The 288358-nt window shown below is 37.4% G+C and overlaps 1 protein-coding gene and 3 pseudogenes across 8 annotated transcripts; 3 read left to right on the top strand and 1 right to left on the bottom strand.

Moving 5' to 3' along the window:
* Positions 1-58505: 58505 nt before the first annotated feature.
* Positions 58506-62850, top strand: LOC143671791 (aldehyde dehydrogenase 1A1 pseudogene; annotated as a pseudogene).
* A 29685-nt stretch (positions 62851-92535) lies between these two features.
* THOC2 (THO complex subunit 2) lies at positions 92536-239637 on the bottom strand. Of its 8 annotated transcripts, none has more exons than XM_077146477.1 (39): positions 239524-239637; positions 219530-219579; positions 214901-214992; positions 212301-212352; positions 208481-208551; positions 206849-206970; positions 206192-206325; positions 180658-180824; positions 166209-166301; positions 162534-162689; positions 161750-161922; positions 160355-160550; positions 145512-145553; positions 144932-145062; positions 144730-144831; positions 127676-127760; positions 126900-126993; positions 126401-126481; positions 124561-124657; positions 122507-122624; positions 121755-121934; positions 120831-120995; positions 116360-116635; positions 115157-115298; positions 114557-114714; positions 113553-113681; positions 111900-112031; positions 111627-111811; positions 110944-111122; positions 110609-110711; positions 109545-109978; positions 109386-109444; positions 107867-107998; positions 103031-103168; positions 102623-102692; positions 102383-102540; positions 100445-100521; positions 99938-99983; positions 92536-95326 (listed from the first exon to the last, which is right to left on the bottom strand). In XM_077146477.1, the coding sequence occupies exons 1-38, from the start codon at positions 239592-239594 to the stop codon at positions 99956-99958; spliced, it is 4872 nt and encodes a 1623-aa protein (XP_077002592.1). In that variant the 5' UTR covers positions 239595-239637; the 3' UTR covers positions 92536-95326; positions 99938-99955. The 8 variants fall into 8 exon arrangements, 6 of the variants coding, with proteins under 6 accessions (XP_077002592.1, XP_077002594.1, XP_077002595.1 ...); XM_077146479.1 differs by having other exon boundaries at positions 99938-99978; positions 100446-100521; XM_077146480.1 differs by having other exon boundaries at positions 107867-107983.
* Positions 94512-95499, top strand: LOC143671790 (tyrosine-protein kinase Fer-like; annotated as a pseudogene).
* Positions 188198-188967, top strand: LOC143670916 (V-type proton ATPase subunit E 1 pseudogene; annotated as a pseudogene).
* Positions 239638-288358: the final 48721 nt, after the last annotated feature.

Raw genomic sequence — 288358 nt, 5'->3', positions numbered from 1 at the left:
CCAAAACACAGAATAATTGAAGAAAGTACTGCTTTTACAGTAATAACATTAAATGTTAATGGACTAAACTCTGAATTAAAAGACATAAGTTGGCAGAATGGATAAGAAAACAAGATCCAACTATATGTTGTCTACAAGAGACTCACTTAAGAACCAAGAACAGAAACATGTTGAAAGTGAAAGGCTGGAAAAAGAAATTTCATGCAAAAAAAAATGGAAAAGAGGGGGGAGGGGTAGCTATACTAATATCAGACAAATTAGACATCAAATGTAAAGCAATTTAAAAAGGCAAAGAAGAACCTTAGGTATTAATAAAAGGGACAATTCATCAAGAAGACATAACCATCACAAATATTGGTGCTCTGAGCCTGAGTGCCCAAAATCCATAAGGAAAACACTGACAACACTGAAGGAAGAAGTAGACACTTTGACAATAATAGTGGGAAAATTCAATACACCATTCTCATCAGTTGATAGAAAAACCAGATAGAGGATCAATAAGGAAAAGAAGATCTTGAATAATACAATACATGATAAATGAATTAGACTTAGCATATATTTGCAGAACATTTCACCCAACAACAGCAGGATACACATTTTTTTTCAAGTGCTCATGGATCATTCTTCAAGGTAGACCATATGGTGGGGCACAAATCAGGTCTCAATAAATTTTAAATGATTGAAATGCAATTTGTTAGATCACAATGGAAAGATATGGAAATTAATAATAAGCAGAAAGCTGGAAAATTCACAAATACATAGAGACTAAACAATACACTCTTTTTTTTTTTACATGGGCAGGCACCAGGAATCGAACCCGGGTCCTCGGGCATGGCAGGACAATACACTCTTAAACAACCAGTGCATCAAGGAAGAACTTGGAAGAGAAATCAGTAAATATCTCAAGACAAGTGAAAATGAGAACACAACATGTCAAAACTTAAGGTTTGCAGCAAAGGCAGTGCTGAGAGGGAAATTTATTGCCCTAAACACTTACAATAAACACGAGAGAAGAGCAAAAATCAAGGAATTAACTGCTCACCTGGAGGAACTAGAGAAAGAACAACAAACTAACCCTAAAGCAAAAAGAAAGAAAAAAATAGCAAATATTAGGGCAGAAATTAATGAAACTGATTATATTAAAACAATAGAGAGAATAAATAAAACCAGAAGTTTTTTGAGAAAATCATAAAATCGATGGACTCTTAGCTAGGCTGACAAGGAAAAAGGAGAGAAGATGCAAACAAAAAAATCAGAAATGGGATGGGGAACATAACCACTGACTCCACAGAAATAAAGGAGATAATGAGAGGATACTATAAGCAACAATATGCTAACAAACGAGACAACTCAGGTTAAATGAACAACTTCCTAGAAAAGCATGAACAACGATCATTGACTGGAGAAGAAATAGAAGACCTCAACAAATCACTCACAAGAGATTGAATCAGTCATCAAAAAACTCCCCAGAAAGAAAAGTCCAGGACCAAATGACTGCACATGTGAATTTTACCAAACATTCAAGAAAGAATTAGTACCAGTCCTGTTCAAATTCTTCCCCAAAAATGAAGAAATGGGAAAGCTATCTAACTTATACTATGATGCCAACATCATCCTAATACTAAAGCCAGGCAAAGACACTACAAGAAAAGAAAATTGCATGCCAACAACTTTGATGAATATAGGTGCAAAAATGCTCAGAAAAAAATGCTTGCAAATCGAAACCAGGAACATATTAAAAAAAATTATACATGATGACCAAGTGGGATTTATCCCAAGTATGCAAGGGTGATTTAACATAAGAAAATCAATTAATGTAATGTACCACATCAATAAATTAAAGAGGAAAAACTACATTGCCATCTCAATTGATTCTGAGAAGACATTTGAAAAAAAAAGGATCAGATTACTTGGAGAAAACAAAAAACCCATAACCCAAAAGATAGGGGTTTCACATCTCAAGATATTTCCCAGGTATTAAGTCTACAGATTACAAATCATTTTCATAGAACATATTTTTGTACGAATTTTACATGTATTCAGGAGTTGGACATAAATCAATCCCTGTTTATGTTTTAATGTTGGGGGGAGCATAAGGGAATGAGAAAGAGCAGTTTGAGATGCAACTATTTGGAAGAAGTGTAGACATAAAGAGGGCAAACCCTACCTTTCATCACCTACAACAAATAGTTAAAAAAGCAAACCAAAAATCTTTCACCTTTAGGTATCTTTCTTTTAAAGCCCATTTCCTAACTATTAGTCAATACATCTCAATAACTGGAATAACTTTTATGTTTACTGGGTAAATGATTCATTTTCCTTACTACTGAAGTACATGTGAACCAACACCCTGTATGGCTGGACAGGGTCTAACCTAGGACTGATGTGGAAAAGGTTTGCACACAAGAGACCAAGATGTCACTTTTCTGCAGGTACCAATATTGCCCATGGTGGGATGAACATTATCTACCAAACTGACCCCTATAAATCGTTCACACAAAAGTATGGAAGTTAAGCCATGTTTTTGCAAGAGAAACCAGGACCTTGCTAAATAGTTCTCTCCATCATTTATCCTCTCAAGGGAAGCTTAAAGAAACACTACACATTAGCGCAGGCTGCATTAAATCTGAACTGTGGGATTTCAGTAGAGAGAGAGGAGGAAACCTGTAAAAATTAAAGTAAAGACAAACCAATCAATGTTGGACTAAATGCTCTCAATTTAACTGTCCCTACTTATCCACCCATATTCACCACTCCAGACCATTAATTTTGGAGTTTTCTGACCTGTAAAAGGGGTCAAAGAAATAGGCACAGGAATGGATGGATGGAAGGACAGTCAAGACTTCAAGGAGCCAATTTGCTTGAAAAAAGCAGTGATTCTTCAATTGACAGCTCCCAGTAGCTGAGATATAGAATATCTAAGAGATTAGGTGTGTGACTTAAATAGAAGCTGGTTTTGTGGGAGGTGATAGTAAGGAGCAGTATGAGGAACACAGAGCAATGACAATGAGACTGAATTTTTTAAGCTTAATCTCTTCAAAAGAATATAAGTATTAGGATACTGCTTTAAAAAGGCTAAATCAGGACACACTAAGTACCTGGGAATTCCCATGACCCTGAAGTGCTTTCTGGAACTAACCATGTAATGATTTATTGGAGGGTACCCCATTTCCCTATTACTGGGTGGAAAATAATTCATCACCTCTGAAATCTTCTTTTCAAACCATGTCTTTCCCATTTATTTTGGTCACAGAGCAGTCTTATTCTTTCACGGCCTGTGGAATCACTCCCAACTACCCTCCTTGGAGGTAAAAAAGAAATAATTTCCTCTAGGTTGGCCCCAAAAGAACAGAATTAAGTTAAGAAGAGGGACTGGCAACCTCCTGGAGACTAAAATGACCTCAGAGACTGATCTATCTTACCAAGGATGGAAAATTTATTTATTTCAGAATACATATATACCACAATAGGATAGTGTGCTAGTTAGAAAGGATGTATGTACCCTAGAAAAGCCATGTTTTAAGTCTAATCCCATTTTGTAAAGGCAGCCATTTCTTCTAATCCCTATTCAGTACTGTATGTTTGAAACTGTAATTAGATCATCTCCCTGGAGATGTGACTCAATCAAGAGTGGTTGTTAAGCAGAATTAGGTGGAGGTGTGGTTCCACCTATTTGGGAGAGTTTTGATTACTTTATTGGAATCCTATAAAAGAGAGATTGAGAGACAGCAGAGAAAGACAACAGAGAACACTACAGAACCATGAAGCGGAGAGTCCACTGGCCAGTGACTTTTGGAGATGAAGAAGGAAAACGCCCCCCAGGGAGCTGGAGAGGAAGCTAGTAGCTGACCCCATGTTCACCATGTGCCTCTCCAGCTGAGAGAGAAACCCTGACCATGTTTGCCATGTACCTTTCCACTTGAGAGAAAAACCCTGAACTTCATCGGTCTTCTTGAATCAAGGCATCTTTCCTTGGATGTCTTAGATTGGACATTCCTACTAACTGGCTTTAATTGGGACATTTTCTTGGTCTTAGAATTATAAATTAGCAACTTATTAAATTCCTCTTTTTTATTTATTAATTTAAAAAATTTACAACAAATGAACAAAAACATTCTTAACATATGATCATTCCATTCTACATATATAATCAGTAATCCACAATATCATCACATACATATTCATCATCATGATCATTTCTTAGAACATTTGCACCAAATCAGAAAAAGAAATAAAAAGACAACAGAAAAAGAAATAAAATGAAAACAGAAAAAAAGAGAAAAAAAGATTATACATACCATACCCCTTACCCTTCCCTTTCATTGACCACTAGCATTTCAAACTAAATTTATTTTAACATTTGTTCACCCTATTATTCATTTTTATTCCATATATTCGACTCATCTGTTGACAAAGTAGATGAAAGGAGCATCAGACACAAGATTTTCACAATCACACAGTTACATTGTGAAAGTTATATCATTATTCAGTCATTCTCAAGAAACATGGCTACTGGAATACAGCTCTACATTTTCAGGCAGTTCTCTCCAGCCTCTCCATTACATCTTGAATAACAAGGTGATATTTACTTAAGCATAAGAATCACCTCCAGGATAACCTCTCGACTGTTTGAAATCTCTCAGTTTGACACTTTGTCTCATTTCACTCTTCCCCCTTTTGATCGAGAAGGTCTTCTCAATCCCTTGATGCTGTGTCTCAGCTCATTCTAGGATTTCTGTCCCACATTGCCAGGAAGGTCCTCACCCCTGGGAATCATGTCCCACGTAGACAAGGGGAGGGTCGTGAGTTTGCTTGCTGTGTTGGCTGGAGAGAGAGGCCACATCTGAGCAAGAAAAGAGGCTCTCTTGGGGGTGACTCTTAGACCTAATTGTGAGTAGGCTTGACCTATCCGTTGTGGGGTTAAGTTTCATATGAACAAGCCCCAAGACTGGGGACTCAGCTTTGGTTGTCCACACTGCTTGTGAGAATATCAAGAATTCAACCTGGGGATGTTGAATTTCTCCCCGTTCTCACCATTCCTTGAAGGGGACTTTGCAAATACTTTTCCACTCACTGACCAAATCACTCTGGGATTCATCAGGGCATCACTCTGGACAAACCAACAAAATCTCATGTCCTACTCAAGGTTCCATGTACTTATGGTGTTCAATCAAGCTATCTACATAAGTTATATTAGGAAATGCACTAGTCAAATTATAAATTTTGTACAAAATAAACATTTTTTGCTTCAGTCTCACACATAAGTTGAAATTTTAAAATATTAATTACCATCTATTTTCAGCACCCTGCAGTAATGACATTCCTTTATTCATCCTCATGCAAAAACATTTTTAAAATTTGTACATTTATTCACTATTATTATACACTCTAGGCATTCCTAGATTATATCATCTCAGTCTTTATTGTCTATCTTTCTTTCTGATTTCATTTGTGCCCCCAGCCCTCCTCCCTCTATCATTCTCACATTCAGCTTCATTCAGTGTTTTAACATAATTGTATTACAGTTAGGTAGTATTGTGCTGTCCATTTCTCAGTTTTTATATTCAGTCCTGTTGCAAAATCTGTATCCCTTCAGCTCCAATTATCCAATATCTTTCTCTATTTCTATCTCCTGATGGTCTCTGTTACCAATGAAATATTCCAAGTTTATTCACTAATGTCAGTTCATATCAGTGAGACCATACAGCATTTTATGGTCCTTCTGTTTCTGGCTGATTTCACTCAGCATAATGTTTTCAAGGTCCATCCATGTTCTTACATACTTCATAACTTTATTCCCTCTTACAGCTGCATAATTTTCCATCGTATGTATATACCACAGTTTGTTTAGCCCCTCATTTGTTGATGGACATTTTGGTTGTTTCCATATTTTTGCAATTGTAAATAATGCTGCTATAAGCATTGGTGTGCAAATGTTCATTTGTGTCCTTGCCCTTATGTCCTTTGAGTAGATACCTAGCAATGGTATTGCCGGATCATGTGGCAATTTCATATTCAGCTTTTTGAGGCAATGCCAAGCTGCCTTCCACAGTGGTTGCACCATTTGACATTCCCACCAACAGTGGATAAGTGTGCCTCTTTCTCCACATCCTCTACAGCACTTGTCATTTTCTGTTTTATTGATAATCACCATTTTGGTGGGTGTGAGATGATAATCTCATTGTGGGTTTGATTTGCATTTCTCTATGGCCAGGGAAGTTGAGCATCTCTTCATATGTCTTTTGGCCATTTGTATTTCCTCTTCTGAGAAGTGTCTGTTCAAGTCTTTTTCCCATTTTTTAGTTGGATTGGCTGTGTTTTTGTTGTTGAGTTGAACCATCTCTTTTTTATAAATTCTGGATACTAGACCTTTAGTGTTATTACTGTAGGGGTAGTACTTTCTTCTACCATTTTGCCTTTTGGATTTTATATGTCATATCTAATTTTCCTTCCTTTTACCTTTACTCATAGTCTTCCTTTCTATCCTCTTCTCCACACCTCTCTCTCCTGTCTTTTCCTATCTGCTTCTAGTGCTCCCTTTAGTATTTCTTGCAGAGCTGGTCTCTTGGTCACAAATTCTCTCAGTGATTTTTTGTCTGAAAATGTTTTAATTTCTCCCTCATTTCTGAAGAACAATTTTGCTGGATATAGAATTCTTGGTTGGCAGTTTTTCTCTTTTAGTAATTTAAATATATCATCCCACTGTCTTCTCACCTCCATGGTTTCTGCTGATAAATCTGTGCATAGTCTTATTGGGCTTCCTTTGTATGTGATGGATTGCTTTTCTCTTGCTGCTTTCAAGGTTCTCTCTTTCTCTTTGACCTCTGACATTCTGATTAGTAAGTGTCTTGGAGTACATCTGTTTGGATCTATTCTCTTTGGGGTATGCTGTACTTCTTGAATCTGCAATTTTAAGTCTTTCATAAGAGTTGGGAAATTTTCAGTGATAATTTCCTCCATTAGTTTTCTCCTCCTTTTCCCTTCTCTTCTCCTTCTGGGACACCCACAACATGTATATTTGTGCACTTCATATTGTCATTCAATTCCCTGAGTCCCTGCTCATATTTTTCCATTTTTTCCCCTATGGTTTCTTTTTCTTGTCGGATTTCAGATGCTCCATCCTCCAGTTCACTAATCCTATCTTCTGCATCTCAAAATCTACCATTGTAGGTTTCCATTTTTTTTCATCTCTTCTACCGTGCCTTTCATTCCCATAAGTTCTGTGATTTGTTTTTTCAGACTTTTGATTTCTTCTTTTTGTTCATTCCTTGCCTTCTTTATATCCTCCCTCAACTCATTGATTTTGTTTTTGATGAGGTTTTCCAAGTCTGTTCGTATATTCTGAATTAATTGTTGCAGCTCCTGTATCTCATTTGAATTGTTGGTTTGTTCCTTTGACTGGGCCACAGCTTCAATTTTCCTAGTGTGATTTGTTATTTTTTGCTGGCGTCTAGGCATTTAATTACCTTAATTAGTTTATTCTGGAGATTGCTTTCACTTCTTTTACCTAGGGTTTTCTTGCTGGATGAATTTATTGTCTATCTGTTCTTTGACATTCAGTTCAGCTTTTACTGGACCTCTAGCTTAGGTTTTGTTTAAAAGAGGAGAATTTTTCAGTTCTTGTTTTCTTGTTTCTTGCCCTGCCTGTATGGTGTCCCCCACACCCTTAGGAGGGTCTACTTAGGTATTATAGACCCCAGTTGTATTTTCCCTGACCAAATTGGCCTCCTATCAGGAGGAAAGAGTCACCTGCATTGGTTTTCTCTGAGGGTGAGACCCAGCAGGTTGAAAGGCTTTCCTGTGAAGTCTCTGGACACTGTTTTTCTTGCCCTTCCCAGTATGTGGTGCTTGTTGGGCTGCAGGTCCCACCAGCATAAGATGATGCAGTACCTTTAACTTTGGCAGACTCTCCCTGCTGGGGGCATGGTGGAGACAGAGGAGAGGTTGTAGGCTGGTTTTAATGGCTTCAAATTACCAAGCCCTGATGTCTGAGTTCCTTCAGGGAGGGATTCCACCTGAGTTGGGCTTCACCCCTCCCCTGGGAAGGCACAGGCTCCAGACAAGCCCTCAAATGAGTTTGTTTCTGTCTATGTCTGGGGCAGTTGCAGCCTGAGAAGTCCTGCCACTGTATCCAAAGGCAGTCAAGCCTTTGTAGAAACACAGCCACAAAAACCTGTTTCTTTTTCTTTTTCCATCAGCCCTGCCCCCTTGGTGCCAAGCTAAAAATGAGAGACCTCTGCTTTGACCAGGTTCACCTGAGCTGGGGACTGATTTTTAGTATTCAGAATTTGTTAATTAATTCCACAATTGGTGTTTGGTTGGGCTCAGCCCCTGCTGCTGGTAAAGTCTCTTTCCTTTCCCCTCTGGGAAGCAGGCTGTGGGGAAGGGGTGCTGGCCACTGCAGCTTGGGCAACTCAAGGTTCTGGGGGGGGGCTCACAGTCAGTCCAGCTGGTCCAGACTGGGGTACGCTGTGTGTCCAGTCACTGACATTGCCCCAGGAGCTGTTCTGTACTATTTCTGATTATTTAGTAGTTGTTCTGAAGGACAGACTAAAACATGCACATTGCTAAGCCACCATCTTGGCCAGGAAGATCCAGCAAGAAAAAGAAAAGTTAAATTCCTCTTTTTAAAAGCCATTCCATTTCTGTCATATTGCATTCTGGCAGCTAGCAAACTAGAACAGATAACAAGGATTAAATGGTAGATGGAGGGTGGGCAACAATGGCTCAGTGGCAGTTCTTGCTTATCATGCCTGCCATGCCATGTAAAAAGAAAAAAAAGTAGATGGAGTAACAGAGTGTGGGGAAAGGAATAGACATTAGGACGCTGGTGTTTATGGCAGCAGTGTTTCCGATCCACAATGGATGGAGGTGGCCTAAGAGTACAATGACTGAGGAATATAAGGGCTAAATATTATGTATACATACAGTGCACCTCTAAGCAGCCACAAGAAGGAATGAAGTTGTAAGGCATGCAACTAGGTGCATGAACCTTGTGCCAGTTTGAAAGGACTATATGCCCTAGAAAAAACATGTTTTAATCTTAATCCATCTTCTGGAGACAACCATTTCTTTTAATCTCTATTCAGTACTATAGATTGGAAACTTGATTAGATTATCTCCACAGAGCTGTGACTCACCCAATTGTGGGTATTAACCTTGATTAGATGAAGATGTAACTTAACCCATTCCAGGTGGGTCTTAGTTTACTGGAATCTTTTAAAAGAGGAAGAATTTTGGAAAAAGCTTTAAAGCCAGGAGAGAGCCAAGAAAACCATGAGAGCCCACACAGCCAGAGACCATTGGAGTTGAAGAAGGAAAATGCCCCTGGGGGAGCTTCATGAAACAAGAAGCCTGGAGAGAAGGCTAGCAGATATTGCAATATTCACCAAATGCCTTTCCCATTGAGAGACAAACCTTGAACTTCATTAGCCTTTCTTAAGTAAAGGTAACCTCTTTTTGGTGCCTTAATTTATACATTTCTATAGTCTTCCTTTAATTTGGACAATTTCATGTCCTTAGAACTCTAAACTGACAACTTGTTAAATTTCCCTTTTTAAAAGCCATTCCATTTCTGGTATATCACATTCTGGCAGCTAGCAAACTAGAACAACCTTAGTTTGAAGGATGTTGAATGAAATGTCAGGAACAAAAAAAAAAAAAACCAAATGTTATCATGCCTTAATTGTATGGACTAATTGTAATATAAAAACTTGGTGAAATGAAGTCAAGAACAGAGATTATCAGATTGGGGCCTATGGTAAAGGGTCTTAGCTTGAAAGCTCTTACAGCAGTCACATGTATTCAGGAGGTGTAACTGTTATTTCTAAATTCTGAGATACTGAGGTGTTTGTTTGTAACCTGGTTATTCCAAGAAACTGGGTATTTATATAACACCTAAGACTCAGTGTTAGAGCTCTGAAGCTATGAAAATCAGCAATACCTTACACAGAAACTGCTTTAAAAGTTGAAAAAATGATCAAACATCAAGTAGAGATATGAATGAAGCTGATCTGGATAGGTCTAAGGTAAATCAGAATTCAGGATAAAGGATGATATCCATATTTTAAAACTTCAACTGTTCTGTGAGACCAAAGGGAGAGGTGTTTATCTGGTGCAAAATTTATATTTTCGGTAGTGCCTTTCCTAGTTTAACTTGTATGACCACTTTAGTTGAACACCATTAGTACAGGGAATCTTAAAGAGGGCACGAAGTTTTGTTGGTTGTCCAGGTTAATGTGATGCCCCGATATATTCCAGTGTAATTTGGATAGTGAATAAAGAAGTAGTTGCAAAGACTTTCTCCCAAAGTCCCTGTCATGGTTGGGGACATGTGTCAGCTTGGCCAAGTTGTGGTACCTGTTCATCTGATTGGGCAAGTGCTGGCCTGTCTGTTGCAATGAGGACATTTCATAAGATTAGATCATGCTCACGTCAGCTGCATCCACAGCTGATTCCATTTGTAATCAGCCAAAGGGGAGTGTCTTCTGCAATTAGTGATGCTTAATCTAATCACAGAAAGCCTATTAAGGAGGACTCAGAGGAGACATGTCCCATTCCTGCTTCAGCTGGTGAGCCTCTCCTGTGGAGTCCATCCAGACCATCCATCGGAGTCGTCAGCTTCACAGCCTGCCCTGTGGATTTCGGACTGAATTTCTGCGGTCACATGAGAAACTTTTATAAATTTTATATTTGCAAATGTTCCCTGTTTCTCTAGAGAACCCTAACTAATACAGTCCCCTTGGGAGAAAGGAGGAAATATTCAACTTCCCCTTTTAGAGAATTTCTGATATTCTCGCAAGCAGTGGAGACAACCAAATCAATAGACCAAGTCCTCTATATTGGGGTTCACCCCTATGAAACTTATTCCTGTGAAGGATAGGCTAAATCTACTTAAAATTAGGCATGAGTCACCCCCAGAGAAGCTTTTGTTGCTCAGACGTGGCCTCTCTCTCTCCAAGCCAACTTTTTTTTTGTTTTTTGTTTTAATTTTTTTATTAATCAAAAAAAGAAAAGAAATTAACACAACATTTAGAAATCATTCCATTCTACAAATGCACTCAGTAATTCTTAGTATCATCACATAGATGTATGATCATCATTTCTTAGTACATTTGCATCGATTTAGGAAAAGAACTAGCAACACAGCAGAAAAAGATATAGAATGTTAATATAGAGAAGAGAATTAAAATAATAATACTAATAATATATATATATATATATATATATATAAAGGAAAAAGAAAAAAAACAAAAACAAAAGATACAAACACACAAACAAACAAACAAAAAACCATATTTAAGGTGCAGCTTCATTCAGTGTTCCAACCTAGTTACATTACACTTAGGTATTATTGTGCTGTCCATTTTTGAGTTTTTGTATCTAGTCCTGTTGCACAGTCTGTATCCCTTCAGCTCCAATTACCCATTATCTTACCCTGTTTCTAACTCCTGCTGGTCTCTGTTACCAATGATATATTCCAAGCTGATTCTCGAATGTTGGTTCACATCAGTGGGACCTTACAGTATTTGTCCTTTAGTTTTTGGCTAGACTCACTCAGCATAATGTTCTCTAGGTCCATCCATGGTATTACATGCTTCATAAGTTTAGTCTGTCTTAAAGCTGCATAATATTCCATCGTAGGTATACGCCACAGTTTGTTTAGCCACTCGTCTGTTGATGAACATTTTGGCTGTTTCCATCTCTTTGCAATTGTAGATAATGCTGCTATAAACACTGGTGTGCAAATGTCCGTCTGTGTCTTTGCCCTTAAGTCCCTTGAGTAGATACCTAGCAGTGGTATTGCTGGGTCGTAATCCATTCTGCCATTCTATGTCTTTTGATTGGGAAATTCAGTCCATTAACTTTTCGTATTATTACTGTTTGGATAATATTTTCCTCTACCATTTTGCCTTTTGTATTATATATATCATATCTGATTTTCCTTCTTTCTACACTTTACTCCATACCTCTCTCTTCTGTCTTTTCGTATCTGACTCTAGTGCTCCCTTTAGTATTTCTTGCAGAGCTGGTCTCTTGGTCACAAATTCTCTCAGTGAATTTTTGTCTATAAATGTTTTAATTTCTCCTTCATTTTTGAAGGACAATTTTGCTGGATATAGGAGTCTTGGTTGGCAGTTTTTCTCTTTTAGTAATTTAAATATATCATCCCACTGTCTTCTAGCTTCCATGGTTTCTGCTGAGAAATCTACACATAGTCTTATTGGGTTTCCCTTGTATGTGACAGATTGTTTTTCTCTTGCTGCTTTCAAGATCCTCTCTTTCTCTTTGACCTCTGACGTTCTAACTAGTAAGTGTCTTGGAGAACACCTATTTGGGTCTATTCTCTTTGGGGTGCACTGCACTTCTTGGATCTGCAAATTTAGGTCTTTCATAAGAGTTGGGAAATTTTCAGTGATAATTTCTTCCATTAGTTTTTCTCCTCCTTTTCCCTTCTCTTCTCCTTCTGGGACACCCACAACACATATATTTCTGCGCTTCATATTGTCATTCAGTTCCCTGATCCCCTGCTCAAGTTTTTCCATTCTTTTCCCTATAGTTTCTGTTTCTTTTTGGAATTCAGATGTTCCATCCTCCAGTTCACTAATTGTAGCTTCTGTCTCTTTAGATCTACCATTGTAGGTATCCATTGTTTTTTCCATTTTTTCTTCTTTGTCCTTCACTCCCATAAGTTCTGTGATTTGTTTTTTCAGTTTTTCTATTTCTTCTTTTTGTTCAGCCCATGTCTTCTTCATGTCCTCCCTCAATTTATTGATTTGGTTTTTGAAGAGTTTTTCCATTTCTGTTCGTATATTCAGCATTAGTTGTCTCAGCTCCTGTATCTCATTTGAACTATTGGTTTGTTCCCTTGACTGGGCCATATCTTCAATTTTCCGAGCATCATCCATTATTTTCTGCTGGTGTCTGGGCATTTGATCAGATTTCCCTGGGTGTGGGACCCAGCTGGTTGAAAGCTTTTTCTGTGAAATCTCTGGGCTCTGTTTTTCTTTTCCTGCCCAGTGGGTGGCGCTCATGGCGCTCGTCTGTCTGCATGGCAGTCGGCCTGGGAAACCGCGTGTGGAGGCGGGGGTCGCTGGCCGCCGCGGCTTGGGAGAGTGCCGGTCCTAATTGCCCAGCTGGCCCGAAACGCCAAGCGTGATGGGAGGGCCCCGCTATCCAACGTTCCCAGTCAGACTGGGGAGCCACGTGCGTGGAGGGGACCCCAGTCGCCAGCCGCCCCGGCCGGAAAACGCGCGCCCCTCGGGTATCTCACCGCAGCAGATTCTCCCTGCCCGTTCAGCTGTTCCAGAATGGGGTCTGTCTTTTTGGTCTCTGTCGTGGCTCCAGGAGCTGTTTCGTATTGTTTCTGTTTCTTTAGTTGCTTTTCTGGAGGAGGAACTAAGACCCGCGCGTCTTACTAAGCCGCCATCTTCTCCGGAAGTCTGAATTTCATTTTGATTATCCAAGCCAACTTTTGAGGTGAACTCACTGTCCTCCCCCTTACATGGAACATGACTCTCAGGGTGGATATCTCCCTGGCAATGTGCAATAGAAGTCCCAGTATGTTCCAGGACCTGGCATCATGGAATTGAGAAAGCCTGCTTGACCAAAAATGAGAAGAGAGTAATGCAACAAAATAAAGTTTCAATGGTTGAGAGATTCCAAACAGGGTCGAGAGGTTATTGTGGAGGTTATTCTTATGCATTATGTAGATATTCCTTTTTAGTGTTTGGTGTACTGGAGTGGCTGGAGAGAAGTACCTGAAACTGATGAGCTGTGTTCCATTAGCCTTGATTCTTAAAGATGATTGTATAAAGATGGAGCATTTATGATGTGACTACACAGTGTGACTGTGAAAACCTTGTGTCTGATGCTCCTTTTATCCAGGGTATGGGCAGATGAGTAGAAAATATTGATAAAAATAAATAAATAATGGGGGAACAGAGGGTAAAATAATGGGGTAGGTGGAAATACTAGTGGTCAATGAAAGGGAGGGGTAAGGATATGGTATGTATAAGTTTTTTCTTTTTCCTTGTTATTTATTTTTCTGGAGTGAAGCAGATGTTCTGAAAAATGATCATGGTGAAGAATAAAAACTATGTGATGACATTGTGAGACACTGACTGTCCACCATGTATGGAATGTGTGTGTAGATTTATCAATAAAAATATTTTTTAAAATAATTAAACGGTAGAAATCTCACACTCTTCCCTATACCCACCCTGCTGCCCAACCAGAGTCCAGACACTGAATTTACTGTCATTACAAATTCTACTAAATGGAGGTCTCTAGGCACTAATTATATAGGCAACTGCATGGTATCAGAAACATGCACAACTTTTCCTTTAAAAACTGTACACCTTCTTCTTTCTGGCTACACTGGTGATTCTCCAGATAGGTCAATACTTTATAGGCTGCAGTAGCATGCAAAAGAATTTCATTTCTTTTTTTTTTTTTTAAGGGTAAGAAAGGTCCCCAGGAGATGGTCTGTTTTATTTTATCTTGCTTGGATAGAGGTTTGATTTGCTGTCAAATATTCCATGATAGAATGAGAGTAGGAGAAAGCTTAGGATGTAGAGGTTTATTCAGTTTAATCCTCTCCTTGTTTTCATCTGCATCATCAACTGAAGCAGTAGCATACTTGTTTGCAGAATGAACTTAGAGGCTGGGTTTTCTTCAGTTTTCTTTGGCTCCAGTGCAGACCTTGAGTCCTGATCTTTTTGCCATCTTTCCTATCAGACTCTTTCCAGTGGTCTTTGTTCTCTCCAAGTCCTGGACCATGAATGGACTTTCCACTTTGGCCTTTTGGGACACTCACTCCATCTACGTTGTTTTCATCTTTTCTTGCTGGTCCTTCCTCAGTTGGTTGAGCTGAAGGTATTTTTCTGCCACTACTTGTAGGAGGTCTCTGCTCTGTGTCTGAACTCTGAGCTTGAGCAGGAGGATTAGAACTTTGCTTCACCCAAGCATGCTCCTTTGGTGGAGGGGCTGGCATTACCTTCAGAAGCTGATTGGATTTGGGAGTCCTATAAGTTGGAATATGACAGTCTTCTTTCCTACTGAATGTTTCATCTTGCAGAGACTTTTCACTTTCTCTCCTTCATGCATCCTGATCTGACTTACTTCTGCCAGATATGATGGAGGTCCCAGTCTGCGTTAACTCACTTGCTGTCTTAGACCATCCCTATTTCTGAGTTTCTTCACTTTGCCAACTTGGATGTCTTTCCAGAGGCTATCGTTCTAGTTTGGGCTCATCCAGCTGATGCTGCAACTTCTCCTTCTCCTTCTCCTTTTGTAGTCGTTCTACTTCCTGCTCTCTAGCAGCTGTGGCAACAAGTTTTGCCCCTCCAAAGATGGAAGTTTCTCAACTGAACAGGGAGGTGCTAGCAGAGCAATCATCTTCCTTAGGAGTACTTCGAAGCTTTAATTCAGTTTGGGTCTTTCAGGGGGACCCCTATAATCATGTCCTTAATCATCTTGAGAGTACTCATCTCTGGAGCTCCACAGCTTATAATCCCATCTGTCATTATTGGTCTTCTTAGCAGTCCCTGCTTCCTCTGTAGTCAACAGACTGTACTACCCACTACCAAATGCTCTTCTGCTGCTGCCTATCCTGGAGACATAGCCTCTCATATCATAGTCTCTGCTGCCTCAGTCATCATAGTGATCCCAGCCCCCATTTTGATCTATAACTCCAGCATGGGCCATCATAATATCCATCACCATACTGGTCTGAATTATAGTGATCACAATACTTGTTCTGGAAGCTATCATCTCCTCTTTCAGGCAGGTAGTCATCAAAGTTGTCTGTGGCAGGATGGACTTATAGTCTGTGTATTAGCTAGGGTTATCTAGAGAAACAGAATCAGCAGGAGATATCTGTAAATATAAAATTTATAAAAGTTTTTGACATAATCATGGGAATGTAGAGTCCAAAGTCTGTAGGGCGGGCTATGAGCTGGCATCTCCAATGAAGTTCCTCAAAAACTCTCAGGAAATGCTGGCTGTGTAACTGTGGGGATGTAAGAATGCAAGATCTGTAGGGCAGGCCACGAGCTGGTAGTTCCAATGAAGGTCTTCTATAAACTCTCAGGACAGGTTGGCTGGGTGAAGCAGGGAGAGTGATTGCCTCTTCTGAATCTTCCTGAAAGACCTTCAGTGACTAGATTAAATGTCACTCATTGCAGAAGACACTCTCCTTAGCTTATTGAAAATGCAATTAGCTGTGGATACAGCCAATGTGGGCATGAATTAATTCGATGAAGTGTCCTCATAGCAGCAGACAGGCCAAGTAATTGCCTGACCAGACAACCAGGCACCACCACCTGGCCAAGTTGACACATGAACCTGAACATGACAGTCCAATCCTTGTGAACTTGGCAGTTGTATACATTACCTTAAACCATACTTAATCTCTAAATAGAAAACAATAACAGACACATTTTTTCATGGCCTAACAATACTCAACTGTCCCTCATACAACTGTAAATGCAGTAAATCTCTCCAGAATTGGATGCAAGTCCTTGGGTAATATTCACTCTTAAACTTGATATCTTATAACTTAAATACTATAAGATGAGCAAAACAACTTATATCATATGATAAAGGGGATAAAATAAAGAAGAAAACAAAGATATTCGATTTATGTATAAATACATTGATACTAATTACGGAACAAGGAAGAAATACTCATACCATTATAGTTCTCGTTTCTGTAACTGATCACATACTTATAATTCATATTTATCACTACCTTCTTCCACTACCCATTCCATGTTCCCTTTGCCCTCAGCAAGCACTTCAGCTGGCCATGGTTCTTTGCCTGGGGTGACCCAAACCTTCATTCCTGAAGTTTCAGAGCCATTGGTAATCCTGCCTGGATTGTGTTGTTGCAGTTTTCTATTGATTTTAACCACAAAGCATGGTAGTACTAAGAGACATCAAAGGGGATATCCTATATTCCAGGAAAACTCTTCCTTACCTCCACTGTGCAGTTTCAGTCCTATTTCCCACTGATAAGGGCAATCATGCCAACCAATACAGTAAACCCCTTCTTGACTTGTTGACCCAGGGGCATGAGTAGCCCAAAATGACCAGGTGGCAGTCTTAGCAGATCAATAGAATCATTGTTGTTTCTTCTGGTGGAAGCACTCCCCTTCTGGAACTAAAACCTGTAGACTAGCAGAGCTCAAGGTTGCAGTGACAGGTAGCAAAAATTTTCCTAGTGGATCACTAAGGATAATAGTGAGTGGTGCCACTTCCATTTCCACCCTTTGATTTCAGGACCTATGGATCCTGGCTATGGGAGAAGCACCATCACACAGTGGATGCTGATTCAGAACATACACAGCCTCCTGGAAAACATCACCCCAGCCCTGCAAGGTGTTGCCACCTAGCTGGCACTGTAACTGAGTTTTCAAAAGGCCATTCCAACATTCTGTCAACCCAGTTGCGTCTGGATAATGGGTAACATGGTAAGACCAGAGAATTCCATGAGCATGTGCCCATTCCTGCACTTCATTGCCTGTGAAGTCAGTTCCTTGAGTAGAAGTAATGTGTGAAATACCATGATGACTAAAGCATTCTGTATGTCCACAGATGGTAATTTTGGCAGAAGCATTGCATGTAGGAAAAGCAAACCCATATCAAGAATATGTGTCACAATACTACCTAATTGTAATGCAATTATGTTAAAACACTGAATGAAGCTGCATGTGAGGTATAGGTTTTTTTTCTCTCTATTATCGTTTTATTTCTTATTCTGTTGTCTTTTTATTTCTTTTTCTAAATCGATGCAAATGTACTAAGAAATGATGAATATGCAACTATGTGATGATATTAAGAATTACTGATTGTAGATGTAGAATGGAATGATTTCTAAATGTTTTGTTAATTTTTTTAATTAATAAAAAAATTTTAAAAATAAAAAAATAAAAGAATATGCGTCAATTCCAGTTAGAACAAATCACTGCCTCTTCTATGATGGAAGTGGTTCAATGTAATCAGCCTTCCACCACGGCTGATCACCTTGGGGAACAGTGCCATATCAGAGGCTGAGTGTTGGTCTCTGCTGCTGGCACTTTAGGCAGTGGCTGTAGCCAGGCCGGTCATGGTGAATGGAAGTCCATGTTGCTGAGCCCATGCATAATCTCCATTCCTACCACCATGCCCACTTTGTTCATGAGCCTATTGGGCAATGGCAGGAGTGGCTGAGGAAAGACGATGACTTGTATTCACAGGATGGGTCATCTTATCCACTTGATTATTAAAACCTTCCTTTGCTGAAGTCACCCTCTGGTGTGCATTCACAAGGGACACATATAAATGTTTTTAGTCCACTCAGGAAGACCTATCCACATTTTAGCCCACTTACAAATGTCTATCCACATACCTCTTTCCCAGACCTCTTTGTCACCAATTTTCCAATCATTCTCTTTCCAATTCCCCTACCATCCAGCAAAACCATTAGCAACAGCCCATGAGTCAGTATACAAACACATCTCTGGCCAGTTCTCCTTCAAAGCAAAATGGACAACCAGGTGCACTGCTCGAAGTTCTGCCCACTGGGAGGATTTCCCCTCATCACTGTCCTTCAGGGACATCCCAGAATGGGGTTGTAGGGCTATCGCTGTCCACTTTTGGTGGTACCTGCATATCATGAAAAAACATCTGTAAACCAGGCCCAACTTTTCTCTTCCTCACTCAATTCACTGTAGGGAACTCCCCAAGAGGCCACAGCTCTGCTCTGCGAAAGAGAAGGCAATGCAGCAGGAATGCAGACCATGGGCATTTGGGCCACCTCCTCATGTAACACACTTGTGCCTTCAGAACCTGCTCTGGCCCTATCTCGTGTATACCATTTCCAGTTTATGATGGACTGCTGCTGCACATGCCTAACTTTATGGCTTTGTGGCAACTCAGGTCTCATGGTAACTTGGTGGCCCATGGTTAGTCTCTACTAAGGCCCAGTAACAGGCCAAAAGCTGTTTCTGAAAAGGAGAGTAGATATCTGCAGCATATGGTAAGGCTTTGCTCCAAAATCCTAAGGGTCTGTATTGTGATTCTCTTATAGAGACCCACTAACGTCTACATACAGCATCTCTATTTGCCACTGACACTTTCAGCACCTTTGGATCTTCTGGATCATATGGTCCAAGTGGCAGAGCAGCTTGTACAGCAGCCTGGACCTGTCGCAGAGCCACCTTTTGTTCAGGTCCCCACTCAAAATTAGCTGATTTTCTAGTCACTCAATAAATGGGTGAGAGTAGCATGCACAAATGAGGAATATGTTGTCACCAAAATCCAAAGAGATCAACTAGGGATTGTGCCTTTTTTGGTCATGGGGGACCAGATGCAGCAATTTCTCCTTTATCTTAAAAAAGATATATTTGGTGGTTCTAAGTGTACTGTTTGTTTTCTTAAATTAAAAAAAGGTAAAGAAAAAAAAGATATCTTAACATGCTCCACACCACGGGACACCTAGAAATTTCACTGGGGAGGAAGGTTGTGTATTTTTGTTGAATGTATCTCCCATCCTCTGACACACAAATGCCTTACCAATAAGTCTAGAGTAGTTGCTACTTCTTGCTCACTAAGTTCAATCAACATGATATATCAATATAATAGAACAGTTTGATGTCTTGTGGGAGGAAAAATGAACAAGGTCCATGAGGACAAGATCATAACAGAGAGCTGGAGAGTTGATATACCCCTGAGGTAGGACAGTGAAAGTTTATTGCTGACCTTGCTGGTTGAAAGCAAACTCTTCCTGGTCTTCCTTACTAACAGCTATTGAGAAAAAAGTATTTTCCAGATCAGTAGCTGCATACCACATACCAGGAAATGCACTGATTTGCTCAAACAATGATGCCACATCCAGAACAGCAGCTGCAATTGGAGTCACAACCTGGCTGAGTTTATGATAATCCACTGTCATGCCTCAAAACCCATCTGTTTTCTGCACCAACCAAATAGGAGAGTTAAATGGAGATGTGGTGGGAATCACCACATCTGCATCCTTAAACCCTTAAGAATGGCACTAATCTCTGCAATCCCTCCAGGAATCCAGTATTGTCTCTGATTTACTTTTTTTCCAGGTAGGGGTAATTCTAGTGGCTTCCACTTGGCTTTTCTTACCATAATAGCCCCCATTCCATGAGTCAGATAGCCAATGTGCAGATTCTGTCAGTTGCTCAGTATGACTATTCCAATTATTGGAAATGTGGAAATAGCTACAGAATGGGTCCAGGGACCCACTGGACCCACTGGGAGATTGACCTGGGCTAAAATTCTATTGATCACCTTATCTCCATAAGCCCCCACTCTGAGTGGTGAACCACAGTGATGTTTTGGGTCACCTGGAATTAATGTCACTTCTGAACTAGTGTCTAATAATCTCAAAAATATCTTATCATTTCCTTTTCCTCAATGCACACTTACCCTGGCAAAAGGCCTTAGATGTCCTTTGGGAAAGCCTAGAGGAAGATTAACAGTATAAATTTGTGGCAATGTAACAGGGTCCTCCCCCAAAGGGACCTGGCCTCCCCATTGTTCAAGGGCGTCTGTGTCCATAAACTGTCTCAGGTCTGGAAATTGATTAAGGGGCCATGACTCTCTGTTTTGTAATTCAAGTTAGACTTCTGTTCACTTGACCTAGAACTCTTCTGCCTTACACAACTCAAACAAGAATTTAGTAGACTGCTCATCTATTGTACTTCTAAGTACCCCATGACCTACCAGCCAATGCCACAAGTCTCTGTGAGTCAGATTATTTAGATTCCTGTTTATGTCTGCTGTCCATTATGATAGCCATGCCTACATTGTCATTGGGGATTAAGAGCTACCACCTGGCTTCTGCCAACTCGGGATCTGATCCTCCCATTGTGTTTAAGGATTCCAGCTGTCATAGCAGTTCCCACAGTAACATCTTACCTACAGAGCAGAGTGATATAGAGCTCCTCAGAGGTGATGGAGCTAGTCTCACAAATTCACTTCTCACAGTTCTGGTAAAAGGTGCATCCTCTGGACATTCCTGGGGTGTATGAGCAGGCTTTCCATGATAAATCCACACTAACATTCCAATCTCTCTAAGCCTCTGGATCCCCTCATCTTCTTTATACCAGGGCAGTTTTGGCATTTAAACCTCAGGTAATTTCAGCCACCTTTTGATCCATGTTTCAGCCAACCATCCAAACAAACTGTTAATGCTTTTTTCTAACCCCTCAAGCTATAACAGTGAATGTAGAATTTTGTTTAGTGGACCCATATCAATAAATTCAGCCTGATCCAGCTTTATATTCTTCCCACACTTACCATAGGGGTAACTAAGCAATTATACCTTAGGGAACTAGAATTGTGCAGCCTCTCTGGAGAGCAATATGGTGGTTCCACAGGAGGCTCAATATAAAGTTGCTTAATGATCTTGTAATCCCATTATTAGACAAAGACTTGGAAGAACTGAAAGCAGGACACAAATAGGCATTTTGACACTGATGTTTATGGTGACATTATTCATGATTTGCAATAAATGTAAGTGGCCTAAGTGTACATTGAATGATGAACAGAAGGGTGAAACATGATGTATACATATGACAGAATAATGAGCAGCTGTAGGAAGGAATGATGTTGTGCAGCATGTAACTAGGAGAATGAACTTTGAGGTCATTATGTTGAGTGAAAGAATCCAGAAATAAATGGACAAATAATGTATAGTCTCACTAATATAAACTAACCACAATAATCAACTCTTAGAATTGAATATGAATTTATAGGTTATGTGGGCATATAAAGTGTGCAGAGATTGGGCAATTGATGATTAAAGAATACAAAATGTTCAAATAAGTCTCATTGTAAAGGTTTCTAGATTGTAAGCTCTTACAGCAGCCACATCTATTCCTGAGCCTTAACTGTTATTTCTAAATTCTGAGATGCTGTGCTCTCTGTGTATAATCTGGTAGTTCCCTGGAATTTTGAGTATCTGTGAAACACCTGTGATACAGAATTAGGGTTCTTCAGCTCTGAAATTCAGCACTACTCCATACAACTGTTAAAGAAGCCAAAAAAGAAATCAGACTCCAATTTGAGATATGAATGAAATGGACCTGATAGGAATAAGGTAAATCATTATACAGGGTAAATGATGATATTTCTGTATTTTCAATCTTCAACTTCTGTGGAAGACAAAAGGAAGAGATGTTTTCTTTTTCCAAAATTTAAACTTTCTGTAGCACACTGTCTAATTCAATCTGTCTGGTCTATTTATTTAAACAACCTAATTACATGGAACCTAGAATAGTGAATGGGATTATATTATTCTATTCAGGTAAATGTAATACTTGGATACATTCCAGAGTATTTTAGGCAGAAAATAAAAAATTATTTGCAGAGTTAACTTGAGGGACTGAGGGAAAAAATGTGGAACTATTACATTTATTCACCTGAGGAATTCCTGATATTCTTTCAGGCAAAGGACTCCCAATTTAATAAGCCAAGCCCTGGATCTTGAAGCTTGCCCTTATGATATTTATTTCTGCAATGGTGGAGCTAGGTGCATGTAATTATGCCTAAGAGTCATCCCCAGAAATTCTCTTTTGTTGCTAGATGTGACCTCTTCCTTTAAGCCAAACCTACAAATAAAGTCACTTCCTTCACCCCTACCTGCGACATGACTCTTAGGGGTATAAGTCTTCCTAGCAATGTGGGACATGACTTCCAAGGATGACCCTAGCCCTGGCATCACAGGATTGAGAATGACCAAAAGGGGGAAATGAATGGAACAAAATAAAGTTTCAGTGGTTAAGAGATTTCAAATAGAGTCCAGAGGTCATTCTGGAGGTTACTCGTATGCAGAATTTAGCCAGACACTTCAAACTACCAAAGTATGACATGACTCAAAGACAGTATTCCTGAAAGCCCTATGGACTTCCCTGGGCTATATTTAAGTCTCTATAAAATGGAAGGCATAGAGTGGAGCTTGTCTGACAATTAGCCAGTGAAAAAGAACCATTGGTTCCCCCTCCCACTTCTCTTTCCCCAAAGAGGCCCAGAGCCCTCAGGCATTCATGGACAGAGAGACACCACTTTTGGGTAGGCTGAGAGCAGGGGCATTTTAAATATCCAGTCCCACACCCCAAGGTCATTCCCAGTGGGAGCATGGAGACCACAAGACCCATTGGGCCCACAAGCAGATTCCTGACCAATGTGTACACTGTTCAGCCCCAAGTCTCGGTGTTGGTAGGTTTCAGTGTACACTAAGACGAGTTGCCTTGGCTGTAATTGCACCAGGTCTCCACCCTGCTCAGCTAGCTGCCATAGCTGGGGAGAGGTAGACCTAAAGGGAAGAGGTGGCCCAAGTGCACCACTTGGTGGGAAGATGAGGAAAGTGCAGTCTGGCAAACTGCCTTTCTGCCTAGCTTTCAATAGATCTTCTAGTAGAGTTGCATCTCCTTGCATGATATTCAGGCATTGGCTTGGTGGGGAATTACTGACAAACCAAAAGCAAAAGGACACTTTCAACTCAAACCCAAGTAAATACAAAACCTTAGATGAGTGAGGGAGATTAACTTTCAAAATAACCTTAAGATAATCAAATGTCTCAAAGCCATCAGAAAATAACAAAGCATATGAATATGCAGGCAGATATGGCCCAGCCAAATGACCAAATTAAAATGCCAGATGTGACACAGAATTTGGGACACCTAACAAAGATTTTCATACAAATCTCCAAAGTAAATTCATTGGGTTGGCTAATGACATAAAAGATATCAAGAAAACACTAAAAGAGCATAAAGGAGAATTTGAAAGGATTGAAAATAGAAAAATAGTGGATCTCACAGAGATGAAAGATACTTTAGACCACATTAAAATATACTAGAGACACACAATGGCAGATCTGAAGAGGCAGAAGAAAGAATAAGTGAACTAGAGGGCAAGGCAACTGAATTTTAACACACAGAAAAACAAATGGAAAAAAGATGAAAAAATTGTAATCATATTTCAGAGAAATGATGAACATGAACCATGCAAATATAAGAATCATTGGTGTCCGAGAAGGGGTAGAGAAGAGTAAATGGTTAGAAAGATTAGTTGAGAAGATAATGGGGGGGAAACTTCCTAACCCTTATAAAGGATATAAATATGCAAATCAAAGAAGCCCAATGAACCCCAAATGTAATAAATCCAAATACACCCACTCCAAGACACATACTAATCAGACTCCCAAATACTGAAGGGAAGCAGAATGTCCTGAAACCAGAAGGAGAAAAGCCATTCCCCATATATAAGGGAAGCCACATAAGATAAAGTTTGGATGACACAACAAGCACGGTGGAGATGAGAAGGCAGTGGTATGATACATTTAAGGTACTGAAAGAGGAAAATTTTCAGTCAAGGATTCTCTATCAAGAAAAATTGTCATTCAAACATGTCATGGTCAGGTTCATGTGTCAACTTGGCCAGGTGGTGGTATCTGTTTGTCTGTTTGGGCAAGTGCTGGCCTGTCTTTTGCTATGAGGACATATCATAGAATGAAATCATGATCACGTCGGCTACATCCACAGCTGATTCCATTTGTAACCAGTCAAGAGGATGTCTTCTTTAATAAGTGATGCTTAATCTAATCCCTGGAAGCCTTTTAAGCAGGACTCAGAAGACACAGGTTGTCTTCCCACTTCCGACAGTAAGCCTTTTCTATGGAGTTCGTCCAGACCCTCCATCAGAATCATCAGCTTCACAGCCTGCTCTACAGATTTTGGACTCTATATTCCCATGGTTACATGAGGCACTTTTATAAGTTTTATATTTAAGAATATATCCTGTTGATTCTGTTTCTCTAGAGAGCCTTAACTAATACAACCTGGTACCAGAAGTGGTTCTTAAGAAACAGAATCTTAAAAATGGGCTTTCATGAATGGTTTTCTGCTCTGACTGGAATCAAAGGCACTAAGGACTCTGATTCCCATAATCAGAATGACACTGCCAATCCATGGAGTGAATTGGCAAAAGAGATAGTCAAAATATCACCATTCGATCTTCTAATGCTTCAAAGCCAGATTCTGGGGGATAATGTTTTTTACACCTTTACAGAGTTTTGTGGAAAAAGGAAGTATAGAGATGTTGGCTGGTTGTTGTTAGATACACTGCATACATTAATGAGTGAAAGGGATGGGCTTAAGGCTTCAAATGCAAAGCTTACTTGCTGGCTGACAGATGTAGACTTTTCTGTGAGTGCTCTGAAGGAAAATCTTATTTCCTGTAGCTGTAGACTTGAGATCTCTGAAAATCAGACTCAGAATCTTATTGTTGGAGTAGCAACTTCACAACATAAACTGAAATCTCAATCTTTCCTGGTGTCTGCCATTAAAGTGAGGGCATTGATTGGAAAGGACTGGGACCCTGAGAAAAGGGATGGTGACATGTGGATTGATAATGATGTCGGTGGAGAGGTTGAAACCCTGGGTCATGCTGAGTCTTCTCTAGATAACCCTGTAATAGTCTGCCCTGAGGACATAGCCGCCCCACCCTCATTCTGCCTTGAGGCCACCCAGCCTCCACATGAAGGGATTAGCCCTAAAGTGATTAATCCTGTTTCACCAGATGAAACTGCAAATGAAGGCCTTGAAGCAAATGGCTTGGAAGAGAATTCTAATTCACTTCATGACCCACCCCCACCACACTTCATTACTTCCAGACCTATAACTAGACTAAAGTCCCAACAGGCCCCTAATGGTGAGGTACAAAGTATCACACATGAGGAGCTACATTATATTCCAAAAGAACTGTGTGAGTTTTGGAATTTATATAGACAGAAATCACGGGAATATATACGGCAATGGATTTTAAGGGTGTGAGATAATGGTGGGAGGAATATGAGCTTGGGTCAGGCTGAATTTATTGACATGGGCCCACTAAGTACAGATTCTGCATTCAATGTTATAGTTCAAGGGTTAGAAAAGGCAGTAACAGTTTGTTTAGATGGTTGGCTGAAACATGGCTCAAAAGGTGGCCAACATTACCTCAGGTTCAAATGCCAGAACTGCCCTGTATAATGTAGATGAGGGGATCCAGAGGCTTAGAGAGACTGGAATGTTAGAGTGGATTTATCATGAAAATCTTGCTCTTACACCCCAGGAATGTCCAGAGGATGCACCTTTTACCAGAACAGTGAGAAATAAATTTGTGAGACTAGCACCATCATCCCTGAAGAGCTCTGTAGTTGCACTTCTCTGTAAGTCAGATATTACTGTAGGAACTGCTGTCACTGAGCTGGAATCCTTAAACACAATGGGGATGATGGGATCCCAAGTTGGCAGAATCCAGGTGGCAGCATTTAATTGCCAAAGACAGGGTGGACATGCCTATTCTAATAGACAGCAAACTCAAAGCAGGAGACAAAATAATCTGACTCGCAGAGATTTGTGGCATTGGCTAGTAAATCATGGGGTACCCAAAAATACAATAGATGGACAGTCTACTAAATTCTTGTTTGAGCTGCCTAAACAAAAGAGTTCTAGGTCAAGTGAACAGAAGCCTAACTTGAATTACAAAAACATAGAGTCACAGCACCTTAATCAGTTTCCTGACTTGAGACAGTTTACAGAACCAGACCCCCTTGAATGAAGGGGAGGTCAGGTCCAACTCGGGTAGACCCTATTACACTGTCACACATCTATACTGTTAATCTTCCTCCAAGCCTTCCCCAAGGAGACCAATGGCCTTTTACCAGGGTAACTGTGCAGTGGGTAAAAGGAAATGATCAGGTATTTGGGGAATTATTAGACACTGGTTCAGAAGTGACATTAATTCTATGGAACCCAAAACATCAGTCTGGTCTACCAGTCAGAGTGGGGGCTTATGGAGGCCAGGTGATTGGTCGAGTTTTAGTTCAGGTCCATCTCACAGTGAGTCCAAAGAGGCCCTGGACCCATTCTGTAGTTATTTCCCCAGTTCTAGAATGTATAATTGAAATAGATATACTGAGCAACTGACAGAATCCCCACATTGGTTCATGCAGTAAGGACTATTATGGTGGTGTGTTAGTTAGATTCAGTTGTCAACTTGGCCAGGTGAGTATATCTAGTTCTGTTGCTGTGGACACAAGCCAATGGTACATAAACCTCATCTGTTGCTAATTACATCTGCAGTCGGCTAGGAGGTGTGTCTGCTGCAATGAGTGACATTTGACTTAATTGGCTGGTGCTTAAATGAGAGAGTGCAATGTAGCACAGCCTAAGAAGCTTGGCATTCCTCGTTTCAGCACTCGCAGCTCAGCCCGGGCCTTTGGAGATGCAGAAAGAAGTCACCGCGGGGAAAGTTGTTGGAACCCAGGGGCCTGGAGAGAAGACCAGCAGTGACCATTCTGTGCCTTCCACGTAAGAAAGAACCTCAGTGGAAAGTTAGCTGCCTTTCCTCTGAAGAACTAACAAAATAAATCCCCTTTTATTAAAAGCCAATCCGTCTCTGGTGTGTTGCATTCTGGCAGCTAGCAAACTAGAACAGGTGGGAAAAGCCAAGTGGAAGCCACTAGAACTTCCCCTACCTAGCAAAATAGTAAATCAGAAGGAATACCAGATTCCTGGAGGGATTGTGGAGATTACTGCCACTCTTAAGGATGTGAAGAATGCAGGGGTGGTGATTCCCACCACATCCCCATTCAACTCTCCTATTGGCCTGTGCAGAAAACAGATGGGTCTTGGAGAATGACAGTGGATTATTGTAAGCTCAACCAGGTGATAACTCCAATTGCAGTTGCTGTTCTTGATGTGGTATCATTGCTTGAGCAAATCAATACATCCCCTGATACCTGATATGCAGCTATTGATCTGGCAAATGCTTTTTGCTCAATAGCTGTTAGTAAGGACCACATAAAGCAGTGTGCTTTCAGTTGGCAAGGTCAGGAATATACTTTCACTGTCCTACCTCAGGGAAATAGCAACTCTCCAGCCCTATATCATAATCTTGTCCACAGGGAACTTGATCATTTCTCCTTCCCACAAGACATCCCACTGGTCCATTATATTGATGACACCATGTTGATTGGACCTAGTGAGCAAGAAGTAGCAAGTGCTTTAGACTTACTGGTAAGGTATTTGCATGTCAGAGGATGGGAGATAAATCCAACAAAACTACAGGGGACTTCCACCTCAGTGAAATTTCTAGGTGTGGGGCATGTCAAGACATCCCTTCTATGGTGAAGGATAAGTTGCTGCATCTGGCCTCCCCTACAATCAAAAAGGAGGCACAACACCTAGTTTGTCTCTCTGGATTTTGGCAACAACATATTCCTCATTTGAGTGCCCTACTTTAACCCATTCATGGAATGACAAAAAACAGCTGCTAATTTTGAGTGGTGTGATAGTAAGGTTCAGGTCTCAACTTGGCCAGGTGAAGGTGCCTAGTTTTGTTGCTGTGGCCATGAGCCAATTACATGTGAATCTCATCTGTTACTTATTACATCTGCAGTTGGCAAGGAGACATGCCTGCTGCAATGAATGATGTTTGATTTAATTGCCTGAATGCTTAAATGGGAGAGGTCAACATATCACAGCCAAAGCAGTTCAGTATACCTCATCTCAGCACTCGCAGCTCTAGCCAGGCGTTTGGAGATGCAGAAAGGAATCACCCCAGGGAAAGTTGTTGGAATCCAGAGACCTGGAGAGAAGGCCAGCAGAGATCACCCTGTGCCTTCCCACATAAGAAAGAACTTAACTTGAAAGTTACCTGCCTTTCTTCTGAAGAACTACACATTCTCAACGATATAAATCCCCTTTTACTAAAAGCTAATCCATGCCTGGTATGTTGCATTCTGGCAGCTGGCAAACTAGAACAAGTGGGGACCTGAACAAGAGGAGGCTCTGCGACAGGTCCAGGTTGCTGTACAAGCTGCTCCACCACTTGAACTATATGATCCAGCAGATCCAATGGTGCTGGAAGTGTCAGTGGCAAATAGAGATGCTGTTTGGAGCCTTTGGCAGGCCCCCAAAGGAGAATCACAATGCAGACCCTTAGAATTTGGGAGCAAAGTCTTACCGTCTGCTGCAGATGATTATTCTCCTTTTGAGAAACAGCTTTTGGCCTGCTACTTGGTCTTAGTAGAGAGAGAACACTTAACCTTGGGCACCAAGTTACCATGAGACCTGAGTTGCCTATCATGAGATGGATGTTGTCTGATTCACCAAGCCTTAAAGTTGGGCATGTGCAGCAACACTCCATCCTAAAATTGAAATGGTATATATGAGATAGGGCCAGAGCAGGTCCTGAAGGCACAAGTATGTTACATGAGGAAGTGGCCCAAATGCCCATGGTCTCCACTCCTGCCACATTATGTTCTCATTCCCAGACCAGAACTATGTCCTCTTGGGGAGTTCCTTACAAGGAATTGACAGAAGAAAAGTAAACTTGAGTCTGGTTTACATATGGTTCAGCATGATATGAAGGTACCACCTAAAAGTGGACAGCTGCAGCACTACAACCCCTTTCTGGGTTGTCCTTGAAGGACGGTGGTGATGGGAAATCCTCCCAGTGGGCAGAACTTCGAGCAGTGCACCTGGTTGTTTATTTTGCTTGGAAGGAGAACTGGCCAGAGGTGCATTTGTATACTGACTCATGGGCTGTTGCTAATGGTTTGGCTGGATGGTCAGGGACTTGGAAAGACCATAATTGGAAAATTGGTGACAGAGAGGCCTGGGGAAGAAGTATGCAGGTAGACCTTTCTGAGTGGACTAAAAGCATGAACATATTTGCATCCCATGTGAATGCACCCCAGAGGGTCACTTCAGCAGAGGAAGGTTTTAATAATCAAGAGGATAAGAGGACCCATTTTGTGGATAGCAGTTAGCCTCTTTCCCCAGCAACTGCTGTCACTGCCCAGTGGACTCATGAACAAAGTGGTCATGATGGTAAGGATGGAGATTATGCATGGGCTCAGCAACATGGACTTCCATTCACCAAGGCTGACCTGGCTACAGCCACTGATTAGTGCACAATCTTCCAGCAGCCGAGACTCACACTCAGCCCCCGATATGACATCATTCCCCAAGGTGAGCAGCCCCGTACATGGTGGCAGGTTGATTACATTGGACCACTCCCTTCATGGAAGGGGCAGTAATTTGTTCTAACCAAAACAGACACATACTATGGATATGAGTGTGCTTTCTCTGCATGCAATGCTTCTACCAAAACTACAATGCATGGGCTTAATTAATGCTTTATCCATCATCATGGTATTCCACATAGCATTGCTTCTGATCAAAGAACACACTTCACAGCAAATGAAGTGCGGGAATGGGCACATGCTCATGGAATTCTCTGGTCTTACCATATTCCTCATCAACCAGAAGCAGCTGGATGATAGAATGGTGGGATGGCCCTTTGCAAAATCAATTACAGTGTCAAGTAGGTGGCAATACCTTGAAACGCTGGGGTAATGTTCTCCAGGAACCTGTGTATGCTCTGAATCAGCATCCACTGTATGGTGCTGTTTTTTCCATAGCCAAGATCCACGGGTCCAGGGACCAGTGGGGTGGAAATGGGAGTGGCACCACTCATTATTACCCCTAGTGATTCACTAGGAAAATTTTTGTTTCCTGTCCCTGTGACCCTGAGTCTGCTGGTCTACATATTTTAGTGCCAAAGGAGAGGGGGAGTGCTTCCACTAGGAGGAACAACAATGATTCCATTGAACTGGAATCTAAGACTGCCACCTGCTCACTTTGGGCTACTCATGCCCCTAGATCAACAAGCCAAGATGGGGATTACATTCCTGGCTGGGATGATTGACCCTGACTATGAGGGGAAACTAGGACTGTAACTACACAATGGAGGTAAAGAAGAGTTTTCCTGGAATATAGGAGATCCCCTTTGGCGTCACAATACTACCATTCCCTGTGATTAAAATCAATGGAAAACTGCAACAACCCAATCCAAACAGGGCTAACAATGGCTCTGAAACTTCAGGAATGAAGGTTTGGGTCACCCGACCAGGCAAAGAACCAGAGCCAGTTGGAGTGCTTTCTGAGGATAAAAGGAACATGGAATGGGTAGTGTAAGAAGGTAGTGATAAATATGAACTATGACCACATGATCAGTTATAGAAATGAGGACTGTAATGCTGTTTGCTTCATGTTATAGTATTTAAGTTGTAAGACATTAAGTTTGAGAATGAATATTACCCAAGACCTTGCACCTTATTCTGGAGAGATTTAATGTTTCTGGTTATATGCAGGACAGTTGAGTATTGTTAGGTGAGAAATCAATGTGTCTTTTATTGTTTTCTATTTAGAAATTAGGTATGGTTTAAGATGGTGAGTATAGCTGCCAAGTTGACAAGGGGTGGACTGTTATGGTCAGGTTCATGTGTCAACTTGGCCAGGTGGTGGTACCTGTTTTTCTGATTGGGCAAGTGCTGGCCTATCTTTTGCTATGAGGACATTTCATAGAACTAAGTCATGATCACACTGGCTACATCCACAGCTGATTCTATTTGTAATAAGCCAAGGGGAGTGTCTTCTTTAATGAGTGGGCTTAATCTAATTACTGGAAGCCTTTTAAAGAGGATTCAAAAGAGACAGGTTCTCTTCCTGCTTCAGCCAGCGAGCCTCTCCTGTGGAGTTTGTCCAGACCCTCCATTGGAATCATCAGCTTCACAGCCTGCCCTAAAGATTTTGGACTCTATGTTCCCACAGCTGCATGAGGCACTTTTATAAATTTTATATTTATGAATATTTCCTGTTGATTCTTTTTCTCTAGAGAAACCTAACTAATACGAAACATGAGTGAGAGATTTAAATTTTCAGAGACAAAAAAATTACTAATAGAATTTATTAACAAGAGATCTGCACTGCAAGAAATATTAAATGGAGTCTTGTTGGTTGTAAAAAAAGACAAGAGGAGGAGGTTTAGACAAGGGCACAAAATTAAAGAATATCAGCATGGGTAACTTAAAGGATAAAAAAAGAGAGAGAGAGAAGTACATATAGATCTGTCAAATAAAAACCAAAAGATAAAATGATATATTCAAGAACTGCCTTTACAGTTATAACTTTGAATGTTATCAGGCTAAATCCACCAATTAAAAATGCAGATGGGCAGAATGGATTTAAAAATATGACCCATCTGTATCCTGCTTATGAGACTCATCTTAGAATCAAGGACACAAAAAGAAAGATGCAAAGTGAAAGAATGGAAAAAAGATGTTCCATGCAATCTGTAACCACAAGAAAGTAGGAGTACCTATAGTAATATTAGAAAAAACAGACTTTAAATGTAAAGATGTCATAAGAGACAAAGAAGGACACAGTATATTAGTTAAAAGAACAATTCACCAAGAAGGAAAAAAATCATAAATCTGTATGCTCCCAATCAAGGAGCTCCAAAGAGCAGGAGGCAAACAGTGGCAAAACCAAAGGGAGCAAAAGATGTTTCAACAACAGTGGGAGACTTCAATGCACCACTTTCCTCTATAGATAGAACAGCCAGACAGAGGATCAATAAGGAAATAGAGAATGTAAACAATGTGAAAAATGAATTAGACCATATATCTGTTAGGTCTAATATAAATAATTAGATCATTAAACCCCAAAACACAAGGAAATGCATTCTCATCCAGTGCTCATGGAATGCTCTCTGGGCTAAATCATATGCTGGGGCACAAAACAGGTTTTAATAAATTTAAAGATATTGAAATTATTCTCAACACATTCACTGACCACAACAGAATAAAGCTGTAAATCAATAGTCACCAAAGAACCAGAACTTTCACAAAGATATGGAGATTAAATAACATATGCTTAAACAATCAGTAGGTAAAGGAAGAAATTGCAAGAAAAACCAGTAAATATCTGCAGGCAAATTTTGAGAATACAAAATATCAGAACTTATCGGATATGGCAAAGACAGTATTGAGAGGGAAATTTATTACCTTAAATGCCTATAGGAGAATGAGCAAAAATTGAGGGCATAACTGCTCACCTGGAGGACTATAGAAAGAATAGCAAACTAACCCCAAAACAAAAAAAAAGAAGAGAAATTAAAAAAATTAAAGCAGAAATAAGTGAATTGAAGAAAAAAAAACAATAGAAAGAATCAATAAAACCAAAAGTTGGTAGTTTGAAAAAATCAATAAAATTGATGGTCCCCTAGCAACATTGCCAAACAGAAAAAGAGAGAGGATGCAAATAAAATCAGAAATGAGATGGGAGTTATTACCATGGACCCTGAAGGAATTTAACAAAAAACTAATAACAGGATACTATGAACAGCTGTACCCTAACAAGTGAGAGAACTTAGATGAAATGGACAAATTCCTAGAAACACACAAACAACCTACACTGACTCAAGAGGAAATAGAAGATCTCATCAAACCAATCACACATAGAGACATTAAATCAGTCATCAAAAATTTTCCTACAAAGAAAAGCCCAGGGCCACATGGCTTCACAGGGAAATTTTACCAAACATTTCAAAAGGAACTAACACCAATCCTGCTTAAACTCTTCCAAAAAAATTGAGGGAAAGGAACATTACCTAACTCATTTTATGAAGGTAACCTCCCTCTAATGCTAAGAGGAGAAGAGACAGCTGGGATGGGAGGGCAGACCTCCCAGAATGTTGTGAGAGCAGCCGAACAGGCTTGAGAGCCCAGGTCCAGCCTTCCTGCAGTCTTTTCTGCTTGCCGGCTCCAGCACCTTGAATGCTTTCAGTGTCTGGGTGCTGGGAAATCATTGAAGACAATTAAAAATTTTGACAAGAAGGACAAGTTGTCTGGTAGTGGCTCCAATCAGTTTCAGCATCTGGAGAAGAGTGCTGTCATACAGGAGGCTCATATATTCAATGAAACACCCCATCAACCTCAGAAGATGTTTGCATATTCTTATTAAGATTCTTAACTTACTCAACTAGGCTGAAATGACATCTTTTATTTGCTTTCCTCAGGGAATTTAGAGTGTTCCAAATTAAGGAGAGTTGCCTAAAATGCAAAAAGTGACTTATAAATGCTCATTAAAGGACACGTGAAAGTGAAAACATATAGAATAAAGCTGTTCACCCATAGGTTTGCCGTCCAAGCATAAAAAACTGTAACTATCCAGATTCTGGCATGAGATTGCAAAGGCGGGCTGGCATAGAAGTCAGTGGACATAGATATTACATCTGTAAACCAAGTTTGCTGTTGGATAGCAGAGCTGGAGATCAAGTAGGGCTTACCAGGGATGCAAGGATCATTGAACACAAGAAAATTAATCAATATGATACAATGCATTAACAAATTGAAAGGGAAAACTCACATGATCAGTTTGATTGAAGCTGAAAAAGCATTCAACAAAATTCAGCATCCTTTTCTGATAAAGACACTTCAACATGTAGGAATCAAAGGAAACTTCCTCAATATGATAAACGGCATATATGAAAAACCTACAGACAGTATCATATTTAGTGGTGAGAGACTGAAAGCATTCTTCCTAAGATTGGGAATGCCCACTGTCACCATTATTATTCAATATTGGCTAGAAGTTCTAGCTAGAGCACTCAGGCAAGAAAAAGGAATAAAAGACATCCAAATAAGAAAGGAAGTAGTAAAACTCTCATTATTTGCAGATGACCATGATCCTATACCTGAAAAATCCTGATAAATCTACAACAAAGCTACTTGAGATAATAAGTTCAGCAAAGTGGTGGAATAAAACATTAATGTACAAAACTCAGTAATGTTTCTATACACTATTTTCTTTTAATTTTTTAATTGAGAAAAATCTTCATGCACATATTTTTTATACACGGTGCGCAATCAATGGCTCACAATATCATCATATAATTGTATATTCATCACCATGATCATATTTTGGAACATTTAGAACAAATGCTCTAAAAAAGAAATTAAGAAAAAAAAGAAAAACTCATGCATACCATACACTTTACCCCTCTCTCTCATTGACCACTAGTGTTTCCATCTACCCAATTTATTTTACCTCCCCCCATTATTTATTTATTTATTTATTTATTTTTAATCCTTATTTTTTACTCATCTGTACATACTCTGGATATAAGGAACATCAGAAACAAGGTTCTCACAATCACACAGTCACATTGCAAATGTTACATCTTTATACAATTATCTTCAAAAATCCAGGTTACTGGAACACAGCTCAACAGTTTCAGGTACTTCCCTTTAGCCACTCCAAAACACCATAAACTAAAAGGGGATGTCCATATAATAATGCATAAAAATAACTTCCAGGATAACCTCTCAACTCTGAAATCTCTCAGCCACTGAAACTTTGTTTTTTCTCATTTCTGTCTTCCCACTTTTGATTGGGAAACTTTCTCAATCTCTTGCTGCCAGGTCCTAGCTTATTCCAGACTTTCTGTCCCACAATCCCAGGGAGATTTACACCCACGGGAGTCATATCCCACATAAGAGGGAAAGCAGTGAGTTCACATGCTGAGTAGGCTTAGAGAGAGAGGCCACATCTGAGCAACAAAAGAAATTCTCTGGGGGTAACTCTTAGGCATAATTTTAAGTAGGCTTAACCTATCCTTTATAAGAAAAAGTTTCATAGGGCCAAACCCCAAGATTGAGGGCTCCGCCTATTGATTTGGTTGTACCCACTGATTGCAAGAATATCAGAAACTCCCCAAATGGGCAAGTTGAACACCTCCACCCTTTTTCCCATTCTCCCTAAGAGACCCTGCAAATACTTCTTTATCCATTGCCCAAATTGCTCTGGGATTTATTAGGGCATCACACCAACTGGGACAAACCAATAAAATCTCACTCCCTATTCAGGATTCTATGTACTTATGGTGCTCAACTAAACTGACCATAAAAGTTAATTAAGAAAAGAACTACCTAAAATATAAATTTTGCACCAAATAAACATCTCATACCCTAGACTTACACAAAAGCTGATGTTTTAAAATAGGAACAATATCATTCTTTACCCGGTCCTCTAGTATACCTTAGTCCTATTCATATCTGTTTCATTCATATCTGTAGTTGAAGTCTGATCCCTTGCTCAACTTTTTAAACAGTTCTAGTATGGGATACTGCTCATGTTTATAGCTTCAGAGCTATAACTCTGAGTCTCAGGTTCACATAAGTATCCAAAGTTTCAGGGAAAGACCATGTTTTATACAAACAGCTCAGTATCTCAGAATTTAGAATTAACAGTTACACCTCCTGAATATATGTGGCTGCTGTTAGAGCTTACAATCTAGGATGCTTTACAATAAACCCCAACCTGATAATACATTCTCTCAAATTTAGTTCACCAAATTTTTATATTATAGTTAGCCCATATGATTGAGGCATGATAATATTTGCCTTTTTTTCCCTGACATTTCATTCAATATACAGCTGTTAAGGTTCATTCACCTAGTTGCATGCCTCACTACTTCATTTCTTCTTGTGGTCACTCAGTAGTCCATTGTATATGTACACCATAGTTCCCCTTTCCATTCCTCAATTGTTGTACCCCTAGGCCACCTCCACTTCATTGTGGATCAGGAAAACTGCCACCAGAAACATCAGTGTGCAAATGTCCATTCCTGTCTTGACACTCAGCTCCTCCAGGTATATACTGAGCAATGGGGCGTCAGGATCATATTGCAACCCCACCCTTAGCTTCTTATGGATCCAGCACACTGTCCTCCAAGGGTCTAGACCTCTCATTTCCCTATCAGCAATTAATAGGTACATCTCTCTTTCCACTTGTTTCTTCTCTAGCACTTGTTTCTCTCTGCTCATTTTTAAACAGTTTTATTCATATATCATATAATCAAACCTAATTGTAAAGACACGCCTTCACCACCACACTCTATCTGAAGGTGTTTCTTTTATTCCACACAGAATCCATACCCTTTCCCAATCCCTCTGCCTGTTGACACTTAGTTTTGGCATAGTGCTTTTGTTACATTCAGTGGAAGTATATTATAATGTTACTGTTAACTGGAGACCCTAGCTTACAGAGATTGTACTTTTTCCCATATATCATCTCTTTTCAACACCCTGAAATACTGAAATGCATTTGTTCTCCCTCATGCAAAGACATTTTTAAATTTGTGCATTTAATCACCACCATTGTACACTCTAGGCATTCCTAAATTATACCATGTCAGTCTTTATCCTCTATATCTTCTTTGGTTTCATACATGCCCCCAGCCCTTCTCCCTCTATCATACTCACATTCAGCTTCATTCTATGTACTTAAATTATTGTGCTACAATCAAGTAGTACTGTGCTATCCATTTCAAAATTTTTACAATCAGTTCATTGCACAATCTGTATTCCTTTAGCACCAATTGCCCAATCTCTATCCTATTTCAATCTCCAGATAATCTATGTTCTTAACTTCAATTCTCCAAATTTGCTCATTAATGTTCATATTGTTGCAGGCAACCTCTGTTTGTTAAAACCACTTCCTGTTACAGCAGGCAGGCCCCTGTTTACTTGAGCCATTCCCTATTTGAAAAATGTCCCAGGCCCCAAGGATGGTCAAGAGACAGGATAAGAGAAGTCCCTGTTTAACCCCCTCCCCCCTAACTGCTTCTCTGCTTTAGTAAACCCAGCTTTGTTCCCTTCCTGATTTAAGCCAGCCAATCATTTACCTTGCCTTTAACATGTCATCCTGTTTATAAAAACTGATGTTAACCTTTTGTGTTGGGCACAGAGGAGACAGAGGTCACATGCTCACTTCAGAGATATAGCAAAGTTGTCTCTGTGGGGTTAGGCACCTGATGCCCTGAAAAGACTAAAGTGTTGCAAAGCTACTTGAGTCTGGGACAGAAGGAGGCCTTGAGAAACGTGTAACTTTTGACTCCTCCTTGCGTGTTCTTAAGTTACACTTTTGTTACTTTCTTTACCTGGCAGCCCTATAAAATAAACAGTGCTTAACCTCTTGGGGTCCTTGAGTCTCCATCAGAGCTCAGAGTCCCACCTGGTCCCAGCTTTAACTATATCTTTGTCTCTTGCCTTTCTTTCTTAATTCCCCTTTGCTTCCCTTCAGCCCCAATGCTGAGTCATACTGGTCACGGCACTTTTGTTTCAGAGGTTACTCAGCCGAGCCCTATGGCCATAGACAATAAAACCTACTTCCTGAAATTTCAAAGCCTCAGCCCCAGTTTGTTCTGTTTCCATGTAACATTCTTGGAGGCTTGCAGCCTTGTCCCTGGTTTCATGCAACATTTCTGGGGGCTCATCTGGGACCAAGAGGCTGGTGATATCTTCACTTCCCTCACCCATGGTGGCGGTATCACCCAGACCAGAGACCCCATGGAATCCAGTGCTGGCAACAGGGTTTTTCCCCATATTTCAGATTCCTGACCTCCCCAGGCGGGGTTTCTATCACCACTGGAGTGGTGACCTATCCAGGATAGTTTCTGGAACCAGGTTTCTGGGATCACTGCCCATCTGACTGGTAAGCATCTGGGTGTGTCAGTTTCAGCCCACTCGTAAAAGGCTAGGGGAGCCTGAATGGAAGGGGACCCTGATCCCCTCCCAGAGACTCTCCAAGTACTGGTCTCCAATTGGAGGACCAGGGGAAACAGAAGTCTTCAGGTTTGGTTCTGGGAAGGATGGTGCAGGAGGGGTGTTAGAGTGTGTGCATGTGATTGTGTGAATGAAGGGAAGTCCTGGGCCACATAAATTGTGCACCAGGCCGCAAGTCAGTTCAGATTCTATGAGTTTGTGGCAATCCTCGTACAGCTCAGGGTGGGTAACCCTGAAAGGGGGGCCAGCTGGGGGTTTATACCAGGCCACCAAAGCCAAGAAGCATCCAACATCCCTACTATGGGAGTGGCCAGACTGAACAAAGTGATAGCTTGTTCAAAACCCTTTGTTGTTTGTCTGTAAGCCCTCTCCCTAATTGTTGGTGCCACCAATATAGGAGGAGAAGTCAGTAAGACACCACTGTGGTGCATTATATCTAATTTTAAGAAAACTTTTACTGATGACTGGGGAGTCAAGCTGATATCTGGCCAACTTAGGAAACTGTGAATTGAAGTGGACCACTTTTAGGGAGGATAGAAAGAAATTGTCTTGTACTACAGCTTATCATTACTCCATCTTCTAAATTAAAAATTTCACATTTCAGAGTAAGAGGAGAGTATCTGTGTAGGGGTTTTTAAATTTCTCATTAAGAGAGTCTGTACTGTACAACTGATGTTGCCATCATGTGACCTTTGTAAGAAACAGTTGAAATGTGCACTCTAGCTGGAAAGATTGGCCACCTTCCTGAAGGAGGTGTCCTTTAATAAAATTATCTAGGTCCCAAGAAGCTCTTCTTGGTCCCTAGCCAGTTCCCAGAGGACTAAGCTGGGTCTGGTCACATAAGCTAATCTGAATTTGGCCACTATTATGTGAAGATATTACAAAAAGAGGGAAGAAAAAAATGGATGCAAGCAGTTAGAGAAAGAAAAAAGAGAAACTTAGGAAGAGAAGAAGGGAGAGAAAAATCCTTTGAAAGAGGGAAAGCACCCCATCAGAATCTTATGCTCTGCTATGGATCTTAACTAAGGAGACTGAATGCTATCTCCAAGATTGCTATGGATTTTTACTAATGAGAGTTAACATGCTATTTCTGAAACTCTCCAGCACTTCTCTTCAGGTGTTGGTGCCATCTTATCTGGTGATGTAACTACACTTTATTTTTGAAGACTCTTTTAATTATTTTCTTTAATGACTTTCCTAATAAAATCTGTTTTATATCACTGAAGTCTGTGTTGTCTGCAAATCCAAACCTATAAATTAAATGGCCACAAATATCACATTGCCTTTCATGCAACAAAATTGTTGTTGTGAGCAGGATTTGCATTTCAGCATGGCTTCATAATGGTAAAGGTCAGTAAGACAAGCTTTAGAAAATTTGTGCAGAAAATATGGACTATGTTCTTCTAAATATTGTAATGCTTTATTAGGACCATTCTTGATAAATTTGAAGTTGCCAGTTTCTTGTCCTTTTGTATGCAGAATTTTTTGGATTTGAACATTTTGTCTCCCTGGTTTGTACTTTTAAACACTATAAGACATTTGGGGATTTTTAAGTTAGTAACCCCTCTTCAAAATTTATTTGAAATAGATTAATAGTGAGCCATACGGTTTGGACATAGATTAAGAGATAATGACATTTTTTTAAAAAAAGTCCTCTAAGCTCAAAAAACAAACAAACCAAGAAATCCCAAGATGGGATGGTTTACCTTACTCCTCACTCACAAAGGAATGAGCAAAATGCACAGGACCCTGTGAAGATTGGGAGAATAGCATTAAACATGGAAAGCCTATTCAGGTTGTCTGTCTCCAGAAAACATTCCATTGGAAAAAGGGAACGAAATGATAGAAGTCCGTAGAAGAGGATGGGCTTTGTTAATGTAATATAGAAAAAATGTGTGAATAGATCAAGCAATCTCTGAAAAACATAAATTATGAAGAAGAATTGGCAGAATTACAGGAAAAACTGTCAATGCTGCAGAATCAAAATTTTGTTTTGGAAAATAAGATTTATAATTCTCAGTCAGTAGCTGAGAGGGCCACAGTCCATGTGGCCCAGTATAAATATTAAAAGAGGTGAGGTAAAGTGAACAAAAGGAAAGTACATATGGTACTAGTCACTGCCACTGCTGAGTGGGACCCTGATAAGTGGATGGTGATGTGTGGAATGAAGCAGATGATGAAAAAGATGGGAATATTTTAGATGAGAAAGTTCGTCAGAAATAAAAGGGTAAATATCCTCCAAAAGTAGGAGCTGGTCTAATACAAAGGCAAAAAGAAGAGAAACAGGCAATCTGGTTATTTTCAAAACCACTATAAAAGAACAAAAATAACTGACATTCTTAGGTGTTTTACTCAGAAAACTGGTGAGCCATTAATTACCTGGATGGTTAGAGTTGCTGATGCAGGGGCTGGAGGAGTGGTGTTGGACTGTGCTGATTGCATAAAACTTGTAGGAATTAGCACCAATCCCCTTATACAAACTGCTTTTCAGGAGTTTAGTCTGCAGGCTGGAAAAAGTTCTAATTTGTTGGCATTGGCTGCACAAAGGTGTAATAAGCAATGCCCTGCTGATGCTATGTGGCCACAAAATAATTGACCCTGGTACACTTTGTGAGATGCTATGCAAAAATTTAAAAAGGAAGTTATGAAGTAATTGCATTGGGAGAGGCCGACACATACACCTCCTCCCTGTCAATGCTTCGCAGAGAAATGCTATCATTAAGGCAGCACCTCCAACATATAAACACTTGATAATGACTTTATTATTAGGAGAAACAGGTAATCCACTTAACAATATCTTAAATAAAGTGGGAGAGTGGAACACAGGGCAAGGAAAGGCCAAAAGATATAATGGGAAATGGTTCCCTAATACCAGTAACAGGATTCCTGCAGACACATGTTCCAAGCCCTGCTGGAAACTGGGGTCAACTGAAAAAGTATTAAAGTTTTGAAAAATAATGAAATAAGCAGAATGTATGAAGAAAAATGTAAACTAAATTATGATCATAATGTGAATAGTGCTCCTACTCCTGGCAAGGCAGAAGACCTCTATGTCCAGCTCCCTTGGCACCTCTGTACCCTCATTTAATCCCTCACTTCCAGACAAAGGGATTAAGCCAAACCCCATTATCTTTGACTCCAAATTTGTGGCTCCTGTTTGGTTTTATGTTTCATGTTTTTTTTTATTTGGGGAGGCTGTTTAATGTTGAGAGACTCCTTGCTTGCAAGTTTTATCCTTAAAGTCTTTTTTTTTTTTTAAGTCTTGATATGGGCCATTAATTTTTGTTAAAAATTTGTGTATTGATGTTTCAAATATGCATTGACTAAAACCTTTTAAGTATTTAACAGTATTCTGACAAGTTTGATTTTGATGGTGTTTGTGTGTGGTGAAATGTTTGTTTGAAGTGGTGGCTTGGGTATGAAGTATATAAAGGATGTGTTTTTACTAGGAGGAAAAAGAAAGTAGTTTTGTCCTAGGATAGAGTAAATGGCTGCTACAGAATAAGAAAAATGTAGGACAAAGCCTGAACGGATATAGTGAGTTGCTGAAAGTTTGTGAAAAAGGAAATTATAGTCTAAGTTAGGAAACGTTTTAGGTGAAGTAAAAGGGAAGGTGTTGAAAGCAGCACCTGAACTCTTTAGCATCTACCCTCCCTTACATGAGATTCAGTCATGGGATGTGGTGTGGGTAAAAGACTGGAGGAAAAAGGCTCCCTCCAGTCTCAATGGAGAGGCCCTTATTACGTTGTTTTAGTAACCCCAACAGCTGTCAGAGTCGTGGAGATCATCCCATGAATTCACCACTCTTGGGTCAAGAGGGCCACTGCAGACAACCCCTGGGAGTGCACCCTGATCCTGGACACCTGATGAACATCATTCTCCAGAAGCCACTGTGCCCTTCTCCATCACAGCCAAGATCAGCTGACCAGTCTGCTACTGAGGCCTAAATGACCATCGTTGCCTTGCTCTAGTTCACCGGAACTAATTAGTCACTGCATGGCTGAAGCCTGAGACCTCTGAGCCCTGCCTCAGTCACCCCAGAAGCTGACTGATTTACACATGGCCAAAGATTAAGGAATCAATGCATGGGCATCCCAGCCTGCTGGGTCTGTGGGCTAATTGTCTTTTCTTGCTCTTTGCATTTGTCTTTCATTTAGCAGTTTTAGCCCTCCTGGAAATAGGTCACCTGGAGTTCTTCCCGAAAATCAACTTTACGCTACTTTGGTGGGATCCCTCTTACCCAGATAAATTCCCCCTTCCTAGCCACTGCCCAGAGTGTGTGTCTCCATTCCTTCCTGGAGGTTAATTGTACGTTCATGTGGTGGCACTCCCCATAGCTAGCACCATGCACCTCACTCCTCTGTTTCTGCTCGGCATGGCCATAAGCCCTTCCAAGGGGAATGACGCATGCCAGCATACCTCAAGACCACCTATGTTGGGAAAAAGATGATAGTTATAGCCAGTATTTGTGCCAGGGAAGTTCTCAGACTTATATTATTCTGTATGCACCCTAAAAGAAGGTCCCCCAGTATGTTATAATCTCACCTTGCCAGGTTCAGTAGTGCTGTTTTTGCTACTCTAGGGTGGCAAGGTTATCGCCATATCCCCAAGAAAGGGAATAGTTCCCTAGTCCACATGACCTTCAACATATGTACAGTTTTACCCCCCACCAAATCTGACACCTTTCCTGGTGTGGTCCTCCTGGTAATGCAATGCATATGAGATCAGCGGGTAGCTGTTGGCTGTGCTGAGGTGGAGGCATCCTGGGAACTGGTGCCATGCAATTTGTCTCTTGCACAAAGCTATGAGCTGGGCCTTCACTGGAGAAAAAAACCTGGGTTACTCAAAATATGTGAACAGAGCCGGGGCCCCACCGGCAGGTGATGGAATCCCAAAGCAGGTGCTGGGCATGATGCCAGGGGGTATAGAGAGAGGCAGGTTGGGCCCTTTCAGGAAAACGTTGTCCCTCCCTCACTTGCATGCCTCACTTCACCTTACTTGGCCCCAGAGAGTGGCTGATTAGCTGAAGACAGGTAAGATTCCTCAGGGGAGGAACAACCTAAGACAGGCACAGTTGCAAAAGGGCCCAACAGGAGAAAACTGAAGGCCAACAGAGGTGGGGCACAGACTCTCACCCACCCCCAAATTTGCAGGGGCCTAAACCCTGCATGGCTACCTTATTTCCCAGACCCAGCTCAGATTGGGACATACCAACACCTGCAACAAGAAGACAATGAGACCTGGGCAAAGCATCAAGGGGGGGGAATGTTGCAGGTAGCCCCTGTTTGTTAAACCCACGTCCTCTTGCAGTAGACAGGCCCTTGTTTACTCAGGTCATTCCCTGTTTGAAACATCTCCCAGGCCCTGAGGATGGTGAATAGATAGGTTAAGAGAAGTCCCTGTGAAACCCCCTCCTCCCAACCTCACATCTGCTTCTGTAAACCCAGCTTCACACCCTTTCTGATTTAAATCAACCAATCATTTACCTTGTCTTTAACATGTCATCCTGACTATAAAAACTGATGTTAACCTTTTGTTAAGGGCTCAGATTTTCAGAGGTTACTCCACTGAGCCCTATGGCCATAGGCAATAAAACTTACTTCCTGAAACTTCAGAGTCTTGGCCCTGGTTTACTCTGTTTCCGCATAACGTTCCTGGACACTTGCAGCTTTGTCCCTGGTTTTGCACAACAATATTAGTGAGACCATACAGTATTTGCCCTTTTATTTCCAGCTAATCTTACTCAGCATATTGTCCTCAGGGACCATCCACATTGTTACATGCTTCATGACTTTATTCTGTCTAACAGCTGCATAATATTCCATTGCATGTAAATACCACATACTTTGTTTAGCCACTCATCCATTGATGGATATTTGGGCTATTTCCATTTCTTAACAATCATAAATAATACCGCTATAAACATTAGCTTGAAAATGTCCATTTGTGTCCTTGCCCTCAGTTTCTCTAGATAGATACCTAGCAAAGGGATTGCTGGATCATATGGCAATTCTATACTTAGCTTCCTAAGGAACCACCTTCCACAGTGATTGCAACAATTTACATTCCAACCAACAGCGCATAAATGTGCCTCTTTCTCCACAACCTCTCCAGCACTTGTCATTTTCTGTTTTTTTAATAATGTCCATTCTAGTGGGTGTTGGGTGATATTTCATTGTGGTTTTGATTTGCCTTTCCCTAATAGCCAGTGAAGGTGAATACCTTCTAATGTGCTTTTTAGCCATTTGTATTTCCACTTCTGAGAAATTTTTGTTCATGTCTTCTCCTATTTTTTATTTGGGTTTTTTGTCTTTTTGTTGTTGAGTTGAAGAATCTCTTTATATATTCTGGATACTAAGCACTTATCTGGTATGTGGTTTCCAAATATTGTCTTACATTCTGTAGATTGCCTTTTTACCTTCTTGACAAAGTTCTTTGACGCACAGAAGTGTTTAATTTGGAGAAGTTCCCATTTATCCATTTAATTCTTCTGTGCTCATGCTTTGGGTGTAAGAACTAGGAAAAACCACCTCTTATTACAAGTTTTATAAGATATTTTCCTACATTTTCTTCTACAAGTTTTATGGTCATAGCTCTAATATTTAGACCTTTGATCCATATTGAGTTAAATTTTATATAAGGTGTGAGATATGAATTCACCTTCATTCTTTTGCATATGGTTATCCAGTTCTCTAAGCACCATTTATTGAAGAGACTGTTCTGCACCAGATGACTTGGCTTGACTGACTTATCAAAGATCAATTGTCCATAGATGAGAGGGTCTATTTCTGAACACTCTATTCAATTCCATTGGTCAGTATATCTATCTTTACCCCAGTACCATGCTGCTTTGACCACTGCAGTTTTGTAATATGCTTTAAAGTCAGGTAGTGTTAGACCTCTGTGGTAGTTATGTTCAGGTGTCAACTTGGCCCAGTGAAAGTGCTTAGTTCTGTTCCTGTGGACATGAGCCAGTGGTACATGAATCTCATCTGTTGCTCATTACATCTACAGTTGGCTAAGAGGCATGCCTGCTGTAATGAATGATGTTTGATTTAATTGGCTGGTGCTTAAATGAGAGAGCTCAACATAGCACAGCCCAAGCAGCTCAGTATACCTCATCTCAGTGCTCGCAGCTCGGCCCAGGCCTTTGGAGATGCAGAAAGAAATCACGCCAGGGAAAGTTGCTGGAACCCAGAGGCCTAGATAGAAGGCCAGCAGAGATCACCCTGTGCCTTCCCACATAAAAAAGAACCTCAGTTGAAAGTTAGCTGCCTTTCCTCTGAAGAACTAATAAAATACATCTCCTTTTATTAAAAGCTAATCTGCCTCTGGTGTGTTGCATTCTGGCAGCAAGCAAACTAGAACAGATTTGGTACCAGAGAGTGGGGTGCTGCTGCAGTTTGCAAATACCAGATGTGTTGGAATGGTTTTTTGGATAGCTAAGGAGAAGATTTTGGAGGAACTGTGAAGAGAATGATGGAGAAGTCCTGGAGTCCTTGAAGAGACTGTTCGTGTAACTGGAACTACTGCCAATCTGGACAAAGGGGGACATAAAAGGGACAAATTGGAGTTTGCAGAGTGAGAGCCATGGAAGCTAGATTCTAAAGCCAGGAAACCTTGGCTAGGAGAGTGGACCCACCCTTATACATGGAGAGTGTGAATTTGCCCTGAGGGCAGAGGATGAGTCTCCCATCTCATTGCAGTGGAAGGGTTGTGTTGCCTCAGGCTTTTGAGAAGGTACAGCATGCTGCTTGGGGTCTGGGGAGAGCCTTGCTGCCACCACATGGAGGAGTTGAGCATGTACCCTGGAAATGGCAGAGAGCCCAGGTATGGCCCTGATGCCTGGAGAGAGTGGAGCCGAGAAAAATATGGTCTCCTCAGTGTCCCCCAAAGTTGATTTGGAAAGAGGTGGGCCACTGTACAGGCCCTTGGAAAGGGTGGGACTGCCACTTTCTAAAGCTGAAGGAAAAATGACTTTCACACTTTGAAATACAATGGTGTTTGCCATGCAGGTTTTCCTTCCAATTTCGACCTATGGATCCTGTGACTGACTGTCCCTCCTTTGCATATTGGCAACAGATAATTTGTTTTTGAGATTCATAGGTCCACAGCCAGAAGAGAATTTGTGCCACTTTAATATCATTTAAGGTGATGCATATAGTTGCCAAGTAGGCAAGGGGTGGGCATGTGGTAGTTGGGTTCAGGTGTCAATGTGGCCAGGTGTACATGCTTAGTTCTGTTCCTGTAGACATGAGCCAATGGTACCTGAGCCTCATCTGTTCCTCATTACATCTGCAGTTGGCTAAGAGGCGTGCCTGCTGTAATGAATGATGTTTGATTTAATTGACTGGGGCTTAAATGAGAGAGCTGAACGTAGCACAACCCAAGCACCCCAGCATACCTCATCTCAGCACTCGCAGCTCAGCCCAGGCCTTGGGTGATGCAGAAAGAAATTACCCCAGGGAAAGTTGTCGGAACCTAGAGGCCTGGAGAGAAGGCCAGTAGAGATCACCCTGTGCCTTCTCATGTAAGAAAGAACATAAATTGAAAGTTAGCTGCTTTTCCTCTGAAGAACTAACAAAATAAATCCCCTTTTATTAAAAGGCAATCTGTATAGTCAGAGTGGCAGAAAATTCACAATTATGTGGGGGCTCAACAACACACTCTTAAATAACCAGTGGGTCAAGGAAGAAATTACAAGAGAAATCAAGAAATATCTCGAGGCAAATGAAAATGAAAACACAAAATATCAAAACTTATTGGATGCTGCAAAGGCAGTGCTAAGAGGGACATTTATTGCCCAAAATGCCTATATCAAAAAGGAAGAAAGGGCAAAAATCGAGGAATTAATGGTCCACTTGGAAGAAGTAGAGAAAGAACCACAAACTAACCCAAAAGCAAGCAAGAGGAAAGATATAATGAAGATTACAGCAGAAATAAATGAAACTGAGAACATGGAAACAACTGAGAAATCAATAAAACCAGAAGCTGTTTTTTTGAGAAAATCAATAAGATTGATGGACCCTTAGCAAGACTGACAAAAACAAGAAGAGGAAGGATGCAAATAAATAAGATCAGAAATGGAAGCGGAGACATAACCACTGACCCCACAGAAATAAAGGAACTAATGACAGGACACTATGAACAACTTTATGCTAATAAATACAACAATGTAGATGCAACGGACAACTTCCTAGAAAGGCAGGAACAACCAACTTTGACTCGAGAAGAAATAGACGACCTCAACAAACCAATCACAAGTAAAGAAATTGAACCAGCCATTAAGAAACTCCCCAGAAAGAAAAGTCCAGGACCAGATGGCTTCACATGTGAATTCTACCAAACATTCCAGAAAGAATTAGTACCAATCCTGCTCAAACTCTTCAAAAAAATTAGGAGGGAAAGCTACCTAACTCATTCTACAAAGCCAATGCCACCCTCATACCAAAGCCAGACTAAGATATTACAGAAAAAGAAAACTACAGGCCAATCTCTCTAATGAATATAGACACAAAAATCCTCAACAAAATTCTAGCAAATCAAATCCAGCAGCACATTAAAAGAATTATACACCATGACCAAGTCAGATTCATCCCAGCTATGCAAGGATGGTTCAACATAAGATAATCAATTAATGTTATAAACCATATCAACAAATCAAAGCAGAAAAACCACACGATCATCTCAATTGATGCAGAAAAGGCATTTGACAAAATTCAGCATCGTTTTCTGTTGAAAACATTTCAAAGGATAGGAATCGAAGGGAACTTCCTTAAAATGATAAACGGAATATATGAAATACCCACAGTTAATATCATCCTCAATGGGGAAAAACTGAAAACTTTCCCCCTAAGATCAGCAACAAGACAAGGATGTCCACTATCACCGCTGTTATTCAACATTGTGTTGGAGGTTCTAGCCAGAGCAATTAGACAAGAAAAAGAAATACAAGGCATCAAAATTGGAAAGAAAGAAGTAAAACTCTCACTGTTTGCAGATGATATGATACTACATGTCGAAAACCCCGAAAAATCCACAGCAAAACTACCAGAGCTAATAAGTGAGCACAGCAAAGTGGCAGGTTACAAGATCAACACTCAAAAATCTGTAGTGTTTCTATACACTAGTAGTGAACAATCTGAGGAGGGAATCAAGAAATGAATTCCATTTACAGTTGCAACCAAAAGAATAAAATATTTAGGAAAAAATTTAACCAAACAGACAAAAGACCTATACAAAGGAAACTACTAGAAATTGTTAAAAGAAATCACAGAAGACCTAAATAAATGGAAGGGCATACCGTGTTCATACATTGGAAGATGAAATATAGTTAAAATGTCAATTCTACCTAAATTGATTTACAGATTCAATGCAATACCAATTAAAATCCCAACAACTTAATTTTCAGAAATAGAAAAACCAATAACCAAATTCATCTGGAAGGACAGGGTGCCCCAAATAGCTAAAAGTATCCTGAGGAAAAAAATGAAGTCAGAGGTCTCATGCTACCTGACTTTAAGGCATATTATGAAGCTACACTGGTCAAAACAGCATGGTACTGGCATAAAGATAGATATATTGACCAATGGAATCGAATAGACTGTTCAGATATAGTCTCTCTCATCTATGGACGACTGATATTTGATAAGGCAGTCAAGCCAACTCACCTGGGACAGAACAGTCTCTTCAGTAAATGGTGCCTAGAGAACTGGATATCCATATGCAAAAGAATGAAAGAGGACCCATATCTCACAGCCTATACAAAAGTTAATTCAAAAAGGATCAAAGACCTAAACATTAGATCTAAGGCCATAAAACTCTTAGAAGAAATAAATAAATGGGAACTCCTCAAAATTAAACACTTTTTTCCATCAAAGAACTTCATCAAGAAAGTAAAAACAGAGCCTACACAATGGGAGACAATATTTGGAAATGACATATCAGATAACGGTCTATTATCCAGAATTTATAAAGAGATTGTTCAACTCAATAACATAAAGACAGCCAATCCAATTACAAAATGGGCAAAAGACTTGAACAGACATTTCTCAAAAGAGGAAATACTAATGGCCAAAAGGCACATGAAGAGATGCCCAACTTCCCTGGCCATTAGAGAAATGCAAATCAAAACCACAATGAGATATCATCTCACACCCACCAGAATGGCCATTATCAACAAAACAGAAAATGACAAGTACTGGAGAGGATGTGGAGAAAGAGGCACATTATCCACTGGTGGTGGGAATGTCAAACGGTACAACCGCTGTGGAAGGCAGCTTGGCGGTTCTTCAAAAAGCTGAATATAGAATTACCATATGACCCGGCAATACCATTGCTAGGTATCTACTCAAAGGACATGAGAGCAAGGATAAAAACGGACATTTGTACACCAATGTTTATAGCAGCATTATTTACAGTTGCAAAGAGATGGAAACAGCCAAAATGTCCATCAACAGACGAGTGGCTAAACAAACTGTGGCATATACATATGATGGAATATTATGCAGCTGTAAGAGAGAATAAAGTTACGAAGTATGTAACAACATGGGTGGACCTTAAGGACATTATGCTGAGTGAGATTAGCCAGAAACAAAAGGACAAATACTGTATGGTCTCATTGATATGAACTGACATTAGTGAATAAACTTGGAATATTTCCTTGGTAACAGAGACCATCAGGAGACAGAAATAGGGTAAGATATTGGGTAACTGGAGCTGAAGGGATACAGATTGTGCAACAGGACTGACTATACAAACTCAGAAATGGACAGCACAATACTACCTAACTGTAATGCAATTATGTTAAAACACTGAATGAAGCTGAGTGTGAGAATGATAGAGGGAGGAGGGCTGGGGACAGAAATGAAATCAGGAAGATAGACGATAAAGATTGAGATGGTATAATCTAGGAATGCCTAGAGTATGTAATGATAGTGACTTAATGTACAAATTTTAAAAAGGTTTTTGCATCAGGACGAATAAAGGAATGTCATTACAGCAGGGTGCTGAAAATATATGGTAATTAATATTTTAAAATATCAACTTATACATGAGGCTAAAGCAAAAAATGGTTATTTGGTACAAAATTTATATTTTGACTAGTGCGTTTCCTAATATAACTTATGTAGATAGTTTGATTGAACACCATAAGTACTTGGAATCTCAGGTAGGACATGAGATTTTGTTGGTTTGTCCACAATGATGCCCTGATAAATCCCAGAGTGATTTGATCAGTGAATAAAAAAGTATTTGCAATGTCCCCTTTGGGGAATGGTGAGAATAGGGGAAAATTCAACCTCCCCAAGTGGAATTCTTGATATTCTCACAAGCAGTGTGGACAACCAAAGCTATAGGCTGAGCCCCCAGTCTTGGGGTTTGTTCATACGAAACTTAACCCCGCAAAGGATAGGTCAAGCCTACTTAAAATTACGCCTAAGAGTCACCCCCAAGAGAGCCCCTTTTGTTGCTCAGATGTGGCCCCTCTCTCCAGCCAGCAGAACAAGCAAACTCACCACCCTCCCCCTGTCTATGTGGGACATGACTCCCAGGGATGCAGACCTTCCTGGCAACGTGGGACAGAAATCTTAGAATGAGCTGAGACTCAGCATCAAGGGATTGAGAAAAACCCTAGAATGAGCTGAGCCACAGCATCAAGGGATTGAGAAGACCTTCTCGACCAAAAGGGGTAAGAGTGAAATGAGACAAAGTGTCAAAGGCTGAGAGATTCCAAACAGAGTGGAGAGGTTATCTTGGAGTTGATTCTTACGCATTAAGTAGATATCACCTCATTATTCAAAGTGTAATGGAGAGGCTGGAGGGAACTGCCTGAAAATGTAGAGCTGTGTTCCAGTAGCCATGTTTCTGGATGATGATGGAATAATGATATAGCTTTCACAATGTGAGTGTGTGATTGTGAAAACCTTGTGTCTGATGCTGCTTTCATCTACCTTGTCAATAGATAAAATAAATAATACTGTATGAGACCAAAGGAAGAGGGATTTATTTCATGCAAAACCTAAATTTTCTGTAACACACAATCTAACTCAATGTATCTGGTCAGCTCATTTAAACAACCTAAACACATGGAGCCTAGAATGGGAACAAGGGCTTGTAATTCTGTATACCTTAATGTAATACCTGGATACATCTCAGGGTCTGTTGGGCAGATTAAAAGTATAGGAGAAGGAAAAATCTGAGATGATGGTATAGTAACCCATGGTGGGGGTGGGGTGAGGTGGGGAAGTATTGTCAAAGTCCTTTGAGGGACTGGAAAAAATTGAAACTATTAAACTTTTTCACCTTGGAAACACCTGATACTCTCTCAAACACTAGGGACTCCAAAATTAATAGGCCAAGTCCTTGATCTTGTTCTTGCTTGTATGAAATTTATTTCTGTAGCAGGGAAGCTAAGCTTACCTATAATTATGTCTAAGAATTACTTCCAGAGAACCTCTTCTGTTGCTCAGATGTGGCCTCTTTCTAAGCCTAACTCTGCCAGTGAAATCATTATCCTCCCCCCTCTACATTGGACTTAACATCCAGGGGTGTGAGTCTCCCTGGCAATGTGGGTTAAGACTCCCATGGATGAACCTGGCCCTGGCACCATGGGATCAGCTTTACCTCCATGATGAAAAGGGGGGAAAGAATTGTAACATATAAGGTATCAGTGGCTAATAGAGTTCAAATAGAGTTGAGAGACTATTCTGGAGACTACTCTTATGCAAGCTTCAGCTAGATATTTCTAATTGCCGTGGTTTTCCAAAGCCCAAACAACATCATTCCTGTTAACCCTAAAGAATATCCAGGGCTCTATCTTAGATCCTACAAGAGTTGTACACACTAAGTTTACCTTTCAGAAACATGAAACCTTCAGATGGTTCCTATCCCAGATAAGTCCTGAAACCTGGAGGTGCCAGTCTCTCCAAGAACATCAACCAGTTCTGTCCCCCAACCCATATTGCTGACACCCCTTTTCAACATTAAAGAAGTAAGAATGTGCATAGCCCAAATATCCCTAAAGATTGGAAGAAGGATCAAAGGAAGAGTTGTTATGCCAGAGAAGTAGGATTTAATAAATAAGTATGACCACTGAATCCTTATACTGATATTTCTGTTAAGTCTACAGTGACTTGGAGCAGTAGAAGGAAAAACCTGAATATGTGTAACTGTTGTGGTTACAAACTATATTATAGAATAGGAATCTATTCTGTAACTACTTGTTAAAATGTCCCTTGAAATGTATTGCTTTTTTGTGTACATGTTATATTTCACAATTAAAAAAATGTTTTAAAAAATGCAATGAGATATTATTTCATACCTACTAGAATGACAACTATTAAAAAAGAGTAAGCTACAAGTGTTGGAAAGGATGTGAAGAAATAGAATATTTGTTCATGACTGGTGGAAAAGTAGAATGGTGCAGCCACTTTGGAAGACAGTTTGGCAGTTCCTCAAGAAGCTAAGTATAGAATTGCCATATGATCCAGCAATCCTCCTACTAGGTATATACTCAGAAGAACTGAAGGCAAGGTCATGAACAGACATTTGCACACTGATGTTCAAAGGCAGCATTATTTACAATTGCCAAAAGATGGAAGCAACCCAAGTGTCCTTCAAATGATGCATAGATAAAATGTGGTGCATATGTATGGTGGAGTATTATTCAGGCATAAGAAGAAATGAACCTCCTGATGCATGCAATAACATGAATGAACCTTGAGGACATTATGTTGAGTGAAATAAGTCAGGTGCAAAAGGACAAATAGTGTATGGTCTCAATAATTTTAACTACTTATAATAAGCAAACTCATGGAGTTAAAATCTGAAGTATAGGTTACTTTATACTTCAGGGTAAAGTACTGGAAGCTTACTTAATTTATGCAGAATTTTTTGTTTGATTTTAAATGTTTGGAAATAGAGATGATGGTAGCACATTATTGTAAGTGTACTTAACAGTGCTGAATTATGGGTGCGATTGTGGTTGAAAGGGGATGTTTAAGATTGTATAAATCAATAGAAGGAAAGTAGAGGATAAAACATGTTGCTGTATAATATAGTGAAGTCTGTAGTGGATGGTGACTGTGTCTAACAGTACAAATATAAGAATATTCTTCCATGAACTAGAACAAATGTAGATCACTATTACAGGGTATTAATAATAGGGTGGTATATGGGGAAAATACACCTAATGCAATCTGGACCATAGTTAACAGTAGTATCACAATGTTGTTCCATCACTTGTAATAAAGGTACCAAACCAATGCTAGGTGTCAATAATTGGGGGTGGGGTAGGGTGGTAGTATTGGATTTTTCTTTTTGGAGCAATGATAATGTTCTCAAATTGATTGTTGTGATGAATGCCCACATTGTATACTTGGGATTGATTGTATAGCATGTGAATAAAACTATTTTAAAACAAAAATACAGACCCCTCTATGTTAGTACTATTCTAGTTTGCTAGCTTCTGGAATGCAATATACCAGAAACAAAATGGCTTTTAAAAAGGGGAATTTAATGAGCTGCTAGTTCACAGTTCTAAGGCCAAGATAATGTCCCAATTACAACAAGTCTATAGAAATGTCCAATCAAAGGTATCCAGGGAAAGACATCTTGGTTCAAGAAGGACAATGAAGTTCAGCATCTCTTTGACATTAGAGAAGGCACAAGGTGAACACAGTCATGGTTTCTCTCTTGGGTAGAAGGGCACATGGCGAGCAAGGCATCATCTGTTAGCTTTCTCTCCTGCCTTCCTGTTTCATGAAGCACCCTAGGAGGCATTTTCCTTCATCATCTCCAAAGGTCGCTGGCTTGTGGACTCTCTGCTTCTCGTGGCTATGTCGTTCTTCTCTGCTCTCTCTGAGTCTCTTATTCTCCTAAATGTTTCCTCTTTTATAGGACTCCAGAAACTTATCAAGACCCACCCCAATGGGTGGAGACATGTCATCACCTAATCCAGTTTAATAACCACTCTTGACTAAATCACATCTCCAGGGAGATGATCTGATTACAGTTTCAAACATACAGTATTGAATAAGGATTATTCTGCCTTTATGAAATGGGATTTTGATTAAAACATGGCTTTTCTAGGGTCCATACATCCTTTCAAACCAGCACAAGTACTATAGTTGCTTAAACTTGAGAGGGGAAAGGTGTAGCATCAGCTAATCAAATTGGTTCCAAAATCCTTCAACATTTCTCCCTTTTAAAGAGGAAATGGACATCATCTAAAGCAATCATATTGGAGTGTATGGTTCTGCGTTGGCACACATTTATTTTGAGGAATGCCTTGGAATTTCCAGGTTTCTTTGGCTCCAAGAAACTGTAACTGATATTTATTGATCACTGAGCTGTCCCCATGAGGGCCCTCTCATGAGGTGGAATGATTTACCCTTTATCAATAGCCAGGAGCACCTCTGAAAGCATATGTTTTTCTCTCTATTCCAAGAAAATCCCAATTTACTGTGTTTGATTTATTTTTTTTCTGACCTGAGAAGTGAGATCAGCTAATCTTCCAAGGATCCCTAACTGCTGTAGGCAGAGAACAGAAACATGGTATAAATCAATATCATTTCCCATGAGTACATGGAGAAGAGTGGGTTAATGCCAGAGAAAAAGCTTTTAAAAAAACTGGAGGCTTCAGAGGGCTTACACAATTTCATGTATGTTTAAAAATTGCTTGATCCCTTTTCAGCTTTTGGTGTATTGGAGTAGCTAAAGGGAAATGCCTGAAACTGTTGAACTATAATCCAATAGGTTTGATTCTTGAAGATGATTGTATAACTATATCTTTCATGGAGTAACCATGTGATTGTAAAAACCTTGTGACCAATACTCCCTTTATCCAGGGTATGGACAGATGAGTAAGAAAATAAGGATGAAAAAATAAATAAATAATAGGGGGAGGATAGGGGACATGAGAAGTTAGGGGAGTTCTTTTATACTTTTATTTTTATTGTTTTTGGACTAACAAAAATGTTCAAAAATCTATTGTGATGATGAATGTACAACTATAAGATGATATTGTGAACCACTGATTGTATACCTTGGATGATTATATGGTATGTGAATATATCTCAATAAAACTGCATTAAATAAAAAAATAAAAATTGCTTGAGCTGTTGCCATATGATTTGTGCATTTTTTCTGCAAGTAAATTATACAGCAACTTTAAAACAATATCACATTAGTGACTGAGTAGAATTAAAATTTTGTTAAATAATTGTATGTTCAGGTTGGTATTTACATTTTAACTGAATTCCTTTACCTCACTCTAGGATTTTATTAATTTTTCTTTTGTTTCAATCTTAAAAGTCCATGATTGAGGTAACTTCTTAAACTTTTCACCCAAAGCACAGGCAACTAAAGAAAAAAAAGATAAATGGGAACTCCTCAAAATCAAATGCTTTTGTGCCTTCAAAGACTTTGCCAAAAAGGTGAAGAGGCAGTCAACTCAATGGGAGAAAATATTTGGAAATCACACATCGGATAAAGTTTTGATATCCTGTATACATAAAGAAATCATACAACTCAACCACAAAAGGACAAACAACCCAATTATAAATGGGCTAAAGATATGAATAGACATTTTTCTAAAGAGAAAATACAGATGGCTAAAAAGTACATAAAGTTTTTCTCATTTTCTTTAGCTAGAGGGGAAATGCTGATCAAGACTACAATAAGATAACACCTCACGCCTATAAGAATGGCTGCTATTAAATGAACAGGAAACGAAAAATGTTGGGGAGGATGTGGAGAAATCAGGACTCTTCAGCACTGCTGGAATTTATAATGGTACAGTCACTATGGAAGACAGCCTCGTAGTTCCTCAGAAAACTAAATGTCCAGTTGCCTTATGACCCAGCAATACCACTACTAGGCATATACCCAGAAGAGCTGAAAGCAGTGACACAAATAGAGATTTGCACACTGATTCTCATAGCAGCATTATTCACAATCACCAAAAGATGGAAAAAATCCAAGTGCCCATCAACAGATGAGTGGATTAACAAAATGTGGTATATACATACAATGGAATATTATGCAGCAGTAAGACGAAATGACACACTGAAGCATATGACAACATGGATGAGCCTTGAGGATATAAGGCTGACTGAAATAAGCCAAACACAAAAGGATAAATACTGTATCATTCCACTTTTATGATCATGGTAAAGGTAAAATCAGAGGCTTATAATAGAGAATATATGGGACTTAGAGATAAACGGAGGCTAGAGGTTGAACTTAAATGAAAGAAAATATATAGAAGTAAAGGCAGTCCACTAGTGGGTCTATAAATAATATTACCATATTGAAGGTGAACATGATTAAAAGGGGTTGAATATACCCACATATATTACCTGAACTACTGCAAAGGTATGAATCTTGCACAAAGTTGCATAATTTGGGGGTAGAGGGGAAACTGCTATTGCATGCCTGGGCTATGTTTAACAGGAAAACATCAACAGTACCACAGCAATACCAGGGGTAAATAATGGGGAGAGGGACAAGAGTTAAGAGAAGGTTTGGATTTTCTATTTAGTGAGTGTGTGTTATGTTTCTATTAGGAACAATGAAATTATCTAAATTTGAGAATGTTGATGGACTGTGACTTTGGACATTATACATGATGCCCAATGAACAGAGGTGGCTGAAGGATGCACTGAATGAGAAGTAGATTGGTGAATGATGGTGTACACATATGATTGAATATTGTGCTGCTACAAGAAGGAATGAAGTTGTGAGGCAGGCAACATGGTGAATGAACCTATGGGACATTTGGTGAAGTGAAATAAGCCAGAAACAAAAGTGCAATTATTGTATGGTCTCATTTATAAAATACTCATAAGAGAACAGGGGCCTAGATTGTAAGCTCTTATAACAGTCACATTTAGTCTGGAGCTGCAATTGTATTTCTGGATTTTGAGAGGCTGTTTTATATATGTAGAAACTGGTATTTAGAGATAAGAATGAAGCCATTCTGGTCAGGAAAAAGGTAATTCAGAATACAGGGGTAAGGAAGACATTGTATTTTAGAATTTTATCTACTCTTTCAAACCAATGGAAGAAATATTTATCTTGTCCAGAACCTAAATTTTCTGTAGCACCTAATCCAATTCAACCTGTCTGGATAGATTATTTAAATAATCCAAACCCAGGGAGCTCAGAACAAAAATGAGGGCCTTTAATCCTGTATAGCGTAATGTAATGCCTGGATACATCCCAGAGAATATTAAGCAGATAATCAAATGTATTGCAAAACTCCCTTGAGGAATGGGAGAAAAAATATGGAACTACTAAACTATGCCACCATGGAAACCCCTGATATTGTGTCAAACATTAGGGACACCCAAGTCAATAGGCCAAGCCCTTGGTTTTGAGGCTTGCTCTTGTGAAGGTTTTGTTTGTAGCAGAGAAACTTATCCTATCTATAGATATGCCTAAGAGTTACTTCTGGAGGACCTCTTTTGTTTCTCAGATGTGGCCTCTCTCAAAGCCCAACCCTGTAAGTGAAATCACTGCCCTTCCCAATACTTGGGATATGACATCTAGAGGTAGATGTCCCCTTGTCAATGTGGGAGATGACTCCAAGGGATGAACATCAACAATGCTACCCTGACCAAAAGGGGGAGAAGAAGAGTAACAAATAAGATATCAGTGGTTGAGAGAATTCTAATACAGTCAAGAGGCTACTCTGGAATCACCCTTATCCAAGCTTCTGTTAGACATTACTACCTAACATAGCTTTCAATCCCCAACCAAAACCATTTCTGTTAATCCTAAAGAATACCTAGGGCATTATATAAGAGTCTACAAATGTTCCATGCACTAGGGTAACTTTCCAGAAACCTACCACTTCCAGATGTGTCCTTGGACAAGAAAAATCCTGAAATGCAGAGGGGCCAGCCACTCCAGAACATCAGCTAGTTCCATCCCCCTATCCCATAGTACTGACAGCCTCTTCCAACAAGAAAAATTAGAATAGGGATAGCCCAAACACCCCTAAAGAGTGGGAAGATCAAAAGTGATCATGGAGTTATACAGAGGTCAGGTTTAACAAATGAATATGAGTGCTGAATCATTATACTGATATTTCTTTTAGCCTCCAGCACCTTACAGCAGCTCCAAAATTGTGGAATTGTAACCCATACCAAACTCTGAAATCTGTTCTACAATTAATTGTTACAGTGTACTTTGAAATGTATTTGCTTTTATGTATAAATGTTATTTAAAGAGGAGGGGTATAACAGAGAAGATAGGATTTAACAAATGAGTATGACTGTTGAATCATTATATTGATGTTTCTGTTGGTTTCCAGTGTCTTGGAGCAGCTAGAAGGAAAAATGAAAAATCATGGAACTGTAACCCATATCACACTTTAAAATCTGTTGTATAACTGCTTGTTAAAATGTGCTTGGAAATTTATTGCCTTTTGTATATATGTTATATTTCACAATTTTAAAAAAGTTAAAAGGAAAAAATTAATTAAAAAAAAGAGTGGGAGAGAGATCAAAGGTGATGGTGGAGTTATACAGGAAGGTAGGGTTTGCCAAACGAGTATGATTACTGAATCATTAAATTGATATTAGTCTCCAGTATCTTAGAGCAGCTAGAAGTAAAAGCCTAAAATGGTGGAATTGTAACCCATACCAAACTCTGAAATCTGTTCTTCAACTGATTGTTGCTGTGTGCTTTGAAATGTATTGCTTTTTTGTGTGTATGTTATTTTTCACGAAAAAAAGAAGTGGATTGTGATGCACAGCTATATAATGATACTGTGGACCACTGATTGTACACTTTGGATGATTACATAGTATGTGAACATATATCAATAAAAATTAATTAATTAAAAAATCCATGATCAGTGATCCACTTTGCCCAACCCTGGCTTGGGGAAGAGGATTTTTATGTCTCTTCCTGTCCCCAGTGAGCTATCCAGGGACTGGACCCCAAGATGCCTGCCACAAGAGTGAGGGATAGATGCCAGCAGCAGCCATCCAGAGAGAGCAATTCACTGTTCTTTACTCTTGTTTCTTAGCCTCTTTCTCTTAGCCTCTTCCTCCCACTCTTTTCTGCCTGCTACATAATGTTCTTCTGGCCTCCAGCCCCAGAACTGTTGTTTCAGACGGTTCCTGCCTGTTTAATCTAACAGCTGTTTTGGTGGAAGAATTGGAGCTCTTCATTCTTCCATCTTCCCTGGAAATTCTTGTCCTCAACCAGTATTTTTTATAAGTCAAATGTTATTAATATGAATATCTCAGCTACTGCATTCCTCAGAATAGATCTTAATTGATATATAATTTACATACCATGCAATCACCCATGTAATGTTTACAGTTCAGTGTTCTTTAGTATAATTCACTGAGTTGTCCAGCCATTATCACAATCAATTTTAGAATATTTCCATCACCCTGTACCATTTTGCTGTGAGTTCCCAATACTACCATCTTCCCACACATAGGCAACCACTAATCTACATTCCACCTGTACAGATTTGCCTAATCTGTACATTTCATATAAATTAAATCATATAGTGTGTGTCTTTTGAGACTGACTTTCATTTAGCATAATGTTTTTATGGTTCATCCATATTGTAGCGTGTATCAGTACTTCATTCTATTTATGATGAAATAATATTCCATTCTACAGATATACCACACTTTAAAAATCCATTTTCAACAGATAAACATATGGGTTGTTTCCACTTTCTGATATTATGAATAATGTTCTATGAAAATCTGTGGACAGGTTTTTGTGTAGACATGTTTCATTTCTCTTGGGTATATACCTAGGATTGGAGTTGCTGGGTCAAATGGTAACTCTATGTTTAACTATTTGAGGAACTACTTACCAGAATGCTTTCCAAAGTGGTGGCATCATTTTACATTCCTGCCTGCAGTGTATGAAGATTCTGATTTCTTAAAATCCTAGTCAATATTTACTATTATCTGTCATTTCTATTACGGCCTCCTTAAGGGTGTGATATGGCATCTCACTATGGTTTTTATTTACATTTCCCAGATGAGAAATGATGTTGAGAATCAATTCATGTATTTATATATTTTCTTTGTAGAAATGTCTATTCAGATCTTTTGCCCATTTTTTAATTGAATTATACATCTTTTTATTATTGAGCTGTGAGAATTCTTTATATATTCTAGATACAAGTCCCTTAATTGATATATGATTTCCAACTTTTTCTCTTATTCTGTGGGTTGTATTTTCACTTTTTTGTTAATATCCGTTGAAGCAAAAGGGGTTTACTTTTAACTAAGTCCAATTTATCTACATTTTCTTTTGTTGCTTGTGCTTTTGGTGTCACATTTAAGAAACAATTGCCAAATCCAAAGTGTTTTAGTTTGTAAAAGTTGCTAAAATGCAATATACCAAAAATGGAATGGCTTTTTAAAAAAGGAAATTTATTAAATTGCAAGTTTACAGTTCTGAGGCTGTGAAAATGTCTAAACTAAGGCATCCAGGTAAAAATATCTTGATTCAAGAAAGTTGGATTGGTCCAGAACACTTCTACTTCTATAAACTGGAAAGGCTCATGGCAATATCTGCTAGCTTTCTGTCTGCTAGTTTTCTCTCCCAGCTTCTTCAATGGTGTCCCTGAAGGTGTTTTCTTTCATCTCCAAAGGTCTCTGGCTGTGCAGGCTCTGTCAGCTCTAAAGCTTTTCCCAATGATTTCCTCTTAAAAGGCTCTGGTAAGCAACCCCATCTTGGATGGGTGAAGACACATCTCCATAGAAGCCATCTAATCAAAAGTTACCACCCACAGATCAAAGCCAAATCATTGAGCCTATCACCTGTGTCCCAGGAGCTGAACCAGAAATCTCCTCCTCAGGCAAGCATGACTTACCTGTCCCACTCACCAACTTCAAGATTCAATATACTGAGATCTTCATAAACAATGAATGACATAATTCTGTGAGTGGCAAGACATTTCCTGTCATTAATCCTGCAACTGAGGAGAAATTCTGTGAGATAGAAGCAGGAGACAAGGAAGATGTCGACAAAGCAGTGAAGGCAGCAAGATAGGCTTTTCAGATCGGCTCTCCATGGTGTACTATGAATGCTTTGGAGAAGGGACAACTAATATACAAATTATTTAATCAAAATAATTTTAAAAAATCAAAGATGATTTAATCAAAAGGGACCACCTTCTTCTGGCAACACTGGAGTCAATGAATGGTGGAAAATGATTTCCCAATGCATATCTGATGGATTTAGGAGCTGCATAAAAACATTATGCTACTATGCAGGCTGGGCTGACAAGATTCAGGGCAGGACCATACCAATTGATGGAAACTTTTTTACTTGCACAAGACATGAACCTATTGGTGTTTGTGGCCAAATTACTCCTTGGAATTTTCCATTCATCATGCTCATTTAGAAGATAGGGCCTGTCCTTAACTGTGGAAACACTGTGATCATCAAACCAGCAGAGCAAACTCCTCTCACTTCTCTTCACTTGGCATCTTTAATAAAAGAGCCATGATTTCCCCCTGGAGTACTGAATATTGCCCCTGGTTATGGCTGCAGGAGCAGCCATTTCTTCCTACAAGGACATAGACAGAGTGGCATTAACTGAGTCAATGGAGGTTGGCAAAATGATTTAAAAAGCTGTGGGGAAAGCAATCTGAACAGGGTAACCCTGGAACTCAGTGGGAAGAGGCCTTGCATTGTGTTTGCTGATGCCAACTTGAACAATGCCATTGAATTTGCACACCATGGATTGTTCTATCACCAGGGTCAATGTTGTATAGCTGCATCGAGGCTTTTTGTGGAAGACTTGATTTACGATGAGTTTCTTCAAAGGAGTGTTGAGCAAGCAAAGAAGTATGTTTTTGAAAATCCTCTAAACAAATCCCTCAGATTGACAAGGAACAATATGATAAAGCATTTGATCTCATTGAGAGTTGGAAGAAAGAAGGGGCCATGTTGTAATGTGGAGGTGGTTCATGGGGAAATAAAGTCTACTTTATCAAGCCCACAGTTTTCTCTAAGGTTGCAGATGAGATGTGCAATGTCAAAGAAGAGATATTTGGACCAGTACAACAAATCATGAAGCTTAAATTTTTAGATGATATGATTATGAGACCAAGCAACACTCTCTATGGCCTATCTGTAGGAATCTACACCAAAGACCTAGATAAAGCCATACTGTCTCCTCTGCTCTGCGATCTGGGACAGTGTGAGTGAATTGCTGCAGTGTGGTATCAGCCCAGTGCCCCTTTGGTGGACTCAGGATGCCTGGAAATGGGTGAGAACTGGGAGAATATGGCTTCCATGAATACAAAGACGTCAAGACTGTCACAATGAAAATTTCTCATAAAGAAAACTGCAAATGTGGAGGGAAGAATCTTCAATGACTAAGCATCTCCTATAGGCGCTAATACATCATAGTGGGTTTTACATCCAATTTTTTCTCTTCTTGATTTTAAAAAAATAAGCTCATCAAAATTTGCATTCCAATAAAAAATTACCAGCATGAACAGAATTAGGAAAATATGACCCATAGTAGAAAAAAAAAGCAGTTATTCACATCCAATTTAGAACTGTTTTAGATGATATATGAGCAGGAAATGACATTAAAACATATATATCTGTATTATTTTTATACTTTATAGCACAAATAAATCTATTTCATCCCCTTTAAAGGTCTTAAAGGATTCTATGTTTTGATATATTATAATTTATTTAATCTGAAGTGCATTGGTGAATAATTGGCGACAGGATTTTACGGCTATAAACAGTAATCCAAGGTATATTCTTGCATCACCATCTTTGCCATTGGGCAAGTGCAATGCAACTATATCAATAGGAAAAACTGATTACAATTTTTTTTTACTTAAATGTAATTCACATATCACAAAACTAACCCTTTCAGAGCAAAGGCTTTAGTGGTTTTACTAGATTTACAAGGTTGTGTAACCATCAGCACTAATTCCTGAATATGTTCACCATTCCTAATAGAAATCCCAAGTCCATTATCAGTAATTTCCCCTTTTCCCTTTCACCAGCCACTTTTCTTTTTTTCTTTTTTTTTTAAACATGAACAGGCACCGGGAATCGAGTCCGGGTCTCCAGCATGGTCGCTGAGAATTCTGCCACTGAATCCCCATTGCACTGCCCAGCCACCATCGTACCACCCTCATCAGCCACCTTTAATCAATAATTTACTTCTGGCTGTATGGTTTGGCCTATACTGGATATACATGGAATGAAAAATATGTGGCCTTGAGCGGGCCATGGTGGCTCACTGGTGGAGCTCTCGCCTGCCATGCCTGGGACCGCAGTTCGGTTCCCAGTGCCTGCCCATGTAAAAAAAAAAAAAAAAGTTTGTGGCCTTTGTTAATTAGTTTTATTGATTTAGCAGACTGTTTTCCAGTTTCATCTATTTTGTAGCACATATCAGTACTTCCTTCCTGATTTTGTTTATCTGTTCATCAATTGGTGGACATCTATTGTTGTTTCCTATTTTTTGGCATTTATGAATAAAATTACTGTGAAAATTTATGCATAAGAAATTTAAAAATTAAAATAAAAATAAGCTGATCACATTAGCATTAATATATGTAGAAAACTCAACATGTAGCTTATTCTGAGTCATTTACCTTGTGATAGGTGACATCAATTTCTATCCTGAGTAAAATGGATGAGTTTGGATGCAAGATCTCTCTAACTCAGCAATAGTCATGCTTTTTCCTTTGTAGTTATTTGTTAAGGATGATAATTTTCTAGAAGAGGATCAGTTGCCATTTAGCTTCTTTCCCTTAAGGATTTCTTGAAGAACTTATACATGTTAACTGCTAAGTAGGTGTGCTGTGTTCCCAGTAATTGTGAAATTATTGGTGTCTCTTGACATATCTCCTAGAATGCCATATCTGTTTGTTAAATGAAGTAATGCCTGAAACACTTAGTTGTGATCTTAATACAAACCTCAAGAAAAACAACCTTTCATGATAAAAAAAGTTACTATCACATTCTGTGGGTCACATCCTTCAAAGAAACAATAAAAAAGATCCCACTCAACAATATTGAATGAAAATAAAGAACTTGGCTTTTCTGGGGTACACAACAGATTCAAACAAGCACACAAGGTCACAAAGATTTTTCCCTATGTTCTCTTGCAAGAGTTTTACAGTTTTAGCTCTTATATTAGGGTTTTTTATCTATTTCAAGGTAACTTTTGACTATGATGTGAGGTAGGGTTTCAACTCCATTCTCTTGCATGTGGATATCCAATTGTCCAAGTAACATTTGTTGAAAAGATTAGTCTTTCTTATTGAATTGTTTTGGCACCCTTGTCAAAAAGAAATTGACTATAAATATGAGGTTTTATTTCTGTATTCTTGTTCTAGTTTGCTAGCTGCTGGAATGCAATATACCAGAAACAGAATGGCTTTTAAAAGGGAGAATTTAATGAGTTGCAAGTTTACAATTCTAAGGCCAAGAAAATGTCCAAATTACAAGTCTATAGAAATGTCCAGTCAAAGACATCCAGGGAAAGATACCTTAGTTCAAGAAGGCCGACGAAGTTCAGGGTTTCTCTCTCAAGTGAGAAGGCACTTGGCAAACACAGTCAGGGCTTCTCTCTTGGCTGGAAGGGCACATGGCGAATATGGTGTCATCTGCTAGCTTTTTCTCCTGGCTTCCGGTTTCATGAAGCTCCCCGGGAGGCGTTTTCCTTCTTCATCTCCAAAGGTTGCTGGCTGGTGGACTCTCTGCTTTGTAGTGTTGCTCTCTCTGAATCTCTCATTCTCCAAAATGCTTCTTCTTTTATAGGACTCTGATAAACCAATCAAGAGTCACCCAAATGGATGGAGATATGTCATCACCTAATCCAGTTTAACAATCACTCTTGACTAAATCACATCATCCAGGGAGACGATCCAATCATAGTTTCAAACATACAGTATTGAACAGGGATTATTCTACCTTTATGAAATGAGATTTATATTAAAACATGGCTTTTCTTAGGGAGCATACTTCCTTTCAAACCAGCACAATTCTCAATTCTATTCCATTGATCTATAGGTCTATTCTTATACCAGTACCACACTATCTTGATTAAGGTTGCTTTGTAGTCAGTTTTGAAATTGGGAGTTGTGAGTTCTCTAACTTTGTTCTTCTTTTTCAACATTATTTTGGCTATTCTGGGTCCCTTGAACTTCGATATGAACTTTAAGATCAGTTTATCAACTTCTACAAAGAAGCCAGGAGGAGTTCTGATAAAGATTGAGTTGGATCTTTAGATCAATATGAAGAATATTACCATTTTAATGATACTAAACCTTCTAATTCCTGATTAAAGGATGCTTGTTACTGTTTCATATTAACATGTTAACACTTAACACTTGTTATAGTGTTAAGAATATAAATTTTGAGACTTCCAGAGAAGATGGTGGCTGAGTAAGATGCACGGATCTTAGTTCCTCCTCCAGAAAAGGTACTAGGGGAGTAGAAATGATACAGAACAGCTCCCGGAGCCACGACAGAGATCAAAAAGACAGCGTACCCCATCCTGGAATGGCTGACTGGCTGAGAGAACCCACTCCGGTGAGATCGCCGAGGGGCGCAGGCTTCCCCGGGCCTGGACGGCAAGCAGCCGGAGTCCCTCTCTTCCTCCTTCCCGGGCTAGCTGGGACAATTGGACAGGCAGTCCCCTCAAACCGTGGTGGCTGGCACCCCCCACACACGTGGCCCCCCCGGACGAACTGGGAGAATTGGATCGGAGATCCCCAGGCCGCGGAGAACGGTGACCGGGGTTCCTTCCAAACACGTGACTTCCCAGTCCGGCTGGGAACGGTGCACTCTCCCGGGCCACAGTGGCTGGTGCTCTCCCGCCACGCTTGGTGCCCCGGGCCGACTAGGAGATTCGGATGGGTGCTCTCCCGGGCTGCGGCGGCCGGCGACCCTCCCTGAGTTCGGATCCCCGGGCCAGCTGGCACTCTTCCAAGCCACTTCGGCTGGCGAACCTCCCCCAGGGCGAGAGTTTTCCAAACTTAAAGGACCCACAGCACGTTTTACTGGTGGGACCCGCAGACAAACGTGTGCCACGAGCGCCACCTACTGGGCAGGATAAGAAAAACAGAACCCAGAGATTTCACAGAAAAATCTTTCAACCTGTTGGGTCCAACACCCAGGGAAATCTGACTAAATGCCCAGACGCCAGTAGAAGATAATGGATCATGCTCAGAAAATTGAAAATATGGCCCAGTCAAAAGAACAAACCAATAGTTCAAATGAGATACAGGAGCTGAGACAACTAATGCTGAATATACAAACAGAAATGGAAAACCTCTTCAAAAACGAAATCGATAAATTGAGGGAGGACATGAAGAAGACATGGGCTGAACAAAAAGAAGAAATAGAAAAACTTAAAAAACAAATCACAGAACTTATGGAAGTGAAGGATAAAGTAGAAAAGATGGAAAAAACAATGGACACATACAATGATAGATTTAAAGAGACGGAAGATAGAATTAGTGATTTGGAGGATGGAACATCTGAATTCCAAAAAGAAACAGAAACTATAGGGAAAAGAATGGAAAAATTTGAACAGGGGATCAGGGAACTGAAGGACAATTTGAACCACACAAATATACGTGTTGTGGGTGTCCCAGAAGGAGAAGAGAAGGGAAAAGGAGGAGAAAAACTAATGGAAGAAATTATCACTGAAAATTTCCCAACTCTTATGAAAGACCTAAAATTACAGATCCAAGAAGTGCAGTGCACCCCAAAGAGAATAGACCCAAATAGGCGTTCTCCAAGACACTTACTAGTTAGAATGTCAGAGGTCAAAGAGAAAGAGAGGATCTTGAAAGCAGCAAGAGAAAAACAATCCATCACATACAAGGGAAACCCAATAAGACTATGTGTAGATTTCTCAGCAGAAACCATGGAAGCTAGAAGACAGTGGGATGATATATTTAAATTACTAAAAGAGAAAAACTGCCAACCAAGACTCCTATATCCAGCAAAATTGTCCTTCAAAAATGAGGGAGAAATTAAAACATTCTCAGACAAAAAGTCACTGAGAGAATTTGTGATCAAGAGACCAGCTCTGCAAGAAATACTAAAGGGAGCATTAGAGTCAGATACGAAAAGACAGAAGAGAGAGGTATGGAGAAGAGTGTAGAAAGAAGGAAAGTCAGATATGATATATATAATACAAAAGGCAAAATGGTAGAGGAAAATATTATCCAAACAGTAATAACACTAAATGTTAATGGACTGAATTCCCCAAGCAAAAGACATAGACTGGCAGAATGGATTAAAAAACAGGATCCTTCTATATGCTGTCTACAGGAAACACATCTTAGACCCAAAGATAAACATAGGTTGAAAGTGAAAGGTTGGGAAAAGATATTTCATGCAAACAACAACCAGAAAAGAGCAGAAGTAGCTATACTAATATCCAACAAATTAGACTTCAAATGTAAAACAGTTAAAAGAGACAAAGAAGGACACTATCTACTAATAAAGGGAACAATTAAACAAGAAGACATAACAATCATAAATATTTATGCACCGAACAAGAATGCCCCAAAATACATGAGGAATACCCTGCAAACACTGAAAAGCGAAACAGACACATATACCATAATAGTTGGAGACTTCAATTCACCCCTCTCATCAATGGACAGAACATCTAGACAGAGGATCAATAAAGAAATAGAGAATCTGAATATTACTATAAATGAGCTAGACTTAACAGACATTTATAGGACATTACATCCCACAACAGCAGGATACACTTTTTTCTCAAGTGCTCATGGATCATTCTCAAAGATAGACCATATGCTGGGTCACAAAGCAAGTCTTAACAAATTTAAAAAGATTGAAATCATACACAACACTTTCTCACATCATAAAGGAATGAAGTTGGAAATCAATAATAGGCAGAGTGCCAGAAAATTCACAAATACGTGGAGGCTCAACAACACACTCTTAAACAACAAGTGGGTCAAAGAAGAAATTGCAAGAAAAATTAGTAAATACCTCGAGGCGAATGAAAACGAAAACACAACATATCAAAACTTATGGGACGCAGCAAAGGCAGTGCTAAGAGGGAAATTTATTGCCCTAAATGCCTATATCAGAAAAGAAGAAAAGGCAAAAATTCAGGAATTAACTGTCCACTTGGAAGAACTGGAGAAAGAACAGCAAACAAATCCCAAAGCAAGCAAAAAGAAAGAAATAACAAAGATTAGAGCAGAAATAAATGAAATTGAAAACATGAAAACAATAGAGAAAATCAATAAGATCAGAAGTTGGTTCTATGAGAAAATCAGTAAGATTGATGGGCCCTTAGCAAGATTGACAAAAAGAAGAAGAGAGAGGATGCAAATAAATAAGATCAGAAATGGAAGAGGAGACATAACTACTGACCTCACAGAAATAAAGGAGGTAATAACAGGATACTATGACCAACTTTACGCTAATAAATACAACAATTTAGATGAAATGGACGGGTTCCTGGAAAGACATGAACAACCAACTTTGACTCAAGAAGAAATAGATGACCTCAACAAACCAATCACAACTAAAGAAATTGAATCAGTCATTCAAAAGCTTCCTAAAAAGAAAAGTCCAGGACCAGACGGCTTCACATGTGAATTCTATCAAACATTCCAGAAAGAATTAGTACCAACTCTCCTCAAACTCTTCAAAAAAATCGAAGTGGAGGGAAAACTACCTAATTCATTCTATGAAGCCAACATCACCCTCATACCAAAACCAGGCAAAGATATTACAAAAAATAAAACTACAGACCAATCTCTCTAATGAACATAGATGCAAAAATCCTCAATAAAATTCTAGCAAATCGTATCCAACAACACATTAAAAGAATTATACATCATGACCAAGTAGGATTCATCCCATTTATGCAAGGATGGTTCAACATAAGAAAATCAATTAATGTAATACACCATATCAACAAATCAAAGCAGAAAAATCACATGATGATCTCAATTGATGCAGAGAAGGCATTTGACAAGATTCAACATCCTTTCCTGTTGAAAACACTTCAAAAGATAGGAATACAAGGGAACTTCCTTAAAATGATAGAGGGAATATATGAAAAACCCACAGCTAATATCATCCTCAATGGGGAAAAATTGAAAACATTCCCCCTAAGATCAGGAACAAGACAAGGATGTCCACTATCACCACTGTTATTCAACATTGTGTTGGAGGTTCTAGCCAGAACAATTAGACAAGAAAAAGAAATACAAGGCATCAAAATTGGAAAGGAAGAAGTAAAACTATCACTGTTTGCAGACGATATGATACTATACGTCGAAAACCCAGAAAAATCCACAACAAAACTACTAGAGCTAATAAATGAGTACAGCAAAGTAGCAGGTTACAAGATCAACATTCAAAAATCTGTAGCATTTCTATACACTAGTAATGAACAAGCGGAGGGGGAAATCAAGAAACGAATCCCATTTACAATTGCAACTAAAAGAATAAAATACCTAAGAATAAATTTAACTAAAGAGACAAAAAACCTATATAAAGAAAACTACAAAAAACTGCTAAAAGAAATCACAGAAGACCTAAGTAGATGGAAGGGCATACCGTGTTCATGGATTGGAAGACTAAATATAGTTAAGATGTCAATCCTACCTAAATTGATCTACAGATTCAATGCAATACCAATCAAAATCCCAACAACTTTTTTTTCAAAAATAGAAAAACGAATAAGCAAATTTATCTGGAAGGGCAGGGTGCCCCGAATTGCTAAAAACATCTTGAGGGAAAAAAACGAAACTGGAGGTCTCACGCTGCCTGAATTTTAGGCATATTATGAAGCTACACTGGTCAAAACAGCATGGTATTGGCATAAAGATAGATATATCGACCAATGGAATCGAATAGAGTGCTCAGATATAGACCCTCTCATCTATGGACATTTGATCTTTGATAAGGCAGTCAAGCCAACTCACCTGGGACAGAACAGTCTCTTCAATAAATGGTGCCTAGAGAACTGGATATCCATATGCAAAAGAATGAAAGAGGACCCGTATCTCACACCCTATACAAAAGTTAACTCAAAATGGATCAAAGATCTAAACATTAGGTCTAAGACCATAAAACAGTTAGAGGAAATTGTAGGGAGATATCTTATGAAACTTACAATTGGAGGCAGTTTTATGGACCTTAAACCTAAAGCAAGAGCACTGAAGAAGGAAATAAATAAATGGGAGCTCCTCAAAATTAAACGCTTCTGTGCATCAAAGAACTTCATCAAGAAAGTAGAAAGACAGCCTACACAATGGGAGACAATATTTGGAAATGACATATCAGATAAAGGTCTAGTATCCAGAATTTATAAAGAGATTGTCCAACTCAACAACAAAAAGACAGCCAACCCAATTACAAAATGGGAAAAAGACTTGAACAGACACCTCTCAGAAGAGGAAATACAAATGGGCAAAAGGCACATGAAGAGATGCTCAATGTCCCTGGCCATTAGAGAAATGCAAATCAAAACCACAATGAGATATCATCTCACACCCACCAGAATGGCCATTATCAACAAAACAGAAAATGACAAGTGCTGGAGAGGATGCAGAGAAAGAGACACACTTATCCACTGTTGGTGGGAATGTCAAATGGTGCAACCACTGTGGAAGACAGTTTGGCTGTTCCTCAAAAAGCTGAATATAGAATTGCCATACGACCCAGCAATACCATTGCTGGCTATCTACTCAAAGGACTTAAGGGCAAAGACACAAACGGGCATTTGCACACCAATGTTTATAGCAGCGTTATTTACAATTGGGAAGAGATGGAAATAGCCAAAATGTCCATAAACAGATGAGTGGCTAAACAAACTGTGGTATATACATACGATGGAATATTATGCAGCTTTAAGACAGAATAAACTTATGAAGCATGTAATAACATGGATGGACCTAGAGAACATTATGCTGAGTAAAGCACAAATACTGTATGGTCCCACTGATGTGAACCGACATTCGAGAATAAACTTGGAATATGTCATTGGAAAAAAAAAAGAATATAAATTTTTCACTGCTTTTGTGAAATTTGTTACTAATAATTTTATTCTTCTTGATACTATTGCAAGTGAAATTGCTTCTTAATTTCATTTTCACTGTATAGAAATATAACTGATTTTTGTATATTGATCCTTTATCCTGCAATATTTCAGAACGTGTTTATTAGCTCTAATAGTTTTTAGTGGATTTCTCAGGGTTTTTTATATTCAAGGTCATGACATCTGAAATAGAGATAGTTTTACTTGTTCCTTTCAAATATGGAATGCATTTATTTCATTTTCTTGCCTAATTGCCATGACTAGATCTCCAGGGCAATGTTGAATAGAAGTGGGAAGAGTGGACATCCTTAAAAAGTTTTCTAGCTCTTCAAAAAGTTAAACATACAATTACCACATGACCTGGTAATTTCACTCCTAGGCATGTACCCCAAAACTATTGAAAACAGGGGCTCAAACAGATACTTACAAACTAGTGTTCATAGTAGCCATATTCATAGCAGAAAAAAGTGGAAACAACTCACATGTTCATTAACGGACGACTGGATAGATAAAATGTGGTATATACACACGATGGTATATTTTCCCAACTACTTCTACTTGAAGGAAATTGTAAAACATGATGCTAAGTAAAATAAGCTTGACACAAAAGGACAAATATTGCATGATTTCACTTACATGAAATACTTAGAATAAGCAAATTCATAGAGACAGAAAGTAGATTAGAATTTACCAAGGGCTGTGGGGTTGGAGGAATGAGGAATGATTGCTTACTAGGTAATAAGATCTTGTTTGGGTGACGAAAAAATTTTAGTAATGGAAGGTAGTGATAGCACAACATTGTGAAAGAAATTACTGCCACTGAATCATACACTTAAAAACGTTTAAAATGGCAAATATTATTATATATAGGTTACCCCCCCCAAAAACAAACAAACCAGAACAGTCACCTTTGTTTTACTCCTGATCTTTGTGGGAAAACCCAGTGACATTCGACTTTATTTTTCTTATAATACACATGTGCCAGTTTGAATCTGTGGTGGACCCCAGAAAAGCCATGTTTTTAATCCTCATTCAACATTGCTGGCTGGGAGCTTTTCATTGTTCCCATGGAGATGTGACCCACTTGATTGTGGGTATTAACTGTTTATTAGAGGGAGATGTGACTCCAGCCATTTCAGGTGAGTCTTGATTAGTTTACTGGAATCCTTTAAAAGAAGAAATGTTTTGGAGACAGCAACAGAGTCCACCAGCCAGCGACCTTTGGAAGTGAAGGAGAATGCCCATGGGGTAGTTTCCTGAAGCAAGAGGCTTGGAGAGGAAGCTGGTAGACAAGTCGCCATGTTCACCATGAGCATTTCCAGTTGAGAGAGAAACCCTAAACTTCATTGACCTTTCTTGAGTGAAGGTAACCTCTTGTTGGTGCCTTAATTTGGACATTTAATAGACTTGCTTTAGTTTGGACAGTCTCATGACCTTAGAACTGTAAACCTGCAACTTAATAAATTCACCTTTTTAAAAGCCATTCTGCTTCTGTTATAGTGCATTCTGGCAGCTGGCAAACTAGAACAGATTTTGGTACCAGGAGTGGGGTGCTGCCGTTTGCAAATACCAAACATGTTGGAATGGCTTTTTAAATGGATAAGGGGAAGATTTTGGAGGCATTGTGAGGTGCTTGATAGAGAAGGCCCAGAATGCTTTGAAGAGACTGTTGGTAGAAATTTGGACTCTAAAGACATCTCTGACAAGGCTGTAGACTGAAATGAGGTGTGTGTTAAACTTGCAAATTGGAAGGAAGACAACAGTTGTTTTAAAGTGGCAGATAATCTGACAAAATTGACTAGTGGCTTTGGCTGGAAGGCATATTTTAAAAGCCATGAACTTGGATATTTAGCAGAAGAGATTTACAAATTAAATGTGAAAAGTGCAGTCTGGTTTCTCCTCACAGCTTATAGTGAAATGCAACAGGGAAGACATAAGCTGAGACTGAACACTTGGGTACAAAGAAATCAGAAGTTGATGTGCTGGAACATTCTGGGCTTTCAGGAAGGGAGACCACAGAGAATGGTGCCCCAAATGAGGATTTGACCAAATGTGGAGCCAGTCAGCCATTTCAGAAAAATCCAGGATTGAAGATGGAGTTATCCAGGAAGGATTTATGGAAACTCCTGCTGTCTGATGGGCATGATCTTTGCTTACTGCATAGAAAGCCAACAAGAATGCTGTGGGACCTGTATAAGTGGAACTACTGCCAGTCTCAACTGGGGGAGGTGGTGCTCAGGAAAGGGAAAATGTGAAGGCAAATTGTCTTGAGGGGCAGAACCAAGGAGGCTGGGGTCTGAAGTCAAGAAGCCTTGGGCCAGGAGAGCAGACCCACCCAAGTATGTGGAAAGAGTGAGTTTGCCCCGAAGGCAGAAGATAGGCCTTCCACCTCATTGCAGTGGAAGAGTTGCAGTGCCTCAGGCCTTGGAGAAGGTGTAACACATTCCTTGGGGATTGGGGAGAGCCTGGCTGCCACCACATGGAGGGGTTGAGCGTGTGCCCCAGAGACGGCAGAGAGCCCAGGTGCATTCCTGATGCTTGGAGAGGGTGTAGCCAAGAAAAAGGTGGTCTCTCCAATGTCTCCCGAGTTTGCACTCAGAGAGAAGTGGGCCACTGCCTAGGCCCTTGGAAAGGGTGGGACTGCTGCTTTCTAAAGCCCTGAAGGTAAATGACTCTCAGACTTTGAAATCTAATATACTTGGCCCTGCAGTTCTTTGAAACTGCTTGGGTCTGGTGACCTCTGTGTTCCTTCTAATTTCTCCCTGTGTAAATGGGTATATATATCCTATATTCCATCCTATGGAATGAGTATATATATGTGTGTGTGTGTATGTGTGTGTGTGTGTGTGTGTGTGTGTGTGTGTATACATACTATGTATATGTATATATATATATATACTATGTTCCTCCCTTGAACATTGGCAGAAAATAACTTGTTCTGAGTTTTACCAGTCCAGAGCCAGAAGAGTGTTTTGCCTTAGGACAGACCATGCCTGTAACTAACTTTGATGAGATTTTCTGTTTCTGACTTTGTATTGCATTTATATTGTTACTGAAACGCTTTAAGGCTTTCAGAATATTGTTAAGGAATGAGTTTATTTTTCATTTGGAAAGAATATGTCTTTTGGGGGATCAAAGGGTAGAATGTGCTTGTTTGGATCTGTACTGGACCCCAGAAAAGTCATGTCCTTTAATTCTCATTCAATATTGCTGACTGGGAGCTTTTGATTGTTCCCATGGAGATGTGACTCACCTGATTGTGGCTATTAACTTTTGATTAGAGGGAGATTTGACTCCACCCATTCCAGGTGGATCTTGATTAGTTTACTGGAATCCTTTAAAAGAAGAAATGTTTTGGAGAGAGCAACAGAGCCCACCAGCCAGCGACCTTTGGAGATGAAGGAGAATGCCTACAGGGGAACTTCATGAAGCAAGAGGCTTGGAGAGGAAGCTTGTAGACATCGTTTGCCATGTGCCTTTCCAATTGAGAGAGAAACCCTGAACTTTATTGGCCTTTCTTGAGTGAAGGTAACCACTTGTATGCCTTAATTTGGATATTTTAATAGACTTGCTTTAATTTGGACATTCTCATGGCCTCAGAACTGTAAACTTGCAACTTAATAAATTCCCCTTTTTAAAAGCCATTCTGTTTCTGTTCCATTGCATTCTGGGAGCTAACTAGAGCAATACATAAGCTATGAGTTGACTATAGGTCAGCTGCGACTTGGCTCAGTTCTTCTTAGCTTTACTTCATGTGTCCTCTCTTTCGAGGACCCAGCCTGAGGAAGCATCCCTTACTGGGCTGTACTAGTCTCTTGGTAGAAGGAAAAAAACAGGAGGCCAAGTGAAATCACACAACCACACTGAATATCTTGTTGGATGTGGCCTCTGTCATATCTCCTCACACTCTATAGGCCAAAGCATGCCAGGTAAGTCCAAAATCAGTGAGGTAGAGGCCTGCAATCCACTCACAGGAGGCATGGCAAGTCACCTGGCAATGAGCAAGGATATCTACTTTGGAAAAGTGGGGAGTAAATAAATGAACAAAAAAATCATCTACCCTATTAACTCTATATCTAATTTCCATTACCTCTAAGAACTATAGAAAATGGTTGACTGAGCAATAAGTTCAACTAATGAAGTTGACTCAGAAGCAAAATAAGACCAGCTAGTTTTCTGAGTGACCAAGACCACTCTTCAGAAATTATCCGGGGTCACAGAGAAGACTGTGTAGGAAGATTTATTGAAAAATTGGGAATAAGGCAAAATGATTGCATGACTTGCTAAATATCATGGTAGCACATTTTGTAATAAGCCTGATAAACAATCACCTAACTCTCTTAAGGTTTATAATTTTGCCTACTATTAGGGTCCACAAATTTTTAGTTTTATCACAATAGAGGTTAACTGGCAGAAAACTACTAAGATGTGATTTTCTTTGGTGGGGGGTTTGGGGGGTAGATGGGCTTGGTTCAGTAGAAAACCCTAGAAATTTGTTTATTGCCCCATAAAGCATTAACCAGTTTTGAATCTAACTTAGCAATATTATTCTGGCATACTTCTTACAACTGACTAAATTAATCTCTTTTTCAAATGCTCTTAGAACCAACATCGTTTTTCTGCTGGTCCTTTCATTTGTTGGTTGAATAAATTTGACACATGCTTTAACTTTGTCTGAGATTTGTGCCTTTACAGACTTCACTTGTTTCAAGCAGTTTTCTCTGAACTCCTATCCCCCCATCTCCCACCTGTCTTCTGTGCTCCCACATTACCCTGTTCCTTCCCCCTATCAAAGCACTATCCACACTGAGTAGGAATTGCCTATTAATTTATCTCCCGTCTTTATCAGACTGTGAGTTCCTTGCAGGGATCTTGCCTTACTTGATTGTGAATCCCCAGGACCTAGTGCAGGGTCTCCCACATCATACATGAACAGTCAATGTATATAGAATGAATGATTATTCTATAGTTGCAAAACAGTGACAACTAATGTATGAAGCAAGAAAACTTGAACTCTACAAGGCAGAAGAATTACCACAATTGAAATGATAGCCAAGGGAAGAAATTAAAGAGAAAAAATGTATGGTGTGGTTGGACCTCACTTTTAGGAAAGCCAATACGTGAAATTCAAATTTAGAACACAAAGGTGCATTTTATCAGAGTTCTGTTCCATGGAAGAATTCACTAGAGTTCTCTGGAACAATAAGATTTCCCTCTGTGTTTAAGTACCTCTAATTAACTATCTGATAGAGTTAGTTTTAGATCTCCAAGAACATATTTATTGCATAAAGTGAACGAGGAGTAGCCAGGGAAGTGAAGAAGTTCTGTTCATTGGCCAATAGCTCTCTGGCTTCTAAAATCATTTGAATGAAAAAAAAAAGAGGGAGGGGGAAAAAATGTTCTTTATGTTTTATTTTAGCACCTAGAAGAATGCTTGCCATCTTACTTCACTGTCTACTTACTCTCCTTTCCCCTCTAAAACAAAGTGTTCTCCATCCTTCTTCAAAAGAGGACATATTGTTTAATAATGCTAACACTGAACTAATCTAGATAAATCAGAATTTTAATAGAAAGTCATCTGCCACCTTAATTTTAACATGTGTCTCACTTAAGCCATTAAGTATGTTCTTCAAGTATAGTGGATAAAATGGTATTTTTTTTTAACTGAACTATAGCTTTAAAATGTCCTAAGGAAGCTTTCTAACTAAGCAGAAAAGCAAATAACTTATTTCCTACTTCAGCGACTTTATGGCTTCAATATGGCAGGGAAAATATGTTGGACATATATTTGTTTCTTTGAGAAAGAGTTTAGACTCTCTTGCATTAGTAGGGAAAGTTAGACTTTCCCTAGACATATTCCCTAGAGAACTGTAGGATGTGGTACCTGAAATATGCTTAATGACCTCATCTTTCAACACATTAGCTTTAAAAAGATTGGAAGCATGGCTATGAAAGTTTCCCCTCTTTGATATTTTCCATTACCCATGATATTCTTTCTTCATAGGTTAGCATATTCCTGATTTAAATTTTTAAAAATTTAAAAATATTTATTATATTTTAAAATGATATTTTATTTTAAAACATAAAATATTTTATGTTTACCAACAGAATTCAACACATAAAGAAACCCTGGAAGAATTTGCCATGTAAATTGCATCCAAGGGTGCAATTTTAATGATAAAGAAAAAATGTATTACAAAAAAATTAAATCTCAATATATATTTTTTAATTTTTATTAATAAAACCAATCAACATGTAAATATAAACATTCTTTTTTATCACATCGTTGTATATTCATCATCATGATCATTTCCCAAAACAGAAAATAATTCAAACATACCATACCCCTTACCCCTCCCCCACCCCGATAACCAGAATTTAAATCTATTAAATTTATTTTGACATTTATTCCCCCATCATCTACATGTTTTTTCTTTCTTTTTCTTTATTTGTTTATTAAAAAATTAACAACAAACGAACAAAAACATTCTTAACATATGATCATTCCCTTCCAAATATATAATCAGTAATTCACAATATCATCACATAGTTGCATATTCATCATCATGATCATTTCTTAGAACATTTGCATCAATTCAGAAAAAGAAATAAAAAGACAACAGAAAAACAAATAAAATGAAAACAGAAAAAAAGATTATACATACCAAACCCCTTACCCCTCCCTTTAATTGATCACTAGCATTTCAAATTAAATTTATTTTAACTATTGTTCCCCCAATATTTATTTTTATTCCATTTGTTCTACTCATCTGTTGACAAGGTAGATAAAAGGAGCATCAGACACAAACACAATCACACAGTCACATTGTGAAAGCTATATCACTATTCCATCATCATCCAGAAACATGGCTACTGGAACACAGCTCTACACTTTCAGGCAGTTCCCTCCAGCCTCTCCATTACACCTTGAATAATGAGGTGATATCTACTTAATGCGTAAGAATCAACTCCAAGATAACCTCTCAACTCTGTTTGGAATCTCTCAGCCTTTGACACTTTGTCTCATTTCACTCTTACCCCTTTTGGTCGAGAAGGTCTTCTCAATCCCTTGATGCTGTGGCTCAGCTCATTCTAGGGTTTTTCTCAATCCCTTGATGCTGAGTCTCAGCTCATTCTAAGATTTCTGTCCCACGTTGCCAGGAAGGTCTGCATCCCTGGGAGTCATGTCCCACATAGACAGGGGGAGGGTGGTGAGTTTGCTTGTTCTGCTGGCTGGAGAGAGGGGCCACATCTGAGCAACAAAAGGGGCTCTCTTGGGGGTGACTCTTAGGTGTAATTTTAAGTAGGCTTGACCTATCCTTTGCGGGGTTAAGTTTCGTATGAACAAACCCCAAGACTGGGGGCTCAGCCTATAGCTTTGGTTGTCCACACTGCTTGTGAGAATATCAAGAATTCCACTTGGGGAGGTTGAATTTTCCCCTATTCTCACCATTCCCCAAAGGGGACATTGCAAATACTTTTTTATTCACTGATCAAATCACTCTGGGATTTATCAGGGCATCATTGTGGACAAACCAACAAAATCTCATGTCCTACCTGAGATTCCAAGTACTTATGGTGTTCAATCAAACTATCTACATAAGTTATATTAGGAAACGCACTAGTCAAAATATAAATTTTGTACCAAATAATCATTTTTTGCTTTAGTCTCATGTATAAGTTGATATTTTAAAATATTAATTGCCATATATTTTCAGTACCCTGCTGTAATGACATTCCTTTATTCGTCCTGATGCAAAAACCTTTTTAAAATTTGTACATTAAGTCACTATCATTACATACTCTAGGCATTCCTAGATTATACCATCTCAATCTTTATCGTCTATCTTCCTGATTTCATTTCTGTCCCCAGCCCTCCTCCCTCTATCATTCTCACACTCAGCTTCATTCAGTGTTTTAACATAATTGCATTACAGTTAGGTAGCATTGTGCTGTCCATTTCTGAGTTTGTATAGTCAGTCCTGTTGCACAATCTGTATCCCTTCAGCTCCAGTTACCCAATATCTTACCCTATTTCTGTCTCCTGATGGTCTCTGTTACCAAGGAAATATTCCAAGTTTATTCACTAATGTCAGTTCATATCAGTGAGACCATACAGTATTTGTCCTTTTGTTTCTGGCTAATCTCACTCAGCATAATGTCCTTAAGGTCCACCCATGTTGTTACATACTTCATAACTTTATTCTCTCTTACAGCTGCATAATATTTCATCATATGTATATGCCACAGTTTGTTTAGCCACTCATCTGTTGATGGACATTTTGGCTATTTCCATCTCTTCCCAATTGTAAATAATGCTGCTATAAACATTGGTGTGCAAATGCCCGTTTGTGTCTTTGCCCTTAAGTCCTTTGAGTAGATAGCCAGCAATGGTATTGCTGGGTCGTATGGCAATTCTATATTCAGCTTTTTGAGGAACCGCCAAACTGCCTTCCACAGTGGTTGCACCATTTGACATTCCCACCAACAGTGGATAAGTGTGTCTCTTTCTCTGCATCCTCTCCAGCACTTGTCATTTTCTGTTTTGTTGATAATGGCCATTCTGGTGGGTGTGAGATGATATCTCATTGTGGTTTTGATTTGCATTTCTCTAATGGCCAGGGACATTGAGCATCTCTTCATGTGCCTTTTGCCCATTTGTATTTCCTCTTCTGAGAGGTGTCTGTTCAAGTCTTTTTCCCATTTTGTAATTGGGTTGGCTGTCTTTTTGTTGTTGAGTTGGACAATCTCTTTATAAATTCTGGATACTAGACCTTTATCTGATATGTCATTTCCAAATATTGTCTCCCATTGTGTAGGCTGTCTTTCTACTTTCTTGATGAAGTTCTTTGATGCACAGAAGCGTTTAATTTTGAGGAGCTCCCATTTATTTATTTCCTTCTTCAGTGCTCTTGCTTTAGGTTTAAGGTCCATAAAACTGCCTCCAATTGTAAGTTTCATAAGATATCTCCCTACAATTTCCTCTAACTGTTTTATGGTCTTAGACCTAATGTTTAGATCTTTGATCCATTTTGAGTTAACTTTTGTATAGGGTGTGAGATACGGGTCCTCTTTCATTCTTTTGCATATGGATATCCAGTTCTCTAGGCACCATTTATTGAAGAGACTGTTCTGTCCCAGGTGAGTTGGCTTGACTGCCTTATCAAAGATCAAATGTCCATAGATGAGAGGGTCTATATCTGAGCACTCTATTCGATTCCATTGGTCGATATATCTATCTTTATGCCAATACCATGCTGTTTTGACCAGTGTAGCTTCATAATATGCCTTAAAGTCAGGTAGCATGAGACCTCTGACTTCATTTTTTTCCTCAGGATACTTTTAGCTATTTGGGGCACCCTGTCCTTCCAGATGAATTTGGTTATTGGTTTTTCTATTTCTGAAAATTAAGTTGTTGGGATTTTAATTGGTATTGCATTGAATCTGTAAATCAATTTAGGTAGAATTGACATTTTAACTATATTTCGTCTTTCAATCCATGAACACGGCATGCCCTTCTATCTATTTAGGTCTTCTGTGATTTCTTTTAACAATTTCTTGTAGTTTCCTTTGTATAGGTCTTTTGTCTCTTTAAGTTTATTCCTAAATATTTTATTTTTTTTGGTTGCAATTGTAAATGAAATTCATTTCCTGATTCCCCCGTCAGATTGTTCATTACTAGTGTATAGAAACACTACAGATTTTTGAGTGTTGATCTTGTAACCTGCCACTTTGCTGTGCTCACTTATTAGCTCTGGTAGTTTTGCTGTGGATTTTTTGGGGGTTTTCGACATATAGTAGCATATCATCTGCAAACAGTGAGAGTTTTACTTCTTCCTTTCCAATTTTGATGCCTTGTATTTCTTTTTCTTGTCTAATTGCTCTGGCTAGAACTTCCAACACAATGTTGAATAACAGTGGTGATAGTGGACATCCTTGTCTTGTTCCTGATCTTAGGAGGAAAGTTTTCAGTTTTTCCCCATTGAGGATGATATTAGCTGTGGGTATTCCATATATTCCCTTTATCGTTTTAAGGAAGTTCCCTTCGATTCCTATCCTTTGAAATGTTTTCAACAGAAAACGATGCTGAATTTTGTCAAATGCCTTTTCTGCATCAATTGAGATGATCGTGTGGTTTTTCTGCTTTGATTTGTTGATATGGTTTATAACATTAATTGATTATCTTATGTTGAACCATCCTTGTATACCTGGGATGAATCTGACTTGGTCATGGTGTATAATTCTTTTAATGTGCTACTGGATTCGATTTGCTAGAATTTTGTTGAGGATTTTTGCATCTATATTCATTAGAGAGATTGGCCTGTAGTTTTCTTTTTTTTGTAATATCTTGGTCTGGCTTTGGTTTGAGGGTAACATTGGCTTTGTAGAATGAGTTAGGTAGCTTTCCCTCTTAATTTTTTTGAAAAGTTTGAGCAGGATTGGTACTAATTCTTTCTGGAATGTTTGGTAGAATTCACATGTGAAGCCATCTGGTCCCAGACTTTTCTTTCTGGGGAGCTTCTTAATGACTGGTTCAATTTCTTTACTTGTGATTGGTTTGTTGACGTCATCTATTTCTCCTCGAGTCAAAGTTGGTTGTTCCTGCCTTTCTAGGAATTTGTCCATTTCATCTACATTGTTGTATTTATTAGCATAAAGTTGTTCATAGTGTCCTGTCATTACTTCCTTTATTTCTGTGGGGTCAGTGTTTATGTCTCCGCTTCCATTTCTGATCTTATTTATTTGCGTCCTTTCTCCTCTTGTTTTTGTCAGTCTTGCTAAGGGTCCATCAATCTTATTGATTTTCTCAAAAAAAAAAAACAGCTTCTGGTTTTATTGATTTTTCAATTGTTTCTATGTTCTCAATTTCATTTATTTCTGCTGTAATCTTCATTATATCTTTCCTTTTGCTTGCTTTTGGGTTAGTTTGCAGTTCTTTCTCTATTTCTTCTAAGTGGACAGTTAATTCCTCAATTTTTGCCCTTTCTTCTTTTTTGATATAGGCATTTAGGGCAATAAATTTCCCTCTTAGCACTGCCTTTGCTGCATCCAATAAGTTTTGATATGTTGGGTTTTCATTTTCACTTGCCTCGAGATGTTTACTGATTTCTCTTGTAATTTCTTCTTTGACCCACTGGTTGTTTAAGAGTGTGTTGTTGAGCCTCCATGTAGTTGAGAATTTTCTGGCACTCTGCCTATTATTGATTTCCAACTTCATTCTTTTATGATCTGAGAAAGTGTTTTGTATGATTTCAATCTTTTACAATTTATTGACACTTGCTTTGTGACCCAGCATGTGATCTATCCTTGAGAATGATCCATGAGCAGTTAAGAAAAAGGTGTATCCTGCTGTTATGGGGTGTAATATTCTATAAATGTCTGTTAAGTCTAGCTCATTTATTTTATTATTCAAATTCTCTGTTTCTTTATTGATCCTCTCTCTAGATGTTCTGTCCATTGATGAGAGTGGGGAATTGAAGTCTTCAACTATTATGATAGATGTGTCTATTTCTCTTTTCAGTGTTTGCTGCATGTATTTTGGAGCATTCTAGTTCACTTCATAAATATTTATGATTGTCATGTATTCATGCTGAGTTGTTCCTTTTATTAATACATAGTATCCTTCTTTGTCTCATTTAACTCTTTTACAGTTGAAGTCTAATTTGTTGTATATTAATTAGTATAGCTACTCCTGCTCTTTTCTGATTTTTATTTGCATGATATATCTTTTCCCAACCTTTCACTTTCAACCTATATTTACCCTTGGGCCTAAGATGTGTTTCCTGTAGACAGCATATAGATGGGTCCTGTTTTTTAATCCATTCTGCTGGTTTATGTCTTTTGATTGGGGAGTTTATTCCATTAACATTTAGTGCTATTACTGCATGGGTAGTACTTTCTTCTACCATTTTGCCTTTTGGATTTTATATGTCATATCTAATTTTCCTTCTTTTTTACCTTTACTCATAGTCTTCCTTTCTACACTCTTCTCCACACCTCTCTCTCCTGTCTTTTCATATCTGTCTCTAGTCCTCCCTTTAGTATTTCTTGCAGAGCTGGTCTCTTGGTCACAAATTCTCTCAGTGATTTTGTTGTCTGAAAATGTTTTAATTTCTCCCTCATTTTTGAAGGACAATTTTGCTGGATATATAATGCTTGGTTGACAGTTTTTCTCTTTTAGTAATTTAAATATATCATCCCACTGTCTTCTTGCCTCCATGGTTTCTATGAGAAATCTATGCATAGTCATATTGGGCTTCCTTTGGATGTGATGGATTGCTTTTCTTTTGCTACTTTCAAGATTATCTCTTTCTCTTTGACCTCTGACATTCTGATTAGTAAGTGTCTTGGAGTACGTCTGTTTGGATCTATTCTCTTTGGGGTATGCTGTACTTCTTGGATCTGTAATTTTAAGTCTTTCATAAGAGTTGGGAAATTTTCAGTGATAATTTCGTCCATTAGGTTTTCTCCTCCTTTTCCCTTCTGTTCTCCTTCTGGGACATCACAACACGTATACTTATGTGCTTCATATTGTCATTCAATTCCCTAAATCTCTGCTCATATTTATCCATTTTTTCCCTATATTTTCTTTTGCTTGTCGGATTTCAGATGTTCCATCCTCCAGTGCACTAATCCTATCTTCTGCCTCTCGAAATCTACCATTGTAGGTTTCCATTTGTTTTCATCTATTCTACCATGCCTTTCATTCCCATAAGTTCTGTGATTTGTTTTTTCAAACTTTCAATTTCTTCTTTTTGTTCATTCCTTGCCCTCTTTATATCCTCCCTCAACTCATTGATTTGGTTTTTGATGAGGTTTTCCAAGTCTGTCCGTATATTCTGAATTAATTATTGCAGCTCCTGTATCTCATTTGAATTGTTGGTTTGTCCCTTTGACTGGGCCATATCTTCAATTTTCCTAGTGTGATTTATTTTTTGCTGGTGTCTAGGCATTCAATTACCTTAATTAGTTTATTCTGGAGATTGCTTTCACTTCTTTAACCTAGTGTTTTGCTGGATGAATTTGTTGTCTATCTGTTCTTTGACATTCAGTTCAGTTTTTTCTGGACCTCTAGCTTAGGTTTTGTTTAAAAGAGGAGAAGTTTTCAGTTCTTGTTTTCTTGTTTCTTACCCTGCCTGTATGGTGCCTTCCCCACACCCCCACCCTTAGGAGGGTCTACTTAGGTATTATAGACCCCAGCCGGATTTTCCCAGACCAAACTGGCCTCCTATCAGGAGGAAAGAGTCACCTGTGTCGGTTTTCCCTGAGGGTGAGACCCAGCAGTTTGAAAGGCTTTCCTGTGAAGTCTCTGGACTCTATTTTTCTTGTCCTGCCCAGTATGTAGTGCTTGTCTGACTGCAGGTCCCACCAGCATAAGATGATGTGGTACCTTTAACTTTGGCTGACTCTCCCTGCTGGGGGAGTGGTGGAGACAGAGGAGAGGTTATAGGCTGGTTTTAATGGCTTCAAATTACCAAGCCCTGGTTGTCTGAGCTCCTTCAGGAAGGGATTCCACCTGAGTTGGGCTTCATCCCTCCCCTGGGGAAGGCACAGGCTCCAGACAAGCCCTCAAATGAGCTTGTTTCTGCCTATGCCTGGGGCAGTTGCAGCCTGAGAAGTCCTGCCACTTTATCCAAAGGCAGTCAAGCCTTTGTAGAAACACAGTCACAAAAACCTGTTTCCTTTTTTTTTCTTTTTCCATCAGCCCTGCCCCCTTGGTGCTGGGGCAAAAATGAGCAACCTCCGCTTTGACCAGGTTCACCTGAGCTCGGGGCCTATTTTTAGTAGTCAGAATTTGTTAATTAATTCCACAATTGGCATTTGGTTGGGCTCAGCCCCTGCTGCTGGTTAAGTCCCTTTCCTTTCCTCTCTGGGAAGCAGCGTGTGGAGGAGGGGCACTGACCACCACGGCTTGGGGAACTCACGGTTCTGGGGGGGGGGCTCGCAGCCAGTCCAGCTCGTCCAGACTGGGGTACGCTGTATGTCCAGTCACTGACATGGCCCCAGGAGCTGTTCTGTACTGTTTCTGGTAATTTAGTAGCTTTCTGGAGGACAAACTAAATCGCACACATTGCTAAGTTGCCATCTTGGCCCAGAACCGACCCCAATATTTTTAAAGGTTCCTCTGAACTAACATCTTTCCCAAATCAATGACCACTAACACCAAAATAAGAATATCCAGAAATATAATTTTCTTTTCTTTAGCTAACTCATCTTCTGTCAAAAAAAGAAAAACCTTCTCTGCAATTTGTCCAGAGTTATAGAAAAGGAAGCACCCATTATGATATGATGAATTTTGGTTTGCTAATGCTGCCAAAATGCAATATATCCGAAATGGATTGGTTTTTACAATGAGGATTTAAGTTACAGGTTAACAACCCTACAGCAGCACCAACAGGAGGATACCTGCATGGAGGAAAGGCAGCATCCAGGATCCTCTGTCAGATGGGAAGACACATGGCAATGTCTGTTAGCCCTCCTGGGTTGGTTTCAAACTGGCTCTCTCAGCTCCTGTGGGCCCTTCTTGGGGGCAGGGGGGTGGAGCGTTCCTTCTGCATCTCTGAACGTGTATGTCTAGGTGTCTGCTCTCAATCGACTCTGAGCTTTTTCTCTGTGAGCCTTTCAAGGATTCCAACTAACTAATTAAGACCTACCTTGAATGTGTGGGGGTCACATCTCCATTTAATCTAAAGGTTCCATCCACAATTGGGTGGATTGCATCTCCATGGAAACAACTTAATCAAAGGTTCCACCCAAACAATAGGTCTGCCTTCACAAAATAGGATTAAGATTTACATCACATGGCTTTTTTGGGGTACATACTAGTTTCAAACCAGCACAGTGACCAATCTGGAAAGTTTAGCCTCATTTATTCAGGCTCCCTGTAGAGAAATCTTGTCTGAATTAGCCTACCAGCCATCTCCAATTTATCAATGGGCTGTGTTCCAAAATTTACTTGTAAGTCAACTGTTTGAAACTCAGAACATATTTTTCCTTAAAAACAAAGTTGGGTTTGGGTCTTGGATCAGCTCACAAAAGACTGGATTGTGTATCAACTGCAACCATGGGACTACTGGTACTCATCTACAATCTGGACCCTGAGAGTAATAGGCTGCAGGAAAAGAGAAAATAGGAATAGAATCTCCTTCTCAATTCCTATTGCAAAGCAATTCAGAGAAAAATTTCCCAAAAGGCCAAGCTTAGGTGCATCACCCTCAGTTCTCCTAATGCTCTTCTCCCAGTCTTTAACGTCTTTCAAACCCCTCAAGGCTAACACAAATCTTAGTTCTGAGCGTGTTAGGGGAGGGGACAGCAGGCTGAGCAGCAGGTATCAGGGATCCAGCTATATATTTGTATATAAGACATAGACACCAACCCTTAACAAGGACTTATTCATGGAATTTGGGTGCAGAGGTGGGATTAACTTATAAAGGGCATGAGAAAAGGACTATTACAAAACCTGTGCCCAGGGTGAGTAAAATGTAAAGTATGACCAAAGTGACTGCATTGCAAGAGTCAAGCAGTTAAATTTCAATGGTTACATATTTCTCCTACAGTGGAACTGGATGAAACCAGCAAATACAAAACCCAAAAGCCTAACTTCACAAATCAGCCCAAGGCAAAACCATCAAGTGGGTCAGGTCTTTTAATAACTTTCTCACCTCTCCTTTCACCTTCCAGAAGCTATCTGAGCTGCCTACTGTGGCTCTCTTCCAAGATAAGGCTGTGCGGTTTTCTGATTTTTACCTAGGCACACTTACCTATCCACACCTTAGTGACTGGGTATTTCCTAAGGAGGATGGGAGCATGATGGGTCATCATCAGACATCATTTGTGCTATAGTATTAGTGAGAGAATTGCTCCCTCTTATAATGCCTTAGTTTAAAGGATATGCACATTTCCAGAAGTTCCTTTAAGTGCTTAACTGTAAGAATTTCACACACCACAGGCTAGACAGCAGAGCAGATATTTTGGAACCAGGGTCTTTTAATGCCTACTGAAACCACACCTGTAGATAGCTATCTACTTTACTTATATGTGTACATATCAGGTCAAGAGCCAAAACATTTGTAGAGTTGTTATCTCAAGGAGTTTTCTATCCTCTGATGACAAAAATATATACATATTTACCAAACTCCAAATAAATATATGCCAGGTACCATTCTAAGCACCTTGCATAAATTACCTCATTTAATTGTTAACAACCTTAGGACATGGTTGTTATTAGCCTCATTTGGGGGAAACTGAGGCACAATCCATTCAAAAGAGGATGGGAAGAGAGTGGGAAAAGAAAGCACAGATTGGACAAACAAAAATCAAATAGCAAGATGTCAGATTTAACCCCAACCATATAAATAATTACATTAAATATATGGTCCGAACGCTCCAATTAAAAGGCAGAGACTGTCAGAGTGGACTAAAAAGCAAAAAACCATGCAACAGTTTGGGTGGTTCTTCAAAAAGTTACAAATAGAATCATCAAATGACTTGGCAATTCCACTTCTAGGAATTGAAAACAAAAGAACTGAAGACAGGGGTACAAACAGATACTTGTACACAATGTTCATAGCATATTATTCACAATAGCCAAAAGGTGGAAAAAAAACTAAATGTCCATCAACAGATGAACAGATAAACAAAATGTGGTATATACACACACAATGGAATATTATTCATCCATAAAAAGAAATGAAGTATTAATACATGTTTCAACATTAATCTGGAAAATTATTAATTTCCAGAATTAATCTGGAAAAACATGCTAAGTAAAAGAAACTTGACACAAAATGACAAATATTACATGATTTCATTTACAGGAGATATCTAGAACAAGCAAATTCAGAGACATAAAGTAGATTAGAGGTTACCAGAGGTCAGAGGAGGGGGCATTGGGGAAGTATTGCTTAATGGGTAATAAGATTTTGTTTGGGGTGAAGAAAGTTTTGGTAATGGAAGGTGATGATGGTAGCACAACAGTGTAAAAGTAACTAACACCACTGATCGTGCACTTAAAACTGGTTAAAATGGGAAATTTTTGTTTTATATGTTAGGCTTAATCACGAAAACAGATAAAAAAAGGGAAAAGCCTTGGGGTCAGCATAGAACAGTATCCAAAGAGATAGGGCACATGTGCTGCTCAAAACTGATCCAATCCTAGCCTAGTATGACCTCAAATAGGTTGGCTCCAAGGATTCTGCACTGCACCAGAATGGGTCTGAATTCCAAGCATTCTCTCCTCCATTTCCAACTTAGGGTTAGACCAGACCCAAAACAGATCTACACCTTCTAGGTCTGCGTATAGATTGACTTTCTGAATGTCCAAATCCTTACGAAGCCTTTCCAGATCAACCTGTTGAGAACAAGACTTCCCAAATCACATATAGTCTAAGCCAATTCTTAGCCCAAGTATTCACCATCATCTTAAATGTAATGAGATCCCGGATACACCCCTTACTCATTTTGCATTTCATTTCCTGCTTATGTCTTGTAAGCATGACCTTTTGTCGGTATTACTGATGTTAAGTCTCCCAGAAAGCACAGGTGTCTGTATAATACAATACTCAGCAGTAGCATATCCAGTTACAAATTCATAAATATCCAATTACAATTCCCAAATTACATCATACATGTTCTTTGGTGATAATATATATGTAACAGGAGAAAAGCACCATTACACACTGCATTCAATTAGGATCATGAAAACCTTGAAAATAGTGCATCATTTTGGTTAAAACAGAAGAAAAGTTTGTGGCGACAAAGGTAATAATAGTATCTCTTTGACAGTATGACACTGAAGTTCAAGGTCACCTAGCAGTCATCTGACAAAAACCAAGGGCTACACTAAGCTAGAGGTTAGGTACCAAATCATTTTCTCCTTCCTATCCTTGAAGTGAATGAAGCCTATTTCTGATTTGCAATGATGTATTTATCAAGATTTTGTGCCCTATGCCGCATCAGAATCTTTTCCTTGTTACATTAATCACCTTCATTTAGCAATATATCAAAGAAACTAAGCTTTCTCAGCCTGACCCATGTGGAACGGCCATTGCAGCTTAAAACAATATCTAAGAATTAGGAAAGAAAAACAGTAATTCTTACATTAAAGTATATCGTCTTAGGTTCCCACCCTTCCTTCAGTCACTACTTCCAGTATCTGTTCTCGACATTAATTATTGTCTATTTGTGTCTATAAATATAACAAACTCTGTATCAATTAACAGAAATTAGCATCTTTTAGGTAGCTTCTCTTTTATTCTCAACTCTAGACCCAATATAATCTCTTGGGTCTTGGCATATAGCATCTCTAGAAAGGTTACTTCAATTAAAAAACATGCTTCTGATAAGAGATGAGATGGATAATGGCTGTAATATAAGCATCATTCTATCTAAGAGGCAGTCTCAGAGATCAGTTTCTATAACAAAAGAAAGAAAAAAATCAAAGCAGTGCACATAGCGAGATCTTCATATTACTTGTATCCTGGAAACCAAACAAGGTCACACTAGTTTTCTCATCTTTACATGTCTTTACAAAAATGTGTTCCTTGTGTCTGTGTGCTCATAAAAAGTAAGGCTATCATAAGATGCAGCTTAAGGACCCTGTTCTAAATACTCTAACCTTCTCCTGGATGGAACCAAATTATCTGAGACCCAGGTGTCTGGACTACATGTTTTAGTGTCATTATAGAAACAATCTTAACTAGAATGAACCCAAAGGTTGACCATCAATTAACATACAGGGCCATTACAAGATACATGTATGGTTTAATTTACTGAAAAGACATGGTTTCTTCTTGATGAAAATCCAAAGAAGTTTCCTTTAGACCTCAGTGCCAGGAAATGCTTTCCTTCTCCACTATGACTGGCTTTGTATCTGGACACTGATTTCTGTAACTTGACTGTTTCCTTCTCTGGGTGGCCTTCAGGTTATCTCAGAGCCAAATTATGGACCACGTGTACATCACTTTTTTAAGGTATTAACCTCAATCAGGGTACCAATTTCACCAAGTTCTCTCATTTAGTTATTTTTAACTTCATACTGTATGTTTTTTGTAAGTCCTTTTTGGAACATGGTGGAGTAGGAATTAAATTTACATAATCATTGGGAAAAAATAGGGCTACTAGGATTTCCACCCATATTTGGCTAAACTGCTTCCTTGAAACAGAAAAAGACCCAATACCATGGACCAGTGACTTTGCCAGAATAAACTGCAATGACTTGTAGATTGTTTTGTCCCCTTCTGTATAATCCAAAGTAGACAGATACCTCCTGATATCTCACCAGCTCCAGATAGAGAGGTTTGGAAACAGCTACATAGGTAGACTACTTTGGAGTAAGACCCAGAAAAACAAAATTTGTCATCTTAAATCTATTGAGCTATTGTGCTCCAGCTTTTTGAGAATTGGGTATAATCTGTAGACCCAGATCACAAGCTTTCAATTTATGGGGGTCTACAGACAAGCCCAAGTTCATTTATGAGCCTAAAGAACTCCTTTCTATGAAATGGCAAGCTTAAAGATCAGCCACAACACCTCAAAGTGTAGGTCCTGTGAAAAAAAAAACTGCATAACGTGTTTTTCATGTAAAAGGTTCAAAGATGGGTTGGGGATCAGGGATATCTCCCGCTCACATTACTCAGTAATAAAATACCCTGTTGCACTCATTTTTGCTCCCTGTTCACTTTAAGTAAGCCCTGCCTTACCCATCCTGCTTTACTTTTCCTCAGAAGACATCACACACCACTATTTGTCTCTGATGACTAGAATGAAGCTCTATGAGGGCAGAGACTTCTTGTTCATGGCTGTGTCCCTAGTGCATTAGAGATGACCTATTTTTAATGAATCTCCTACAGGAGAGGTACTGGTCCTTTTTCTATTTCAAGGAAGTACTTTTACAAGTGTGGGTGGAAATCCTAGAGATTTGCAAACTACAAACCAAATCCAGCCTGCTGCCTATTCTTGCAAATAAAGTTTTACTGGAATTCAGCCATACTCGTTCATTTACATATTGTCTATTGCTGCTTTCACGCTACAACAGCAGAACTGAGTAGCTTCAAGGGAGATCCTACGGCCCACAAAGCTTAAAATACTTACTACCTGACCCCCTACAGCATTCATTTGACCCTTATTTTCCAAACTAAATTGGAATCACTCTAGGGGCAGGAGCTAGGATTTAAGCAGGAGTAGCACTCTTTTGTACAGATGCTTAAAAACAGCTATCATTACACAAACACAAATCTATTTCCAACATCATTTTTGCACAGTTAAAGCCGAAGTATTTTCAATACTCAATCCACTTCTAAAAAGATCATAAGCAAACGCTACCTGTGTTCAATTTGGAGAACAGAAAGAAGAGGTACCGATGCTTAGTAGTGAACTTTCTGGTTCAAATTCACAATCATTTAACCTTTAAAATGGAAATGTGATTGTGATGTACTAACCATAAAGCTCTTCCCTCATAATTTCAAATAATTTTGAAGCAAACAAGTTATTTTCTCAATGCCAAAATTACTATAATGAAGTTTTTTTTTTTTTTGCCAGGTACATTATGGATGCTCAATAGTCATTGAAGGGATCACTTCCCTGTAAATAATTCTGCTCAACTGATTTTTTTTTAACAAATTACAATTACCTAAAAAGGGGGCATTGAGATTTATATTCCTTTGCCAATTCTAAAACATGCTTTCTATTTCTCAATCCTTTTAAAAAATTATATCCTTTTTGTGAATCTCTAAAAACTTTAATTTGCACAGGTATCACGGGTTCCAAAGAATTGAAAAATAAACGGATAATTTTAGACATAGTTTTGCCCCACTGTTTATCCCAGGTGTAGTGTTGAAACAGGATTTTTTCATATTATTGGATGTGCTGTTTGAAAATGGACTAAGAATTAAGAAGACCAGGGCTGTAGTACTGAATTATCTTTACTATTTTGAATAAGCAACAATATACACAATGATGTACAATCAATTAAGAAAACTATTGTTTATTTAGAAAAAAAGATTACACTGGTAGAATTAAGTAGATAAAAAAATTCTCTTTTAAAAATGTCACTGAAACTTTTCCAGATGAAAGTTCAGCAATACAAAGCTCCTATAGCTGTAGAATTAAAACACAATTAACTTCTGATCCCCCTCCCACCCTCAGATTTGTCCAACATAATTACAAGGAAAAAAGGCGGCAAGGGATAAGAGAGTGCTGGTACATTTTTCTTTTTAAAACAAGTTTTAATGTACACATACTATATAAAATTACTTCTAAGCATTTCATAAGACACTACTCCCACTTTATTTTCAGTGATTAATATTAAAAACAGGCCAAATAATAAATTAAAAGTGAATTTTAAAATGAGGTAAATTCAAAATGGTTCAATAATTGTTTATTTTCAGTTTCAAACAATAAAAAGAAAGCATTTCAGATTGAAAAAACAAAACAACTAAACCCAGGCAATTACTTAGTTTACCTAAAGTGAAATTCTGTACACATGTAACCTTATTTGCTTGTTGGGATCTGTATGCAGCACATTGTGCTAAAAATATAGAACAGTTAACACTTTCAGCCATTTACTGAAAATAAACATAGAAACTAAGCAACAAGTTAAAATACAGTAATGCACAACTCAACAATTTTAAGTTTTCGGCATGGAGCAATAAAGCACATGATTTGAATAATTTAAGGAGATGCAAATGGGCCCTCTTCATAATTGCTCGGCAATCTACTCAGGAAAATAAATTTCTCGTCACAGCAGAACCTCATTCCAATCTCACCTGAAAGAAACAAAGTGATTACATTGATAGATAGGGAAGGAGGGAAGGAGGGGAAGAGAAAGATAGAAGAAGGGAACAAGGGAGAGAAGGGGGAAGGAAAGAGGAGGGATGGAAGGAAGAAGGGAGGGAAGGTAAGATTGATTCAAGAAATAAAGAAAACTCAATGAGCACCATCGATAAAAAAATGCTTGCATTAAGCCTCCAGAATGGGACGAAATATGTTACTTCTTAATGTCCACTCTTAGAAACCATTAAAAGATCTGAAAAACCAGATTAAGATGACTTTAAAAACTGAACATATAATAATGTGTGTGTGTGAGAGAGAAGAAGTAGGGAGGGAGATAAAAATAAAATAACAACAAATAAAAGGGGCAAGCAGTAGTTTGTCAAAAATAAACAGAACATGTAACAAAGAAAATGAATCTATTTTACATAATCAACTAAAAAGAAAAAAATAACCACAGTTTTACAAGGACACATTTTAATAGTGACATATTAAGATGCAATGTCTGGTAAATTATAAAAATTGCTTTAAAAATATATTGACTCAATTATACTCACTTCATTTCCTTTATGCACTGACATTTTTTCAAATACTGTATATTGAAATAAATTCAAAACATGATTATTACAACATGTGGCAAATAACTTCATATCTGCCCACCATTGTTCTCATTCAAATTTTAAACTAATGTACAATGCATTAAACCTTATTGATGAAAATACTACATTCACATATTTGATAAAATCAGAGCTAGAAGGAGCCTTAGAAAATAATCACACTTGCATGAAATGCCAACAAATAATTTACATTTCATTTCTACACAGCATTCTGTTCACACCATGTATAATCTCAACATTATCAATTATAATTGTGGATATACTAATGTTGAACTTACAATTTTAACACTTTAAAGTCACTGCTCCTGCCCATCAACTGATGAATGGATAAACAAAATATGGTATACATTCATACAATGGAATATTATTCAGCGATAAAAAGGAATGAAGTACTGATACATGCTACAGCATGGATGAACCTTGAAAACATGATGCTAAGTGAAATAAGCCAGACACAAAAGGCCACATATTACATGATTCTATTTATACAAAATGTCCAAAATAGGCAAAATTCATAGAGGCAGAAAGTACATTAGTGGTTACCAGGGATGAGGGGAGAGGGAAATGCGGAATGGCTGCTAACAGCTTTTGGGGTGATGGAAATGCTCTGGAATCAGATAGCGGTGATGGCTGTGTAACAATGTGAATATACTAAAACCCACTGAATTGTATACTTTAAAATGGTGAGTTTTTTCTCAATTTTAAAAATTGCCAAAAAAAAAGACAAGTGTTCCAATAAAGAGCATCATGATATCATCAGTATGGTAATAACTAGGATGAAAAGAAATGGGTTTTCAATCATGATAATGTCACATTGGGAGAACTATTAGACGAAGGAAATTTTGGTGAAATAATTTAAGGGCACATTCATTAAAGGATAAAATTGCTGTTGCTGTTAAAATGTGGAAAGATCTTTCCCAGGAACCGAAATTAATTTTTTTTTACAAGAATCCAAAATCCTCAAGCAAAATGTTCATCCCCATTTTGTGAGTTCACACACGAAGATAGCCTATCTACATAATTATGGAACTGGTTCCAGGAGGCGAGTTCTCTTCTTTCTGAGAAAAAAGGATGAGCTAAAACTCAGTAAAATTTTCATTAGATGCTGCTTCTGGTATGGCGTATCTCGAATAAAAAAACTGTATACACAGGGACCTTGCTCCAAGAAACTGCCTGGAGGTGAAAATAATGTTCCGAAATTCAGTGACTTTGGAATGTCTCGTCAAGAGGATGGTGGTGTATATTCATCTTCTGGCTTAAAGCAGATTCCCATTAAATGGACAGCACCAGAAGCTCTTAATTATGGGAGATATCGTTCTGAGAGTGACGCATGGAGCTTTGGCATCCTCCTCTGGGAGACCTTCAGCTTAGAGGTCTGTCCATACCCTGGAATGACAAATCAGCAAGCACAAGAGCAGTGGAAAGATGATACTGGATGTCAATCCTGCAGCAGTGCCCAGAGAATATTTATAAACTAATGCTGACGTACTGGGCTTATAAACTTGAAAACCACCCCCAAGATCAATGAACTTCAGAAAGAGAGTGCTAGTTGCCATTAAGAAGAAAGTCATAAAGTGAAGAAACAGTGCTAAACTCAGTCTTTAGGACTCTATCTTCCAGCAGAATAGTATTTTTCTTCTCATTGAGTTTATACCACATTACCTGAAACCATCTTCTAAGATTAATTAAAAATTTTTTTTTAATATGTGCCACTTTGGCCATTGTATATAAGTACAGGCCCTAAAATGTAAGTGATGACACAGATCTATCTTTTCACATATAGGACTTCAGATGTTTCTCAAAGGTTTTCTACCCAGCCTCAGCTGTCACAGCCTCTGTCATAGATACGTAACTTTACTTGTGCTATAAACTGCACTAGTAATACCATGTTTACAGGACACGTTCCAACAAAAGGTGGCCTTCCACTCTGCTGAGATAAAACTGTTTTTGTAAACATCATTTTAAATTGGGAATTATTTGTGCCTCCTGGCTTTCTCTCTTTTTGACTAGAAGTAGGCACTGCTTTGTCAGTAAGGTTGTTGTTTCCCTAAGTTCCAACACACCCCTGCAGTTTGTCAGGGTATCAGAAAACTATGCATAAAATGTCCTCAAAGAGCACACGTTCAGATTTGAGGCAGTTTTTTTTAAAGGATGTTATAGAGAGCTGTGACAGTAAAATGCCAGTCTGAAAGGAAGGGTGGGTCTAGAGAAAAGAACAACTAGAGTGGTAATCAAAGTAGAGAAAAAAAGGCAAAGGCAAATATAAAATCAGCTTTACCAGAAGTATGCCTTTATAAACATACAAACACACACGATACCAAGGAGCAAGGAAGACGTGGATGAAGTTGACAGTTACAAATGAAATGAACATTTATGAGGAAGAAACAAGTTAGGTGGAGAAAATCATGGGGACAGACATCCTATTTTCACTTTACTCCTTCGTTTACCCTTACTGCTACTTGGAAATTTTTACTATTAGTATGCAAACATATTTCCAAAGATGTTTCATGTAGATAAAATGTAATACAAAGTTAAAACTGGAAATCTGTTGAGCTGAATTTAACTGTATCTGAGGATGCCTCCGAAGATAAATATGTATATAAAGGAACAGTCATGCTCAGGGATAACTGTGGCATGAGAGCCTTTTATAAGTGATCATGCTTATGTCCAGAAGAAAAACAGCACCTTAGTGAATTGGGTTTAACTAATGTGAAAGAGTAAGGAAACAGAAAAACTCCCCCTGCCCTCTCCAACTGTTTTGTACCTATGAATTATCTGTATAAAGAAGGATGAGAGAAAAATGGCTGTAACTATCATTTCAATCTCAACAAAATTTTCACATATATTTAATGATTACTACACACAGACTAAAATGAAAGAATAAATTTGCAGCATACAGAATAATATGTTGCAGCATACAAAATAACTTCTTTTTAAAGCATGGAAAAAAATAATAAGCATGGTTTTTCCCTTTCATCAATTGTAAATTGAACCTTTTGATGACTTAAAAAAAAAAAAAGCCACTGTTCACTGTTTCTCCTAATCAATGTTCAAACTGATCACAGAGATAAATTTAATGCCTCTGACATAGCTCTCAGTATCTGAAACACAGCTGGTAATAAAGAAAAATACCTAGTTGCTTGGTTAAAACAAAGGATGGATGCAGCCTTCAGCAAGACCACAATCTAGGAAAGAACATATGTAGCGAGCAATAAAACCTTATACATACCCATCTATACATGGAAATCAATGACAAGGACTCTATTGGCAAGCCCACATGCCCACAGGTAAAAAATGGAAAGGCACTGAGAAAGAAATTTAATCAAATCCTCCCTACCTCAACACATATTACTGCCATCTAAGATTATACCTCAACATGGCAATATATTCCTAAATTAATCAATCTTAGCTTAGGAGGTGAGTTTCCAAGTATGGACTGAAGAAAGTAGGCTTACATCAAGAGTTGCAAAATCGATGGTCTACAAGGGCAAGGTAGGTGATGGAAACTAAAGAACTGGGCTGGGTGGAAACTGATTGTGTGGTGAACTGTTAAAAAAAAAAAAAAGTCCCAGGCCCTATCTAAGGGGGGCCAGCACCTAGGCAAATCTAGCTGATTGCTGTCATACAGGCATCAAGATACAACAATGCTGACTGCTCTAATACTTTAAGAGAAACTGAAATTTGGACTTTGTCAACTACAGATTTTTAAAGGTAACCAATTTTTTAAAAAAATGTTTAAATACTGTACAAGGCCGACAAGCTACACCAAACAAGCCACACTCCACCCTAGGGCTGAAAACCTTGGGTTTTGAGGATTACTTAGGTTACACATATGACGATGAAGGTGAACGATAAAATGTCAAATACATTTAGCCTGGGTGGAATGGAGTGTTAGAATAGGAATGTAGAATACTATAAATATGGATGGGTAGGTCAGAGCTTAACAGTTTATGTTCTTTGAAATCAAAGTCTTAGGTCTAAAATCAGAAAAAGCAAAGTGACAGAACTCAAAATATGAGAGCAAATCTCAGCTTTGCAGTTCTGGTTCATAGACGGACTCTCAAAATCTGTTGTACTCAGCTTTCATGAATTGAGGACCCACGCACGAAATAAAAATTGAGAAGGCACAGGATGGTTCTAAGAGGACAATTTTAATAGGCAGGAATTCTTAAAGAAGAGTAAAGCAGGGGAAAAGGTTAAAGGCAAAATAACTAGTAGTGTGCAAGAGACCAAATCAAAGAGGGATAAGACGAGTCTGGACAAAGACTTTACAGGTAACAGAAGATACAGACGACAAGGAGAAAGGGTTTTGCAACTAAAAATATAAGACAGGAAAAGAAGACAGAAGACTATGGAAGGAATTTAATCTGGGTCACATTTATATACTGTATTTTCTTAATTCTCATGTAATCATTTTAATGCTTCTGAAATAAAGGCAACTCTTACAAATCAATGTCATTTCTCTATTATCTCCCTCAAAAAATTGTTCTAGAAACCAATGAATATTATAATTAATGACATCTTTGAATCATGAAAATGTGACATATGTGGTAGCTCTCCTTTCAGCATAAAGAAAAATAAATAAGAGAAAAAAGGGGACAACAGATTTAGAAGTAGCTACAGGTAGATAGATGGTGCCAATCAGAAATGATGAGATCTCAAAAGGAAAAGGAAAAAGCAAAATGTTTGACCAACTCTAAAATGTATCCAGATAGAAGAAAACAGCCAGAAAATAGCCCGAAAAAGGAAAAAATCAAGCAGAGCCTAACAAATTTAATAATCTACCCAAGAAGGAAGTATAGAACATGGTCATCAGCAAAAAATTTAACTGGGAATACCAAAACTAAATGTTCCTTAAAAGGATATTTGAACCTAGAAACACTGCCACAAACTTTTAACAAGCAAAAGACAATAAAGCAGAAAAAGAACACTGGTAATCAGGAAGTAACCTATCTGGCAATCCCAAATGCCTACCTTGTAGCCAAAATAAATATGGCAAGGTCCATACTCTAAAGCTCATACTCTTATACAGACTTGGCTCTCAAACATTTCTCATTCTTAATTTAAACAACTGTAATAATCTTGGTATTGATCTAGTTTCATAAAAGATTGGGGGAGGTATAGACAGCAAGTATACTTGATATTAAGAAGCCATAACTGACACAGACCATGAGAGAAAAAATAGGCTATCAAAAAGCAGAGTCAATAACTTCAAATACGGCCATCTAAAATCATTAAATGTAGGGGGCAAGTGGGTCCTACATACCTGAGGCATCACCAGTGCTCAGAAGTATATTAGGTTTTGAACACTCTGCCTCCTAAATGGATATACATTTATTTAAGATGGCTAAAAAAACTTTTAAATAAAATACTATTTTGATATTTTTTAAGAGGCAGGGTTCTTTTATCTGAACACCTCACATAAGGCATAAGTGTATTATCTTAAAAATAAAGTCACATATTTATATTTTAGAACCAAAAGCAGAGACTGTAATTTTTGGTTCTGCAAAATATGGGCAGTGGGAGAAAAAGGGACAAAAATTTAAACAAAAATCTTTGGGTAATATATCTGCATGAGAAGGCGAAAAGAACAAAAGAACTGAAGGGTAAGAAGATCTAGGTTTGAGGTTATCTCTGTTGGGTAATAGCTCTGCAACTTGTTAACTTAGCCTCTCAGAGTCTGAGTTTCTTCATCTATAAGACACAGATATTACCACCACATATAGGATTACACAGGCACTTAAAAAAAGCAATTAATTATCCAGAGAAGATAGGAATGAGCAGTAAAGAGAAAGTTAGATGTCTATAAATACATCTTAGTGCTAAAAAAGAAATGTGTTAAAATCAGCAAGTTTAAAAGGAAAACATAATAACTGAAGTGAATCTTGTTTTGCATTGTAGTTGTATCTTATAAAAATGGATCTAGTTTCTTCAATATTATCAGATCTTACTATATGTTTCTATCTTTAAATGAAAAGCAGGTGAGAGAACACTCACCATGATTGAAAGTCTTCATTATCTGTGTTTGTCCGAGGACTTATGAGTAGATGACAAATTAAGGGAAAACAACTTTGGAAAAAAAACTATCTCAACTTTTAGTACAATACTTCAGCTTTCAGTCTAATTGGTTCTAACCAGACGAAGCTTCAAACTTTACCAGCTCTGCTTGTCTGCCACACTATTTTGTCCTTTTATCCCCCATGTCCCCAGCTCAAGGGACTCTCTGTTCCCTTTCTTCCACTGGGTGATAATACATTCAGATGGACTCAATATCTCTTGGTAGCATAAAAGAGCCTCAGTTACCACAGAAGTTTAAAAAAAAAAAAACCACTAGGTCTCTCATTTCCAGATTTTGTACACTTGAGAGGGTTAACTGGAGAGACCATTTATAAGCTAATAAGCACTTAAGCATTTAGACCCACACTAGAGTAAAATTCTAAAACATTATCTGTATCAAAGCTTTCCATACATTGATTGAAAACACCATAAAGATGAAAAGGATATTGTTTCTTTTCCTCCTTTCCTCCTGAACTGTCCCGTTTCTCTTTCTTTTCTATTTTTTCTTTATCATGTCTGGATTCCTATAAGGAATGGTGGAATTAGTAGGGAAAGGGAAAACCAAATACAAAAATCAGCTCAAAAAACAAAACAAAACATTTAAACACCCACCAGTTATAAAAATGAAACTTATTTACTATGGCACTAAAAGCATAAACTACACAAGAAAAAATAGACAAACTGGATTTCATCAAAAGTAAAAACTTTCATGCAGAGGACACTATCAAGAAAGAGAAAAGATGGTCTACAGAATCCACAAATCATATACCCAATAAACATCTAGTATCCAGAATATATAAAAAACTCTTACAACTCGACAACAAAAAGACACACAACCCAATTAATAAATAGGCAAAAGACTCGAAAAAATTTCTCTCTCAAGAAAATATATAAATGACCAACAAGCACATGAAGAGATATTTAACATCATTAGTCATTAAGAAAATGCAAATCAAAACCATAAGGAGATGTGGTTCACACCCACTAGAATGGCTATAATGATAAAAAAAAAATAAGTGTTGACAATGATGTGGAGAATCTGCCACCCTCTTACACTGCTGGTAGAAATGTAAAACGGTAGAGCCGCTGTGGAAACAGTTTGGCAGTTCTTCAAAAAGCTAAACACAAAATTACAATATGGCTCCAGCAATTGCACTCCTAGGTATATACCCCAAAGAACTGAAAACTGGGACTCAAACAGACATTTGTACACCAATATTCAGAACAGTATTAGTCTCAATTAGTCCAAAGATAGAAACAACTCTAATGTCCATTAACAGATGAATGGATGGAAAAGGTTTATAGTATGTCCATACAATGGAATATTATTCAGCCATAAAAAGGAATGATGTATTAATACATGCTACAAATGGTTGAACCTGGAAGATATACTAAGTGAAAGAATCAGATACAAAAGGCTATATATTGCATGAGTCCATTTAAATGAAATATCTTGAACAGGTAAATCTAGAGAGATAGAAGCAGATTAGTGGTTGCCAGAGGCTGGGGGAAGGGAAGAATAGGGAGTGACTGCTAATGAGTACAAGGCTTCCCTTTGGTGTGATGAAATGTTCTAGAACTACACAGAAGTGATGGTTGCACAACATTGTGAATGTACTAATTCCACCTTACACATTTAAAATGGTTAACTTTGTATGAATTTTACCTAAATTAAAAAATGTATTTAAAAGGATCAGCCTCATATAGAAATTTTAAAACTTTCACCTCATGATTTTCTAAAACTGCTTTTATAAATTATGAATACGTATTATAATGCTCGTAAATACTACACATTTACACTTCAGTAATAACTCGTTTACTTTATGGCAGATGTATGAGATTTATTTAGAATATTATCCAAGTAACATATCAAACACCATTAGTATCTAAGATAATGCATCCTATATTATTTTTAAAATCAAATACAAGTTGAAATGTTTATTAAGAGAAATGTTATAAAACATGTTTTAAATAACAATCAATGAAGATTTTATTACATTGTGATGGTCAAGAATACACGTGACCAAATTTTGAAGAGAAACCAAAGCAAAGAAAAACTGCTGGTAGAGGAAAATAAAAACTACAAAAGGCTGAAACTCAATAGATGGAAGTAGGTTGGAGTGGAATGGAGAAGGGATTTCAAAGGTAGACTAACTCTACCCCTCAGTAATTTGGGACTGAATTGCTTTAGATCCTCCAAAGATAACCTACCTTCTCTAATGCTTTCTCTTCACACCCCTGAATAATTAACAAGAGTATTTAAGAAAAAACTGAAGATCCACTAAATTTTCAAAGGGTTAATTTTTTTTTTAAAGTACATTTTAAAGAAAAAGTATACTCCAAAGGTGCAGTGTACCTTTTTTTGGTTTGTTTTACCTAATTTACCTTTTTGCCACCAGATGAGATTTTATCCATCTTTTCAGATTTAAATGAATCGCCGCTTTTTTCTTTGCCTGAAGATTTTGACTTATTTTTTTCCTTGTCTTTCTCATTTGCATAAGGAGACTCACATGGACTTTCACTTTTGTGTTTTGAAACCCCCACTAAAATTACAAAAGAGAATCATGAACGCCTTTTCCGATTCAATTTGATAATTGCTTCAAAGGTATTAATAAATTTACCTACTTGTTCCATTTTCCTCTTTACGCCTCTTGTTTAATTCTGGTGGCACTTCACGGTCATTGTTTGAATGATCCTAGAACCAAGAATTGTGAACTACATTGATCAAGGGTTTATGTTTTTGCTTTAAAGTATTACTTATATACAAGAAGGGCACAGCTAACTAGCACTGGAAAATATTTGCAGTAGTTTCACATACTTGGTAAAATGGCATGAATGATAGAGCTAGGAAAGTTTACTAAATTGAAGATTCTTATTATTGTAGAAGATGCAAACACATTTTAGGGCTAAAATACCAATTAAAACAGTAAATAATAGACTGCTATGGAATAAAACAATATTAAAAATTAAAAGCAACACACATGCTATTGTATATAATGAGCTTTCCAAACTAGTTTTTGAAAAATTACAAACCCTTTTCCGCTCTTTCCTGTCCTTTTCATCTTTTTTTTCTCTCTCTCTTGATCTTTCCCTCGACTTGTCCAAATCTTTCTTGTCCATTTCTTTCTCCTTACTCTTGGACAGTGGTGGAGGAGTATGATTAATGTAGAGCTGTTAAATTAAGGCAATATTACTAAAGATTATTAGTTTTCCAGTATTGGCATTATTTGTTTGTTTGTCTATTTAATGAAAGGCAACTGGCTCTTAGACACAAAGTCAAAACTGCTCAGCTGTTGGGTTACACGAAGTAGAAGAAAAGGCTGTGGCACAAATTATGAAAAGGCTTCAACTCTTGGTCTTTTAAAAATTGTCATTTACGCTCAATCAGTTCAAGACTGCTTCAACTGAGACTCAGTAAATTCACAGGCTAGAGTTCTCTTAATAGCTATTGTGAAAATCTATAACCTCCATTACAAGAGTACATATGTAAAAAATAGTGACAAAATTTCTCTATTGTAAAAAAAGGTATTAACTTCTATACAATCATGGAAAATTTAAACAGTTTTGCCATCTACCGATAGGCAACCACTGGTGACAGTGAGCAAAAGTATAACACAGGGCTTAGCCATGACTTTACTATAAAGTCTTATCTGCCTCAGTTTAAACCATGCATATATAGATTTCCCTAAATTATTTTTACAAATGTAAAGGTGGCATATTGCCTACTTCTGAAAGCACTCTAATTTCTATCAAATAGTCACGATTGGCTGAGATTTGTTTTATTGTTTCTAAATAGTTCAGAAAACCATCAAGTCAGCTGTGGAAGATGAAACAACTCAAAGACTGAAAACAATAAAATAATGTTCTCCTTTTACCTAGTCTCTTTTTGCCAAAAAGTTCATATGCAAAAAACAAAAACAAAAACAAAACCAGCCAGAAATGATGGAGCCTGGATATTCTAACTCTGAATAATTAAGAAATGACCCTATTTATGCAAGTTGCAAAACTGAAAATTCACTATAAAAGAAAGTAAGAAGTAACTGGATACCTAACCTTACAGGATTTACAACTGTACTACAAAGTTATGTTTAAGACATTTAAAGTATTAGGCATATACTGAATATAACTCATTACATAACTACACAATTCTAGATATACCTTAGGAATGAATAGAATAGTGAGTCAAAAGTCAAATATTTGTACACGAAGAAATCATGTAGTATTCAAAGGAATACATGAAAAAAAGAAGATCATCAGTTTGAGAATTAAGTAACACTTATTTTTTAATACCACCAAACATTTTCAATTCAGTTGGCTTAGAAATACTACCATAGCAATGCAGAAGTAGATCTTTAAAATGTCAATGTTTAAAAGTTGATCAACTGAAATAGACAAAATGTTTATTAATCACAAAGAGCAAGAGAATGAGAAACAGTCATAAAAGTACTTGCCCAAAAGGTACTCTTGCTGGGTATAATGCCTTAAACAACAGTTAAATATTTTCTAATTTGAGGTTTATTCATATCTTAAGATAATTTTACTTATGAAACTGATAAAACAAATATATTACTGTAATACTCAAAGAAGATTTGCCTATGGGAAGTATTGCTTAATTTCTCCCAATAAAAGAAAAAAGGGTTTATGGTTACAAATAAAAACACACACACATACAAGGCCTCTGTAATAATGAAGTTTTTAACTCTGCTTAACTTGAATTCCGTATTGCAAAAAAAATTGAAAATTTTTTTCTAGGACTTCTGGCATCAATGTCCAAGTATTTCATTCTTGACATAAAGAGTTAAATAACACAATTCATATACAATCAGAAATTCTTAGTTTAGAAATGTCCCCAATTCTATTCCTAGTTTCTCCCTGTGATCACAATACTCTCTTTCACAAAAACATGCAGTCTCTCGGTGCCTACCAAATAAAATGATGCTCCTTAGCAGCCTGAGCATTTTAAGCTTTCCATGATCTTTTCACAATTATATGCTACTACACAGGAACCCAATGCACTCTGTGCTGTGGCCATCACTGCTTCCTAGCACCTGCTCCTTTCCACAAGTCCTCTTCACCTGAAATGGTCACTTATATCTACATTATTCTCTTTAAATTCTACTTTGCCTGTTGATTGCTCAACAGCCATCAGCACTAGAACTCTCAACTCTCTTTCCTGTGAGCTTTTATTATTTAATATTTACCCTTTAAAAAAAAACTCTTCAGACAGGTATTCCTTATTAATTTCAGGTCTTTTTTTTTTTTTTATCCATAACATGGTTTCCAATATGGTAGTGAAACTACACTGTCTTTTCTACTTTCATACCTTTCTCAGTGTCTTGTATAAATAGTGGGTACTCAACACATGTTTGCCAAATAAATGATTCATTAAATTCATCTGTATGTAGCATTACTGGATTTTGTTCTTGACTTGCTTTTATTCCTGGCACTGGGATTAAGGTCCAAAGAAGAATCTGGCCAATTTCCAAATTTTATTTAAGAGAAACCGCCACATTGACTTTTTTTTGGCTATAATGTATAAAACAAGCCTCACTTTTAGGCTTAGGTTTAGTTGTAAATCCTTATTTTAAAATGGTGATTGGAATTAAAAGCTGAATTGTCATGAACTTTTTATTGCTGCCCTCCTAAATTACAGAGATGTGTGGTTAGAAGAGCATGCTTTTAATATTTTCTTCATCAAATATAGCTGCTAGGATTGCTAGGTCAAATCTTAACAAAAACTGGAAATATGCCAATTGTAAGTTGAAGGTGGAGAGTGAATTGACAAAAAAGATTTGGATACTAAGCTAGAACTTCCCTCCTTTAATTAATCTTACTTTGAAAGCTGATTTCAGGTGTTTTTTGCTTTTTTTTTTACCATGGATCAGTATGTGAAAGTACTAAATAATTTAATAAAAGTGAAAGCCTAGGGACAAACTATAAAGCAGGAGAAGAATTTTATATGTACAAGTGACAAAATAATATGAAAAATTTGATATAAATTTTCTAATCTTCTAGAAAGTAAAAGCTACCTCAGAAACACTGAGGTTATAGATAATCAATTTTAGAGATCACAGACCAGTAAAAGAATTTTCACGTCAAAAGGCATTCACATGCTATTAAAAACTTTCTCAGACATATAAAAATGCAATGTCAACTAGTATGCAAACCATTACTTTGGATGCTTTACCAAAGTCCAAATTTCAAATTAACAAATTACAAATATTTATTGAACACCTAGTGATATTGCCAGGCACTGCGTTAAGCACTAAGGAATTGAAAATTGGCATGAGTCACATACTTCTTAGAAGTACATTCATTCAAAATTTTCTGGTTAGATGCAAAATAAATCTATTAAGTATTCTTAGATTCCCAGAAAATTACTATTTTTCTTAAAAAGGGGGTCAGGAGATTGATTTAAATCATTATAATTTTAAAAATAAGACAAATAACACTAATGTTGAAATGTGTGCTAAACGAAACTTTTAGTCCCTCTTTAATACTAACTGTATGCCATTGGTAAAGTCTCAAGGACTCTTTTAGTCCATTATTTGTTGAAAGGATCAACTGCCCTATATATTCACAGTGTTGCTATGAGTACCAAGTGTGATATTACTTTTTTTTACCTGTACTTATTTTATTTTCAAGTCTTTCATAGCAGTGAGGTATCATGATCTTCAAAACTGATTGGAAAATCCAGTTAACTTTAACAGCAGGTTTCAAACTGCTTCAAAGTATGTCTCAGGAAATAAATACTCACAAGTTAACAATGTTAACCCATGAATTTCAACCAGTCCACACAAGCCACTGAAGGTTATGAATGACATACACCATCCCAAACTGGTTATAAAAACTTACTATATTGCAATGTAGATTTAATTTAGCCAATAAAAACTTTTACTTCAAAAGAAAGCGCTCAAAGGACAGCTGAAATTTTTGTTGATCAATATAGCATTTTTAAAACAATGCTACAACTTTGGGTTAAAAATGAGTGCTTATTTGCTGGATATCCACACACATTTCATTATAAAGCTATATAAATCTAAAAGCAGTTAGTAATGTCAACTGGCACTGTTTCAAATTTTTATTTTGTATTGGTCCACCAGATATAAGAGGAGGCAAAGTAGAAAAGTAGAAAATCAAAGTAAAGGAGGGTACAAATTTTATATAAAAAAATAAAATAACATGAACAATGGACAATTCAACTACAATACTGAAATGATCTCTGCAATAAAATTCACAAACAGCACATTACTTTTAGCAGCCAAATATTCAGGAAAGTAGAGTAATAGGTAAGAATTAATACTGACATGTAAACACAACCATCAAGTTGAGTATTTCTTTGCAGGGGAATAATTATTTTACATTAATTTTATTTCCTGATATAATGATACAACTGCTAAAAAATTTTATGGACTGAGATGGGCTCAGTTTTTAGAACAGGTATGTGAAATCATACAATTTACCATTCGATCTTTTGGGTTATTTAAAAACAATCAGAAAATAGCCTGGCAGATTTGTTTTAAATTAGCACGTTCCCAAAAACAAACCAATACCTCCTTTCCCAAACCTTAAACTTATGTCCATATTTTGAAGCATAAAAAGAGACTGCATAGCACAGCAAAGCACAGAGAAATTGTAAGAAATGTTGCCACATTACACACATTTTATAACAATCTCATTAAAAAGAACCATTGTTATTCGTTGTTTCAGTTTGTGATTGGTATTTTTTAAAGGTTATTCTAAGTAAGCAGAATACTTTTCCCCATACATCCTAGCTTATTAAATTCACTGGGATTAGGGTATCTACTAAATAATGATATAAAGGATTTTTTGGTTCACTTAGGCATGATGATTTTAAAAGACTCAAACCTTTGCTGAAGACTCCTTGAGTTCGATGAGACTGTCCTGTAGAAAATGAATGGAGATGACAGGTGAGCTGGCATAGTTCTCAGAACCCAGAGGAACTTTGGGAAGTATGGCTGTAACCTGGAAATAAACCAGCTACTTCTTGTGAGGATAAATCTCATGATGTCATTTCACATGAATATCAACAATAAAAACAAAAGCAAATCCACATAATGGAATTGTAATGCTAAAAAATTAAATTGTACATTCTCAATGTAACAAACGAAAATCTTACTCTCTGCTCAGAAATAAAAATATGTCAATGCCACATTTTTCATAGCTCTGTACTTAAGTTAGAGGCAATGTTAAAAGGCTTAAGAAAGCAAAACATTTTTTCTCCACAAAAAGTTTAAAATAGTGGAGGTCACTGTGGAAAAACAACATTGTTTTGTATTTTCAAAGTTTTTCTTTAATTGGGAGGTTTCAAATTTCAATTTACTTGTGACCCTAATGTAAATATATACATATTTTATCCTAGCTGGAAAACTTAGTGGCATTAAATTAACAAAAAACCAAAATATAAAAAAGTAATCACAATTTTTGCAAAGTGCCTGTGATGGTAAATCTCACACCTTCCATATTAAAAAAAGGCATTTAAATAAAAGAAATCAGTTACGGTATTCCACCACAGTGTTCTTGATGAAGAATTAGTAACTTACAGTTTTAAAAGTTCAACGTACTGTAAATTCATAGATTCCATGAAATTAGATGACTTTAGAATTAAAATTAAATATGGAGCAAGGAATGGCTACCCTGAGTCTTCAAGAAGGCTACACCCACGATTTTGTGCTGCAGTTGAATGCCTGGGGTTTCTCTTTGCTGGGTGGTAGGACTGGATGCCACATCTGCTCTTATCGTAACGCAAGGTTCAACTTGTTGGGAACCCAATGGGTATAAACAAACCTCCAAGGGAAGATACAACAGAAGCTGCATGCTCACTGAATATACACAACTACAGGAGAACTGATCACCAAGGAGACTTTAAAATGGAACTCCTTTCAAGACTCCTTCTTAGAAGGCACACATCGGTATGATGCTCATCAAGAAGCTTCATGAATTCAGAGGTATCTTGTTAATCTTGTATCATCCAAGAAGTCTTCAATGCTATATATTCTTCAATATATATGCAGAAAAATAGGCTTCATTCTGCTGAAAAGATTCATTTGCTTGTAGCTACCATTGCACTCCAAAAAAGCCTGCTTAAAGCAGTGAGGCACTTCTGGGTAAAATTTCTCTTGTATTTTGAAACACTATTTACACAAAATTAGTGCTAGGTCCTTGAAGTTTTATTATTTTTATAATAAAAATACTCAATAGGAAAAATATCAGTCCACCATTATAGAAAAAATTCATTTTCTAATGCAATATGAAACCTCCAGTGGCTCCAGTGAATACTTGGCACAAGACTTGAAGGAAGTCAGGACACTGGTATTCCAAACAGATGAGCCTAATATGGACGCTGCCTTCCTCAGGCTATACTAACCTTTACTGTTGAGGAATGTGATGGAGAAGGGTGAGTATCAATTTTGCGGCGTTTTTGTTCTGTTAGGACAAAATGAAATAGTCAGAATAAGGCATAATTGCACTTCCCACTGCTTCAAAACATTTAAAGGTAAACAAATATAAAGAAAGGTAAACTTGCCCCTTTCAGGTTCTGCAATGTCTGATCGGGGAACAGGTGACTTCAAGGACCCAGAAACTGTGGTTTTTTCTCCTCCTTTAACATTTTCCTTGGATTTCATATCCTTTGCTATATCTCTTTCTCTGGATGGCTCCTTCTCTCTTTCCTTTTCTTGAGTTGATTTTGATTCTACATTGGGAACAGCGGCGGTCTTGAATTTTTCATCTTTAGCTTTTTCTTCCTTCTTGAATTTTTCTTTCTCTTTGTCAGACTTGGGTGTTTTTTCCTTGGTCTCTCTTGCTTTTTCATCTTTATTTGGCCGCTCTTCTTTTGGTTTTTCTTTACCATCTTTACCAAGTACCCTGGCCTCTGGAGTAGTAGCTGGAGTCTTTTCTTTTTTCTCTTTTTCTTTCTCTTTCCCTTTTTCTTTTTCATTTTCTTTAACAGCTTTGCTACTTGAGAACAAAACATGAAATTTTAAGACAAATGATCATAAAGTATTTTTCATGTTTAAAATCATAAAGGATTTCTTACCAACTTAAAAAATCCTAGAACTAAGGGTAGCCCTTTGAAAACTAAAGGAAACTTTAAGAGAAGGAAAAATGAAGTTCTTCTTTATTCAGTAACTAATAAAACAAATTCATAAATAGCAAATTTCAAAGAATGATAAAGAGTCATAACCTTTAGGGATAACAAGGTAACAACCAAAAACATATCCCACAAAACAACCAAAGGTGTCACTTTCAGGAAATGGATTATTTGGCTGGATGGATCATGGTCTAATTTAGTGTGGGCTTATCTTTATTGAGATAGTCCAAAGCAATCACTCAACCCTAAAAATATATTTTTATCCTTTATCAGCTATCGTCCACTGTATATCCCAGCAGGGCAAATGAAATAAGTCTCAATATTATACAAATTTAATTAGGATGTTAAATGCATCATCAAAATAGGGGCACACACAAAATTTCAAAGTCAAGATAAATGACTTTTATATGACTTAACTACCACTCCTTTCCATTCGTGGCTAATGAAATTAATTGCATAAGAATTTAGGATTTTAGTATATAGCACAGTGTTCTTACCTGTTAGAGCCACTATTTCCATTGCTTGAATTCCCTTTTGGTGTGGCATTAGAAGCTTTATTAACTGCTTTCACACCACACTGAGGTCTCTCCCTTGATTTATCTGAAATAAAGGTAAGGTTTTATTCAACAGGCATTAAACATAAATAAATTACAATTTCATAGCAAATGATTAGAGATTAATTAGAAACAATAGGCTGATTACTTCAATAGTTCAATACTCTTTCCCACAGAATAAAAATACACTAAACCAGCATTTTACTTGTCATCATACAAAATATTTCAGTTTTTTGAAGCAAAGTGTATTAATTATAAGTTTCTACAAATAATCATACCATTCTCCTCAGTACTGCTTTCGTCCGACTTAGATGAACTTCCTAATGATGATGAAGAATGCCCACAACCAGGCCCATTTTGTACACTGGCAACTGCATTCCTCGGAGGGGGGTCTTTGTTATGAAACTCATTTTCGGGGATCATGTATGGCTTTCTACTTTTCAACTGCCCAGAGTAGCTGAAAGTCGCACAAAGTGTTTAAATATACAAACGCAAATCAAAAAGTACAAATATGGACTTCAAAAGAATAAAATTAGCAAGTTATTCACACCGCTACTTGGTTCTAGAGAAAAAAATTATTAATTTTTTCGGTAAATTCTTGTAAGTTTGCATAGAGAGCCCTAGATACTTTCTTGAATAAAAATTTCAATGTAAACTTATACCTAGGCTGACTTTTTCCTTTTTTGCTATTAAAGATCTGACAACTCAACTGAAGGTAAAATTAGGTTTCCTCCCTACCAAAACATATATATGAATTTTGAAACTATCATCCAGTATAGACCGGAATTTGATAATCAGAAGAGATAACTCTCACCAGCCTGTGGGAACATGATCGCATTATCTCCCATAATCTCCTAAAGTAAAACAGAAGATAAACTTCAACACTGTAAAACATTTTAAAGTCTTCAGAATCCTTTTGTTGACTAGTCTCATAAATCACATTAAAGTAAGATTGTGTTACCCCATAGCCAATGCATATAGATCAGGCCTCTTCTCTTTTTCTTCTTGGCAGATTTTATGCACTCTTCTTTCCAAAGCCTGACCCAAATTCAAAACTTTGGGGTACCAAGGAAGTATTTTTGTTAGCACAATCAAGATATTCCTGATGTGAGTATATTCGCCCGTTTCAAGGCAATGTACTGATGCCTAAAACAAAAATTTTAAGATCCATATTATAATGGTATAAGTAGGAAGGGAAAAAAACCTAACACTGACTTAATTCTTTTTATTTTACCTTTGTTAGTTTGTAATGCCATTTATGTACAACATGTCGAAAATTTTCGTAGTCTAACTGATCAGCTTTATTTCCACCATCAAATCCAGTTGCACGTAATATGGTAAGGAATCCTGGATAGTTTCCACATTCCTACAAAAGTGAATGTTTGTCACTTTAAAAGAAAAATTCTGCAACCCTGAAACAGCAGAAGCTGAAATTTAAGTAGACTAGATTAATGGTTCTGTATGGAACATGTATTTGGATGTTAGGTAGTTTTTACATAAAGGTTCAGCTTATTCAATGATATCAATCTGGAATATCAGTTTCAGGTAAGATTGAAAAAAAAGCACAGGAATTTTTAATAGTGAATGAATTGTGCACGTAAACACTATTTTATAACTTAAACTCAGCTTCCTTTTTAAAAACATTATAATGAAACATATATATAAAAAATTGATTCCCAGTGTCTGCCCATGCAAAAAAGAAAAAAATATATATATATACAAAAAAGCAATAAATTTCAAAGTACATTCCAACAAGTAGTTATAGAACAGATTTCAGAGTTTGGTATGGGTTACTGTTCCACATTTTAGGTTTTTACTTCTAGCTGCTCTAAGACTGGAGACTAAAAGAAATATTGACATAATGATTCAGTCATCATTCTCATTTGTTACATCATATCTTCTCTGTCATAACTCCTCCTCTCCTTTGATTCTTCTCCCAACTTTAGGGGCATTTGGGCTATGCCCTTTCTAACTTTTTTGGGTTGGAAAGGGGTGTTGACAATATGGAATAGGGGGATGTAACTAGATGATGTTCTAGTTACCCTCTGGGTTTCAGGACTTATATGGCCTAGGAACCCATCTGGAGGTTGTAAGTTTCTGGAAAGTAATCTTAGTATGTGAAACTTCCGTAGACTCTCAGATAGGGCCCTAGGTGTTCTTTAGGGATAACAGAAATGGTTTTGGTTGGGATTTGGCAAAACCATGGTAATTAGCAATATCTAGCTAAAGCTTGCATAAGAGTAGCCTCCAGAATAGCCTCTCAACTCTTTTTGAACTCTTTCGGCCACTGATAAGTTATTTTGTTACATTTCATTTTCCCCTTTTGTTCAGGAAGGTGGTGTTAATCCCCTGGTGCCAGGGCCAGGCTTGTCTCTGGGAATCATGTCCCATATTGCTAGGTAAACTGCACTCCTGGACATCATGTCTCACGTAGGGGGGAGGGTAATGATTTTACTTGTAGAGCTGGGCTTAGAGAGAGAGGCCACATCTGAGCAGCAAAAGAGGTTTCTTGGAAATAATTCTTAGGCATAACTATAGGTAGGCTTGGGTTCTCTCCTACAGAAATAAGCGTCACAAAACCAAGCCACAAGATCAAGGGCTTGGCCTATTGACTTGGGAGTTCCTATTATTTGAGACAGTATCAGGGGTTTCCCCCGTGGTAAAGCTTAATAGTTCCGTATTTTTTCTCCCGTCCCTCAAGGGACTTTGCCAGTACTTTCTAATTAACTGTACAACATATTCTGGGATATATCCAGGTATTACATTATCTGCTTCCCTTTCAAAACTGAACAACCTAGAGATTACTGGAAGTGGTTATTGATTTTATCAATAAATGGAAGTGGCTATTATATTATAAATAAAATGGAAGTATATCTGTTAGTCATACCTTTTCATATGTGGCTCTATCACTGTGCCACCTGGTCACAGTCTCTAACATGCAGCAAAGAAATCGCCCATACCGACTAGCTTCATTTTCAGTACAGCTTGCGACTGTGTAAATTATGTCAGAGAAAACCTACAGGAAAAAATGATTGAAAAATAAGACAAATCAAGGTTAAAATAACTCCAAAAATTAAAACAGTATGTAATAATAAATCATAATAAACTAAACAGGTAAATTTAGTCCAAATTAATTTTCCCCTTTTATAGTCACACTTGTAGAGATATTTGGATATTACAGCTTTTGTAAAGAACTAGCACATTCATAAAACAACCCCCCAAAACTATCATTACTATAACATAATGCCATAACTCCTTTAGCAAAAACTTAGCCATAGATACTACTGAGGTTAGGGGGACAGGAAGCAGATGTGAAGCTGATAGAAATTAGGAATAGGCAGCTGAAATGCTGGAACATGACATTACATTTTTTAAGCCACAAAATACAGTAACTTAAAAAGAAGGAAAAAAAAAGATTCAAAATCTGCTAATATGACCATACTGAATAGCTTCCCTGTTTCTATGTATGTGCAAATAAGCTTTTTGTGTTTTTTTTTGAGGGGGAAAGGGGTTAAGAATGGAGAAGAGAATTCTACCTATTATGACACAACATATAAACCCAAATGTTGAGTTAATATATTAACCTAGAGTGCTTATGTACGAGGCACTATTCAAAGTGCTTTAATGTGTAGTGACTCATTTAATTCTCATAACAATCTTATGAAGAAGGTACTATTATCCCATTTATGTATAAGAAGACTGAGGCACAGAGAGGTTAAATAACTTGTCAGAGATCATTCAGCTAGAAAGTGGTAGAGCAAGGATTCAAGTTTAAGCACTTGGCTCTTGAGTTCATGCTTTTAACCACATACATAGTAGTACCTCTAGAGTTTTGTTTAGCTATTTTTTAGTGAAATTTGTTTTTTAAAGGTTGCAATGAAAAGAACTTACTCGATCATAGCAAAGAAGTGTGGAAAAATTTGGAGTTTTCTGTTGATGTACCAATTCAACAAAACGAGCACAGTAAACAGCATCAATTGCTGAAAAAATACATCGAGGAAATATACACAGCTGTAGAAATTTTGTGATGGTCTCATTTTTGGTAGATTCTAAAAGTAAGGGAAGAATATAATAAGTGGTAAACTTCTTCCTCAAGTGCCTCAAGGCCACTAAACATGACAACATATTAACTTTAGTGAGGCGAATGCTATAAAATCACAAACTTGAGTTTGCACCCAGGTCATACCTGGAATAAGACTTTCATTTTTACTCTGTGATCATTTTTCTATGTATAATTTCTCCAGAAATAGGATTTTATACAGAAGACTTGACTGATAAGCTGCCAATATTATAGTTTTAAGTTAATTAAAATCACCAATCAGTTCCTTCAGTGAACATGTGAACTTGATTCCATATTAATGAATAACCAAAGAATGGGAGAGTGAACAGTGAGTTGAAATACAAACAGAACACACTTCAACCCTCCAAAGTTATAAAGGTTTGCTTTTGTAATTTGGTAGCAGCAGAAATGTAGTAATTCCAAAAACCTACTTGCTAAAAGCCAGTTGTCCTTCTCCAGTTTCAGTCTCTGTAGAACTCGCTGTACATGTTCCATCTGTTTTTTTTCTTCTTCAAGAAGCTTGTCCTGAAGGGCAGTACAGCGCTCCTTCTCTTTTTTCTTTTTATTTGGAGGCTATGAAGCATAAATTAGATACTTTTCTAACTATATGCACATTAAAAAATTAAAAATGTAAAGGGAGATAAATGTTGATACTTCATAACTTCTTCAACATGGATGTGTAAGTCCACTTAGATGTGCTGATTTTACTTCCATTGAACACATCCAAAAAAAAAAGTCATCCAGTCTTCATAACCCATCAAAAATAGGGTACCTTCCCAACACTGGTATGATTAATCATGGAGTCATCGCTGACTCTTCCTTTTCCCTCTTTCATATAACACAACTGTTTAAAAGCCTTATTGTGTATTTTCACTACCTCCACCATAGTCTGTGCTCTCACTAACTTAATTAAAAATTCCCCCCAAAAGCCACCTAGCTGGTCTTTAGCCTAACACTAGACCATCCTCCTATAAAATGCATCCTTAATATTGCTGTCATGAATAGACTTTAAAGTACCCTGTTATTATTATCACTTTCCTGTTCAGAAATCTAAAAAACAGCCCTTAATAATATCAACACTACTTTTCTACCTGGCTTTGAATGTCCTACATAATTTGGCCTCATCCTACCTATTCAGAATCATTACTAATTCCATTGAGTCCAGTAAAACTGGTCTCCTTAAAACTTAGACTACTTCACACCTTTGCTGGAACCTAAGAGTGGCTTTCTTATTTACCTCCATATTTACAAATGGCACATATTTCCAATGGCCTATCTTCAAGGCCTACACAACTCAAGACCTACCTCCTCAATAAATTCTTTTCCTAAAGAATTCTCTTTTTGGGAACTCCTACTGCTCTTACAATTGGAGTCACACAGATCACCTTAAGTTGCTAACAGTATTCAGTAGAAAAGCAAAGTCAAATACCTTTTGATTGATCATAACTTCCATTGATTCACCAAGCTCCTCTACCACATAATTAAGAGATTATCATTAAACACACCTAAGAAAATGTTATCTAACATCAAGATCATAACTTTAAGGAGGGTGAGCTAAAACAATTTCATAGTATGGATAACACTGAATTAATACCATAAAGTTATTATACTTGAGCTACTAGAACAAAACCTACCATTTCTTGATTGTCATCAATTGCTTTCATTTGGACTTTAAGCTTATTGACTTCTCTCTCATAGCTGGTATGTGGAACCGCAAGGTCATACATTGTCAATGACCAAAACGTAGCATAGAATTGAGGGCTGATGTCATCCCAGACTTTGGAAACATGCAAGGAGACCACTGCTTCATGGACAGGAGCCATTACCATCTCACATGATGTGATGTACTTATGAACTTTATGTTGCTGTTTACTTCCCTTTTCTGATTTTTTAAGTTCATCATACTTTGACTACAGACAAAAAATAAAGTACAAACACAACAATTTATAGCACTGACTTTTCATGGTAAAAAAACCATGAAAATAGTCATCAGATAACCAATCTCAAAATTGTTATAGGAATTCTGGTTTCTTACCAACAACATTTATTTTAAGATAAATCACCTCTGGCAGCTGTTCCAATCTTTAGTCCCATGTACTGACTAAGGATTTTTCAGAAGATTCTTATAAAATCTGACCAGTTGAATAACTGAACAGGATATGTGTGTCCCTCCATACCCTCCACCCTACTCCTTCTTGTGGCTGTGACAGGGATTAAACATGTAGGGCTTCTAATCTTGCTTTTGAGATAATTAAGGAAAAGTACAGAGGTTCTTAACAGTAGTAAAGAAGCAGAATGGAACTAGTTCAAGTCAACCCAGATAAAATGTAGTATCGGTACATACACTCCCTGCCAGCTGTTATAATTTTCAAACTAAGAAGCTTTAGCAACACAGAGAAAGATTATAAAAAAGTCATTACAAGACTGTTATGTAGGGTGACCAACCGTCTGGGTTTGGCTGGGACTGAGGGATTTCCTGGGATGCTAAAACTGAGAAAATTCTGAACAAACTGGGACCAAATGGTAACTCAACTATTAAGCCAAATAAAATTTTCTGTGAATGGCTATGGTTAAGTATAAAGGAGTCGAAAGTATGTGGGAAGTGAAGCCACAGCTTCTTTGGCCTGACTGGCTTAAGAATATCAGAGTAAGGCCACACACCTAACTGTATGAAAAAAGTATAATGGGAGGGACCACAAATTAGTTTATACCAAATGTAAAAAAAACAAAGAAAGAAAAGAAAAAGCACCATATACACACACACACACACACACACACACACACACACACACACAAAATAACACAAAGTAGAGTTGTTGCTATGGTCTCCTCCTTTGGTCTCTTTAGAATGAAAGACCTCTTGCCCATAAAAATCTGTTCAGGTTAGACATCACCCTTGAAGATTAACACAAGGAGACAAAAAATTAGCATCTCCTTTACATTAGAAAAGTACTTATTCAGTTTGTGTTAAAAATGGTAAAAAAAAAAAAAAAAAAAATCCAGAACCAGAAGGTCAGAGGATAAAGGTTCCACTTATACACCATGATAGGCACAAGATTCTCAATTCCTTAAGGTCCAGGTGCCTCCTCCCTCCGCACCCAACACCCACGCCTGGGTGCTGCTACACTCGCAGGCTCATTGAGATTAAGGCATACCAAGTAACTATTTGCTCTAGAAGGAATCTCAAGCAACATCTTAGAGTCTTTCAATTGTTCTGGAGGTAGGAAGTTTTACTTTCTGTGCTCTTTTTTTTTTTTTTTTTTTTTTAAACATTTTTCTTATTTTATTATATTTTGTTTGTTTGTTTGTTTTTTACATGGGCTGGGGCCGGGAATCGAACCGGGGTCCTCCGGCATGGCAAGCAAGCACTCTTGCCCGCTGAGCCACCGCGGCCCGCCCTGTGCTCTTTTTTTTATAGAGCACATCCTGATAACTACTGAGACCCACTTACAAAGCTACAAAGAACAGTAGTTATGAAAGAGAGGTCCCAATTACACCAGAGACTTGAAAGAATTAAAAATAGCTTTAAATTTTTGAAGGTAGATTTTACTGAATGTATCTAATATGAATCTAGGTAAAAAGAACGACATCTGCTGAGATTCTAACAAAACACAGGATAAAGAAGTGGCTGAAACTAACTGTATAAGACAGTCTAGCTAGCTAATTTGGGCAAGATTTACATTACGAGCTGGGAAAAGCTTTTCTTTCAGTCTCTTGTCTCAAAGCTAGCTCTGAACCATTAAAACTGAAAATTAGGATAAAGGCGCGAGAGGCTTATATGGTAATCCCAGTATCCCCAGTCCTTCTGGTTCTGAATCTGTGATTTCTACTGCTAAGCATCCCCTAGTCCTTATCTAATTAGTTTAATAGGCTTGATCAGAAAAGACAGCTAAACTTCATATTTACCCAGGATGAATATTCCCTTGTCTGAAGTCAGTTTAACTCCCACTTTAAGCTCACATCTTCAGTGAAACAGAGAGGGATAATAGCTCTATATCTCAAGTCACCTAGAGAACTAGATTTATGGAATAGAACTGATATCCACAGTTATTGCTGTATTTCTAATTATTGTTCAAAAAGTTCTTATTGGGCCAAGATTCTGAGCAATGTTTTGTGGACTGAATTATATACCAGCCTGCTGGTAGTCAGTTTTGGAGGGGACCTAGCAGTCCTTCAATACTCCTACATATTTACTCTCCCATCGAAGGCTCTTCAAGAGAGGTTTTCACCCAAAAAGCAAAAGGAAGAAAGATTCCCAGGGCAGCTTAGAAAGTGAATCCAGGTTCCTTAGGTTGCTAAGGAACTCCCTTTACAGAGGGTGGCATGTAGCCTAAGGATAAGCAGTTTATCCCTGACTTGGCTGTACAGTTGTCTGTTTTCCTCCTCAACCCTGGAAAGGAAATGTAAAAAAAAATGTTTGTTTAGATGTTCTATCTGTTAAATGACAAAGACAAATATTTCACCTGGGCTAAAAATAAGGTAGCTACTGGTATGAATGACCTGTTCCATCTTCTGACCTGGAAAAGTTCAGCCAACCTCAGGTAACCAGGTGTTTCTATTTGCTAGGGTTCAATATCGCTGATTAGCGTGTTCACTTCTCAGTATAGCACAGGGCAGGTCAGAATTCCTGAGATGAAGCAATTCTCCCACCTCAGTCCTTCAAGAAATCAGGTCCCCTGTTGTATAGCTGAGACTGATCTACTGTGGGGTGGGGCGACAACACAAGACATAACTATGTAAAGAGAACATTAACAAGTCTCTGGATTGAGAGATTGTAAAGAGTAAGAAAAGGCCTAACCCTTTCCCCCTTTTTCCCCTCTAGGGAGAGTAGCACAGAAACTGCTACATAATGCTAATAGAGATAAAGTGATAATTAAATTAATTAACACTTAGTTGATAGAGAGGTGAGAGACTGTGGCAGTTGATATGTAAACTCTAACAGCTATGGTCCATTAAATAATCAATTAAGACCCCAAATTTTTCAGCACTTTTTTTTTGCAGCCTCTGGTACACAGTTCTGTTGCCCTACTGGGAACAAAGAAGGGATTCTAGTTTAAGAGAAAAGACCAAGGCCTTACCCAAAATCTGTAATAAAGGCCCTGAACAGTACAGACTTAAAAAACAAACAACAGAAGTACCAGAATCCAAGTTACAAAAAGATGAAAAATATACTGGGGCTTCAATTATCATGGGGAAGTACCACAGTTTCCAAACTGAAGCCCTGGGAGGAAAGGAAAATTAAACTTCTCTTAGAGGCCACTGCTTTACAGGGAAAAAGTCCAGGTGACAGGCAAAGAATGGAGTGGGGGGAAGAGGAGCTGTCTCTTTTTCTCCAATACCCTTACTTAAATTTCAACAGTCACTATTGAGGATACCCTGCCTGAGAAGTCTCTGATTTCTTTTTGCATTTATTTTGGGACTGTTTCATTTAGGTAGAGAGACTAAAATAAGAATCATGAACACACCCTTTCCAAAAGTTATACAACAGAGACAGAATTTTTAGGGGGTTGGGAGGGTTGTTTAAGTCTTTCTACCTGCCTGTTGGTCTGCCTTTCTTTCAGGCAGTATGAGTAATAAATAGCATGTCAACTTACTGACAGGGATCCTGTCATTAAGGAAACAGGACTCTATACTCAAAAGGAGTGTTTCTCAGAATGAGGTACCCAGATATACCTGCATCAGAATAACCTAGTGCTTGCTAGAAAACAAGATGACAAACAAAAAGAAAGAAAGAAAAGAAATTCCTAGGTCCTATTCAAGTTACTGAATTAAAATTTTGGAACACGGGATTCAGAATTTTTAAGATGTTTCCCTGGTGATTCTCATCCAAACCAATATTTGAGAACTATCATTCTAGAGGGCCCACATGATATTAAACCTGAACTGGTAGAGTAGAAACAGAAAAATTACAGAAATATTAAGACTTATTTTTAAAAGGGACATTTTCATTGTACACTACTCAAAGCTGAGTACTAACAAAGAAAAGGGTAACTCTCAAAGAGACACAATTTATATCTATGTCAAATTAAAATACATTTAAAAACAAAACAGTTAAGAAACAGTTTGAAATCATTCTTGAGTGACAGCAAGGATACATGTACTTACTGAAATATGGTGCGCATACATTGGCCTAGATAGGAAAAATGCTGCATCATGGGGTGTATGAAATTCGTTACAGAGCACATCAATTGAAGGCACTCGCTTTATATAATCTTCCGTGCTTAGATTAGATGCTAAAAACCCACCAAACTGTACCAGGGTATCATGACACTAAATTTAAAAAAGAAGACAAAAAATACAGATGTGCTACCATTTTACAAAACCAACATAAGCATTTTCCAGAATGACTAAGATGTGTTATTTTAACAATATTTTTATTAACAATTAAAAATCTAAATTTTAGAACTTGAAAGAACTTCAGAGACCAATTACAAATATAATCATATTATGAAAAAAGTCATCAAGGCCCTGATATGTTGACTTATCCAAAGCCAACCAGGTCTCTTAATTTTAAGCTATTTTCATCACTTTTAGTAGCAGAGTATATTTACCTAAATCTCATAAAACAATATGCATAGGCAAATAGATGTCAACTCCTTTGCCCTTAAAAGATAAAACTTTATTTATAAGATATATTTACAAATACTAAGCACTAAAACGATGATAAGCCCACAAAATGCATTTAATTAACACCAACTGTATCACTATTGTAACTGAAATTCTAGATTTCCAGATAGCAGGAAAGATATGACAGCAAACAACTTGAAGATGCAGAAACTTACTAATGGAATTTTTATTTAATTTTAAAACTTGTACATATAATAAACAGCTCTCCTACAGTCATCTCTTAAATATCATAATTTACATTCATTTCTAAAGTCATAGAAATAGACCTTATTTCCAGACTATTTTACACGAGCGCTGTTTCACACAAGTATGGTGCGCATACATGACATTTTTCAAATTACATCGCACTCTTCATTTCCCTTTAGCAGAATAAAAACTCTACATGAACAGATTTTAACTTGCCTGATCATAGAGCTTTCCAACAAGTTTCAAATGTTTCTCTCCTCCTTCCTGAAAAATTACCCCATTCCTCTGCTGAGCCATGAGCAAACAGAGAGGAAGAGCAAGATCATGGTCTAACAGTGCATCCTTTAATCTCTGAGAGGATTTTTTAGTGTTTCTTATCTGGCCAAAATAGCCACCCTGCATAAGAGAGGACACAAATTTATCAGTGTACAGTATGTAATACATACCATCTGATTTGAAAAAGAGAAAAGGTTAGGTTACAATCCTTAAAATAAAAAAACTCATACATTCTACATTCCTTAGCCTTCCTTTTCTACAAAAGTTTATTCTAGTGAAACTAATACTGATTATAGTTACTGGCCTAAAGATAACTAATTGCCTATTACATTTAAACCTCTGCATATTTAACTTTTTCTACCTTGTAGTCAATTAGATTCAACAACAGAGTAATTACAGTAAAATTTATGCCATTGAGAATATCAAGCACCATAGAAGATTTGGTATTTATTCCCATTACAGATATATTACTTTCTGTCTTTCACATTTTGTTTCAGCTTTCTAAAAAGTTAGGTTACAATAGCAAGTAAACCTCAATTTTTTGAAAAGTGGGTAGAAGTAGCTGTGAATGGAGGGGTATGTCTTTGACATCTGGCTTTATTTATTTCTGCACTGTTTTGATTCTTCACTATGAACATGTATACCTTTTGAATTATAAAAAAACACAATGAAAAAAAAATATCAACTCTCACCTCAGCTTTTAGCTGCTCTCCACCAGTCATGGCCTCTAGTTGCTCCATTGTCATTTCCTCTGTAACTTCTATTCCTGCCATTTTTTGTACCACTTCTTTCAATATAAGCAGGTCAAAACTATTTGGAAAAAAATAGGAAACATGTCTATAGTTGAAATTTCAAATATCAAAGTGACAGTATATTATAATTAATAAATGAAAAATTCCCAAATTAATTGTATATAAAATGTGTGTGTGGGGGGAAAGGTTTTTAAGGACAAAAAAAGGAAAACAACATTCCTAGAACAGGACCCAAAGTTTTTTTGTACATATATTTTAAAATTTTTTAATTTAGAAATAATTTCAAACTCAGATTACAGAAATAAAAAGGGTACACCCATACAACCTTCACCCCCACCCTCATCTATTACTAGCATTTTTACCTACTTGCTTTATCATTTGCATCTTAGGCACTAACCCTCATCACCATACACACACAATGTTTTTTTGAACCATCTGAGGTTAAGTTATATACGTCATGGCCCTTTACTCCTAACATACTTCAATGTACATTTCCTGAGAAAAAGGATATTCTCTCACATAACCATAGCACAGTTAACTCCAATAAATCTAAAATAGACACAATACTTTTAATCTAATCTGTTCATATTTCAATTTTATCAGCTAACCAAATAATGTCCTTTACAGCAATTTTTTCTCCTCCAATACAAAAATGGTCAATATGTTTTTGATGGTAAAGAGCCATCTCTCTAAACAATCCAATTAGTAAAACAGAAAAGATGTGGAATGGTCATACACACCTGGAAAGAAGAACAGGAAGGAGGGAAGAAAAAAAGGAGGAAAGAAAGTAAAAGAAAGTTCTAAGTTCTGGTACTGAAGCCCAAGATGACAGCCTTAAGCACATTTTCACAGTATGCCAATAGCTACACATTTTAATTATCAAAGTGTAGAGTTGTCTACAGAAATAATATCATGTGACCTCTAAGACATGTTTTCCAAAAGTAGAGCTAGATGTACCCAAAACACAAGTTAATAGACAAAGGATGAGTTTTCCAAGATTCTTATCAAGGGTGCACTCTCTCAATGCCTTGCCTTTCATAAAGACAGTTTTAAAAACAAGAGGGCCTCATCATGCAAATTTAGTACAAATAAAAATTTTAAATATTTCTTTAAACTATCACTTACTATGAAAATCATGAAAACTGTATTCATGGTACATAAAATGGAGTTACAGATTAAAAATCAATATATGCTCTCCTGGTCAACAGAAAGAGAAGAGTAAGATGTCGAGGAATGGCCAACAGATGATAAGCAATGTGCTGACAAGAGTCTAAATATTATTTCTTAAAGGTTTCCCTTAGCTAAAATAAACATCTGTCAATAATTACTTAAGTAATGCTTGCTTGGGACACCAGACAGCTTTTGGTTTTTGGTTTGTTTGTTAAAAAAAGTTTCTAGTTCTTTGGTTTGAGTCAGTCTATTACTGATGAAGTTTAATATATAGAATAGTATATATACTATTTCAAACTAAGCAGTGGTATTGAGCCAAAGTAAAATAATAAAATCCAGTAATTATAAAGAGGACGTTATCTGGAAGGTATGCAAATCTCATGTATCTCTAAAGTTCCAATTTAAAAACTGTTTTAAAGATACCATATATACCTTTCTAAATTAATAAATACCTTTCCTACTAAATGATCAAAGTACAATTACTGTCCTAAGTAGTATAATCAATCACACAATACGCTCTGTCATAAGATGTACAACATACCATATTAACCATGATCACCTATTTACAAGTTTCTTTTTAGTGAGTTACATATATAGCCAAAATTAATTTCTGTAAAAGTGTTTCACTAATTATATTTCAGCAGAGTTCGTATTCAATTATTTCTTTTAATTAAGGTATTCCATATAAATAAATGAGCAACTATTCTACTTGAGCCTACAACTAACAAGTAGTCTTTACAGGACAATGGCAATCTCGATATCCCAACACTACCAGAACTATTCTAATTATTGCATTTCGTTTATATATAATTTACTATGAATACCTTTTGCCTGCCTTTAGCTGATTAGCCACATACTGAAGAAGACCAGCAAGATCAATTGGATATTTGCGAAAAACTGCACCACAGAAACTAGCCAGACCTGTGTGAGATAAAAAAGAATACGAAAAATTCAGAAAACAGAACATTGTAATTTCTTCACCTAACTCGATTTCTAAATCCAAAGGAGGTAAGAATAGTGTTACTGTTGTTGCTGTTGGGTGGAGCTTTATAACAATAGCTAATCTTTATTGAGTACACATATACTAATAAGTACTGTACTAAGAACTGTATGTTGACTATTTCCTTTACTCCTTGCAGCAATCACCTTAGGTTGGTATAAACCTACTGATGATGAATAAAGAACAAAACTCCCTCAAATGTTTGAATCAAGAAAAAAAGTCTTCTTGTATTCAGGGACATGTTACCATATGGAGAACTGTATGGAGATAGGTGAAGTACTGTCAGATCAAGAGATAAAGAAGAGACCAATTTTAACCAAGAATCTTTACCACATTGCAAACAAACGGAAGAAACTCCAGTTAAAACAAGAGGAAGGGATCCCAGTTAGGTCACATGATGTGTATCCTCCTCAGCCATTATTTGCTAAGCACATAAATGATACTGAACAAAATACAGGCCTTGCCCTCAAAAAGCTTACAGTCTAATGGCAGATACAGAAAAGTAAACTGAAATAACTATGATGATAAGTATAAGGTTCCATGGAGAATTAGGAGCACCTAATGCAGACTTGTGGGGGAAACATTAACAGGGAATGCTTTCTGAAGAAAATGACTTCTAAGCTGAAATCTAATCAAAGAGTAGAAGTTGGGATGGTGAGAGATGAGTGGGCAAGGAAGGGTATTCCAAATAGAGGGAATAACATGTGAAAAGGGCCAGGCAAAGTACAAAAAGTTCAGTATGACTGAAGCCAAGAATATCTGGAAGAGTGGGAAGATGATGCTAGAGCAGTATATAAGGACCTGGTTCCAAAAGAACTTACCATATAACTTTTAAAGATTTCAAACTTTATTTAAAAAGCAATGGGAGACACTAAAATATTCAGCTACCAGATTTGACAGGTTGAAAGACAGCAGGGGACTGGCTGCTAGCAACCTCTGGTTGCTAGAAATAAATAAATAAATAAAATAAAACAAGGCTAGGTTTTTGGTTAAACAACCACATTTTTTGTTGTTTTAAGATAACAGGAGCCTTAAGATGGAAGGATAAAAAGGGAAGCTAGTTCTCTTAAGATCACTCCTCTAAAATAATGGTTAAAAAGGAGGAGACTGACCCTTATTATTGGTGTGGTACAACTGTTATTGTTGATGAAAGAATATTAAGGTATTACTGTAAATCACAGCTAGTAGCTTACGATAATAGAGGAGGATGGGGGTAAGAGGTACTTTGGGTTTTCTTTTTTTTTTACATCTATCTGTTATTTTTCTTTTTGGAGCAATGAAAATGGTCTAGAGTTGCATGTGATGATGATTATACAACTAGGTGATGATGCTGTGAGACACTATACTTTGGATGGATTATATGGTATGTGAATATATCTCAATAAAACCTGCAGTTAAAAAAAAGTGGGGGGGGGGGGGGCGGGGATTTTCATCTTCCCAGTAATGCTTACCTGAATCCTATCACAGCCAATACTGGCCTTTTGAGGAAAATGAATGAGTAGTATATGAATCTCCTTATACAGCCAGGGAGCTGGACACTCTGTTGAACAAACTGAGTGACTAGAGATTCTGAAGAGCTGACAAATAGGCTTTTAAAAGTCTCTAAAAATAGGGACTGGAATACACAACATAAATTTCATCTTTGGAAAAATAAAAATACTTACTCTGAAGCCAGCTTGAGATGGTGGTGTCATCATGCTTCATTCTCTCCTTTTCTGGATTAGCTAAAGCTTCAATGATACAATCTTTCAAATATTAAGAAAAACTTTAAAGTCACTGTATCTCTAAAAAAGACCTTAAAACAAAATATACGTCACATGTTGGAAAAAATAAAATGTTTCCTTCAAGCTATTACAATGTGTTGAAAAATACACTCATTGCAGAACCAACTTTTCTTCTTGGCCTCTTTTCCATCTTTCAGCAAACAAGACATACTCCATCTATATCAAGATGTTTTGGAAGACCTAATATTTTTTCTCCCTATATACAACACAAAGACACACACACAATCTCCTGTGAGAAAAAAGATGACCGGTAAAATAAGATAAGGCACCTGAATCAATCTCGGGTGGTTACTAAAAGAACTTGGAATGAAAATAAAAACATACACCTCTTAGATATATGAAATGTGAAACCTATGCATTACTTCACTTGAAAGGATACAGGCCAAGACATCATAATTCAATGAAGTGAGGTATTTCAATGAATCTACCACAGGTGTTATTAGGTTATCATACTTCTGTATTTGTGACAAAATCTGGAAGACAACAGCAAAGAATAGGTGGCACTGACTTAATCAAAAGAGGCTTTCTACTATGGCAACTAAATAATGGCTATATTTTTTATTTTTCAAAAGACGAAATAATGCTTATAATAAAAGCGGTTTTCTTGCATTTTGTGTTTATATAAAACCTAACTCTTTCGATCAATATCTTGGAGAGTATTATCTTAAGCTACATTTTCCAACAAGGAGACAGGTAAAGTACTGTCAGATCAAGAGGTAGAGAAGAGAACAGAGTTAAAAGGTGGTTTTGGAATTATACAGGCTGGACTCATGTCAAATGTGTTTTAGAAATCTCTTTCTAAACATGAAACAATAATGTTACATGTGAATTATAATGAAATGCTATTCAAATGTTTTTGAAAAACAGAAACAAATAATGCATCTCTTTATCAATGCTTCCATAAATCAAAATGTGGCTAACAAGATAACATTAGACTTTAATAGCACTGTAACACATTACTAGAAAATAAGATCAGTATATTAATATATTGTATGGAATTCTTGTTTTTAGCCTAACCATAAAATATTTCATTTGCTAAAGTTTTTTTTCCCCTAAAACTACAAATATTTTTAAAACGATATCATTCCCTTCAGTCTTGTGCTGATTTAAGACAACAAAAAAATCCTTTAAAATAATATTAATCTAGAAACATACATAGTCAAACAAAATGGTTGGATTGCTGTGGCTCAACTTCCCAATTTGTCTTCCAGAAGGTTTCACATTTTCCTTGGTTAGGCGCCTACAAGGGGAGAAAAAGTTGGCAGGGATCATCTTAAGTACCTTCCCTTATAATGCAGTTAGCTGCATAGTAAATAACAAAATTCTTCTATATTTTACTGTAAGACTTGAGGCTCTTTTCATTAGGCATTCTCACAGAGGTCACTGAGATTTTATATATAATGTCTAAACATTCATAAAATACAATTTCTTAGCCACACTGCCCGGCTCTGAGAAAAGTGCTGACCTGTGTGGCCGGGTCACATCTGCCCTGAATGCAAGAAGGCATAATGCTGACCTGCTGCCACAGCTCTACCCTTGAGGACAAAGGGCCCCGAGCCTTGACCAGCGCACATCAGGGTTACGTACCCCAGACCAATGCACCCACACAGCTACATCCTCCCCAGCTGCTGGGCACCCATGTTCACAAGCATCAGTGTAACATTCCTAACCTGCGTCTACAGCTGCCCTGAAACAAATCACTGGACTGAGTACCTTCCCCGTGCCCTGCTCCCTGCTGTGCAACCATCCCGCAAAGACAAGGCCTTAGACTACTGAAAGAAATCAACTTCCAAAGTAAATTAATCAAGATATTTACATGCGACAAAGACAGCAGAAGACTACTAAGCATATCATAATGCAGGCAGATAAAGCCGTCTAATGACCAAATTAAAACACCAGAGGAGACGCAGATGCTGGAACAACTAATCAAAGATGTTCACACAACTCTACATAATAAAGTAAGTGGGATAGCAAATGACATAAAGGAGATATAGAAGACAGTAGACGAGCATAAAGAAGAAAGAATAAGTGGTACACAGAGCAGGATAATTGACTTTGAAGAACCAAAACAGCAAATGGCAAAAAAAAAAAAAAAGAAAAAGAAAAAATTAAATGGGAACTCAGGGATATGGCAGACAAAACAAAGCACACAAATGTAAGAATGAGTGGTGTCCCAGAAGGAGAAGAGAGGAATAAAGGGCTAGGAAGACTAGTTGAGGATACAATGGGGGAAAACTTCCCAACCCTCATAAAGGACATAAACACACAAGTCAAAGAAGACGAGAATAAATTCAAATAGGCCTTCCCCAAGGAACATACTAATCAGTCTGCCCAGTGTTAAAGAGAAGCAGAAAAACCTGAAAGCGTCAACAGAAAAACAATCTACTACATACAAGATAAATCAAATAAGACTGCGTATAGACTACTCAACTAGCACCCTGGAGGTGAGAAAGCAGTGGTATGATATATCAAGATCCTGAAAGAGAGAGACTTCCAGCCAAGAATTCTATACTCAGCCAAACTGTCCTTCAAAACTGAGGGAGAGATTAAAGTTTTTACAGGCAAAGAAGTCCTGAAAGAATCTGTCAACAAGAGACCAGCCCTACAAGAAATACTAAAAGGAATTCTGCCAGCTGAAAAGAAAAGACAGGAGAGGGAGGTTTGGAGGAGGGCACAGCATTGAAGAGTACCACTAAGGGTAATTTAAAGAATACAAAGAGAAAGAGGGAAAAGAATATATAGATACGACAAATAAAATTAGAAAGATGAGATGGTGGAATCAAAAAATGCATTTTCAGTAATAACTCTCAATGTTAAAAGGACTGAACTTACAAACAAAATACAGATAGGCAGAATGGATTAAGAAACATATATCAGCTATATGTTACTTACAACAGACTCATCTTAGAAACAAGGATACAAATAGATTCAAGTGGAAGGATGGAAAAACATTTTCCACCCAGTTTGTAACCAAAAGAAAGCTGGAGTAGCTATATTAATATCGGAAAAAATGGACTTTAAATGTAAAGACATCATAAGAGACAAAGAGGGATACTATATACTAATTAACGGGTCAATTTACCAAGAAGATATAACAACCATAAATGTTTATGGTCCCAATCAAGGAGCTCCAAAGTACATGAGACACACTGACAAAACTGAAGGGAGCGATAGATGCTTAAACAATAGTAGGAGACATCAATACACCACTCTCCTCTATAAACAGAGCAACAAGACAGAAGATCAACAAGGAAATAGAGAAGTTAAATAACTTGATAAATGAATTAGACCTAACAGACATATATAGGTCATTGCACCCCAAAGCACTTCTCTAGTGCTCGTGGAACATTTTCCAGGATAGATCATATGTTGGGCCCAAAACAGGTCATTATAAATATAACAGTATTAAAAATACTCAGAGCACTTTGTGTGATCACAATGGGATGAAGCTGGATCTCAATAACCACAAAAGAATGAGAACATTCACAAATAGATGGAGATAAAATAAGACACTCTTAAACAACCAGTGGGTCAAAGAAGAAATTGCTAGAGAAATCAGTAGCTACCTGGAGGTGAATGAAAATGAAAATACAACTTTTCAGAACTTAGGGGATGGGACAAAGGCTGTGCTGAGAGGGAAATTTATTGCCTTAAATGCCTATATTAAAACACAAGAAAGAGCAAAAATTGAGGATTTAATAGCAAACCTGCAGGAACTTGAGAAAATACAGCAAACTAACCCCAAAGCAAACAGGAGAAGAAAAATAACAAAGAATAAAGCAGAGATAAACGAATGGGAGAAAAAAAGAATAGAAAGAATCAACAAAACCATAAGTTGGTTCTTTGAGAAAATCAATAAAATTGATGAGCCACTAGCAAGACAGACAAAGAAAAAAAGAGAGGATGCCAATAAACAAATTGGAAATGAGAAGGGGTGTGTTATCACAGACCCTGAAGAAATAAAAGAAATCATAAGAGAATACTATGAACAACTGAACGCCAACAAACTAGACAACTCAGATGAAATGGACAAATTCTTGGAGACACACAAACAACACTGACTCAGGAAGAAACAGAATATCTCAACAAACCAATCACAAGTAGAGAGATTCAATCAGTCATCAAAAATCATCCTACAAAGAAAAGCTCAGGGCCAAATGGCTTTACAGGGGAATTTTATTAAACATTCCAGAAAGAACTAACACCAATCCTGCTCAAACTTTTAAAAAAAATTGAGGAAAAAGGAACTCTATTTAACTCATTTTATGACGCTAATATCATTTTAATACCAAAACTGGGTAAAGATGCGAAAAGAAAGGAAAAGTACAGGCCAATCTCCCTAATGAACATAGATGCAAATATTCTGAATAAAATATTACCAAATCAAACCCAACATCACACTAAAAGAATTATACACCATGAACAAGTGGGATTTATACCAAGAATGCAAGGATGGCTCAACACAAGAAAATCAATTAATGTACTACAGCACATTAACAAACTGAAAGGGGAAAAATCACATCATCGTCTCGATTGATGCTGAAAAAGCATTTGACAAAATTCAGCATCCTTTTCTGATAAAAACACTCCAAAAGACAGGAATCAAAGGTAGCTACTTCAATATGATAAAGGGAATATATGAAAAACTGACAGTCAGCATTATACTCAATGGGGAGAGACTGAAAGCTTTCCCCTTAAGATCAGGTACAAGACAAGGATGCCCACTGTCACCACTATTATTCAACACTGTGCTAGAAGTTCTAGCTAGAGCATTTAGGCAGGACAAAGAAATAAAAGGCATCCAAACTGCAAAGGAAGTAATAAAGCTCTCATTATTTGCAGATGATATGATACTATACTTGGAAAATCCTGAGAAATCTACAACAAAGTTACTTGAGCTAATAAATTCAGCAAGGTGGTAAGATATAAAATTAATGTGCAAAAATCAGCAACATTTCTATACACAAGCAATGACCTATTTGAGAAGTCAGTCAAGGAAAAAATTCCATTCAAAATAGCAACTAAAAGAATCAAATATTTAGGAATGAACTTAACTAGGGACGTAAAGGACTTCTACACAGAAAACTACGTAACATTGCTAAAAGAAATCAAAGGAGATCTAAATAGGTGGAAAGACATTCCCTGCTCATGAATAGGAAGGCTAAATATAGTTAAGATGTCAATTCTCCCCAAATTCATCTACAGTTTCAACACAGTACAAAGCAAAATTCCAACAACCCAGTTTGAAGATTTGGAAAAGCTAACTACCAAATTTATCTGGAAGGGAAAGAGACCCCGAATAGCTAAAAGCATCTAAATAGGAAGTACAAAATGGGAAGATTAAGACTCCCTGACTTTAAAACCTATTATAAAACCACAGTGGTCAAAACAGCATGGTACTGGCACAAAAATAGAACCACTGACCAAAGGAGTCAAATCAAGAGTGCAGAAATAGACCACCAAACCTATGGTCAACTGATTTTTGACAAGGCTCCCAAATCCTCTGAACTGGGACCAAATAGTTTCTTCAATAATTGGGCATAGAAGAGCTTGATATCAATAGTCAAGAGAAGGAAAGAGGACCCTTATCATATACCCTACACAAAAATTAACTCAAAGTGGATCAAGCACCTAAATATTCGAACTAGCACCATAAAGTTTCTAGAAGAAAACGTAGGGAAAAATCTTCAAGGCCTAGTATTAGGAGGTAGCTTCCTAAACTTTACACCCAAAGCACAAGCAACATAAGAAAAAATAGGTAAATGGGAAGTCCTCAAAATCAAATGCTTCTGCACCTCAAAAGACTGTCAAAAAGGTGAACAGGCAGCCAACTCAATGGAAGAAAATATTTGGAAATCACATATCAGACAAAGGTTTGATTTCCTGTATATTCAAAGAAATCATACAACTCAACAACAAAAGAACAAACAACCCAATTATAAAATGGGCTAAAGACATGAATAGGCATTTTTCTGAAGAGCAAACACAGATGGCTCAAAAGCACATGAAGAGATGCTCATTTTCATTGGCTATAAAGGAAATACAGATCAAGACTACAATGAGATACCATCTCACACCTATAAGAATGGCTGGTATTAAACAAACAGGAAACTATAAATGCTGGAGAGGATACAGAGAAACTGTGACACTTACGCACTGCTGGTGTGAATGTAAAATGGTGCAACCACTATGGAAGAGTGTTTGGTGGTTCCTTAGGAAACTAAATATCAAGTTGCCCTATGACTCAACAATAGCACTGCTTGATAAACATGCAGAAGAGCTGAAAGCAATGACACAAACAGAAATTTGCACACCAATTTTCATAGCAACGTTATTCACAATTGACAAAAGATGGAAACAAACCAAATGCCCATCAACAGGCGAGTGGATCAACAAAATGTGGTATACACATACAATGGAATATTATGCAGTAGTAAGACAAAATAACGTCCTGAAGCACATGACAAGATGGATGAGACTTGAGGACATCACGCTGAGCAAAATTAGCCAGACACAAAAGGATAGATACTGTATGATGTCACTTTTAGGACTAGCATAAAAGGTGGCTGAAGGATGCACTGACAGAGAAGTAGATTGGCAAATGATGGTGTATATGTATGAATGAAATTGTGCTGCTACAGAAAGGAACAAAATCATGAGGCATGCAACGATGTGAATGAACATGTGGGAAATTTGGTGAGATAAAATAAGCCAGAAAGAAAAGAACAACAATGGTATGGTCACCTTTAGAAAATGCTTATAAGAAAGCAAGGGCCTAGACTGTAAGCTTTTAGAGCAGAAACATTAAACCTTGAGTGGTGATTATTATTTCTGGATTTTGAGAAGCTGTTTTATATATATAACCTGATATTTACAGATAAGAATGAAGCCATCCAGGTTGGGGATAAAGTAATTCAGAACACAGGGGTAAGGAAGACAGTGTCTATATTTTAGAACCACACATACTTTTTGAGACCAATGGAAGAAAGATTTATTTGACCTGGAACTGAAATTTTCTGTAGTGCATAATCTAATTCAACCTATCTGTATAGCTCATTTGAACAACTGAAACACAGGGAGCCCAGAATAAGAAAGAGGTCCTTTAATCCTGTATAGATTATTATAATGACTGGATAAATCCTAGAGTATATTAAACAGAAAATCAAAAAGTATCGGCAAAGTCCCCTAAGGTATGTGAGAAAGAATATGGAACCATTAAACCTTGCCATCAGGAATCCCCTGATACTCTGTGAAACTTTAGGGATATGCAAATCAATAGGCCATGCTTATGTAGGTATTGGAGAAGCTAAGACTATCTACAGGCATGCCTAAGAGTTACTTCTGGAGGACCTCTGTTGTTGTTCAGATGTGGCCTCAGACTCTCTAAGCCCAACTCTGCCAGTAAAATCATTGCCCTCTCCACTATGTGGGATAAGATCCAAGGGTGAAAGTCTCCGTGGAATGTGGGAGATGACTCCCAGGGATGAATTCAGACCTGGCACTGCAGGATCAACAATTCCATCCTGACCAAAAAGCGGAAAGAAGTATAATTAATAAAGTATCAATGGCAGAGAGAGTTCAAATAGAGTCAAGAGGCTGAAGGTTGCTCTTACGCAAGCTTCAGATAGTCCTTGATACCTATCATAGCCTGCCAACCTCCAACCAGAACTATTCCAGCCATTCCTAAGGAACACCTAGCGCCAATATATAAGATTCCACAAGGGTTCCAGGCACTAGAATAACTTTCCAGAAACCTACAACCTCCGAAAGAGTCCCTAGTCCAGATAAGTCCTGACACCTAGCCCAGCCTCTCCAGAACATCAAATAGCTCCATCTCCCTACCCCATATTAGTGACAGACCCTTCCAATATGAAAAATCTAGAACTGCCATAGCCCAAACACTCCTAAAGAGAGGTATGGAAAGATCAAAGGTGATGGTAGAGTTATACATAGAAGATAGGATTTAACAAAGTTATATGAATGCTGAATCATTAAATTTATATCTCTTTGAGTCTCCAATATTTCAGAGCAGCTCTAAGTAAAAACCTAAAATTGTGAAATTGTAACCCACGTCAAAGTCTGAAATATGTTCTACAATTAATTATGGTGCTGTGCTTTGAAATTTACAGCTTTTTTGTACATATGTTATTGTTCACAAAAAAAAGAAGGAAAAAAGTCGATTGTGAGGATAAAAAATATTTAAGTCCTCTAGCCTCCTATATTCTGGAGCAGCTAGAAGGAAAAATATGAGAGGACTGTATGGAAGCCCATGACAAACTCTGGGATCTGTCCTATAATCACTTGTTGAATAGTGCTTTGAAAACTACTGCTTTTTTATTTCTTTGCTTTGTATATATGTTATATTTTTGTTAAAAAATACAATTTTCCATTTTACAGTAATAGTCTAATAAGCATTAAAGCTCTTATTTTATCTGACTCAGTGACCTTAACAGAGTAAGAGCTAATATAGTACTCCTCAATATGGAAAGTTTCTGATTTTCATATTTAAATAAAATAAATTTTAATAGATTCTATTGCTTTTCTTCCTTTTAACTATTCCTCTGTTCACTGTTCCTACCAACTTTCTGGAAATTTGTATCTACTGAAATCTCTATAATTCAAAACAATTAGTATACAGAATCTTAAATTCTTCTGATGACATTATTTCAAAATAAACCCGGAAACTTTAAACTTGAAAAAGTTTACAAGTGATGGCAAAGAACCTTTTTAGAATGAAAATGTAATGCATGTTATGAATTCAGTTCAAGGAATGTGACAATACTGGAAGTGGCAAATGATATAATAATCTTAAGAAGTTTCACGTGACAAAACTGACCCATCAATCAAAATTATTTCCTCACCAACTGCTTCCCTTTCTCATTTCTCCATGGCCCAGCTTCTTTTTTCAAAGAGAACAGAGCCCACCAGTTTCAAACTTTGGCTACATTCTGTTTCACTGACAACTTACCACTATCGGTCCTTATCTCCAACCCTACTTATTTAAGCTGGCCTTCCTACCTGCCAAGGCTAAATGTGACCCTCTATGCTTGTTTTCCCTTCTGCCCCTGGAGGGAAAAACAAACAGAAATAAAAGGGATACTCTCTTGATTACATCTTCACCTCAAGCTACCACACCTCAGTATAGTATCTGGCATCAATGACCATTTCTTAAATGAATTATTGAATTCCTTACAGAAAATTCATATGTTAAACAGTATTCAAGACTTGAGAAATGATTCAAGTAATAAATTAATACATTACATTCTCAATGTAAAAAGTTCAAACAATACCAAAATCATATTCCTCAAGCCTGGTGACACTATAGTTTACAATACACCAAACATCTGAGAGCACTAAATATTTTCCACATATTATTCTATGTAAATTATACTTTTATTCATTTGTTTATTCATTCATTCATATTAATGCCTACTATATGCCAAGTAAAGTGCTATGAACTAGACATACATGGATGAATAAGAACAGTGCCTATTCTCAAGGTCAATCCAGCTGGGGAGATATATTTAAAATACATTTTTAAAATATCTATATTCTTAAAACTATAAGAGCAAATTACAGAACAGTACCTATTATACGCTACCAACCATATAAAAATGCAGAATAATACATTTGTACTGGCTTATATGTGCATAAAAATAACCAAAAGAAAAGACAAGAAACTGAACAGTAGTTAACGACCCTCCCTCTGCTGTGGGGAAGACGAAATGGATGGGGGACAGCTAGGGTAATTCGTGGAACTTTTTATATTTACTGAAATTTAAACCATGTTAATGGACAAATTACTTAAAAATTAGGTAATTAGGCAGACTTCTGGGGAAGATTGCAGAGTAGGGAGATTCAGAACTCACTCCTTCTAGAAAAAAATCTAGTGGACAGGCAGGAACTGTCTGAAACAACTGTTCTGAGGCTCCAGAGGCCATGGGATCCCTATACAACATCCAGAGAAGAAGGGGACAAACAGGTTAAGAAACTGTGGTAAAGAACTTTGAGCAGCTCGCTGTGGTGCCCATCTCCCATTCTCGGCACAGGTGCCTCAGTCCCTGGCAAGCTGCTGAATAGGAGAGGGAAGTGGAAGTCCTCTTCCTCAAAAGAATGGGTGGGTTGGGGCACGAATTCAGATTGCTAGGTCTCGGCTCTGAGCTACTGTTTTAACCCACGGACATGGACTTCCACAGCCACTGCATGGTTGCTTCCACAGAGGTGAACCAGTGCAGTTTAAAGACACAGTACCTCCTTACAGCTGTGGAGAAGTTTATTGAAGAGCACCTTTTTCTGGAAAAGCACAGCTTCAGGAACCACTCAAAAAGACTTTTTGGTGTCTTTCCTGACTCTCTCCCCAGGGTTCTCTGGAATGGGTCTATGCTCCTTTCATGGGTCCTTGGCCAGGGTTTGGTTGGGAAATACTGGCATAGGAAGGTCCTACCTGGCATGACTTTCCTCCCAGAATCTGCCCACCAGGCAAAAGGAGCTAGAGGCAAGGAAAGGAGTGTAAAAAAACTATAGCGGTAAAACAAATAAAACAGAACAAAATTCATAAAGAAAGAGAGGAAAGGAAGCTATCTACTGGGGATAAAACAATGTTACTAATAGAACAATCTTAAAAATTATGCTGCATACTCAGGGCAAGAATCAGATGAAGAAGAGCTGAAAAATTATGATCAGTTAAGCAAGGGCAATTCTAAAGGTCTTGAATAATTTGGACCAAGTGTCAACCACCTTATCACAAATCCCATCAACAATAAAAGCCTAGACAAGAGAAACTGATCAAAATAAACTCATCAAGACAAACAATCACATGCCTGGACATTAGTAAAAAATTAGAAGCCATACTAAGAAACAGGAAGATATGGCCCAGTCAAAGGAACAAATCAAAACTTTGGAGGAGACAGAATTTGGAACAAATCAAAGAAGTCCAAACAGATCTCCTAAATCAATTCAAGAAGATAAAGGAAAATATGGCTAAACGAATAAAGGATACTGAGACAATGGATGAGAATACAGAAGAACTGAAAGCAGGAAAAGAAACATCACAGAGATTGTGAGAAAGAAAGGCACAATAGACAAGATTAAAAATAGAGTATAGGTATACACCAGCATGTCTGAACAGTCAGAAGAAAGAATCAGCAAAATAAAAGACAAGACAATAGAAATCTTCAAGACAAAAGAACAGATAGAGAAAAGAATGGGAAAAAAAATTGAGTGGGGTCTCAGGGGGTTCAATGACAGTATGAACTAACAATCATATGTGTCATGGGTGTCCCAGAAGTAGAAGAGAAGGGAAAAGGGGCAGAAAGAATATCTGAGGAAATAACTGGCAAGTTTCCCAATTTTTATGAAAGACATAAATATACATGTCTAAGAAGTGCAACGTACTCCAAACAAAATATATCCCAATAGACCAACCAACTCAGAGACATATACTAATCAGAAAGACAAATGCTAAAGACAAAGAGAGAATCCTGAAAGCAGCAAGAGAAAAGTGATTTGTCAAAAGCAAAATGCAATAAGGCTAAGTGCTAACTTTTCATCAGAAACCAAGGAAGCCAGAAGGCAGTGGTATATGTTTAAGGTACTAAAAGAGAAAAGCTGCCAGACAAGAATTCTTCATCCAACAAACTGCCCTTTGAAAATGAGGCAGAGTTTAAAATACTCACACATAAACAGAAACTGAGAAAGTTTGCCAACAAGAGATCCGCCCAACAAGAAACACTAAAGGGAGTTCTCTGCAGTTTGAATGGAAAAGCAGGAGCAAAAGAGAGAGGCTAAGGGTGTAGAAGTGAAGATTATCAGTAAGAGTAACTAAAACTGTAAAAAGAGAAAACAAAAATAAGATATGACACATAAACTAAAGGATAAAATAATTGTAGTAAGTACTATCTTTACAGTAATAACACTGAATATTAATGGATTAAATTCCCAAAAACACAGATTGGCAGAATGCATGAAAATGTATGATCCATCTGTATGCTGACTACAAAAGAATCACCTCAGAACCAAAGTCACAAATAGGTTGGAAGTGGAAAGTTGGAAAAAGATATTCCATACAAATAGTTAACAAAAATGAGCTGGGATACCTATACTAATAATGGACAAAATAGACTTTAAATGCAAGACTGTTAAAAGAGACAAAAAGGACACTATATATATTAATAAAAGGGGCAATGCACCAAGAAATATTTATGCACCTAACTATGGTGTCCCAAAATACATGAAGCAAACACTAGCAAAACTGAAGGAAGAAACAGACATCTCTACAATAAAAATCAGAGACTTTTATCAATAGATAGAACATCAAGACAGAGGACAGGAAGAGAACTGGAAAACTCTGGAAGTTAAACAACACACTATTAAACAATCAGTGTATGGAAAAAGTTGCAAGAGAAATCAGTAACTATCTAGAGACGAATGAAAAACAGAACAAAATGTATCAAAACTTATAGGCTCCAGCAAAGACAGTGTTGAGAGGGAAACTTACAGCTCTAAATACTTACATTTCTTTAAATACTTGAAATCAAAGACTTAGGTGTACACTTGCAAAAACTAGAAAAAGAACAGCAAACTATCCCCAAAGCAAGAAGGAACAAAATAAAGATTAGAGAAGAAATAAATAAAATTAAGAACAAAAATATAATAGAATTAACAAAACCCAAAGTTGGTTCTTGAGATGATCAATAAAACTGACAAACCCTTGGTTAGACTGACAAAGGTAAAAAGAAAGAAGCTGCAAATAGATAAAATCATAAATGAGGTGGGGACATTACTGCCGACCCCACAGAAATAAAAAGGATAAAAGTATACCATGAACAACTATATGTCAAGAACGTAAATGAAAGGACAAATTCCTAGTAATGCATGAGCAACCTTGGGAATAAAGTGAAGACCTCAACAGAATAATTACAAGAGAGTGAATCAATCAAAAACCTCCTAATAACAACAAAAAAAGGCCAAGACCAGATGGTTTCACAGGTGACTTCTAACAATCATTCCCAGAAGAATTTCTATCACTCTTGTTCAATCTCTTGCAAAATCTGAAGAAGAGGGAACACTACCTAACCCATTCTATGAGGCCAGCATCACCACAGCCCCAAAGCCAGATAAAGATACTATAAAAAAAGATAATTACAGACCATTTTATCTTAGGAATATAGATTTAAAAATGCACAACAAAATACTTGCAAATCAGGGTGGTGTAACAGTGGCTCAGTGGCAGAATTCTCACCTGCCATGCCAGAGACCCAGGTTTGATTCCCAGAGTTTGCCCATGCCAAAAAACAAAACAAAAAAAAAACCCAAAACTTGAAATCACATCCAACAGCACATTAAAAGAATCATACACCAAGATTAAATGGATTTTATCCAGTTATACAATGGTGGTTCAACATAAGAAAATCAATTAATGTAATATCCCACATTAAAAAAAACAAAGGGGAAAAACAACATGATCATCTCGATTGATACAGACAAAGACTTGACAAATTCCAGCATCCTTTCATGATAAAAATACTTCAACAAACAGGAACAGAATGAAACTTCCTCAATATGAAAAACTCACAGCTAACATCATACTCAATGATGAAAGAGTGAAACCCTTCCTTCAAAGATCTGGAACAAGACAAGGATGCCAACCATCACCATACTTACTAAACATTTTACTTGGGGTTCTGGTCAGAATATTTAGGCAAGAAAATGAAATAAAAGGCATCCAAATTAGAAAGGAAGAAGTAAAACTTTCAATATTTGCAGATGACATGATTCTATATATAGAAAGTCCAGAAAAATCTACAACAAAGATACTACAGCTAATAAACGAGTTCAGCAAAGTTGTAGGATATAAGATCAACATGCAAAAATCAGTTGTGTTGTTATACCCTAGTAATAAGCAATTTGAGGAGGAAATTAAGAAACAAATTCCATTTACAATATCAACTAAAAGAATCAAATCCCCAGGAATAAATTTAACCAGGGATGTAAACCACAAAACATTCCTGTAAAATATTAAAGAAGACCTATATAAATAGGACATTTCAACTTCATTGGAATGGAAGACTAAATATCATTAAGATGTCAACTTTACCAAAATTGATTCACAGACTCACAATTCCAACAGCCTACTTTGCAGAAATGGAAAAGGCAATTATCAAATTTCTTTGGAAGGGCAAGGGGCCCCAAATTGTCAAAAGCATCCTGAAAAAAGAAGAACGGAGTTTACACTTCTTGACTGTAAAGCATATCACAATGCTACTGTGGTCATCACAGCATGGTATTGGCATTAGGGGTAGATACACTGACCAATGGAATCAAACTGAAAGTTCAGAAATAGACTCATATCTATGGCTAATTTTTTTTCAATGTATACAGTTATATTTTATCTTTTTAATTTATTTTTTATGATACATAACCACATACCAACACAAACATTCTTATCATATGATCATTCTGTTCTTGTTATATAATCAATAACTCACACTATCATCACATAGTTGTATATTCATCATCATGATCATTTCTTAGAATATCAATTCAGAAAAAGCAATAAAAAGAAAACAGGAAAAAATTCATACATACCATACCCTCTACCCCTCCCCTTCATCGATCACCAGCATTTCAATGTACTAAATTTATTTTAACATTTGTTCCTCCTATTATTTATTTATTTTTAATCCATATGTTTTACTTGTCTGTTAATAAGGTAGACAAAAGGAACATCAGACACAAGGCTCTCACAACCACACAGTCACAATGTGACAGCCATATCATCATACAATTATCTTCAAGAAACATTGGCCCATTTATTTTTGACAGGGCTACCAAGTCCACTCAGCTTGGGAAGAACAGTCTCTTCAACAGATATATGCTAGGAGAACCGGATATCCATATGCAAAAGAATAAAAGAGGACCCTTGTCTCACACCACACAGAAAAAAATGGATTAAAGATGTAAATTTAAGAGCCAGGGCCACATAACTCATAGAAGAAAACGTAGGGAACTAACTTCAAGGTCTTGTTGTAGGCAATGGTCTCTTAGACTTTACACCCAAAGTACAAGCAAAGAAAGAAAAAATAAAGAAATGGGACACCATCTCAAACTTAAAAATGTTTATGCTTAAAAGGACTATGTCAAGAAAATGAAAAACAATCTACTCAACAGGAGAAAATATTTTGAAACCACATATCTGATAAGGGTTTAACATATAGAATCTACAAAGAAATTCTACAACTCAACAATGAAAAGATAAACAACCCAATTAAAAAATGGGCAAATGGCTTGAGAACACACTTTTCCAAAGAGGAAATTCATGAAAAGCTGCTCAACATCACAAGACCACAAAGAGATATCATTTCACACCTACCTAGAACGGCCATTATCAAAAAACCAGGAAACTACAAATGCTGGAGAGGATGTAGAAAAATGGAAACACTTATGCACTGCTGGTGGGGATGTAAAATGGTACAGCTGCTTTGGAAGACAGGTTGGTGGTTTCTTAGGAAGCTAAGTATAGGATTGACATATGATCCGGCAATCCTGCTACTAGATATATATTCAGAAGAACTGAAAGCAGGAACTTGAACAGACATTTGCACATCAATGTTCACAGTGGCATTATTTACAATTGCCAAAAGATGGAAGCAACCCAAGTGTCCCATCAACGGATGAATGGATAAACAAAATGTGGTATACACATACAAGAGTATTATTCAGGCGTAAGACGGAATGAAGTCCTGATCCAGGTGACAACATGGATGAACCTTGAAGACATTATGCTGAATGAAATAAGTCAGATACAAAAGGACAACTATTGTATGACCTCACCAATATGGACTAATTATAATAAGCAAACTGAGAATTAGAACCTAGAATAAAGGTTACCAGGGGATAGGGTGGGGTAGAGAATGGGGAGTTCATACTTAATTTGTGCAGAATTTCTATTTTGATTGATTTTAAGTGTTTGGAAATGGATAGTAGTAATGGTAATACATGCTGAAATACATTTGTGAATGTGGTTGGAAGAGGTAGTTTTGGGTCATTATGTTATAGAAGGAAAGTCAGAAGATAAAACGTAACTGCATAAGAGTGAACATTATTGCGCATGATAACTGTGGTTAACAGTACAAATACATGTATGTTCTTTCATGAGTTATAATAAATGTACTTTGCTATTACAAGGGGTTATTAAAAGGACAGTATATGGGAAAAATATACCTAATGTACACTAAGGACTATAATTAACAGTAGTACTTTAATATTCTTTCATCAACTGTAACAAAGGTAGCACACCAATGCAAAGTGTCAACAACAGGGATGTATATGAGAAGACTGCATTTTTTACATAGCTTATATAAGCCTACGTCTTCTCTAATTAAAAAGTAATAATTTTTTTAAAAAACATGCTACGTGAAAGAAACCGGACATAAAGTATTATATATTTTATTATTCCATTTGTATAAAATGTAAAAAAAATAAATCTATAAAGTCAGAATTAGGTTAGAAATTATGTAGGGCTACGGAAGGACAGAAGTACTGAGAGCTGACTGCTAATGCATAGGGAGGTTTTCTTTTGTATGGCATATAAGTATATACCAAAAAAAAGTCTTTAAAAATTAGATAATTATAAAAAGAAAAACAATGCACCTAAATGGTATGATGGCATTTTCTGTATAAGGGACAGTGGTGGCAGAAGTATGCATGGGAGTATGTGCTAGGGAATGCTTCCCAGGTGAGGTCACTGGAGCTTACTCTCTGACGGTAAGATCACCAGGTGGAGATGTGGGGGAAAACTTATACCAGCAGAGTAAACAAAAAATATGGAAGGAAAAGAAACTACGGAGACCATGGCACATTTACAGAAACATAAGTGACTCAATACAGCTAAAGGTAGAATTGGCCAAAAAAATGAGATTGAATATAGGAGAAACAGATCACCAGGGATCTCATATCACCATGTCATAAAATTTGACATATAACACGTAGACAGTGGTCAGTCACAAAATCCAAAGAATTTTGAAGGAAGAGAATAATATAAGTCACTATAATAACCCAGATAAAAGAACTATGGTATGGTGGCAAAAAGAATGGATAAGACAGCTTCAAAAGATTTAATACTTATTACTGTATTAAATAATACTCAATTATTAAATAATGTATGTAAAACACTTTGTACACTGCCTGGCACACATAGTAATGGCTCCATATATTAACTATTGTTGTTGTTATGCTAGAGGCTCAACTTGCAGAAACCTTAAGACTGGAACTCTTTCAGGAGGACCAATTCTATCATTTCTGCCTACGCCTTCCCCAACTCCCACAGCACTTCGTATATATATACATATACACACATATATATACATACATACACACACAATCACAATACAACAGGTGCTATTATAGGCGACTGTGAACATGCCTGTTTTCCTGATAGACTGTGACTTCCTGAGGGGTAGAGACAATATCATTCCATTAAATCTAGGTAACTAGAGAACTAACTACCTTTAAGTATAATAACCATCCATGGCATGAATATATATAAAAGGAATGATAATTGACAATAAATAGCTATAATGGAAACACTTGCAATACAGCAGTGTATTTAGTATCTAAAACAAATACTAACCTGAAGTGTACAATTTTCACAATTAAATAGTCTACCTCGAAGCAGAACTAGCTCCATTTTTATGTCTTCAATAATGTGAAAAAAAAAAACAAAACACATAAATGAGAAAAATAGAAATTCCTCAAAAGTTGACTTCCTATTATGGAGACAGTTCTGCACAATTACATGAGATTTTTGCTAAGAGATAAAAAATCTTTATTATAATAATTTTCAGTAGAAAAAGTCCTAGAACTTTGACTACTTTGCAAAAACCATTAAATACATTATGCAAATTGAGCAAAGGTCACATAGTTTGACTTAAAAAAAATCATCCTATAATATGCATGCATTAAAGAGTAATTTTATTAGACTTTACATCTATGCAAGTGCAGCTATTAAAACATTAATTTAGTAGTCAAAATGAGACAAAAAACACAAAAATTGACAGTCATTCTATCCATAGTATATGATGAGCTATGCCAACAGCAAACATTCATGGACTTCCTCAAAACCGAACCTCAGACTTAAGCTAGCTGGAATAAAGAAAATTAGATCCAGATATAATTTAGGTTAATATACAGAAAAATACATTAAAACTTACTTCATGATGTATTTGGCTCTGTCTATTGTTTGAGCTTTAACTTTTACTAAAAGTGGGTGACTGTTATAAGTTTCATTCTTCCACTGGCCATATAGACGATATCTTAAAAAGGATGAGATGAGAAATCAGGAAAAGTGTTAAACACTTAAAGCTTAATATACTAGAACTAGTAATAGTTAAAAGTATGAAAATACGTATTTACCTATGCTGATAAGGAAATGTTTTAAACATCCCCCATAGTTCCTCAGACATACAAGCATTGCAGTCCATCAGAGAAAGAGATGGAAGTAGTACCTGGTCAGTTATGCTAAGCAAACAGCTAAGGATAATTTCCTAAGAAGAAAGGAGGGAAAATTATTTCAGTAAGAGATAACTGCCTATGCACATTAACTTCTCCTAAATATAAATGACAGTCTTGGGAAAAATTGCCATTCCTTGATCTCAAAACACACCAAATCTAATGTTCTCTCATGTCACTTTCTTTTTCATCATGTTTATTTGTATTCCTCTATCTAAGGTAGCATATAAGGGTAAGGGAAGGAAAAGGTTAGCAAGAAAATGAGGAACTTTTATCCCTCTTCCTTTCTCCATGTTAACCCTCACAAAAGAGGTTGTTAATCTTAAAAAGATAACTTTGTATGATCTACCAAAAGTTATATTGAGTATATGAAGAGTATAAAGTAATTTCTCACATGTGATTAAAGCTTATTCACAGTAAAATCTGCAGTGTGCTGTAACTAGACAAACATTAGACACATTATTGGATTATTCCAGTTTCTTACCGTTTTCTCTTTATCTTCTTGTTTGCTTCCATCAGACTGAAACTAGAATTAAAAAAAAACAAAACAGCTATAAATAAAATGCAAAATGGTTAAGATGACGCTGTTACAATTGAGTTTTTCCTTTGAAAAATATATAACTTGCACATGGTTGTGAACTGTTTCTTTACTTTCTACACACATGCAGATTTTAAATATATCCTGTTACTAGTTAAAAATTTTAAATTTCATCTATATTTCTAACCACCAAATCATTCTCACTATCCATGAATTTAAATGCTCGATTTTATGAGGCAGTTCTTTTATTAATTATCATTTCTTGACTTAATTATCACAAACCAAAGCATCTTATAACTGATTTATTACAAAACTGAAGCTGGCACAGTAATTTAGCTATAATGCATTTGCATTTTCACATCCAAAGGCTTCAGTTTTCCTCCTACAGAATTAGTAAAATCAAACACTAAAACAACACACAAAAAAATACAAATTAAAGAAATTTAAAGATACGTTATTTTTTTTTCTAACAGTTTTATTCACACACCATAAATCCATCCAAAGTGTACAATCAATGGGTCTTGGTATAATCACATAGTAATGCATTCACCACAATTAATTTGAAAACATTCTCACTGCTCTAAAAAAAAAATTCCATACCTCATATTCCACTATTACTGACATTTAGTTTTGATATACAATACCTTTGTTACAACTGATGAAAGAATATTACATTGTTGGTGTTAACTATAGTCCTTAGTTTGCATTGCTTTTCCCATATACCACCCTACTATTAATACCTTATAATAGTGGTGTACATTTGCTCCAGTTCCTGTAAGAACTTTCTTATATTTGTACAATTAACTACAGTCAATGTCTACAATAGGTTTTGCTTTGTTATACAGTCCCATGCTTTAGCCTCTAGCTTTCCTTCTAGTGACATTTCTCCTTTCAACCATACTCACACTCAGCATTGTTAATTTCATTTAGAATTACTGTGCTACCATCACCTGTATTCATTTCTGAACATTTACAATCAACCTTATTAAACATCTTGTAAACCTCAAGTATCATCTGCCCATTGTCCACCCTCTTTCTATCTCCTGGTAACCTATCCTCTAGATTTTAACTTCCAGAGTTTGTTCATTATAATATGTTGTTATAAAGCAATAGCACAAAAAAAAAAAGAAATGTAAAACTATGGGGTTTTTGCACTATTTTGTCTTCATTATATTAATAGTAAAGCAAATTCAGATAATTCACATGCAAATGAGTATTAATATTTTAAACTCATTACTTTTCTCATGTTCTATTCCTATCTGTTTCTATGGTGGAAATGTTAATGCTAATAACTTAAGACACGGTCCTGGGGATACCTCAGAATCAAGCTCATACAAAAGGAACGGAAGGTTTAACATAAAATCATCAACTTAATAGTGAGCATTGTAACTACTACTGTGCCTTAATGAAAAGTTTATGTACTTGTATATGAGATTTCCTGTCAGTAGATATTATCGATGTCAAAAAACCATTTTGCAAAAGCTAAGAAAAGAAATCAATCCTAACTGTAAGAACAAATTCTCTCCTTTTTCATAAGCCCAACATCGTGAACATCTTCTCTTTTGGAGCCTAAACACCACAAACAAAACTACTGTAACTACTTAATGACCAAGGAATGAATTTGCAGAGAGTAGAATAAAAGTTACAGATTTAGAGAACAGAGAGAAAAAACTGTCCCATTAAAATGGTACTGACTTCTGGAAGATGGCAGAATAGGACAGGTCGAGTTCACCCCTGCTCCAAAGAACAGCTAGACAAGGGACAAAAAAAAGACCGGGAGAGCAATTCCAGGTTTTAAGTGACCTGGAAGGGTCCTATACACCACATAGGGAGACCCTGGTTGAAAAAGCAGAAAAACTAAGATACAGAGAACCGTAGACTGGCCAGTTAGTGCAAACAGCCTAGCGCATCCATTTCCAGACAGAGGCCTGGAGCCATCAGGAATACATGGACTGGGAGATGGGACAAGGAAGTAAACCAAGCTGCGTTCCTTGTATGTGCTACTCTCACACGCACTGACCACACCCCCCAACCCCCGACTCCCTACACAACCCAGGCACCTGAACACCTTCACCCACTCCCTCACCTTGTTTCAAGCACTCCCGCTCAGATCCCCATACCCACACATTCCCGCCCCACACCCCCTGACGCATGCATGCACACAGCCTGTCCCAGCCCAACCCACCTCTCCTACACAAGTGCACAGTCTTACACTGCCCCGCCCCAGGCCCACATACCCAAGGCCAGCCACTCAACACCCATCTCCCCCTCCCTGTCCCCTGAAGGCAGTCATCTGCACACCTGGGCTGTAGCCGAACACTTGCACCCGCCTGTCACCACCCCCCCAGCTTTGTGCACACACATATCAGCATCCAGCCCCCCAGACATACACATGGCACGCATCCACTCATGCCATGCCCCCTCAGCTCTGGGCAAGCACAGAACTGCGCATCCAGGCCACACCCACCTTCAGCCCACCCATGTACAATCTCTCTGCGTTACCACTGAACTCTGTGCATGTATATACCAGGGCCCCGCCCTCCAGACCCGTGCACATTAGAGTCCTGTCCTCCAGAGGCACCCACACTAGGGCCCTGCCCTACAGATCCACCCACAGGCACAGCCACATCTTCCCAACCAGGCACCCACATATTCATGCATGGACTTCTTGACCCCTGCACTCCACCCGCCTTGTCCCGCCCCACAGCACAATTGCCCTTCTCCCACACCTAGTAGGTGCTCTTGGGCACATCTATGCCACAGAGCCTCTACCCTGCCCTGCACAAGCAGGCACCTCTACCACACCACACCCCTGTACCTGCAGACCAGTGCCAGGGCCCCACCCACCCATCATCACCTACCCAACACATGTCCCACAACCTCCATGACCTGTGCCCCACCACTACACACTCACAGATCTGCAACCCAACCCCCTGGACCTCTGTCCCTGTGTAAAGACATACCCACAGCCCAACCTCCCTGGGCCCTGACTTCTGTGGCCTGTACTCCACACCCTGACACCTATGAACCACAAACTTCATGTGCGCACCTGCATCCTGCCCACATACCAACCCCAGCACAGCTGTTCAGGCCCTCCGTCTGCCTCATGCCACGCCATACCTCTGTGTCCCCAATGCCCCACCTTGCTCCTGTGCTCCAAGGCCTGCCTGAGCTGCACCTCGCCCCCAGAGCCCTCGCACTGCACATTTACAACCCTGTGACCCGCACCACACACTCACAGGTACCAGTGCAGAATCCCTACCCCATGCATATACTTGCACCGCAACCCGTCACTGGACTATTGAGCTCCTTCCCATGGCCTGCATCTTACTCCATACCCATCATGCAAATACAAAGCTTTAGACTACTGAAGGAAACCACAATCCAAAGTAACTCAAAATATCTACATGCTGTGAAGACAGCAGATCACTACCCATATAAAGATATAGACAGATACAGTCCAACCTAATGAACACATTAAAACACCGGAGGAGACTAAATAAAATCATTGGGATAGCTAATGACATAAAGGAGAGCAAGAAGACACTAAAAGAGCATATAAAGAGGAATGTGAAAGAATAAAGAGAAAAACAGCAGATATTACAGAGATTAAAGATGCTACAGACCAAATCAAAAGAATACTAGAGACACACAGCAGCAGATCTAAAGAGGGAGAAGAAAGAATAAGTGAATGAGAGGACAGGACAACTGATTTTGAACACATAAAAGCAAATGACAAAAAAGATGGAAAAATTGGAATTGGACCTCAGGGAAATGATGGACAAAACAAACCACACAAATATAAGAATTATCAGTGTCCCACAAGAAGTTAAGAGTAAAGGGCTAGGAAGATTAGTGGAGGGTATAAGGGGGAAAACTTCTCCACCTTTATAAAAGACACAGATATGCAAATCAACACAGTCCAAATAGATAAAGCCAACTAGGCCTACCCCAAACCACACACTAATGAGTCTGTCAAATGTTGAAGAGAAGCAGAAAATCCTGAAAGTGGCAAGAGAAAAACAATCTACTATATACAAGGAAGACCACATAAGACTGAATTCAGATTACTCAATTGGCATTATGGAGGTGAGAAGGCAGTGATGCGATATATTTAAGATCCTGAAAGGCAAAAACTTCCAGCCAATAATTCTCTAACCAACCAAACTGGCCTTCAGAACTGAAGGAGAGATTAAAATTTTCATAGACAAACAAAGGCTGAGAGAATATGTCAATAAGAGACCAGCTCTTGGCGGGCCGCGGTGGCTCAGCGGGCAAGGTGCTTGCCTGCTATGCCGGAGGACCTCGGTTCGATTCCCGGCCCCAGCCCATGTAACGAAAACGGAGAAACAAAATACAATAAAACAAGAAAATGTTTAAAAGATGTTTCCCTTTCTTCCTCTCTTCCTTCCTTCTATCCTTCCTTCCTTCTCTCTGTCTAAAAAAAAAAAAAAAAAAAGAGACCAGCTCTACAAGAAATACTAAAGGGAGTTCTGCTGGCTGAAAAAAAAGGCAGGAGAGGGAGGTCTGGAGGAGGCACAGAACTGAAGAGTACCAGTAAGGGTAACCTAAAGGATAAAAAGAGAAAGAGGAAAAAGAACATATAGATCTGACAAATAAAATCCAAAGGATAAGATGGTGGACTCAAGAAAGGCCTTTACAGTAATAACTTTGAATGTTAACAGACTAAATCTATCAATTGAAAAATACAGATTGGCCGAATGGATTGGATTAAGAAATATAATCCATCTATATGCAGCTTACAAGAGACTCACCTTAGACATAATGATATAAACAGGCAGAAAGTGAAAGGATGGAAAAAGATGTTCCTCGCAAGCTATAACCAGAAGGCAGCAGGAGTAGCTATAATAATTTCAGTCAAACTACACTGTAAATGTAAAGATATCGTAAAAGACAAATGAGGACACTATATACTAATAAAAGGGACAATTCACCAAGAGGAAATAACAATTATAAATGTTTATGCTCCCAATCAAGGAGCTCCAAAGTACCTGAGACAAACACTGACAAAACTGAAGGGAGTAATATATGTTTAAACAGTAATAGCAGGAGACTTCAATGCACCACTCTTCTCTACAAACAGAACCAGACAGAGGATTAACAAGGAAACAGAGAACTTAAACAATTTGATAAATGAATTAGACCTAACAGATATATATAGGCCTTTATGGCCCAATACCAGGATATACATCTCTTCTAGTGCTCATGGAACATTCTCCAGGATAGATTATTTGCTGGGGCAAAAACAGATCTTTATAAATTTTAAAACACTGAAATTACTCAAAGCACTTTCTCTGATCACAATGGAGTGAAGCTGGAATTCAATAACCACCAAAGAACAAGAATTTTCACAAATAAATGGAGATTAAATAAAACACTCAAACAATGAGTAGGTCAAACAAGAAATTGCTAGAGAAATCAATAACAATCTGGAGATGAATCGAAAATGAGAAAACAACATATCAGACTTATAGGATATGGCAATGGCTGTGCTGAGAGGGAAATTTATTCCCCTAAATGCCTATATTAGAAAAGGAGAAAGAACAAAAATTGGAGGACTGAACTGCTCACCTGAAGAACCAGAGAAAGAACAGCAAACTAACCCCAAAGCAAATAGAAGAAGAGAAATAAAGATTAAAAGAGTTAAATGGATGGGAGAACAAAAGAAAAATAGAATCAATAAAACTAAAAGTTGGTTCTTTGAGAAAATCAATAAAATCGATGGGCCACTAGCAAGGCTGACAAAAAAAGAGAGAGGGTGCAAATAAACAAAATCAGAAATGAGAGGGGGTCAATACCACAGACCCTGAAGAAAAAAAAATGAGAGGATACTAAGAACAACTATATGCCAAAAAAGTAGACAATTTAGATAGAATGGACAAATTCCTGGAAACACAAACAAGCTATACTGAATCAAAAAGAAATAGAAGATCTCGACAAACCAATCACAAGTAAAGAGATTCAGTCAGCAAAGATCTTCCAACAAAGAAAAGCCCAGGGCCAGAGGGCTTCACAGGGGAATGTTATTAAACATTCCAAAAAGAACTAACACCAATCCTGCTCAAACTCTTCCAAAAAAACTGAGGAAAAAGGAACACCACTTAACTCATTTTATGAAGCTAACATCACTTTAATATCAAAACTGGGTAAAGATGCTACAAGAAAGGAAAACTACTGACCAATCTCCCTAATGAACATAGATGCAAAAATTCTCAACAAAATAACAGCAAATCAAATCCAACAGCACGTTAAAAGAATTAACACCAAGACCAAGTGGGGTGAAAAGACCTTGAGGACATTATGCTATGAAATTTGCTAGAAACAAAAGGACAAATACTGTATGGTCTCAATAATATGAACTAACATTAACTTGGACAACTGAAGTTAAGAACACAGTGAACTTGGACAACTGAAGTTAAGAACACAGGTTATCAGGAGACAGAAATAAGAAAGAAATTGGGCAATTGTGCTGAGGGAATACAGATTGTGCAACAGGATTGATTTGTCAAAATTTAGAAATGGATAGCACAACACTACCTGATTATAGCACAATAACATAAGTACACTGAATGAAGCTGCATGTGAGTATGATAGAGGGAGAAGGGCAGGGGGCACATATAAAACCCAAAGGAAAGATAGAGGATAAAGACTGAAATGGCACTATGTAAGAAAGCCTAGAGTGTATTAATCGCCATCATTGTACAATGATGGTGATTAAATACACAAATTAAAAAATGGTTTTGGGATGGGCCACGGTGGCTCAGCAGGCAGTTCTCGCCTGCCATGCTGGAGACCTGGGTTCGATTCCTGGTGCCTGCCCATGAGAAAAAAAAATGGTTATGCATGAGGGAGAACAAATGACTGTCAGTATTGTAGGGTATTGAAAATAGTATATGTGAAAAAGTACAATCAAGGTAAGCTATGTCCAGTGTCATCAGTAACACTGTATATGAATCCACTGAATGTAAGGGAAATAAGGGGTCTAGCCCTTTGGAAGGCAGTGTGGCCGTTTCACAGGAGGTTAGGAGTGGGGTTGCCATATTATCCTGAAACCTGGTTGCTCAGTGCATACCTGGAGGAAATGAGTGTGGAGACATGAATGGACACTTGCACACTGGTGTTTCTGGTGGCACTATTCAAGATCCACAATGAATGGAGGTGGCCTAAGGGTACAACTGAGGAATGGAAGGGGGAACTATGGTGTATATATACAATGGATGACTGAGTGGCCACAAGAAGGAATGAAGTTATGAGGCATGAACTAGAGGAATGACCTTTAAGAACTGTATGTTGAATGAAACGTCAGGAACAGTAAGAAAAATATTATCATGCCTCAATCATGTGGACTAACTATAATATAAAAATCTGGTGAACTAAAGTCAAGATCATGGGTTATTGTAAAGGGTCCCAGATTGTAAGTTCTTACAGCAGTCAATATATTCAGGATATGTAACTGTTATTTCTAAATTCTGAGATACTGAGCTGTTTGTACATAACATGGTCTTTCCCAGAAACTTTGGGTATTTATGTGATACCTGAGACTCAGAGTTCAAGCTCTGAAGCTATGAAAGTCAGCACTAGCCCATACAAGAATGTTTAAAAAGTTGAAAAAGCGATCAGACTTCAAGTAGAGACACGAATGAAGTTGATCTGGATAGGACTAGGGAATACCAGAAGACTGAGTAATGGATGATATCATTCATGTTGTAAAATTTCAACTTCTGTGTGAGACTAAAATTAGACAAGTTTATTTGGCTCAAAATTTGTATTTTGCGTACTGCATTTCCCAATTTAACTTATATGGTCAGCTTACTTAATACCACAGGTACATGGAATCCTGAATAGGGAGTGAGATTTTGTTGGTTTGTCCAGGTTAGTGTGATGCCTCGTTGAATCCCAGAGAGACTTGGACAGTGAACAAAGAAGTACTTGCAAAGCCCCCTTGAGGTAATGTGGAGAAAGGGGGCAATATTCAACTTCCCTATTTGGAGGAAGTTCTGATATTCCAGCAAGCAGTGGGGACAACCAAATCAATAGGTCAAGCCTCCTTGATCTTGGGGGTCACCCCATTGAGACTTATTCCTGCAAAAGATAGGCTAAGCTTAGTTAAAATTAGGCCTAAGAGTCACCCCAGAGAAAACTGTTCTGTTGCATAGATGTGGCCTTTCTAAGCCGACACAGCAAGTGAATTTACTGCTCTTCCCCCTCTATGTGGGACATGACTCCCAGGGGTGTAAACCACCCTGGCAATGTGGGATAGAAATCTCGGGATGAGAACGGGACCCGGCATCAAGGGACTGAGAAAACCTCCTTGACCAAAAGGGGAAAAAGAGAAATGAGACAAAATAAGGTGTCAGTGGCTGAGAGATTTCAAACAGAGTTGTGAGGCTATCCTGGAGGTTATTCTTATGTATTATATAGATATCCTCTTCTTAGTTTATGGTGTATTGGAGTGGCTAGAGGGAAGTATCTGAACCGTAGAGCTGTGTTCCAATAGCCTTGTTTCTTGAAGATGATTGTATAATGATACAGCTTTTATAATATGACTATGTAATTATGAAAACCTTGTGTCTGATGTTCCTTTTAACTAGGGTATGGACAGATGAGTAAAAAATATGGATAAAAAGTAAACAAATAATAGGGGAATAAAGGTTAAAATAATTGGGTAGAGGGAAATACTAGTAGTCAATGAGGTGGGGTGATGGGTATGGTACATGTGAGTTTTCTTTTTATTTGTTTTTATGGAGTCATCAGCAAATGACAAAAAAATGATTAATGGTGATGAATACACAACTACGTGATGATATTGTGAGCCACTGATTGTATACCATGAATGGAATGTTTGTATGTTAAGAATATTTATATGTTGTTTTATTAATAAAAACATTTAAAAAAAGACCAAGTAGGGTTTTACCAAGAATGCAAGGATGGTTCAACATAAGACTATCAGCACATGAACAAATCAAAATGGAATAATCACATGATTATCTCGATTGATGCTTAAAAAGCATAAGACAAAATTCAACATTCTTTTCTGATAAAAACACTTCAAAAGGTATGAATCAAAGGTAACTTTCTCAACATGATAAAAGGCATATATGAAATACCTATAACTAATATCCTATTCAATGGTGAGAGGCTGAAAGCTTTCCCCCTAAGATTGGGAAACAAAACATGGATGCACTATGTCACCACTATTATTCAATGTTGTACTAGAAGTTCTAGCAAGGGCACTCAGGCAGGAAAAAGAAATAAAAGGTATCCAAATTGGAAAGGAAGAAGTAAAACCTTCATTATTTGCAGGTAACATGATACCATGCCTCAGAGTCACCTCTGGAGGACCTTTTTGGTCACTCAGATGTACCCTTTAACTCTCTAAGCCCAAGTCTGGAAGTGAAATCATTGCCATGCCCCTGGGGTGGGACGTGGGACGTGAAATCCAGGGATGAAAGTCTCCCTGGCAGCGTGGGAGATGACCCCCAGGAATAAGCCTGGCCCTGGCACCGTGGGATCAAAAATACCATCTTGACCAAAAAGGGTTAAAGAAATATAAGAAATAAAGTTATCAGTAGCTGAGAGAGTTCAAATAGAGTTGAGAGGCTACAGTGGCGGTCACTCTTACTCATGCTTCAGTTAGACATTGCTACCTACCATAACTTGCCAAATCCCAACCAAAACCATTCCTGCCAATCCTAAAGAATACCTAGGGCATTATATAAGATTCTACAAAAGTTTCATGCAGTAGAGTAACTTTCCAAAACCCACAACCTCCAGATGGGGCCCTGGAGTAGGTAAGTCTTGAAATGCAGAGGGGACTGCCCTTCTAGAACATCAACTAGTTCCATTCCCTCTCCCATATTATCAACAGCCCCTTCCAACATGAAAAATTAGAATAGGCGTAGCCCAAACATCCCCTAAGAGTGGGAGAAAGATCAAAGGTGATGGTGGAGTTATACAGAGAAGGTAGGGTTTAACAAATGAGTATGATTGTCATTATATAGATATTTCTTTTTAGCCTTCAGTAACTTAGAGCAGCTAGAAATAAAAACCCAAAAATATGGAATTATAACCCATACCAAACTGGGAATTCTGTTCTACAACTAATTATTGCCATGCACTTTGAAACTCATTGGTTTTATGTATATATGCTATCTAAAGAGGAGGAGTATAACAGAGAAGATAGGATTTAACAAATGAGTATGACTGCTGAATCATCATATTAATATTTCTGTTGGTCTCCAGTGTCATGAAGCAGCTAGAAGTAAAAATGAAAAACCACGGACCTGTAAACCATGCCAAATTTTAAACTCTGTTGTATAACTACTTATAAAATGTACTTGGAAATTTTTTAAAAATTTAATATATTTTTAATAAGTAAATATTTTCCTTATAAGATGCTATTTTGCCAGGAATATTTCAAGTATATATGTGGTTGCTGAAGAGATTACAAATTATGGAATGGTGCTTTCTAGGTAAGCCTGGCAGTAAGCAAGCAGGAGAAATCTCTTCACTTCAGGTTTTAAATTAAAAGCAGAATCAACTTTTCTATAGTTAGCTTTAGAGTTTTCATTTGTGCTTAATATTCAAAACAGTAAAACAATGCAAACTGAGAAGTGCAATATTTTGTTTCATAAATGCAAATTTTAGTTTATAAAATATATATTATTACTCAGCAACGCAAAGGAACAAACAACTGACACATGCAACAACTTGGATGACTCTCAAAAGCACTATGTTAAGTGCAAGAAGTTAGACACAAAAGAGTACCTAGTATACAGACCCATTCATCTGAAGTTCTAGATAAACCAAAATAACAGTAACAGGAAACATATCAGTGATTGCCAAAAACCAGAAATTGATGGAGGGAACTGCACAGGAACTTTTTGGGGGTGATGAAAATATTCCATATCATCATTGTAGTGGTGGATATACAACTGCATACATTTGTCAAAACTCATCAAATTGTACACTTAAAACTGGTGATGTTTACTGTATACAAATTATGGCTCAATGTTGACTTTTAAAACTGGACAGAAAATGAGCACAAGGGAAACTCTGGGGTGCTGGTACTATTTCTTGATGTGGATGGTGGGCACAAGAGTGTTTAGTTCATGAAAAGTTGTTAGCTATACAATGACGACTTTTGTACATTTCTGTATGTATATTTTATCTCAATCAAAAGTTTACTTAAAGGGGGATGCAAGCTGTTCTCGTTTGCTAGCTGCTGGAATGCAATATACCAGAAACAGAATGGATTTTAAAAAGGGGAATTTAATGAGTTGCTAGTTTACAGTTCTAAGGCCGAGAAAATGTCCCAGTTAAAACAAGTCTAAAGAAATGTCCAATCAAAGACATCTAGGGAAAGATACCTTGGTTCAAGAAGGTCGATGAAGTTCAGGGTTTCTCTCTCAAGTGAGAAGGCACATGGCGAACACTGTCAGGGCTTCTCTCTCAGCTAGAAGGGCACATGGTGAACACGGCATCATCTGCTAGCTTTCTCTCCTGGCTTCCTATTTCATGAAGCTCCCTGGGAGATGTCTTCCTTCTTCATCTCCAAAGGTCGCTGGCTGGTGGACTCTCTGCTTTGTAGTGTTGCTCTCTCTGAATCTCTCTGAATCTCTCATTCTCCAAAATGTTTCCTCTTTTATAGGACTTCAGAAACTAATCAAGGCCCACTCAAATGGGTGGAGACATGTCATCCCCTAATCCAGTTTAACAACCATTCTTAACTAAATCACATCAACCAGGGAGATGATCTCATTACAGTTTCAAATATACAATATTGAATAGGGATTATTCTACCTTTAAGAAATGGGATTTATATTAAAACCTGGCTTTTCTTAGGGGGCATACTTCCTTTCAAACCAGCACACTCCACCCTCTGGCCCCTAAAAAAGACATGTTTTTCCCATATACAAAATACATTAATTTCATAACAATATCAGAAATCCTTAAACCTATCAGTAGCAATATAATGAAGTACAAAATTAGAGACAGTATAAAATCTCATCAAGTCAGTTACAGGCATGGTCTGTCCTAAGGCAAAATTCTCTCCCTTTGCTCTGGACCTTTGAAAACTCATAACAAGCTATTTGCTGCCAACATACAAAGGAGGAGCATTCGTAGGATGCATATACACATTTCCATAGGGAGGAAGGAACACAGGGGTCACCAGACCCGTACAGTTTCGAAAACCAGCAGGGCAAAGTCCATTAGATTTCAAAGTCTGAGGATCATTTAGCCTCGGGGCTTTAGAAAGCAACAGTCCCACCCTTACCAAGGGCCTACGCAGAAGCCTGCTGGTCTCTGAATACAACCTTGGGGGACATTTGGGAGACCACCTTTTTCTCACTCCACCCTCTCCAAGCATTGGAGCTGCAACTGGGCTTTCTGCCATCTCTGGGGCACACACTCAACCCCTTCATGTGGTGGCAGCAAGGCTCTCCCCAAACCCCAAGGAATGTGCTTCACCTTCTCCAAGGTCTGAGGCAGTATGACTCTTCCACTGCAACGAGATGGAAGGCCCATCCTCTGCCTTTGGGACAAACTCACCCTCTCCACGAGCTTGGGTGGGTCTGCTCTCCTGGCCCGAGGCTTCTTGACTTCAAACCTCAGTCTCCATGGTTTTGCCTCTGAAGTTATTTTTCCTCCAATGTGTCCCTTCTCTGAACCCCTCAGTCCAGACTGTCAGTGGTTCTGTTTATACAGGTCCCACAGCACTCTCGTCGGCTTTCTATGCAGTAGTGTTGGATCATGCCCATCAGACGTAAGGATTTTCCCCAAATCCTTCCTGGATAACTCCATGTCTGATCCTGACTTTCTCTGAAATGACTGGCTGGTTCCACATTTGGTTAAATCCACACACAGGGCACTATACTCTGGAGTCTCCCTTTTTGTAGGCCCAGAATTTTCCAGGACCTCAATTTCTGGTTTCTTTTTACTCAAAAGTTCAGTTTTCAGCTTATCTCTCTCCTGTCGCATTTCACTATAAGCTGTGAGGAGAAACCAGGCTGCACTTTCGACATTTAATTTGGAGACCTCTTCTGCTAAATATCCAAGTTCATGGCTTTTAAAATCTGCCTTCCAGTCAAAGCCACTAGTCAATTTTGCCAGATTATCTGCCATTTTAAAACAAGGATTGCCTTCCTTCCAGTTTACAATAACACGTGCCTCATTTCTGTCTAGAGCCTGGTCAGAGGTATCTTTAGAGTCCATGTTTCTACCAACAGTCTCTTCAAAGCATTCTAGGCCTTCTCTATCAAGCTTCTCACAACTCCTCCAGATTCTTCCCTTTATCCATTTAAAAAGCCGTTCCAACATGTTTGGTATTTGCAAACTGCAGCAGCAGCACCCCACTCTCCGGTACCAAAATCTGTTCTCGTTTGCTAGCTGCTGGAATGCAATATACCAGAAACAGAATGGATTTTAAAAAGGGGAATTTAATGAGTTGCTAGTTTACAGTTCTAAGGCCGAGAAAATGTCCCAGTTAAAACAAGTCTAAAGAAATGTCCAATCAAAGGCATCTAGGGAAAGATACCTTGGTTCAAGAAGGCCAATGAAGTTCAGGGTTTTTCTCTCAAGTGAGAAGGCACATGGCGAACACAGTCAGGGCTTCTCTCTCAGCTAGAAGGGCACATGGTGAACACGGCATCATCTGCTAGCTTTCTCTCCTGGCTTCCTATTTCATGAAGCTCCCTGGGAGGTGTCTTCCTTCTTCATCTCCAAAGGTCGCTGGCTGGTGGACTCTCTGCTTTGTAGTGTTGCTCTCTCTGAATCTCTCTGAATCTCTCATTCTCCAAAATGTTTCCTCTTTTATAGGACTTCAGAAACTAATCAAGGCCCACTCAAATGGGTGGAGACATGTCATCCCCTAATCCAGTTTAACAACCATTCTTAACTAAATCACATCAACCAGGGAGATGATCTCATTACAGTTTCAAATATACAATACTGAATAGGGATTATTCTACTTTTAAGAAATGGGATTTATATTAAAACCTGGCTTTTCTTAGGGGGCATACTTCTTTTCAAACCAGCACACAAGCATAGTTCAGTGGGAGAATTCTCTCACCTGCAGGAGACCTGGGTTCAATTCCCAGCCCATGTACTTTCCCAAAAAACAAACGAGTCAAACAAAGAAAACAAACAAAAAAATTTCAACAAATGGTGCTGCAATAACAGGATACTCATATGGAAAAATAATGAAATGTGACCCCACCATACAGCTTATAAAAAAACAAATTAAAAAAAAGTTGGGCGGGCCACAGTGGCTCAGCAGGCAGAGTTCTCGCCTGCCATGCTGGAGACCCGGGTTCAATTCCCAGTGCCTGCCCATGCAGGGGGGACAAAAAAAGTTTACTTAAAAAAGTAAAAGAATGAATCCTCAACAGTCTGAGGTGGATGGGACTTCATATAAATAATGATAATTCAAAACTGCATCCAAGACAAAAATAACCAATTAAAAGAAAAGGGAAAAGAACACTAAGTTACCACTAACTATAAGTGGATTAAAAAAGAGGTTACTTGTACAAAGCATATTTTTCTATCTGGGGTGGGGGTGGGGGGCACTTAATTTGCTAGATTATGAACTAGATTTGGGTTATATATTTGGACACAATAGACTTTCCTAAAACCTTACTCGTTAATAACCTTTTAAGTTAGCTTCACTCTGTTTTTATTTCTAGAAATATACATTAACACAAATAAATATAATCAGACATTTTCATTCCAACATTTTGTTTTCTGCTTGGAAGAAAAACTGTACTAACCTCCTTCATAAATGACTTGCCTATGCGCACCACTTTTGCGAATAAAATGGGATCATGAGAAAGGTGAGGACCAAGGTAACAGAACATATTGAATACATCTCTCCGCAAATCTTCAAAGCTCTCTGCTTGTTTTGGTGCTCTCTTGTTTTGCAAAGCATTAACAGGTGAGCCTTTAGCACCTTTAGGAACACCAACTCTATAAAAAGAAGTAAAATTTAAAAATATTAAGAATACCTAGCATTTTATGTTAACAGTCATCATAAATAAGGAAAACTTTTCGCATTCATATTTGCTTTCTATATTTCAATTCTGCCTAAATTTTTATACCAAATAATTCTCAACCAGCAGAAAAATGCAAAACAATATTAGTTAGAAAAACCATGGCTCAGAGAATACTTCAAATTAACTGCTTAAGAAAAGGAAACCAGAGAAATGAAGATTTCAAGTAACATTTAAGATATATCACATGGATTTGTTTTTAGTTAAACTTGGCCAGTATCGGGAATTTAGATATGGGAATGGGGAACAAGGGATGGACCTCAGAGATACTGGAAGATGAAACAAAAAAATGTGGACATAACAACAACTGATTCAAGTCAAAACATCTCAATCTGAGTTTCACTACCTAGACTGAGTATGAGGGAGGTGGGGATAGGGAACGTTAACAGTGTAATGGAAAAGGGTATCACACTACCCAGAGTTCTCACCTGCTGAGCAGGTATCCCACTGTGGAGTCACAGGGGCCATTCTCTGAGAAGAAGCCCAGGTAGCACTGAAGGCTTCACCCAGCAGCTACGCCTGAGTCACAAGTCTGGGGATTTTGAGGCATGCTCTGATCTGTAGGGCTGAAGCTAGAGCTGCTGCCAGTACTGCTCCTAAGTATCCTCCAAGTAGACTGAGGGCTAGAGGACTAGTTTACACAGTAACTAGGGATGAGAGGCTGGACTAGCAACTTCCAGAACAGCAGCCTATATGCCAGGAGATATAAGGCAAACAGAGAGGCAATGTCTTCACTCAGAGCCTCTTAACTCAGATAGAAGAAAATTACACCAAGCAAAAACCTCAAGAATTATACCCCCCCCCCACACACACACCCCAGAAGAAGAACAGTCAAAAGTAGAACAGAGTTTTCACCCTCAATGGAAAAACCCAACCTAGAAGGAAGTCTAATCTGTAGTTTTAAAGACTACATTTCAGCATACAAGCTACAACACCTGATCTAGACAATAGGAGACAAGTCACTAATATAGATCAGACTGATATACTCTATGAATTTTTATCATTAGAAAAAATGTACTAAAATATATGCTTGGTTTGAGACAAGATAAATATTCAGATTTTTTGTAGTTCTAAATTATTGCTACATCAGTGATTAGAAAGTATATAGCAACATACCTGCGGTAGAGAGGCTCAATAGTTATGTGAATGAGTTTGCAAATAGCAAGGGCTATTAGCTTATGTGAAGCTGCATAGTATGGAGGCATCTGATCCATAATGTTCTGTGCATGCTGCCAATCACCAATCTTTAACAAAGCTTCTAACAAACCAAGTTTTTGGTTGTCAGGTGGCTAAAAACAATAATCACAGCAAAGACAGTTAAGATACAAACACCAAGAAATCTTAATACTTTGACAAAGAATTGAGCTAAACAACACAACGTACATCAATAATTAACAACTGCCGTTCATGGGAAACTCAAGAGTATTTTCCTGAAAGTACAATCAAGCTTTATATTTTTAAAAAAACAACAATATCTGCTTTTTATTTAGCAGACATAAAGTGACAGCTTAGAGACTTACAATTAAATTAAGTTCTACTTAACAGCATATTACACAGCAGTAAACTAAAGCTCATTCTTTGAGAATTCCTTTAGAACTTGAGGAACATTAATACACAAAGCACAAATATGTACAGTGAATACATTTGGTATTTAGTGATCTTATTAAAGTTTTAAAATTAAATTTTTATGTAAGAAAAAAATACACAGCCTCCTCTGGGAAGGTACTAATCAGATTAAAAACAAAACCATTTTTGCAAATTAGTATTCCAAAAACTAGGTTTCATCACAATCAAAACTGCTTTAGAAATTATACTTACATAAGTTCATTAACTACTAAAACTTAAATTTCTCAATTCTAAACCCAGAAGACAATGTTAATTTTACTAGAATGCATTATACCTTCTCTACTTTCTCCTCTTCTTTTTCCTTTTCTTTCTCTCGCTCATCAATTTTTTCAGAAGACAATACAACCATTGTAAGTTTTCTAACAATTTGCTTAGCTTCCACAATTTCTCTTTTGTGTTCATCCATAATAGAATTATCAGCTGGAAGAAGCTAAAAATGGTTCATTAAAATTTCATATAACAGCTAAAACCAACCATTTGCTCATATAAAAAGCAAACACAATCTATACACAATTAATAAAACTGTAAATAAGAACTGCAAATAAGAAGTCTAGCCCATTCACGGCCATGATTTCCCTTCTAAACACGCTTTTCTGTTGTATTCTTATTATATGACAGGGATGTGTACTTGGATTTTGGACACCTTTGAAAATCAGGTAGCAGTTTGAAATTTCATGTCTTGTCTTTAGGTGGTCCTAAATTAATGTAATACTAGAACAGTTATGCTTACCACTGAACTTACTGGTTTGCCTGAGAAAACATGCACGTGTTCCTAGAAAAATACTACAGATTTCCCTTTTAAACACTAAACTCCAAATTAAATAAATTATTGCACATGGATCTAATTTGGAAGAAGTAAGCTACTGAATTGCATAAAGCAGTAAATTTGATTCCTCTAAACAAAAAATCTCAGTAAGAAAAATTACTAGCACCTTGAAATTTAAGTAATGAACTATTTTCTAGTTTATTACAAAAGAGAAAGTAATGTCTGTAGTCAACCCTCCATTATGACAGAGGCTCAAGTGTCTCAAGCACAGCCATATTACATGAGTGGAAGATGGTTAACGCAGACATTTCATAAAATAACCCTGATATGAAGAATATAGCCGACAAACCATTATTTAGTAGTTTCTCCTAGGCAGTTTGGTCAGCAATAAAAGAAATGTCCCTGCTCCCTAGAAATGCATAACCTATTTCAGTAGGTAAGTCTAATGCAAAGCAAATCATAAGAAAACAATAAAAGGAAATATAGTGAAATATTAAACTGCATATTGCAGCCTTTGTCCCATCAGTTATAAAGGAGGAGGAGGGGAAAGAAAAATCACTAGGGAGTGGTGCAAGACTTTTTCTCATTCTTTATGGTCTACAATGGCAATCAAACTAATTTCTGTTGCTTTACAAATATGCCTGACTTATGTCTTCATCTTTTGCCTGACTATAGCAACTGCCTCTAAAATCTCCCATTATAGTGGGAGAACCATATGCTTCTCGTAGTTCTCTCAATTTCTAGTTTTGTTTATTTTGAAGCTATGTTATTAGAAGCATATAGATTTCAAACTGTTCTATCTTCCTAGTGAACAGAACTTTCTATTACGAAGTGACCCTACTTATCTCTTATTGCCATAAAGTCTATTTTGTTTAACAATGATAATATCCCTGGAGTATTTTTCCCACCCTTCTACTTTCAATCATTCTATACCCTTAGATTTTAGCCTTGTCTCATGTAAACTACAGACAGATATTAAAATTCCATCTCAGTCTTTGTCATCTTAACAGGAGCATGTAGTCCACTTAGATTTACTGTTAAATGCAAATATATCAGTAATAAATCCATCATCATTTTTATTCTTTCTTTTGTTCTGCGAGTCTATAATCTGCCTCTAAATTCACAACTGTGTCTTCAAACTCACTTTTTGACCAATTTTCCATATTCCCAGTTTAGACATCACTTCTCTACTTTAAATATTTAATGGTTCTCTCCTCACAACAAGAAAAAAAAATCCAAACTCCTTACCCTATGGCACCTAAGGGCCTTAACAATCTAGGCCCAACCTACTTCTCTATTCTTATCTACCCCACATACCCTAGGCTCCAATTACTCGGAGCTTCCCAATATACCCCCTACCCTGCAGTGGATAATGAAATCTTTTCAAACCTCCTGCCTTTACACTCAGCTCATTCTACCTAGAAAAACTCCCACCATTTAAGCCTGGTCAACTACTACTGATCCAGATGCCAGTTCAACATTACTAGTTTGGAAAAAACTTCCAAAATTATCCCAGGCAGAGATGGTCACTATCTACTCTAAAATTCCACAGCACTTTGTGCATACCTCCAATATAGTATTTACTATGTAATGCAAAATATATACCTCCCTTCCTTGTTTGCAAGGTAGAGACGAAGTTTTAAGGATAAGCAAGGAAGTTAGAAAGCAATTAGAAAAGCAGTGAATTTGATGTCAACTCTGGACAAGTTTAAGTTCAAAGACATCTTAATACAAAATATAAAAACACAACAATTTTGGGCGGGCAATGGTGGCGTAGCAGCAGAGATCTTGCTTGCCATGCCGGAGACTCAGGTTGGTTTCCCAGTGCCTGTCCATGCCAAAAAAAACAAAACAAAAACAATTTCCAAACTACAGACTAGTTTTTGTTCCAAACTAGAGGTTCTTTATCAAAATCATAGACACATTCTCCTAGATCCAGTGTCCAGCAATAAAAACACTATACCAATTATTTATTACAGAATAAAAACACAATAAAATGTTTCTTAATATATATTAAAATAAAAATACAATAACAGAGTGCCCCATTCACCCTGAATGCTTATATATATATATATATATATATATATAACATTTTTAGGAGAAGGAAAAGGTAAGCATCTAGGTTGTGGTTTGAAAGGATGTATGTCCCCTAGAAAAGCCATGTTTTAATCAAAATCCCATTTCGTAAAGGCAGAATAGATTTACTATTAGTTTTTACTTTATAAATGGAACGTTTACTTTATAAATTACATACAGTATTGAATACTGTATGTAATTAGATCATCTCCCTCGAGATGTAACCTAACCAAATCAAGAGTGGTTGTTAAACTGGATTAGGTGACGACATATCTCCACCCATTTGGGTGGGTCTTGATTAGTTTCTGAAGCCCAATAAAAGAGGAAACATTCTGGAGAATGAGATTCAGAAAGCAGAGCAGAACAACATAGCCATGAGAAGCAGAGTCCATCAGCCAGCAACCTTTGGAGATGAAGAAGGAAAATGTCTCCCGGGGAGCTTCATGAAACAGAAAGCCAGGAGAAGCTAGCACACGATACCGTGTTCACCATGTGCCCTTCCAGATCAGAGAGGAACCCTGACTGTGTTCATCATGTGCCTTCTCACTTGAGAGAGAAACCCTGAACGTCATCAGCCTTCTTGAATCAAGGTGTCTTTCCCTGGATGCCTTAGATTGGACATTTCTATAGACTTGTTTTAATTGGGAAATTTTCTCAGCCTGGAACTGTAAACTAGCATCTTATTAAATTCCCCTTTTTAAAAGACATTCCATTTCTGGTATATTGCATTCTGGCAGCTAGCAAACTAGAACATAGATAATCACGTATTTCCTGCAATTTTGTGTAATAAAGAAGCCTAAAATCAAATGGGTTAGATCTCGGTTTCTCTTTCCATGGGGTATGTCCTGATAGCATTTAAAAACAAGAACTTCAGGTCCAACTTCAAACTCTGTAAGGGTGGCCAGAGGTATTTCATTTTCATAATTCGCTGAACAAAGGACTTAAATTCATTCCATTTATAAAGTAAACACAAAACAATAATGTATCAGTGCTTCAAAAATTAAGACATGAGAACCAAAAACCAACCTTGGAGTGTGAATATATAGCTGCTACTCTTACCCACCCAAGATGGACAACCAAATATTCTTAGTAGCCCATTTGACTTACATGTACATAAAGATCATCTAAATCAATAAGATTAAATTGTAGAAGTACTGCTGCAACTCTGTATAAAGATGATGGAGTCTCTCCATTTGGCTCCTTAAAAAAAAAAAAATCTGTTTAGTGCATAAAATACAACAACAAAAACCATTCCCTCTAACTGCCAATAATTATCTAGCAATTGCATCAAAATTCTCTAGGCCACAAATACATTCATTGCTCTCCTGATCATACCTAACATTTGAATTCAGGACAAAGATTCCTTTCAACATTGGAACATCTCTTCAATGAACACAAGGAAAACAGTTTCAAAAATGGTCACGAGGTACATGCTAATGTTTGAATAAAATCTGACAACTAAGTAGAATGAGATTTTATACTGTACAATATTTAGTCTGGTTTTCTGTTTATATGTATGTGTTTTCTTAACTTGCTTTTTCAAGTAGTTCTCAGTGAAGATACAGATAGACAAGAATGACAAACGTGAAGTGTAAAACCATCTGTTTGCTTTATTCTTTTGTCCTTCTACTTTCATTTCTTAGGTTTTATGTTAGGTGTATCTGCTCGTCAGCTAATTCTCCCTTGAAAACAGGTATCTATACATATTACAGGTAGATAAATTAATGTTTTAAAATACAGAACAGGGCAGGAATGGCAAAGTAAATTTCCTGAGGATCCTACACAGAAACACAAGAATCTTTGAGTGCTATGAATTTTAAAAGACTTTTCATTGGTTTTTAAACTGCTAGAGTCAAATGAATAGATGGATGAGTGAGGATAACTAGAAAATAATACATGGCCAAGTGCAAATAAAAAGTAAACAGTGACAATACCTTATGTTTTAATTCTACACAAAACAGAAAATGAGACCTTTGGAGGTAAAGCATCTTCCACAATTGTGATGGGATACTATGCACATAAACTATAAAACTAACCAAATTAATATATATGATATAAAGAAAGCATCCCAATTCATTTTAATTTTTAAAACAGAATTAAAACATTTTTAATTTATCAAGTTTATTAATTTGGTTACTCAGTAACCAAATGTTTATAAGGGATTACTCAATATCAAAACGTTTTCCCTTAAAAACAAATGGCAGTCAATCTCAGATCAAACCCACAAGAAATTACTTAACAGCCTTTGGTCCATTACTTCACTTAAATATACCAAGACTGCTCTCATCATTCCCTTTACCTGATTTAATAGTCACAAGAAGCCCCAGTCTCCCAGAACACGTCATATCCCACACTCTTACCCCCATGTTTCTCTGCACAATCCCTGTTCTGTCCTATCCCACATTTCCCCATTCATGAACCCCTTACATGGCATCCTCTGGAATTCAAGGTACCTAATCAGTAAAAAACCCCTATTCCTGAACATCTTTCCCCCTCTTACTTGAACAGAAGTCTGGCTCTCTTCCTGAGATCACTCCCATTGTAACTCAATCAAAGGATGATTATTTTCCCACAGTCTCCTCACACTACTGAACCTGGAGGTGAGGTAGGAGTCTTTGCTTTTCATTGTTTTCATTGCTTTTCATTCAAGACCATTCTCCCATCAAGCTCCTTAAAGCTATGTTTTAGGCTGACAAAGCTGCCAGAATGCAATACGCCACCAGAGATGGATTGGCTTTTAATAAAAGGGGATTTATTTAGTTAAAAACATAGTTCTTCAAACAAAGGAATGTCATTATTGCAGGGTGCTGAAAATGATGGCAATTAATATTTTAAAATGTCACCTTATATGTGAGATTAAAGCAAAAACTGTTTATTTGTTACAAAACTTATATTTTGACTAGAGCATTTCCTAATATAACTTATGTAGATAGTTTGATTGAATGTCATAAGTACTTGGAATCTCAGGTAGGACATGAGATTTTGTTGGTTTGTCCAGAGTGATGCCCCGATGAATCCCAGAGTGATTTGATCAGTGAGTGGAAAAGTATTTGCAAGCCCCCTCCGGGGAATGGTGAGAGCGGGGAGAAATTCAACCTCCCCAAGTCGAATTCTTGATATTCTCACAAGCAGTGTGGACAACCAAAGCTACAGGCTGAGCCCCCAGTCTTGGGGTTTGTTCATACGAAACTTAACCCCACAAAGGATAGGTCAAGTCTACTTAAAATTTAGGCCTAAGAGCCACCCCCAAGAGAGCCTCTTTTGTTGCTCAGATGTGGCCTCTCCCTCCAGCCGATATGACGAGCAGTCTCACCACCCTCCCCCTCTCTGCATGGGACGTGACTCCCAGGGATGAGGACCTTCCTGGCAACGTGGGACAGAGATCCTGGAATGAGCTGAGACTCAGCATCAAGGGATTGAGAGAACCTTCTCGACCAAAAGGGGGAAGAGTGAAATGAGACAAAGCGGCAATGGCTGAGAGATTCCAAACAGAGTCGAGTTTATCCCAGAGGTTATTCTTACGCATTCAGTAGATATCACCTTGTTGTTCAAGATGTAGTGGAGAGGCTGGAGGGAACTGCCTGAAAATGTAGAGCTGTGTTCCAGTAGCCATGCTTCTTGATGATGATTGAACAATGATATAGCTTTCACAATGTGACTCTGTGAATGTGAAAACCTTGTGTCTGATGCTCCTTTTATCTACCATATCAACAAAAGAGTAGAACATATGGAATAAAAATAAATAGTAGGGGGAACAAACGTCAGGATAAATTTGGTTTGAAATGCTGGTGGTAAATGAGAGCAAGGGGTAAGGGGTATGGTATGTATAACTTTTTTTTCTCTATTATCGTTTTCTTTTTCTGTTCTTTTTATTTCTTTTTCTAAATCGACACAAATGTTCTAAGAAATGATGAATATGCAACTATGTGATGATATTAAGAATTACTGATTATATATGTAGAATGGAAAAATTAAAAAATTCTTTAAAAATTCTTAAAAATTAAAAAAAATTAAAAAAAAAAAGAAAACCCATAGTTCTTCAGAGGAAAGGCAGCTAACTTTCAACTGAGGTTGTTTCTTACAGGGGACGGCACAGGGCAATCTCTGCTGGCCTTCTCTCCAGGCCTCTGGGTTCCAACAACTTTCCCTGGGTGATTCCTTTCTGCATCTCCAAAGGCCTGGGCTCAGCTGCAAGAGCTGAGATGAGGTATGCCAAGCTACTTGGGCTGTGCTACGTTGAACTCTCTCATTTAAGCTTCCAGCCAATTAAATCAAAACATCATTCATTGCATCAGGCAGGCCTCCTAGCCTACTGCAGACGTAATCAGCAACAGATGAGCTTCACATGCCATTGACTCATGTCCACAGCAACAAAACCTGGTCAAGTTGACACCTGGACCTAACTAACACACTGTCTCAGCTTAAAATTTCAAATCACTCACTATCTCTTTATTGTTGCTGGGACTAGTTTCATTCCATTATGACCAAAAAAGATAGCTCCGTATGATGTCAATCCTTTTAAATTTATTGAGACTTGTTTCATGCCTTGGCATATGGTATATACTGGGGATTGTTCCTTGAAAACAATGTGTATTCTGCTGTTACTGCGTGGAGTGCTCTGTATATGTATTAGGTCTAACTGGTTTACAGTGTTGTTCAAATGCTCTATTTCCTTACTGATCTTCTGTCTAGTTGTATGATCTAGTGTTGAGAGTGGACATGGGAAGGTCCAACTATTACAGTAAAACTGCCTACTTCTCCCTTCAATTCTGTGATATATTTTAGGGCTTAGTTGTTCAGTACATACGGTTAAAATTGTTGTTTCTTCTGGATGGATTGACCCTTTTATCAACATATAATATCCTTCTTTGTCTCTTGTAACAATTCTTTTTTTTTTCTGGTATCAGTACAGCCATCCTAGCTCTCCTGTGGTTACTATTTGCATGGTATATCTTTTCCCAACCTTCACTTTCAATCTACTTGTGTCTTGGATGCAAAGTGAGTCTCTTGTAGACAGCACACAGTTGGAACACGTTTATTATCCATTCTGTCAATCTCTGCCTTTTAATTGGTGAGTTTAATCCACTTATATTTAAAGTTATTACTGATAAAGACTTCTGCAATTTTTTATATTTTCTGAATGTGAAATTTTTTCCTCATTTCCTCCATTACTAGCTTCTTTTGTGTTTAACTGATTTTTTGTATCACTCTATTTTAATTCCCTTTTCATTTCCTTTTATTTTTAACTTCTTAGTGGTTCCTTGGGGATTACAATTAGCATCTTAAATTTATAACAATCTAGCTTGAATTAATACCAGCTTATGTTCAATAGTATAGAAAACTCTGCTCCTATACTTCTGTCCTTCCTTCTTTATACTGTTGTCACAAATTAAATCTTTATACATTGTGCCCGTTAGCATATTTATAATTAGTTTTATGCATTCGTCATTTAAATCATATAAAAAGTACAATATTGGCTTTTAAATTTACCTACATGATCACCTTTACCCATGGTTCTTTATTTCTTCATAAGGTTTCAAGTTACTATCTACTGTCCTTTCATTTCAACCTGAAATACTACCCTTAGCATTTCTTGTAGGGCATATCTACTAGTGACAAACTACCTCAGCTTTTGTTTATCTGGGAATTTCTCAATTTCTCCTTCATTTTTAAAGGATAGTTTTGCTGGATATGGAATTCTTGGCTGAAATTCTTTTTCTTTCAGCATTTCTGAATGTGCTATCCCACTGCCTTCTGGCCTCCATGGCTTCGCAAGAGAAATCAGCTGTGAATCTTATCAAGGATATACATGATGAGTTGTTTCTCTAACAACGCATTATGATGAGTTGTGTCTCTCTCTCTCTCTCATTATTACTCATTATTCTCATTATTATTTCTTCAAATATTCTTTCTGCCCTATTCTCTCTCACCTCTCCTTCTGGACTCCCAGTATGCATAACTTGGTACAATTCATGGGTGTACAAGACATCTCTTAGGCTGTTCATTTTCCTTCAGTCTTTTCTATCTGCTCTGAAGATTGGATAATCTCAACTGGCCTGTCTTGAAGTTCACTGATTTGTTGTTCTGCCTGCCTCAAACTGCTCCTGAACTCCTCCAGAGAATTTTTCATTTCAGTTATTTTACTCTTCAAGTCCAGAATTTCTATTTAATTTCTTTACATAATTTCTATATCTTTATTGATAATGTCTCTTTGGTAAAACATCATCGCCTTTGTTTTCTCTAGTTTATGGTTTCCAACAGCTCTCTGAGCACATTTAAGACAGTTGATTTAAAGTCTCTGTCTAGTAAGTTCAGTGCCTGGGCTTTTTCAGGGACAATTTCTGTTAATTTCTTTTTTCCTGTGAATAGGCCATAATTAATTTCTGGGCATGCACATTTTTGTGGATATTTTGAATGTTATAATATGGCAATTCTGAAAATAAGGCTCTCTACCCACCCCAAGGTTTGTCATTGCTAGTTATTGTGGACTGTAGTTATTTGCTTGTTTAGTGACCTTTCTAAACTATACTTGTATAGTGTCTTGTATGACAACTGAAGTTTGTGTTCTGCAAGCTTAGTAGTTAGCTAATGTTTTTGATAGTTTCCTTAAATGCCTGGAGCCAAAAAAAAAAAAAAAAAAAAGGAAAAGTGAAAAAAGAGGCAAATAAAAAAGGAAAAGAGATATTCTACCAGTCTTTGCAGATTGGTTGTTTGGGGGCACTCATTCAATGCTTAGCCAGGACATTTCAACTGTGCCTTAGCCTTAAAATCCTTCTTCCAAAGAGCCTGAATGCCAGTTAGATATGAAAACTTAGGGTCCTCTCAGACCTTTTCTGAGCAAGCATTCAGCCATGGGAATATATGTGGCTTCAAAACAAGACTTTTAAAAGCCCATATTCCTCCTTGCATCTTCTTTCACAGCTTCTTTCTTCCCGGGCTTTTCAATCTTTCAATTGCTTGACCTATTGTCCTTGCCCAAGCTGCAGGCAATAACTTAACCTTGTTTCATCTGGCATTAGCAACTTATACTGGGATACCAGCCTTCTGTTCCTACAGCCACCACTGCTCTGGAGTGGGGAATGACAGGCTGGCAATTTCAAACACTACAGCACGCTTTTATCTGCGAATCATCAGTTTTGTCACCAAGCCTTCCTCTGGTTGTAATTTTTCACTCGATTACAGAGTTCTGCAAAAGTTGAACCTGACAGTTTTTTCAGCTCATTTGCTGCTTTTGTAAGGGATGGAGCCCTGGATTTCCCTACTCCATTATTTTTTATGATGTCCTGCTGTGACCATCTATACAACCCTAGATCACTGCCCTTCATTTTGCAAACGATTTTAGCTTCTGATTATCACTGTTTCCTACTCTATTCCATCCTTAATTTTTGGAGATTTTTATATACATTTAGGTGATCCTTCCATCATGCTGGCCTTTCAGTTCCTCATCTCTATCCTATCTCAGCTACTCACTCCATATCCTAAATTTTACTATTACCAATAGTACAAACCCTCAACATTTACTTCATGTATTCTACTCTCTCAACCATCACCTATGATTCTTCCAACTCATTCTTTATACTTTATGCTGCTCTGACTTCAACAATCCTTCTACCCACAGGATCTCCAATTCACTGGTCCTTCCACTATTCACTACCCCATACTTCCCTAGATATCTTCACTTCTATCCTTACCCAACCCAAATACCAAGGCTGATCTCATTTTACTCACTCTCTTGCATGTAACCACAAACTCTGTCCTCCTCTCCCTTTGTCATACTCACCTGGCAAAAAAACACCCTGTTTGATAATTTTAAACTATTGGCAAAGCCCCTTGAAAGATGGGAGAAAAAAATATGGAACTATTCAGTTTTACCACTGGGGAAACCCTTGATACTGTCTCAAACATTAGGGACCCCCAAGTCACAGGCCAAGCCCTTGATCTTGATGCTTGCTCTTGTGAAGCTTACTTCTGAAAGCAGAGAAGCTAAGCTTACCTACAATTATGCATAAGAGTTACTTCCAGGAAACTTCTTTTGCTGCTCAAATGTGGCCTCTCTCTCTCTAAGCCCAACTCTGCAAGTGAAATCATTACCCTCCACCTTATGTGAGACATCACATGCAGGGACAAAAGTCTCCCTGGCAATGTGGGACATGACTGAGATGAGCATTGCACCATGCAATCGACAATGCCTTCCTGACCAAAAGGGGGAGAAGAAATGTAACAAAATAAGATACCAGTGGCTAAAAGAGTTCAAATAGAGTCGAGAGGCTATTCTGGAGGCTACTCTTATGCAAGCTTCAGCTAGATATTGCTAATTACCAGGGTTTGCCAAAGCCCAACCAAAACCATTCCTGTTACCCCTAAAGAACACCTAGGGATCTATCTGAGATTCTACAAAAGTTTCACACACTGAGATTACTTTCCAGAAGCCTACAACCTCCAGATGGGGTCCTAGGCCAGATAAGTCCTGAAATCCAGAAAGGATAGCCTCTACAAGAACATCAACTAGTTTCATCCTCTTAGCCCATATTAAAGACAACCCCTTCCCAACATGAAATAATTAAAATGGGCATAGCCCAAATATCCCTAAAGACTGGGAAAAGGATCAAAGGAGAAGGAGGAGTTACAACAGAGAAGAGAGGATTTAACAAATGAGCATGACTGTTGAATCATTGTATTGATATTTCTTTTAGTCTCTAGTGTTTTGGAGCAGTTAAAGGAAAAACCTAAAATTGTGGGATTGTAGCCCATACCAAACTCTGAAATCTGTCTATAACTACTTTTTACAATGTAATTTGAAATTTATGCTTTTGTGTATACATGTTTTGAAAAAAAAAACACTCTGGTTAAATCGATCTCTTGGCCTATTCCACACCTGTATTCACAAAGTTGAACATGGAAAGATAAAAGGAAATAAATGTGCTAATTAGAATCACTCTATGTTACTATTAACCAACCTCATGTGGGCCTTTCATGCTTCTGGCCAATAATACTTATTTTTCTCATTCACTCACTCTCCTACACAACTATTTCCTACCTCCTCCCTAAACTCCAAAACCTCCTCTCCCATCCTCTCACCCAGCTAATGATCTTCTCTACTTCAGTGAGAAAGTTAAAATAATCAAAAGGACTCCTACAAACTCCCACCATCACATCTACCCTCCTACCAACAACTGTACACATATATAGCTATCTTCCCACCTATTATAGATGAACTCCTATTTAAAGCCAGTAATTCCACTTATGCAATAAATTCCATTCTCTCTATCCTACTCAAGAACACTGGTAAAATTATTCTCTTCTCGCTTTCCTACATAACCAGTTTTCCCCGCTTTCTCCTTAGTCATTCCCATCAGCATACAAACATGTTTTCTCTCCCATCTTAAAAGTCTTTCTTCGTCTACTAGCTTCCACTCATTTCTCTGCCACCCTTTGTAGCAACTCCTTATTAGAGTTGTCTATACTCTATCTTCAAGTCCACTTTTCCCCTTCTTTCAATTAATACTCCAACTCTACCAAAATGGCTAGTTTTGACCTCCTTGCTCCAATGGTCAATTTTCAGTCATCTTATATGACCTATCATATATATTTAAAACAGTTGATCATTTCTTCCTTCGTTTAGCTTCCAAGATGCCACATTCTCTTTTCCTTATACCTTGTATGTTGTTCCTCCTTGAACTTCTTTGCTGCTTCATCCTCTTTTCCAAGAGGTCTCAACACTGGAGTGCCTCAGGTCTCAATACTTGGTTTTCTTATCTCTCCATATCCATCCCCTGGTGATCTCATCCAGTATCACAACTCTGAATATCATTTATATAGTTGTTGTTTTTTATCATCTACAGACTTCTGACATCCATATTTTTTATTTCTAGTTCAATTCTTTCTCCTGAATACCAGATGCATATACCCAACTATTTACTCACCGTCTCTACTTGGATATCTAAAACTTTAACTCCTGATTCCAGCCCCAACAGCCCAAACTCATTCCACCTGAAATTTCCCTATCTCAGTTGATGACAATGTAATCTTTGTAGCTGCACAATTCAAACAACCTTAGAATAGTCCTTAACTCTACTTTCTCACAACCTGTATCCAATCCATCAGCAAATATTACTGGCTATACCTTCAACATATACCCAAAATCTGACAATTTCCACTGCAACCACAATTGATTCTTTGAAGAGTCAACGTATACACACAGATATGTGTGCACACTATCTCTTTCTCAGACATACATACCAGTCATGTCACCACTGGAGATAGCTATTAAACAAACTCCTTACTCTGACAATTGGCAATTAACGGGAATCTAAGATAACCAAACAGCCTGAATGGGCAAGCATCAAATCTTAACAGAAAAATAACAGGAAAAAAAATGTCATTATAAAATGAATACATCAACAATTTGGAACCCCTAGGGAAATAACTGACTCAGGTATGGATCATCCATGAATTCTAAACCATTTAATGTAAGGTTGATGGTTCATACGGCTATTCACATGGGGCCAAAGCATCAACCTACAGATAATTTGCTGTTGACAATGGGAAAAATGTCACTGCATAATGAAAGGATTACACTGTCACCAATTTAACGAAGCATTAAAAGTAGGAGAGACATGAAATGCTAAACAGTATAAAACATATAGCACAATCTATGAAGTATTTAAAATTATTTTACTTGAACATAATCAAACCTTTAGACCTTACTCCTAGTATATAAAAAAGACGGGATAGAGAACAAACTAAATGAACTACAAAAAAGCAACCAGATAAATTCAGAAGGTGGAGCCTTCTATGGGAATGGTCTCTAGCAAGCCAATGCCACTAAATGAGGGGGGACACTACTGTAGATTAAAAAAAGACTGAAAGTGCAAACCAAGTATAACATGTGATCTTTGATTGAACAATAGTTTGAACAAACAAGTTGTAAAAAGCATTTGAAGAATAATTGGGGAAATACAGCTTGGGTTTATTAATAAAGATGATAGTAATGAATTATTGTTAATCTAGTTAAGTATAAGATTGTTATCATGGTTATGTAGAAAATGGTCCTTACTTTTAAGAAGTACAAACTAAAGTATTTAGGAGGAAGCATTCATGATATCTGCAGCATAAATTATCTCTCCAAAAGTATGGCAACATATTAATAAACTCAATTCTAAGTGACAATTATGGGTATTCATTATACTATCTACTCTCTTCTATGTTTGAAAATGTTCATAACAAAATGAAAAAGAAAAAATTAATATCCTGTCACTCCCTTACTAAAAACCCTGCTAGCTTTGCTTAGCAACCAAGTCAGAAATTATACTAGCCTAAATATTCTTGGTGATCTGATCCTTCATCTTTGACCTCATCTCCTACTACTATCCCATTTACTCACTCTGATGTAGCCACACTGGCCTCATTGCTGTTGCTCAAACGCACTAGGCATGCTCACACCATAGGGCCTTTGTAATGGTTGTTCCCTTTGTTGGGGTTTCTTATACAAATACAGTTTAACTTCCTCACTTCCTTCAACTATTTGCTTAAATCTCACCTCAAAGAATTCTACCCTAACCACTCCATTTAAAACTGCAACCTATCACCACTTCAGTGCTCCCTTTCTTGCTTATCCTGCTCTGTATATATTTTTTCCCCATCATAATGATCACTTTCTAACATACCACATAGTTTATTTAGAATATAAGTGCCATAAAAGCAAGGACCTATGTCTGCTTAGAGATGTAGTCCCACCCAGCACCTAGACCAATACCTGGCACATGCTAGGTGTACAATCAAAAATTCCTTAAATGAATGAATTTGGGGGATAAGAGGGCCTAACCATGGTATCATTACACTACTACTGCGTTTTGAATAAAAAAATCAAGGGGCCGTGATATGGGTAAGAGCAATCATTTCCTTCCTCTTTCTTGCTGCAATACAACTCGTCAAGTTTGTCTTTTGCTACTGTGTCAGTTTGAATCTGTTGTGGACCCCAGAAAAGCCATGTCCTTTAATCCTCATTCAATATTGCTGGGTAGGAGCTTTTTGATTGTTCCCATACAGATGTAACTCACCCAATTGTGGTGGTAACTTTTGATTACATGGTTTCCATGGAGATGAGTCTCCACCCATTCAAGGTGGGGTTGCTTATTGTAGCTCTTTATGAGGGAATCATTTTAGAAAAAGCTTTAGAGCCCATACAGCCAGAGACCTTTTCAAATTAAGAACGTAAACGTCCCTGGGGCAACTTCATGAAACAAGAAGCTGGGAGAGAAACCTAGCAGACTTCACATGTACCCTTTCAGCTGAGAGAGAAACTTCATCAGCCTTTGTGAACCAAGGTATCTTTATCTGGATGCCTTAGATTTGGACATTTTCATAACCTTGCCTTAATTTGGACATTTTCACCACCTTAGAACTGTAAACTCACAACTTAATAAATAAATTCCTCTTTTTAAAAGCAGTTTTCTTTCTGGTATATTGCATTCTGGAAGCTTGCAAACTAGAACAGTTGAAAGCTAAACCCTCACTTTCTAGAATTCCTTTCTCCCTATCACTTGTGCTGTTCTTCATAGTGTCCCTAAACCCTCTATTATAGCAATCCCTGTTAGGGGACAGGGCAGATATGCCTGCCCTACTCTCTAAATGCTCACATGCTATGAAACCCTTCCAAGACAAAACATTCACTACAGCTAATCACAGACTGATGCTAGAATAAAACAACTTTCACTGGTATCATGGTAGGAATAATGAGCTCCACCTAGAAGTACTAACATGGGGGGGGGGGAAGAAGCCTATTAATCCAAATAATTCCCAACTGATGAAAATATGGATTAGGGGTAAGAAATGAACATTTTTCAAGTAGTGACAGACGGGGAATGGGAGAGTTAAGCAAAGAACCGATATGTAGGTTGACTATCCATGCCTAGGAGCCTACTCCCAAGGTTACAGTCCTTAAACAGCTCTTGATTTTCTTCTTTATTTACCTCCCAATTCTAAAATTACATAAAGACCCCAGCATTTCTTCACCTACTCTCAGTGAACCTTAAAGACTGCTGGTTTTCACAACAAGATAGCTCTGGTGATAGAAACAGGGAAATGGTGATACACAGAAGAAGGCAAGTGTTACTCTTTCCAAGAAAAGGTTATTTTTAAATCAATTGCTTCTTGGTCGGGTACTGCTTTTATAAATAAAATGCCCATCATCTACAAAAAAAGATTGTTCAAATATTTTCAACCACCCTAGTATGTAATTTATTTTTATTAGAGGAGCTGTAGGTGTACAGAAAAATCATGCAAAAAGCAGAGTTCCCACATACTGCCTCCATAAACACAGTTTTCCCTATTAACACTTTGCATTAGAGTGGTACCTTTGTTACAACTGATAAAACATTCTTACTATAATTATACCCTAGGTATATTTTAATGGTTGGTTTGTTTGTTTGTTTGTTTGTTTTTAACATGGGCAGGCACTGGGAATCGAACCCAGGTCTCCAGCATGGCAGGCAAGAATTCTGCCACTGAGCCATCACCGCACTGCCCTACCCTAGGTATACTTTAATTCAGTTCAAAAAAGGCTTATTATTATGAGGAATATTTTTATATAAAATAAAAGATTTTTAAATTCTAAAACTCACACTCAACTGACATTACTTGATGTTTTGTTGTAAATCATCATTTACTGTGATATGCTCTGAAACCCAGAGTCATCAAAGCTCTAATGTATATTCTTATTAATCATGCCCAAGTTAAATTTCACCTACCCTGCCACTTCAGCAGTTGGTTTCATGGTCTCAATCCTAAAGTGATCAATGTACCTCTTAAAATATGATACAATATCTGAACCTCTCTTTCTCTGTACTAAGAGTGGACTCCCTGGATATTAGTAGGAAAAGAAACACTAATTTCCGCACAAATGTGAAGAGGTAGTGTTCTTGCCCAAAGTCCTTGCAATGTACCTTATTTGTTCTCCAAAGGCTGTATGCTTTTAAGCTCTAATCTGTTTCTCTTCTGTCTCCTGGAGCATCCCAGAGAACAGAAAATGAAAGCTTGAGCAGAGGCAGCCAATACTATATCATTAAGAATCCTAAAAGGAGCCCTTTTACTATCATGAATTTGAGCTCCAGAAGACAGGAATATACACTCCTTTCCATCAGAGCATCCTCAGTGCCCAGTAAAGCAATGGCTTATAATAATCACTCAATAAATGTTTATATCTTGACTGATTATCCCAAGCAGGTAGACAAATTAACAAAGCTATACCAAAAGGGAAATGGAGGCCTTATTATTTTAAAATCCCCCATATTATCAATAGTTAATCTCCTAAAACATAGATCATTCATTTACATTTACTGAGTATTTACCATAGACTAAGTAGTAAACTAATCCCTAGAAATTAGTAAAAGTTAGATCCTGCCCCCAGACTGTAATTCACAATCTGGCAAAATAGATAAACATAGTTTATACTAACATAAGTGCTAAAGGTGTATGTCAAGTCCTATGACAATACAGATTAAGAAGTGACTAATTCTGCATGGGTAAAGTGTCAGCCAAGACAGGTAGCATTTGATCTAAAAGGATAAATAGGATACACAGGATGAAAAAAGGTGTGGTGAAGAGGGTTGGGAGAGAACCAGTTTTCTAGTTATAAGGAACTGCAGGAATAAAGGTTCACAGCAGTGTCTATACCTTAATTTAGAAAACAGTTGGTCATCTGATTTGACTGGAATATTAGATTTGAGAAAAAAAACTATGACTAAACATGAGAACAAAAAGAAAGAACAGTGCTGTATTGTGAAGAGCCTTTTCTGCATGTTCAGAAGTTTGAATTTCATTCTCAGGCAAAAGTTTTTGAGAAGTTAAGCGCTTTAACAGGATCTCTTTGATAAAGTAATAGTAGCAACAATATGAAGACGGATTGAAGGAGAAATAACCAGAGGCATAGAGAGCAGCGATATAGCTATTGTAGTGGCTTAATGAAAAATAATGTAAAACATGCCTTAAGTTCACACACATAAAAAAAAATTCCAACGGCCACTGTCTACACAATAAAATTCTAACTCTTAACACAGTATTCAAGACCCCTGACAATCTTAAGTGCACCTACCTTTCTAACTTTGTTTCTTGTCCTTTCTTTTCTTCACATCATACTATTTAGCCACATCAGACTATGCACCATTCCTTCAGTATGCCACACACAATCACACTTCCATATCTTTACTCTCACAGTTTGTTAATTCTGCATGAAAATTCTTGGCAAACTTCTACTCAGTCTTCAAAGACCAGTTTAATAAAAAGGTTTTGTCACTAAAGTCTTCCCTTATTTCATATTTCCCAAAGCAAAATAAATTATGCTTTCTTCTAGGTTTTCATATCACATTGTTTATACTACTAATATAGTATTTTTATCATATTGTTAGCTAGGCATTTATCTAGTTTCTCTGCTAGAATGTCTGACCTGAAACCAATCATTTTAAAATAAAATTCAAAGTTAAATTGTACACAGAAAATCATGAGATTAACACATATATATATATATTTGTGCATATATATATATATATTCTTTTTTTACCTGGTAAAACTTGAATTTGAACCCAAGAATATGACACAGTGTTTGCGGTTCACACATACTCATGTAAGATTCTAATAAAGATATAAAGAAGTCATCGTGTTCTGGCCTGCATTCAAACACTTCTAAAATGACATCCAAAACTCTATTGGGATCCAGATTAAAGCATCCTGCAACAGATGAAATATACACAAATTCAAAACTGTATACATTATTTTTGGTAAACCCATTAACTTTCAGGGATAACTTATATAGCAAGAAAAAACAATGGCTTAAAAAACAACTTGTTTTACAAGTTTGCTTTCCCTCTGCAAGAGGGAAGTCTTCTTAACTTTCAAGATCATCAAGTTCACTCTCCACATTTTACAGATGAGAAACATGACTTGCTCAAGATCATAAAGGGGTTAATGACAATGCTGGGGCTAGAGCCTAGGCCAAGTAACCCTACATTGCATAAATTTTCTTCTATTCTACACTATGACTGTGTCTCATTAGTTCTTGATTACTCAGGCTAGTAAAAGATATCAACATTAGCAAAATATGAAAATCAAACAATGCATTACATAAATTTAGGCAATACAGTTTTTTTAAATGATTTATATAGAAGTATTTGGAATGTTAAACAATTAAAAGTTCCAGTTCATGAAAGTAGACCATTTTTAGAATCATTTTTAATATATGTTATATATTCAACAAGCTACAAAATGTAATTGTGCCACATAAATTTATGTTTATGTTTTTTTGGCAACATTCTAAAGGGAAAAGAAGTATAGATGACACTTAAGAGATCAGAGATTACCAAGGGAGTTAGAGACAAAACAAAGGAATGTGGGGGATATAAGCAACAAGAGAAGGAAAAAGACAACCTAGATAGAGCAGAAAAAGGCGGGGGCAAGAAACTCTGAATAGGTGATCATAGCTACTTATTCTTGCTAATCTTCTAGGGAAAACTAAAAAAGGGCTGGTGGATACAGAGTTAATAAACGTTCCTATCAGCCATTTTACTCTTAATCTCTTTCTATGTATTTGGCTTCAGCTATTACCATAAATATATCATAGTACAGCTATACGTTCATTTAACTTATGAGAATTCAACCACTTACACAGCAAAACAAATAATTTAAACAATATTGACAATTCCACCCACCATTCCTCTCAATAAAATGTATGGTTATGACCCAGAGTGAGAATGAGACATAAATCTGCTCTTCCCTCAGTTTATTTCAGTTTCCACATTGCCTTCTATCAAACTGAATGGGATTCTAGTATTTTTAACTATGTATTTTTCATTAGACATAGCCCATAAACGCAAGCTAATGACTTCACTGGAGTAAACAAATAAATACTGATTTCTTCTAAAACTGCAAGAAAAAAGAACTATGTTAAACTTAGGGGGAGATATTAGGTTTAAATACTGTAACTTGGCTGGCTTATGGGATTTTACCAAGAAAATTCTTACACAAATGTTTCTGCCCTAAATTTTTGTTAAGAGGGGAGTTCTAGAATTGCTTCTACTAACTACCCACTTAACTATATTAAAGGCTATAAAATTAATGTCTGATTCACATTATCTTAGCAATCACTTAGAAACTCTCTAAATACAGGAAATTTTTTTAAGTATTTTTACTCTTTTTATGAGATCGAAATTTACACTGTCTCAAAAAAAAATACATTGTCTCCCATTTTTCATACTAAGGAAAAAAAGGACTAAACCAGTGATCATGTACTGAAAAGAGTTACAGATTTTCACAAATTCTCCAGATATTTCTTTAACATTCTGGGAAGAAAACTTCTGAATAGTGTGCTTCCCCATCCTCCAAAAAGTATGGCCTATCAATGTCAAAATGACCTCAATACAGCAACTATAACTCTAATATGCTGCTGGTGGTAATATAAAATGGTAAAACTACCACTTGTAAAACTGGCAGTTTGTTAATAAGTTAAACTGAGAGCTATCATCTGACCAAGCAAGTCCATTCTTAGGTATTTATCCAAGAGAAATAAATGCCTATATCATAAAAGTGTTCATAGAGGTTTCATTTCTAAAAGGAAAGATCCTCAAATGTCCATCAATAGGTTGAATGGATAAATGATAGCATGAGATAATTGTAGCACATAAAATGGAATAAAACTCAGCAATAAAAAGAAACAACTGAAATGTGTAACAAAATGTGAGAATCTTAAAATAATTATGCTGAATGGAATAAAGCCAGAAAATCTATATACTGTATGATTCCATTTATAAAAATTTCTAGAAAATGCAAACCAATTTAAACTGACAGAGAGCAGCAGATCAGTGGTTGACTAGAGAGAGGGAATGAGGAGAGATGAACTACAAAGGGGCAAGAAGAAACTTATAGGGATGATGGAAATGTTCATTATCTTGAGTGTGGTCATGTTTTCACAGGTATATACAAATGTTAAAACACAAACTTTACATTTTAAATATGAGGAGTTTATTGTATGTCAATTATAACTCAATAAAAGAAATTCCTCCAAACTGCTACAATACTCTACCACAATAGCTTATGGAAATAAGAACTAACAAATTCTTAAATCTTATTCATTCTGCTACATTTACTAAATGTGAAAATTAAATCACTAAATAAAAATGAATAATACTCTATTTTATTAGAGAGGACAAAAGAGACATTGCTCATAATTTTGAAAAGTTGCCTAGCTTATAATTACCCATTAGGCTATATACAAAATTTATGAGTAAGGAATAGAGCAGCAATATCTTAGATGGAAATTTTTTAAGTGTTTCATTTACATTGCTTTGAACACATTTCAACGTGTTGAAATGTGAACCACTATGTTTTATTTAACAGTATTACTGCATCAAGGCTATTGTATCAATGATCTGTACTATTAACTACCCATTTCTTTCTAGGTGTAACTGAAAGCAGTAAGTAATCTTGAAGAAGAGGTATTCACTTTTATCTATAACATAAATTAACCTCTGCACCTTCACAAAAGAAAAACAAGTTTATCAAATGCCTCAGGTGCCATAAGTTAGTCCAATCAATTAGACCACCTCTGCTGCTGAAGATGGAAAAGTAACAAAACCAAAGGCTTAGAAAACGATTCACTTAAGTAACAGTTAAGCTATTTCATACACAATGAGACTCTAGTATAATCAGTAAGCTTGAATGTTCAAAAAATATCTTTTCTAATGGTGCCATGGTAGAACATAGGCACTCATGTGGCTTAAGTATCTTAGAAAGGCTTTTGTTCAGCCCAAGCATATATAATCATGCGATCTTGTGAGTGATCTAAGCCTAGCTCCCATCTCTACCAACAGCTATATTAACAGATACACACACACACACACACACACACACACACACACACACACAATATCTTTATGCCTTCTGAGGAATAAACAGGGAACAATATTAGAAGGGAGTGAATGAAAAAATAAAGGCAGACCTGTAATGGCCATAGATTCATTTCTTTATTTAAATAAATACGAAATAACTACCGACTATGTGCCAAGTACTTGTGATAGATTAATAAAATGCCTTTTCTATCCTTGAGTAGAGTTTATAATGTTTAGGATGATCTATTTTTAAATAAATGCACTGAAAATAACTGCAGAGTCCTCAAAGTTGACAAGATGGCCAGTGACTGTAACAAGAGGCAAGAAATATTAAACTGACAATGGCTATTCCAGGATGAAGACCAAATTGAGATTCTTAGACAATAAAGACCAAGCTAAATTGTAAACACAGGACAGATAGCTAGCCTACACATTACAGTCAAGAAAACAAAACTATAGCTTCAATCGTCATATTCCTGATAGAATGGACCTTAGGATACTGAGAAAAACCATGTTTTAACAAAAGGAAATGATCTAGCATCTAGAAAGCATTCTAGAAACAGGCTAACTGTATCTACACTAGTTGATTTCTAAGAAATAGTACTTGAAAAAACTGTATGTCTCAGAGCTTGCCAAAGAACCATGATGCAGTGAAACGCACCTAACATAATAAAAGTATAACTGTTAAAAAAAATGTATGCTACAGAACACAAACTGTACTCATTTATTTCATAACAGAAAAAACCTTTTCATAACTAGTGTATAGTCAAGAAACATCAATAAAGCAAAAAATTAGGTAAGGGAGGCAGCCAACTGGCTTCGCTTTCAAAGGAACAGAAAAAAAGTGATACTACAATAAGATGCATCTAGGCAAAATGGACCTTGTATCCAGACTAGCTCAAAGATAAAATACTAAGAACACTCAAGATAATGCAGTCAAGGGGGTTAATGTCCCATGACCTGTCTAAGAATAAAAGCATTGTTTCGGGTTATATTTTATGTTTCACTGGTCATTCACAAATAACCAAGAGGAACTTTAAGATCTGAAGGAACAGAATCCTACTTTTCCCTACTCCCAGTCAAATTTACAGCCTTGAACACCAAGCAACAAATGAAGGTTTGGTGAAGATGCTGATTCTAGATGAGAAATTAAGGGTTAGAGCCTAAGCCAAAAGGATCCATTGCAACTAGTCCTGAAATAACCTCCACTTATCAAGTGGTGGTATTGTTTCAGAAAAGAATATCTCCAATTATCTAAAAAGGCTATTAAAATGCTCCTCCCTTTTTCCACTACATTTCTGCATGTGCCAAGATTTTCTTCATATAGCCAACAAAAGCAACAAATTACAAGACTGAGTGCAGAAGCACACATCCAAAAGATTTGGAAAAATGCAAAACAACGCTACCCTTCTCACTAATTTTTTAGATATAATTATTTTAATAAATATTACGCTTATCATTATTTTAAAGTGAATTAATAAATATTTTTAATTTCTCAGGTTTAATTTCTAATACAGTAAATGCTGATAGATATTGCATAAATGAAAGCTCAATAATTGAAGAGTGTAAAGAGAGAGAAAGTTCTGGCAAGACTGTATGAAGAGCTCCACTAAACTGCTCTCCATGAAACTGGTGAAAATTATTAAAGAACAAACAAACAAACATTCAAACCATCTGCAAATTACCCTAAAGACAAGGAACAAATGAAGAAAATTAAGTTAAAAAGGTAAGAGTCTATGGTATCTGAACCAAGCCCACTCCCTCTTTCTCTCCTCCCAACTCAGTGAGGCAGAACCTTCACTGCAGATAGATGCAGCCAGGAACATAGAGCCCTTATGCTTCAGCATTTCTCATCCTGCCCCCACCTACCTGTTGCTAAGGCTAATCCTTGGCAAGTGCAAAGGGTTGGGGCTCCTTCCTTCTGTCCAGCACCCATTCATATAACAGAAGCTCCACCTTGGATATGGCACGCTGAAAACACTGGGATCCTATTTGCTATTGCCCCAGGTCATGAGGTGGTGAAAGCTAAGGGGGACTCCCTCTTCACCAAAGACACAGCTCCTCTGTCACTCAGAGAGAAGATGCCATTTTACCCACCAACATCTCCAGAGGACCTGGCGCAGAGATTTTGCCTAGAGAAGGCCTTGACACATAGCTCCTAATCTCTTCCCCAAAGAAACTGATCTCATTTACAACTGAGTATGGAGAAGTTCAAACCTAAGGGCATTCGCAAAAGTGAAGGTTTAAGTTAAAGACAATTTGAAAAGACTCCTGGATTTCCTGAAAATAAAAAATAGTTTGCAGGAGAGATGTAAAGAAAAAGATAGCTGGGAGAAGCCCTCCTGGGATCAGAACAAATATCAAACACTGATATCAGAAACTATTCCTTAAAAGGAGCCACAATTTGAATGGATTAGTTTGCAGAGCAATTTATGCCCCCAGGGCATTGTAGATAATACAGAAATCAGCTGGCAATTTAGTGGAATTCAACAGCTGGATGTTGTCAGAGAAAGAAAGAGCCTTACCAAAACCACTGTCAACACAGGGTGACAGTAGGCATACACAAAGCTAAGCTTCCCTGAGAAACAGCGTAACAAGCTTAACACTTGAGGGAGTAAAAAAGACTGCTAAAACAATACAGCCAGTAACCAAAAAAATAAACAAGAAAACAACAGTAACAACCCCTGGAGAGGGTGGATTGGTACTGGGTTACTATATCATCTTTTCAGTTTCCTACAAAAAACTACAAAGCATGCAAAGAACAGGAAAATATGACCCATATACCATAAACAGAGCAGGCAACACAAACTGTGAGGGACCAGATGCCAGACTGAATAGAAAAAAGGTATCAAATTAACCATTATAAATATGTTCACAGACCTAAAGGAAAGAATGATTAAAGAAGTAAAAGAAGGTATGATGCCAATGTCACATCAAATAAAAAAAAAGAATCAAATAAAAATTGTGGAATCAAAAAGTACAATACCTAAAGTAAAAAATTCTACACAGGGGCTCAACAGTAGATATGAACAGAAAGAAGAAAGATTTAGCACTGAAGAGAACCTCAGAAAAATGTGGGATACCATGAAGCACCCCAACACACAATGTAATCAGATACCAGAAGAAGAGGACAGAGAAAAAGGAGCAGAAAACATATTCAAAGAAATAACAGCTGAAAATTTCCCAAATTTATTGACAAACAATAACCCACACATCCAAAAAACTCAACAAATTCCAAATAGGATAAACACAAATAGATCCACAAGCAGATGCAAGATAGTAAGAATGCTGAAAATCAACCACAAGGAGAAAACCTTGAAAGCAGCAAGAGGAAAAAAGACTCCTTACTTAAAAGGGTAACTCAAGATTAATAGCTGCTTTCTCAGCAAAAACAATACAGGTTAGAAGGCAGGTAGAACTCCAAACAGAGTAGCTGTCAATAAAGAATCCTATATTCAGCAAAGCTATCTTTCAAAAATGAAGGTAACCATCAACAGATGAATGGGTAAACAAAATGTCGCATTATCATGAAACGGGAATTTTAGTCAGCTATAAAAAAAGTCTGAAGCATGCTACAACATAGATGAACCTGGAAAACATCATGCTAAGTGAATGAAGCCAGACATTCATTCTGTACAATCCTGCTTATACAAATATTTAAACATAGGTAAATTCATAGAGACAGAAAGATTAGAGATACCGGGGCTGCAGAGAGGCAGAAAATTGAACTTACTGCTTAATGAGTACACAGTTTGGAGGGATAAAAAAGTTTTCAACACGCACTGGTGAGGGATGCATAACACTGTGAATATAATTAACACCACTGAATTGTACACTTAAAATGGTTGAAATGGCAAATTTTGTTATATATATTTTACCACAATAAATTATTTTAAAATGAAGGTGAAATAAAGACAAACAAAAACAGAGAATATGTTGCTAGAAGATCTGTCTTATAAAGAAATACTAAGGGAAGTTCTTCAGCCTGAAAAGCAAGGGACCCTGGGCAGTAATCTAAATTTAAGTGAATAAGCAAAGAACACTAGTAAAGGAAACTACATAATTATATAAAACAGTGAAATGGCATATTTTTTTTCTCCTTTCTTCTCATAACTGACTTAAAAAACAACTGTATAAGGGTTTTCTTCTTCCATTCCTTTCACAACCCTTTTCAAATCTAAACTTGATTCTCTTGCCCACTGGGCTAGCATCACTTTTGTCATGGTCCTCAGCAATGTTGACTTGCAAAAGCAGATAAAGCACATAATGGCTTTTATTGAACAATAAGCTCATGAGAAAGCAGAATAAACAGATGCAAAGGCAGAAGAAGCATTCAACATTGAGAAAGGTTGATTTGTGCAAACCCAAAGACTGAAGATTATGAAATACTATGAGAAGAAAGAAAAGCAGACTGAACAGTAAAAGAAAATTCAGATGTCCAATTTGATGACTCCAGAAAGTCTCAAAATCCTCAGAGCCAGAGATGACCTTATTGCAAACCTACTAAATGAAGCAAAGCAGAGACTCAGCAAGGTGGGAAAAGATACAACAGGTACCAAGTGCTGCTGGATGGACTGGTCCTCCAGGGTTTGTACCAGTTGTTGGAGCCCTGAATGATTACCTGTTGTTGCAGGAAACAGGATTTCCCTCTGGTTAAGGCTGCGGTGCAAAAAGCAATTCCTATGTACAAAATTGCCACCGAAAAAGATGTTGATGACCAAATTAATGAGGAGGCCTACTTGCCTGAGAACATAGCTGGTGATGTTGAGATCTATAGTGGAGATCGTAAAATAAAGGTTTCTAATATCCTAGAAAGCTGGCTGGATCTGATAGCCTAGCAGATGATACCAGAAGTATGGAGAACCTCGTTTGGTGCAAATGTCAACAGCAATTTTTTGGACAAAGACTTTAGGAGGTGGAATTCACTTCACTCTTCTGCTGCTATGATATGGAAGTTTCTGATATTTGAAGAACCAAGACTATCTATGTAACCTCCTCTTTGCTGTTCTAATATTGTTATGTACTTATCAGTGGAATACTTTTTGCAGCAAAAGCCTCCGACCTAATTGTTAATAGTGGAAAAAGTTTCACTTAAAATGATTAGGACCTTACCTCTAGAGTGCACTTAATGCTAATACAACTCTCAGTTGGTTCCACAGCATAAAGGTGAAAGAATTGGTTGGTGGTTGCATGAACTTCCCCGAGTCTTCCACTCTTCTCTAGCTCTTGTAATCTAGTCTAGAGAGTGATATGTCTGGTCTTCTGTCTTTATGTTTACAGCTCATGAGGGGCATGCATTCCTTTCAGCTGTAGTAATTTCACTGTTAACCCTCTGAGCCTAGAAGTTTTCCTTACGTGTAAATGTGATTTAAAATCTAAGTCACGAAAATCCTTTTAGTAAAAAAAAGTTTATGGGGAAATAAAAAAGCAATTCTATAAAATAATATGTATATAATGTAATCTTCAGCCCATAATATAAAGAAATATAGTATAAGTGCAATAAATTTGTCAATAACAGCAAAAAGGAACAAGGTAATAAAGGGGTACTGGGCTACAGAAATGAAATCAAATGGTAAAATAAAATTATAATGATGTAGTGAAGAGTTTATAACATTAATAAATATAATCTGTATAATAATATCACTAAAGAGGGGCATGTAGTAGAGTTATATAGGAGTAATGACATAGGAGTACATATCAACAGAATTCAGACTGTATAAATCTGAAGCTGATTATGATAAGTTAAGATTTAGATGGTTTAGTAACTGGAGCAACCACTAAAAAAAAAAACTCAAAAATATGCTGTAATGGCAATGTCATCAACATGATGATGTAAGACAGCCACTGAAAATCTCTTCCCAGAGGTTCAGCAAAAAAAAATTCACTTGTTCAGAACTCTGGAGGAAGGTAGAGACCAGAGAAGGATCCCACAAATGCTGAGGTGAAGAAAGAGAAAAATATCAGGTAGGAAATTTCTATTCTGGACCAGCCAGTCCTCTGTCCTCCCCCTCACTCCATCCGGGCAGCTCAGGAAATGCCCAGAGGCAACAACAGGGATCCCTCCAACCTCCCATCAGGGATACAGACTATAAAATCAAGTGTTTCACAGCAATGAAACAGATCTCCATCTACATGCAGACACAGAGACCAACAACAAGACTTAAGCCACTGGGAAGGGCGGAATATAAAAGGGCAACAAAGAGAAGTTCCCAAAATGGAGGATTAGGGAGGCAATGGCAGAATCTCTCCGTGAAGTAACAAATAACAATGCAGAAACTGCTGAAATAAACTGTTTGGGGAGCAAACAGGCAGGAGAGGACATCTCAAGGCCTAGTTCAATGAGGGATGAAGAGTTTGAGCAAACATTCATGAACAGAGACTGTTAATTCCAGCCATGGGTCCTGGTACCCATTCCCCATACTTGAGGAAAACAGCAGCAGGTGGTCCAATCCTTGCTGGGGACGGCTACAGTGTAGGGTAGCTGAGGAACCCCTCCACTGCAAGTACAGCAGAAGACACAACTCCATGCTGAACCTGATTTTGGCCAGTGAAGTAAGGGCCCAAGAACCCACACTTTCAGCCCCACCCAGTCAGATTTTGCTGGGTTACAGGAGGCAAACAGCTTCTGAGGACCATTAAGTCACCGAAGATCGCCATCTGCTGGGCAGGCCAGAGAGTGCAGAGGAAAACCACAGGGCTTTGTAGAGCCCCTCCAGACCCTATCCCAGGCACATCTGAACTAGTCTACAACCTCTGCACAAGTACCCAGCCTTGTTTTAGCTGAGAAATAAGGACAACCCAACTGTCTAAGCTGTGCCCTAATATAAATCCAAGCAACAACTAATTCCTAGAAGAGAGAGAAATTGACCTTCAGAATAGACCAATCAATATAATAAGATGACCAGTATCAGCAAAAAAAATCACACAGTATACTAAAACTCAAGAAGATATAGCCCCTCTCTCTCTAAGCCAACACGGTAGTGAACTCATTGTCCTTCCCCCTACATGGGACATGACTCCCAGGAGTATAAATCTCCCTGGCAATATGGGACAGAACTCGTGGGATGAGCCAGGACTGGGCATCATGGGATAGAGAAAGCCTTCTAGACCCGAAAGGGGAAGACAGAAATGAGACAAAGTTTCAATGGCTGAGAGACTTCAGAGTTGAGAGGTTATCCTGGAGGTTATTCTTATGTATTAATGCATTATATAGATATCTCTTTTTAGTTTACATTGTACTGGACTAGCTGGAGGGAAGTACCTGAAACTGCTGAGCAGTGTTCCAGTAGCCTTGATTCTTGAAGACGATTGCATAAAGATACAACTTTTACAATGTGACTGGGTGATTGTGAAAACTTTTTATTTGAGACTCTTTTTATCCAGGGTATGGACAGATGGGTAAAAAATATGGATTAAAAATTAGAAAAATAATAGGAAAGATAAGGGGTAAAATAAACTGGATAGATGGAAATACTAGTGGTCAATGACAGGGAGGGGTAAGGGGTATGGGATGCATGAGTTTCTCTTTTTCTTTCTTTTTCTGGAGTAATACAATGTTCTAAAAATGATCATGGTGATGAATACACAACTATGTGATGATACTGTAAGCCACTGATTGTACACCACGTATGGACTGTGTGAAGATTCATCAATAAAAATACTGATGACCTTATCAAGATAATCAAATGGCCCAAAGCCAAGAGAAAATCATACAGAACATGAAGATGCAGGCAGATAGGGCCAGCCAAATGACCAAATTAAAACACCAGAGCAGACACAGAAATGTGGAACAACTAATCAAAAATGTTCACACAAATCTCCTAAATAAATCCAGTGGGTTGGCTAAAGACATAAAGGATATCAAGAAGACACCAGAAAAGCATGAAGAAGAATGTGAAAGAACAAACAGAAAAATAATGGATCTCAAAGAGATAAAAGTACTGAAGACCAAATTAAAAACATAGTAGAGACAAACAGCAACAGATCAGAAGAAGCAAAGAAATAATAAGTAAACAAGGACAGGAGAACTGAATTCAAGCATACACACACACACACAAAAACAAATGGCAAAAAAACATGGAAAAATTGGAAATGGATCTCAGGGAAATGATGGACAACAAATAGTACACAAACACAAGAATCACTGGTGTCACAGAAGAAGAGAACAGAAAAGGCTGAGGAAGATTTGTTGAGGAGGTAATGGGGGAAAACATCCTAATCCTTATAAAAGACATAAATATGCAAATCAAAGGAGCCTAACAAACTCCAAATAGAATAAATACAATTACACTTGCTCCAAGACACATACTAATCAGGCCCTCAAATACTGAAGAAAAGCAAAAAGTCATGAAAGCAGAAAGAGAAAAATGATTTATCACTACTAGGGAAGCCACACAAAACAAAGTTCAGACTTCTCAACAGGCACCATGGAGGCAAAAAGGCAGCAGAATGATATATTTAAGATTCTGAAAGAGAAAGACTTCCAGCCAAGAATTCTTTATCCAGCAAAGCTGCCTTCAAAAGTGCAAAAAACACATAAGCAGTGAGGACAACCAAATCAATAGGCCGAGCCCTCAATCTTGGGGTTTGTCCCTATGAAATTTACATTCACAAAGGATAGGCTAAGCCTACTTAAAATTAGGCCTAAGAGTCAGCACAGAGAAACTCTTTTATTGCTCAGATGTGGCCCCTCTGTCTCTCAGCCAAGATGGTAATCAAAGTCACTGCCCTCCCCCTCTTTATGTGGGACATAGAGAGGTGGGACAGGGGTGTAAACGTCCCTGGCAACGTGGGACAGAAATCCTAGAATAAACTGGGACTCAGCATCAAGGGATTAAGAAAACCTTCTCGACCAAAAGGGGGAAGAGAGAAATGAGACAAAATAAAATTTCACCAGCTGAGAGATTTCAAACAGAGTTAAGAGGTTATCCTGGAGGTTATTCTTACGCATTATATAGATATCCCCTTTTTAGTTTATGGTGTATTAGAGTGGCTAGAAGGAAGTGTCAGAAATTGTAGAGCTGTGTTCCAGTAGCCAGGTTTCTTGAAGGTAATTACATAATGATATAGCTTTTGCAATGTGATTGTGAGATTGTGAAAACCTTGTGTCTGATGCTCCTTTAATCTACAGTATGGTCAGGTGAATAAAAAATATGGATAAGAAATAAAAGAATGATAGGAGGAACAAAGATTAAAATAAATTGAGTAGATCGAATTACTAGCAGTCAATGAAAGGCAGTGGTAAGGGGTATGGAGTGTATGAGTTTTCCTTTTTTCTCTCTTTTGCTGGAGAGATGCAAATGTTCAAAAAATGATCATGGTGATAAATACACAACTATGTGATGATATTGTGAGTCACTGATTGTAACCATGTCAAGAACGTTTGTATGTCAAAAATGTTTGTATATCAAGAATGGTTGCATGTTTGTTCGTTGTTTATAATAAAAATTTTTTTTAAAAAGTGTGCGAGACATACAGCAACTGTAAAAAACTTGTAAAAGTGATCAAACTTCAACTAGAGATATGAATGAAGCCAATTTCAATAGGACTAAAGTAAATCAAAATACAGGGTAAAGGATGATATGATCTATAATTAAAGCTTCAACTTTTGTGTGAGACCAAAGGGCAAGATGTGTATTCTGCGCAAAATTTATATTTTGAGTATCACATTATCTAATTTAATTTGTATGGTCAGTTTATTTGAACAATTATGGTCAGTTTATCTGAACACCATAATTACATGGAATCCTGAACAGGGCATGAGATCCTGCTGGTTTGTACTGGTTAGTGTGATGCCCTGAGACAAAGAATTTAAAAAGTATTGGCAGTGTCCCTGAGGGACTGGGGAGAAAGAAAGAAATATTCAACTTGCCCATCTGGGGAATTCCTGATATTCTCGCAAGCAATGGGAACAACCAATTCAATAGGCTGAGCCCTCAATCTTGGGTTTTGCTCCTAGGAAACTTGAACTCTTGAACTGTGTTCTAGTAGCCTTGATTCTTGAAAACGATTGTATAGCTATATAGCTTTTACAATGTGACCATGAGATTGTGAAAAACCTTATATGTGATGCTCTTTTAATCCAGGGTCTGGAGAGATGAGTAAAAATTAAGGACAAAAATAAATGAATAATAGGGGTGGATAGAGGGTTAAAAATTGGGTAGATTAAAATATTAGCAGTCAATGACAGGGAAGGAAAAGGGGTATGGGATGTATGAGTTTTTTCTTTTTCCTTTTTATTTCTTTTTTTGGAGTGATGCAAATGTTCTAAAAATGATCATGATGATGAATACACAACTACCTAATGATACTGTGAGCCACTGATTATATACTATGCACGAACTGTACGTGTATGAAGATTTCTCAATAAAAATATTTTTTTAAAAAAATACAGGAGAGATTAAAATGTTCACAGAGAAATGCTAAGAGCATTTCTCAATCAAGAGAACAGCCCTACAAGAAATACTAAAGAGTTCTGTCAGCTGGGGAAAAAAAAAAAAGACAGGAGGGGGACATCTGGAGGAGGGCACAGAACTGAAGAGCATTTAAGTCATTTAAGTAAGGGTAACTTAAAGGATAAAATGAGAGAGAGTGAAAGAATATATAGATATAACAAATAGTAAACTGAAGAACTTTCTTTACAGTAATAACTTTGAGTGTTAACAGAATACATAGAATGGATTAAAAAATACTAATGTATGCTGCCTATGAGAGATACATCTTAGACCGAAGGCTACAAATAGATTGAAATTGAAAGGATGGAAAAAGATGTTCCATGCAAGCTGTAAGCAAAAGAAAGCAGGAACAGATGTATTAATATCAGACAAAATAGACCTTAAATGTAAATATGTCATAAGTGACAAGAGAAGTCACTACATATTCATAAAAGGGACAATTAAGCATGAAAAAATAATGATCATAATTGTTTATACTCGCAATCAAAGGAGCTCCTAAGTACTCAGCAACCATTGACAATACTGAAGGTAACATAGATGTTTCAACAATAATAGTGGGATACTTCAATATACCGCTTCCTCTATAGAAAGAGCAACCAGACAGAAGATCAATTCGAAAACAGAAAACCTAAACAATGTGATAAATGAATTAGACCTAACAGACATATATAATCTCTGAACCCCAAAACATCATAATATACTTTCTTCACTAGTGTTCAATGAACATTCTCCAGGAGAGGGATCGTGTACTGGGATACAAAACAGGTCTTAATAAATTTTAAAAGACTGAAATTATTTGGAGGAATTATTCAAACTTTCTCTGACTACAATGGAATGAAGCTAGAAATCAATAACCACCAAAGAACCAGAACCTACACAAAATTATGAAGATTAAATAACATATTCTTAAACAATCAGTGAGTCAAATAAGAAATTATGAGAGAAATTAGTAACTAAATGGAGACGAATGAAAATTAGGATACAATATATCAGAACTTATGGGATGCAGCAAAGATAGTGCTGAAAGGAAAATGTATTGCCCTAAATGCCTATATTATAAAAGAAGAGCAAAGATCAAAGACAACTGTTCACCTGGAGAAACTAGAGAAAGAATAGCAAACTAACCCCAAAGAAAATGGAAGAAGAGAAATAAAGATTGAACAAGAAATAAATGAATTAGAGAAAAAAAAAAGCAATAGAATCAATAAAACCAAAATTTGGTTCTTTGAGAAAATCAATAAAAATAATGGACCCATGGCTAGGCTAACTAAAAAAAGAAAGGATGCAAATAAACAAAATCTGAAATGAGACAGGGTAATTAACATGGAGCCTGAAGAAATTAAAAAAAAAAATCATAAGAGGATACTTATGCTTCCCAGCTGACAGAGATATTCTGGACCCATTGGTCTTTCTTGAGTCAAGGTATTTTCCTCTGGATGCTTTAGTCTGGACATTTTTATGGCCTTAGTACTGTAAACTTGTAACACAGTAAATTCTCTATATAAGAGCGGCTCCATTTCTGGTATATTGCATTCCAATAGCTTTAACAGCTTTAACAAACCAAAACAAAAACCAACCTGCCCTTTCTTACATAACTGTTTTACTGTGACACTGTCTATTCTCAGTCCTCCTCTTCTGAGGAACAGTATCTTAAAAAAAAAAAAAAGAGGATACTATGAAGATCTGTATGCCAACAAACTAGACAACTTAGATGAAATGGACAAATTCCTAGAAACACATGAACCTACACTCACTTAAGAAACAGACCTTATCAAATCAATCACAAGTAAAGACATTCCATCAGTTATTTAAAAATCTTCCTAAAAAAAAAGCCAAGGGCCACACGGCTTCACAGAGCAAATTTATCAAACATCCCCAAAAGAAGTAATACCAATCCAGTTCAAAGTCAACCAAAAAACTGAGAAAAAAAGGAACACTTCCCAACTCATTTTATGGAACTAACATCACACTAACACCAAAACCAGATAGAGACGCTAAAAGACAGGAAAACTACAGGTCAATTTCCATAATAAGTATAGATATGAAAATTTTCAACAAAATACTTGCAAAATGAATTAAACAACACATTAAAAGAATTATACACCACGACAATCGGGTTTATACTGGGCATGCAAGAGTGGTTCAATACACACGCACACAAAAAATCAATGTAATACAACACACATTAACAAATTGAAAGGGAAAACTCACATGATCATCTCGATCGACGCTGAAAAAGCATTCGACAAAATTCAGCATCCTTTTCTGATAAAAACACTTCAAAAGGTAGGAATCGAAGGAAACTTCCTCAATATCATAAAGGGCATATATGAAAAACCTGCAGCCAGCATCATACTTAATGGTGAGAGACTGAAAGCATTTCCCCTAAGATCTGGAACGAGACAAGGATGCCCACTGTCACCACTATTATTCAACATAGAAGTTCTAGCTAGAGTGAACAGGCATGAAAGGATATAAAAGGCATCCAATTCAGAAAGGAAGAAGTAAAACTTTCATTATTTGCAGATGACATGGTCCTATACTTGGAAAATCCTGAGGACTCTACAACAAAGCTACTTGAGCTAATAAATTCAGCAAAGTGGTGGGTACAACATTAATGTGCAAAAATCAGCAATCTTTCCAATTGACCTAAGGAGACAATTAAAGAAAAAACACATTCAAAACAGCAAGTAAAAGAATCAAGTATTTAGGAATAAACTTAACCTGGGACGTAAATAACCTGTACAGAGAAAACTACAAAACATTCCTAAAGGTAATCAAGGAAGATCTAAATAGGGTGAAAGACAGTCCATGCTCATGGACAAGAAGGTTAAGTGTAGCTAAGATGTCAATTCTACCCAAGTTGATCTATAGATTCAATGCAATACCAATCAAAATTCCAACAACCTACTTTAAAGACATGGAAAAGCTGGTTATCAAATATATTTGGAAGGGAAAGAGATTTTGAAAAGCCAAAAATATCCTTAAAAAGAAGAAGGAAGTTGAAGGACTAATACTTCCTGATTTTAAGGCTTATTATAAAGCAACATGGTCAAAACAGCATGGTACAGGCACAAAGATAGGTTGATCAATGGAATCGAATTGAGAGTGCATAAATATACCACCAAATCTATGGTCAACTGATCTTTGACAAGGCCCCCAAATCTACTGAATTGGAACAGAAAAGTCTTTTCAATGAATGGGCCTGGGAGAATGGGTTAACAATGGCCAAACCAAAAAAAAAAAAAGAAAGCGGACCCCTTACCTTATATCCTATAAAAAATTAACTCAAAGTGGACAAAGAACTAAATATAAGAGCCAGCACCATGAAATGCCTCTAAGAAAATAAAGGGAAACATTTTCAAGACCTACTAATAAGAAATAGCTTCTTAAACTTTACACCCAAAGCACCAAAACAATGAAAGAAAAAATAAATCAATAGGAACACCTCAAAATCAAATGCTTCTGTGCCTCAAAGGAGTTTATCAAAAAAGGTGAAGAGGCAGCCAACTCAATGGGAGAAAATATTTGGAAACCCCACATTGGATAAGGGTTTCATATCCAGTATATATATATATGTGTGTGTGTGTGTGTGTGTGTGTGTGTGTGTATATATATATATATATATATAAAGAAAACATAGAACTCAACAACAAAACAAACAAATCTAGCTAGAAAATGGGCAAAAGATATGAATACACATATTTCCAAAGAGCAAATAAAAATAGCTAAAAAACACATGAATAGATCCTCATCTTCAGGAGCTTAAGGGAAATGCAAATCAAAATTACAATGAGATATCTCACAGCTGTAAGACTGGCTGCTATTAAAGAAACAGGAAACTACAAATTTTGGAGATGATGTGGAGAAATTATAGCACTTATTCAGTGCTAGTGGGAATGCATACTGGTACAGCTGCTGTGGAAGACAGTTTGGCAGTTCCTCAGAAAACTAAATACCGAGTTGCCTTACAACCCAGCAATACGACTACTTGGTATATATCCAGAAGAGCTGAAAGCAGAGTCATGAACAGAAATTTTCACATGGATGTTCACAGCAGCATTATTCACAATTGCCAAAAGATGGAAACAAAACAAGTGCCCATCAACAGACAAATGGATAAACAAAATATGGTATATACATACGATGGAATATTATACATTAAGATGAGGTCCTGAAGCATATGGCAACATGGATGAACCCTGAGGACATAATGCTGAGTGAAATAAGCCACACAAAAAAGGATAAACACTGTGTGATTTGTCTAATATGATGCTGGTAAAGGTACAGAGGACCTAGAGATACAAGAAGCTAGAGATAGGTGAACCTTATGAGGTTGAACTCAAATGTATGGGAATGGACAGAAGTGATGGCAGTTCATTAGTAGGTTTGTAAGTAATACTGCCATATTGAAAGTGAGTATAGAGTCATGCATCTCACTGGTTAACACTACAAATATAAATAAGTTTTTGCATGAACCACTTCAAAGGTATAAATCTTATACAAAGAGTCAATAATAGAGGGTACAGAGGGAAAACTATTATTGTGTGATATGGTGTATATTTACCAGAAAGACATCACCTGTACCACAGTAGCACAAGAGCTAAATAATTTTGGAGTGGATGGAGGGCCAGAATTAAGGGGAGTTTTGGATTTTCTCTTTGGTGAAGGTGTGTTTGCTATTTTTCTCTTTGGAGCAATGAGAAGTGTCTAAAATTGAGAGTGACGATGATTGTACAACTAAAAGATGATACTGGTGAGACATGGATTGTTTATTATGGACATTATCCATGATGCCCAACGGACAGGGGTGGCCAAAGAGTACAATGATTGAGAAACAGAAAAGCAAATGTGGTGTATACATATGATGGAATACTGTGCAACTACAGAAAGGAATGAAATCATGGGGCATGATGAACCTTCAGGACATTATGTTGTTCAAGATAAGCCAGAACAATAGGACTAATATTGTATGGTCTCTTTTAGAAAATACTTATTAGAAAATTTGGGCCTAGATGGTAAGCTCTTATAGCAGTCACATTTATTCCTGAGCTTTAAGTGTTATTTCTAGATTCTGAGAAACTGTGCTATGTATGTATAACCTGGTATTTCCATGGAAACTTGGGAACCTGTGTGATACCTAAGACTCAGAGTTGGATCTTAAGGCTTGCTGTTATGAAACTTATTTCTGTAGCGCAGAAGCTAAGGCTAACTATAATTGTGCCTAAGAGTTACTTCTAGAGGACCTCTTTTGTTGCTCAGATGCAGCCTCTAAGTCCAACTCTGCAAAGAAAATCATCTCCTTCAAATATTTCCTTACAAATATGGAACAAAAATCCTCACCAAAACATTTGCACCCAGACTCCAACAATATATAAAAATAATTATATACTGTGACCATGTGGGATTTATTCCAGAAATGCAATAAGTTCAACATCTGAAAATCAATTTAAGGTAATATCAAAAGGAAAAAAAAAAGAAAAAGATCATGGTCATCTCAATAGACATAAGAAAATCATTTGACAAAATCCAGCATCTTTTCATGATAAAAGACACAAAAATCTAGGAATAAAAGCGAATTTTCTCAATCTGATAAATGACAATATGAAAAACCCAGAGTCAACATCATACTTAATGGTGAAAGACCAGGTTTTCCTCTTAAGATCAGGAACAAGACAACAATGTCCACTTTCACATCTTCTATTCAACACTGTACCGCATGTTCTAGTCAAGGCAATTATGCAAGGAAAAGAAATAAAAGGCATGCAGGTTAGAAAGAAAGATGTAAAACTATCTCTATTCATAGCTGACATGAAATATACCAAAAATCCAAAGGAATCCACTAAAAACTATTAGAATAAACACAGTTCAACAAAGTTGCAAAATACAAGAACAACATACAAAAACCAACTGTATTTTTAACTAATGTAAAATAAGATCTACAGTTAACAGTAATATTGTAATATTCTTTCATTAATTGTAACAAAGGCACTATACAAAGCTTAATGTCAATAATAGGGGGATTTAAGGGGTATTAGATTTTTTTTCTTTGAAAGAAATGAGAATGTTCTCATACTGACTGTAATGGTGAATGCATAACTATGTGATTAAACCAAGAACCATTGATTGTATACTTAGGATGCACTGAATGGTGTGTAAATAAAACATAAAAAAAGCCAATAGATAAAAAAAAATTGTATTTTTATGTACTTGTAATGAACAACCTGAAAATGAAATTAAGAAAACAATTCATTCACAATAGCATCAAAAAGAATAAAATACTTAAGAATAAATTCAACAAAAGAAGCACAAAATTTATACTACAAATATAAAACTTGACTGAAAGAACTTAAGATATAAACAAACAGGAAAGCATCCCATGTTCATGGATTGAAAGACTTAACACTGCTAACACGGCAATATTCCCCAAAGTAATCTAGAGATTCAACCCAAGCCCCATAATTTCAGTTTACTTCCCTGTAGAAATTAATAAGGATACTCTAAAATGCATATGGAAATGCAAGGGACCTAAAATAACCAAAACAATCCTGAAAAAGAAAAAAGCATTCCCAGTTTCCAATTTCAAAACTTTATGAAAGCAACAATAATCAAGACAGTGTGGTACTGACACAAGGAAGACATCTAGATCAATGGAATAGAATTGATATTCCAAAAATAAAACCATACAGCTATGGTCAACTGATTTTCTTTCTTTTTTTTTCTTATTTAAGAAAACAAACAATACACTTATAATGACCAACAACGGATATCTTAGTTAGCTTAACCATAGGTATATTTAAATAAAGTATCCATATAATTATTGTAAAGCCTGTGTTTGCACAGTAAGTTTCATAAACCTGGTCAACTGATTTTTGACAAGGGTTCCAAGACCATCCAATGGGGAAAGAATAGTATTTTCAAGAAATGGTGCTGGGACACCATTCATGCAAAATAATGAAACTAGATTCTTATATCATATCATAAATAAAATTAATTCAAAATGGATCAAACACCTAAATGTAAGAGTTACACCTTTAAAACTCTTAGAAGAAAGCATAAGACTAAATCTTCATGACCTTGCATCTTGATATAACACCCAAAACCTGAGTAGCAAAAGAAAAAACAGATACATTGAACTTCATCAAAATTTTAAACTTTTGCACTTCAAAAAACACCATCAAGAAAGTAGAAAGAAAACCCATAAAATGGGAGAAAACATTTGCAAATCATATACCAGATAAGGGACTTTTATCCAGAATATATAAAGAACTCATACAACTCAATAATAAAAAAGCAACCCAATTAATAAATGGGTAATGGATCTCAGTAGCCATTTCTCCAAGGAAGATATAAAAATGGTCGAAAAGCAAATGAAAAGTTGACCGACTTCATTAATCATTATGAAAACAAAAATAAAAACAAGATATCACTTCACATACATGGAGATGCCTAGAATCAAAGTCAGATGACAAGTGTGAGGAGGCAGAGAAATTGGAAACCTCTTACACTGCTAGTAGGAATGTCAAGTGGTCTAACCACTGTGGAAAACAGTTTCACAGTTCCTAACTGATTATACATAGTGACAATGTAACCCAGCAATTCCACTCCTAGTTATATACCCAAGAAAAAAGAAAATCTAAGTTCATACAAAAACTTGTATGTGAATGTTTATAGCATTATTTATAATCTCAAAAGGTGGCAACAGTTCAAATGTCCATCAACTGACAAAAGGATATACAAGATATGGTACATATCCAAACAATGGCATATTTTTGGCCAATATATTTGGCCAAACAGAATAGACAATACTATTCTCTCCCCCACTGGATGGTCTTGGAATCTCTGTTGAAAAAGCAGGTGACCATATCTGTACAGGTTTATTTTTGGAATATCAATCCTATTCCATTGATCTATGTCTATCCTTGCTGTTGCTTTCTAGTTTTGAAAGAATAGTTTTGAAATTGGAAACTGTGAGTCCTCCTACTTTCTTCTTTTTCAGGACTGTTTTTGGTTATTTTAGGTCTCTTGCATTTCCATATGCAGTTTAGAATAAGTACTGATACATGCTACAACGTGGATAAACCTTGAAAACATCACATCAAGTGAAAGAAGCCAGTCACAAAGACCACATATATTATTTCATTTATATAATATGCCCAGAACAGGGAAATCTATAGAAACAAAATGTAGATTATTGTTTGCTTAAGGCTAGTTGGGGAGGGCAGAGAAGGGAATGAAGGAATAGGAGAGCGACAGCTTAAAATTACCTGTTTTTAAAGTTATGAAAATGTTCTAAATTTGACTGTGGTGGTTGCACATATCTGGGAAAACTGATTTTACCAAAATGTTAACAGAACAATCAATATACTGAAAAGATGGGAGGAGGGGAAACGTGGATTGGGACATGGTTTAAGAGTTAAATCCTGATATATGAAATGGTAGAAAGTTAATAGATAATGTCTAAAATTAAGTCATCAAACAACAGCAATAAACGTTATCTTGAGTTACAGAGGTAAAAAGAAATAGCCCAAGAGCTGAAAATAGATCCTCTAGGAATAGGAATGGGGTGTCATTTTTTTAATCAAAAGCCTTTTAGTATGATTTAATTTCTTTAGCTGTGCTTATACATTACTCAATAAAAATAACTTATAAAATATAAATTATAAAAATAATTTAATAATAATTTTAAATTAGATTGAAAAGGATAGAAAAGGAAAGAAACTAGTATAGACTCTTATGTAGAGGGATTGTGTTACCAACAAGATGTTAATATACTAATCTGGGTTAGGAATGTTTTTACCTAAAGTGAATATCCAAGAGGTACATGTTCCTTTTTAGATTTGAAGACTTTCCATTAATTTTAAAGGTATATAGATATGTTATAGTTTTTTAAACGGTTATAGTATGATAGCAGCTGGAAACAAAATGTAAATGAATGAGTATGACTGCGTTTCAGTAAAAGTTCATTTATGGTTACTGAAATTTGGATTTTATATTATTTTCACAAAAAAATTCCCCCCTCAGATAAAGGGGGGAATCAGTAACCTATGCCATCTAAAACTTACTCCAGAAAATCACTTCGTTAATTACTCCAGCTCCTCCTAATCTCTAGCTGGTACTGCCACCATGATACCTGGCACATAGTGGAGTGACTGGAAAATCTGGCCTGCCAACAGCTTTAAATGATCCATGAGCTAAGAATGGTGTTTCTTTTTGTTTTTGGATGCTGTATGGCGGGGGTCACATTTTAGTCTTTTTCCATGTGAATATCTCGTTATTGCAACACCATTTTTTGAATTTTTGCTGTTTGTTTCTTCCTTTGTTTGTTTTGTTTTTCAAGTGCACGGGCCAGGAATCAAACCCAGTCTCATGCACAGCAGGCAAGAATTCTACCACTGAACTACCCTTGCACCCCCTGGTTGTTAAATTTTTTAAAGTTAAAAAAAAAAAGAGTAACATTTTGTGAAATGATATAAAATCCAAATTCCAAATTTCAGTATCCATAAATGAACTTTTACTGAAACACAGTCATGCTCATTCATTTACATTATGTTTCCAGCTGCTTTCATACTGTAACAGTAGAGCTGAGTAGCTGGTAAATAGATCAAAAAGCCTGCAAACCCTAAAGTATTTACTATTTGGCCCATTATAGAAAAAGTTGCTGAAGTGCTAACCTAGATGTGAACAAATCCGTAATCCATTTGTATACTGAAGTCAGGGTCAGTTAAAGAACTACTTTCTGTGGGCCCAGTAAACTATATCAGCCTAAAAATCTTGTAACTAAACTTTAGTTTTTATAGGATAAAAATTATGTGCTATGTAAGTCCTCAACTGTTTTTCATTCTTATTTATCTTCCTATTTTATTTCCCTATGTTTCCCAGGAAGATATCTACCTATCTCCATCTATGGGAAAAAGGAAACAGTGTAGCTGTGGTTAAGTAAAGTACCCCATATATATAACCCAGGTAGAAACCTAGGGAAGTAAGGCAGTTAAGTAATCACCCCTACAAACACAAAAAACATATACTAGTGAGGGTTTCCTCTTGACCTACAGGCTCCCCATAAGGGTAGACTATAGAAGTACTTGTTCCAACAGCAAAAGCTGGCTATGTTAAAGGAGAAAAGCAAACCAGCCATACAACATCTAGCCTAGACCAGTACGGCAGGATACAAGGAAACACAAGGCTATATATATAGCAAAGTAGTACTGACAAGCTTCTCAAGCTAGACATTCTTGCATTCAGCTGCAAGAAAAATGTAGACTCTACCCGAAGAAGAATGGAAAGGAACCCCTAACAGGAAGATTAAAATATGTTAAATGGATGAAACCTGGAAAATATCATGTTGAGTGAAACAAGCCAGATACAAAATAATAAATACTATATGCTTTCACTTATATGAAATACCTAGAATAAGCAAATTTATAAAAACAGAAAATAGATTATAGTTTACCAGGGCTGGGGGGAGGGGAAAATGATATTATTGCTTATGGGTACAGTGTCTCTGTTTGGGGTAATAAAGTTTTGGTAATGGATGGTGGTGATGGCAGCACAAAATTGTGAATTTTGCAAATATACATATAAAGTAGTTTAAATGGGAAATTCTACATGTGTATTACCACAATAACATTTTTTAAAATGTGGGTCACTGCCACATAGGTAAGCAAAGGCCTTGTAGCATGAAGAGGCTACTAGTCTTTAGTCTTGGTTTATATTAATATGAAGAAGTAGCAAAGAGAGCATATCAGCTGCAGAACTAAGTTTACTTCAAAGAAAGGGTAAAGTTAAACTAAAAGTTCTTTACCTTCTATTTAGGTCACCAAAAACCTATTAAGAACAAGGACAACTAGTATAACATATATCTAGATATCTAGATAGATAACCAGATAGATAGACAGACAGACAGACAGATATAGTCAGAGTAAGGAGAGAAGGACTGGGACATCACCTCTTTCTTAGTCATACATAAACTCTAAAAACAGGGAGAAAGAATTGAGAAACTATGCGTCAGCACTCCCTATCATACAACAGTGTGATACAACAGGGCAGGGAATATGACTTCTCTACAGGCTTCAAAACCTAAGACCCTTAGGCCCTCTCATCCCTAAAATAACAAAACACATAAGAAATAATGGCAAAAACCCTTTCTGCCCTTGAAAAAAAGTCAGGATTACCCTATTTTTCTACATTCATTCCTACTTTCTATAAAAGCCAGCCATTTCTCTGAACGCAAATAAAAAGAAAAAACTGCTAAAGAAACTGTATTTAAAAGGAAGTTAGAGTAACACTTTCCTTATCACAGTTTCACTTTTATAACATCTGCTACATTGACCTTAAGGGACTGTTGTAAAGATAAAATAAGACATATCAAAGTCCCTTATAAAGGCATTTTTAAAATTAAGTTCAAAAGAACTATATATCTCCAAATTTCAAGAGTTCAGTGAAGATTTTACTAAAGTTTTCACATTTGCATATTTTTTTGCCCTCTATAAAATGACTGGGAAACACTTCAAAATTATAGAAATACTAGAGAGAGTGAAACTAACACAAACACACAGGTAACAGTACAAAAAAATTTTAACTCATCTCAGATTTTATTATTACTGACAAAATCATAAATGTATAAGCTAGAAACTTCTCTCATCTCTTAACTGAAGAAAGCATATATGGAATATGCTCATTTTGTCTTTATAGATATTCTCCAACAGTTATAAAACATGTATCTTAATAATAACACATACTACATAGATATATGTCTTACCTATTAAAGATTTGATATTTTCTAAGATTAAATCACTGGTAATATTTCCAGACAAATCTTGCCCCAATTCAGCAATCAGCTTTGCATAACCTTCATTCTCTTCTCTTAACAAATTGAATTTTTGCTGTTTATAACTGAAATTAGATAAATATCATTAAGGGAAATAATTTCAATTAAACTTGCACAAGAGATTCTACTCATTGAATTTTATCTAACTTACAAGAATCGTAAAAATAGGTGCTGACAGTTTACCTCTTTGTTATCATTTAGGATAGAAAATAGACAGTGGCACATAAAAGACATCCCAATGTTAACTACATGAAGAAAAACAGTAGCACGAGGAAAGAATACTGCTAAATAAGGAACAATAACATACCACTATTTCCATCACTGACTAAGTGGAGTATACCTTTAGTTGTAAATTATTTTATTGGTAATACAAAGATCAGTATTACTTTAACTTCTAATACAAATAAAATTAACATCAGCTTCAAAGCTCACTGCTGAGTCAATGTTAGGCTGCATTAAGAAGGCCAAAAACACACAATACATGCTTCAAACATGCTTCAAAAAAATTTCAAACTGTCAGCACTCAAAATGAAAACTAGAAAACATACTCAGCTACTAGTTCTGCAACATTAAGATACAGGTACTTACAAGAGTTTCGTCTTGATTTTAACTGACTTCTGATTGAACTGCTGGGATTGTTTGATAAGCCCTAATGACTCCAATGTTTCTGGATCCAGGCGTTCCTTTAGAACTGTGTCTGAAACTAAATACTGTATTAAAAATATTAAAGGCTATTTATTCTTCAGCATTCCAACACTATATCCACAATCTTAAATAAATTCAAAGTAATTTTTCCCAAATAAGAACACAAACATCATAGTCTTACAACAACTTATAATTTATAAAAAAGCTTGGCACTTCAACTTCATACAAAAATGGATGTCTCTCCAAATACTGAAATACATAACATACGGCTCTTTCAAACACCTCACTTAAAAAAAATTATATGCATGTTACATGCATCCTACAAATGGCAAGAACTATAGCTGACATTCTGATTAAAACTGAATCTGTCTTCAAGGCAGAATACAGGTTACCAGCATGGGGAGACAATACATAATGGGTGTAGGGTTTTTGTTTGGGGTGATGGGAACGTTCTGGTAATAGATGGTGTGAGGGTAGTGCAACACTGGAATGTGATTGATTCCACTGGAAGGTATGCATGGGAGTGATTAGGATGGGAAGGTTTATACATATGAGCAACTAAAGCATCAATGGCAATTAAATGCAGTACACGATCCTAGACTGGATCTCATAATGGAGAAAAGGCCCCGATGGATATTACTGGGGAAAAATTAGAATATAGACTTTAAAAGCTTTATATCAATGTTAAATTTCTTGAACTTTGATAGCTGCACTTAAGGTGGCTATGTAAGTCAATATCCTTGTTCTTATGAAATGTACATGGAAATATTAGTATTCAAGGAGTACAATGTATATAACCTATTCTCAATGGTTTAGAAAATACATGGATAGATAAATAGATACTTAAAATGATACAAAAATGTGACAAAATGCTAAAATTGGTGAACATGTATAATCTGAGTAGGGATGATACGTTAGAATTCTCTGTATGAGTTTTGAATTATTTTTGTAACTGTCCTGCAAGTTTGAAATTATTACAAAATGAAAAGTTTTTAAAAATTGAGTCTGTCAACTGAATTTTCATTTAAGATAACAGAGCACTTCAATTTTGTTTAGTTTCTACTGTAAGTCAAACTCTAGTACAACAAAGACAAGGATATTCTTCCAGGTCTTAGTAACAGTATTTCTACTTGTTTCTAAATTTATGAACATAACATGGTTTACTAGACAATGATTATGACAAATTCTAGAATTTAATATTTTTAAAACTAACTCCATTCTTTTTCCCCTGGCCTAATAAAGTTTATGAAAACTACTTCAGTTTAAAAGCTGTCCACACAATTTCTATTCACTTTATAGATGCTTACCTTGTTCTTTAGTTAGGAACTTACTAAAATATTCCAGGAATATCACTGAAGGTCTAACATAAATAGTTTAAATGATATGGTAGCATGCCAATTTCACAGAAATAATTACCATGTCTATTTTCACAAAACATTCGATCTCAAAAACTATATCTCACCTTATAATGAACGGTCAACTGAATGTCAATATCCTCCTCCATTAACATGATTAACTGCAATTAAAACTGTTCATTGCAAAACTTAGAAAGGGAAAGTATTTTTTAAAACTTACCAAACATGCTAATACCAACTGTGTAAAATAGTCTCGCTTGCTTTTTTCTTCTAAGCAATTTGTCTCAATATCTATAATGATGGAGAAAAAAGATGGATATTTCATAGTTTTTTCCTAGATTTCCCCTAGAGCTCTATAGTAAGATACTTATTTTCATTAGAACTAGCTAATTTAAAAATGCCTCATTCTGATTTTAGAAAAATTTAGAACTGTGGTAAACATCAGCTGTTCTTCCTATGCATGTGAATATTAAGAATTAATTTCTCTTGATAATAGGGACTGACTGAGACTCTCTAATCTAGCTCCCAGTCAACTGCACAGTAGCTAGCTACTGTGGCACTAGAAATAGCAAAGTTTCAAAAAGACTATTCTCAACAGTGAAAATACCCAACAAAGTCTAAATGACCATTTATCAGAGATGCTAAAATAGAATTCTTCTTGGGTGGAAAGTTTAACTGGGTGACAACAAATATCTCTTCTAACTCTACAGATGCTATTTCTCATGAAGATCAAACCCTTGACCCTGGCCACCTTGTTATCACAGGCCATGTTCCAACTAAGCTACTTGTCCAACACCACTATGAAAATATGGTAGTAAAAGATATTTTTTAACATCCTATTTTGAATTACAATTCCTATTTAGGAAACAAAAGATTTTTCTAAAATGAATCCACCTTGAATTTCAGTAAATTATTCAGAAAATGTGTCAAATAATTTTTTGATCTGAGGTGCAAAGGAAATAAATAAAACAACTAGTTCTAAATGTCAAGCATTAGAAATTTCAACCCGCACTGGCAGGATTACAAGGCTGATCTCAGGATTATTGCTTTAAAAGATTAGGTACTCTCATCCTGTTTAGATAGTCAACTTATAATTTAGAATGTGCTATATAGACAGAAACACTGGTGTTAGTGAAGTAATAAAAATTGTCCTCTACATGTTCTCCCCAAACCACAGACATACTACCACTGCTTTGCTTCAGTTTAATTTCTACTGTTATCATTGAAAATCAAAAGAAAAGGCAATTTATCTTCAGACATACCCATGTTTTCCTAGCCCTTCTCCTCTTTTCGTTCCTGGTCAGTGCCATTTTCCCAATATCTGACCACTGGTAATTAAGCATGGTCAACTCAAATGTATCAAGGGAACTTTTGGGTGTAACCCACATATGTATCCAAAGTAAACTGCAGTACAATCTCAATTTCTCATTAAGGTTTTTCATTTGCGTGTCTACCTAATCAATCCCTTCCAGGGACCCGCAGCTGCCACTTTGTTATCTGGTCTTCTGGTCCCTTCAAGTATACTGATCCTGACGAGCCAGGAATAAGCTTTCAGGTACCTAAGATCAGGACACCTAGGTATCAGGATCATAATCTTCTGCTTCAAGTCTGCTCTCCTCTTAGCCATCTGATCTGATTAAGAAACCATCCTCTGAGTTCTGGACATAATAGGAAATGCTTAATAGGACCTCAGTTAAACTTCTTAGCTGAGGTATCTCAACAATAGATACAGACTTCTATTATCCCAACTATGCTTTTCCTGTTTTCTTTATTCTTTTTTTTCTAAGTCATAAAACTATTCCAAAAGACTCATTCATTTATTCCCAACTCTTCTACCCTAAATCAGCACTTAATAAGTTCTCTTTAACATCCCTATTTCCAACTCCAGCCTCCGTATCACCAATCACCTATCCCAGTTCAGAGGTCCCATCAGTCCATCAAGTTACATCAGACTCCACCCTTTCAAGTTAATACAGCTCTTGGGTACCCCAGGTACAGGATTAAATCTTTTAAAGAAAACTGTTATCTTAACCTGCAAAGTACAACAATGATTTCCCCATATAACTGGTAAAATATCAGAAAACCAAAATGATATAGTAAAAAGATCATGGGCTCTGGAGACAGAGATCCAGGTTCAAATATTGGCCTACTGGCTGTGTGGCCTTGAAAAATCACTTCTTTGGGCTTCATTTTTCTTGCATGTAAACCTACCTTACAGAAGTGCTGTGAGGATTAAAATGAAATTAAATGCTTTGCATAGTGCCTAGACCATCAGAAAGTATTCCAAAAATGGCACCCACAGTATCATGATTATCATTATTATCAAAATAATTATCATCATTATTAGACATAGCTCACATTCTTACCCCTATTCCCCTACCTTGGTCTGGGGTCACCCTTGGATCATATTTTTTCTGGCCAAGGGTGGGGGTGGGTGAGTGAGGGGGCAGGTGAGGGAAATTCTCTTTCCAAGTTTGCCGTCCTAATCTTGCCTGTAAAAATGGACTGGAAAGGCTAAAATAAATTTCCCAAGAGAACCAGACATCATCTTTATGAATTCATGTTACTAATAAAAAACAATGACGTCTAACAAAAATCTACTGTAATCCAATCACATCATTCAATAATTATGATGGGAAAAGTATATCCTAACAAAATAAATCAATAAAGAAAATAAATTACTAGAACTAGTAAGGTGATAATTGATGATTACCCAAAGAAAACTATAAAATATACTCCTAACACTATTAAAGAACAATAGCTTTTACAAAATGTTACCAACAAATCAGTATTCCAGTCTGAAAGATTTATGGCAAAAACAACATTTATGTTATATTTATTTGTAACATAATGTAACTTTTTAATACGTTTCAAAAATTAATCTTAAAAGCTAATAGTTAGGGTGATCACATACTTTAGCATGTGATCACATACTTTAGCATGAAAAAGGGCACTATTAATAATTATACCAAGGAAAACAAAACAAAATGGAAAATATGGTCATGCAATGAACAGTCTGCTCTTTTCACTCATCACTCCCTACCCACATATATTTTGACCTGTTTCCAGTAATACTGCTGTTATGAAGTCTTATATATGTCCTGAAGGATCAAATACCAGGCATTTATATTTACTGAGATTAAATTCCAGATAGCCTATATGGTTATTAAATAACCTATCTTATTCTCTAGGAATTAAATTAATGAGCTAAAATAATTCATTCCAGCTTGACAGACCCTCAGAAGATAAGTCTTATTTTAAAGTGAATATTATGTTGTCTGGCAATGTTTTCTAATAGACTCAAAATCACAGAAAGCACAAGACTGATGTGGAAAACTGTGCTCAAAGTTATTTTAATCCAGATCTAAAATTAGAGAAATAAATTTGTAATAGACATATTTTTTAAATTCATACTTCCCATGGAGGGATACTACCTTTTGTTCTAAGTCAAAGAAATATTCCTTTCTTATCTTGCATGAATTCTTATTTATTCTGGACAAATAGAGAAGTTGCTATTTCCAAAGTTGGTTTCTCATCCTCAAAACAAAAGTACTTTTGATTACTTTGGCTCTTCTTGCTCTTTCTAAAATTAAGAAGAATCAAAACAGTACAATAGCAAAGTGAACATCTCTTGAGTGTTCTAAGTTTGAGATTCTGACATCATACACTGATACGCTGCACTGAATAAGAATAATTTCTTGGTTACCGCAATCTCCACAAGCCACACTAACCCAACATTAGAAAAGCTGGGTTTTTATTTGAAATGACTTAATTTAGCTCAAATTTATATAAATATATATTACTAAAAACCCAAACCACTTGAATTATATTCTAAATCTAGTTTATAAACAGTGATTATACTGACATTTGACTTACAATACTATATTCTCTATAAAGTAAAAAAACAATTTACTTCTGTATTTTCAGAATTATTCGTACGTTTGTAAAATTCTAGCTTGGAAGAAAACACTTTATTTAGCACAATGCATTAATTTACCAAACAGTACTTGCTACTTGTGAAGTATAGGCTTAACACCTACCTAATATGCAGAATACATCAGCAAGAATGGAAGGCATATCCTCACGAAATTCCTAATTCAAAAAACATAATGATTAAAATAAAAAAAAAATTTAATGATTCACAGTAAATACTAGAATAGCACACCAGCAAGTATTATGATTTCAGACTACCATTCTTTAGTAAAGCAAAAAATTAACAAACCCCAACCCAAAACTGCTGATCCTAAATCATAGAAAATAAAAGGGTGATAACTGTTAAAAAATTTAAATATCTACCACGAACCACCTTGATAAAAAACAGAAATCAAAATAAGCAGCTCAGGAAATATTAAAAAGCACAAATGGATAACATTTTCCCAACAAAGTTTTGTTAGACAACATTGGAATTTAGAGTACTTCACACCTATCTAAAGCAAGGCTGTCAAAATATGGTACATTTTTCTTCCCAAACTCTAAATGCTGTGTTCATTCCTAGTCAACACTTACCTATGCAAAAATCATAAAGGTGTAAGAACAAAACTCAAAAAAATTAAAATATTGCAAGCTATTGTTCTATAATTCAAGATTCTCTGAAGATGAAAATTTGTTACCAAAACAGATCTTTATTTTCTTTAGTCAATGATATTCATAGCCTTTAGAGAAACTGACACAAATTCTTCCCTCATTTCTAGATGAAATTTCAGCATTCATTCTTGATTTTTCCAACCCCCACACCCAATTTTAAAACCATTTCTCATTAGTAAACATCATAGTTCGATTATTGCAATTACTAGATTGCTGGCACTATAGCAACCCTAAAAATTACTCTGTTTTCACTTTTCAAGGACTAAAAGAAATATAATTCAAAAGAAAGAAACAGTAGCTGCAAGGAGACACAAGATGTGCTTCTGTGGACAAAATAAGGGACAGTGTATAGTACTATGAGAAAGCCATGACAAAGGCAATTAACTGAGAAGCACATATTAGCATGTCATCAAGGACTTAAAGGAAAGGGGCAGTTAAGGACAGAATACGCATACATACAATTCATTTGAACTATTCATTTTTAATAAAAGGGAAAAGAATTAGAATCAGACTATCAATTTATAGAATCAAAGAACCTTAATTGTCAAACATACTTTAATCTCAAGTTTCTTAAGGTCTATGAGCTCTGGCTACGTCTACTTGAATGCAAGTACAAGACTACTTGAAGTCTAAAAATAATAGAGCAAGGTAAGTTTTCAAACGTGGAATATTAGTTGTTTAAGAAATAGAACTTCTCCAGCATGAATAATAGTGCTGTTTTCAGATACAGATGGTTTATGAATAAAAAGGAAACTCATATTGAACCTTTACTGCTCCAAGTTAAATATGCCTCAAACATCTCAATATGGGAAGTGGAAGAGAAATCACAACAGCAAAATTTAGAAGTTCTTAAAGGGACTATGCCTGGGAAAGCACAAGAACCATCAAAAGAGATTAACTGCACCTAACAGAAAGTCCATGAAAGTTTAAAGCCGCACAGGGGAACTACATACTGAGTGACACCAAGAAGCCCAGGTCCCACCTCAATAATACGTATTATGAAACTGTTCTCAACTGGGCAGACACTTTGATTTATAGAAACTCAAAAACCTAAGTCTAATAAAGCTTAAGTAACGAATGGTGGTGATGGTAGCACATTATGTTCACAACATTGTGAACATAATTAAACACTGAATTATGTATTTGAATGTGGCTAAAAGGGGAAATTTCAGGATGCATATGTTACTAGAATAAAAGCAAAAAAAAAAGGACTGTAGAACACACACACAGGAACCCTAATGCAAACCATAGACTATAATTAACAGTATAATTACAGTAACATTCTTTCATCAATTGTAACAAGTGTATCACTCTAAGGCAAGGTGTTAATGATAGGGGGGTATATGAGAACTCTACATTTTATGCATGATTTTTCTATAAACCTATACCTTCTCTAACAAAAAAAACAGGCTAATAATAACAGATTTTAATATGTTTAAAGAAAAAAAAAGGCACCTGTAAAAACTCACTTAACTACTGGCTTACAATAAACATCCTTACAATTTCAAATATCAACAATGAAAAGCATCTGCTCTGTTAAAGTGAAAACAGAATAAACATTTAAAGGTTAAAAAAAAATCTAATGCTTTCTAGAACAAACAACAAGCATAAAAAAACCTGCAGCAAGAAAACGTCAGAGCTATATAACCTCAATTCAAAATAATTTAAGCCTCAATTTTAAAAATGCATTCCCAGACATAACAAACAAAAGAAAATGATTAAATTCAAAGAAAAACATTCTAGTCGACCGATTTTTGAGGTAGCACTTTTACATAAGGACATCTTAATTTCATTATAATGCAGACTTGTTTGTGTTTGTGTTTTGCCCTCTCAACTTATCTAACATTTTCTCCTTTACTCACAACCAGACAGAAAAACTAAAACATCTTTATTTCTGTCTGACCCAAATGGCCTGCCACTATTACCTTAAAAAATTCACTTCTATGATTTTGAATAAAATGAAATACAAGTTATATACATCAAGAATCTTTGTATCAAAGACAAAAAGAGATACATAACAATTGTAAGTTTAAAATATATATGCATACATACTTACACTAATGTCATTAAGAACATTAGATGCTTGTTCATGCTTTAGATTTCCCTTAATGACATGGTATGATAACTCATAGAGAGCTTGTTGAAAATCTGTTGAACATAAAAAAATAATAATAATGGTGTAAGGATAATCTCTTGAACATGAAAATCTACAGATTTCCTACTTCTCAGAATTACTATAAACATCAATAATAATAAGAAAAATAAACATCTGATGTCCTTTCTACCAGATTTTTCTTTTATTTTCATAAAAACACAACACTAAAAGAATTAGAAAAACATCAATCATGATGGCACTACCTACTATAACACAACTACTGCTTGAACATCCCCTTCCAGCCTTTTTCCTTATGGCTGGCTACATATTTCATGTATTTGCATTCCACAGTGTACATCACTGGGTATTCTGATTCCCTCACAAACACTTTTAAAGGCATTTTTCCATGCTACCAAAGTTTCCATAATTATTTTTAATGACTGCATAGAACTCCAACAAGTGGATATCAAATAAATTAACCATTTTCCTGAGACAAAATAAAGTGTCAATGGCTGAGAGATTCCAAACAGAGTCGAGAGGTTATCCTGGAGGTTATTCTTATGCATTAAGCATATATCACCTTGTTAGTCAAAATGTAATGGAGAGGCTGGAGGGAACTGCCTGAAAATGTAGAGCTGTGTTCCAGTAGCCTTGTTTCTTGAAGATGACTGTATGATGATATAGCTTTCACAATATGACTGTGTGATTGTGAAAACCTTGTGTCTGATGCTTCTTTTATCTACCTTATCAACAGACAAGTGAAACTATGGAACAAAAATAAGTAATAGGGGGAACAAATGTTAAAAGAAGTTTAGTTTGAAATGCTAGTGATCAATGAAAAGAAGGGGTAAGGGGTATAGTATGTATGAATTGTTTTCTGTTTTCTTTTTATTTCTTTTTCTGAATTGATACAAATGTTCAAAGAAATGATCATGATGATGACCATGCAACTATGGAATGATATTGTGAATTACTGATTATATATGTAGAATGGAATGATCATAAGTTAAGAAGTTTGAGTTTGTTGTTATATTCTTAAACATTTTTTTTAATTAATAAAAAAAGAAAAAATAATAATAGGGAGGCAAAAAAGGTATGGGATTTTTCTTTTTTGGAACAATGAAAATGTTCTCAAATTGACTGCTGTTATGAATGAACAACTCTGTGATTATAACGAGAGCCACTGATTGTACACTTTGGATGAATTGTATGGTGTTGTGAATAAAACTGCTTTCCTCTTTAAGCAAAAAAAAGATTAACCAGTTTCCTCACCAGTATATTTTACAGATTTTTCTAAATTTGTCCCCAAATCTCAATCTTTTTCTCTTCTATTTCCATGAGAATTCAAACGAAAAGAAGTACATAGGTAGGTACATAAAATGGCAGCTCTAAAACTGTTAACCACAAGTAATCCTCTTTACTATTAACTACCATTAGCCCCTTTCCTGGAGAGGGATTTTGCATGTGGGGGGGGGGGGGTGTCAGGTAGATACTTCTTTCCAGCCTTCTTTATCTTCAGTAGTCCCATAAACTAAAAACTTTACCTCCTTCCCTCCTCTCATTAAAACTGGGAAAACAAGTAGCTCTAAAACCACTAATATAAAACAAAATCTATAATCCCCTTTTGAGGGGAATCAAAAATCTCTGAGGGCAAAATACTAAGCAAAAAATCAAATATTTAAAAATCTCCCCTGCTTTGACTACTAGTCATAAAAAAGGAACATATCCCCCTTTTACCAATGAAAATAGCATTATGCAAGGAAATGAATTTGTTCATTAGGTCATTTGCTAAAAGAAATATAGCCAGGTTTTCCCAATTCCTTATGAAGAATTCATTATTAAATATGCTCTGCCTTTTTCACAATTATACTTTCATTATGTTTATAACTAAATAAACAATACATTTAAAAGTTAAAATGCAAAGGAAAAATTTTCTATTTCTTGGCATGGATAGAATAAGGTCAATTCCATGCTTTCCATTCCCACTAATAGAATATTTTACAATAAATAATATTTATTGAAAATTATCCAGATTAAGATTTTTTTAAAAACAGTCAATTTTAGAGGAGTAAAACAGCTGATGAATTTCAAGGCTACAGTGACAGGAGGTTGCCATAATATGTACTCTAGAGCTCATAGAGGCTCAGGGAATTCTAAACTTAATCACAAAAGGAGATTAAAATAGAAAACAAATGGCCAAGCTTCTTTTGCTGACAGTAAAGAAACATATAGGACAGCTATATTATAATCCACAAAGCAGCAAAAATAGTTCCAATTTACAAGTAGCTTTCTAAATGTCCATTTAAGTCTATGGCCAGCAGGTGGTTCAGTGATACAAAATGCTCGTCTTCCATGCGGGAGATCCGGGTTCAATTCCTGGGCCATGCACACACACACGCCCCCCAAAAATAAATAAAACAGAAATAAAAGTCTATGATCAGTTCTTGCCTGTCATACCGGAGACCCAGGTTCAATTCCTGGTGCCTACCCATGCAAAAAAAAAAGTCTATGGTCAGGGAACATTTTGTCCATAGAACAGTAAGTCTTTAAGACTACGAAGTGAGCCCCAAAGAATCCTATAAAGTCTATAATGAAGTTGAATGGGAAGGAAAACTTGTAACTTTCATAATAATTATACACAAAAATTCAATAAAAGATTTTATTTTCAATGATAATATTTCAGAAAAAGCAGTTTTAATAAGAATTGCCAGAATTAGGGAATTCTAGAAATTCTTAGAAGTTCTGTGTGGGGGTTGAAGGTTGAAGACACCAGTTCTTGGTTATAATCTAATATCATTAGTACTACTCATATTTATCAGCCATCATTACAATGCTGTTTTATTTGTTGGGGGAGGAATACTCATAAAAGGAACAAGGAGAAGCAGTGTGTATAAGGGAAACTGCCTACCTGAAATGAATTAACTCAAGGGAGGGGCAGAAAGGGAAAGGACAAAAAAGAACACTATCCAAGCTCAGTATCCTGAAATAGAATAAGGGAAATTCTGAAGAAATGACATCCAGAATGATAAGCCAAAGATGTGTGTTGAGAAAGTAGACAGGGGCAAAGGGAGGAGAGCACTGGTACTTTGGCCAATGACACCACACTCATAATATTTTTAGTTTTGAACAGAACCAAAATAACAACAGTGTAAGCTAACAATAATTAATTAGCTATTAAAGGTTTATTTAAAACCAAGTATTATGATATATACTTTAGTTTTTCTGATTATTATTTTTCTCATTTGATCCACTTAAAGTTTCAATCATCAGATCAAGTTAAGAACTTGTTTTAAACATGGGCAACAAATTAAGTGGTATTTTTTAGTGAGCAGCCTTTCCGTATTTTCTTATGCTTATGACAGTCAAATGACTTATTAAAACTTATTAAAACAAGAATGTATTATGTCAACCTCAGAAATCTTTATAAATGCTCATACAACTTTTCCAAGTAGGATGTGCAAGGAACTATCTTCTAGGATGTAGGAACACTGGAGAGGTAACATTTTAAAACAGGTCTTAGGCAGAAAAGACAGTTCTTTCATATGTTAAAAAACTTTCCACTCAAACCTCCAAATGTTTTTTAAAAAGTATCCTAGGGCGGGCCACGGTGGTTTAGCAGGCAGAGCTCTCGCCTGCCATGCCAGAGACCAGGGTTCGATTCCCGGTGCCTGCCCATGCCAAAAAAAAAATAGAGTATATCCTAGCATATTAGTGCAATAATTAATTTTTGATAAAACAAAAGTGTACTATGTACAGAAAAATATTATTTTTATCTTCTATTGACAAAAGTATAATTTAAATAATTATAATAAATCGTATCTAATAATTTTGGTTTAAAATAGAATATTGGTTACAAAAAATACATTTTCCAGATTGAAAAACTGTTATGGTTTCTACTCCCAATGAATGCTATATATGAGAATGCTTTAATCTTATGAGGCATATTTGCTTTTAATTTTTTCAACTCCCCCTTCCAAATCCATATACCTCATCTTAAACGAATGAATGGTAAATGGTAAATGACTTTAAAATTAAAATAACTAAGTTTATATCCTGTTTAATTATATAACATTTTACTTAATAAATCATACTTGTGATATATAGTAAACAACTCATTTGCGTTTAATGTTTTCCATGACAACTGCTTTAATAAGATCCCAAGATACCGCCTAAACATAGCTTTGGGGAAAACACTGAACCTCAGTTTCTGGAAATTTTCTAATGCAAACAAGATCAGAATAGTTTTTCTTTCTGTGTTAGTTTTTCTTTTGTTTATAATTGATATCTAGCCTGTGAGTTTTAATACAGCTAATGACTACAGAAATTGAGCTAAATATACCAAGTCCCAATTATAAAACCTAAGCAGTATCATATGACTGTAACGCATGTCAAATAACATCAGTATACAGAGACATATTGCCTTACTCTAACTATAGTTTTAATTCTAACAGCAATATATTCATATAAAAGCTTTATATAATGTGAACTATCTTACATCTTTTGTTTTCACTCATAACCATGAACTGAAAACAGGGTATTTACTTTTAAACAAGTGAAAAATGATAGCTATTATACTTTTAAAATTCTTACCTCTGTAAGTCGAACTTTTATTTTCACTAAGAATCCGACATAAATGCAAACTAGAAAAAAAAGAAAGTATCTGTATTAACTTCCAACTCAAACACAAGATGATTCTTATGAGCAAATTATAGCAACTAAAAAATATTTATAAATGTATCTGATATGTCTAAATTCATTAGTTTATGAAGGCATAAAAACAAACCAAAAACCTTAACTGGTCAGCTCTAGAGGATGCTAGTGAATTAATTTATATTTTGAAAACTGGTAAATAAAGGGAAAAAAATCAACAATTTAGTCTGACTTCTGTATATGAATTATACTACTGGGTAGGCAAGTAATAGTTAGATATGTCTCTGTATTAAAATATTTCAGCTAATAAAGAAGTGATAGGATTAGAATATCACCATTTTAGATCCCTAATGATTTAAAGAATCCAGGCACTGATTATCTGTTCATACCAAAAAAAAAGACAGACATGTGCCTCCTGATCTTGATGAAAGAATACACCACCCACCTATAAAGTTGTCTTAAAAAAAAAAGCATGAACTTAAATCTGCCTACATCAAACTACCAATTTACAGGAAATAGAGAAGACAAAAACAGAGGGACATATTAAATGACACCATGGGGGTGCAACAGGCAAAATTCAGACTGCGGAAAACTCAACAGGACAAATGACAGTTTTCTCAACAAAAAAATTACAAGGAAAAATAAAAGATGGTAGAAGACTCTCAGGTTAAAAGAGGCTTAAGAAACATATCAACCACAACTTATGGATCCTTACTAAATCCTGTTCCAAACAAGTGTCTAAAATTAACATTTATAAGACAATTAGAATATTTTACAAAGATATCTTTGAAAGGTAGATAATGAAATCAGATGAAATGATACAGTGTCTGGGATTAGCTCCAAAATAATTCAAAAGAATGGGAAAACCGGTGGGGCTACAGATGAAACAATACTGGCAAGAGTTGATAACTGTTGAATCTGGTTAATGATTTTATCGCAAGGCTAATATACTTTACTATCTACTTTCTGAATATGCTTGAGGTTTCTATCCCATAACACAGTTAAACAACAAAAAGCTCACAGAAGGGGATATTCCTATCCGTGTAAATGGGGGAATTCCTAAGGCCACACACACATACCCAGGGTGAAGACCCATGTGCTGAAAGGACCAGGGAGACCTCTATGCTTTGGCCTCAAGCTATGGATAATACTCACACAGGTCAAACTGGAAAAACTAGGAAATGTATTTTCTTTTTTCCTTTTTTTTTTTTTAATTAGTCCCTGGCATTTGAAGAAAACTCTATCATAACACTGGCTAGATAAAAGCATAAGAACTAGTGACTCAGTTCAGCAACAATACCTTAAAATATCAAAATGTCCAGGTTTCAACAAAAGATTACAAAGTATACAAAGAAACAGAAAGCAATGGTCTAGGAAAAGGAATAGATTAAGGCATTAGAAACACCAATAAGGAAGATCAGACTGAGGGCATTCCTGACAAAGACTTTTAAAAAGTGGTCCTAAATATGCTCAAAGAGCTATGGACAAAGGAACTAAAAGAATAGATGGAAAACGACAGATGAACACAAAGATTAATAGAGAGGCAGGAATTATGAAATGGAACCAAAGAGCAGAAGATAACAGTAACAGAATTTAAAATTCCTTAGAGGAGTTCAAGTGCAGATTGGAGCTGACAGAAGAAAGAATCAATGAGCTTGAAGATAAGACAAGTAAAATCATCCAGTATGAGAAATAGAAAGAAGAATTAAGACAAGTGAACAGAGCCTGAGGAAGGTGTTGGAATCCCAGAAGAAGAAAGACAAAAAAAGAGTTGAGAAAATATGCAAAGAAATAACGACTGAAAACTTTCCAAATTTAACAAAGACATGAATATACATATCTAAGATGCTCAACAATCTCCACACAGGATAAACCCAAACAGATCCATACGTCATGTTATAACCAAACTTGAATTGCAAAGATAAAGAGAATTCTGAAAGCTGTAAAAGAGAAGCAATGTGTCACATACAAGGGAGTTTCGATGACTTTAAGAATTAATTTCTCATCAGAAATAATGGAGGCAAGAAGACAGTGGGATAACATATTTAAAGTACTAAAAGGAAAAAACTCCAAGCAAGAATCCTTTATCCAGCAAAAGTGTCTTTCAAAAATGCAGGAGGAATTAAGTCATTGCCAGATAAACAAAAGCTGTGGGACGTCATTACCACTAAACCAACCCTGCAAATGCTAAAGGGAGTTTCTACAAGTAAAAAGGAAAGAACAACAGACAACTGACTGAAGCCACATGAAGAAAGATTTCCAGTAACACGGGTAAATATAAATGCAGTACTACTGTAACTCAGGTTTGTAACTTCAGTTTTTACTTTCTACAGGATCTAAAAGGCAAACATAGAAAATGTAATGATAAATCAGTTGTTTTAGACTCATTATGAAGAAACATGTCATTTGTTACAAGAACTACATAAAAGTAGGGGGATGGAGGAGAATAGGAACATAGTTTATGTATATACTACTGAAGTTAAGTTGGCATCAAAGCAAACGAGATTTTTACAGATTTAGGATAAAATTTAAGCCCCATGGTAATCACAAAGAAAATATCAGAGAATATGCAAACTTACAGACACAGAAAGTAAAGTACAAGTTACCAGTGGTGGGGAGCAGACGTAATGAGGAGTTAATGCACAGTGACTGCTGGGTTTCTGTTTGGGATGAAGGGAAAGTTCTAGCAATGAGCAGCGATAAGGGTACTACAGCACTAGGAATGTAGTTAATTCCACTGGATTGTATGCTTGGGAGGGGTTGGGATGGGAAGATTCATGTTGTATATATGTTTCCACAATTAAAAAAAAACAAAACTAAGGAGATAATGACAATTTGATGACAATATGGATGGGAACTAAGAATGGAGGAGAAAAGGCTCAAAAGGACATAAATGGGACATAAAAAGACTGCATAACAGAGTGTAAGATTTATAGCAAAGTTAAATGTCCTGAGCTTAAGGTGATTACATAAGTTGGTAGGAAATGCACATACAAGTATCATGTGTTCAAGGAAATGATGTGGGAAGGGCAAAGGTGGCAAAATGTTAAAATTGTTGGGTCTGGGTACCTGGATGGGTGGGTGTATATTAAGAGTTCTCTGGAAGGGGTTTGTATTATTTTTGCAACTGTTCTGTAAATTTGTAATTATTCCAAAATAAAGTTGAAAAAAAATTTTTTTAATTCTCCCTTTGCCTACTACTTATGTGAAGCTGAATTTTCTTCATATTCTTCAACTACAACAACATACTGTCGCCTCTATCTCACAGCATAAACAAAAACCAATGGTGGGTATGTAAGACTTTAAAGTAATAAGAAAAATAATAAAAGTTTTCAAAAGATTACACTAGAGTCAGGAAAGACTGCTTAAAACATAAAAGAGCACTAGCAATAAAGCAAAAGATTGACAAATTTGACATTAAAATGATTAATTTCTATTCCTCAAAAGTCACCATTACAGTGGATTAAATTCTCCAACTAAATGGCAGAGATTGGCAGAATGGATTAAAAAACATGACCCATATACACATGATCTACAAGAGACAATACAAAGACACAAGAAGGCTGAAAGTAAAAGGATGGAAAAAGAAATTCCATGCAAGTTGTAACAAAAGAGGTGGGGTAGCTATATTACTTGCAGACAAAATAGATTTTAAAGTCAGTAGAAAGATAGTATCTTTCCAATGAAAAGAAATTTGAGTGTTGCATCTGGTCATGTACTTTATGTGGAAGGAAAAGTGCCCAAGGTGAGAATAAAAACCAAAATTTTACAGTCAAAAAGGTAACGAGAGACAAAGGGCATTATATACTGATAAATGTTCAATATATCAAGAAGATATAACATATGAACATATACACACCTAACAACAAAACTCCAAAACACAGGAAGCAAAAACTGACTGAAGAGAGAAATAAAAACAGCTGAAGACTTGAATACCTGACTTTCAACAGTGGATAGTACAACAACCAGAGACCAACAAGGAAACAGAGAGCTTGAACAACACTACAAACCAATTACAAATAACAGATATATTCAAGACACTCCACCTAAAAGAATATACATTCTTCTTCAAGTGCACATGGAACATTCTCCAGGATAGACCATACATTAGGCCACAAAACAAGCCTTAAGAAACTTTAAAAGACTGAAATCATTTAAGTATCTTTTCCAACCACAATGGAGTGAAGATATAAATTCACGACAGAAAGAATACTGGAAAATATGTGAAAATTAAATAACACTTAACCAATGGGTCAAAGAGGGTATCACAAGAGAAATTAGAATATACCTTGAGACGAATGAAAACAACACAATAGAACAAAACTTATGGGATGCAATGAAAGCAGTGCTTGGAGGGAAATTTATAGCTTTAAATGCTTACATTAAAAAAGCATGGATAAATGTATGAGTGGATGGATAGACGGATGGATGGATGGATGGACTTAAAGATGAATGGACAGAATGATACAGGAAATGTGGCAAATGTTAAAATTGGAGGATTTGAATATCTTGGCGGGGGGGTATGTTGGAGTTCTCTGTATGGGTTTTGTATTATTTGTGCAACTGCCCTGGAAGTTTGAAATTATTTCAAAACAAAAAGTTTGATTAAAAAAAAAAGATTAAGAATTCAAATCAATAATCCAACTTTACATATTAAGGACTAGAAAAAGAAGAGCAAACTAAACTCAAAGTAAGCAGGAGAAATGATAAAGATTAGAGCAGAGATAGGAAATATATACTAGAGAAACAATACAGAAAAATCAATGAAACCCCAAAAGCTGGTTCTTTGAAAAGATCAACAAATTAACAACCCTTTAGCTAAAATGACTAAGAAAAAGACTCCAAATACTAAAATCAGAAATGAAAGTGGAGACAATATCAACTTTACAAAAGCGGAAAGGCTCCAAATAATAGAAATTTGCAACACACACAGTATAACCCACAAATGTTCAAATATAGACTACATAACTCTTGTGTACCCCAGAAAAGCCATGTTCTTTAATCCTCATTCAGTATTGTTGGATGAGATCTTTTTTATTAAGTTGTTTCCATGGAGATGTGACCCACCCAATTGTGGGTGGGACCTTTTGATTAGGTGGTTTCCACGGAGATGTGTCTCCTCCCATTCAAGGTGTGTCACTTACTGGGGTCCTTTAAGAGGGAACCATTTTGGAAAAAGCTTCAGAGCTGAAAGACCTGACAGAGCGAATATGACACTCAGACATTTAGAGATGCAGAAAGTAAATGTCCCCAGGGAAACTGCTTGAAACCAGAAGCCAAAGATTCCAGCAGATGCAAGCCACAGACCTTCCCAGCTAACAGAGGTGTTTTGGATCCACCGGCCTTTCTTAAGTGAAGGTATCTTTCTCTGGATGCTTTAGTTTAGACATTTTTACAGCCTTAAAACTGTAAACTTATAACAAATAAATTCCCTTTTTAAAAGCCAAATAGAGGGAGAGAGAGAGAGAGACTATTTAAGAACTACAAATCAGTGAAATAAATGCAAACACAAAAGAAAGATGAGCAAAAGATATAAAGAGGCCCTTCACAAGAAAAAAATCAGAAATCCAAATGGCCAGTAACACAAAAAGATGCTCATGAAGGTAGAAGCCACAATAAAATACTATTACATTCCTATTGAGATTGACAAACATTTTAAAGCCTGACAATGTCAAATGTTAGCCAGGATGTAGAGTAGAGTGAACTCTCATACTGGTGGTAATGTACACTGAAATAGTTTGGCAATATCTAGTAGAGTTGAAGCTAAACATAATCTATAACCCAGTGATTCTACTCTTAAGTATATACTCCACAAAAACACATGTTGGTGTACATCAAAATACTTGTATTAGAATGTTAATACAGGCACTGTTCGTAATAGCAAAAAAACTAAAAACAACCAAAATGTACATCAACAGCATAAGAGATAAACAAATGATGATATAGCTATACAACAGAATGTTTTATAGACTATTTTCCAACGATGGAAATGAAACAGTTATAAATACTTGCAACATGGATGGATCCTAAAAACATAATGTTGAGCAAAAACAACCAGATACAATAGAATACACTGTATAATTCCATTCATATGAAGTTTAGAAGAACAAACTGGATGGCAAACTGTGAAGTAATTCAAGTAAGAGAAAACCACAAACATCGGAACAATGTTTCACGCGGGGGGGGGGGCGGGGAGGTTCAATCACTGAAGAAGGTTTCTGCAGGTTTCATAGAGAAGGTTTCTGCAGTGCTGGGTATGTTCTCTTATCCAGGCTATGGGTTATATGGATGTGCATTTTACAATGATTCCTTAAGCTCTGCATTTATGTTCTGTATTTTTGTTAAATTTCACAATTTAAAAAAGGAAATATTCTTCTTACAAGTTGCACAAGGCTTTGAAGAAAATAAAGACAGCCAATGAAAGCATGAGTTTCTTACTCATGTTTAACAATCTTTTTTCTATAATTAAGAAATAAGTTTAAGACTTTTAAGAATTGCTTATATTTTACACCTAAGACTACATATGTCACATTACCATCACCCACAGAGATGTCTGCTTTGCAAATTATCCATGCCCTTGCAGCTCACTTCTCTGTCTTTTGATTATTTCAATGCTCCATCATCAGAACAAGTAGATTGTTATAAGTCAATAGAGTAAATTTTGCTGGTCGATAATTCACTTGCAGGCCTACAAAATTATTTCCAAAACCAAATAAAAAGGCCTTGCCATTGGAGAGCTAATACTAAATTAAATATGCACACTTTGAAAATCTCATTTAGTTATGTCTTTAACCACCATCCATTAAAAAAAAGCTTCATAGAGAGTATTTTACAAATGAATAAACAAACTGGGTTAAGTTTAATCCAAAGTACTTTCACTTACCTCCCTGGAGAACTAGTCAGGCATTTCAACGGTTTGAGAGCACTGGTTAAACTTGTAATTTTTCAAAATATGCTAAACCTACCACACATGTAATATAAACCCGAATCTATCATCCCTTCAATAGGCAACACAGAGATACCACCTGGTTCAGACTAGTATCACAGAATATATCCCAAAAATATCTGCCATCTAGCTTTTCTTTAATGAGAGGAAATATATGAGACTATATAAAGATTTATACTATATTTGCTATAAAAAATTAGAGTTGCCTTGGTGGTTCTCAATGCCCCTATAGGTTCAATTCCCTTCAGAATACAGTAATAGGAAACACTCTGTCTTTGAAAAAAGAATGTAACAGAATCAAATAACTCAACTTTCCCTTTGTACCAGGCCTACTAAAATGCAAGGTCAAATATTCCCTCTTATGGTGAATGTATTTGCTTACTCTCCATTTGCAAGAGCTTCATTTTCTATTTGTTTTAATAAACATAATACATATGTCTTTTGCAATAAGCTTACCAATAGGGGTAGAAGGGGTAGAATCAGTATCCCAAATCCCTACCTAATCTAATGGTACAATCATCATTACATAATTTTAAAATTAATTTTTATTTACAAATACTCTACACCCACCAAGCAAAAAGAATCTTTCCATAATTTTAATAATCGAGATATAATTTTATCTTATTCTCAAGGCCACAAACATATTCATTAGGATTCAGATGATAATATCATCATGAACTATTAATTAGTATCTCAAAGATTTGCTCAAATTGTATAAGGGATTACTGATGAGTTATTAGGATAAGGCAATTCACTTATATAATACTAGCATTTCTCTAGTATAGAACAGGTCTTCCCTAGTTGTATTAGCAAACTAAAAACAATCACTAATAACTTCCCCTAATCACTGGTTTATGCATGTTCTTCCCCTTACATAAACTACTAATGGAACATCAAATATTCTTAAAGAAACAATTCTATTTCTGAATGCTCTATTGTCTTACTATATTTATAAACAATTTTAGTACCCTAACCCAAGTTAAAGAGGAAAAAGAAACAAAACTACCTTCACCGGTTGCCCATTTTAACATGGCTTTAAAAATAACCATATCATATGCATCAGTCCCAATTCAAACGATTATTTTAATCCCTTAATGAGCTCCAAATAATTGAATTTACCATTTTTTCCACTTTTAAAACACTTTAGTACGATTGTGGAGTTACTGTCTCAGGTCTCTGAAAATAAAGACAGAATCTACTTTCTTTCTTTTTTTTTTTTACATGGGCAGGCACTGGGAATCGAACCCGGGTCCTATGGCATGGCAGGCAAGCATTCTTGCCTGCTGAGCCACCATGGCCCAGGACAGAATCTACTTTCTATCAAAGATCTGTGAAACTTAAACTGAATAAAATGTCCTAAGTTCGTCCAAGGACTTAAGTATTTTGTAAATACTTCCTAACATGAAAAACATAAGTTTTCACCTTACTTGCTTCCATTTTCCAGTAAAAAGGAAACAAACCACAAGCCTGTACTAAACTCAACATTTCAAAATTGGCTTCATATATAGAAGGCTGATAGTCATCTGTGCTTTAATACTTAAAAGCAACACAAGAAGAAAGGCTAAATTTGGTTAATCAAAGTGTTACTACTGTTTTCAATGTGAGAAGACATAATCCACACAAAAAAATGAATATTAGCACAAAGTAGTTTTATCTTATAAAAACACCCATTTATGAGAAAAGGGAACAGGAAATGTTAAAAAGACAACAGAAGCATCTGCCCTTACAGCAGGAAAAAGCACAGATGCATTAATAGCTTAATATCACTCTATCTTAACATTTAAGCATTACAGAATATTTTAATTATTTTAACAAAGAAAGCAGTCACCTAGATAATCCCCTGATAATGCCTTAACATTTTCTGAAGAATGCATTTCTCTTACCAAGAACATGGACCACAACTTATCAACTTATACTTTTTTGTGTGAATGTAGACTGAAATGAGAAATTATACATCAGATGTTTGAAAACTAAGACATCAAGAAAAGATTCCAGATAAAACTTAGGCTGAATTTACCTTTTGGGGAAAAAAAAGCTTCAACCACAGAGATTTAAAATTTCCCTGAATGATTATTTGCTAGTCAGACAACATTTATTGAGCATCCAAATAAACTTACATAAGTTCTGGAATGTTTAAAATCATTTAATAGCAGCAGAAGAAAAGGAATGACAACCAAAACATTTAGCAATTAAATTTTAATACTTTGTTAAAACTATCAATAATTAATGTGAGACCTAACAAAAATCTCTAAGTGGGATACGTAAATTTTTAAAAAAGAAATGTTCTCAAATAGATGATACAAGTATTTCAAAACTAGACTAAGCATTTACATGAAATTAGCACCTTCAGATTAAAAACTTGGAAAATAACTTGTGACAGAAAGAAATACTGAGCTCACTGTGTTAATGATTTCTACCAAAACCAGAATTCTCTATTGGATCTACCAGAACTTGGAAGTGTATTAGCTTAATGATGGCAAGTTCTATGAAATCATTAAGACACTAAAACTCTAATTCCAAAATCAAAATGATTAAAGCCACGTGAAGCAGAATTTCAAAGGGTTAGCATTTAGATGTGAAACTTATTACATTCTGGTAGTCTTCCTTTGCCTTCTGACCACCATGATAAGAGTTCTATATTTCATCATTAAACACACAACTGGGATAACCAGCTGCTTTCCAGCCTTGATTGTCCATACACTGGATAGAAGGAGCATCACATAAAAGGTTTTCACAGGAGAAGGGGGCCAAGATGGCAGCTTAGTAAAGTACATGCGTCTTAGTTTCTCCTCCAGAGCAACTACTAGGTGAACAGAAACAGTGCAGAACAGCTCCCGGGGCCACGGCAGGGAATGGACACACAGCATACCCCAGTCTGGACTGGTTAGTCTGACTGCGAGACTCGGCTGCGGTGAGATACCCGAGCGGCGCGTGACTCCCCGAGCAGCGGCAGCTGTGGCGGCCGGAGCTCCTCCCTCCCTCCTTCCCGGGCCGGCTGAGAGTCTCGGAGAGGCAAGTTTCCCAAGCCGCGGCGGTCGGCGCCCCTCTTTTGCAGGCGGCTTCCTGGACCGGCTACGAGTCTCGGATCAGAGGGCTACCCAAGCCGCGGTGGCCCTCCCGCGCGGGCGGTTTCCTGGTCCGGTGGCGAATTCCCCAGGCCGCGGTGGCCTACGACCGACGCCCCTCCCCTGCGGGTGGCTTTCTAGTCCGGTGGCGAATTCCCCAGGCCGCGGTGGCCTGCAACCGACGCCCCTCCCCCGCGGGTGGCTTTCTGGTCCGGTGGCGAATTCCCCAGGCCCGCTGCGGCTGGCGCCCGACACCCCTCCAGGGAGAGGAGGGAATTTCCGACAGTGGCAGGGACTGGGTCCAACGAAACACCAATAGGGAAATTAATAAAGGAGCCACAGGGTCCCCTCAAGCCGCGGCGGCTGACGCCCCCACCACGCGCGGCCCCCCGAACCAACTGAGAGAACTGGATCGGAAATCCCCAGGCCGCGGAGAACGGTGACCTGGGGGATCCCTTCCAAACACGTGAGACAAACGTGTGCCACGAGTGCCACCTACTGGGCAGGATAAGAAAAACAGAAACCAGAGATTTCACAGAAAAATCTTACAACCTTGTTGGGTCCAACACCCAGGGAAATCTGACTAAATGCCCAGACGCCAGCAGCAGAAGATAACGGTCCACGCTCAGAAGATTGAGAATATGGCCCAGTCAAAGGAACAAACCAATAGTTCAAATGAGATACAAGAGCTGAGACAACTAATGCTGAATATACGAACAGAAATGGAAAACCTCTTCAAAAATGAAATCGATAAATTGAGGGAGGACATGAAGAAGACATGGGCTGAACAAAAAGAAGAAATAGAAACACTGAAAAAACAAATCACAGAACTTATGGAAGTGAAGAATAAAGTAGAAAAGATGGAAAAAACAATGGATACCTACAATGACAGATTTAAAGAGACAGAAGATAGAATTAGTGATTTGGAGGATGGAACATCTGAATTCCAAAAACAAACAGAAACTATCGGGAAAAGAATGGAAAAATTTGAACAGGGTATCAGGGAACTCAAGGACAATATGAACCGCACAAATATATGTGTTGTGGGTGTCCCAGAAGGAGAAGAGAAGGGAAAAGGAGGAGAAAAACTAATGGAAGAAATTATCACTGAAAATTTCCCAACTCTTATGAAAGACCTAAAATTACAGATCCAAGAAGTGCAGCGCACCCCAAAGAGATTAGACCCAAATAGGCGTTCTCCAAGACACTTACTAGTTAGAATGTCAGAGGTCAAAGAGAAAGAGAGGATCTTGAAAGCAGCAAGGGAAAAACAATCCATCACATACAAGGGAAACCCAATAAGACTATGTGTAGATTTCTCGGCAGAAACCATGGAAGCTAGAAGACAGTGGGATGATATATTTAAATTACTAAAAGAGAAAAACTGCCAACCAAGACTCCTATATCCATAAAATTGTCCTTCAAAAATGAGGGAGAAATTAAAACATTTTCAGACAAAAAGTCACTGAGAGAATTTGTGACCAAGAGACCAGCTCTGCAAGAAATACTAAAGGGAGCACTAGAGTCAGATACAAAAAGAAGGAAGAGAGAAGTATGGAGAAGAGTGTAGAAAGAAGGAAAATCAGATATGATATATATAACACAAAAGGCAAAATGGTAGAGGAAAATATTATCCAAACAGTAATAACACTAAATGTTAATGGACTGAATTCCCCAATCAAAAGACATAGATTGGCAGAATGGATTAAAAAACAGGATCCTTCTATATGCTGTCTACAGGAAACACATCTTAGACCCAAAGATAAACATAGGTTGAAAGTGAAAGGTTGGGAAAAGATATTTCATGCAAATAACAACCAGAAAAGAGCAGGAGTGGCTATACTAATATCCAACAAATTAGACTTCAAATGTAAAACAGTTAAAAGAGACAAAGAAGGACACTACATACTAATAAAAGTAACAATTAAACAAGAAGACATAACAATCATAAATATGTACGCACCGAACCAGAATGCCCCAAAATACATGAGGAGTACACTGCAAACACTGAAAAGGGAAATAGACTCATATACCATAATAATTGGAGACTTCAATTCACCACTCTCATCAATGGACAGAACATCTAGACAGAGGATCAATAAAGAAATAGAGAATCTGAATATTACTATAAATGAGCTAGACTTAACAGACATTTACAGGACATTACATCCCACATCAGCAGAATACAACTTTTTCTCAAGTGCTCATGGATCATTCTCGAAGATAGACCATATGCTGGGTCATAAAGCAAGTCTTAACAAATTTAAAAAGATTGAAATCATACACAACACTTTCTTGGATCATAAAGGAATGAAGTTGGAAATCAATAATAGGTGGAGTGCCAGAAAATTCACAAATACGTGGAGGCTCAACAACACACTCTTAAACAACAACTGGGTCAAAGAAGAAACTGCTAGAGAAATTAGCAAATACCTCAAGGCGAATGAAAATGAAAACACAACATATCAAAACTTATGGGACGCAGCAAAGGCAGTGCTAAGAGGGAAATTTATTGCCCTAAATGCCTATATCAGAAAAGAAGAAAAGGCAAAAGTGCAGGAATTAACTGTCCACTTGGAAGAACTGGAGAAAGAACAGCAAACTAATCCCAAAGCAAGCAAAAGGAAAGAAATAACAAAGATTAGAGCAGAAATAAATGAAATTGAAAACAATAGAGAAAATCAATAAGACCAGAAGTTGGTTCTATAAGAATATCAATAAGATTGATGGGCCCTTAGCAAGATTGACAAAAAGAAGAGAGAGGATGCAAATAAATAAGATCAGGAAGAGGAGACATAACTACTGACCTCATAGAAATAAAGGAGGTAATAACAGGATACTATGAACAACTTTATGCTAATAAATACAACAATTTAGATGAAATGGACGGGTTCCTGGAAAGACATGAACAACCAACTTTGACTCAAGAAGACATAGATGACCTCAACAAACCAATCACAAGTAAAGAAATTGAATTAGTCAATCAAAAGCTTCCTAAAAAGAAAAGTCCAGGACCAGACGGCTTCACATGTGAATTCTATCACACATTCCAGAAAGAATTAGTACCAACTCTCCTCAAACTCTTCAAAAAAATCGAAGTGGAGGGAAAACTACCTAATTCATTCTATGAAGCCAACATCACCCTCATACCAAAACCAGGCAAAGATATTACAAAAAAAGAAAACTACAGGCCAATCTCTCTAATGAATATAGATGCAAAAATCCTCAATAAAATTCTAGCAAATCATATCCAACCACATATTAAAAGAATTATACATCATGACCAAGAAGGATTCATCCCAGGTATGCAAGGATGGTTCAACATAAGAAAATCAATTAATGTAAAACACCATATCAACAAATCAAAGCAGAAAAATCACATGATCATCTCAACTGATGCAGAGAAGGCATTTGACAAGATTCAAGATCCTTTCCTGTTGAAAACACTTCAAAAGATAGGAATACAAGGGAACTTCCTTAAAATGATAGAGGGAATATATGAAAAACCCATAGCTAATATCATCCTCAATGGGGAAAAATTGAAAACTTTCCCCCTAAGATCAGGAACAAGACAAGGATGTCCACTATCACCACTATTATTCAACATTGTGTTGGAGGTTCTAGCCAGAGCAATTAGACAAGAAAAAGAAATCCAAGGCATCAAAATTGGAAAGGAAGAAGTAAAACTATCACTGTTTGCAGACAATATGATACTATACGTCAAAAACCCGGAAAAATCCACAACAAAACTACTAGAGCTAATAAATGAGTACAGCAAAGTAGCAGGTTACAAGATTAACATTCAAAAATCTGTAGCATTTCTATACACTAGCAATGAACAAGCTGAGGGGGAAATCAAGAAACGAATCCCATTTACAATTGCCACTAAAAGAGTAAAATACCTCAGAATAAATTTAACTAAAGAGACAAAAAACCTATATAAAGAAAACTACAAAAAACTGCTAAAAGAAATCACAGAAGGCTTAAATAGATGGAAGGGCATACCATGTTCATGGATTGGAAGACTAAATATAGTTAAGATGTCAATCCTACCTAAATTGATTTACAGATTCAATGCAATACCAATCAAAATCCCAACAACTTATTTTTCAGAAATAGAAAAACCAATAAGCAAATTTATCTGGAAGGGCAGGGTGCCCCGAATTGCTAAAAACATCTTGAGGAAAAAAAACGAAGCTGGAGGTCTTGCACTGCCTGACTTTAAGGCATATTATGAAGCCACAGTGGTCAAAACAGCATGGTATTGGCATAAAGATAGATCTATCGACCAATGGAATTGAATAGAGTGCTCAGATATAGACCCTCTCATCTATGGACATTTGATCTTTGATAAGGCAGTCAAGCCAACTCACCTGGGACAGAACAGTCTCTTCAATAAATGGTGCCTAGAGAACTGGATATCCATATGCAAAAGAATGAAAGAAGACCCATATCTCACACCCTACACAAAAGTTAACTCAAAATGGATCAAAGATCTAAACATTAGGTCTAAGACCATAAAACAGTTAGAGGAAAATGTAGGGAGATATCTTATGAATCTTACAATTGGAGGCGGTTTTATGGACCTTAAACCTAAAGCAAGAACACTGAAGAAGGAAATAAATAAATGGGAACTCCTCAAAATTAAACACTTTTGTGCATCAAAGAACTTCATCAAGAAAGTAGAAAGACAGCCTACACAATGGGAGACAATATTTGGAAATGACATATCAGATAAAGGTCTAGTATCCAGAATTTATAAAGAGATTGCTCAACTCAACAACAAAAAGACAGCCAACCCAATTACAAAATGGGAAAAAGACTTGAATAGACACCTCTCAGAAGAGGAAATACAAATGGCCAAATGGCACATGAAGAGATGCTCAATGTCCCTGGCCATTAGAGAAATGCAAATCAAAACCACAATGAGATATCATCTCACACCCACCAGAATGGCCATTATCAACAAAACAGAAAATGACAAGTGCTGGAGAGGATGCGGTGAAAGAGGCACACTTATCCACTGTTGGTGGGAATGTCAAAGGGTGCAACCACTGTGGAAGGCAGTTTGGCGGTTCCTCAAAAAGTTGAATATAGAATTGCCATACGACCCAGCAATACCATTGCTGGAAATCTACTCAAAGGAATTAAGGGCAAAAACTCAAACGGACATTTGCACACCAATGTTTATAGCAGCATTATTTACAATTGCAAAGAGATGGAAACAGACAAAATGTCCATCAACAGACGAGTGGCTAAACAAACTGTGGTATATACATACGATGGAATATTATGCAGCTTTAAGACAGGATAAACTTATGAAGCATGTAATAACATGGATGGACCTAGAGAACATTATGCTGAGTGAGTCTAGCCAAAAGCTAAAAAACAAATACTGTATGGTCCCAATGATGTGAATCGACATTTGAGAATAAACTTGGACTATGTCATTGGTAACAGAGTCCAGCAGGAATTAGAAACAGGGTAAGATAATGGGTAATTGGAGCTGATGGGATACAGACTGTGCAACAGGACTAGATATAAAAACTCAAAAATGGACAGCACAATAATACCTAATTGTAAAGTAATCATGTTAAAACAGTGAATGAAGCTGCATCCGAGCTATAGGTTTTTTGTTTTGTTTTGTTTTGTTTTGTTTTTACTATTATTACTTTTATTTTTTTCTCTATATTAACATTCTATATCTTTTTCGGTTGTGTTGCTAGTTCTTCTAAAACGATGCAAATGTACTAAGAAACGATGATCATGCATCTATGTGATGATGTTAATTACTGATTGCATATGTAGAATGGTATGATTTCTAAATGTTGGGTTAATTTCTTTTTTTCCGTTAATTAATAAAAAAAAAAAACACAACTGGTATCTCTGAAAAAATAAGTTAGCTATATGTGGTAGGCTATGTGGATAGGCAAAATATCTAACAAAACTTATTTTTCAAAGCCAAGACCTCCCATCTAATAGTTACTTTTCATGAGGGCACAATTAGAATTTGCCCTCTTTGAAAGTTATAAAATGCCCTATACATTTTGTGTGCTGCTTTTAACACCAATGCTGAAGTTAACTTCAACCCCTAGAATACAGATTTATGCTGGTAAGAAGTGACAGACAAAAACTAACAATCTCATGATCTACATCACACATTTTTTAAAGGTAACTTTTAGTCAAGTTAAAGTTCATTTGCTAATTCATCTCCTTAAAAGGGAAAATCCACCCAAGATACAATGCTAAATATTAATCTAGAACTGGATTCACTAATACTTTGGTGACACACAACCTTCATTTTTAACACTTCCACTTGCTATTTTATATTTAAGAGGTAGTTTTCAGACAAAGGAATGGATTTTTTTGTAACATATTTACACCATTTATTCTGTCTAGTGAAATGAAAATACTAACATACATCTTCAGCAAGATGACAAAACCTCCCAAGGGTGAGTTATACATAACAAAGTTTTTATAAAGAGAAGAGGTCAAATAAGACTAAATGCTAGAGGATCAAATGTTAAAACTCTAATATTTCAACTCATGTAGATAGTTTGATTGAATGTCGTAAGTACTTGGAATCTCAGGTAGCACATGAGATTTTGTTGGTTTGTCCAGAGTGATCCCCTGATGAATCCCAGAACGATTTGATCAGTGACTGGAAAAGTATTTGCAAGCCCCCTTCAGGGAATGGTGAGAGTGGGGAGAAATTCAACTTCCCCAAGTTGAATTCTTGATATTCTCACAAGCAGTGTGGACAACCAAAGCTATAGGCTGAGCCCACAGTTTTGGGGTTTGTTCACATGAAACTTAACCCCACAAAGGATAGGTCAAGTCTACTTAAAATTTAGGCCTAAGAGTCACCCCCAAGAGAGCCTCTTTTGTTGCTCAGATGTGGCCCTTCTCTCCAGCCAACATGACGAGCAGTCTCACCACCCTCCCCCTGTCTGCGTGGGACATGACTCCCAGGGGTGTGGACCTTCCTGGCAACGTGGGACAGAGATCCTGGAATGAGCTGAGACTCAGCATCAAGGGACTGAGAAAAACCCTAGAATGAGCTGAGAATTAACATCAAGGAATTGAGAGAAACTTCTTGACCAAAAAAGGGGGAAGAGTAAAATGAGACAAAGTGTCAATGGCTGAGAGATTTCAAACAGAGTGGAGAGGTTATCCTGGAGGTTATTGTTACGCATTAAGTAGATATCACCTTGTTGTTCAAGATGTAGTGGAGAGGCTGCAGGGAATTGCCTGAAAATGTAGTGCTGTGTTCCAGTAGCCATGTTTCTTGATGATGATTGAACAATGATACAGCTTTCACAATGAGACTCTGTGAATGTGAAAACCTTGTGTCTGATGCTCCTTTTAGCTACTATATCAGCATAAGAGTAGAACATATGGAATAAAAATAAATAATAGGGGGAACAAATGTTAAAATAAATTCAGTTTGAAATGCTAGTGGTAAATGAAAGCGAGGGGTAAGGGGTATGGTATGTATAGTCTTTTTTTCTCTATTATCATTTTATTTCTTTTTCTGTTGTCTTTTTATTTCTTTTTATAAATCGATGCAAATGTACTAAGAAATGATGACTATGCAACTATGTGATGATATTAAGAATTACTGATTATATATGTAGAATGGAATGATATCTAAATGTTTTGTTTGTTAATTTTTTAATTAATAAAAGTTAAAAAAAAAACTCTTTCACTACGTTACACAACCAAGAACTTTCAATGCTCTTTAGACCATACTGATTTGCACGTACTATTAATTCAAATCACTTTCCAAAAGTCATACAATAACTATATACATGTAAGTCCTAATAACAATTTTTAAGCAACTCTAGCATGGATCACGTAAATATACATAAAGTGAATCCAAAATTGCATTTTGACTAAATATTTTGACCTCCTACATCACTTTGTTTTTCCTCAATCACTGCCAGTGAGAAGCCAAGCAGAAGGTTCTTAATTTCATGTTCTAGCCCTAATGCCCTTCATTCTAAAGTGGGAACAATAATAAAACTGTCAAAAAGAGCAGCAGGAAGGAGGAGGCTGAGTTATGTACAGAGAGCCCCTAAACAACAGAGTTGGCTTAAAAGTAAAAGAAGAAAAAAATACTGAAACGATTTATCAGTCTTTTGGCTTATTCTAATTTAATATAGGTGAAGATGATGATTTGGTTTTTGTTGACTGACCTGCACAAGGATTTGGAAAATGTCCCTAACAGTTAAAAACAAATGTTTAGCAAATGGATTTCTCTATCATTAATAACAGCAGTAAGTGCTCTAAGCATGAGCTGAAGAGGCTAGGGGAGCATCAAATATGAGAGATAGTCCCTATACTTCAAAGACCTCTCATTCATTAGACTGGAGTAACTACACATGAAAAAGTCAGAGACCTGCGTGGTACAGACTAAGTGCAAAAGCTATCTGTAGAAGTTTAAGTATCTATAGGTTGCAACAATATATTAACTGTTAAGACCCATCACATTAACACTTACTATATGCTAAGGGTTTTACAGGCATTATTCAGTCTTCACAACAATCCTTTGAGTAGGGTACTGTAACTCCCAATTTACTCAAGAAGAAACTTAAAAGTGGTTAAGGAACTTACCCAAGGTCACTCAGCTAGTTAAGTTACAAAGGCTGCTTACTCAGGAAATCCATTTCTAAAGCTCATGCTGTTAAGACTCCGCAAAGCAGTGCGGGGGGGGGGGGGGGGGGGGGGTAGTATACAGGCTGGCAATATTAGCGCGTAAGATCGAGCAACGTGTTCCTCGCGTTTCGTTCCAAGAAATAAAGTTCCAAAGATTCTTATCTTTTGACCAGCAACGGTAAACTGGCTAATGGAAGAGGGTGGAGACAACCACAACAAAAATGGCTAACAAGTTAATTCCACACGGGATTGAGGTATACCTTTTAAGAGATTCAGTGAAGGAAATTAAAACGAAGTTATTTTTCTTTAAATCTGAGGTTTGTTTTGCTGTTTAAACTATTTTTCTTTCCGAGAGAGCGAGCAAGAAAGAGAGAGACGGGGAGAAAGGGAGAAAGCGCGAGCTGAAAATGTGGGTGAGGACGCAATGGGTATAGTCAATTTTTGTTTTCCGTCTTACTGGGGGGAGAATTAAGTTTTATGACTCAAGGAAAAGCGATATCCTAGGTACTGGAGAAGTGTAGAGAGTTGCCAAAATTAATTGCAGTCCCAGGACAAAATGGGGTTTAAGAAACGTTTAATGACGAAAGTTGAATCCAACCCGAAAAGGCTCTAAGGTGAAAAGACGGAGCAAAGAAATGTCAGTAGGTCTTCAAGGAAAGCGGCAGTCCAGGGCCACGGGAGGCCGGGACAGTCCGGGAGACCGCTCCCCGGGAGGACGAGAAGTGCCAAGCAGGGCTCTTCGCGAAGCCTGGGGTTTCGCGGCGGCGAACGGAGAAGAGGGGAGGGAGTCCGGGACGTTTCGCCCTCCTCGGACTTCGGGCAGAGGAGGCTCCGGGCTCCAAACTGCGGAGTCGAACGGAGGCAGAGTGAAGAAATGGGACAGAAAGAGCTGAAAAGTCTGAACCCCAGCACCCCACCCCCGGTAAAGAGAAAGGAGCCAAGTGAGCTCAGGCAAAGAGGGGGACAAAAAAAGACCGGGCAGGAGCGCCGGGACCCGCAGGGGCGAAATGGAGTCCTGCGAAGAGGCCAAAGGAAGCCAGCCTACAGCGAGAAGCGGGGATTTCGTGGAGGCCAGGGAAAGAAGGAGGTCGGCGGCGGTTGAGAGCACCTCTCCTCCCCGAGTTCGAAACTCCTAGTTAACCATCCACACCCGCCGCCCGGGTGGGGGAGGGGGCGCATCTTCCTCCCCAACTGCCGCAGAAGAGAGCAAGGCTGCTGCCTGAACCCGGCCCGACCAAGCACTCGCCTCCAACCCGGACACTCACAATTCGCCTCTCCCTGATTTCTCCCAGTTCTTTATCCACTCTGCGGGAACGACCACAGTTGCCGTCGCCATCTTCCCTTCGCTAATAGCGGAGGCCCGGATGTGTAGCACGCGCGCGACGGGTCAAAGGGGAGTACCGCCCACGAGGAATGCCGGAAGCTGGGACTTAGGTTTTCTATTTCCCGCCCCACCTTTCTCCCCACCCGGCAGTAACCGTCCCGGCCGCTAACCAAATGGCCGAACCCAGTGGGCCTCTTTGCAAAGTGCTCACGCCGGCTGCGCTCTTCGCAACCCTTGCAGTCGCTTCCGTTTAGATCAGAAAAATGCCATCCCCCAGTCGACTCGTAGCCCTTCTCTTCTGGAATAGCTACAACTGACCAGTAATTCACTAATATTTGCTAGACACTGGGGACAGAGAATTAAGCCATGATGCCTACCCTCAAGGAGCTCACAGTTTGTGACATAGACAGACATACAAGCAGATGAATTACCATACCCCTGCTGGGATAAAAGAAACAAACTAATTGGGGAGGCATTTGCTATGTGCCAGACATGCTAATATAAAAGTTACAATCTAGTGTAGAAAAGAGAATCGGCCCTGGGAAGCACAGTAGGCTTTGAGTTCTGACATCCTGTTTACTGCTATCATTTGTACCTTAGACAAAACTAGGGGGCGCAAGTAGGATGAGAAACAAATTATTTACATTACATAATCCAAGATACTTATTACTTCAAAGGGCGAAACAGAAACTTTTCAGTGGGAAAACATTGCGGACACTTCCTAATCATATGATGAAAGCATCCCCAGAAATGAGACAAAACTACATCATGTGTCTCCTGATGAGCTGCTAGCAAAAACACTAGTTAATTTTGCAGTGTTCAGGCCAGCAATTTGCATAATATGACTCTTAATCAGGAAGAAAAACATCTGAAAAGTCCAAATTGAAGGAAAGTTTACAAAGTAACTGACTTGCACTCTTGAGAACTGTCAAAGAAAAAGACTAATATAAATTATAATGGTTTATATAATCATTAAAATTTAAAGTCGAAATTTTAAGATTAAAAATCTAAGATAAAATATTATATATTAATAATTATATCCATTATGTAAATTTATGTAATTGCCTATTTATTTCCAAATAAAAAGGTTTTAAAAATGTGTTTATTTTACAATAAAAAGTTAAAAAACAGTTTAGCAGAAAATTTAGAAATTAGAGACAAACCAAAAGAAGGAATCCTACACACATATATTACTGAAAGGACTTTAGAACTAGTATCTTTGTTACTGAAAGAACTTTAGAACTAGTGTCTTCTAAATTTGGCAAGTTTTGCCAAATGGACCAGGTTTGTTTGCATTGAAAAACTGTTCAGAGGATAGGTTGATTTCAGAATGGGTTCTGGGAAAATGCTAACATGTTGAATCATTGTTTTCACCAGCAATACCTAGTGTCACAATATCTTGTCTGGCTTTGAAATTTTAAAGCCATCCACTGGAAAATATACACCATTCTGTTTCAGTGACATTTGCTCATAAAAACAATTGCCATTTCTATGAGTGTCAGAGATACGAGTGCCCTCTGATCTTTTCACTTTTCATTATCATTGAAATTTTGAAATACATACAAAGTAAACGGAATGGTATAGTGAACCCACATGTACCATCACCCTCTGTAGGAAATTTTTAAATCATTACAGTGTAAGTTCTGTGATAAAATGAACACTTTTACTCTTTATGTATAATTCACTGTATGATTTACAGCAGAGTTTCTCAAATGGGGCACTAATGACATTATGGGACAGATAATTCTTTGCGTGGAAGGAGGTGAAGGTATCCTGTGCATTGTAGGCTGTTTAACAGTATCCCTGGCCTCTATCCCAAGATTCAGTAGTTCGTGCACACACATACACACATGCACAAACACACCTGCTGCCACCAGCACCAGTTGTTACCACAACAGTGTCTCCAGACATAGTCAAATCTCTCCTGGAAGGCGAAATCAACTGCTGTTGAGATTCACTGAGCTACAGTTTTCTGTTCTATTGTAGCCTCCCTTGCTACTGTATCACAATGATTTCTCCTTCTTACTACTGAACAGTGCAGTATGCATACTTCTCGGTATACCAGGAATGTGCTATGATCTGAGTGCAATGATACCCTTGGAAGCTTTTTAAACATCCCAGCCTTGGTTTTCCCTTCTCCCAGAAACTGCAGAACTATTTTTACATAGCATCATGATTCCATTAGAAATTCCTCAGAGCTAATTGGCTTTTTGCTCTATAACATTGCAAAACTATCATGTCTTTTGCATTCTTGTTTTTGGTTTGGCTATTCTTTGTTGTCAGTACCTGGTATTGTCTCAACAGCTGGGAGTACTGTTCTCTGGTGATCTCACTGGCTCATAAGTAGCAGTGTACTAGGCAGGGACTAAGATCTGGGGTGCTGACTCGGGATTGGGTAATCTCAATGTTGACAGTCTAATGCATGGAGTCATAGGTTAGTTTTAGGTAATTGTAAGGCTAAGCAATCTTGTTATTCATCATCTCAGTGAAAACAGATAATGGGACCAAGAAGGAGGCGTATAAAAGCAAAACAAGAAAAAACAATTAAAATGATAGAAGAATGAACGCAAAAGGTTTTCCAAGATCCCAAATGAAGAAAAGTTCTTTGAATAAGCTACTTGATAACTTCTGCATTTTATGCTAAGGCTGTTTATTCCAAACCAATCTACTTGGTTCCATTCTGGCTGAACTGCCCCTCTGTAGAGAAAAATGCCCTTTCATTATTTGTGTCATGTGCTAGAGATAGGTCTTCAAGTTCAAACTGGAATTCCAAAGAGGAGGTGGGGGGGGCATCAGAGGGGGTAATCCAGAAGTAGCAGCTTGTCAAAGTCACGGGGCAGAAATGACCAGTTTGGTAACTGGGATGTGTTAGTACTACCTGTTGGCTAGGTAAGAACAACACCTCATTTATAAGGACTCTCATTGCCTCCTCTTAGCTTTTCATTGGTGTTCTCCTTTCCAATTGATTTTCCTATTTTCTCCCACTTCAAACCCAAGCATTCCAGAGCCCACGTTCTTAACTCTGCATTGTCTGGGTTTGAACCCAGGTTCTGTTACTTATTAACTTCTCTATGCTTGGTTTTATCCTTTGTCAAATGAAGTTAATAGTATCTGTTGAGATTGGAGTCACCCAATGACTCACACTCGTCTTACTTGCCCAAGTTCTAAACCAACATCTGCTCTCTTCCCAAGATGAAATACAAAGGTAGGTGCCAGGCTACACATACCCAGTCTCTTCTTCCATGAGGACCCATGAAGTAAGTCACACTTCCTGAAGGAGGGAAGTAGAAGTAAGAGTGGAGAAATTAAGGAGGCAGAGAGCGAAGGGAGGCAGAAGTGAAGGGAGGCAGAGAGTGAAGGGAGCAGGGATCACAACCCTACTGAAAAGGAAACATCAGAAGTGGGGAAGGATAGTTCCCCTTTAACTGTACCTTTTCCATAGGGCTGTTGTGAGAATAAATGAGATAATATGTGGTAATGCATCCTTAGAAGAGCCCCCAGCACACAGTTAAAGCTCAATAAATATTAGCTATTATTATTTGCATGATCATAGCAGGCCCATCTAGTGGGATGCTAGGCAGTGGTATATGAACCATAGTTAAATATGGCCTTTCTCTATGTGTACTATGCCCAGATTGTTGGTTAGATTCTGTGCTTAGGCCCTTGATTGGATAAGGGACAGTCTGATGGTGTGCTAAGCCCTATCTTAGGTCTGGTTCCACAGAAGCAGACCCTGAAATGAGGACTTGCATGCTTCCAGTAGAAAAGACAGGTAAGGAACTGGGGAAAACAGTATAGGGAAGTGATGAAGCCAAGCAAGGGTATGCTTGTAAATGAAGTTACAAGCTCTGCCTAATCCCACGAAGAAAACTGAAGCATAAATTACTCAAAATTTGTCTAGCTTGAGCAAGAAAGTTAGGCTTTCATACTCTTGCACCTGTCTGTCAGTGAATACAGACTACTGCGGGAGAAACATAAACTCCTAGGCACTTCCAGGTGTCCACACATTTATGGCAAGAAGTGGCTCTAGTAACTTAAGGACAGTCCACTGAAAAAGGTTGAAGTTGATAGCCTTTAAAATAAAATCATACAGACTAGGAGTTGCGCACAGAGAACTGGTAAGGGGATCTGAATCGAGCCCTATGCATAGGCAGTAGGTTGTCTGCTAGTAGGGTTGGTGATAGAGAGGATATGTTCTTGGTTTTGTTAAGACCTGCCCTGGCCTCTGGCCTCTTTTCTTGCAAGAACACCCACATGCCTTCTTGCATGTGTACTTAAATTTTCTACCTGCTTGCTAGATCTGTGCTGTGCCCCTAAAATTCTTTCTTTTGGCACACCCAAGAACCTATGAATTCAACACCGGCAAGATCTTTGGGCAAGCCAGCCAGGAAACACTTCTCCTCTCTGACCATCTAGACTAGTGAGTCATGGCTATTGACCAGAAGGCTTGGCCATGTGTTTTCACCTTCGTTCTTGCTTGCTTCATTGTTATCCTCTCCTATGTCCTCATGCAACTCTGTATATCTAGAAATCTGGGGACTCTGACCCAACTCCCCCAGGACATAATCTCGGTCTTCTCTGAGTTCTCCAGCTTCCTCTTTGGAGGCAGTAGGAGTCTGTCTCTACATTATGCACATCCAAGGACACTCAGAGTAGCAGCTGAAAATTCCCTTGAGACTAGGTGGGACTTCTCCCCATGTCTTGCAGGAGTCCAATGGGAGCTGAATCAAGCCCCCTGTTTCTCTCTTTCTCCTTAGTTCTCCAAGACTTCCCCAACTCTCTCCTTTTCTCCCCTCTGGGAACAATCTCTTGATCACTTTCACTGTCCCATCTAGGGATCTAGGGACTCTAAGCCAGCTCCCTCAGGACATAATCTCTGTCTATTCTGAGTTAGCTGGCTCATGGATGGGAAAGATAAATGCAGTTAAGATGTAATTTTACCTAAATTGATCTAAAGATTCAACGCCATACCAATTAAAATTCTAACAACCTAATTTAAAGACTTGAAAAAGCTAGTTATCAAATTTATTTGGAAGGGAAAGGACTTCAAATTGCTAAAGATATCCTAGAAAGAAAGGAGGGCAAACTGGGAGGACTAACACTTCCTGACTTTAAAATTTATTATAAAGCTACTGTTCAAAAGAGCATGGTATATGCTGGGTCACAAAGCAAGTCTTAACAAATTTAAAAAGACTGAAATCATACACAACACCTTCTCGGATCATAAAGGAATGAAGTTGGAAATCAGTAATAGGCAGAGTGCCAGAAAATTCACAAATACATGGAGGCTCAACAACATACTCTTAAACAACGACTGGGTCAAAGAAGAAATTGCTAGAGAAATTAGCAAATACCTCAAGGCGAATGAAAATGAAAACACAGCATATCAAAACTTATGGGACGCAGCAAAGGCAGTGCTAAGAGGGAAATTTATTGCCCTAAATGCCTATATCAGAAAAGAAGAAAAGGCAAAAATGCAGGAATTAACTGTCCACTTGGAAGAACTGGAGAAAGAACAGCAAACTAATCCCAAAGTAAGCAAAAGGAAAGAAATAACAAAGATTAGAGCAGAAATAAATGAAATTGAAAACAATAGAGAAAATCAATAAGACCAGAAGTTGGTTCTATGAGAAAATCAATAAGATTGATGGGCCCTTAGCAAGATTGACAAAAAGAAGAAGAGAGAGGACACAAATAAATAAGATCAGAAATGGAAGAGGAGACATAACTATTGACCTCACAGAAATAAAGGAGGTACTAACAGGATACTATGAACAACTTTATGCTAATAAATATAACAATGTAGATGAAATGGACAAGTTCCTAGAAATCCATGAAAAATCAACTTTGACTCAAGAAGAAATAGAGGACCTCAACAAACCAATCACAACTAAAGAAATTGAATCAGTCATTCAAAAGCTTCCTAAAAAGAAAAGTCCAGGACCAGACGGCTTCACATGTGAATTCTATCAAACATTCCAGAAAGAATTAGTACCAACTCTCCTCAAACTCTTCAAAAAAATCGAAGTGGAGGGAAAACTACCTAATTCATTCTATGAAGCCAACATCACCCTCATACCAAAACCAGGCAAAGATATTACAAAAAAAGAAAACTACAGACCAATCTCTCTAATGAATATAGATGCAAAAATCCTCAATAAAATTCTAGCAAATCATATCCAACAACACATTAAAAGAATTATACATCATGACCAAGTAGGATTCATCCCAGGTATGCAAGGATGGTTCAACATAAGAAAATCAATTAATGTAATACACCATATCAACAAATCAAAGCAGAAAAATCACATGATCATCTCAATTGATGCAGAGAAGGTATTTGACAAGATTCAACATCCTTTCCTGTTGAAAACACTTCAAAGGATAGGAATACAAGGGAACTTCCTTAAAATGATAGAGGGAATATATGAAAAACCCACAGCTAATATCATCCTCAATGGGGAAATATTGAAAACTTTCCCCTAAGATCAGGAACAAGACAAGGATGTCCACTATCACCACTATTATTCAACATTGTGTTGGAGGTTCTAGCCAGAACAATTAAACAAGAAAAAGAAATACAAGGGATCAAAATTGGAAAGGAAGAAGTAAAACTATCACTGTTTGCAGACAATATGATACTATACGTCAAAAACCCGGAAAAATCCACAACAAAACTACTAGAGCTAATGAGTACAGCAAAGTAGCAGGTTACAAGATCAACATTCAAAAATCTGTAGCATTTCTATACACTAGTAATGAACAAGCTGAGGGGGAAATCAAGAAACGAATCCCATTTACAATTGCAACTAAAAGAATAAAATACCTAGGAATAAATTTAACTAAAGAGACAAAAAACCTATATAAAGAAAGCTACAAAAAATTGTTAAAAGAAATCACAGAAGACCTAAATAGATGGAAGGGCATACCGTGTTCATGGATTGGAAGACTAAATATAGTTAAGATGTCAATCCTACCTAAATTGATTTACAGATTCAATGCAATACCAATCAAAATCCCAACAACTTATTTTTCAGAAATAGAAAAACCAATAAGCAAATTTATCTGGAAGGGCAGGGTGCCCCGAATTGCTAAAAACATCTTGAGGAAAAAAAACAACGCTGGAGGTCTAGCGATGCCGGACTTTAAGGCATATTATGAAGCCACAGTGGTCAAAACAGCATGGTATTGGCATAAAGATAGATATATCGACCAATGGAATCGAATAGAGTGCTCAGATATAGACCCTCTCATCTATGGACATTTGATCTTTGATAAGGCAGTCAAGCCAACTCACCTGGGACAGAACAGTCTCTTCAATAAATGGTGCCTAGAGAACTGGATATCCATATGCAAAAGAATGAAAGAAGACCCGTATCTCACACCCTATACAAAAGTTAACTCAAAATGGATCAAAGATCTAAACATTAGGTCTAAGACCATAAAACAGTTAGAGGAAAATGTAGGGAGATATCTTATGAAACTATCTTATGAAACTTAAAATTGGAGGCAGTTTTATGGACCTTAAACCTAAAGCAAGAGCACTGAAGAAGGAAATAAATAAATGGGAGATCCTCAAAATTAAACACTTTTGTGCATCAAAGAACTTCATCAAGAAAGTAGAAAGACAGCCTACACAATGGGAGACAATATTTGGAAATGACATATCAGATAAAGGTCTAGTATCCAGAATTTATAAAGAGATTGTTCAACTCAACAACAACAAAAAGATAGCCAACCCAATTACAAAATGGGAAAAAGACTTGAACAGACACCTATCAGAAGAGGAAATACAAATGGCCAAAAGGCACATGAAGAGATGCGCAATGTCCCTGGCCATTAGAGAAACACAAATCAAAACCACAATGAGATATCATCTCACACCCACCAGAATGGCCATTATCAACAAAACAGAAAATGACAAGTGCTGGAGAGGATGCGGAGAAAGAGGCACACTTATCCACTGTTGGTGGGAATGTCAATGGTGCAACCACTGTGGAAGGCAGTTTGGCGGTTCCTCAAAAAGCTGAATATAGAATTGCCATACGACCCAGCAATACCATTGCTGGGTATCTACTCAAAGGACTTAAGGGCAAAGACACAAACAGACATTTGCACACCAATGTTTATAGCAGCGTTATTTACAATTGGAAAGAGATGGAAACAGCCAAAATGTCCATCAACAGACGAGTGGCTAAACAAACTGTGGTATATACATACGATGGAATATTATGCAGCTTTAAGACAGGATAAACTTATGAAGCATGTAATAACATGGATGGACCTTGAGAACATTATGCTGAGTGAGTCTAGCCAAAAACTAAAGGACAAATACTGTATGATCCCACTGATGTGAACCGACATTCAAGAATAAACTTGGAATATGTCATTGGTAACAGAGTCCAGCAGGAATTAGAAACAGGGTAAGATGATGGGTAATTGGAGCTGAAGGGATACAGACTGTGCAACAGGACTAGATACAAAAACTCAAAAATGGACAGCACAATAATACCTAATTGTAAAGTAATCATGTTAAAACAGTGAATGAAGCTGCATCTGAGCTATAGTTTTTTTTTTTACTATTATAATTACTTTTATTTTTTCTCTATATTAACGTTCTCTATCTTTTTCTGTTGTGTTGCTAGTTCTTCTAAACCGATGCAAATGTACTAAGAAACGATGATCATGCATCTATGTGATGATGTTAAGAATTACTGATTGCATATGTAGAATGGTATGATTTCTAAATGTTTGGTTAATTTCTTTTTTTCCGTTAATTAATAAAAAGAATAAAAAAAAAGAGCATGGTAATTGTCACAAAGATAGAAGTGTTGACCAATGAAATTGAATCTAGAGTGCAGAGATAGACCGCCAAATGTTTGGTCAATTGCTGTTTGACAAGACCCCAAAAATGACTGAATTGGGGCAGAAAGTCTTTTCAATAAATGGGCATGGGAGAGCTTGCTATCAATAGCCAAAACAATGAAAGAAGATGCCTACCCCACACCATTTACACGAATTAACTCAAAGTGGATCAAAGACCAAAATACAAGAGCCAGTACCATAAAATATTTAGAAGATAATAATAGGGAAACATCTTCTAGACCTAATAATAGGAGATAGCTTCTTAAACTTTACACCCAAAGCACATGCAATGAAAGAATAAATAGATAAATGTGAACGCCTCCAAATCAAATGCTTCTGTGCCTCACAGGACTTTATCAAAAAGGTTAAGAGGCACCAACTCAATGGGAGAAAATATTTAGAAACTACGTATTGAATAAAGTTTTGATATCCTGTATACATAAAGAGATCATACAACTCAAAACCAAAAGAACAAACAACCCAATTATAAAATGGGCAAAAGATATGAATAGACATTTTTCTAAAGGGCAAATTCAAATGGCTACAAAGTGCATGAAGAGATGCTCATTTTCATTAGCTATAAGGGAAATGTAAATCAAGACTACAATGAGATACCACCTCACACCTAAAAGAATGACTGCTATTAAACTAATAGGAAATTACAAATGTTAGAGAGGATGTGGATAAATTGTAACACTTATTCACTGCTAGTGGGAATGTATAATGGAACAACCACTGTGAAAGACAGTTTGGCAGTTCCTCAAAAAAATAAATATCAAGTTGCCCTGTGACCCAGCAACATCACTACTCCGTACATATCCAGAACAGCTGAAAGCAGTGACACAAACAGACATTTGCGTAGTCATATTCATAGTGGCATTATTCAAAATTGTCAAAAGATGGAAAGAGCCAAGGTGCCTGTCAACAGATGAGAGATAAACAAAATGTAGTATATGCATACGATGGAATATTATACAGCAGTATGACAAAATGAAGTCCTGAAGCATATGACAACATCAATGAACCTTGAGGACATAGTGCTGAGTGAAATAAACCAGACACAAAAGGATAGCTACTGTATGATTTTGCTATTATGAACCCGGTAAAGGTAAACTTGGAGGATTATAATGTAGAATATAGAGAATCTAGAGATACACAAAAGCTAGAGATGGGTGAACAGTTACCTGATGAGGTCATATCCATTATCTGTAAGGATAATGGATAGAAGTGATGGTAGTCCATTAGTGGGTTTATAAGTAATATTGCCATATTGAAGGTGAATATGATTGAAAAGAGTGTATAGAACCATGAATCCCACCGATTAATACTACAAATATAAATAAGTTCTTGCATGAACTTCTTCAAAGGTATAAATGTTGTACAAAAAGTCAATAATAGAAGGGTATGGGGGAAAACTCCCATTACATGCTATGACCTATAGTTAACAGGAAGACATCAACAGTACCAGAGCAATACCAGGGGTAATTAACTTGGGGGGGGCGACAAGAGTTAAGGGGAATGTTCTAGTTTAAAAGTGCTGGAATGTGATATGCCAGAAATAGAATGGCTTTTAAAAAGGGGAATTTATTAATTTGCAAGTTCACAATTCTAAGGCCATGAAAATGTCCAAATTAAAGCAAGGCTGTAAAAATGCCCAATGTAAGGCATCCAGAGAAAGATACCTTGGTTCAAGGAGACCAATAACATTCAGTGTTTCTCTGTCAGCTAGAAAGGCACTTGGAGAGATTTGCTAGCTTTCTCTTCAAAGGCTTCCCTAGGGCTCTGTCCGGTCTGTTGGCTCTGTTGGTTTTAGTGGCTCTCGTGGCTCTGAAGCCTTTTCCAAAATGGTTCCCTCTTAAAGAGCCCCAGTAAGCAGCTCCATCTTGAATGGGTGGAGACATATCTCCATGAAAACCATCTACTTCACAGTTACCACCCACAATTGAGTGTGTCACATCTCCATGGAAGCAATAAAAAATCTCCCACCTGGCAATATTGATTGAGGATTAAAGAACTTGGCTTTTCTGGGGTACACAACAGATTCGAACTGGCACAAGGAGGTTTAGATTTTCTATTTTGTGAGGGTGTGTTTATCTGTTATTTTTTTCTTGTTGGAGCAGTGAAAATTGTCTAAAATTGAGAGTGTTGATGATTCTACATCTAAGTGAGGATACTGTAAGACATGGATTGTTTATTTTGGACATTATCCAAGATGTCCAATGGATAGAAGTAGCCAAAGGGTACATTGACTGAGAAGCAGAAAGGCAAACTGTGTGACAGAATATAGGGCAGCTACCAAAAGGAAAGAAGTTGTGAGGCATGCAACTAGGTGAATGAACTTTAGGAATATTGTGTTGTGCAAAATAAGACAGAAACAAAACAATAAATATTGTGATCTCTTTTAGAAAATACTTATAAGAAAAATGGGGCCTAGATTGTAAGATCTTATAGCAATCACATTTAGTCTGGAGTTTTAAGTGTATTTCTAGATTTTGAAATGGTGTACTATATGTGTATAAAGTATTTCCCTGGAACTTTGGGTACCCATGTGACACCAAAGACTTAGAACTGGAGTTCTGCAGCTCTGAAAGTCAGCAGTGCTAGGGGGTTGCCTGTCATGAGGGATACCTGGATTCAATTCCCAGTCCATACAACTTCCCAAAAAACAAACAAACAAAAATTCAACAAAAAGGTGCTGCAATAACAGGATACTCACTCGCATGGAATAATGATGAAATGTGACCCCACCGTATGGCATACAAAAAAAAAAATGTAAAAAGAAGAAAGGTCATCAGCACTCCATACAACAACTGTCAAAGAAACCGAAAAAGAGATCAGGCTTCAGTTAGAAACGAGGAGTTATTGCTAAATGAGTATGAGTTTTGGTTTGGGATGATGAAAAGAGTCTAGAAATAGATGGTGATGAAAATTACATTGTGCTGTCAATGTGCTTAATATCAAAGAATTATCCACTTAAAGTGGTTAAAATTATTCTATGTACATATATTTTACCACAAATAAATGAAGCCCATCTGGTTGGGACTAAGGTTAATCAGAATGGAGGGAAAAAAAAAGATATTGCTTATATTTTAGGGCTTCACCTACTGCAGGAGACCAAAGGAAGAGAGCTTTATTTTGTCCAAAACCTAAATTTCCTGTGGGACACAATCTAACTCAACCTGCTTAGATAGCTCACTGAAACAACCAAAACACCCAGAGCCCAGAATGGGACCAAAGGCTTGTTATTCTACATAGCTTAATGTAATACTCAGCTACATCCCAGAGTATTTTGGGTAGATAATTCAATGTATTTGCAAAGTCCCTTGAGGGACTGGAGAGAAAAATGGAACTATTAATCTTTCCCACTTGGGAAACCCCTGATACTCTCTCAAACCTTAGAGACTCCCCAGTTAATACGGCAAGTCCTTGATCTTGAGGCTTGCTCTTATGAAACTCATTTCTATAGAGGAGAAGCTAAACCTACCTATGATTATGTCTAAGAGTGACTTCCAGAAAACATCTTTTGTTGCTCAGATGCGGCCCCTCTCTCTCTAAGCCCAACTCTGCAAGGAAAATAATTTCCTTCCCCGTACATGGAATATGGCATCGACGGGTGAAAGTCTCCCTGGCAATGTGGGACATGACTCCAAGGGATGACCCTGGCCCTGGCACCATGGGATCGACAATGCCTTCCTAGCCAAAAAAGGAAAAGAAATATAACAAAATGAGTTATCAGTGGCTAAGAGAGTTCAAATAGATTCAAAAGGCTATTCTGAAGGTTAGTCTTATGCAAGCTTCAGCTACATATTGCTAATTGCCATAGTCTGCCAACCCCCAACCAACATCATTCCAGCCAATCCTAAAGAACACCTAGGCATCTCTGAGATTCTACAAAGTTTCATGCACTATGTTTACTTTCCTGAAACCTATAACCTCCAGATGGTTCCTAGGCCAGTTAAGTCCTGAAACCCAGAGGGGCCAGCCTCTCCAAGAACATCAATTAATTCCATTCCCCTATCCTATATTGTCAACACCCCTTTTCAACATGAGAAAGTTAGAAGGGCATGGCACTAATATTCCTAAATTTGGGAGGAGGATCAAAGGAGAAGGAGGAGTTATAACAGAGAAGATAAGATTTAACAAGTGAGTATGACTGCTGAATCATTATATTGATATTTCTTTTAGTCTCCAGTGCCTTGGAACAATTGTGGATATGCAACCCATACCACAAACTTTGAAATCTATTCTATAACTACTTGTTAAAAATGTACTTTGAGGGCGGGCCGCGGTGGCTCAGCGGGCAAAGTGCTTGCCTGCTATGCCGGAGGACCTCGGTTCGATTCCCGGCCCCAGCCCATGTAACAAAAACGGAGAAACAGAATACAATAAAACAAGAAAATGTTTCCCTTTCTTCCTTCCTTCCTTCCTTCTATCCTTCCTTCCTTCTCTCTGTCTTTCCTTTAAAAAAAAAAAAAAAAAAATGTACTTTGAAATTTATTGCTTTTTTGTATATATGTTATATTTCACAATAAAAAAACATTAAAAAATAAGAACAAATAAACTGGGAAACCATGTTTTAAAATCCTAAAAAAAAGAAATGAAGTTCTGAGACCTGCAACAACATGGAAGAACACGTGAAGTGAAATAAGCCAGACGCCAAAGGGCAAATATTGTGTGATTTCTATTTTATGAAATACTTAGTATAATAAGTAAATTCATAGAGATAGAAAGCTTGAAGAAGTTACTGGGGATGGGAGGAGGGGGAAATGAGGAGTTATTGCTAAATGAGTATGAGTTTTGGTTTGGGATGATGAAAAGAGTCTAGAAATAGATGGTGATGAAAGTTACATTGTGCCGTCAATGTACTTAATATCAAAGAATTATCCACTTAAAGTGGTTAAAATTATTCTATGTACATATATTTTACCACAAATAAATGAAGCCCATCTGGTTGGGACTAAGGTTAATCTCACCTGCCATGCCAGAAATCCAGGTTTGTTTCCCAGTGCCTGCCCATGCCAAAAAAAAAAAAAAAAGAAAGAAAAGATTTAGAATATAACGAAAATGTTACATATCAAAAAACCAATGGATTGCAGTTAAAAGTGCTATTTAGAAAGAAATCTATAGCCTTAAACTTTTGTATTATCATCAAAAAAGGCTGGAAATTCAAAATCTAAGCATCCAATTTAAGATGTTAGAAAAATAATAGAGTAAATGAAACAAAGTAGAAAAAAGGAAACAAAAACTAGCAAATACTAATGAAGAAGAAACTATCCAATGGCTGTTAGAAAAGTCTAATAAAACTGATAAATCTCCAGCAAGACTGTCATTAAAAAAGAGAGAAGATACGTATAAACAATATTAGGAATCATACCAGTTGGGTTCATGACAGGAAACATGACATACTCAAAGGGGGTAATTAAAGAGAGTTTAATAAAGGAGCCATGCATAAGCGTTTAGAATTAAGGGTAATCAATAAGATTACCTGAAGCACCTCAGGACTAGCCACACAGGGAGATATATTAGTACCCCTAAGCCTGAAGGGCAAAGAGTGGCTCCCACAAATTGGTGCTATACTGTGAGCCAGTGATTGTATACACTGAATGGTTTCTATATTGTGTGAATATATCTCAATAAAATTGCATTTTTACAGAAACTAGTGATAGCTGTAGCAGTAACTAAAAGGGAAGGGCCACCAGATAGGCACTTTGGCCTTCCATAGAGGAATACAGCTACCGACAGCTCACATCCTGCAGACAAGGAGCCTGGGGAATGAATACTATAACTATTCTCTCCTTCCGCCATCTGATCACCCATAGACTGATTTCTGGAACTCATGATGCAAAGGAGACTGGTTAATGCAGTTCATGCAGGTTAAGAGCATAGAGCAGGGTGGAGAGGGGTAAAGAATGGATCCTGAAAAGGCAAACAGAATTTCCACCACCGATCACTTCATTTGCCAGGTGCAAAAAAACAGGTCCTCAAGACAAAATGTATCAGCTGCTGTATAATTGTGGGGTGATGTCAATTCATTCATCCTCCCATGTGAGACCTAAAATGATAGTCACAACCAGGGCTTTTCATATAAAGTAGAAGGTAAAGGGGAGGTCAATTAACATAAAATATAGCTGCTACAGTTCCTCCTTCTATAGCTGGAAGCAAGCCCTAAGTTGATAATCATAGCTTCCTTTTTCTACCACCAATTCTATGTTCACCTTACCTTGCTAGCATCTTAGTAGGACAGACTACATTACTTGGTGTGGTGACCTAAACCTCCATCACAGGATCTAAGCCCTTATAATCTTGTATTTATTATTGTTACCAGTTTTTAATGACCAGTACTATTGAACAAGGTAATACTAAGAGGCATCCCAGTGAAGCCTTTGGGGTCTACATATAGTCCTTGCCTCCATTGTGTGATAGTAACCTAATTTGCCTTTGACATCCAGGATAGATCACCCTGGTCGAAATAAAGACACCTTACCTGTCTGTTAGTTTAACAGCATGAGAGGCAAAACATGGCTAGGGGGCAATGTCAGTTTCCAAAACCATCAGAATCATGGCTGTGGTCACCAGGAGAAACATTTCTCTCTTAAACACTAGAACCCCCTAAACCACTGAGTCCCAAATACAGGGATGAGAAGCAAACATTCCTTCAGCAAGGGAGGATCACTTCCACAGCCACTCTTTGAATCCTAGGCCTATACATTCTGGCTATAAGGGAAATGATTGATATGTTGGTCACCGGTTTAAAACATATACTATGTTCTGTAGGACGGTATCCCAAACTTGCAGCTGGTGCCATTACTGAGCCTTCAGCAGGACATTTCACCATTCTATCAAGTCAATTGCTGCTGAGTGATGGGTATGTGATAATAGACCAGCGATTTCCATGGGGTTGAGCCCATCGCCATACTGCTTTCATCCTAAAATGAGCTCCTTTGTTGGAGGCAATGCTGAAGGGCACATGGTGAGCACGGCATCATCTGCTAGCTTTCTCTCCTGGCTTCCGGTTTCATGAAGCTCCCTGGGAGGCGTTTTCCTTCTTCATCTCCAAAGTTCGCTGGCTCGTGGACTCTGCTTCGTGGTGCTGCAGCATTCTCTGCTCTCTCTGAATCTCCCATTCTCTAAAGTGTTTCCTCTTTTATAGGACTCCAGAAACTTCTCAAGACCCATCCAAATGGGTGGAGACATATTGTCACCTAATCCAGTTTAACAACCACTCTTGACTAAATCACATCATCCAGGGACATGATCTGATTACAGTTTCAAACATACAGTATTGATTAGGGATTATTTTACCTTTATGAAATGGGATTTTGATTAAAACATGGCTTTTCTAGGGGACATACATCATTTCAAACCAGCACAGATACCATATTGGGAACCACTGCTGTGATTGGTATCACTACCTGATTAACAATAATCCATGATCATTCTCCAAAACCTGTGTGGCCTTTTCCCTAAGCTAAACAGGCCAGGTAAACTGGGTTGTGGTTGAAGTCATCACATTTGCATTTAAAATTTTTATGTTTTATTTTTCGAACACTTTTAGGTTTACAGAAAAATTGCCCAGAAAGTACTAGGTTCCCATATACCCCCCCACACACACACACACACTCATAGTTTCCCCTATTAGTTACATCTTGCATTAGTGTGGTACTTTTTAAATAATTGATGAACCAATATTGATACATTACCAGTAGCTAAAGACCATAGTTTACATTAGGATTCACTCTTTGTGTATGCAGTTCTATGAGTTTTGACAAAGGCATAATGTCATGTATTGGTATCATACAGATATGATACATTGCATTATAAAGAATAGTTTCACTGCCCTAAAAATGCTCTATATTCTACCTATTCATCCCTTCGCTCCACTCCCCGACCCACAGCAACCACTGATATTTTTACTATATTTATAGTTTTGCATCTTCCACAATGTCATATATTTGGAATCATACAGTATGTAGCCTTTCCAGACTGGCTCTGTCTTTCACTCAACAACATATATTTAAGGTTCCTCCATGTTTTTTTCACGGCTTGATAGTGTATTTCTTTTTATCACTGAACAATATTCCATTGTATGGATATGCCACCGTTTTTTTTTATATATTCACCTATAGAAGGGCACCTTGGTTGCTTCCAATTTAGGTAATGTAATGGTTAGCTTCATGTGTCAACTTGGCCAGGTTATGATGTCCAGTTGATTGGTCAAGCAAGAACCGGACTGATTGTTATTGTAAGGACATTTTGTGGACTTAAATCATCAGTAAGTTAATTGCATCCATGGCTGATTACAACTACAATCAACTGAGGACATTGATTTCAACAATGAGATGTCTCATCTAACCAGTTGAAGGCTTTGAAAGGGGAAGTGATGACTTCAGCAGAAGAGAGAATTTTCATCTCTATTTCAGCCAGCTAGCTTCTCATGGGAAATCCATCAAAAACCTTCATTGGAGTTCACAGCTTGCAGCCTGCCCTATGGGAATTCAGACTTGCCCTTCCCACAGTCGCATGAAACAATTCTTCTAAAAGTTTCATAATATTTGCAGATATCTCCTGTTGGTTCTATTTCCCTAGAGAACCACAATATAGGGCAATTATGAATAAAGCTTCTATAAACATTTGTAATAGACCCTGACCCATTTTTCATACCTCCCATCCCCCACTGACCCACATTCTGAAGCAGCTACCTTCCTGAATAGATTACATGTAGCCTCTTATTAATTAATATGTCAGCCCAGATCTAAACACCCCAAATTCCTAAACTATCTTGCTGAACCAAGCCAGTTCTAATCAGAGTTGGCCTACCTGACATGCATAGTAGCCTAAGAAGTATAATGTTGAATTGGAATGGTGAGAGGGGACTTCCTGATCTTAGAGGGAAATCTAGACATTCTCACTATTAAGTATGACATAGTCTGTAGGTTTTTGTATATGTTCTTTATTAAGTTGAAGAAGTTTGTCTCCATTCCTAGTTTGCAAAGAGTTTTTGTTGTCAATGGGTGCTGCATTTTTTGCCTCTATTGATATCAATCATGTTATTTTTCTACTTTAGCCTCTTGATGTGATGGGTTACATTAATTGATTTTGAATATTGAACCAGCCATGGATACCTGGAATAAATTCCATTTAGTAGTGATGTATACTTCTTTTTATTCATTGTTGGATTTGACTTGCTAATATTTTGTTGAGGTACACTTGCATTTTCAAATCCTTGGTAGTGAATCTAATCTCTTTTCAATTGCCCCAGCAATGCAGTATTGCTTTGGTTTACTGTCCTAGCAGTGGGAGGGAGAATGAAAAAAAGGTACAGTTCCAAGTGATACTACTTGGACCTCCCTATAATAAGAGCCTTCCCTCCACAGATCAGTAGGTAAGAAAAAAAAATATGTGCTGATTCTTCCTAGATGGATTCACTTTCCCACTGGAATGGACCCAGATCAAGACTTCACTTATGACCTCTGTAAGTCAACAGCCTGATCATGGACAACAGTGGTGTATTAGGTCTCCAGAGATTATCACCAATTCAGGGTCAGAATCTGATAACCCTCAGAAGTTTCTGATATTTACTTTTCTCTGGTCATGGTTCCCTGGTAAATGAACATAGGTGCTAGTCTGAGAAAGACTTGGAAGAAGATTTGCAGTACACATTTGTAATAGCATCACAGCATCACACTCCTTTCTCAAAGAGTTCCAGACTCCCCCTAATCAAGAGGCTCCAGATCTGAGAACTAGCTTAGAAGATCTGGGAACCAGGTAAGAGTCTAGGAGTCTGCCTAGAATTTTTCTGCTTCTACGTATCAAATCTATTTCATTTCTAGGGAATTGAATAAAATGATCACCCTGTGCAACAGATGTAGGTCAAAACATTCTGATTACCACTCTAGCCTTGTGCTTTATATGCTAATTGTACCCACCTGTGGCTGACAGTTAATTCCCATCACCTGCTACCCCTTTAGCACCCTCCCCTCCCCATTATACCTCCTGAATTCAGTGAGCCTAAAACCACTGCAGATCTCCTCCCAACATCTTTGACCTGCAGAGGATATCCCACAGCACTTTTCAATAATGCTCGTGTTCCCTTCACTACTGTATTTCCTGGTACCTTCGTGAAGAGAGTGTCCTCCCAGTAGGGTGACCAACTCATCCCGATTTTCCTGGACTGTTTTGGCTTTAAAACTGAAAGTCCCAGAACTCAGGAAATCTTTAAGTCCTGGGCAAGCCAGGACAGTTGGCCACCCTAGTGCCCAGTCCTCCTAGGCATATAGTTGGGGGTAGACACTGAAGAGATTGCACATAATTGATCCATTTCCCAACCCCTTGAGAATTTGGGCATCTGGGCTATGCTGGTATCTAATAATTCTTTTCTTTTTCTATGGACATGGAAGAAATGAAGTGTAGTGGGATTAGGCCTCAGGAGAATCAGCTTTTGTTGTGACACAAATACCCCAGGTGAAGTCACTGAGAGGCTGTTATTCAGGGAAAGGCTGGTGCCCCATCAGTCAAAATATTTCCATCTGATATCTTAGTTCTTTTTTTTGAATGGGTGTTCTTTTTTTTGAATTCAACATAACAATATACAAACACAAACATTCTTACCATATAATCATTCCATTCTTGATATATAAACAATAGCTCACAATATCATCACATAGTTGTGTATTCATCACCATGATCATTTCTTAGAACATTTGCATCAATTCAGAAAAAGAAATAAAAAGAAAACAGAAAAAATTCATACATACCATACCCCTTACCCCTCCCTTTCAGCCTAATGGGTGCTCATAACTTATAATAAGAGTCCTGGCAATACTCTAACTTTATTTGATGCTGCATGTCTGCAACATTTATTATCACTCCTGAGCATGATACATATTTATCTTGTGCTCCAGAAAAGTAAAGACTTAATTTTATACAAGCATTAACATTCCTGGATTTTCCCCCTGTGATCTGAGTTGTACATTCAAGGTTTTCAATTTGTCTGCTTTTCTTTGTAAACTCTCTAAGGTCATCAGAAGAAGTTAGCCCTTGTCACATCCTTCATAATTATCATTGTCACCATAGGGACCAAGTGATTTTGCCATGTGATTTCCCAAAACTTTGCCCTCTACTTGCATTCCATTTCAAGCCACCATGGGTGATATTTTGAGTAATCACTATTTGATGCATTCCATACATCACAAGTGTCCCATTTCCCCCTAGCAAGGAGGTTGTTGCAGATCGGGTTCTTTAGGATGCAGATGCTGAAACCAAGGTAGGAGTGCAAAAGGTTTATTGGAGAATGAAACCTGTGAAAGAAAAAAGGAGGCAGTAGAATTGTAGATGCAGAATAGGCAGGCAAGGCAAACCCATAACCAAAGTATATATTGATTCCATTAAGGACAACTCACTGTCTGTGATGGTTAGATTCTGGTATCAACTTGACCAAAAGACTATGCCCAGTTGTCTGGTCAGGCAAGCTCTGGTCTGACTGTAGCTGCAAGGATTTTTGTGGCTGATTGATAAACTGGAAGGCTGGTGTATTAAGTCTTTAGTCAGTTGATTGCATCTGTGACTGATTACACCTGCGATCAACTAAGGCATGTCTTCCACAAGATAATCCAATCAGTTCAAGGTGTTTAAGGAAGAAGAGACACTTTCTCAGTGTTTCTTCAGTCAGTGAACAGCTGCAGCACTACAGCCCCTTTCTGGGATATCCCTGAAGGACTGTGGTGAGGGAAAATCCACCCAGTGGGCAGAACTTTGAGCAGTGCACCTGGTTGTTCATTTTGCTTTGAAGGAGAAATACCAGAGGTGCGTTTGTGTACTGACTCATGGACTAATGCTAATGGTTTGGCTGGATGTCCAAGGACTTGGAAGGAACATGGTTGGAAAATTGTGACAAAGAGGTCTTGGGAAGAGGTATGTAGATAGACCTTTCTGAGTGAGCAAAGAACTTGATATTTGTGCCCTGTGTTAACGCTCACCAGAGGGTGACTTCAGCAAAGGAAGGTTTTAATAATCAAGTAGATAAGATGAACAATCCTGTAGATACAAGTCATCCTCTTTCCTCAGCTACTCCTGCCATTGCCAAATGGGCTCATGAGCAATGTGGGCATGATGGTAGAGATGGAGATTACACATGGGTCAGTGGACTTCCACTCAACAAGGCCATCCTGGCCATGGCCACTGCAGAGTGCCCAATCTGCCAGCAGTGGAGACCAACACTTTGTCCCCAGTATGGCACTTTTCTCTAAGGTGATCATCCTGCTATCTGGTGGCAGATTGATTACATTGTACCACTTCCATCATGGAAAGGGCAGCAATTTGTTCTAACTGGAATATACACAACTTTGGATATGGGTTTGCATTCCTTGCATGCAATGCTTCTGCAAAAACTACCATACATGGACTTACAGAATGCTTTATCCACCATCATGGTATTCCACACAACATTGCTTCCAATCAAGGAACCCACTTCACAGCAAATGAAGTGTGGGAATGCGCACAGGCTCATGGAATTCTCTGGTCTTACCATGCTCCCCATCATCCAGAGGCAGCTGGGTTGATGGAGCAGTGGAATGGCCTTTTGAAGACCCAATTATGGTGGCAATACCTTGTAGGGGTAGGGCTGTGTTCTCCAGGAGGCTGTGTTTGCTCTGAATCAGCGTCCACTATATGGTGCTGTTTCTCCCATAGCCAGGAGTCACGGGTCTAGGAATCAAGGGATGGAAATGGGAGTGGTACCACTCACTATCACCCCTAGTGATCTGCTAGGAAAATTTTTGCTTCCTGTCCCTGAAACCTTAAGCTCTGCTGTTCTATAGGTCTTAGTTCCAAAAGGAGGAGTGCTCCTTCCAGGAAACCAATCATTCCATTGAAATGTAAGTAAAGACTGCCACTTGGCCACTTTGGGCTTCTCATGCCTCTGAATCAACAGGCAAGGAAGGGGATTACTGTACTGGCTAATTGATCCTGACTATCAAGGGGAAACAGGACTGCAATTACACGCTGGACATAAAGAATTTTCCTGGAATATAGACAGCATCTTCGGTGTCTCTTAGTACTACCATGCCCTGTGATTAAAATCAATGGAAAACTGCAACACCCCAATCCAGGCAGGACTATCAATGGCCCAGAAACTTTAGGAATGAAGGTTTGGATCACCCCCCCTAGCAAAGAACAATGGCCAGCTGAAGTACTTGCTGAGAGTAAAGGGAACATGGAATGGGTAGTAGAAGAAGGGATGATAAATATGAACTACGACCATGTGACCAGTTACAGAAATGAGGATTGTGATTGTATGAATATTTCCTTCCTGCTTTGTTATGGGTATGTTTGCATTTGTACATAAGCAAATATCTCATTTTCCTCTTATCATGTGACATAAGTTGTATTGTTCATGTTTTAGTATTTACTTAAGGACTTGCACCCTATTCTGGGAAGATGTAGTGCATTTCCAGTTGTACGGCAAGACAACTGCGTATTGTTAGGTGAAACATATGTTTGTTATTGTGTTCTATTTGGAACTTAAGTGTGTTTCAAGGTAATGTGTATAACTGCCAAGTTGACAAGGGGTGAAATGTGATGGTTAGGTTTTGCTGTCAACTTGGCCAAATGATTATACCCAATTGTCTGGTCAGGCAAGCACTGGCCTGATCATTGCTGCAAGGATGTTTTATGGCTGGCTGGAAAACTGGAAGGCTGGTGTATTAAGTCATCAGTCAGTTGATTACATCTGTGGCTGATTACATCTGCTGTGAACTAAGGCATATCTCCCTCCCACAAAAGATAAGCCGATCATTGAAGCTTTTAAAGAGGAAGAGAGACTTTTTCACTGCCTCTTTAGCCAGCAAGCTTCTCCTGTGGAGTTCATCCAGACCCTTTGGTGGAGCCGCTAGATTCCCAGACTGCCCAAGGATTTGGGACTCTTCCATTCATAGTTGTGTGAACCACTTTTATAAGTCTCATGTGTACAAATCTCTCCTGAATTGTATTATTATTTTGTGAAAGATTAATATTTTTCTGATATTATGTCTTTCCACCCAGGAACATGGTATGTCTTTCCATTTTTCAAGTCTTGTTTTAGGTTCTTTAATGAGTTGTTAAATTGTTCTTCATATAAATCCTATGCATTCATTCCTAGGAATTTTAAATTTTGTCAGTGTTGTGAATGGAATATGTTCCCATTACTATTTCTAACTGATCAGTAAATGTTATTGTTTTATTTATTTGTTTATTATGTAGCTAACAAACTTCCCCCCAAATTATATTAATCCTTATTAATTCTGGTAGTTGTTTTTAACTAGAGTCTATTAGGTTTACTACTAATATAGTTAAAAATAGAGGCAAATTTTGCATTTTTTCCTAATATATATTTCTATTAATTTTAGTAGAAGCTTAGCAGTTGTCATTAAGAGAGAGAGAGAGAGAGAGACAGAAAGAAACCCAAAAGTGTAGTGGTGGAAATAAGAGAAGTTTATGTTTTTCTTACAGAGTAATCTGACCAGTCCTGGCTGGTGGGACACCTTTGCTCTTCAAGGTTATTCAGTAACCCATGTTCCTTCCATCTTATTACCCTGCCATCTATGAGGTGTTGTGCTCGTCTGCATGGGTGAAGTTGAATTACAGTTATGCTTACATTCCAGCTTGTGGGAAGCAGGATGGAAGAAAATTCCAGGGCAAGCAAGTTCTTTTTAAGCAACTGAGGGATAAGTTGAACTTGTCACTTCTGTTCACATTCTATTGGTGCAAGTAAAGTCACATGGCTGCACTTAGTTTCAAGAGAAACTGGGAAATGTAGTCTCAGTCATGTGCTTAGTTAAAACTATATTTCTAAGGAAGAAGGGGAGAACAGATTTTTGGAGAACAATTAACAATCTGCAACAGGTATTACTTCATTTTCTTGTCTTAATGCATTAGCTAGAACATAAAAAATCAAGTTGAATAATAGTGGTGATAGATAGTATCCTTTTTCATTTTTTATTTTAATGAAAATGATGCTCATATTTCATCATTTAATATAATGTTTGCTACTGAGTTTTGGTAAGTGATCTTTATCATATTTAAATAGTTTCCTTGTAATCTGAAAATTTATTAGGAATGGCTGCCGATTTTTAAATGTCTTTTCAGTTTCTATTGACGTAACAATATGTGCTTTCTCTTTTTATTGCTTACATGAATTATGTTGTTAGATTTCCTAATACTGAATCATTTTTGCAATTCTGAAATAAATTTTCTTTAGTCCTGGTGTGTTATTCTTTGGGTACACTGCTAAATTCAGTTTATTAATATTTTATCTAGAATTTCCACAGCTATATTTTTGTACAAATGTTATATTTAATTTTTAGTGTCTTATTGCATTTAAGGTTACGCTGCTTTATAAAATGAATTTGGGATATTTCCAACTTTTTCTATGATCTACTACTTAAAGTGTGGTCTGAGGACTAGTGTCAGTCCCTGCACTGCTTGTTACTAATCTATAATGAGAAAAATCTAAAAATTAAGAGTGTTTAGGAAACTTTACAGCAATTTGACATGATTATGATATCCAAGTGCTGGTCAGTGGACTCATCAATGAAAAATGTATTCAGATTTTGCAATTATTTTCTTTGTTCCTATATTGATTTTTAAAACTTTTTATTGTATGGTATAACATATATACAAAGTAAATAAATAAAAAAGCAATAGTTTTCAAAGCACTCTTCAACAAGTGGTTACAGGACAGATCCCATTTGTCATGGGCTACCATATGATCCTCTCATATTTTTCCTTCTAGCTGCTCCAGAATATAGCAGGCTAGAGGGCTTAAATACTTTTTAATCCTCACAATTGACTTTTTTTCCTTCTTTTTTTTTTGTGAAAAACGACGTATATACAAAAAAGCTATAAATTTCAAAGCACAGCACCACAATTAGTTGTAGAACATATTTCAGAGTTTGACATGGGTCAAATTTCACAATTTTAGGTTTTTACTTAGAGCTGCTTTAACATACGGGAGACTAAAAGAGATATCAATTTAATGATTCAGTATTCATATTCATTTGTTAAATCCTATCTTTTCTGTATAGCTCCACCATCACCTTTGATCTTTCCATCCCTCTCTTTAGGGGTGTTTGGGCTATGGCAATTCTAAATTTTTGATATTGAAGGGGTCTGTCACTAATACGCAGTAGGGAGATGGAACTATCTGATGTTCTGGAGAGGCTGGGCTAGGTTTCAGGACTTATCTGGACCAGGGACCCATCTGGAGGTTTGCTTTGGTGTGCAATGACCTATATATGTCTGTTAAGTCTAATTTATTGACCAAGTTATTTAACTTCTCTATTGTTGATCTTGAACAATCTTCTGGTTGTTCCAACTATAAAGGAGAGTGGTGTATTGAAGTCTCCTACTATTATTGTTGAGCTATATTAATTTTAAAAATTATGTTTAATGAAATGTAACTATTTCTGATGAATCTAAAAAATTTTAAATTGGGTTTGCATTTTATATCTATTCATTTCACTTTTCTAACGATTTATTTTTATTCACTTTTACAAAAGTGTGTGTCTATGATGATTGTAAATTTTTAAAGTAATCCTTTACTACAGATATTTTGAAAAACACTGGTCTAAAATATACTAAAAGCTTTGAAATTGTTCGTTCTAATAAGGTTAGCTATACCTTACTTGTAAGATCAACTATATGTGGCAACTTTCCATTCTCTTCTATGGTTATTGTTCTATTCAGGTTGCTACTTCTTGGGCCAATTTTGGTCATTTATAGTTTGCTAAGAAATCAGCCAGTCCTATATATTCAAATTTGCGGCACACGGTATTCTCTTAAAATTATTTTAATATCTTATAAATCTGTGTTTTTATCTACTTTCTCATTGATAGTATTTTTTCCATCCACCTCCCTTTCTCCTTTTTTTTTTTCCTTAATCTGGCTAGCCAGGAGTTTATTTTACTGGCCCTTTCAGATCAAAAAGGGTAAACCGGCTTTTGGGCGGGTGAGCAGGCAGGAGGATCCAGCCCGGGATAGGGTAGGTGCGTAGGCGCAGAATCCCAGGGATTGGGTCATAGACAGGCGGCACAGAGCCAACCCTGAGCGGAGGGAAGTGAGTGGTGGGGACGACTCTGCAGGGTAAACCAAGCCAAGGAGAAGAGGCAACTCCGTGGGCTAGAACCAAGGTTTCCCCAGCTTGGGGGAAGCTGCTGCGCCCCATCTTCAGTGTCTCCGTCCGAGACGCCACTTCTTCATCCTTTGTCGCTGCTTTCTTCTCCTGCCTGGAGAACCTCTCTGTGCCTGGTTCTTCCTGGAGTAGTTCATACCGCTGTCGCCACCATCGCCATCGTCATGGCCGTGTTTATTCCTCCGCCACCAAATATCCAACCGAATGATCAGCCTGTACGCAATAGAACACAGCCAGAGGATCTCAGATGGTTGCACAGCTAGAAGGTTGGCTTTCTTAGGGACGATCGGTAGAAAGACCCACTAGAGCCATTATCTCACCCTGAGCAGGATGGACTTATTGTGGGTCTTGTGTTATCCATGCTTATAACCTTCCCATCACGTCCCACTCTCTCAATGCACACTTTTCTAGTGTGGATATTTACAGGACACCTCTGTATGGCCTCCCTGTTGATCAAAAGATTTTATGGAGAACTGAAGATGAGCGTAATATTGAAGTACTTTGGTCTTATACTATTAAAGCCATGGCAAGCCATGAAGATGGGTTTACTATTATTCCTGGACTGATTGGAATGGAGTAAGTCAAAAGAAAAGAATTTCAGGAAACTCTACAGTAACTATCTAGTTCAGCATTATCCAATAAAAATATAGTGTGAGACACAAATGTGAGTTGCACATATAATGTTAAATGGTTTGGTAGTCACATTTTGTAAAAAAGCAAAAAGGACCAGGTGAAATTAATCTTAATACAGTAATATGTTTTATTTACTCCAATATATTCAAAATATTTCAATAGTAATCAATATTAAAATTAGTAGTGAGATATTTTACACTCATTTTAAAATACCAAGTCTTTGAAATCTTATGTTACTGTGCTTACACTTCCAGCACATGTCAAATCAGATTAGCTTCATTTCATGTGTTCAGTAGCCACATGTGGCTAGTGTCTACTGCATTGGACAGCAAAGTTTCTTCTAATGTCTGTCATTGGAGTCAAAGTTTTTGAACAGTTACTCTGACAAATCTCCAGGGAGAGTTATAGATCTACTGACTATCTACAATCTAATCTAGATAAAACAAGTTGAACAGTTAAGCCTCATATATTTTTGTAATTATTTGAAGAGATACCATAATACAAGATGTGAAATATATCCCATTGGGTATTATTAAACGCTATCACAGAACTCCATAAGGTTGGAACGATGATATGCTTTTCCTTTTTGAAGAATGCCCAATCAAGCCAATGAAGAAATTGTCAGGAAATTTCAGTGAGCCAAGCAGGTAGAGCACACTCGTTCCACTGCAGATCTGGATCCTCCATGATCCCACGGTACATACACATACTCTTCCTAGGGTCCCAGTCCAGTTCTTCCTAAGTTACTGTTCCTGGTCATGGGGAATGCTGAAACCTTAAACTAGTAGAATATTCTCTTTTGTTTCCTAGGAGTAGCCCTTGCTTAATTTCAATTCATTAAAAATTGTTTCCTTATTAAGGTAGCGGAAGGAAGGATGGCGTCAAACTATTTTTACTTAAAAAGATAAGGGATTTAGGGGGTGCAAGGGGGTTCAGTGGTAGAATTCTCACCTGACAAGCAGGAGACCTGGGTTTGGTTCCCAGCCCATGGACTTCCCAAACAAACAAACAAGCAAACAAACAAAAATTCAACAAATCATGCTGCAATAAGGGGATACAAAGTGGAAAAAGAATGAAATGTGATCCCCACCATACAGCATGCAAAAAAAAAAAAAAAAAAAAAAAAAGATAAGGGATTAAAAGGCCCTGTCATGGAAGACAGTCCTTTGAATACTACTTTTTATGTTTGCCAGATACATTATTTAACATTTCCTAAATGCCCACTCTTTGCAGACTTGTGCACATATATTCCACTTTCACTACAGTAGCAAATTGTACACATGTAGAAAAGGTGAAAGCTTTAATAAATTGAATTTACATTTTTATTTTTAACTTTTTTATTGTATAGTATAACATACATACAAAAGCAAAGAAATAAAAAAGTAAGTTTTCAAAGCACTCTTCAACAAGTAGTTACAGGACAGATCCCAGAGTTTGTCATGGGCTACCATACCATTCTCTCATATTTTTGCTTCTAGCTGCTCCAGAATGTAGGAGGCTAGAGGGCCTAAATATTTTTTTATCATCACAACTGACTTTTTTCCTTCTTTTTTGTGAAAAATAACATATATTAAAAAAGTATAAATTTCAAAGCACAGCACCACAATTAGTTGTTGAACATATTTCAGAGTTTGACATGGGTTAAAATTTCACAATTTTAGGTTCGTTTTTTGTTTATTTTATTTTATTTTATTTTTTGCATGGGCAGGCACTGGGAATCAAACCTGAGTCTCGTGCATGGCAGGCGAGAACTCTAACTGCTGAGCCACCGTGGCCTGCCCACAATTTTAGGTTTTTATTTCTAGCTGCTCTATTAAAATACTGGAGACTCAAAGAGATACCAATGTAATGATTCAAATTCATATTAATTTGTTAAATCCTATCTTGTCTGTTTAACTCCACCATCATCGTTGATCTTTCCATCTCTCTCTTTAGGGGTGTTTGGGCTATGGCAATTCTAAATTTTTGATATCAGAAGGGTCTGTCACTAATGTGGGGTAGGGAGATGGAACTATCTGATGTTCTGGAGAGACTGGGCTAGATTTCAGGACCTATCTGGACTAGGGAACCATCTGAAGATTGTAGGTTTCTGGAAAGTTACTCTAGTGCATGAAACCCTTGAGGAACCTTGTATATTGCCCTAGATGTTCTTTTGGATTGGCTGGAATGGTCCTGGTTGAGGATTGGCAGATTATGATAGGTAGCAGGGTCTAACTGAAGCTTGCATAAAAGCAATCTCCAGAGTAGCCTCTCAACTCTATTTGAACTCTCTCTGTCATTGATATTTTAATAATTATACTTCTTTTCCCCTTTTGGGTCAAGATAGAATTATTGATCCCATGGTGCCAGGTCTGGATTCATCCCTGTGAGTCATCTCCCATGTTGCCGTGGAGACTTTCACCCCTGCATATCATGTCCCATGTAGGGGGAGGACAATGATTTCACTTGCAGAGTTGGGCTTAGAGGGACTGAGGCCACATCTGAGCAACAAAAGAGGTCCTCCAATAGTAAGGCTTCAACATGCCTATAGGTAGTCTAAGCTTCTCTGCCAGCTACATAAGCTTCACAAGAGTAAGCCTCATGATTGAGGGCATGGCCTATTGATTTGGGTGTCCCTAAGTTTGACACAGTATCAGGGGATTTCCTGTAGGTAAGGTTTAATAATTTCATAGTCTTTCTCCCATCCCTCAGGGGACTTTGCCAATACTTTTTGATTATCTGCTTTATATACTCTAGGATATTTCCAGGCATTAAAATAATCTATACAGAATTAAAGGACCTTTTTCTTATTTTGTGCTTCCTATGTTTTGTTGTTCAAATGAGCTATACAGATAGGTTGGCTTAGATTATGCACTACAGAAAATTTCAGTTCCAGATCAAACAAACCTTTTTTCCATTGGTCTCAAAGAGTATGTGTGGTTCTAAAATACAGACACTGTCTTCCTTACTCCTATATTCTGAATTACTTTTGTTTGGCTTCTTTCTTATCTCTAAATATCAGGTTATATATATATAACAGCTTCTCAAAATCCAGAAATAATAATCACCACTCCGGACTTAATGTGTCTTCTCTAAAAGCTTACAATCTAGGTCCCTGTTTTCTTATAAGCATTTTCCAAAGATGATCATACCATTGTTGCTTTTTTAATTTCTGGCTTATTTTGTCTCACCAAATATACCACATGTTCATTCACATATTGCATGCCTCACAGCATTCTTTCTTTTTGTAGCAGCACAACCTTGGTTCATAGGTATACACCATCATTTGACAATCTACTTCTCCATCAGTGCATCCTTCAGCCACCTGTATTCATTGGGCATCAAGTAGAGGGCCTAAAGTCCACAGTCCATCAACATTCTCAATTTTAGATTATTTCACTGTTCTCAAGATACAAAAAAACAATAAACACACCCTCATCAAATAGGAAATCTAAACCTGTTCTTAACTCTTGTCACTCACCCCATTATTTACCTCTGCTGTTGTGGTGGTAGTGCTGATGGTTCCCTTTTGAACATAGCTCAAAGCATGCAATAGTAGTTTTCCCCCTGTACCCTGGACTTAAACACTCTTTATACAAGAATCATATCTTTGAATTAATTCTTAGGAGAACTCATTCATATTTCTAGTGAGAGTCAGTGGGACACGTAGGTCTATACAACCCCTTTCAATCTTATTCATCTTCAATATGGTAATGTTACTTATAGGCCCACTAGAGAACCACCTTCACGCCTATCTTTACCCTTACATTGGAGTTCAACCTCATTAGCTAATGGCTCACCCACCTCTAGCTTCTATGTATTGCTAAGTCTCCTATATTCTGTGTTATATGCCTCTGCTTATACCTTTATGCTGGTCATAAAAGTGGAATCATACAGTATCTCTTTTGTGTCTGGTTAATTTCACTCAGCTAATGCTGAGTCCTCAGGGCTCATACATCTTGTCATGTGCTTCAGGATGTCATTTTTTCTTACTGCTGCATAATATTCCATAATATGTATGTACCACATTTTGTTGATCCACTCATCTGTTGATGGGCATTTGGTTTGTTTCCATCTTTTGGCAATTGTGAATAATGCTGCTATGAATATCGGTGTGCAAATGTTTGATTGTGTCGTTGCTTTTGGCTCTCCTGGGGATATTCCAAGTAGTGCTATTGCTGAGTCAAAGGACAACTTGATATTTAGTTTCCTAAGGAACCGCCGAACAGTCTTCCATAGTGGCTGCACCATTGTACTTTCCCACAAGCAGTGCATAAGTGTTCCAGTTTCTCCACAGTCTCTCCAGCATTTATAGTTTCCTGTTTAACAGCAGCCGTACTTATAGGTGTGAGGTGGTATCTCATTGTAATTTTGATCTGCATTTCCCTTATAGCCAGTGAAAATGAGCATCTCTTCTTGTGCTTTTGAGCCATCTGTATTTGCTCTTCAGAAAATTACCTATTCATATCTTTAGTCCATTTTATAATTGGGTTATTTGTTCTTTTGTTGTTGAGTTGTATGATTTCTTTGTGTATACAGAAAATATGACCTTTGCCCAATATGTGATTTCCAAATATTTTCTCCCATTGAGTTGGCTGCCTGTTCACCTTTCTGACAAAGTCTTTTGAAGTGTAAAACCATTTGATTTTGAGGACTTCCCATTTATCTATTTTTTCTTTTGTTGCTTGTGCTGTGGGTGTAAAGTTTAGGAAGCTACCTCCTATTGCTAGGTCTTGAAGATGTTTCCCTATATTTTCTTCTAGAAGCTTTATGGTGCTAGTTCTTATATTTAGGTGCTTGATCTACTTTGACTTAATTTTTGTGCAGAGTGTAAGATAGGGGTCCTCTTTCATTGTCTTGCCTATTGATATCCAGTTCTTCTTGCCCAATTATTGAAAAGACTATCCTTGTTCTAGTTTGCTAGCTGCCAGAATGCAACACACCAGAGATGGATTGGCTTTTAATAAAAGGGGATTTATCTAGATAAAAATGTATAGTTCTTCATAGGAAAGGCAGCTAACTTTCAACTGAGGTTCTTTCTTACAGGGGATGGCACAGGGTGATCTCTGCTGGCCTTCATTCCAGGCCTCTGGGTTCCAACAACTTTCCCTGGGTAATTTCTTTCTGTATCTCCAAAGGCCTGGTCTGAGCTGTGAGTGCTGAGATGAGGTATGCCGAGCTGCTTGGGCTGTGCTACATTGAGCTCTCTCGTTTAAGCTTCCAGCCAATTAAATCAAATATCATTCATTGCAGCAGGCACGCCTCCTAGCTGACTGCAGATGTAATCAGCAACAGATGAGTTTCACATGTCATTGGCTCATGTTCACAGCAACACAACTAGGCACCTTCATTTGGCCAAGTTGACACCTGAACCTAACTACCACAGTCTCCATTCGGAGGATTTAAGGGCCTTGTCAAAAATCAGTTGACCATAGATTTGGTGGTCTATTCTGCACTCTTGATTTGATTCCATTGGTCAGTGCTTCTATCTTTGTGCCTGTACCATGCTATTTTGACCACTGTGCCTTTATAATAGGTTTTAAAATCAGGGAGTGTTATTCCTCCCACTTTGTTCCTCTTTTTTAGGGTGCTTTTAGCTATTTGGAGTCTCTTTCCCTTCTAAATGAATTTGGTAATTAGCTTTTCCAAATATTCAAAGTAGGTTGTTGGAACTTTGATTGGAACTCTGTTGAATCTATAGATCAATTTGGGGAGAACTGACATCTTAGCTATATTTAGCCTTCCTATCCACGAGCATTGGAATGTCTTTCCAGCTATTTAGAGCTCCTTTCATTTCTTTTAGCAATGTTGTGTAGTTTTCTGAGAAAAAGTCCTTTACATCCCTAGTTAAGTTCATTCCGAAGTAGTTGATTCTTTTTTGCTCTTTTGAATGGATTTTTTCCTTAACTGACTCCTCAGCTAGGTCATTGCTTGTGTATAAAAATGTTACTGATTTTTGCACATTAATTTTATATCCCACCACCTTGCTGAATTTGCTTATTAGCTCAAGTAACTTTACTGTAGATTTCTCAGGATTTTCCAAGTATGGTATCATATCATCTGCAAATAATGAGAGTTTTACTTCTTCCTTTCTGATCTGGATGCCTTTTATTTCTTTGTCCTGCCTGATTCCTCTAGCTTGAACTTCTGGCACAATGTTGAATAATAGTGGTGAACAGTGGGCATTCTTGCTTTGTTCCTGATCTTAGGGGAAAGCTTTCAGTCTCTCTCCATTGAATCTGATGCTGGCTATCAGTTTTTCATATATTCCCTTTATCATATTGAGGTAGTTACCTTTGATTCCTATCTTTTGGAGTGTTTTTATCAGGAAAAGATGCTGAATTTTCTCATATGCTTTTTCAGCATCAATCGAGATAATCATATGACTTTTCCCTTTCTATTTGTTAATGTGCTGTATCACATTAATTGATTTTCTTGTTTTGAACCATCCTTGCATTCCTAGTATAAAGCCCACTTGGTCATGGTGTATAATTCTTTTAATGTGTGGTTGAATTTGATTTGCTAATATATTTTATTGAGATTTTTGCATCTATATTCATTAAGGAGATTGGCATGCAGTTTTCCTTTCTTGTAGCATCTTTGCCAGGTTTTGGTATTAAAATGATATTAGCTTCATGAAATGAGTTAGGTAGAATTCCTTTTTCCTCAATTTTTTTGAAAAGTTTGAGCAGGATTGGTGTTACTTCTTTCTGGAATGTTTGATAAAATTCCCATGTAAAGCCATCTGACCCAGGGCTTTTCTTTGTAGGAAGATTTTTGATGACTGATTGAATCTCTTTACTTGTGATTGGTTTGTTGAGATCTTCTACTTCTTCCTGAGTCAGTGTAGCTTGTTTATGTGCTCCAGAAATATGTCTGTTACATCTAAGTTGTCTGTTTTGTTGGTGTATAGTTGTTCATAGTATCCTCTTATGATTTCTTTTATTTCTTCAGGGTCTGTGGTAATGCACTCTTTCTCATTTCTGATTTTGTTTATTTGCATCTGCTCTCTTTTTTTCTTTGTCAGTCTTGCTAGTAGCCCATCAATTTTATTGATTTTCTCAAAGGACCAACTTTTGGTTTTATTGATTTTTTCTATTGTTCTTTTGTTCTCCCGTTCATTTAACTCTGCTTTAAACATTGTTATTTTTCTTCTTCTATTTGCTCTGGGGTTAGTTTGCTGTTCTTTCTCAAATTCCTCCAGGTGTGCTAAGTCCTCGATTTTTGCTCTTTCTTGTTTTTTAATATAGACATTAAGGCAATAGATTTCCCTCTCAGCACAGCCTTTGCTGCAACACATAAGTTCTGATAAGTAGTGTTCTCATTATCATTCATCTCCAGATAGCTACTGATTTCTCTAGCAATTTCTTCTTTGACTCACTGGTTGTTTAACAGTGTGTTGTTTAATCTCCATATATTTGGGAATGTTCTCATTCTTTGGTGGTTATTGATATCCAGCTTCATCCTGTTGTAATCAGAGAAAGTGCTTTGAATAACTTCAATGTTTTTAAATTTATAAAGACCTGTTTTGTGTCCCAGCATGTGATCTATCCTTGAGAATGTTCCATGAGCACTAGGGAAGAATGTATATCCTTGTGCTTTAGGGTGCAATGACCTATATATGTCTGTTAAATCTAATTCATTTATCAGGTTATTTAACTTCTCTATTTCCTTGTTGATCTTCTGTCTGGTTTTTCTATCTATAGAGGAGAGTGGTGTATTCTGTCTCCTACTGTTATTGTTGAAACATCTATTGCTCACTTCAGTTTTGCCAATGTCTGTCTCATGGACTTTGGAGCTCCTTGATTGGGACCATAAACATTTATGATTGTTGTATCTTCTTGGTGAATTGACTCTTTAATTAGTATATAGTGTCCTTCTTTCTCTTATGATGTCTTTACATGTAAATTCTATTTTGTCTGATATTAGTATAGCTACTCATGCTTTCTTTTGGTTACAACTTGTGTGGAAAATCTTTTTCCATCCTTTCACTTTCAATCTGTTTGTATCCTTGTGTCTAAGATGAGTCTCTTGCAAGTAGCATATAGCTGGATTGTGTTTCTTAATCCATTCTGCCAATCTGTATCTTTTAATTGGTACACTTAGTCCATTAACATTCGAATTTATTACTAAAAAAGCATTTCTTGATTCCACCATCTTATCTTTTTATTTGTTAGATCTGTATATTCTTTTCTCTCTTTCTCTTTGTATTCTTTAAATTACTCTTAGTGGTACTTTTCAATTCTGTGCCCTCCTCCAAGCTTCCCTCTCCTGTCTTTCTTTTCCAGCTGGCAGAACTCCTTTTAGTATTTCTTATAGGGCCACTCTCTTGTGGACAAATTCTTTCAGGACTTCTTTGTCTGTGAAAACTTTCATCTCTACCTCAGTTTTGAAGAAACTTTGGCTGGGTAAAGAATTCTTGGTTGGAAGCATTTCTCTTTCAGGATGTTGAATATATCATACCACCACCTTCTTGCCTTCAGGGTGCTTAGTAGTCTGAACTCAGTCTTATTTTGTTTCCCTTGTATGTAGTAGATTGTTTTTCTCTTGCCGCATTCAGGATTTTCTGCTTCTCTTCAATATTTGACTGACTGATTAGTATGTACCTTGGGGAAGGCCTATTTGAATTTATTATGTTTGGAGTTTGTTGGGCTTCTTTGACTTGTATTTATATCCTTTATGAGGGTTGTGATGTTTTCCCCATTATATCCTCAACTACTCTTCTTAGCCCTTTACTGCAGGGAACAGGGAGGGGGAGGCAGTGCTTGGGAGGGGTGCAAGAGAGGTGGGTTGGGCTGCACTTGGGGTGGGGTTTTGGCGCAGGTATATGCACTGGGGGCTGTTTGAGTGGGGGCACCTGGAGCATGGGGAATTGGAATGGGTGATGACATTTGGGTGCATGGGGTGTGGGGTGAGTTGCCAGTCACGGGGCTGCACTGGTGAGGGTAACTTGCCCAAGGGATGTGGCCTGGCTTACTTCCTAGTCCCCGACTCCTATCCATGCACTCCTGCAGACTCCGTGCCTCCACACCAGGCTCCAGCCTCTGCCTCTCAGCTCCTCGGCCTCTGCAACCAGGGCCACCCCATGTGGTGCAGAAGGCTCTCCCAGTTCTGCCACTCTCCCAAATCACTGCCTCAGTAGCCTGAATTTACATTTTTAATAGCCAGCTTTTGGTTTGGGATTTAACTTTTTTTTTTTAACTATCTTTGTACACAAATACACAACTCAGACATCACTTCAAGAAAGACTCACTGCCTAGTTGCAAGGAGTATGGTTAGCTGTTAGTGCCACCAGCTGTTAGTACCTTCAAGATCCATCTCAGTTGTTGAGCCTAGGTCACAGTCCTATTGGGATGCTGTGCTGCTTTGAAGAATTATGTACTCTAGAAAAGCCATGTTTTAATCCTGATCCAATCTTTTGGGGGCAGCCATATTTCCTTTAATCCTGATCCAATATTGTAGGATGGAAACCTTTGATTAGATTACTTCCATGGAGATATGACACACCCAATTGTGGGTGTGAACTTATTAGATGGAGATGTGACTCCACCCACTCAAGGTGGGTCTTGATTAGATTGCTGGAGTCCTTTAAAAGGCAGATTTTGGGAGAAAACATCTTGTTTCAGAGCCAACAGAGACACAGACATTTGGAGATGCTTGGAGTGCTGACTGAGAGAGAGAGAAAGATGCCTAGATGCAGAATCCAGCAGACATCGCTATGTGCCTTTCTATGAGATGCAAAGCAAGTCAGAACCCAGCTTTTTGCCCCAGAAGAACTAAGTGAAGGCCCACCGATGCTTAGGGAGAAAAATGCTAGAATCAGAAATTGCAAGCAATGGACTGGGAACAAGGACCAGGAGATGCCAGCCACATACCTTCCTATGTGACAGATATTGGCCTCTTGAGTCAAGGTATCTAACTCTGGATACCTTAGTTTGGACATTTTTATGGCCTTAGAACTGTAAATTTATTACTTAATAAATTCCCTTTTAAAAATCCATTCCATTTCTGGTATATTGCATTCCAGAAGCATTTAACAAACCAAAACACCTTAGCAAATGACTGAGCAAGGTAGTGATAAAAAGGGACCCATATAGAGGTTGTAGGTTTCTGGAAAACTACCCTAGTGCATGGAACCTTTACAGATTCTTATATATTGCTCTAGGTGTTCTTTAGGATTAGCTAGGATGGTTTTGGTTGGGGGTTGGCAAGTTATGATAGGTAGCAGTGTCTAAGTGATGCTTGCATAAGAGTGACCTCCAGAGTCACCTTTTGACTCTATTTGAATTCTCTTAGCCACTGATACTTTATTAATTATACTTATTTCCCCCCTTTTGGTCAGAATGGAGTTGTGCCAGGTCTAAGTTCATCCCTGGGAGTCATCTCCCATGCCACCAGGGAGACTTTCACCCCTGGATGTCATGTCCCACATAGGGAGAAAGGCAATGATTTCACTTGCAGAGTTGGGTTTAGAAAGAAGGAGACCACATCTGAGCAATAAAAGAGGTCTTCCAGAAGCAAATCTTAGACATACCTATAGGTAGTCTAAGCTTCTCCACTACCTACATAAGCTTCACAAGATTAAGCCTCAAGATCAAGGGCTTGGTCCATTGATTTAGGTGTCCCTAATGTTTGACACAGTATCAGGGGATTCCTTGTTAAATGGTTTCATATTTTTTCTCCCATCCCTCAAGAGACTGCCCATGCTTTTTGGTTATCTGCTTAATATATTCTAGGATGTATCCAGGCATTACATTAAGCTATACAAGATTAAAGGCCCTCATTCTTATTCTGGGCTCCCTGTGTTTCAATTATTCAAATGAGGTATTCAAACAGGTTGAGTTAGATTATGTGTTATAGAAAATTTAGGTTCCAGAAAAATAAAACTTTCTTCCTTTGGTCTCAAGGAGTTGGTGCAGTTCTAAAATATAGACAATGTCTTCCTTACCCCTGTGTTCTGAATTACCTTAATCCTGGCCTGATTGGCTTCATTATTATCTCTAAATATCAGGTTATAGATATATAAAACAGCCTTTCACAATCCAGAAATAATAATTACCATTTTGTACCAAACGTGTCTGTTATAGGAGCTTACAATCTAGGCCCCTATTTTCTTATAAACATTTTCTAAAGGAGGCCATACAATAATTGTTCTTTCATTTCTGGCTTATTTTGCTGTCCCACAGCTTCATTCACATTGTCGCATGCCTCATGAGTTTGTTCCTTTTAGTAGCAGCACAATATTCAATCATATGTATACACCATTGTTTGCCAATCTACTTCTCAGTCAGTGCATCTGTTCTAGTTTTCTAGCTGCCAGCATGCTATGTACCAGAAACAGAATGGCTTTTAAAAGGGGGAATTTAATAAATTGCTAGTTTACAGTTCTAAGGCTGAGAAAATATCTCAATTAAAACAAGTTTATAGAAATGTCCAATCAAAAGCATCCACTCAGGGAACGATACCTTGGTTCAAGAAGGCTGATGAAGTTCAGGGTTTCTCTCTCAAGTGGAAGGGCACATGGCGAACACAGTCAGAGTTTCTCTCTCATCTGGAAGGGCCCATGGTGAACACGACATCTTCTAGCTTCTTCTCCTGGCTTTCTATTTCATGAAGCTCCCCAAAAGGCATTTTCCTTCTTCATCTCCAAAGGTTGCTGGCTGGTGGACTCTGCTTCTCATGGCTCTGTCGTTCTGCTCTGCTCTCTCTGAATCTCTCTTTGTCCAAATATTTCCTCTTTTATAGGACTTCAGAAACTAATCAGTCCCACCCAAATGGGTGGAGACGTGTCATCACCTAATCCAGCTTAACAACAACTCTTGGTTTGGTTACATCTCCAGGGAGATGATCTAATGACATACAGTATTGAATAGGGATTATTCTGCCTTTATGAAATGGGATTTTAATTAAAACATGGCTTTTCTAGGGGACATACATCTTTCAAACCAGCACAGCATCTTTCAGCCACCTACATTCATTAGGCATCATGTATAATGTCCAAAATCCACAGTCTATCAACCCTCTCAATTTTACATAATTTCATTGTACCCAAGAGAAAGATAACCAATAAACACATCCTCACCAAGTAGGAAATCTAAACTTCTCCTTAACTCTTGTCCCTCCTCCCATTATTTACCCCTGCTGTTGCTATTGTACTACTGATGTTTTCCTGTTAAACATAGCCCATGGCTTGCAATAGCAGTTCTCCCCCTGTACCCTGTACTTAAACACTCTTTGTACATGAATCATACCTTTTAGAAGTTCTTCAAAGGACTTAATTATATTTCTATTGAATTTTATTTATTTTTGTGGGGAGCTGCATGGGCTGGGAATTGAACCCAGGTCTCCTGCATGGCAAGCGAGAATTCTACCACTGAGCTACCCTTGCATTCCCCTATTTTTACCATCTTTTATTATTTATTTCTACTTTTACTGGATTAGGATGAGAAAGTGTGGTTTCTAATATCTCTTCTTTTTTAAATTAAGTTTTTCCTCTGTGAAGAAGTACACAATGAATCAATGGACATTAGAAAATAATTTACATTTTTAGATGCATATAGAAATAGATGTATTTTATGACTCATTTCTTCATCAAATATTAAACCACTTACGATTTTTTGTCCTATTTAATGCTTTTGATTTTGAGTTCTACTCTTTTCCAAGAAAATTTAGTGGCTTAAACAATGCACATTTATTGATAATATCACAGTTTCTGGGGTCATGGATCTGAGCATGGCCTAGCTGTTTACTGTGCTGGTTTGAAACTGTTGTGTACCTCAGAAAAATCATGTTCTCTAGTCCTCATTAAATATTGCTGGGTGGGATTTTTTATTGTTTCCATGGAGATTTGACCCACCCAATTGAGGGTGGTAACTTTTGATTAGGTGATTTCCATGGAGATGTTTCTTCACCCATTCAAGATAGGTCACTTACTGGAGCCCTTTAAGAAGAAATCATATTGGAAAAAGATTCAGAGCCAAAGGAGCCCACACAAGTGAGAGAGCTTTGGAAATGCAGGAGTATATCCCCAGGAAATCCTTATGAAAGGAGAAAGCAGGAGTGAAAGCTAGCAGGTGTCACCATGTGCCTTCCCAGTTGATAGAGGTGTGCAGAAGCCAGAGACCCAAATAGATACCAGCCATGTGCCTTCCCAGCTGACAGAGGTGTTCTAGACAGCATGAGCATTTCTTGAGTGAAGGTAACCTTATTGGTTCCTTAATTTGGACATTTGTATGGTCTTAGAACTGTAAATTTGCAACTTAATAAATTCCTTTTTTAAAAGCCATTCTGTTTCTGGTATATTGCATTCTGGCAGCTTTAACAACCTACAACAGGTACTCTGTTTCTAAATCTCTTATAAGACAGTGATCAAGGTGTCAGCTCAGAGTCTCTACCAGTACTGCATTCAAGATGTTGGCTGGGCTTGTGGTCTCATCACAAAGCTTAGCTGGGGCAGGAACCACTTTCAAGCTCATGGCCATGATTGCTGGTAGGTTTTAGTTCCTTGCTGGCTATTGGACTGAGGAGCTTGGTTCTTTGCCAGGTGGTCCTCTATATCAGAGCAAGCACAGAAGAGCCAGAGAGAGAATGCAAGAAGTACAGAAATCAGTCTTTTGAACTTTTAAAAGTTATATCCTATCACTTTTGCCATGATCTATTTGTTAGAAGCAAGTCACTAGGAACAATGTACACACAAGGAGGAGGGAAATTACACAAAGGAGTAAATGCAAGGAGGTGGAGATCCTCTGGAGCATTTAGAAGCAGCCTAACACAGCTGGGAATAGGGTTATTAGCTACCAGTTCTTCTCTTCCAATATTCCATAGATGGTATTCCACTGTTTTGTAGCTTTCTGTGTTGCATATGAAAAGTCTAATTCTCATTTATTTTCCTTTGTAAGTGTATCAATCAGGGTCTAATCAGAAAAAAAGATAGTCTGCTCTGAGAAAATAAAATAGAGAGAATATAAAAATGCAGAGAATTGGTTACACACAAAATAGAAGAACTGATAAACGTAATAGGGGTCAGTGAGGTGCAACCCAGAGCTTAACAATAGCAGGGAGCTACTACTGTCCTAAAGCTGGAGGTGTCAAAGGAAGGAGGTGGTGTTACTAGAGCCCAGGGTACAGGGTTACTCAGTGGAAATCTGTGTGGCAGGAGCTGGAGCCACAGAGGAGATTCACCTGCTACTAGAGAGGCTTTTTGAGACAGAGCTAAAGCAAACACCACACAGTGGGTTGGCTTAAACAATGGGAATTTATAAGTTCATAATTTTGAGGCTAGAAAAAGTCCAAAATTGAGGCAGCAGAAAGGCAATGCTTGTTCCTCAAAGACTGTAACATTCTAGAACTGGCTGCTGTACTTCACCCTTGGCTTTTCTGTTGCATGGCAATGCACATGGCAATGTCTTCTCTTTTCTGTTTTGGGTTCAGTTGATTTCTAGCTTCCAGTCCTCCCTATGGCTTTCTCTCTGTGGCTGTCTTTATAAGGCCTCCAGTAATAGGATTAAGACCCACCATGATTCAATTGGCTACACCTTACCTATAAATAACATCTTCAAAATGATGGGCCAACACACATGGGAATGGATTGAGACTAAGAATCTCAATTTTCCAAAGTCTCCCATTGGCCAAAACCAGCTGGAAGTCAGAGGATAAAGGAGCCTAAGAAATACAGTCTGCAGAAAGAGGAGAGGAAGGGTAGGGAATAGATCTTAGGATAAGCAGCAACTGGCATAGTGATAATGTGCTTTCTGTTTGGAAACTTGTAAGATTTGGAATTCAAAGATATCGCAAGGAAATGTTTTAATGTATCATTTCTCAGTATCATTCATGGGATCAGTGAACCCTTTCAATCTACAAACCCAAATTTTTCTTCAACTCAGAGAAGTTTTCTTCTGTTTATTTATTTATTCCTTCCTTATGTTCATTTTGTCCTTTGGACTACAATTATTTTCGTGATAGATCTGGACCTGGTCTCCAAGTCTCTTAACCCTCATGATGTCTACCTCTTTTCATTTTTGTTCTCTGTTGTAAGATATTTCTTCCACTTGATCTTCCAGATGACTAACTTTGTTTTGTTAGTGACCATCCTCTTTTGCAACTTGGGTACTGAATTTTTGAGTAATAAATTCATGCTTTCTAGTTATACAATGTCCTTTTATGTTCTAATTACACATCCTTAAGACCTCTCATTACTTTTTTGTTACAGTTCATTTTTAACAAATATGTTTATGATGTGTAGTTTGTGCCAGGCACTGTTCTAAACATTTTACAAATATTACCTGGTTTAATCATTTGGTAATTCTCTTCTGCCTCATTTTGTTTTACATTAATGGGAGCCACTTGTCTAGTTATTTGAGTTGGTCTTTCTTCCTTTAATTAATAAACTTCCTTAAGTGGGTTATTTCTCTTTGCCTCCTTGTGATTTTGACTTCTTAGCAGTCAAGTTAAGTTAATATGGCCCCCTGAGCAATGGTAAACCAGTGATTGGTGAAAGGCTAAGCAGTTTTTACTTTGTGGGTCATAGGTGAACTAGATGAAGAACCATTATGTGTCTTCTGAGACACAAGGAGGAAGCCTCTCTGCCAAGGTCTCCCCCAGTGTGTGGTAATCTCTTCCAGCTAGTTTAGGTCAGTAGTTTTCCTACAGGTCTACTATGGTTACCTGAGTCAGACAGGGTCTCTAGGACTTCAAGGAAGCTGACCGGTAGGCCCAAGCTTCATAGAGCAGACTGAACTGTCTCAGAGAACAAAAAATCACTGTCTTTGTCCCAGATTTCAAAAAATATACCCTGACCTCTACCATATCTTTTGGCTCTCACCAAGCACTGAGCAGATCAGAGTTTCTCAGCCACACCAACAAGGAACTCCAGAGCAAAGATTGCCTATTTGAAATGTCCTGTGTTGGGCAGAATTGGTCAGGTGCTAGTACACCTGCCATGCTCAGTCATTGGCTGGAAGCTGTCTGAGAAGAGATTGCCCCTCCCTTAATTCTGTGTTTCATTCCTACTAGAAGATCCTAAAAGAAAATTGGCCTTAGATGCAGCTTCTGTTCTCCACCAGCTTACTTACTCTAGAGAGGGAGTAAGGAGAAAGAGTGTATCAAGGACATTCGTTCAGCTGCTATCTTCCAAGAATTTGAGGATGACTTTTTAAAAAATCTTCCACACTATAGAAACATTACAACAGGGCTCATTTTCAAAGATAAGAATGAAGGAAATTAGGCACAGCATTGCACTGGTGGTTTTCTGAGACTTAAAAATTATCAACATATCAATGACTAAGAAGAAATACTTGAAGCAGCAGAGGCAAACTCAAAGATTGGGGTCAGTCAAGGAAGCAAATGGGCAAAGAGGCCAAGAGTAAGTGCATAAGCATTATTGTGTGAATGGTTAGGAAATAAAAAGAAAAAAGAAAAAGTTCATATATAACATAAACCTTACCACTCCCTCTCATTGACCACTAGTATTTTCATCTAACCAATTTATTTTACCCTTTGTCCCCCTTATTATTATTTATCTTTTCATCCATATATTTTACTCATCTGTCCATACCCTGGGTATAAGGAGCACCAGACACAAGGCTTACACAATCACACACTCACATTGTATGTCTTTGTACAATCATCTTCAAGAATCTAAGCTGCTGGAACACAGCTCAACAGTTTCAGGTACTTCCCTCTAGCCACTCCAATACACTATAAACTAAAAAGGGGTATCTATATAATGAATAAGAATAACCTCCAGGATAACCTCTCAACTCTGTTCGAAATCCTTCAGCCACTGAAAGTTTATTTTCTTTCATTTTCTCTTTCTCCTTTTGGTCAAGAAGGTTTTCTCAATCCCTTGATGCCAGGTTCTGGCTCATGCTGGGATTTCTGTCCCACACTGCCAGGGAGATTTACACTCCTAGGAGTCATGTCCCACATAGGAGGAAGAGCAGTGAGTTCACCTGCTGAGTTGGCTTAGAGAAAGAGGCCACAATTGAGCAGCAAAAGGGGTTCTCTGGGGGTGCCTCTTAGGTCAAATTTTAAGTAGTCTTAGATTATCCTTTGCATGAATGAGTTTTAGAAGGGCAACCCCCAAGATTGAGGGCTCAGCCTAATTGATCTGGTTGTTCCCACTGCTTGGAAGAATATCAGAAATTCTCCAATGAGGAAGTTGAATATTCTCTCCTTTCTCTCCATCCCTGTTAGAAAGAACACCATACCTGAAAGAGAATAAATGCTCACCCAATTGCAGAGAAGAAAATAATTTATTCATGATCTTGCAAGAATGGGCACCTAGCAGGAAAATGGTGGTTGGTGTGCTGAGTAACCAAAGGCAGTGATATTTATCTCCTAAAACTAATCTGCAGGTCCCTCCCCTGTTTTCCACTGATTGGATACTCCAGAGGTTACAGCCTATCCGGATAGTCTAATTCAAGCTTCCCATTGAAGATTCCCACTTTTGATTATGTGTGACATATCAATGACCCTGTCTGTTACTTATTTAAACTTTTTTCTACCTATCTGGCACCAGTTCTAGGCTTACGTTAGAGCTCTCTCTCCTATCCTGCCTGCAAGACCAGTTTGAGATGTCCTGCAGCCATTTCCTGCATCATCTTGTGTGAAAGCAAAACATAATTTTCTTACAAATCCCCCCTCTTTCTTTTTGAGGTCTTATTTTTTCTTTAAACTTGATAAGAGCTTTTTCACACTTTTCATTATAGGGATCTTTCTCTTTAAGGGTGTACAGATTGTTTTGCTTGTATTAAATGGACATTTGCTTCGTTAAGGCAGCCTCAATGAGTTTCTGAAATACACCATGGGCACATGGGATAATGCAGCATCCAAGTGCTATGAGTACCCCAGCTATGATGATTGACAGTCCCACCCAAACCAGCTTCCTAACCATCCTATGAGGGAGTTATCAATGCCTGAATCTTCTGCCAATTCTTCATATAAGGGGGGTATGCCTTGTAAAAGTTTTGGTGATAGTTCCATCTGGGACTGTATTTTTGTGGATAAATGTACAAGAACTACCCTTGACCATAACATAAAGGCCTACCTTTTCAGTTAGCATTGTGTTTAGGCCCATCCTATTCTCCCCTGTCATTTGGCTAGTAGCCTCCCACTGCTTTGTTATTCCCTTAACTGCATTTTTGGTGTAACTGATAAATCTTTGCTGATTAATCCACTCCATATTTTTTTATGGTGACCTACCAGAATAAGGATGACTCAAATCCTACAGCTACTTGACTCCTAGCCTTAAACTCATCCAGGATTTCCCTTGGCACCCTTATAAGTAAATAAACTCAATCATCAAAGGAACCAAGTAAACTTCCTTTCTTTCTTCTTCCCTGGTACCCCTATAAATAAACTTGATCATTAAAGAAACCAAGTAAGCTTCCTTTTTTTCTTCTTCTTTGGGTTAGAACTTCCTCCTCCTTTTCAAATGCCAGGGTGAATGGGATGACCAATTGGAGCAGAGCACAAGTCCCCTTCCATTTCTTAGATAATACTGGTTGGAGGATACCCTTTTCAAAATGCTACCAAAGGCCTGCTTGGGATAAGGTTAAACTGGAGAAATTGCCAGTACTATTCACAGCCACGTTGTATGCTTGGGTACATGAGACCATGCTCCCAAGGTCCTGGAGCCCTTCTTCCCATCTAGAGAGACAGGCAGAGTGGTTTCCTGAACCAAGGTGAGAAGCTGATATGGCCTTGACCTTTACCCCTTGACTGGAGGGAAAAGAGAGGACAATGTACTACAATTTTTACCAGGAGTAGAATTCTGAAAAAGGAGTACCATGCATTTGAACTCCTTTTCATGTTCCTCCATACCCACTGAAAAGGGCACGACAAAAGCAGTGGGTCAGCTTGTTGTACAAGCATGACAGTTGCTTTTGTTTAGACTCTGGGCTGTGTATTTGATCCATTCCACCAAGGCATTTTGTATCTCTATACCCTGTCTCTATCCCTATGGTTTGCTCCAAATTTTCTGTTCTGTCCACCCTGACAACTTTGGGATCATTCTATATTGGGGAACTGACTTCTAGCTGAGTGTTCTTAGTCACTATTGAAGCGCTAACTGGAGAGGGCAATATTGGTGTCAGGTACAGAACTTGTATCCTGAACCTTCCTAGAGGGTCTTTTCCAGTGAGGTGTGACCCATCCCATATATTCTATCAACTACTCCTGCATCTCTGCCGCTGCCCCCTGCTGGATGTTTGTCTGCTTTCTTGATGGTTATCACTACCAGGTTACATTGCCCTTAGGTCTGTGAAATTAATCCCATGTCCACAGTCCATCCTTGAAACCAGATAGTCAATCATACATCATCCCAGGAGGGGCAAGGAAAGACTCAACTATAACACCCCCTACAGATTCTGGACACAAGTACTTGTTTTCCCCACCCATTTGTCATTGATTTGTTAAGTCTCTACAGTCTATTATTTGCCAAGCATCAAATGTTAGGTGTGGAGGACAGGAACCCTTTCCCCTAGGATGTTACCTACCCCTGGCAAATATTTCAGAAAGCCTGTCTTACCCCAAATTATTCCAACCTGGCATCTCCTTCACCCTCCATCAGCTGCCTTCTTACAATAACCTCCCACTACTCAGCCTCCACTCTCTGGCAAATGTATTCTTGTGTAAGCTCCCCTTATTTACTATACGCCCTCCAGCATTTATAACCTTGTGTGTCCAAGGCAGTGTTTAAATTTTAAACTTTACCAGTGGAAAGCTGTCAACTCCAAACTTAGTCCCTTATTTCTGAAGACTAGCCAATAGGGACCTGCCTAACCCTTACCCCACAACTCCCTAACCCTAAGCCTTAAAAACTCTACCCACTCCATACACATGCCTCAGGGCAGCCATTTTACTCTTTCTCTTGAAACGCTTCCCCGGTGGCTCTGTTTTTCCCTGAAATAAAGCCTTTGCCTAAACTCTTGTTCCACCTTCTTCTTGGTGAATTTGCTGAGTTTGCCTGTCATCAAACTGTACAGTTTGCAACTTTAAACCTTTGGTTACATTCACTACCAAATTGGCGGGCCTTGTTGCATCCCCAATTTGGAACATTATGACTAGTATAATTATTCTCATTTTAAAATTAGGCCTCAGATCTTTCATCTGTCTTCCTTGGGTAAGACTTTCCTTTGGCCAGAGTCACTATTAACTGTGTTAGATGATAGTACAGAATCCAAACTTCAAATCCAAAACCCCCTTTTACCCTCCCAACTATTGTCTCTTTAACATGATTTTGAAGGGTCTAAAGTTGGAGTTATTTCCCAGGAATTGGACTGTGTTGTTAGGTTCACATAGTCCAGCTCAGGTATTGGTCCTTTCACTTGGGTCTAATGACTCCAGCCTTTCTCTTCCATCCGGATGGTCATTTCAGTTGTCAACATCCTTCCCAGGCCAGTTGGAGATTGGACTCTTTCCACAATTTGATGAGGACCCAACTGTCAGGTTGGTGTTGTTGGGCAGCAAATTCAAGTGGTGGGGTCTGGGCCAGAAAGCCAAGGGATGTCACAGTAGAGGGCAAAATCAGTACATGATTTTTAAGGAAGAGGTCCTTTGCAAAGTCAGGTACTGGCATGGTCTGTCTTAAGGCAAAATTATCCTCTGGCTCTGGACCTGTAAAACTCAGAATAAGTTATTTTGCTGCCAACATACAAAGGAGGGACAGTCATGGGATACATATTCCCATTTCCATGAGGAGAAATTGGAAAGAGCACAGGGGTCACCAGACCCAGTTTCAAAAACCTGCAGGGCAAAGTCCATTAGATTTCAAAGTCTGAGAGTCATTTATCTTTGGGGCTTTAGAAAGTGGCAATCCCACCCTTTCCAAGAGTCTATGAAGCCACCCACCTCTCTCCAAATGCAACGCTGGGGAACACAGCCAGCAGCTGCACAGTCCTCGGAGCCCTCGGGGTAGGCCACGTGTAGCGGAAGCATTTGGAGGCTTAGAGGAGGGACCCAGGTGGGTGCCAAGCCCACACTCTCAGCCCCTGTGCCTCTGTCCCCCACATGGTCTGCCAGGTGGCTCTGGTTTTCCTGCGTTCCTGGGCCTAGCAGAGACATTGGGTCCCTCCATGCAGTAGTGACCAGCACTCAGCTAATGGCTATACAGCTGTCAGGGCCAGCATGTGTCCCGTGGCCACTGCAAGCATGGCCTGTTCTCAGCACCTCTTTTCTGTTTCACTCTTGAGTAAACAAGACCCTTGGCAACTGGCACCTAGGAGATGTCCAGTTTTGATTCCTTTGCACTGCTTCTGCAGAGCAGATTCAAAGCTGCGATATCCAGTGTGTCATTTGACAGCCCTGACACTGAGCTGTTCCAAGCACCACTCTCACCCATCATACAACTCCTCAGAACAGACAAACAACAAACAAAAGCCCGCACCTGTGCCAAAGAAGGAACAGGTGATCCTGCATCTAAAATAAAATGTGGAAGCAAAGAAAGGAGTCTGATTGGATCTTGAGGGACACCATCACCAGTAAAGTTGAATACAGCAAAATATCACAACTAAAATACACTTTGAGACTCTTTCAATAGCTCTCCTAGTGGTTTGTCCCTGAATATTTCCTCACCTGGTCCCTCAACTTCTTCAGGTAAGCAGAGGGAGTTTTAAGTTCATCCCCCCCCCCCAAAAAAAACAACAAAAGCATAATCTCGAACAAGATTTGCTGGATAAGATGTATAAAATATGGGGCTCAATGTCCAAGACATTACTTAAGGTTTTGTTGTTGTTGTTGCTCCAAATGAAGTCTTCAGTTTAACCAAGAATCCCTGTGTCTCTTTTAATCATCCAACCTCTGTTGGCTCAGCTACTTGCCCAAATAGATCAGAAAGCATGCATCTTTTCTGCCACCTCAAATAATGCCAATATTATTGCTCAGAAGTAGTTGGCAGGTCCTGTCAGGAGACACCATAATCCTCCTAGGAGTCCAATTACTGCACTGACACTTTCATCAAGACTGAACCAAGCCCACAGGAGTTGGCTTGACTGTCTTATCAGAGATCAGTTGTCAAAAATGGGGGCCTTTAATCCTGTATAGTTTAGTGTAATGTCTGGATATATCCCAGAATATACTAAGCAGATAATCAAAAAGTATTGGCAAAATTCCTTGAGGGATGGGAGAAAAAATATGG

Source organism: Tamandua tetradactyla, chromosome X (assembly GCF_023851605.1).
Source record: "Tamandua tetradactyla isolate mTamTet1 chromosome X, mTamTet1.pri, whole genome shotgun sequence".
Lineage (NCBI taxonomy): Eukaryota > Metazoa > Chordata > Mammalia > Pilosa > Myrmecophagidae > Tamandua > Tamandua tetradactyla.
The sequence above is the reverse complement of the archived record's forward strand: the minus strand, read 5'-3'. Positions and strand labels throughout refer to the sequence as shown.

Excerpts from the sequence above, each read along its gene's own strand:
- THOC2 (XM_077146477.1), bottom strand. The coding sequence starts at position 239,594 with ATGGCGACGGCAACTGTGGTCGTTCCCGCAGAGTGGATAAAGAACTGG. Across the intron at positions 113,682-114,556 it reads CACTTCTTTGCTATGATCGA|GTTTTCTCTGACATAATTTA; the intron begins GTAAGTTCTTTT and ends TTTTTCCTGTAG. Across the intron at positions 102,693-103,030 it reads ACAGGAAAGAGCGGAAAAGG|GATCATTCAAACAATGACCG; the intron begins GTTTGTAATTTT and ends TCTTGGTTCTAG.